Genomic DNA, 288358 nt, shown 5'->3' with positions numbered 1-288358 from the left:
TCAAAACTACTCCAAGTATTTTATTAATGGCACAGTGCCCATGTGCAGTGTAATGTTGGGTCCAAAACAAGCTCTTAGCCTCTCCATACCAGCAACAACACTTATATAAGGGTGAGTAATGCCCTAAACAGCTAAAGCTCTTTGGTGCTATTTTTTGCTCAATAGCAGTACTTGTGAGCTAGGGTCTGGTTTTGGAGTTGAAACTGCTTATTTCATCCCCCAGCATTTCTGTGGCCAGTAGGGAAAAGGTAGTAATGCAAATTTCTCTTTTGTGGTATAAAATGAGAAAAGCTTAATTTAGTAATGTCCATGTATTATTGAAACATTTATCACTTTGTTCTTTCTCAGAACTGGTTCTCATCAATTTATCATGTGCCTTACATTTTGCCACCTATGTTTTCTTACTTTTGGTAAATCTTTTAAATGCAACCTGAAAAGTTAAAATATCAGTCACAAGCCACTTTACATGTCCCTGGGTGTTTGAATGACTCTGCTGATCAGGATTGGGAAAATCATATCTGAAAACCCCAATCCCTCACTTCTGATGGTGCTAATCCCAATTCCATCACCCTCCCTCTCCACCAGGACACCCAGCCACAGATCAAGCTGTGGGATGTGGAAGGATGTGGAAGGAAAAAAGTTTTGGGTATCTCCCTCTGTCTCCTCTGACCACCTTGGCAGCCAGGCAGTAGACAGCACTGTCTGGGGCACATGAGATTTGGAGCCAGCCAGCATCTGACTGCAGGGCTGTGGTGAACAACTGCAGCAGTGGGACCTCCTGCCTGGGTAGGGGGTTGAGATGTTTGGCAAGTGCTGTGAGCTGCTCCTCTGGCTCTGATATCAGAGTCTGGATGGTCTGAAAAAGCCTGACTGGACCCTGGCCAGAAGAAACTCCTCAGCCACCCTCCTTCACCCCCTGGGGTTAACCAGCTGCTTCCAGATACCGTGGGGGCAGTGAACACTCAGAAAGTCAGTGAGGAAGGATGGTATTTCTCCCTGCCTCTCAATGAACACTGATATGGGGCAGTGGAGCCCTCTTCCAGTGCTGCCATGGGGACAGCTGGGGTGTGGTGTGCTTCTCATGTCCATCATCCCAATGGGTTTCACTCTGCACCAAATTCCAGATTTGAAGATTTAAGAGCTGCTACCCCCCATCAGGAAGGAGTTGTTTCTTTACAATGTATGTTTTATTTATAGATTAACATTAGCATTTGCAAGAGGAATGACTTGGGCTCTGAGTTATCACTTCCTATTAACCTGAAATTATTGAGTGTCTGAAATTCATGAGGAAACCTAGTGAGCAAAAGGTATGAGAAAAATGTTCCTCTCCTTCCTTGAAGCATAGAGAATAAACAACCTCCTCCCTTTGGAGAGCTGTGCATAGAAATGTCAAACAAAAGTGTCGGTAACTGTCTTTTAAAGAATCACAAGCATTATCCATTTTCCATCTGGTATATGTACAGCTCTTAATATATATTGCATAACATGTACATTATCAGATTCCTATTTGCCATTAATAAATTATTTATATTACACAAAAGGGCAGATCCTGCAGTGCTCTGTTGTGTTTTACTGCCCTTTGTCCTATGAAAGTGTTTCCCTCCAGCAACAATACAGCAGCCTTGGGGTTTTGTTTGAACGGGCTTTGAGAGACCCGAGCAAAAAAATAAGTACCCTTTCAGCTACACAGTGCTGGGCATGGGGATGAGAGAGGCTGAATGGCTCCTTTGCCCCACTGCTGTGGGGCCAGCCCCATTCCCATCCTCAACAGTGGATTTCCGTAGTGGCTTGCAGGTTGCTTGGACCATAGGGCAAGGCTCATCATGCCAAGTTTAGACACTTACAGTTTAGACATCTTCTTAATCTGACTGCCAAGGTCCCTCCTTCATCCTGCGTGGGTGCCAGCTGCCCCACACAGAGATGGCTGAACAGTTAATAAACAGAGCTGCTCTCCCATCTTTCTCAGTGATAACAGGGAGAACTCCACTGACTAGCTCATTAGATAATGTTTAACTTCTTTTTGGGTGTATAATTGATCCAGCATGAAGCTTGGGCTGTGAGGAGGATGGCAGTCCTCATACCTCCAGGGTAGACCCTGCAACCTGTAATTTCACAGAAGGCCCCTTGCTGCCCTTGAGCCCAGATACTGGGGCAAGGCAAAGGAAAGAAGCTTACTCTCGTCTTTTGAACGCTACATCTGAAACGCAATATTTTTAGTGCCTCATTTTCAAGCATTCTTCCTCTTCATTCAGCCAAATCAGGAATAATCACTTGCATTTATATAGCAACTTTTAGGCAGAAGTCTAAAGTGCTTTACAGATCCAAGATGGCTCTTTACATTGCTTTTTATTTAATCCTCCTTATGCTCTGGATAGGGACAAGCTGGTATCAATCAATTCTTTCTGCGCTTATGAACTTTCATGATCTCTGACTGACAACTTTAATAATCATCTTTATGAAGCCTAGGCAGCATCCAGAACAGCACCTAAATGGTCCCCAGGAGCTGTAATTAAAATTAAGCCGCCCATGGGTTGCTTTGATTACAACAGGGCAGGCCAGCTTAACCTTCAATTTGTGCTGACTTGAAAGATGGCTCATATGGAGAACCTGTTTGCCAGACATAGATTTGAATTAATTATGCTGATTCTCTGGTTTTATTTTACTATCTGATTAGGCTTACAAATGAAATCACAGTCCCATCCTTCACAGGGGCTTTGGTGTGAATGCCAAGTCCCAGCAGCCCACTGTGGGGTACCTGTGGGCTTTCTATCTGTTCTCCAGCACAAGGGACATGTTTGGGCATCTGTGGGAGGTGGTGGCCAGTCACGCACCCACTGCTGAGCTATTGCTGGCAGCAAACGCAAAGCTCCTAATTTGATCTCAGAACTGATGGACTGCAAATGTGTACTCAGCATGAACAACCCTGGCAAAGCCCAGCTCAGCCTGATCCACTCATTCCTCCTGCTTCTTACAAACCGGGCAGGTTTTCAGACATTCCTTGTCTTTCAGCTGCATGGAATAGGCTGTTAATTAGCAGCAACAGTATCTGAAAAAATAATCAGAAAAAATGATTTCTTAGGTAAGGTTATTTTCTAACTTCTGTGTACCAAAATACAGCTTCACATAGGGCATTTTGCATAAGTTAAACCAGGTGTCTCACATGTTGTGTAGCTTGAAAAGCCAGACCTGAAATGTGGTGGATGCGTTTCAGCAAGGCTATAATTTTGTTATAGTCACTTTCTGAAAACGTCAAAACAGAGATATGAAACCTCCCCATCAACAAATTTACCAAACCCACAGGTATCAGTCAAGCAGCATGTAGCATTGCTTTTTATGAAACTTCTTGAGTTAACTTAATAATTGTATTTTCCTTTCATTTTCTGCGGAGGTCAATAACTACAACGATCCCAGTGGAGGCAGAAAACTGGAATGCTTTATTGGACTCACAAATTCATATTTAAAGGGTTTAGGATCTACATATTCAACACGGGGTTGTAACTATTACAATTAATTACAAACGAGGGGGGAGGGGTTCAGGGAATGACATAAGGGAAAAACCAGGGTTAACAAACTTGGGGTCTTAAACATACATCAAAGGGGAAACCCCATTTTATCTTGGGGGAATTACAAGGGAAAAAAGGTATTCAGGTTTGCAGAATGCACAGGATCCAGGGAACACAAAGGGAGAGATAAAACACAAAAGGTTTTCTGCACAAGTTTGATGAGATCAGGGTATGGTCTCTGACTTGGGCAGGGCATGTGATAACATCATACAAGGAGTTTTTTCACGTTCTGCTGGAGAAGGCAGGAAGAATCCACAGGGATGAGGTCAATGAAAAAGGGGTTTTCCCAGCTTCTGTAGCCCATTATTTTGCAAAGACCACTCAAATCTCTCTCTGCAGATATAATATTTTGGAATCCAACAATTTTCTTTTCTAAAAGCCTGTATCATCACCAACTGAACTACAGCCTCCCTTATATAGTATTGCTTTCCCACAGCTTGGTAAAGTACATGGAGTTAGGGGATTTCTTCAAATGCCTGGTTTTCCTCTGTGCCATGGTTTAGCCCCAGCTGACAATTCAGCCCCATGCTGCTACTCACTCACTCCTCCACAGTGGCATGGAGGAGAGAATCAAAAGGGTAGAAGTGAGAAAACTTGTGGGTTGAGATAAAGACAGTTCAATAGGTAAAGAAAAGCTGAACACACAAGCAAAGCAAAACAAGGAATTAATTCATCACTTCCCATGGGCAGGACGACATTCAGTCATTTCCAGGAAAGTGGGGCTCCATCATGCATAGCAGTGACCTGGAAAGACAAACACCATCATTCTGACTGCTATCCCCCTCTTCCTTCTTCCTCCAGCTTTATATGCCAAGCATGATACCATATGATCTGGAATATCCCCTGGGTCAGTTGGGGTCAGCTGTCCTGGCTGTGTCCTCCTTGTGTACCCCCAGCCTCCTCACTGGTGGGGTGAGGGGCAGAAAAGGCCTTGACTGTGTAAATTCAGCAGTGGTTAAAACATCCCCGAATTGTCAGCACTGTTTCCAGCACAACTGCACAATATACCAGCTACTGTGAAAAAATTAACTATACTCCAGCCAGAGCAACCACACTGACAAAATATTATCCTTTTACAGTAGCAAAGACATTCCATGTACTTTTTCTGCACCTATGGTAGACCTGTACTGTGTTTTTCATAGGCATCTTTTAATGCAGTACAGATAAAATAAAGCTACTATGCTCTTTTATAAGTAAGCATGGCACAAAACAGGCTTGAAGTCTCTTGCTGCTTCTCATTAGTTCATGAACAGGTGTGTAGGTTGAGATCAGAAAATACTAAACTGGAGTGACTGCCAGCGCCCATGACCATGTGTATGTTGTTCCCATCACTGTTGATCCCTGGGGTATCGCTGTCCCCAGCTGCCTAACTCGAGGGACTGGCTTGCCAGGGCAAAGCAGGTACTTTGCACCTCTTTGTGAGGCAGTATTCAGGTGTCCTGACTTGAGGAACCAGAGGAGAAATTCTCATCTCTCCTTGCATCTGCGAAGTGGCAGCTGTCAGAGATGGATCCCTCTTGAGCGTAAGGGCATCCTGTGAGCAGCCCACAGCACCAGCCCAAGGTCCACAGTACTCTTGTAGAGGATAGGAAGTATTGACCAGGTCCCAGCTTATTCTTTGCATGCAATTTTTAAAGTTTCTCCTTAAACTAAAGGCTTTTTAAAACAGTGCTCTTACAAGTTGAGGTGATTGATCTGATAATTCCTGCTACTCTCCTGCTGAACTGAGAATGTCCTTATAGAAAACTACTTCCCATCTTTTGTAAGGTTTTTGGTCCAGCACCCAAGCAGCTTCTTCAAACACAGCCTTAAAATGTCTTCTGCAAAGACAGTAGAACGTTGAGTGCTTTGGTATGAAGGCTTTGGAGAGTTTAAGCCTAAAATTCCTCTCTCCTGTCAACTTCAGGCACTCAACTCTTGCAGCAAGAGCCACAGGGCTGCCATTGGAGTACATCTTACTCTGAAAAGAGAATCAGGACTTTGCCAGGTATTTGGATTATCCTGTACTGTGTTCCCAATATTTTAGGAAGGCTTTATATATGGGGCCTGAGCTTTATTTCTTCATTTCCACAGATTATTAAACTGTCAGTCTTCATATTGCTGGTGAAATCCTATTAAAAAGTTTCAAATTATCATTACAAATTGAATCTTCTCCCACGTGTCTCATGTACTGCGAATCCTATTTTCTTAGCACAGCAACATTTCAGGTCTAGAATTAAAGCCAGAAGGATTGGTATAGTAATTAGTCCTTGAAATAATTTTATCTGCAGTGCTTTGATGCCTTTTAATATTTGGTGAGTTAATGACAGAGCTCTTCCTAGCAGCTTTTCTGTCTCTGCATTTTTGTTATGCCATTTGAAATGGGAATTGGTTTAACTGGGAAAGGCCTGGGTGCAATCATCTGCAGTAGGTGAGGAATGCCTTTGGATGATGACTATGAAGATAAGGAAAGGAGAAGGGCCAGGCTTTGCCTTGCTTTCAGAGACTCTTGCAACTTGCCAAGCCTGCCTTCCCTATGCCCTTCAACAGCAAGGGAGGAGCCCAGAGCTTGCCTTTACCTTACATCTACATGGCCTCCCAAAGATGTTTCTCAGTGACTGGGTACAATCCTGCATCTTCTGGGACCATCTTACCTGCACATGTCACCTTTCTGCTAAGTTCTGACCTATGGCAGCCTGGACCACGTCTCATTTCCAGGGCAGCTTCTCAAAAACAACGCTTCAGTGCTGACTTGACCTGTAGAAATCTCAGCCACAAAATCAGGCCTAGTCAATGAACAACAAATTTCAAAGAAAGGCTTTAACAAGCAAGGCTGTGAAGGAAGGAGGAGAAGGAAGAACCACAGCTACACAAATTTTGGAAGCATGAATTATCCCCAGTGACAAACCTATCATTAGTAGCAGGCTGCTAGTGTTTCTGGAGGTAGGCAGACTCTAACTCCTCTTGTGGGGGTTCTGCTTTAATCCCAGTCTTGTGATGGCTCAGGGAGGGTGGGAAACTGGTTTAGAAGCTTCACAGGCATGATGGTTGGAAAGCCCTTCTGGAGGCATCCAGGCCATCCTTGAGGACAAGTGGGACAGAGCACAGTCAGGCCCATCAATCTTCCATCTACCTGAATCCTGAAGATCTCCATAGATGGAGCTTCCACAGCCCCCATGGGCAGCCTCTCCGCCACTGATCTGATGAAGAGTGCAGCTTTACCATGGGTGACATGCCAGGCAGCAAGGCTTGGTCTGTCCTCTCCCATCAGCGCCACTTCTGCCACTGCCATGGGAGATTTTGCTCCTCTGCTTTGAATACAGAGGGCTGGGTTTGATTGCTAAAGCTGTTCTGCACTGCTACTGGGAGACAGCGCTCTTGGAGGCTCAGCTCTTGGAGATGGTCCGGGGATACTGCCTTTTTTCCCCCTGGATGTCAGGAGAAGGTAAGGCTGCAGTTGTTATCATTAAGGACGTGAATATATCTTCGCACAGGTAGGTTAAGTTTTAGTTTACCTCCTGCTGTGTCAGTGAAATGTTAGGAAGATAAAGTGCATTATGAAGCACCACACAGAGCCCAGGTAGATGGGAGAGGTCAGTTAATAGTTCAAGTCCATTCAAAATCTTTTAAGTTTCATTTTATAATTCAAATTAATATGGCCATTTTCATGGCTGTTTGTATTATGCTATTGCTTTCTTCCTGAAGTTCTTTCAGCATCATCAGTGTGCAGTTGATAGGCTGCTGTTAACTGCTAAGGGACAGATTATTATGTGTAATGGCCCTTAGACAAAGAAAGCGGGAGAACCGAACCAAACAGAATTAAGTCAATTGGCTTCAAGAAACAGATTTCGGTACCCAAAGAAAGATAATAAATATTAGTTTGTGGAAAAACACTTCAAAACACTAAATAGTTCAGGAGAATTGTCAGTTCCTTGTGCCAAATGATGTTGTGATACAATTCTACCAGCATGTAGTCACACGGCAAATTGTAGCAGGAGACCAATGTGGATTATTTCAGCTCTTCAGTAAGCTCATACAAGAAATAAGAACAGAGAAAATGGGCATGAGGTCAAGTGAACAAGGGCGAATATCAAAGGACAGCATGTACTGGAAGGGAGAAAATCAAATTCAAGAGAAAAAGAAATAAAGAATAGCAAACCCCACAATCTGTGGAGTCATTACTGGAAAGAGAAATATCAGAGGACACATTGGTTCACTACTCACTGCAGAAAAAAAGCTAATGGCAAGCGGTACCAAGGAGACAGAATGCCTTTTTTGAGAGTTTTCACAAGGGGTTCCAGTAGTGATCAAACAGCTAATGTAACAAAGGGGAAATGATACAAACTCAGGCTAAAAGGAAAGAACAGGAAAGTGAAAGATGTTAGAAAGTATAGCAATACATAAAATATTTTCAAATTATTGGAGCCTGATGGAATTTGAAAGTTGGATACTCTCCAAGGATACTTCGAGAACTGCATATACAATTTCAGAGTAGAAGTGAGGAACCAAGAAACTCCATAAAAGAAAATTGTATCTCTCACTAAGACTGAAGAAGGCTCTAGTAAAATGCACATAATTTGACTTACTTCTGAGTCCAGAAGAAGCACTGAAACAAACAAACATCCTATTTTTAAATGCTTCAAATATATCAAATATACAAGTAATAGCCCTTGTAAATTTGTCATACACTAATTGTGTGTATTGATGTGTTTGATACCATCTTACATGGGGTTTTCAGTAGTGAGCTGGATGGATAACACCTAGAAAATGCTGAGAGTGAGCACAATCCTTCTGGTCAAAGGGAAGGAATTTGAAAGGGCCAGTGGAACTTGACAAATCAACAAATGGTTACAGGACTGGTGCCACAGGCAGGGGTTTGGCTACTTAGACCCCGGTCCCACTTTGAGAAACTTGGCCTACTGGGAGCTGATGGTGCCTGAGGGGCAGAACAAAGGAATTCCAGCCACTCCAGCCAGTGAGTTGCCTTAATTTGGGGCCCAACTTAACTGCCTCTTTGCAAATCCACTCACCAAGGGGGATAAACAAGGAGAGTTAGAGGTGGATGCCTGCAGGGTTGTGATCTTATTGGCATCATGGAAATGTCATGGAATGGCTCCTGTGGTTGGAGTGTTGTAATGGAAGCATACAGGCTCCTTAGGAAGAACAGGCAGGAGAGATGAGGGGAGGATGTTACCCTCTATGTCGGTGACCATCTGTCTGGACAGATAGGGATGTTCTCACACTCAAAAGCCCTGATCTTCATGGGGGATTTCAACCACCTTGATATCTGTAGGAAGGACAACACAGCAATGCATATCCAGAAGGTTCCTGGATCTCTTCTCCTTCTCCAAATTATAGAGTAGCCAATAAGGAGAGCTGCTATGCTGGACCTTGTTCTAGCCAACAGAGAGGCTGGTGGAGCATATGAAGCTCAAGGGCATCCTGGGCTGTAGTGACCATGAAATGGAAGAGTTTGAGATCCTTGCGGCAGTGAAGAGGGTGCACAGCAAGTTCAATACCCTGGACTTCAGTAGAGTAGATTTGGCCTGTTCAGGAATCTGTTTGGTAGAGTGTCAGGGGATAAAGCCCTGGAGGGAGGAGGGATACAGGAAAGATGGTTAATATTCAAGAATTTACTCCAGACACCTCTCCTGCCATGTGGAGTGGGTGTTACCAAGATATCAGTAAGTGCTTGTGGCAGCTCTTTGATTTCTTCCACAGCTGATGTGGAAGCAACTTCAAAGGGTCCAGGGCCAGTTCCCTGTTTGTACTCCCTCAGCCCATGCATCCACGGGTACTCCAGGAGGGATCCCTCTGCCCTGATCTCAGCTGTGGCAGCTCTCCCACTCCCTACCCCAGCAGTACTTCCCCTCTCTGGTGTGGGGACCAGCGTGATCGTGGTTGCAGGCAACCTGACCAGTTTTGTTCCTGGAGACACTAAAGAAGTATAAATATAACCAGTTCAATGTGGATGTAGGTGAGACTGAGACAAAAGCTGTTGCAGGACATATAGGAATTAATTCATGTAATTGTCAAGCACCATCAATAAAATGATGGAGATAAAAATGGTTTACATGCATCCTGCATAACAGGTCTTAACAATTTGGCCTTTTCTTCCTGGTTCATTTTGAAGTGACATACAAGGAATTTTAATCCTAGCTAGAGTACTGAACAGTGTCCTTCAATTGATTTTAATTATCATAAACACTGTCAATGTTTTCCAAGTTTCAGTACTCAGATGCAGTGTGCAAAGCCTGCTGCAGAAAAAATCAGAAAATCAGACTGAACAATGTGAAAATTAATTCATGATTGCTGTCAAGGAACTTGGATATAATAAAGGAGGAAGAAAGTGTTTCTTGTAAACCTAATATTAAAACATTGTTCCTTTCTGTTCTTCTGCAAAGAACATTTTAATGGGGCTCTGGAGGTGAAAAATGCATTAAAAACAATTATCTCTGTAATTGCTATCTTGCTTCTCTTGACCTCAGAACACACAATCTTGCACTCACTGTTCGGGAATTATTCCTGCAGATGCCTATGTAAATGGGGTCAAATATGTGAGACATTTAAGATGAGCAGATAATAGGAAAGTAGAGTGATCAGAGGCTACAGGTACGTTTTTACTTGTAGAGGAATCGTGCAGAGGCTGAGCTCCCAGCATTTCTCACCCCATCACTCTAAGCACTCACACAATCACTGTGTCTCTGGCACTGAACAGCTGATATTGAGGCTATCTGATTGCAGCTGTACTCTGAACTGCTTCCAAACACTGCATTATTTACAACTGCAATTGAGCTCACACAAGCAACTGAGGCCGGCGTTCTCACCTACTGGTACCTGGCACTCAGCCCAAAAAAAACTGACGATGGCCTTTGTGTTAGATGATGAACCTCACCACAGATTTGCTGTGCAAGCTGCCAATTTCCAACGGGATATATATTAAAACAACAAGGACAAAAGCTTAATCCCATCCTTTTAAATATGACTAGGTTAATATTTGTGGCAATTGGTTACTGAATTAGAATTCAGGATTCATTCTTCAAACAGTGCTGTTGGAGAAGGGCTCCCCAGTACTCTCATGGAAATCATCCAGTTGAGTTAAATGAAAGCTGGTAGCAGGACTTCTTGGAAACCTAACCCTTTTCTGCTTTTGCACTGAAAAGTAGGGAAATATCATCACATTTATTTTATTTCAATTCCTCTGGCAGGATGGCTCTCAATGATGCTCAACCACCTCAGCACTAGTGGCTGCATCCCTGTTGCCTTGCCAGCTGAAGCAAGGTGAGGGAGAACCAACGCTTGTGCAACTGCTCTGTGCACCCTGAACATGTAAGGGCAGATATGGCTCTGGTTCTGCCCACTCAGCTGGAGCTGTCACAGCATCACTGACACAAGTGTCATGGGGCTGGAGGTAGCTGAGGACAGTTCAGTACCACATGGCTGTTGGAAGGATGCAAATGCTCAGGTGCTCTGACCTAGAAGTTGCCATGAGCTATCCCCATCACAGCTGCTATTTTTAATCATTTTAACCATTGCAAAGAATTCAACAAGAGAGGCTAAGGTACTTGTTAGTTGTCCCTGGCCCATGGTGTTCAGCTGGAGAATCTGATGATGAAAAGCCTTTTTTTTCCCATTATAAAAATGGGTGTCAGGCACCGAACTGCCATAGGCATCCCAGGGAATCTCTTCCCACACCTTTTGCATAAGACAAATTGTATTTGTCTGCAAGGCAAGTATGGAGAGTACTCTGAAAAATGTACCACTCTCCCCCTTAATCTACAGAGACCCAGAAGCACCAGCTTGCGGGATATCCACCAACCTGGGACAGTGTCTACCACATTTACCTGAATGGAACACTAAATGTCATGTCTGGCCACATCACAAGGAGCTGACCTGAGAAGGCTGGAGAGGGTGTCCTGGTTCTTGGAGGTAAGGATATTAAGCTATCCCTAATGTGCTGGGGCAGACAGGACTGAATGCCCTGGAGAGAATTAAAGCCCATCACACACAGGGAATCAAAGACCATGCAAGGAAAGAGGGACTCTTGGACTCTACTTTTGACTTAAACTGAGAGGAGATGACTGAAAACAGCGTGTGAGTCAGGGTTTATCTATAGGTATGACAGCTACCTGCAAGTAGCTCTATACTAGTAAGTGTGTCAGCTTGACATGACGCAGTTACAGCAATCTCCTCTTCCATGTAGACAAGAGAAACTGCAAAGGAAATGATCTGCCTCTACAAGATAAACTTGTAAGAATCTCTTTACAGGAATTGAGTCTAGACTCTTCAGAGGAAATGACCTGACCTCCCAGCAATGCCTGTGCTGCCTCCAGCTGAATCTCTAGCTCCCAGGCAGAAGAGAATTAGACAGCCAAAGTTACAATTCCTGGGTCACATTGGCAGTGAAGCTGCTCTTGGATGGTGTCAACTGAGTTTGCCAGAGATACGAAATGTGTATTTGAGATCAGTGGGTACTAGCAGGTTTATTGGGTTGGTCTCACTCCTGAGAGCTTTAAGGATATATTATTTTATTTCTGGTTGTACTTTCAATGCCTCTTGCTTCCAGAAATGGTTTTTCTTTCTCTCTGCCTGGCAGTGTATTAGTCAGAATCCTTTTCAGAGGCTCCTTTATACATTGAAATTGGTTTTAGAAGCAGGCACCTTGCCAGTTATTTTTCTCCCATTTTCTTGGGAAAGGATCAGACATTCATTGTCCTTGTATTTGTAACCATGGCAAAATATCTTACCTTATCTTTTCTGGTGCTTATGTGGTAACACTGCTGTTTTCTCCTGGAAATATGTCAAATTGCCTCCCCATGCTTTTAAGTCTATTAACATTTTCATAGGTACCTTTCCTACAGATATATTGGAGTTGAACTACACAATCTTCTCAGCAGATTTTGGGCATTGTGTTTTGTAATGACATAAGTTCTGTGCTTACATGATCAAGGCTGGAGATCAGTGATTTTTCTTGGCGGATATAAAAGAGAAAGGAGGAGTAATATTCTCCTGCCCAAGAAATGCGAATACCTCCAAGCAATGCTAAATCCCTGGAGCCTATCTGCTGCAGAGAAACACACTGTGTTTTCTCCAGAGATGTGCCAATCAAAAAGGAGAACTTTTTGGTGCTGAAAAATAACAGCAAAGTATAGAAAAATAGGAAAGTATAGTTATGTGGAAATTATGTGAAAGAATAAAGTATTGCATGAGGAAAACAAAGACTGTAAGAAGAAGTGCAAATGTTCTTGATGTATTATCAGGCAGTGAGGACTAAAAGAAAATATACTGGAGGAGTATTGCAAACTACTGCCTCCTGTATTAAACAATTATCTTCTATTAAGATCTTCAACACAGCAAATTTTCTTACTTAAGCTTGTGACTCCACTCAATTTCAGTTGATTAAACACAACTAAATCAGTTTAGAACATCTTTAAAGATGACCTGAAAGGGAAAGAAGCCATACCAGTTCTGCTTCATTACCAAGTAAGTACCCTTTTCTTAACATCACACAGGAGGCTATAATACTTCCTGTTGGCTTTTTATTTTTGTTTTTTCTTTGTTCTTTGGGAATTTCTAATTGATTTTCACAGGACATTTTTATACTTTTAGATGTGTACATTTATAATCAGATCATACAAGTAATTTCTCTGCAAGACTGGAGAGCAAATGTGTTGGTAATACAAAGAAAATGACATTTGAACAACTGAGAGAAGCCGAAGTTTTTAGTTAGACTATTTTAAAAGGTTTGACTTTGTTTTCAGGGTTTACTACCTCCAGCTTCCCACAGTGCTGTTTGCATCAGCAACAGTGTGGCCAGCAGGACAAGCACAGGGATCATTCGCCTGTGTTTGGCACTGGTGAGGATGCACCTCGAATCCTGTGCTCTGTTTTGGGCCCCTCACTGCAAGAAAGATGTTGAGGTGCTGAAGCATGTCTGGAGAAGGGCAATGGAGCTGGTGAAGGGACTGAAGCACAAGTCTGACGAGGAGCAGCTGAGGCATCTGGGGGTGTTTAGCCTGGAGACAAGGGGGCTCAGGGGAGACCTTACCACTCTCTACAACTAGCCAGGCGGGTGTTGGTGTCTTCTCTCGGGTAACAAGTAATAGGACAAGAGGAAATGGTCCTAAGTTGTGCCACGGCAGTTTTAGATAGAACATTAGGAAAAATTTCTTCACTGAAAGGATTATCAAGTGCTGGAACAGGCTGCCCAAAGAAGTGGTGGAGTAAATACCTGGAGATATTTAAAAGAGATATAGATGTGACCCTTAGAGCCATGGTTTAGATATGGGCTTGTCAGTTCTGGGTTAGTGGTTGAACTTGATCTTAAAGGTCTTTTCCAACTTAAATTCTATGATTCTATTGTATTGCTGCCTGCAGGCAGAGGTAGAGCCCAGTGAGCTAGACTATGAAAAGATCCAGCATTGCAGGCAAGCACAGCATCTCACTTTGTCCTGGGCCCTTCACCCTGCAACATAGCTCACATCCTCATGCACCTGCAGGGAAGGTTCAAGCCTCTTACATTATTGGGATGGCTGGTTTAAGATTCACTATTTTTAACGAAAATTGAGGATGAAAGAGAATGACATGGACTGTCTTGGCAGGGATGAAAGACCCAGAGCTGTCAGAGGGCAACCATAGTCTACATGTGTAAATACTCACATCTGAACTGGTCTTCCTTTATAGTCACCAGAGAGAAACAGGCACATCCTGTGTGAACACTCCATTCTAATGAAGCTGCCTGAAATAGTCCAACTGAGTCACACCCTATAAGAGTCCATTTCTCACTCTTCACTAGAAAGGGAGCTCTGGGTGATGGACTCATCTATAGATATTTGCACCACAGACATCTAACATTAAGGCAGATGAATCCTTTGATTCCTCTGTAGCTGGCTTCAGTTCCAACACCTCCTGCCTCTATGTGTATTTTTTCCTGTCTTCAGAAGTACTGTATGACTTATAAGCTTCTTTGAGAAAGAACAAATAAAATTGATCAAAAATGAACCATGCCCTCTTGATACAGCAAATAGATTTGGATGAAATGAGATGAGATAAAAACCTGTCAGTATTTAAAGGCCTTGTAAATGGATAATTTTGACACAGTTTGCTAGTCTACAGACTGTCTGCTGCTATTGAGTTCAGAAGTGGCCTCTTTCTCCTTTTACTAGCAGACATTGATTTCTACCATGGTACAGACATGCAAATTTCTTTGCCAGAGAAATTGATCTTTGGAGGTGTGCAGGGTCTGGAAAACCTGCCCTGAAAATTGAGGCCACTCAAGTTGTAGCCAAAACAGGCTCCCAGAAACAGTGTTCAGAGCTCTCCCAGCAGTTCTCCTTTCCCTGGATGTTTGAGTCTAATGAACATTCAAGCTGGTGTTAATGATCTTCTAAAAGTGTTCATGCTCTGAATATCCCAGCCAACAACAACTCTTTAAAGAAGTAGGCAGTGACCCAATACAACAGAACATCCTATTCATACAAGCACTTTCTTATGTTTAATTTCCTTCCACAGTGTGTTGGCTTTCATGTTTGTCCGGAAGGACATTAGTTTTAGTGATTCTCCATCAGCTCTGAGCTCTTTTCTCCTTGGATGTTGGACTGTTGGTACAACCAGTTTGACATGATGGGACCAAAAGCTGAGAGAGAGAACAAAATATATGGTATGTGATCCAAGGTCTTTAGAAAGCGACTTCATAGTTGTTTTAGTAAGAAGTGGTCTGTGGTCCTTGGTCCATTACAATCAGAAGGAAATCTTGCCGGGCTTTGGGATCCCAGAGGAGAAATTAAAACAGATTCAATTAGTAAAGGACAGCTTAAGAGGTGAAGGAAAAGCCGTGTTGTCCATGGCTAACCACAAGCATGAAAATTGTGTTCACAGTTGACTGGTGGCACAAAGGTAGGACAGGAATAGATCATTTAGCACAACTCATGGAACCTGGCAAAATCCAGATTTAAGCAAAAAAAAAAAAAAAGTCTAAGGTTAATAGAGTCTTTAAACTAAAAGATCCCCCATCCTTGGTGCCAATGGCAGACAGTGGGGCCCTGTTGTAACTGAGTGTTTTAGGTCACTCAAAGAATTACCAGCAAAGGTATTGGCAAAAGCAGGTTTAATATAAAAGGAAAAGCGCAAGAAAGTGTGTTGGCAAGGTTCACTCTACTTACTAGATGGTAAAAGCACACAGAGAAAAAATCAGACTAAAATAAAAAAATCAATCTAAAATTATCTACATGGAGGCTGAGGATGGGAAAAGGGTAAGGATGGGAAAGGGTAAGGATAAAAAGGAAGGAGGGAGACCCTCCTGCTGAGTCACAAAGTTCACAGTGGACCTCCTTGCCAAACTTTGCCATGGACTTGACCAGTGGTTTAGGCATAAAGGTTTTAACAACACTTAAACTTCATTACATTTTATTGATAGCCTAACTTAAACAATTTAACAAAAGATTCTATGGAATTTACTATAAGTACAACAGTAACTCACTTGTAGGCCTAACTTACTTGTGAATCTAATGTACTTAACAATCTAAGAGAGCAACATTCACAGTACATTTGCTACAGCGTATTCACACTTGCATGCATACAGACCTGAAGGAGTTTGTTCAAGGTGAAAAATCCCCTGTGAAAGATCCCCCTTGCATTCAGTGAAATACACATGTTGGATACCTTGCCTCTTCTTAATGGGCAAAGGGTAGAGCCTCAAGGAGTGTGGGTATCAGCCCCTGCTCAAAAATCACTTTTCAACAACGGTTCTCCAAGTATGGCAAACTTGAGAATTCGCTGGCTCTGAGAAGTGTCCCACTCAGGGTTACACACCACTGGTTACACACCACTGCAGTCCAGGAGAGCTCAAAGGGTCTCACTTAGGACCACTATTTATAGAGTTGCAAGAGAGCTGGCTTTAGTCACAGTAATTTTCCATCCTGGTTGCAATTTGGGTTGGTAACTCTCTTTGAAATGTCAATAACAAAAATGTTGTTCCATTTGGGTTGTTATTAAGACTAGAAAAATTAGTTTCTAGGGATGTTTGTGAAAACCATGAGCCTGTTTGACAGATCTAGTTTCTGGGAGAAGACAGTGCTTCTGACAAGCTCAAGACCAGCTTAGCCCAGGTGCCGAGGCCTAAGGAGCATTTCTGAGGTCGTAGTGCGGCTTGAGGTTGGGGGGTGGTTGTGCCACCACAGGCCAGAAGGACTATTTTCTTCTCCTACATGAATGGCCATGTGCTTCGGTGAGTGGGCAAAGCAGGCATCACCCTGCTGGGGATAGTGGGGCTCACAGGCTGCAGGCAAAGTCTTGGTAGCGCTTTGGGAGCAGTGAGCAGCAAAGATTTATTGCCTAGCCTATGAGGCCTATTTTCTGTTATCAGTTTTAATTTGGACAGGGCTTGCATTGTGCTCTTTCACTGTATCATCCTGTCCTTTGGGGAGAAGGCTCACAGAAGCACCTGATTTATCTTCCCTCTAGCGCTTATTGCTTTGTGCTTACTGCTGCATCCCCTTCTGCATCTTAACTAAAGCCTAATACATCCAACCTTCTTGGTCCCTTCACACAGCAGTCCTAAGATGCTGCTAATGAGAACAAATTATATTTTGGCATTAAACTTTTTGAGATCCACGGGGACACCTAAGGTACAAGAATCTAGAAGACGTGTACTATCAATTTGTGCAATGACATTAAAATGGGACTCTAGTGACTGGAAGCTGATCCTGGATAAATTTAAGCTAGCAGGAAAACAAGGACTTTCAGCATCGTAATTCATCTGTTAATTGGCTGGGTTGGGATGATGAAATATACTGTGTATATTAAAGATTAGATGTCCCCTTTTGGAGGAGTGAAATGCTTGAATTTCTTTTCTGGTCTTTAAATCTATGTGGGCATTCTCTTTTACTGGCTTCCCCCCCCAGGTTTGCATACTTTGGAAATTATTTCTTCTAGTGGAAACACCTATTATCACATGGAAGTCCACAGGGAAGTACTATGGTGTAGGCCATGCTAAGGGGAACACCAGACAGTTGGTATCTCTCTCACAGACTTGTAGGACAAGTTTTGAGTCTATGCTATTCTCTGCATCTTTCCTGCTGTTCTGTTTGCATTTTAACCTCTGAGCATCCTGGGTAAGATCCCTACTTCATGGTAAGATAGAGCTGATATGTTGCATTTCAGCAACAGCAAGGGCTCTAGGGATGTGTGATGTCTACAGACACATGGATCAGGTAGCTGCTGTTGAAGGTCCATCTTCATGTCCAGATGCTAAAACACGTGTGACCCTGCTTGCCCTATGCGCTGCCAAACCTCAGTGCTGCTGACCCAGGAGCCACCTTGGGCATAGAGACAGATAAGATCCCTCGATTGCAGTGGGTTTGTGCCTCACCTACTCAGAGGATGTCTGTTTGTTGACATCCCTGGATATCAACATCTGGTATTTGATGTGCTCATGTTGGAAAAGCAGGGAGGTGAAGCAGTGGGTTCTGGTACCACACTCTACCACATCCCCCACATGTATCAGAGCAGCAGTATTGTCCTTTTCCAGACTGGGGAAAGTATCTGCTCCCAAATACTTTTCTGTGCCCTGTTTCTGGGCAGTGTCTGTGGCAGGGAAGATGGTTTGGAGAAGAAATCACATGAACCTGTAGCAGGTCCAGCTGATGGATATTTCTCATGTGTTCCACCAAAGGAATCCTCCTTAAGACGAAGGATTTGCCCTCTGCAAGGCAGAAAGTGCCTGAACTCACTGTCAGAGTGAGTTCAACCAGCATTTGGAAAGCTCTGGCCCTGAGCTGAAACCAGTATTGAGTGTCAGGATTTCAGAAGGCCATGGCTGTACTTGAGAAGAGTGATGGAGCACCATTTCTTCATGTAAAGATTTTTAATCTGTCTTTTGAAAAATATATCACACTTCAGCCTGCACCTGTTGAGGATGTCTTAGGCACCATTATAGGAATTTCCCTGACCTATGTTACATACAGATCAGGAAGTCTCTTTACTATGACAATAATATCTCTTATAGCAAGTCCTGGCAGACAATTCCATGGGTGGAAAGAAGACAAGAAAAGGCACCTTGCTTCATCTGGAGGTTTGGCAAAAATCTTCTAGTAGCCACTATTGGTACAGTCATCACTGCAGCCAGGAGCCGGGAAGGCTTCCCGCTAACGCACAGACACCACTCTCCAAGGCAGCCAAGCAGAGCGATGTGTCCTTTCAGGGTCTAATACCACTGGTGAATAAAAGATAACTCCTAAGTCCTTCCTAGTTGTCAGTGACATTAAACCTGGCCCAGCCCACAAGGCTCAGCAAATGAGCCAAGAACCAGCTGTCATCTGAAATATATGGTAATGGCCAAGGGCAGCAAACAAAGTACAGTGTCTCACCTGACACCTTTGTGCTCCTGGATGACTCCTGATTCTCTAGACAGAGCTGTTGAGTCTTGCACCACCAGCAAGACATTGGAAATTCAACATGGTTTATTACCATCCCTCTGTTGTCTATTACGGCATTTATAACCAAGGGAAAGACCATTTTTTCTGTGACAGTAAATCTATGCCATGGAACAGAAGAAAAAGCTTGTTTTGATTTGTAATCTGAGCAAGCTTGACAAGATGGGAACAGAAAAGTGAAAGAACAAAAGGCCATTTTTATAGCATTTTTTAAAAAAAATAAATAACAAAGCTGAAGTAAGGTGGCCAAAATGTTCAAAGTGTTGCTGCTAGAGCACTTTCCTCTCAGTGTTTTTCCAAAGTCACCTTCTAAATAACTAATGCAAGTATCATCTCTGTAATCATGTCAAAAACGCTTGGCAGCTTGCTTTCAAGCACTCTGGATTTACAGAAAAAGAGTAGTGTATATGAAATTCATTCTCAAAATAGTTAAAAATAATCTAGGTCACTCTAGGGATTCAGGATTTCCAGTGAAACCCAGTGAACAAGGCAGTAAGGTGCAACTAGCCCTGACTTATCTGCTGCATCTCATATCCTTCACCTCAGTGTACAAGTACTTACACTTTTCAACATTTGTACACCCCAGACTGGCTATCTTGACATGCTTTTGATCCCAATTAAAACTCGAAAGTATACATGATAATATATGTGAATTTGCCATACATGATGCAAAAGGTAGTACTGAATTTCTACCTGAGGCATTCACTTGATGAAATGCACAGTTTTAATACAGTAGAGAAGATACCCATGAGATTTGAACGTGGTCTTTGAAGCCAGTAAGCTGGTCCCACTTGAGTACTTAAGTTACCCAGTCCCTAGTTAATGACCTATGACAGGGACTGCAAGAACCTGAGAGTCACCAGAGGTCCATGATCTCTAGGTGTGACACATCAAGATTGGTACACACTTGGCTTTCCCAGCTGCAGCCAAAGAGACATTCGCCACTGAAGCTTGCTCCAGAAAGCTATAAAGTTATTATCTCAAAACCATCACCGCCCCAGGCCTCGTGCATATCATGGTGGTGTCAGAGCCGCATTTGACAGGCTTGGCTACCCTGTGAAGAGCTGCCAGGGGAGGGAATTCTGATGAATGTATCCCATTAAGGTTTCTTATATCTGGCTGATATACATGGAGCAGTCTCGATGTATTGCCCTGTTCAATGCTTCTCCTTGCTTTCGTAGTCACTGTCAAGCAGGTTTTCTCAAGAGTACAGAAAAGAGTTCAGGAACAGATCCCTTCCCCAGACTGGAAATTGGGTTTGCTGCTGCATGTGGCACATGCAAGGTATGCGGTCGTGCTCTCCACCCTAAATCTTCCTCTTGCAGCAGGAGGGCAAGGTACTAGAAGTGCTGTGGCACAGACAGAACCTCAATGGCACTGGCTGTCATGCAGTCTACGTGGGTGAGAAACCTGTGTGAGCAGCCATGGTGAGATTTCCATCTAAGCCCTGGTCTGCCTCGGCATCAGCCTGCTCTTAGTGGGGATTGCCCCTCTGCCCTTTTCTCCTGACAGTGAGGTAAGCAGAAGGCAGGCAGTGAGGTACAGTGCACCCCTTGCTGCTCCCAGCTCCTATGAAGAAGAGTCTGTGTGGCACATGGCCCTCACTGCTACCCAGCAGAGACAACTGCAAGTCCAAGTTTAAGAGCAGAAGCTTTGCAGCCTCTATGGGTGAAAAATCAAACAGAGCAGACTAAATAGATTATGCTAATTAGGAGATACAATATCCAGAGAAGAACAAGACAGTACTTTCTTTGGGGGACATGTTGCCCAGGTGAAAAATGAAATTTTCCCAATGGATCTGTCCTGGCTAATGTCCTTGCAGATATGCTTTGGAATAAATTATGCAAAGTCATTGGTTTGGTTATGTATCTGATCAGTTATCCCACATCCTCCAAGACATTTCCTATTTAACTTCATTCATTAAAAGAATGAACAAAAAATACACTTAGTAATTGAAAGGAAAACTAATGCTGTTTTCCCAGCACTTGGAAACATGGGATGCTGTCTTGCATGCAGCTAAGTGAGAGCTAAGTCTTCTCATGTAACCATAGTCGCAAGAGGTTTTGTTCTGCACTCCTCTGTCCAGGAGGCTGCCATGGCTACCTTCAAATTCATCACTTGCAGTTCATCAAATGCAATTCATGGCATTACTGGTGCAGACCAGGATTCAGCCCCTCTCAGTGCTGCAATTGCTGAGAGCTGTATCAAGATGGCAACTGCCAGTGCCAGTGACATCTGCCACCACTCGTGCTTAAAAATGGAACAGCAGGACCTGAGAGCAGGGCAGGGATGAGTACTGGAGTTTGGGAATGAAACAGCACTATCAGGAGTAAGGCAAAGAGCTTGCTGGTGCATCCAAGCCTATTTATCACTTCTGGGTGAGTGGCAATGCAGTATATTGCAAGCAGATAAAAACTACTGAGATCTTTGGTTTGTAAGGTTTAAAGGTTTAGTGCTGGAAATCACATCACACTTGCCACAAACAAATGCTACACTAAGGGACAAATTAATGGAGGAGGTCTGTTTTCTGGCTGAAATCCAAATTACTTTTATGCTGCCTCCTGAATTTCTCAAAATATTAGAAAATCAGACCCAGCCCTGTCAAATCATCCCTGTGGATGAAGAGTAGAAGGTTGTTGCTGCTGGCAGTCCCACTGCCAAGCTGTGAAAATGCCAAGGTCTCCTCTTCTCTCCTTCTGCCCAAACTGCTGGGCTCCTGGCCTCCTGGAGCCCCCAGACCTCTGCCCACACCAGATGCCCTGGGTGCCTGGGAGTGCCACAGCACTGGAGACCCATCCTCAGCCTGCGCCACCAGCCCCCAGCCACCCGGCCCTCGTGTAAATTGCTGTTCACAGAAATGATGTGCCTTCCCCTTTGGGCTTGGTTTTTCCTTGTGCAGAATCTTCCCAATTAGTGATAGCTTTTTGGCTGTTTAGTAGATCAGTCCCATGCTTATGTATGAAAATTTTCTTCAGCCTGTTTGTTCCGCATCCAAGTGTTTAATCAGTGATTATGCTTAAGGGTAGTCTGTGTTTTAATTATCTGCTTAATCAGATGAAAGAACGCTCTTTTATCTTTTTTTTTTATTTATTCTTAATTAAGAAAATGCCAAGACATTGCATAAGAGGAGTGCAGCCTTGTACCTCCTAGGCAGGAGCAAGTAATGCTGCCAGGGGAAATATCTTGCACACAATCTTCCCTTCAGATCTGGTTATAAAAAGTAGTGGCACTGACATGCTCAATTTGATAAAAACCAACTGCTGACTTACTGAACCCTTCACCAACCCTGGACAACTGAAAATGCACTTACTAGAACAGCTTATCCCTGTTTATTTTTATAGATAAATATATAAAGTATAATCAAATAAAGTAATATGTGTATTTAATACACAAACACCTTTTTTCTTTGAGGTTACTACTGATTCCAGTGAAGCATGAATATGCTGAAAAAGAGAAAAAATAAAAAGAAAATAAAATATATGGTTAATTGAAATTTCAAATCCCCTTGAACAAGTCCCTGCTCTTCCCAAGATATCTGCTTCTCAGCCAAGGGTCTTCTGCTCTTGCAGGAGCAGCACACACCTGGCTGCAAAACAGGCTCCAGGAGAAGGACCCAATGTTACAGCAGTTTCCCCGCCACTGGTTTTAGGTCATTGACAACTCAGCAGTTTTTTCCCTTTAATACGCTTTTCACACCTTTCCATGGCTTTGTTGTTCCTTTCATGAATGGGTGTTGTGCTCAGTTCCTTTCCCTGTCACTGCAAAGAATATGACACTACTGTGTCGAATCCCCTTTAGGGAGCCCCTCATACCCCCTTGCTCTCCTGCAATCTCCTGGACTTGCTAATGCCTTCATTTTGGGTTGGTTTTGTTGGGTTTTTTTCTCAGTTCTCTGTGAGGGTAGATGCCAACCTGGTTTTTCTGACAGCAGGTAAGATCTGATTTGTTGAATTTTACCTATTTCATATCTTCGATCTTTGTGAGATTTGCCTTCTCCTCTTTGATTAGGCAGGACAGGGAGTTGTTCTTGCTTCTCCTTTCAATACCTACAAGCACCTGGGAAAGCAGTGATTTCCTTGCAAGGAAAGTGCCTTTCCAAAGACCATCAAGGCTGTGATTCTGACTTCATTTTTTTTTCAGATTTTGCTTAGGTTTAACTGAATTTTTGTCAGCAGCTATATAAGTGTAAATGAGAAACAGCTTCATGCCTGACTCACTCAGTACTCCACCTCATTTTATCCCATCTGGCAAGAGCTCCAGTTCAGCTGCTGCAGCACAAATTTCTTGCTCTCAGGAGGCAGAGACGGGGCTGTGGGGTCCAGGAGGTCAGAGATCCCTCTCAGGAGGTGCTTTGAAACAAATTTCTGTGATGTCACTGTTTATACCCCCTTATCTCCCGGGCTGTCTGTGCCCACTGCCAGAGCAAGACCTGCCCCATTCACCTGGTTAGTGGGGCTCTCCCAGCCACCCGGCCCACAGGTCTTGAGACATCAACTTTTCTGCCTCTGCCAGATGGATATCGGAGGAAACAAATGTGTTCCCAAAGATAGTGCCTCGCTGTGTGGCTCTGAACAGCCGTGTGTCACTCATGCTCCTGCTGAGTCTGGCTTTAGGTACAGCTGGCTGCTCTGGGTAAAGAGGGCTATTATTTCTTCCCAGAACAGATTGTCCATATGATGGACATACAAAATGATTCAAGCTCTAAAAAAACTCCAAAACCCAGGAGAAGAACCAACCCTTATGGCCAGAGCAGAGGCAGCACAAGGCTGCACTGGCCAAATGGGAGTCCAGCAGGAGGTCACTGCCAGCCCTGCTCCCCTCATCCAGAGCCCACCACGCCCCACTGGGGCTTGCTCCCTTGGGCACCTGCATGTGGGGCTGAGGTAGATGACCATGATGCACCAGTGGGGTGACTGTCACTGCCATGTTCCCACACTCCAGCCCCACGGGCAGGAGAAGGTTCTAGACAAGCCATGAGAGTCCAGGGGTGGAAGCCACAGTAGGAGGAAAAAAAGCAGAGTAAGATGCCCCTGTTCTGAGTCTCTGCTCAAACTCTCCTTTGAGGTTAAACACAGCACAGAAACTTAAAACAAGCAGGTGGGAGAGTTTTCAAATCATGCAGGGACTTTGCCCTCCTCCTCAGCTCTTGTGAGATCTGCCCTGGGAGTGTGGGCACAGGCACAAGCCAGCAGGGAAGGTAAAGCAGCACATGCCCAAACCCCTGCTCTCTGACTCCTAATGAAATTCATGCAAATTTTAGAATGTGATTGAGATGTCTGGAGCTTCCTCCACCTGTCACTGGCTTATTTCTAACAGAAGCCATAATGAGGCACCTGGAGGACAAGATCATTTCGTTTTCTTTACAGTAATCGCAATTTAGATGCTTTGTAATGTAATAGGAGTGAGAAGGGAACAGAACTGGAAGAGCTTGCCAGTTTGCCAGGTCTGATGAGCTGCAGCACAGAGTGCAGGCAGGCCCTGTCCTGCCATGTTAGGAACACAGCTTTGCAGTCCTACCTTGCAATAAAACCTGCCTGCTGTTGTTCTTGGGGGTTGACCATGCTGGCCTGAGGCACAACCACCCAGCAGCCGGGTGCCCTGAATGCCCCTCTGCACCTCTCACAGCACGCAGCAGCTGAGCATACAGCAAAAGCCAGCACCTTCTGGAGACAAAAGCAGCTATTTCAGCTCCTACTAACTCAGCTGGGCCTTTCCCAGGGCCCTTGGTCTCCTGCATATGTGCCCAGTGTGGCCAGAACACCCTGCAGTGCTGAAGCCAGAGTACAGAGGCATGTTGGCCCTTGGGGAGTGCCAGCAGGCATGGAGAGCACTGCCTTCAGGCTGGAAAATCTTACCTAGAGACCATCAACACAGAGTTTGGTGCACCTGCTTATATATTTTAAGCACAGACTTGCCTGCAGCTGCCTCTGCAAAGCAAACAAAGCCCCTGGTACTCTATGTTGGCCAGTGAGCATTCATTGGACTTTCTATGCATCTGAGCAGGGCTGGTGCTCCTCCGCTAGGCAGGAACTGCAGCAGCATGTGCCTAACATACAGCACAGAGCTCAGCCAAGCTGCACCCCCACTGACTCCTGCTCTGAAAACTGAAAAGTCCCTTTTACTGATTAAAAGGTCAGAGAATAGGGCCTGGCCCTTCCTCTCCTTGAGCAGCTGTTAGTGCACTGTGAATGCAGGACAACTCTGTTGCTTTACTCTTTGGTCATGGGTGGGTATTTTCCTCTTGCTTCCTGAAGCTTTCTTTGATTCACTGATGCTCCTGCTGCTCCAGGATGGCCTTACAGGGAATTTTCCATGAGAAAACTCATGGAAACAAAGATTCTAAATGGTTGACTTGTACCTTGTTTCCTGTGATGCTCCTGTGAGAGTCCTCAGACCTGAGCACTGTCCCGCCCCTCCCAAAGCAGAGCTGGGGCTGTGTGTGCTGCCTGGGTCACCAGCTGCAGAGTCCTGCCAGCTCAGGATGCCCAGGATACGCATACCGGGAGAGAAATGATGTTCTTAAGTTGCCACCCAGCTTCTGGGACACGACTTGGCAGCTCTGCTTGGATGCAGCATTGTGCTGGCTGGTGTCCGAGCTCATTTAGCACCTCGTGATCTACCCCTGCCTGAGCAGCATCTGGCTCTGCAAATGCTTCCATCACTGTGGGGAAACCACGGGCAAGCACGGAAGAGGGACTCCTGCCCCATGCCCTGTGATGCAGCACTTCTGTGGCACCAAGAGCTCAACATTCATTTCATGTGGTCCCTTTCCATCAGTCTCAGACAGCTGGTGGGAGGGGGTGCCTGTGCGGGTCTACCCACCTAGCCTGGGGTGAGGGTAAATGCACACATAGAGCTAATGGGAGGGAGCCCATCTCTGCAGTATGGGCTTGGGGATGGAAGAGAAGATAGGAAAAGGAGGAAGATGAGGGGAGTACCTGCCCATAAAGTACAGCAATACTTTAAATATGCACTTTTTCCTATTTCAGTCTAACGAGTTTTAAATAAAGCAACATTTCTGTTGGTTTTGCCATTGTGAAAAAGAGTTTTTGGAAGCCTGGTACTTCCTTACAATGACAGGTAAAAGACAGATCTATTGATAATGACACAGTGCATACATGAACGAGCATTTATAATCCTTCTGCACTGTGAAACACCTAACAGTGACAGAAAAAAAACCACACTAACACCATGGATGTGTGCTAAAACATGTATTTCTTTTTTTGCTAATTCTTCCAGGGCAGTGGGAAATGTTGCAGTGTAGCTGACAATATCTCTCCAGTAATGAAATGCTGCGATTCAATGGTTTTCCACACTCACAGTGGCATTGCCTGCCTCCTGTTTGTATTCCTCCAAGAGGCTTAGCAAGATGAGAAAAGCTACTTCAGAAGCAACTGCGGTGTGTCTGCAGTTGTCAAAACCTGTGGGTTTGGGGGCTTTATCTGCTCTAACACCTCTTCCTATGCTGGAGGGCATTTAGCAACAGGTAAATAGTTAATTTCATTAGCAGATTTGACTCCTCCACAGTGTGAGTTCGACTGATTGAGTCACAAGAGTAAAATGCTAAAAACGAGTTTTATTCTAAGCTTTTTGTCGGGCTAGCAAAGTGGTATTTGCTGAGATTTATATAGGTCCGAGTCATAGAAAGGTGACAAGTTTTGAGGAGGTCTAGATAGGAGAAAATGACATGACTCATGTTTAAAACCAGTGGAGTTTCTTTTATCAAATACTTGTCAGGATTGCAACAAAAGTGAGTGTTTGAAATTCCAACTGGAGGAGCAAACCATGAACTCAACATAAGGTCAGTGAGGAAGAGCATTATTAACTGACAGTTTACATTGTAAAGTGATTTCCCCTCCACACTAAGGAGGCATTTATCTCTGAATTTTAACATGATGAACATGCAAAGCACAGATTTAAGGGGATCTGATAATGTTAATCCAATTATGGTTTTATTCCAGCATCCCTTAAATGCTTCTTCAATTCTTTTATCCAGAGACTTAATTGTCTATTATGATTGAGGGAATCAGAGATACAAGGCAAATACCAGTTCTTGTTACTGAAGAAACTGCATGTTTCAGTATAGCCTAATACTATGAATCCTGAGGACCCAATGGTATATTCTGTGTCCTTCCCTGTAAAAGGAATTGTAGGGAATATTTCTGGGGTTTATTGGGTTTTGGTTGGTAATGATAGCTGATCGAGTACATTCAGCCAAGGTGTCATGATTGTAGAATTGACTGTACTTAATTATTAACGTGACAGTTTTATTGCTGCTCCAACACTTTGTTGCAGTTATGTTTAGAAACCTCAGGTCTGTAGACAGGGACTCCCATCTTGCTGTCCACTTATACCAGCTCTCTTGGGATCTCTTGCTTTTTACCTGACCTTCACCATCCCGGTGTGACCACCATGAGCCTTTGGTCACACACAGGGGCTGGTCATCTCACCTGCCCACTGAATAGTCTCCTAAGAGTCTCTCTCTTCACCAGCCCGTTGAGTCCACTGCTTTGGAAACAGGTGACTGGAAGCACACATGTATTTCAGACAAGACCTCACCAGGGCCCTCTTCAGCCCTCCTGATGCCTTCCTACCCACCCACCCACTCCAGTTCTCCTCTCCCAATGTATTATCCTTACCTCTATCTTAATTAGGTCACCTACATTTGCAGGACTCACAGACCGTGCTTCAGGAGGATATTTAACCATTCAGTGTATTATTTCCCTGCTCAGAGGGAGGCCGCACAATTAGGCCATCCTTAGCAATTCTCCAGACTGTTCTGAACAATTTCTAAGATAGAGATGATGTAATTTCCCTGAGATGCACTAGAAGTGGCCTCCAGTTAGTTCAGGAGGTTTGCCTATCCACCCATACAAGCCATTCTTGCTGCCAAAGATGATAACGTCACCCGTCATCTCCGACCTTTGAGAATAGCTCCTTACAGCTTCCCTTGCACAGGCACAGAGTTTATTACATTCCTTCTGGTAATCTGCATATTAAACATACCCAAGTGCTTTAATTTTTTCCTCACAGGTTAAAAAACATCTTTTTTTCTTTACCAGACTCTTTCAAAATTGTCTGTGCCCTAAAGTGTGGCCCTGTGGACCAGACACAGTATCAAGCTCAGGCTTCAGAACGGCTTAACCTGGAGCAGTGATTACCTCCCTCCCGCTGTGAACACAACCGCTGTTAGCATCTTCCAGGGTGAACTTTGCTTTTTATGCAGCATTGTCACAATTTGATTCATATTCTGTTTGCAACCCAGCTGTAATCTGCAGATTATTAAGTCCCAAACTGTTGCTTATCCAGGTATTTTTCATTTTCATTTCATTTGTGCTTATTTATTTCCCTCCTGAATGCAGTATTTTCCACTTTTTTTCTTTTCCACAGCAGCTTATCTTACTGATTCCTGACCTCCCTTCCAACTAATCAAAACCACTTTTTAATTTATTCAGGCCTCCCACCCTGCAGTCTTGGTGAGCTGATACTTTTGTTCACTTTATAAATATAGCCTCTACCCTTTTGTTAATTACATTAATGACAATATTTGCCAGAAACAGCCGTGAGAGGCTCCTGCTGGGCTCCCCTCCTTTCCTCCAGGTTTGATTACCTACTGATATTTTCCATTCCCTCCTGCTCAGAAAAACCATCAACCAGGGCTGCGTGGTCGCTCCTGTTCTTTCAGGGGCTTTCTGCCAGTACCAGTGGAAGTATTTAATCTTCTCCACAGAGAAGTTCACCAGTCTGTAGTAGCCCTGTGCTCATGGAAACTAGCCAATTCGCTTCTCTCTGAATTCTCTCTTGCTGATGATTGCGTCCTGATGGCCCACTCAGTTGAAGACACAGCAGTTCAGCACTTTGCACATTCAGTCAATTGCTTTGATTTCATGACCAGCCTGAAGCAAAGCAAATTACAGAGCTGCCTGTGGCAGGGGGACACACAGGCCACCCAGTTATTATGACAATCATGTTTCTCTCAAGGATGGGCAGAATTTTTGCTCCCTGGGGAACAGAGCAATGCAGAAGTGATGAAATTGCTCAGTGCACAGGCACAGTCTGCTGTGGCTTGGGAAGGCTGTCCCACCACCCGAGGCATATACTGCACTAGGAACCACACTGCATGATTGCAGGACACGTGTCTCAAAGCAGTTGTACACCTTCTGCAGGATGGGATATCTATAAGGATACTCAGTCACTTCAATGCCTTCAATGGTTTGCAAAATAAAATAATCAAATAAAAATTCCAATGATGAAATTAATTACTGTCAAATGTTTGGCTGTAGGCACATACACCCAAATGTACTCTATAAATAGTACTCTATACCCTTTGGTTAGACGGCCAGCTTGAAAATACCAATCATCTACAGTCACTTGCACTCTCATGGTAATTCACAACACTGGCTGGAAATAAAACCTGAAATCATACCCTACCAACCCAGTGGCAAAGAAACAATAATACACCGTGCAGTGCTGAAGAAAATGTGTACTAGTGCCTTAAGCCAGTTTGAAAGAGAGAGTATATTTCCCATAAAAAATGTGAGCAGTAGGAGACAGTAACCCAACTGTTTGGGAACAGACATGGTCTATTCTTCCTGAAAGTATTTCTGCTGCGATGGCATCAACCTGCTTCCCCACACAGTCATCCAGCAGGGCCTGTCCTGATGTCACACACTGACCCTTGCTCTGGTAGTTCACTGCGGTCATCAAAGAGCTGGAGATGACCTCTGGCACAGAGACCAACCCCACAGAAACCTTTCCTGATCATCTGCCCCAACTGTTCCAGCAGTCCTCGGTGCCCCAAAAGTCTTCTGAGCTTTTCCAGTTAACCCATAGGATATTTAAAGTCTCAAAATTGGATGTGGTACACTAGCCAAGGTCTTAATATTTTGAGAACAGTGGACAGATTACATCAGGTGGCCTATGTTCAAAACTTCCACTTAGACACCCCTCAGTATCTATTTTCAGATCCACTAAAACCTCAGACACTGTTCTGCAGAGTTGCTGTAACTGTGTGGTAGGTTTTAGTTACTTTAGTACTCTTACCTATTTGTCCTGATTGAATTTCCTCCTCTTTCAAGTATTTTTTCTAATTCATAATTTGAAGTTTGAGTCCCATCTGTGGAACTGATTAAACTATCTGCAGTTGATATAATCCATTAACTTAATAACCCTATTTTATAAATGGCTTCATCAATGGAAATGATTGAGTAATACCAAAAGCAATACAGGTCCCTAAGGAACATCAATTGTTCTATTTTCAAGTTCAATGATGAAACAATGATAGCATTTTTCTGAACAACTTTATAGTATTTCATAACATTTCAAATGAGGCTGTTATCTTCTGCTTTGCTTTTAAAATGTTGTGTTAAAGCAGCTGTTTCTCTTTTTTATCCTGAAGCTCATTATATTGCTTTTCAATAAAATCGTTTTAAAACTGTGTATTAGTAATAAATTTTTATTGGTAGATGTAAACCCAAGCCTTATTTATTTTTAATTTACTATTTAATTCAAGGATTATCCCTCTTCCGTGAAGCCTGAAGGAAAAAGACATTGAGTATTTCAGTTTTCCCTAATTTACTAAATGCATATAATTTTGTGTGTAATTGATTTAACTTCCCTTTCTAGTAGAGGTTTCACTAGGCTTTAGCAGTCAAATTTTTTTGTGGTTTTCTGTCCTTTTTCACACATATCTGTGCTCTTACATTTATGCATAGATACATATTCTCCCTGTCCATTCTTGTTGATTTTTCTGTTTAAAGAATTTATGGCACAGTTATAACGCCCTCTTATTATAATCTCTGGTTTCCCATTGCATTGGCATAATTTGTCATTATGTGTCCTTTTATAAAGTATTCTGGAGTGCATTTCATCTACTTAGGTAAGACATTCCAGCTTCTCAAACTTTTCAGAGAATACTGCTCTCCTGAAACCAGTTCCTCTCCTTCACACACCTACCTGGGGGGACCACAAAACAAACCTTTTTGTATAGAGAAGTGAACTGATTTGAAGTCCATGTAAATTCTATTGTATAGCTTTGCATCTTTGCCTAAAATTTAAAAATTGTATTTTGTAACCAGGATCAAACCCCTTTCTTCTTCCAGATTAGCAAACTTCTCCTCACTAGTCTGAATCAAACCTAAAGTAGTCACTCTTGAATTATATCCTCCATGAGTTGTTAAAATAGTTTTGAGGTTAATCTTTAGATTAATAAAAGGTGCTGGCTAAATGAGAACTAATAAATTACTCTAAACTGAATGAAAGAAGTTTGTATTTTGGTCTTTGAGTCAAAAACTGTTAAATATGTGGGTCACTGGGAACCAATACAAGTATCAGCACAAGATCTGTCTAACCAAATGAAACAATAGAAACATAGCATTACTTCAGTTATTTCTAAAGCGCCAACTGCAAAGTAAGTGCAGAAACTAATTCAGAAGATGGAAGGAGAACACCACCACCAATAAGTAGATTTAAACTTACTCTTTATGATGCACTTTCATCAAAATTTGTAGTTGCCAAGTATCAAATTTCATTCATGCAACATCAATCCACTAAGAAATACATATTCTGGTGAGAAAATTAAAGTCCATATTTATGTAAAAATTGTTTTGAAATAAAAATAAAACAAGATCTTTATTTTACAAAAAAAAATTATTATTTTTTTACTAACAGAATAATTATTTGGAAAATGTAATTTCCCACACGAAATAGTTAAAGGAAGTTAAATATATTTAAAAATGGAAGATTCTGCATTTACATAGTTATATGTCATTAATATTGAAGATATGCTTTCTGGCAAAAAACTTCTCATGCTTAAAAAATGCACCTTAGTTTTATACTGTACATTACAACAATCAGTAGTAAGAAACAGAAGTAGTAAACAGGTCATATGCAAAGAAAAAAGTTACATATACAAGACAGTTACAACTGTGACACAAAAAAATTAAAATGTTCAGTTTTAACAGTATTTGAAGGCAATTCAAAATCATTTCAGGAATTTTGTGAAATTTAAGGCCATTAGTTCTAAATAAAACATATCTGACACAAACTCACAAAACTGTGTATTTTGTACAAAATATACATGCAAAACCATTTTATAATTATATACGAACAGGCATATACTAAAATTTTTTTGGGTAGTTCTGTACACAAAATTGTGCACAAAGCAACATAGTTGTGCAATTTTTAAACCAGTTAATTAACATTATCATTCATGCACCCTGAATGAAAATGTGATTAAATGACAATATTAAACCCAAGTATTAAGAGCCAGCATCCCTTTGAACGGGTAATCTAGACAAAAAAAGGTTATGATTTTAAATTTTTAAAGTTTAAAATGGTCCATTATAAAACATCTGCTGTAATCACTTCAAAAGACATTTCTGATGCAAAATTTCTAGTGCTTTAAGGGATGCATGATATGATTGAATGAGCTCGGTGACTCAACTGTAATACTCTGATAGTTCTGAATTGAGGTAATTTTCTTTAATTAATTATAGCAAGTAACTATTCTAATTTGTTTCAGTAGCTAGTTTAAAAATCTGTAAACTTAGATAAACTTAGAAATTGGAGAATCTCTGAAAAAATACACATACCTCCCCCTCAGAGTTTGGAGTTAGTTACAAGTCATATGCAACTATATTATTCACATTTCAGGAGTTCATTCTGAAACTGTGAGATGAATGGATTACTGAGCACTGACTGAAGCAATTCAGTTACTTGAAAACACATAGATATATTTGTCCTTTTCTTAGCTTTCATTTGTATTTGTCTGGACAAACATTCAAAGAGATATTGCTTCTCTTGTTATCTTGTGACAAACTATTGCAAGCTAGAAGACATGTGAATCAATATTCCAAACTTTTATTCTTAAGAATAGTTATAAAAGTACTGAAATTTAAAAATAGTAACATGTAAACATTGATATAGAGTAATAGCATTCCTATACATTTATATACACACAGTATTCAGAGAGGACACTATCTTCTGAGTTGAAAACCTGACTTGTGCTTTCCCCCTCCAATAAATACATCAAAAAAGTAGGATGCTTTGTAAAAAAAAAAAAAAAAAAAAAAAGACTCAGATCATCAACATTTTACTCTTAGCATTTAAAAGCTTTCCAGTTGCTATGCAACTATAGGAGAATTTTGGTATGTAAAGAGAATTTTTCTAGCTCCAAAAAGTTATCAGAAGCTACTGCTGCATCCAGAGACTTGTGATAAATGCTTCAGAGGAGTCATATCTGAGTCTGCAACACGTGAATTGGAGGTGTATAGGGTGGTGGTGCAGGTAATGGCTTTATTCCTCTGACTCTCATGTAGGACAGAAACTGCTCTGGAATTTCAGCCAAAACATCTTTAGCAAGTCTTGCCATGCTTAGCACGTGGTTACCACTTCTGTCAATGTAATCTCGAAATGGCACAAACTACAAAACAAAACAGATCATTAACAGATCATTCACTTAGGTCATTATGCAAACACAGAATACATCTTACAACCTAAAAATAAAGTTTTATCTAGGGAACTGAGAGATAACCCAAATATATCAATGAAACCTGTCTTGGGCAATCTGAGTGAGCCATGGCTTATGTGTAGAGGTTCACCTACAGTGAAAGACAGATTTTAAAAAATCAAGATACAATGAATATATATATGTAAAATACATCATATAAACCACAACATATGTACATACAAAACAGGTAAGGTAGCATATTAATGTACTCTATCTCTCAACCCTTTTCATACAAAAAGGTACTTTTGTCTCAGAAAACTATCCTTAGCCTACATTCCCTGCTTCTGGGGCTCTCCTACCAGGCTGCCTCCCCTCTGGCACTTTGTGAATAGATTTTTTGCCCTCTGAAGTGAACAAAACAGAAAGGATGGCTTTATATTTTTGACCATTTTGCATTATACCTGGTAGAACTATGAACCACCCCAACACTTTTAGTATTATACTAACAGATGCATAAAGAATCTAAGCAAAAAGAATTGGATTCAAACAGGAACTTTTTATGTGATACTCAGATCTGCAACACCTAAACCAGTTAGCTACCCAGCTCTGGCTGGGATTTCATAATACTTCATGAGATGCTTGTGCTACTGGCATAGAAAAAAGAAACAACTCAGGCTCCTAGATTTTTATTCAAAACAGAGAGCACATAGCAAAGCAGTGGGTTAAGTTTGCTAATAGGTTATGCCAAAGGAAAGCTTGATTTGAAATTTTGCTTCTTGATCAGATTCTGGAGCCTATCTCAGGTAACAGCTGGATGACAAAATTGGGATTCAACATCCCAAACCAATTCTGGTGCTGATATGCCAGGCTATGCTATGGCACCCTTCTGCTCCCCCATCCCCCAAAAAACCCAAACTAAACAAAACAACAAGTAAATTGTCCCTATTTGTTTGCTAGCTGTTGTACTCCAGGATAAAACTAGAACTGATTGTTAAGTCAGACCCACAGATATTTCATCGCCCGTCTCAACTCTCAAATCTTTTGCCCATTATACCAACCACACAAATTATGCTTTCTTGGATGCAGAGCAACCACAGTCACAGACTAAATTCCATTTTTCTGAAAAGCATTGAAGTTTTCAAGATTTAGGGGTTACAGTGCGTTACAGTGAAAGTTTAACCTACACTTAACTTCTAAGATCCTGAGAGTTTCCCAGAAAAGACAGAAATATAAGAAATCTAGTAAATGTATTAAACAAAGAAAAAAACCTCAACAACCTCTTGGACAAAAAAAAATAACTGTAAAAACATCCAAACCCAAAGACAACATTTCAGGAATAATGAACTTAAATAACTTTTACAACAACTTCGGAAAGCACTTCTCACCCTTTACTTATGGAAGCCATCTAGGCATCAATCTACTAAAAGACATTTAGAATTCAAGCAAGAAACGATTCTCTGCATAACTTTCCTGAAAAGGATCTCAAGCTGCCAGGAAAAAAGGCTTCCAGTCTTCGTATTTTAACTATGTTACATTAAACTGAAATCAAATTAAGTTTAACCAGCTACTGATTAGGGCATGCTCCCAGGAAGCAGTATGTCTGCAGTTTCTCTGAAGATGATGACTCAGTTGCAAGATTGTTGAAGCTAGAAGTGCCCTCACAGAGGTCTTTTAGTCCAACCTTGCTGCTCAAGCAGAGCCAGCAAGCACAGGCTGCTGCAGCCAGCAAGACTAAAAGAGTAGTATTCCAGACAGAAGCATCCTTCACTTCTTCAATGGGTTGTGTCCAAGAGCATATCAGGTGTAAGGGCAGAAGAACAGGCAAAAAGGAACCTAATTTTAGGGTATGAAGCCAGGAAGCAAGATATCTGCAGTCCTATAATTAGCTGTCTAAACCATTTCTGTGTTTACTCAGTAAATTCTCAAAATACAAGAAGACAAGCTTCAATACTGTGACATTTACTAGAACTGACTACTTAATTTCATAAAAAACTTCTATTGGTTTTCAAAAGCCAGTCCAGAACTGCCCTGTTTCAAGTGGTTGTTCCTTCTTAAACTCTGAAAACTTTCCTGTAAGAATACACCTGACTGTCCCCAGAATCATGGAGGTTGAAGAATAACGAAACGAAACAAAACAAAACAATCATCTCTGTAACCTTCTGGTTTACACATTCAGCCAGGATGGAATCAGCTTGGTGTTCATGTCCCCCTCATGTTATTCATTTTCTAATGCAATGTCAGTCTTATGTAAAAAGCACATGCAGTCTGAGTTAAAGAACAAAATGTGTCCCATCCCAAGAGCTCACCTTACCCATTAGTCTGCAGACATGAAATCTCACACCACTGTTCTGTAGCAAAGTGAGACTATTTCAACAGTAATTGTTGACATGCAATTATACAATGTAGATGTCCTGATTTAGTTCTCCCTCCCCCCTCCTTACAATAGATAGATGTTGGAGGAGCTGGAGAAACTATGGACAGATAATCAAACATAGAGATGCACAAGGACAGCAAACATGTAGAAGAAGTAGAGATAGCAAAGGAATAGAATGAAAGACAGAAGGGAAACCAAAGGGAAACTGAAGGAAGGTCAACTGCTTTTTCTATAGTTTAAGGGTTAAAATAAAAAGGCTAATACGCAAAATTTTCAAGACAAACAACAGGTACATTACTACAAGTATTCTCCTAAAATGTCTTAAAGAGCAAAAGTATAACATAAAGGAGCAGAAACGAAATAAACTGAGGAAGAATTGGTACACATGAAGTAGAGTCCCTGGGGTACACATATATACTAGTGAGGAAGGAACAGTGAAGGATATGTCTTTAAATGCATTGCAGTCAGTAGTAAATATAAGAGATGTAGTGACTCACTCTTAACAGGCAAATTTTTCCTTTACTAATTTAATCATAATATTTGACAATACTGTTAGAATTAACAGTTAATTTCGCTAGCTAATTTTAATTAACCTAATACACCAAAAGGTAAACTTTTTTATATTTGAGTTGTTAGTTTTATAAAGGTAAGTCAGTTTTATCCTGCCAGATATAAAATAAGGTCATACCAAACTTAAAGGGTTTGACATTATCCCTTTTTATTTATTTAGCTAGCCTATGAAGTATTTGTTAGTACTTAGGCAGAAAAAGAGCTCAAAATAATACTGCCTTCAGGTAATTCAGTATGGGTTGGGGCAACATTCTGATTTAAATATGTTAATACTAAATAAATGTTTTATTACATTTCTGACATGCAATGAATTCTAAAGAAATACCAAAGGGTATTCATTCTAATTTTTTAAATTTATTTTTCAGTGGAAATTAGTATATCTCTGATGCAAAGCCTTTTCACAAATCTTGCTTAAAACACTTTAAGAACTCTATCCATTTATGCTCTTTGAATGTAAAACCTGCAGATTTTGGGGACACTGTTTCTTGGGAAAATTATGTTGCTTATATTTAAATGCATTTAAACATAAGTGCAATGTATTCCAGAGATGCCTGAATTAGCTTCAAAAAAATCTGACAAGGCACAGGCTTTGCAGAAATACTAGTTTGGGGTCCATTCCACATATTGCTCTGTTGAAAGCAGTGACATATACAGCATAACAGATTACAGACAGCCCCTCTCCATCCCAATAGGGACTACCAAGGAACACTACAAAGGCTTTGACAAAATGAGAAACATTCTTGTCTCCTGTTCAGCTGTCCTACATCATCCCTACTTTTATAATTACCTTTTTGACAACACTAATTAAAAAAGACAGCATGTTTTACTCTTCTAAGAGTTTAGTATGTCGTTTTCCCATCACTTGTTATCTCTGCATGTTGTAAAAATGAAAAAAGTCTCTTTTTCAACTATTAGAGAGTTCAGGAATCCATGACTTTCTTTAATGTATATCTATAAAGAGTTTGAGGGTAATTTAACTGTTATCATCTTATTCTCATTTCTGATCCCCATTTAGAAAAAACAAGAGGGGAAATTCTAATGTAGTGTTCATTGCTCTGAGAATTTTAAGTCTGTAGAAAAAATCTCATAATTTTAGTTTCCATATATTTATGTACATTTATTTTGTATTCTAATAGAAACAAATTGTAAAATCAGCTGTCATACATGTTTTGAACACTTCCTTGGATTGGAATATTGTATCCACTGTCAGTCATCAATCAATCCTTAAACATTCACATATCAGTATTTGTAACATTAAATATTTTGAAGTTTCAGTTCCTGCAGATATCAATGAAAACAGATATACATATTCCAAGGTTCATCAGCTGCAATCTGACTTTAATCACCATGCAATATAAGCTGTTCATGTAGCTCAGTTATTCTCTCTCTATGCATATGCTACTAAACAACAACATAAAAACCCAACCTGTCTTGAAGAGAAGTGAAAATAAATAAGAGGAAAAATAAGTGAACACTGTAAAGTTTGACAAATAGGAGGAATAAAGACAGAAGAAGAAATGGCTGATTTAAGGTGAGATTTGAATCTAAGGATGCCTGTGAGTGTTTATTAAGAGGCATTTGGATAATGTCCTGTTTTAGTCAGTCCTGTAGTGGCCAGGTAGTTGTACTAAATGTCTGTTGTAGGTCCCTTCCAACTAAAATACTCTATTTTATAAATTTATTCAGCCACTTCCAGGAAAATAAAATGCCTTCCATAAAAGATTTAGACAGATACCATTCTTTTTATAGACACTACGTTTCTCAAAATTTTCAGTACCTAACTCTTCTCCCATAGTTGTATAACACTAAGACTTCATAACAGTGTCTTGCCAGTTAGGGGTCATTTCCTAATGAATTCAGATCCACCACTATGTGTTATACAAAGGCTTAGAGGTATTGTAGAGAGGTTCTAAGCTTGTTATGAATACCTCAAGATAAAGTATGTCTGTGCTAAGGTAAAATGAGAGGCAGGAATACAGTTAGAAACAAGAATTCAAACCAAACAGGAACAGTAAAATCTATTAGTTCATATTTTCTCTCCCACCTGAACAATGTCTCTTTCTGCAAATTTTCCTCTTGAAGAAATCCTGACTACATCTCCATCCAGTTCTTCCATAGCTACAAAAAAAAAAAAAAAAAATTAAATCTATGAGTTCAGGTACACAACAAAAGAGTCTTACTGAGAAAAAGTTCAGACAATGTACACTTTAGGGCACCAAAACCAACAACTGTTATTTAGGTAACTCTCTAAGATCATTTGCACCATAAAATACCTCATGTTTTATAGCTATTTTGCACTTTTTCACGGAGACAATACATACTTTTTGTCTTTATTGTCATCTTCAGAACAAAACAGATCACGCTAGAAGTCCCTATCCTTCCAGCTCTCAAACCAGCAAGTATATCTGTTTTTGTAAGGCTATATTTATACTTTCATAGGTGGAGAAGAATTCATCAGCAGCTATTGTTACAGAAGCTATCACAGGATGGAGCACAAAGAGGTAGTAAGTCACATTCATACTGAAAAGGCAGTATCTGCTAATGCATAGGAATGAGGAGTGCTTACAAAAATTTCTTAAATTTATTGGGTAATTCTTCTTGTATCTTCTGAGCAGGATCCAGGAAAACTCTCAAATTTTTGAGATACCTGGAAGCTATTCTAGGTAGAAAGGCATAGCCACTCTCTGGTAAGTGTAGAGATGGAAGGATTTGGGATCTCAGATTATCGCTCAGACATCGGATCTGCAATTCTACAAAGTTTCTTTCAGTGTATGCTACAAAAATCAAAGCCTTGCATCACTGAGCTTCTTGGGGGGTTACAAACTGGGCTGAATTCACCAAAACCAGCATTTCAAAACCTAGTTCTTCTGAAGCAAGAACTAGAAAGCAAAAATGACATTATCAGGAGCCAAATTCAAAGTAAGTGATAGCATATTTGTTCAAAGAAAAAAACTATTAGGTCTGTAGAGCATGATGCCCAATGATGCTGTTGTAAAAACATACATGTGTTCAAACTAGAGACTGAACTAGAGACTGAACAAGTATTTAAAGGAGATTCACTCAAAATTTCCAAATTTCCAAAACAGATATAAAATATATGCTGTTCAGAAAATCAAACCTAAAAACAGTATTCAGAGAAGTATCCTATTTGCCTAGTCTGTTCTTAACATTCTTTAGGAAGCCACCCATAGCCATGTTAGATACAGAATACTGGGCAAAACAGCCCCCTGATGTGACCTATTACAATCATCCTCACATCCTTAAGTAAAGCTCTGCCAAACGTATGTGTCATCTACCTGAGCCCCTGTGGTAGTCCCCAGGGACTGAGAGATCTAGGGAACAGTGATATCACATCTGAAGAGGAGTAACAGTCTCTCTACAGCAGAACTGAAGCTTCAGTGACATCTGAATTTTAAGACAGTCTGCCTGAACATAAACCCTCCTGCAGACACACTTCTTCGGCATCTACATCAGACATGGAGTCCATTATTTTTTCCAGAAGGAATTTCTTGGGCATTGAGGGACTACAGACTTGGCATACACTTAATGGGTGAATCTCACTGAGGCAGCACACTCAAGGATTGTGGATCCAAACATGGAAACTGTATCCTGCAGTACAAATATAATTCCGGCTTCAGAAAAGCGGTAGGGATGACACCCCAAGAACATGTCCTGACTGAGTTAAGGAGAGCCTGGGCAAACCCAAGGACTGGACGGACAGCAGAAAAGGGAAAAGGCAAAGGAGGGTGAGAGAAAAGTAAGTAACACAGGACTAAATTTGGGAATTCTCAGGAGTAAAAATTAAGTTAACCAATTTCCGTCATATGCATTTATGAATATGAACTATCTTTTCTCACTGAGTGTGGCATACAATCATCTGAAGTGTAAGTGTCCACCTCAACAATTCCTTCAAGGAATAAGATACTTAAAACTATCACTAATATACCACTTGCCCCAAAAGCATTAAGAAAGTCAACTCCCAATAATTTTTTTTGTTTTATTTTTTCCTCCTTTTTTCATACTCTTAGAATATTTGTAGGAGAATTAACATGTCAAGTCATTAGTCAACATTAAACATCTGTGGCAGTAGTACTAAGTATACTTAATGTACAACAGAAGGCATACTGTCTAACCAGACGTACTAGAATTAAAAAGAAAGGATTTAGGACTTCGAGGAACAGATACACAGAGAATGTCTACACTTCACAGTGCAGTGATATTTATGATGGCACTTAATAAATTAGTACACATAATGGAAGCAGTTTAGTTATCGCAATAATGAATGGTATTCTGGAATATCATATGAAAGAATATGTAAATAACCTGGTAATTTCTCTCCTGCTTTAATATTCTCTCAATGCTGCTACACAGTAAAACTCAATCCTGTTACCAAATGAAACCCCAGATCACCTCAAATGTATCTATTTTTTCTCAAAATTTTATTACTGCAGTAAGATCAGTATTTCCAGCCTTCACAAGGCATCCAAATATCCGTGTTGAAGAAATTCAACATTACTTGATTATACTTAATTACTGCATTGGGTTTTTTTTCAACTGATCTTCTGGAGCTCTGTAAATGCTGAGCCTCCATATGGTTATGTGACTTGAACAGAGAGCCTGAGGGGCTACACAGCTCCACATGGTAGCTTGTAATCACACTGAGTTATCAATCAATCCAGCTGGAAATGTCAACAGTGCATATTGCTTGTTTCATATTATGTTCTTCTAAAGAACAATATTTGAAAAGCCACATATTACTAAAATGTAAGCAAATACAAGAAAAAAAAATCTAGAAAGAACACTAGAACACTTACCATCAAACTCTGCTGGTCCTACCCCCACTATAATTATGGACATTGGAAGCTTTGAAGCCTTCAAAAGAAGAAGAAAAAGAGGTTTAATGCATTATATAACCTCTGCCAATAGTATGAGAACAATCTGAATAAAAAATATGCATACGTTATGTTTCAAAGAGCAATTTTTTTCTCCCCTAAAAGGTTCAGGGGTGTAAACTGTCTGCTTAAGTGGTACAAAGCATCTTGGATAAAGATAGAAAGGCAGATGATTATTTTAATTTATCTTTTCATTACCAAATCTTTGAATCATGTAGGGTGCTAATTAAACACAACAAACTATGTTCTGGTTTAATACTAATATGACAACTAAGAGGACAAATTTATCCGGGAAACTTTTGTAAACTGATGATTGCAAATATGTACCTAGTGATAGTCTGACATTTATTTAAATGTACTTTGCTGTTTCTTGGTATTACACAGATGGTTGGTACTATGGGAGACTATTTTTTACATTGACTTGATGCCAATTTTAAAAAGGAAATAACTAATCTATTTGAGCAATATGCATCTTATATTTATATCATTAATGAAATTTTATTTGAGTTAGTCATCCATGTCACAAAGTAAACAAGATATCAAACTGGCTTATGGTAAGATTTTCAATTTTATTTAATTTTTTTCATTCAATGAAACAAGTCAAAGATGGTATCTGGCTTTCCCTGAATAAACTCTCTATAAAACCTTTAAAATTATGAAGACAGTATCATAAATATTAGACTCTCCCGCCCTGACAGTAGCACCAGTTTACAGAAATAATCTGAAACTGCCTCTGATGAAGAGAGCAACAAATAAAAAAAACATCCACCAAATGTCAGGGTTGACAATTATTGCTTACTGAGTTATTCTGATGAACCATTAAATGTCTACAGTCATTTTAAACATTAAACAGGAGTACACACTGGCCAAAAAAATCAGAGATGTACACCTTCTGATCTCTTAGAACAGAACACCTCCTTGTTTTTCAGGTGTTTTCTAGAATCTTATTTCTTGATTGTAAAGAAAACATCCTTTAAAGAGATTCCTACTCACACAGACACAGATTCATGTGATACAGTGATATATGAAACAGTAAGTGGCAAGGACAGTATAAAGACAAAGAGTTAAACTCTTGCAAATAAACTTAAGTGTTGGCATTTCCTGAATGACAGCATAACCTTTAAACAGTTTGGTAATACAGAATGTATCTGACATATATGCTGTAATGAGAAAGATGCCTAAAAGCACAATGTGTTAAAAATTGAAATATATTCTTTCTGAGTTTTATACACATCAAGTTACATTGAACGTGATTGCCCTTTTTAGTATTCTGGATATTATTAAGGCAGAAAAAACTGCTATTGAATAGCATTTAATTAGTTCTGTCATGGTCCGTGCTCACATTTCAGGAAGTATGCAGAAAAACGAAGGTATCTTCACAAAAAGTAAAGACAGCAAATATTCCCAAACTTCCAGTTATTCCAACCTACAACACACCTGCTGTATTTCCAGACGGTTGTAGACTAACAGCTGTTATTCCTGGAAACTAACTATTACTGGAAACAAGGTTTTTCTGTATGTCTTAGTGGTAAATGAATTAATCTTACAAGATATCAGCCAACCACACTTACGGACTTCAAATGGGGGGGTGAAGCAAGAGCTGCTCTTTTTTCTCCACTGAGTCTTTTTGTCACCTAAAAGCTCATCTAAAAGAAACGACATTTCAAACTTGTAGGCTGGACTAGAGAACATACATCCAAGCTAAAAGCTTGTTTATCCCCTTTAGAAGTGAGAGTCACTTTATCCTCCTTTAATACTGGAAGGTGGAAGATAGAGAAAGTAAAGTGGTACCTTTGAACACAGTTACAGCTTTGGGTGTAAAAACTCACCAGGTGGGCTGGTAAGTTTATTAGTAAGATCAGAGTCCTTACTAATACACAGATTTTGCTCCCCAGTGAAAAACCAAACACTGTGGCAGTATTTTCATGTGCACTCTACTAACTGGAATGGTATCGAACCTCTGCAGGAGGTAGTGAAAGTGGGTCTTCAGAAATATGCCACCTAATTCTACACTGTTCACTTTGACACAATGCTTAATTACTTTAATGTAAGCTTTTCACTCACCACTTTGCTATTAACTAGATCCGCTGTGCTATGTTAAAATCTATTGGTGGAGATCTTTTCCAACTTTGTCTAAAAGTGTTTCTGTGTGTACTTGCATCTGAAATTTTCCAGGGGCAAAAGCAAAATGGAACCTGTTCATGACACAGAATATTACTTATATACATGGCAGTTTTGAAGAGAAAAATATTGAAAATAATGAAGAAATTGAGAAACAATTAAGAATTCTCTGAATTCTAAGGGGCTATTTAGAGGGAAATCAGATGACTGGTATGCTTGTCATTTGGGATCAGAAAGCTGGGATAGTCTTCAAAAAGCATGCGAATCAAAGCTGTCTGCAATTATGAGAATGATAAAGAACAGTTCACTGTGCAAAACTGCATGGTGGGATGTGCCTGAGAAAGGAAGAGGCAAGAAGTAGATGAGGAAAATCATACAAATATACAGTGCTAGAGAGAAGAGCATAATTTCCCACAGAATACTATCTATTTAGGCTGAGGTTCAATTTTTGCTTTCTTTTTGTCTTTATGCATAACAAACTTGATAAAGATGGTTAATTACGGTGCAAATATCGTGCCTGACATATTAATGGATTGACTTTATTGCCTAAAATATGAATTCCTAGAAACATAATTCTTCTAAATTTCAACACTTTGATCAAAACTTACATTCACTATGGATTCTTTTGTCTGAGCCATATCAGAAATAACTCCATCTGTAATAATCAGAAGAACAAAATACTGGGAGCCATCTTTTACTGAAGCAGCATATCTAAGGGGAAAAAAAGCAACATTATAGTCATAAACAAAAGCCCTTAATAAAAGGAATTAATATAAGCTGTATTTTTAAAATTTGACTACTACATAATGCAGTGAATTTCAAAAGTAAAGACATTCATAATTATGGTTGACATTCTACTTTTAAATGAAAACATTGAAAAAACACAGCTAATACAATATTGATATTGATAATCTGCATCTGTTGTATCAGTGAAAACTGGGAATTGCTTCACTACCGAGAGGATCATGGGCAGAATGTCCTTTATAGAATCATGAGTTGTTAGAAAGTCCAAGTTGTTTAACAGTTGTTATCTCTGGGGAACATAGTTTGGTATGAAGGGCATACACTAATATTGAATGGTTGGATTTATAGCATGAATAAAATTTATCAGGAATCAGCAGATTGTGGTTATTTGTTGGTTTTTGGTTGGTTGGCTGGTTGGTTTGGGTTTTTTGTCTTACAAAACCAGGCTACTGTTGACCACACTTGCATATTTACACATTTATGTGCACATTTGTACAATGGCTGAACACGAAACCCTGCAACCCTGGTTTAGATATTCATCTCTTTGCACCACCCACCTTTCAAGACTCAAGCTTCTCCCTGTGCCGTACATGAATGAAAGACAAAATACATCGACTGCCATTCCCGCCTCAGCTAAAGGACCCAAGAAGCAACTGCTCTATGAAAATGAGTAGCTCTTGAATATTTGGAAAGTCTCAAAAGAGAGTCCATAGCAGCCACACTGAGCCCTATGGCCTGTGGGTCAAAAACTAATACCTCAGTTAATTTATCTTCAAATCCCAAGGGTCAAAGTGTCCTATATAATTAGAAGCTTTTTTTGTGTGAAGTTGGCTGCTCCACATGACAATGGCCAATATAGTTCCTACTTTCATGAAGACTCTTGGTACTTGAAGAAATCAAATAGCAGAAGTTTGTCATAAAAAAAGCAATGAGTAGTGTGGAGAGCAGTAAAAGAAAAAAACTAATTGCCACTACTATTGAATACTATTGAATACATGGCCAAATACATAATATGACTCTCAAAGAACTCACAGTTTTTTTGGTCATTGAACATGAAAGGCGTGGGTCACTGAACAGGATATGTTCTAATGATGGTCATGATGACTGCATATGCCCAGAAAATTCAGCAAGTAGTGCTGATAAATACGATGCTGTAACCACAACATTTATAGAGTTTGGAGGAAGTTACAACTCAGAGAAAGCCATCACCTTTCCTCACTTGCCCTCCCCAAGATACAGATGGGTAGAGAAGCCATACAGACAGTGAACCTGCTGAATATCCTCTGTTTGCAGGCTGGCTGTAGGGATTGATAGTTAAATATCAAGATTAGCAAGACCTAGTGTGGAATACATTTTCACCACAATGCATAGACTTCTTTTATCTCATTTTTCCACAATGCTTATAATCTTTTCAATGATGATTGCAATGACATGGGATGATGGGAGAGTAAAATAAAAATTTATTACCCTTTCTGAGCACTTAATACTGTCTACATACCTACACTGAAGAAATGGAACAGAAATTTGGTTATTTTAAATTTTCCACAGACTAAAATGTTCAGAAGTCTTTTGCAAGAAAGATCTTGTATGTGGAAGGGAGATGAGAGAAGAAACTAAGTTGCATCTAGTGTAGTTTAGATAATTCTGTAACTGGGGGAAGGATAATAAACTCATTATCCGTTTAATGAGCTTCTCATTAAACTCTCTGAAGAGTTCTGAGATCACAACAGGACAGTAACATCTGGCAGAGGCATATTTTTAAGTGGGAGGGATCCACAAAGAAGAAATTTCTTTGAGACTGAAGGTAGGTTCAAAGAGTAACTGCAGGCCAGTACCATATCTATGGGAGTCAACAGAATTGAACCTTAAAGGAAAATGATTTTACTGAAAACTGGACTGATATATAGATTGTATTAAGGATGATCATGCAGTAGAAATCCTTGTGGAGACACTTAGCTTTCCCACTATAGTGTAGTGTGATTTGCTACCAGGAGGAGTTCCCAAAGCTTGCAACAACTTGATGTTTTAACAAAAGTTCAGTGGAAGGACTACAAATGATGCTGGACAGGCTCCTGCTACTCTGCAAAAGTTGACAAATATTCCTGAGAAACAACTGGGGAGAAAAGGAACTGAATTTATGCCAATGCTTTGGTAACACTAGATCAAAAATTTCAATTTTTGCAAGAAGCAGCAGGTTGGAGGTTAATTGCCAAGTTCTGAACCAGACACCTCAGCTGATACGACCAGTTCTGAAGAAGAAGAAAAAGCCAGAAAAGTCGATGGGTTAGATTTTCAGATAACGTGGCTAATGCAGATGCCAAATGCCACATATATGGAAAACTGCTACTGGAGAGATCATGTACAAAGGTGATTAAAGGTGATAGTTACTTGCGAATGACAAGCAATTTAATATGCATGTACATAATTTTAATGGGATGATCTGAAGATGAAACAACTAATCCTAATGAAAAACAACTGAAATAGCTATCTAACCATCCACAGAAAATTCTTTGCACTATAGAATTTACAAATTATTTTTTTACTGGTCTGTAGAACTAACAACTGCAAAACCAGATAGTAAATAAATAGCTACAACAATTAGCTGTTTTGCAAGCTCATAAATAAAACATTAACAGTACGATTATTTACGCAGCCCTACTGCCTTATTTTGTAAACATTAGTTCTTTCTCTGTGTCTATAAATAAAATCAAATCTATTCAGGTAGTTATTCGGCTAAATCATCTAAGCCACATCACTTTCCTATATAAATTCATGGAGGTATTATACTGTCAAGATCTTGATCTCAAGATTCTAAGCCAAGATCTTATCTGCCAACATAAGGCAACATTATCCTTCTTAAGAAACTTCTATAACACAAGAAGGGCTTTACTTTCAGAAGTTAGATGAGGTGTTGCATAACACAGCACCACTGCTCCCCAATGGTGACTGCTGTACTACTGCCTTAAAAGTACTGCTACCAGCTGGGAATTGTTGGCACAGAGAGACCTTGAAGATTTTGTTGACGGTTTGGAAATTCTGAGATTAGAGGAACTATGTATGCCTAAAAAAACTTAGATTTTGTAACTTTTTTGGACAGATTCTTGCATTTTCTGTGAGGCAATAACTCCATGCTCTAAAAGACAGAAAAGAAACATGACAGAATGATCTCAAAAATTTTCTTTCATTATGATTTCTGCTAAGATCAACCAGATCACTTCTATTTCTTTTTAAACAGCGATGAAATTCTGCATAATACTAGCATGTGGTCTTCAAACCTACTCAACAACACAAGTTAATCACGTTCGACTGAATAAACAACTGTAAATACCTTTTTCAATGTTTTGCATCATGTAACTGTCAGGTTTTTATATGCTTTTATATGACAGTAAGAAGTTTCTGCAAAGTACCTGTGGTGATGCTTACCTGGCTACATGATTAATTACAGGAGCAAAGTTTGTTGGTCCATAAAGCTGTACAGATTTTAGACTCCTGTAATATGCCTCCATTACACCATCAATTCCATGGCAGTATGGATTTTGAGGGTTTCCATTCTAATGAAAATAAGAGATGATTAATCACTGAAAGTAACTATGAAGTAAAAATTATGTAGGCTAATGAATACTACCCAGTGTATATTCTTAAAAGGCAAAGACCTAAGCATTCTAGGATCTATTCAAAGAGTTCACTACAAATGCCCAGTGTAAGTGCCACGCCTGCTTGTGAGTGCTAACTGTCTAGGGAAGGTGGTTCTAGCAGCCTCATGTTACATGCAGTCTGAATCACTGGGACTGGTTCCTAGACATAAATAGCATCTTAAGTGTAATTAAACACTCTTGCATACGCACAACATTAACAGGCATTTTCCTGTGTGGATTTAAGGTATGAATTACAGGTCAGATGTAAAACTAGAATCATGTTTAGGAGCACAGTTCAGGCTCAGTGATTTCTTATTTAAAAATGTGAATAAGTAGAAATGGTAGCCAGACCCTAATGTTCATACACTATGAGAATGTAAGGTAAACTATAAATTCCTCATTGTTTTGGTACAATATTTCTGCACTGGAAAAATTATTTTTGACCTAGTATAAGCAGAAGAAGAAAAGAATTTTCTCATTAAGAGCCCACAGAATGGCTGTACTGTAAATTCTTAGGGTAGGCATTTTACTATCGATCTCCATAATGACTATATAATGAGGATACCTATTTACAGGTGTCAATACAAACATGTAAGCTACATTCCAGATTTATGACCCATGCCAGGCTAGACAATTGATCTATGTAAGGCTTCAAAATCTTTCAAATCACCTTACTCTCCTTCAAGTGCCAACATCTCACTGGTTTAGTGTGCCAGTATCTCAGTCTGAGGTAGAGTGTACCTGCCTCAGAATCTACAAAACCAAAGCAAGTTTTTCATGGAATTGGTCTAGAACATTAAAAGAGAGAGCTGAAAACACTGCTTAGCATTACATTGGTGATACCTATATATCCTATATCTTTTACATATGGAGGAAGGAAATATATATATATTATATATATTGCGTATGCATATATAATATGTATGTGGTGCTTTTTCCTCTGTAAAAGCACCACAACGGCACATAAATTGACTAAATTAATTTTAGAAACACCCTTAGAACTGAAATATGTATCAATATGTTTGAACTTGCTACACAAAGTTCAAAAAGTCTGTGATTTAAATGAGTATCTGCAATTGCACCTGTTTTAAATTCCTATGTGGAAAACCATTCCTTGAGGTAAGATATGGCATTGTTTTCTAGCACAGGCTGACAGAAGAAATATACACCTACAGTCACCAATCTTCTGCCATGTCTTTGCTGCTATCTTATGAAAACTCACCTGATACACCTACATTTGCTGTAATTCTGACAACTTTGTCCTACTCTGAGAAGAACAAAAACCTTCAAATAAGCAAGTAGATAAAATATCCACACTAATCACAAGTATCAGTTATACCAGATCAATCTTTCTGGCAAATCCTGGTAGATTTTAGGTTTGTAATTTAACTGACATATGGATCAATCTCAGATTTGTTCTTGTCACCTTAGCTAATAGTCCACTTAGCTATCCCTATGTCTCTAAACTAGCAGCCTGTCAAAGATAAAGAGATGACAGAAAATAAGACAGAACAATAACAACAATAATGAAATATTATCTTGGCTCATGATTTGTTCGCTTCTTAAGATAGATTAGCTTCAATCTGAAGTCTTTCGAGTGTCTGTTTCTCATGCTGCTACAGCTGAAGTTAAAGATAATTACTTTTCTTTATTGCCATTTTTGGCCTACAGGGAGTTCTTGACTCTGGATTTCTCTCAGTAACTTCACTATGATGAAAAATTCTGAAACAACTGCCTAGAGTTAGCACAGAATAATTATCACAATCTCTGTTCTTTACTTGTCCAGTGACTGCTCAAGAGTACAGCCTTAACTCCCAAAAATTTGTTGTAGTAAAGAAATTCTAACAATATATAAATATTTATTTACTTACCAGTGCAAATTCATGTGATACTCTTCCATCAGGAGGCAGTCTAGCTCCAAAACCTAGAGCTGGGAACATTTTATCACTATCATAGTCCTGAATTATTTCACCTACAGCCTTCAGTGCCATGCCATAAGCATTCAGCTGATAGGGATTCATGTAGTGCAGTGAAGTCGGCTGTGAAGGGTTACCTGTTGAAGTAAGGATCAGATTTACTTTTAAACTGAATCCCTTCAGAATTTTCTCTCTTAAAAAAGGTAAGTTGTATCAGGTAAAAATGCAGTTTTCTGAATACATTTTAATAGTAGTAGTTTTTCAGTAGTTCTGAACACATTTTAACAGTAATAGCTGTGTTTCAGCATTGAAAGGGCAGCAAGAAACTTGTAGATTTGTGTCATTTATAACATGATATACACTTTTAAGATGAAATTTACAAAAGTATTATGACATTCTGAAAGCAGCTTTGGAAGAGGATCACAATTTATCTCTGCTTCACCCCACTTCAGCCTCACTCCACCTGAAACTCTTTTCTTTTGCCCATCTCAATGGCATCTTATAAGTTTTCTCTCAGTAGTTATAAATAAACCAAAAAATAATAATCAGAAAGTACACTTGCAAACAGTTCCTACTCATTCAATTTTATATGTAGCTTTTCCAACTTCTATATATTTTATTTGCCCAGCTTTTCTAGATGGGAATTGGCCTCTAGTCTATTGCTCAGCAAAATGGAATCCTGAGTCCAGGTGGTGCCAGCTGAATACTGATACAGACACAAATACACACATAAGTACACTTAAAACTGATGACAGCACAAGATGTTTACAAGATATACAAGATGTTTATTTTTATTCTTACCATTTGAGGCTGTGAAATCAATAGCAACTGTGAAATTGATTTGGGTTCTGTAGAAAAAGCAAACACAAGTCTTATTAATAGTTGTACTATTATGTAGGAAAATAAACAAGAGATGGTAACATCATTTGTGGACAAACTATAGGTCACTGACTTTCTAATACAGGAAATAAACACTGAAAGTACTCTTATATAAGGTTCTAGCCAAGGGTTACCAAACACTATTTTATTAACACACTGAAAACAGTTACTTGACTCCATCCTTCCTTTTTTAATTTTTTATGAAAATTTCTAAATCACTAATAAGATAATTAACTTCCATAAGATTTAACTCATGTGCACTCAGATTAAACATCAACAATCTGACACATGTCCTTGCAGTAGTGGTTTCACTGTTCAAATAACTTGATGTGCCCAGAGAAAATACTATTTATTTCACTGAAAGCTGTGTATGAAAAAAGATTCACATAGAATCACCTTATTATACCGATCAAGGCTAACACAAATTAAGTTGTATTATGGGTGGACTGTCTCCAAAATTAAGCAAAAGCCTACCAATGTCCACAGTATCAAGAAGAGTCCTTGGAACACTGGAATCCCGAAATATGTCTCAAAATGCTGTGACCTCAATATGGACTTCAACAACAACAAAAAATAAAGCCAGTGAAAACTGCTTCAGTCTCTGAAAAGTTCAGAGGCCTGAGCTTTATGAGGGAAGTTTTCTGCTAGTACTTCTGCATCCTACTTTATGCAGTTTCACAAAAAAAAAATTTTAATGGCATGACAAGTCAGATTTTGTTTTATATGTACTCACATGTCAGACCCCGTGGCTTCCTAATCACAATGTCCTTCTGCACTGTCAGTTAGACGTAAGGAGAAAGATTTAGGAAGCGCATGTCAACTAGTTTTCTACCACAATCAATATACTGTGCAGGAAAGTTGTCTTCCTCAGGTAAGAAGAATTTAGGAAAAACAACAAAAAAGTCTCGTATAACATAATAATAACTATAATAATTAAGAACTATAGTTATTAATACAACTATTATTATCATAACACTAATAAAAACTATTCCTAAATTTATGCTTAGAGTCATGATTGGCATTGCCAAGAAAAACTGCTTTTGGGCTATAATCTCCCTGTACTTAAATTTTAAGAGCTTCAGTGTGGTGCAGTGTTTGAAGAGTAAAACAAGACTACTCCAAGCACTACATGTCAGGTACATCAAGTACAGAAATCCTTCAGCATGCTGAAGAATGTGTCACTGTGAATTTAGTTGGTATAGAAAGACATGATCTACTTCATCAGTGGACAGGTCATTTTACCCTATATTCCACAAGAAATGAAGAAAGTATCTTAAAAGGAACAGTATTCCTCACCTCACAACCACAGAGCAACCATTTTGTTTGGGTTTTTTTGAGAGAGCAAAGTGAAACCTATCGTCTTTCAATAGCAGTTCCATCAGCACTGATATGTATAAGGGAACAAATTAAGCTTGAATGTAGCTTTGGACTAGGCTTGATAGCATTTGTAACGATTACGAGTTTTTAAACAGTACATTGGAAAGAAACATGGATTTTCTCCTGTGGCTTCAGAACGACAACCAGCTGGTCTGTAAGCAGGAGGGAGCAGTTGAAGGTTTGAGGATCACTTACTGTGCAGAACTCTGCAACAGGGCTAATGGAGTAACTCACACTATCAAGAGGCTCCATTCTCCCCATGGCATTTAAGTCCCTAGCAACAGTTACTTTATAATTTCCCCTTTGCAGATGCTTGTTTGGCCAAATGCCGTATCAACATACAGAAGATTTTTCAGATGAAGTCTCCATCAGATCTTTCTCTTACATAGTCTTATTGCTCCCTAATATTCTCCAAGAAATACATGGCAAAGCCTCCAAAATACAAAGCTATGGTAGCCCTTGCTGTGTGACCGTTTCTCATGCCAGGTCTCTTCTGAACATCAAATATGCATCCCATTATGTTATATGGTGTACTCTCTGGATTAAACAGCTGTCATGAAAGGAGTTCTGAGTTTCCATTTTGACCATCAATGATTCAAGACAGTTCAGTTAAAAATGTATGTCCAAAGCCTTTTGAATCCAAAAGGTGTGGGTATTCATTTCCAAAAACCTGGATGAAGGTAAGGCTTTTAACATGATGGGAGGAAAATACTTTCTCTTATCTTCCACTACGCTGGGACAGAAGACATGACAATATTTTTGAGCTGCAAAAAGATTCAGCTCCTGAATTTTATTGATTTACAAATGCCCAGTTCGCTTATTATTCTCGTAAGTCAAAAAGGCCAGAAACTTCTGCACAGAAATATCTTTTCTGTTCACTAAATCTTGGAGCTTTGTGGTTCCTGGTGTCTCTTTCTCTTCCAGGTAAAAAAAAGAGCAGACTATAAATTAGGTTTGACAGTCATTCCTTAAATTCAACTGCATTTCTTTTCAAGGTTGTATCCCTTACATTCCTGAGCTTATTCATACATTTGGAGGTGTTTTGATAGGAATATGTTATTAACTGCTAAGTGGCAGGAGAAATATGATTTTGAAATATACATTATTTTTATCACAATGTACCTATTTTAAATGTGGGAAGGTCACTGTAGCAAAATACGTGATTAAGTATCAAAATGTAAGGAAAGCCTGCTATTAAGATGGCACCACTTGATGTAATATTCAGATGCAAAAGAAACATTCACCTCTTTCCCACCATACTGCTATAAAATCGAGTCTTATGTAGTAAAACAAAATAAGAATTTATGGACAAACTTCTATTTCATTCTCCAAAGTTCTTTAAGAAAACAACTGTCATATTGATGATATTGATAATGGAATATCCCAATTAAAGAGATGCAGACTTGAAACATAAATGAAATCAATACTGTACTCCCAATTTGTTACAATTAAAGCTGTCAAGATTTCCACTAAATCAGTATTAATTCCAGACACCTCAAATCAATTACAATAAAAGTTCTGAACATGAAGTGTTTCATAAGCATCCATTTATGTAAGAGCAAATATTGTGTCTATTGCAGAATCAGTGTTTTCTAAATAAATGGAAGAAAAACAGGGAACTAAAAAAACAATTTTGGAGGATATACTTGATGGGAAAACAGACTGATTAATGACAAAATCTTCTCTTCCCTCTTCCTTCAAAATCTGTCAACTGGACTGCAACTGATACACAGTAACATTAAATCAGACAAACAAAAAAAGGGAGAAGCCAAGAAAATAACTCTGACTCTGAGTCTCCTTGTCATGTTTACATAACTGCATATACTGCAGAAAGAAAGGTAAGATTTTATATAAGTATTTCTATAGTTTTCACTGCGATGTACATAGAAATAATAGTATGAATCACCAAAGAAGATTCTGTATAAGATAAATAAATGATAAGTATTACTGCTCATACTTTTAAACACAGAGCATTCTACTGAATCATATTCATTTTTTGTAAAAAGAGTGGAAAAAAGCTTAAGTGGAATTTCTCTGGCTGATCAGTCTTTATCAATACCAATTCCAACATTGTAAGTGAGGTTCCACAAAGTCAGTAGCTATCTACAGGTTCTATGTAGGAAAGTACAGCCTCTAAAATGAGGAAACAATACTCCTTACAGATACCACTTAGAGCGATCATATGTGAAGTACATAAAAAAATTATTAGTGAACTATAATGAGACTGTGAAAACAAGAAAGGTTTGATGCCAATCACATACCCGCCTTTAATATAGTCAAGGAATGAAACTTCTGTTTCAATTAGGAAGGAAAGCAATGTCACCTGAAAGCAAACAAAAGAGAGTCAGACATGAATTATTGTGTGTTTCCCAGTTGAACAAGTAGAGACATAAGCACAATGTTTTCGGAGTTCTGTCCTTAAGATGTAATTTCCTACAGTGTTAGGGGAAGAAAGAAGATTAAAAAAGATATTAAATAATTTCAATAGGTAGTTCTTGAAAGGGAAGAGACAAACTGGGAAGTCTACTACAGTTGCCTTTTTGGTTTTTTTTTTTAATAAGGAAAGGTAAGCAATGGAAGATTGTATTCCAGAGCAGGCTACCACATACATATTTTCTGATCACTGTGTACTACATCTACAAATGAATACTAGAGGCTAAATGAAAATGCACCTATTTTATGAGCACTTCAACACTGTTTAAAGAACTCAATTACAATCATTTATGTAATTACTCATCTCGCATTAAAAGTGGCATTGAGTATTGATGCAAGCCAAGGATGCAAAAATCTAGTAAATTACACACATATATGAAACATATAAAAAAATAAGTTTTTATATATATATATATATATAAATACAAAGATAAGAAATTTCTTCAGTTACAGCATTTATCACTCAGAAATTATATAGATTCAAAACACAGAAATTCATCTAAAGGTGTTGCTGGCATTTTCAGCAATTGAGTCACAGAAGTGTAAACTCTAGTGGAAAAGATCCATCATTTAAAATCTTCATATCCTGTGCAGTATTTACGAAACAAAAAATTCAAATTATTTTAATTTTATTTACAGAGTGACACAAAACTCTCTCACAGTGTAAGTCCAGCAGGCAAGCAATGAAAACTGCTTAAGTAACTACTCAAAGGAAATCCACTGATAATGATACAAGGAATAGAAATGAGATGGAAGTTTGTCACCAAATTTGATTTACCTCCACATGCAGCAAAATATAAACATTTAAAATACTTCTATGTTGTAAACTTAGACTCAGAATGAGATTCTGTCTTCTATCCTACTTCCTTTGTCACAGGTCCTCTCTGATTTTTAGGGACTAGCAAAGTTTAAAATGCTCTAGTTGAGAACAGAAGACCATGACAAAGTTTGACCAGGCTATCAGTAACACAGACTTGCATATAAGACTGAAATTTCTACGCATTTTCCCACTGGACACAGTAATATTAACAGTTCATCTGTTCTTACAGCTGGTCATCTTGTTCCTAATTAATTTAAGCAAATGTTTTCAGTGTATCTGATGTTAAAAGGTAAAAAATGGAAAGAAAACAACTCCCAAAGTGGCCAAAGGGTTTACTTCCAAATAGAAAATGACTACCAACGTGTCATGTTTTATCCAGTGAATTTTTAAGTTTATTACTAGGCTTTACTTGAAACTAATCCTGCATTCTGAAACATTTACCCTTACTATGCAATTTGTCTGTCTCAATTTAAAATGACCCCATAAATAATAACAAATTGAGATGTGTACTGTATGTAAAGCAGCAGTAAGATAGCAGTCAGTAATCTATATCCACTTTAAGCTCTCCTTAGTAGTTCACTTCCTATTAGTGAGAATGACAGTCTTGGTACCTGGCCTGAAAATTTAGAAATCTGTGGGATGAAGAATATCTTGGGTGAATAACGAGGAGAAGAAAAACACAACTGCAGGCAAACACGAAAGGAAGTGACCATTTGGAGAAGCATAAGGGAAGCCTGAAGGACTAGTAGAAGTAAGGGCAAATGAGGACAAAAATCACTTGATAAAGAAAAAGACCAACAGAAGAGAACACTGGTAGAGAAGGACAAAGGAAAGAAAATTGTTAACAATTGTTTATTGGAAATTTTTATGCAATCAGAAGAAAAGAATAACAAGATTTTGTCTGTTCAAACATGGGTAAAATATGTTCTTTCAAATAGAAACAGATACATGTGAAGATGTTAAAATATCTTAAATCAAAATTAACTGAAAAATTGAACATGAAATAACGTTTTTTTGCTCTTTTGTATCCTAAGCCAGATTTCATACCTACAATTTTGAGTACACTTTTAGCGTTGGTTGAAAATAATCACTTTACATAAGTTTTTAACTCACTAATTTAGCATAATAGAACTTTATTTTAACATGATAGGTTTTAGTAAAAGGAATATGCTAAAAAAAACGAATTAGATACTGCATGGTAAATTTTAATGGGCAAGCTGTTTCTGCCTATTTTTTACAATTTAAAGCAGAGATGGAAAATCAAGTATTTATTTTCCTACTGATGAACAGATCTACACAAGAATGCAAGAATGTCAAAACATTCCTTCAAGGCTATGGTTCTGTGCAGAAGTAGCCCTACTGACTTCAGTGGAACTATTCATGTGGAAGAAACCCACATGCTGGATGTGTTTTCAAAAAACATATATCTGATTAGGTTTTTCAATATACAAATCTTCAATTTTTATCTTCTTTTTTTTTTTTTGTAAATTATGTTCTGAATATCACAGATACCAGGAAGTGGAAGATGAGAAAGTGCTGAAGGGAAATATTTGCTTTGCTAGCAAATGGTTCATAAACATGAGAACAGAACATGCAATACAACCAAAAGGACAATAAACTCTCAGCCCAAACAATACTAACAGATCTTTCAACATATATTTAAAAAAAAACCTGTTGCCATAAGCAACTTAAGAGCACATGTGGACACATTTTTTATCAGACTCTTCAAATTAAAAAAAACCCTGAAAATAAATGCTGTGTACCAGTTAATAGTTATTGTGGCCTTCACAAAAGGTTCTATTCTAATCCTGTTGCACTACAAGTCAGCTACACTGTTTCAAGCAAAAAGAAAAGCATCCAGTAGAATATATAAATAAAATATATTTACTTACTGTTCCAGAATTAACATACTTTTTCTTTTTTCCTTTTTTCTTTGGATTTATTACCTAGAAACACAGATACAAACATCAAAGCAGTGGGATCTAACATAAAGATAAGTGTTTACAATATTTTCAAAGCAGAACGTAGTCTATTTTCAGTGGATTCTCAGTTTATTTACATAAGATTGCATTACCTATGCATCTAGATGCTGGGATATATGCATGTTGAAAAACAGCAAATTTATCTTCATGGTACCTGTCAGGTAAGTCCGTGCTGGTGTTCACATTTGACAAATAAGGGACTGGGGCAACAGCGGTGAGAACGTTCATTATATCTGAGTGCTCAAACACTTTGAATTTTCACAAGATTCTGCATTTTTCTGCATTCCTGATTCCAGGGTTTCAGTGTCCTGTGTCACTACTTTGTCATTTCACAATGCACCTCTTCACAATCCAGTTAATCTATTTCCATCTTCTCATCAGTATTTATCTGAGAAACATGTGAGCTGTTCTACTCCCAGTTTCTGTATCTGATGCAATGACAGATCTGTTGACAGGAAGAGCCACTGGGGGCACAGATCATACTGTGTCACAAGTAATTTCATGAAAATGGCAAAGACCACCATCTGACTGTGGAGTTGTGGGGGCTCAATGCACTCCCCATACACAAGAATCTTCATAGAACTGGACTGCAAAGCATTAAACAGTTTTCTTGAATGTCTGGAACCTACACTTATAAAATTTCTCATTGTAGCCAACAATAAAAATTGTATTCCTTATGAGTACCTACCCATTCAAAGGCAAGTCTCAGACAATTTCATTACATATACATTAAAATGTACTCCTGCATTTTTCAGAAATGCACATGGAATTAGAAGCAAAACATTATTTTGGTAATTAGGTCGCTCAACTGTATAACTAGGAAACTTAAATCCTTGTGGCTTACTGCCAAGTTTTACTGTAAACTACTCGCAGATGTTCTGCAAATGATAAGGAATTAGAACATTCCCCATTGAAATGTTAGTCACTTATCTGCTGTAAAATACTTAAACTATTTTGCCTGAAAATGGAAAAAATAGAAATACATGTCTTCCAAAAATTCTCACCTCTTAACCAAAATGAAATTACATTTAAAGATCCTACTCCTTGCACAACACAGAAAAGCCGTGAAACGTAAGGTAGGAACAGATAACTATCATTTGAGGTCTTCCCAAACAGGCTAAACAAGTGACTCTTTCTTTCCCTCCAGTATGGCACACTGTTATACAGTAAGTATTCTTCAAAGTTTTTACTCCCTTACATGCATATAAGCCCTTTAACACTTAAAAAATCCCAAGTAACTCCTCCCCTCAATTTAACTGTGCTTTGACTGGCAAGCAATGGATTATATCTGTGTTATTAAACAGTGCAGTAACTCTTGTTGAACCAAAACCTTAGCCAGAAAGCGAGTCCTGCTGACAATTGTCTGGAAGAGAGAAATGAAGGTAACAGACTGCCTGCCTGCCCTATGGCAGTTCATTCACTGCTCTCCAGAATTCAATGGTCAGGCCTGAATTAGCAGCATATTGCTTGCCAGCAGTCATTAAATGCCAAAAAGGAGATTCATCTGAACTTTCTGCTTCAGGTAACTTGACAACTGGCTTCTTAATAATTGCAAGGAACTACACTAGAGCTTTAAGTGAAATATCATGGGAAAAAAGGCATCTACTTGGGAGCAAAGATGAATTAAACAACAGCTTGTTTCTCTCCTATAATTCTAGGTATTCTAATTGTTATAATATTGATGTAGTTTTTCAAATTTCAAATAACTTTATAAATTAAACAACATTTTTTAGCCTCTGAAAGTCTTACACCCCTGCAGGAACCTAGGAAGCTACATGAACTCTTACCTATTAAAAAAAGTTCAACTAAAAAGAGCTTGCTCTAGCAGATTCTTTCTAATCTGAAAATATGGGACACTCAAACACAAACTTCTCTACCTGCCCCGGGTCAGTTTGTAAATGCAAAACATTTTAAAAAGAATTTGTTCAGTCTCTTTTGTTCTGATACTGTATGGACTAATCAAGTAGAAGCAGTACATGGAGGACTGCAATGTAGGGAGGCAAACATAAGATGCTCAGGAAATGTATGCTGATGCTGGGAGTATGATATTGATACTATATTTAAGAAACTGAAAAATCACTTAAGATGTTATGACTGAATATTCATAGTAGGGTAGGAGTCACAACACAAGAGGACATTTCCACTGCATACAGTAATCTGTGTTGTGACACTATCCATAGGAAACTTCTGTAAATTACAGTAACATTGGGGTTGATCTTGGATCTAAATAAAAAAAAAAACAAACATGTCTTTGTCCTGCTCTGCACAGCAGCACCTTTGCTCATCTTTAAAACAAAATTGCAGCACACAATTGGAGCACACACTGCTGGCTCATGTTCAGCTTCCTGTCAAAGTTACCAGACCTGTTCCCATTCTCCACTCTGCCCAGTTGAACTTTGCTCACTGCTGCTCCAAATTTTCCCAGCTGTGCCCTAGCAAGGCATTGTATTTCCTCTACATGCTGCCTCCACATCTGGCGAGCTATGAAACTATCTCCCCTTCCTTCCATTAGTGCTTACCTAAACCATTTGTCAACCATTATGAAAGTTGACAAAACAACTAGGTTTAATGACAGTAATCTGAGACCAATTAAAGAATACCTTAAGGAATGACAAAGATCTGCACACTATACAGAAAAAAACATGCTACAGCCACACAGGTTTGTCTTCTCATTATTGGCAAGAATATCTTTCCATTGCTTTCAATGTTTTCCACTGTTGTTTTCTCATTCATTTCCTGAAAGAGAGTAAATACTCACAGTACTTACCTCATACACGTTGAACTGAGATTGCCCTCTTGACAGCTCTCTGTAACTTGTTGTGAATTCTCCAATGAAATCATGGCTGTATAAAAAAAAAAGGGTTTCAAATACATAGCATTTAGTAATTTAAACATGTATTTTAACTATTTATGAAAAAGAGAAGCATGGTCAATATGAACCGACACCCAAGAAAGGAGCAATGGCAACAGATACAATTTGCTTAAAAATCTCTATTTCTCCCTCTGTTGTGTGTTCACTCTATTAGTAATACAAATGTAGAGGTGGAAAATATTAGATTAAATCTTCTTGACAGCTTTTGCTCATTGCTGCACAATGAGGACTATGTTGTAAATCAGTGATTGACCCCAAAGGAAGCTTACAGAATCTGAAAAAATAGAGTGGGCTGCCAAAGACTATCACCATTTCCTCACTGGACGACCACTGGCACTACAGACTCTGAACTATGTGTGAGACCATATGAGAGAAGGGGATTAAAAAAAAAAGTAACTTAAACCAGAAAAGACCAGCCCTACCAGTTTGTGTAACATAACATTTGAATGGTACCCAAATTTAAGGGAAAGACCCAAAACTTATTTCCCATCTGTGAGGAGAAAAGCAACCCACTGAGGCTACTCAGCTTATGGTATTAGACACCACTGGAAAGCATATCTTAACCTAATAGCAAAGCAGTGGCTATCAAACTTCTTTCTAAATTCTACTCCTGCTCCAAGAATACATTTGGCACTCCTGTGCTGTCATTCACATTTTGAAAACTGCTTTGTCAACACTTAAACAGGGGTTGGCATGTTGCCAAGGACCCACTGTGAGCAGAGTGGCCAGAGGGAGTGTAGTGGATGAAGCATTGCTGAGAAAGGCCAGACTGGGGTCAGGGAACTGGGGCACAGAAACCGCAAGGTTTCTGTGCCAGAAGTGACTGATCTGTGAGTTCATATGTCTCGGGTACCTGGAGTGGAAGCGAATGCAGGGGTGAGTACCTCAGGTCAGCTACACACCTTCCAGCAGTCACAGAATCATACAATCAATTGGGTTGGAAAAGACCTCTGAAATCATGAAGTCCAACCCTTGATCCAACACTGCTGTGGTTACTAGACCATGGCACTAAGTGCCACATCCAGTCTCATCTTAAAAACCTCCAGGGATGGTTACTCCACCAACTCCCTGGGCAGCCCATTCCAATGTCTGATTACTCTCTCTGTAAAAAATTTCTTCCTAATATCTAACCTAAATCTCCCCTGGCACAGCTTAAGACCGTGCCCTCTTGTCCTACTGCTGGTTGCCTGGGAGAAGAGACCAACCCCCACCTGGCTACAACCTCCTGTCAGGGAGTTGTAGAGAGTGATGAGGTCTCCCCTGAGCCTCCTCTTTTCCAGGCTAAACAGCCCCAGTTCCCTCAGCCACTCCTGACAGGACTTGTGCTCGAGTCCCTTCACCAGCCTTGTTGCCCTTCTCTGGACCTGCTCCAGCACCTCAATATCCTTCCTGAACTGAGGGGCCCAGAACTGGACACAGTACTCGAGGTGTGGCTTCACCAGCACTGAGTACAGGGGAAGAATCACTTCCCTGGTCCTGCTGGCCACATTGTTCCCGATACAGGTCAGGATGCCATTGGCCTTCTTGGCCACCTGGGCACACTGCTGGCTCATGTTCAGCTTCCTGTCAAAGTTACCAGACCTGTTCCCATTCTCCACTCTGCCCAGTTGAACTTTGCTCACTGCTGCTCCAAATTTTCCCAGCTGTGCCCTAGCAAGGCATTGTATTTTCTCTACATGCTGCCTCCACATCTGGCGAGCTATGAAACTATCTTTTTTACTTTCCCTCCAATGGTAAACTAGAATAGGAAGTCAAAGTTTTATTACTTTGCGACTTGTAAAACTTGTTTTTTTAAGAAATGCAGCGCACTTCTAATTAAGCTATAAATATTAACAGCAAATTTAAATAAATCTGAATGTTGCAAGAAGAGGAAAAATTGAAACAATCCACAACAACGTGAAATTTCTTTCACTTTGTTCATAATGAAATGAAATTAAATGAACAAAATCACACCTCAAATATAAATCTCATTTTCTGAAATCAGCATGAATCACAAAATATGTAAATCAAACAACTGAAAGGTCCAGTCATCATGCTAATGCACACGAAATAAGTAAAGCATTCTGTAAGTAAGTTTGTGAAATACTATATGGTGAAGATACTCCTGACTAGTCAGTTTCAGAACAGACCACCTGCCATGAAACACTCCCCTTTCAGTCTGGAGATAAGGAAATTGCTTCCAAGACAGACAAAGACTTTTCTTAAGAAACATATTTTGATGAAATGCTCTCCAGACTGCAATGCTATTTAACCAGGGAACAGAGGAAGCCATCCATACATGCTATGGTACTTGAGTTCTGTGTGGCCTGGAGCACATAAGGTGTATTTAACCTTGGGTAGCCATGGTACTGGACAAAAACGCATATTGGTTAAACTGGAACCTTTCCCTTTTGTAACAGTTCTAACCTTATATTTTCAAGTGAGCTTGTATATTTCGAAGGCAGAAGTTCAAACAATAGCTTAATGACTACCTACAAACATGCTGTAGCAAACAGGAAACATAAGCAATTCTAGACAGGACTGTCTCTGGGGAGCCAAAAAAAATCGATACTGCTTAAAAGTAATTGCTTCTTTAATTCTAAGAGACACTGGAAAGTCTCCTTTCCTTGTGGCTATATGCAAACACTGACAAGACCTGAGCTAGAAAGATATAATTCCTCTGAAATAATCACATTAAAAAGCTATGAGCATATAAAACCAGTATCATCTCTGCACTTAAAAGATCATCAACTTGGATCTTAACACTTGGTATTCAGGTTGGATGTGTGCCCCTTCCCTAGGCTGGCTCTGAAGGATGAGTGCCTGCTGGGCAAAATTCACCTTTGCCAGATGTATAACAAAGAAAAACAAGGCACTGATGCCTCCCAATATCAATGATCACGCTTCACCAAGTGGATCTCCTTATTAGTCTCTGGACTGAGAATCCAAAATAGTTATTCTCTTTGTCCTCCTAACACCAAATAATCCTAGATATACAGACTTTTGTCCATGAATGGTATATTAGAACACTGAACCAAAGACTCTTAGAACACAAAAGTATCGCTTGTAGCCCATCTCCCTAAATCTTTCACTTTTAGCCCTATGTTTTGAAGTGCTGAAAATCACTTTCAAACTTGTAATAACTTTGAATTTTTTAATTATCTAAAGGGAAAAAAGTAGAGGAAAGAACAATCATAATCAGAAATACGTCAATGAGTAAGGGAAAAATGCAATAATTTAAAAATCAACTATGTAGTTGGAGAAGGAGAATGAAAAGGGAGGACAAAAAATAAGGTGAAAGAGCCTAGAATCTGAGATTTAAAATCTCTTTTGCAGTGTTGAGATTCTCAGATGAATGGTTCAGTGGCCCCAGGTTAGCACAGCAATATTTACAGCTTTAAAACTCGAGAAAAACCACTTCTTGTACGTAACAACCATATCAAGACTATGAAATGGCTTTTGCACCATGTATGCTAAGGAATATTTTTTTCTGAAATTAAGTGAAAAAGCCTTCAGAGAGAAATAAAAACATCAGAGTATTGATGATGTGAAGTTGCACATTATCTTATTTTTTCCTTCTGTTATACCTGTCTGCAAGTACCTCACTGATAAGGACGCTCAAAAAAACCCTCATGACTGTTTCACGCAAGTGGGCTTGTCCAAAGTAACAGAACTACCTTTTGTGACTTCTTACAGCATCAAGTATTTTGGGTTTTGTCACAGCTCTTAGTGACAATAAAAGGTATCAATTAGAACAAGTGGTCCATATTTTGACAATTTTTGAACAAAAACTGGTTTGAGACAAAAAAACTTTTAATATTTAATAGTGTTAATGCTACAAAGAGCCTGTATTACTTTCAGTCAAGAAATTCTAAGTGATGTTTGAAAATAAATGAGATATTTGATAGTGATATTACATGATGACAATTATTCTTAAGAATGTAATTTAGGAACATGACAGTAAGAAGCTCAACCCAAAGCAACGTGGTACCTCTTTTTTCAAAACACAGATAACACAGAATGGGGAAAAGGGAAAAAAACTTATTAGTCAAGACTCTGGAAGTCAGAATCAGGTCAAGTCAAGATTCAGAAATCAAGTATATGCACAGTAATGTTTCCTTCCTGATTGCAGAACAGCCTGCAAAATTCAGTATATTTTGCTTTGCTATCTAGAGAGCAGGCAATCTTTCAAAGGTTGTCCCTGCCCAGTCTGCACATTTTTGGAGCAAACAGATTTAGCACAGTGAGGTGATCAGCTAGTATAACAACTGTTTATAGAAAGAGTCCATCAAAAATGGAAATTAATATAAACTGAGTAACAGCAGACTTGTACAAAAAATTGTTAGAGTAGTTCTTGAGTGGGATTCATTCCAGATACACCTGGCAATGAAAAGTTAAATTAGGTCATTAGGTTCTCACTATGATCACTAGTAAGTGATAAGCACCACCAACTGCCAACTCATTCCAGGTAGGATGGATTCAATCAGACCATTTTCCCCTGTAAGCTACTGAAGTAGCTTAAATGATTAGTTCAATCTACTTGTCTGATTTTTACATTGTCTGAAGTTACATGAGATGAGTGCTGTCTCATCTTTCAGAGGAATTTAACATATAAGATGTCGGTGTTCTGCCTGTTTCTAAATTGAAAAAAGACAGAAAGCAAAAAAAATTCATACAATTAGAATAAAAAGGAACACACGTAAATAGTATCCTTCACATTTTGTTTTTATAGATATTAATTTTATAGGTATTCAAATTGTGATATGAGCAAAAGCAGATAATCTTTCGAACTGTTTGAGAGTAGAGAGGTTAATGATTGCCTAAAATCCACAGTATGTTGAAGATTTCACTCAGAATTGCAGTCACACCATATTATTTGTCAGATTTCTTCCTTTTCTTCTTAATTTTACCAAATTTGGAAAAAATGGAACAGCATATGGGGCTTGATATCTTGAAAAAATATAACCCTTATTTTTAATTAACTTGGCAATATAATTAACTTTTCATTGTTAGTTTATTTTCAAAAAATATTGTAGCTTATACACAAAAGTACAAATATATCAAATTTTCAAGGATTTGGCAAATATCAGTGAGGAAAGGATGCTAACAGAAATTGTAACAGGGATGTAGTGATTTTTTGCATATGCCTTTGTTAATTTAAATACACTTATTTTAATTGACAGAATATGTTATTTTTCCTCTCCAGGGAACATCTGATTAAGAAGGACGAATTTGCACTAGCAGGTATTTATAGAGGGCAAATATGTGATAAGAATGCTTATAAATCAACAGGCTTCATGACGGAATCAAAAAGACAAAATTATAATTTGAGAAAGCTAAATATGCTTTTGGATCTTGTCAGCAAGGAAATGAAAGGTAGCACAGGATAAATTTGCCTGTTATGGTTAAAAGATCCATTGCCACAGAAGCACAATACCATTACCTATAATACTAGAAGCAAATTGCATCGGTAGTATTAAAGACATTACTGTAAAATAAATAATATTATAAATGAAAATGCACGTGCATATCCATATATTTTAAAATATAAATTAAGATTAATAGGACATAAATAAGACAGACCAACTTAAAAGTAAATAGAAATCAACATATTATTATATTACTCTTAGTTCTAGTACCATGATTTATGAGTTTCTAACCAAAGTATTAAGATACGAGCTCAGACATTTTTAAAAGAATAGGAGGTATCAATCTGTGTGTTGAAAAGTAATTCTACCTTGTTTATCAGAATAAAGGCAATTTGAAAGGCTAATTTCTTCAGAAAAAAATATACAGTCAGTACAGAATAATAGCAGATATCCCTCCAGAATTTAGTAACAGAAAGTCCAGAGATATTCCACCGTCCTCTTTCCAGCAGTTATATAAAACCCAGGTCTTCCAACTCTAGAGCTTATAACAACATTTTGATAAAGACAGACATTGAAATGAACATTCAAACACAATTTGAAATTAAGACAATTAATAGGTGGCTTCTACATTGCAATATCTAGGCAACTATGAAGGAGCAATTGCAGGCACATGCATTTTGTCATACTTGAAAAGCAACAGTTTATAAAGCAGTGTTTTAAGCAAAAGAAAGTAGATTATAAAACAGACGATGCCTCTCTTCATACAGGCACATTAACTGGTAACATAATGAGCGTCACAAAACTGATTTTACAGATCATAAAGCATTCCATCTTGTTTGTTCCACGGATAAATAACACACACAGCATGTTTGAAATAGGCATCAGTATTTACCACAACTGGAAAATAAAAAATAACTGTATCACAGCAGAACTCTTTTCCTAATACCTGTACCCCTAAATATTGGTAAATAACATTCTCTAATCCTGTTCTGGACACTAAATATTTATACTTTTTAAAATGTGTATAATTATGCACAGATAACCCTAAAGTTTAACAACAGAACTAATGTCTTACCTTCCATCTCTATCCCAGTCATACACTTCTACTTTAATTGTCCTGAAAATAAAAAAATAAATCAACAACAGGACCTTATTAAAACATATGTTAAAATGTACCTGCATTGCCTTTAAGTTTAATGGCATATGGGTGCATCAGTTGTGCCAAATCCAGAAAACAGAATTTTTGAGTCATTTCTCATAGGGCAGCAAATAGCAAATAGCCAATCACTCAGGTTATGCAACACATCTTCATAAATTACTAATAAAATACAGTTGAAATTAAGGAAACACACTGGAAGTTTAGCCAGTATATTTTGCTTGCTGATGCTCTGAATTTTCTGTTTTTTAATAAATGATTCTTTAAAACTTAAAGTATTATCACAGTTTTTAAAAACACATTTTGTCTGTTTCCTTATGTGAACCTCTGAGGACAGCTCTAACTATTCTTGCTTCAGGGATGACTGGGAAACATACAAAATGTAGGAAACAAAAATTTACCATGTAAAGGTTCAGTCTTACTTTACATATTTAGTTGAAGAGTGGATTTCTTAAAATGCAAATACTACAGAGCCTATTATCACAATCATCATTAATGAAACAGGAAACATACATGAGGATGGGGATAGTATATAGCTTTATTTATCTCCTTTTACTACAGAAAGTGTACACAGATAAGTCAATTCAACAATCAGTAACAGAGAATCCTATCTGGCCTAAAATTAATTGAACATGGGATAAAAAAATAACACCTCCAGACCTCCTACATTTTAAGCAACAACTTAACTTTCCTTTATTCTTCAGAACAGTTTCACATGAAGTCATCAGGTCAGTGGTATTAAGAACAGGGACAGAAATCTAAGCAATTACTTTATAATGTGCTTCCAAGGAAGCTGCTCCCCATCCCTCCTATTACATACAGTCAAATACATGCTGAATATTTTTTTTACCAGGAAGGGACTCTCTGGGGATAAGGTTGATCAGCAGCTGACATTGTATACACCAAGAAATTAATACATAGTTGTTTTCACATTTTTTATGATATTTCAAAATAGGTAAAGGAAGAGTTACTTTATCTGGATGTTTCTCTTTCCAACCCAAATTTAAAGGTTCTGGCCACACCATTTGTTATATTTTATAGCTCTTGTGGAATTCAGTTTGGGTTTAAATTACCTTAGAATGAAAGCTGATAAAAGTGAAAGTTATTTTGTTGAATGAAGTGAAGAACAGCTCCAAACCCACTTTATCCCACCAAGTATTTGACTTTTGAAAGGAAATCGTACTTAATTTAGTAAAAAAAGGCAATATCACAGTTTTTTCCCTAGAGAACCGTTATTTTACTTGCAGGTTTCAAAACCTGTTACTATTAAGATTGTTAGGACACGCTACTAAGTTAAGATTTACATAAGGTTTAGTGGGATTTAAGTTCTGAATTATGATGCAAATCTGTGTTCAAATAGCCAAATCATCTCAGCAAGAAAACTTAAATTATTAAAATAAATTCTTAAGAATATCAAAATAAATTCCTGAGAGGGTTATTCAGACATGCAACTTCAATAAGAGCAATTATTCAATTACTCCTTGAATAAAGCTCCTCTCTCCTGAAATTTATTTCATACTAAAAAGATTGATCACAGATCTCAAGTTTTACCTGTTTTGCATGACACACAAGATACTAAAAGATCTTTCAAATCTTCACATACAGATATTTAACCTTTATATTAAAGGACACAGTTTAGAGGGTGGGTTCCCTCTTTTAACACTAAAAAAAAAATCTTTAACTTAAAACAAAAATCAAGGTTAGAGATGGGTATCTCGGTCTTAAAAACTTTTATGCAGAAAATAACTGTGTGTAAGTGCTATTTGAGAGCTCATACTAAGAGAAAGAAAGAAAAAAATATTAGATACTATGTATTGCTCTAGTATTGAAATGCCATCCTTGTGATAACTGAAAACATTGTATAATTATATAGTTTGAAACAAATTACGCAAATCCTTGTCTTTTTATAATGAAAAAGTGGACAGAGCTTACTCAGAAGCATGCACTAACTCAAGATTTAGCCTTATAAAACCAAAATAAAGGTTTACTGTGATATATACTTATCTGATGACATTACTTCCACCTTTTACATCTACCACAGCACCTAGAGCACCAAAATATGATCTATAAAACTATTATTATCTGAAAGAGACTTTTGAGGTTTGTGTTTTTATGTATTACCACGTTGATCATAGGAAGATAATCTTTACCTTTAGAAAGAAAAGTTTTCAAATTAAAAAAACAAACTTTGGATGCTTTTTCTGGACTATCAGTCAATACTAATTTGAATTAATCTGACAGCTAATGAGTATTTCTTAATTTGAAACATGATTGTTGTAGGTGGGATTATGAAGTTTCATGGGGCCTTTATTCACAAGAACATTATGTTCAAAGCATACAAAGTAGAATCAACATGGGACAATGGCAGATACACGACAGTTTGAGGAGTGCTATTATGCTTTTTAATTCTCTTTCGGAATGCTGGAGTTATTTTAATATACCTCCGCCAAAATATCTTTTTTAATTATTATGAAAACTGTTTTTCTTTAATATAACAAATAGTGCGGTGTCCAGAGACTAGCTTCATGAGTACTATTTTGCCTATGCATTATGCACATAAACCTAACCTCAAGTTAAAAATTCTATTTGATTAGAATGTACTTATTATGAAATTGCTGCATTTTATTGCACCTAATTGAGAGACTAACCAACAAGGCCATTCTTAAGAAGTCTAAAAATATCCATCGTTACTCAACTAATTTGCCTGTTACAATTGGTAAAATATTGATTAAAAACATGGTATTACCATTCAAAGATGGATCTTTTTGCATGGGATCACTGAAAACTTCAAATCTGGAGACAATTACCTTCTGTGTTTCCCATCTACTCATCTAAGTATTTTAAAGGCTTTCATTTATTAGCATTCTCTGACATTACAATGTCACTCAAGGAAGACAGACCATCATTCTTTTTCACTGAAATATTATTAAAAAATACTTGTGCACACTAGTCACAGTGGCCATTCTTTAAATTAGTCTTTTCTTTCTGTTTCTAAATCACACCATATGGAGCAAAGAATTTTTTCCAGATATCACCACTAGCATTTCCTACAGATTTAACATATTTGCTTTATTTGTCCTAATTCTTTAATGTGACAAATGGTTTTGAACACCTATTATCTTTTCAAAATGTTGATTAAATAACAGCAGGAACTGAAGTGTATAGAAAAGATCATATATAAAAGAATACATCAGTTAGGGGGGGAAAAAAGAAATCTTAAGCTATAGCTTACCGGTCATAGTCTCCATTACACAATGCTCTGACAGATATCTTGAATGCCTGCCACACTGGATTTAATGTATTTTTTACAACTTCTGTTTTGTGGCAGATTGTAAAACTGTAAGTAAAAAAAGAATATATATTGTCTTTATTTACTTCTTCTTTTGTGTCATCTAACACGGAATCAAAAGAGCTGTAATCTGTAATAATTCGTACAATGTCCATATAAAATTTAAGATAAGAAAAAAAGAAACACAGTGAAATTATAAAGGGCAGACTGAAGAGGACAGACTCATTTGAGAGAGATTACAGAGTAGAGTGCTAAACAACTCTAAACCTAAAACTTCAACAAGAATTAAAATCATTCAGTGAGTTATTTCAGGTAAGAGCAGTCTCCATCCCACTTGCTTAAACAGATTTTGTACAGCCAGGAATCAGTCACAGGCCCAGAAAGAAAGTGTCTTGTAAGGATTTGAGTCTTGCTTAGCAGATTAAGAAACTGAGCCAGGGGAGTGATGGCTTTTGGATTCTTATTCCCTATTTTATATCCAAGATTTTTTTAACCTGTCTCAGGTAAAACATATAAGCTTCTGTGAGATCCCATGATCACCTTCTCTCAGGTGAAATACAGTGAAGTGGTTTAATGCATTCTGCTTTTTCTAAATGACGCAAAACTGAAATTCATCTTTTAAACTCCCATCTCGGGGACTGAATTGTTCAAAACAAAACAGGAGGCAAGGTCACTGGTGAAATCACTACTGGTGAAATTCCTCATACAATAGTAACTAAAGTTGTCCTTTGGGGGAATATCCTCCTCATACTCCAAAGGCCTGTGTTTTTATCCTGGCTATGATTCAGAAGACATGCCTGAAGATAAGAAACAGAAAAGGAAGCATCCCTCTGCCACAGGTGCAGAATTACTGTCCCAACCTCCTGCTGTTTTCAGGAGACCAATGAAGAATCAGTGGCTCAACACTCACCTTTTGGGATGAAAGTGGAGAACCATGGCATGGCAAGGCCAAGAGAAACTGCATATACCAGTACTCCCAGAAAAATTCCACCACTGACCTTAATACCACTCACGAAAGAGCCATAACTCCTCCAGGCTTGCAATTTAAGATATTCAGTATTTATTCAGGAAACTGTTTTCCTGAATAACTGTTTCCTCCAAGAGGAAAAGTTCAGGGAACAGACACACATACTTATACATAGGTTTATGTAAACAAAATAAGTTTTTGGTTTGGGGTGAGGTGAGGACTTTCAGTTTCCAAGAAAACTTAACCTGCCAGTAGAGACCCACATAGGCACTGTGTTGACCAGTGCATGTCAAGTCTTAGCAGTAGAACAGAAGAGATTAGTCTACTTTAACAAATTAAACCATGAATGTAGCAAACAGTCATTTGTAAAAAATAAAAAAACTCTTTTTAGGGTACTTTTGAATTCTATTTCCTAGAACACTGTTAAAAAGTTAAAAGACATTTCCAAATTTGCAGTAAAAAATGCTTTTATCAAACACAATTTCTAAGCATTAATATGTTTTGCATCTACAATTTTCTTGGAGAATTCTATTTAATTTAAAGGCATACTATATCTTAGCAAAAGTAACACTATTTAGCTATTTTATTACAATTAAATTGTTTAAAGCTGAGCAGCAAAATACTTAACAGGCATCTACCTGCCATCTTCATTGCTTCGAAGAAATACAAGGAAAGGATCAGATTTCCCGAAGAAGTCCTTCTTGTCTAGTTTGTTTGCACAAAATTGCATTAAAACTGAATCCTGAAATGGGTAATACAGAAAAATTACATACAGCATGCAGTTTACTATTAAAAAAAAATAAATTAAAAATCATTGACCAAACTATGCAAATAGAAAACAAAATAAATGAGGGTATCTGTCTTCTAGATGACCTCTAAATATTTACATTCATGCAATGTCCTCATAGTGCAGTTTGAATGGCTGGAATCAAGAATTCCTTTGTAGGGGGTTGCAGAGAAAGAGTAATTTTCTATGCTAAATGCTTCTCGATTTTTCCAGTATTTTCTAACATTCAATATTGTGTTCTGAGGGAAGAAGATGCACAGGCAAGAAAAGCATATTAGAATTAATTTTAAAAACTCCAGGAGACACAACTCATTCCTTCAGTGGTTTAAACCTTTTGTCTGCTCCTGCTGTATGTAAAGCAAATGGTTTAGCAGCTTTCTATTAAAGAGTCCAGAACCTTCAAGAAAATGAACCTGGAAGGTACCAAATATGCCCATTCTGACAACAAATAGGGAGAAAAGTTTCTTTGCTGTGGTCAGGCAAACTGACAATCTCACATGGTCACCTCCTTGGGCAAAGTCAAGAATGCAAAAAGGATTATAAATGCAAAGATAAACCTGCAGACTCATCAGCTGGGCCTGCTGGTAGACTGTGTTCCACAAACAGGTCTACAGGTGTAACATCAGCAAGAGGATGACTAGGGAAAATGTGGGCTCACCATTGAGTGGGGCACGGGACCAGGTGACAAAGGACATTGCAAACTCCATGTTTCTCATAGCTTTCTGTGCCTTGGTCTTTACTGTTCTAGGCTCCTCAGTACAAGAAAGACATGAACATACTGAAGCAATTCCAGCAAATGGGTCACTAAAATGATTAAGGGATTGGACTGTCTCTCATCTGAGGAGAGCTGGAATTATATAGCCTGGAAGAGAGAAGGCTCAGGGGGATCTTATGAATTTATATAAATACCTCATGGGAGAGAGTAAACAGACTCTGCTTAGTGGTATCCAGTGGAAGAACAAGTGGTAATAGGTACATAGTTGAAACGCAAGAAATGCCATTTAAATACAAAGAAAAGCCTTTTTACTGTGAGTATGGTAAAACATTGAAACAGAGAGATTGTAGAGCTGGCTTGGACTTAAAACCCAGCTGCATAGAGCCCTGAGTAACCTGCTCTAAGAAGAGCAGGAGGGTTGGACTAGACAATCTCCCAAGGTCTTTTCCAACCTCTGCAATTCAGTGATTCCAAAACTCTTTGCCATTCTGAACATGAGCTATACAAGTTTGACTAAAGTATAAAAACCCAGAAGATCAGATAAGAATTAATCCAAATAATAAATAAACTTAGGTAGGAAAATATCACAGACAAAGTATGTGACACCTGGTGAGAGGCTGTGAGAGACTGTGAGAGAGGGAGTACATGAAAGAGCATGACAGAGAATGCAAAAGAGAGTGAGAGAGATTGAACATCAGCTTCTGCTTCTTTCTGCTTCTTCCATCTAAAACTAAGAGCAACTTCTATGAAAAAGGTATCCTAACTTCTACCTAAATCGCAGAATGCAAATTTATACATTACACCATTGACAATCCAGTGTAGTGTAAATCACAAAATAATTTCCATTTCGGTTTTGAAAAAGTGACGAACACACTTACTCGGCAACAGCCTAGTTCCTCTGCTGTTACTATGACTGTTCCACATTTCTTCCCAGGAATTCCCCTGCAAGAAAATACAAGTACATCACCTCAGTTCCTTAATATCATGTATGAAAGTCACAACTGACACAGCACAAGGTAAGCTTTTAAGTCACAGAGCATGAAATAAAGTTTCCCTTTTCTGCCACCTGTGTCCCACTGATGTTTCATTTAGAGATGACTCTACAACTGATCTGTGAAAAGCATCCTTTTGCAAATTTTCATTAAACAAAATACCTAAAATATATATAAAACTATACACAAGGCTTATTTTACAACATTTATTCTGAAATGTCAATAAACATGAATAATCTTACCATCAGATACAGGAGTTGCAAAATAAATTATAATTCACTCAGACAGCAATTGAAAACATGCTGCTTCAACACCAGAAAGCACAAAACAGTTTTTTAGCATAAAGAACAACAGAGGAACAGAAAAGCCACATGTAATCTGATATTCAGTGCTACCAGCCTTTTGGAGGGGGACACACTCGGCATGGATGGTGGGAGAAAGTACAAATACTGAGATGCAACTTTTTGCATAATGCTACACTATAAATGAAAAGCTCTGTAATATCCTAGTGTCTACTAGTGTGCCCATTAGCACACACCTTGGCACATACTTCCATATTTTTTTCAAAACTAACGCTATTCCTTATCCTCACTTTATTTCTAGTTCTTTATTCCTTATGCCTTTCTCGAAAATAATTATTTCAATAAAATTACTTTCCCATTATTTTTTCCACATTAAAGTAAAGATATTTTCAAATTTATTGTATTTTTTAGGTTTTTCTAAGAGAACTAGAGGGCACTCCTGTACTTCTGTTATGACAAAACATTAACGTAAACACTTTTTTCATTTGCTTCCTTAATATTTTTGAATTTTTCTACAATGCTCTACAACTTTAAATAAGTTTAGCATACATAGTATAATAAAAAACTGGAGGGAAAATAGTTCCTGGAAGCAGATAAAAGTTTAGGAATTAGGAATATAGGAGCAAATATTGATGCAAATTTATGCCGGCTCACTGAAACTTGTTCAGATGTTAACGATCAAGTTTATAAGGAATAAATCTGGGAATGTTGCTTCTATACCACTATAGTCATGTGCCAGTGATCAGATTGATACATGACTGCTCTTCAAGATCTCCTCAGTACTATATTGCAAGTCTGAATTTCAAAAGGAAAACAATGGATAAGGAAACTATTCAAGTTTTTGCTGTGAAATTTTTAACAATAATTCAACATATATACTATACTTATGGTCCTCTTCCAATTAATGCTGTATGACTCACAAAATACAATACTTTCAGAAAAAACAGGAGAATTTTCTTCAAATAACAGAAAAGAAGAATCTGATCATTCCAAATGTTATACATTCACAGTTCTATCAATATCTTCAAATCACATGGATTTAAATCTGTCACCCTTCAACAGCTCAAGACTGGAAATTACCCATTTTAGCCCCTGTAGCAATGGGATATTGAAATTGAAATCTCAGGTTTTCTAAAGAAGAAAAAGCTGCACTTTTTATTTTGTAACTTCTTCTTGAGGCTTCAAAAAATTCTGAAATTTTGTAGTAACAGCATGTCCTTATATGGAAAATGTCCCAAGGTACAAATGACTATGATTTTGGCTTTGGCAGGGAAGGAAGAAACTGAAATCTCAAAAGTGTACTAAAAAACCAAAAGCTCCCCGCACCAGAATTCCGTAGGTTATGCCAAGTCAAATAGAAAGCACCGGTATCAGAATTACCACTATGCAAACCAAAATTCTTCCTACTGAAGTATTTCAGACCAGTTAATGGTGCCATTATATTTGAGACCTAGTGTGGGCAGTGATAGCACTTGAAGAAAAAACGTGGAACGTTTTCTTTAGTATGAAAAGTCAAATAGATTTATCCAACTTCCAAAAAATTACTGTGTCAGCTGCTTGATGGTAAAAAAACCTACTCTGATCACCTCCTGAAGAGCTGGAGGCCTGAAGTAAATTGTTGATAAGCAAAGCCCATTTCTGACAAACTGGTACCAAGCAGTTGCCACTTGATAGAGAACTTTGTGCTACCTTGCCTGCAGTTTCAACACATGACAGTTGATATCTGCCTGTCTCAAACTGAGATTTGCACATGAAGACATTTATGTGAAGACATGCATTTTACCTTAAGAACATGAAGGCCAAGAGATGTCTAGCCATAAGAGATACGGGTGTCTGAAGGATGGGGGGGGACTGGAGAGGCATTTTTCTGAAGATATTTGCGTGGGTATGTCAGAAAAAAAATGAATTCTTGATTTTTGAGTAGATATGAAAAGTATAGACATAATCATATCTGAAAGCACCTGGGGTAAGCTTTGGCTTGACGTATCCCCAAGGTTCTTGAGCACCTGGGTTTTATAAAACAAGGATGATAGTAACATGATATAACCAGTCCTGGCTGGTGAAGAGTTGAAATGCTTAATCAAGATTAGCACAGAATTTCTCTACAGAACAAAAAGTTCTCATTATTCAGAAACTCTACCAAAAACTCTACCAAAAGACCTCTATAGTTTGTGACACTATTAAGAAGAAACTTTGTATGCCTGTCTTTAGTCTACAAGCATCAAAAAAGTACTGGACCATTTGCAGACACTAAAGAGTTTGTTCCCTTACAAACCATTCACTAAGAAAAAAATACTTAAATGTAAAGTCAGTATCCTGACAAAAACTTCAGTGACCACAGATCAAGCAAACTGAACAAACTTCAACTAGCAATAATGCCCTGTAAGAAAATTACAAAATAATTCTAAGCTGGTTTTACCACTGTACAAAAAAACCCAAAAATTACTTGGAGATTCAGCATTACAGACCAGTCTTTCTAATTGGCAGAGAAATACTGACTAATGTTACCCTGAAGATGAGCATGTAAGAGGTCCACCTGTTTAATTCCAGAACATAAGGCCACTGCCCATCTTCTTTAGCTCTCGGGGATAGCTGTATTGAGCTGCCCTGGAATTGGTTCTATTGCACTGAAGTGATAATGGAAAAGTCATGTTCAGGCAACCAATTTCTTAGGGTAAGTTTCTTTGGAAAGGGTTACACATCAGGGTTTTTGAGGTAATAATGAGGCAAATCTGTATTGTATAACCACTGTCAACTCCAACACTCAGTGCCAGTGACCTGACACTCAGATATAGAAAATGTGCCATTCTAAGTGTGAGCAGGCTGGAAACTGAACAAATATAAAAACAAAAAGCAAAGAGCAAAGAAGATCTACATTTCAGTGGGTCCTACTGGTTCGAAAGTCCGGAACGTGTAGTTTCTCTACAGCAATCACCTCTTTTCAGAGACTATTTGAGCAGGTAAATAATTTGACTGTTAGAGGAACAGCACAGACAACCATTATCAAATGAAAGGTTTTCAACAATACCTGCATGTCTCTAGAAAAGACACAGTCTGGAGGAGTAATTACTGTCTCCTTAGAACAAATGATTGCACAACTGAGACACCGTATCTGCAGCACCTAGAGAAGTTTGAAAGGACACTCTGAAGACTACTTGGGCTTTCACAAGGACTGAAAAGAGAACCTTTACAGAGTTGGTGAAAGACTCAGAGAAAGATGACAATTTATGTGGGAATTCAAACCTGAGAGGTTAAAAAGAGCCCCCAGTTTTGCAAGCTGAAATTGCAATGAGGCAGAGGATGGAACATGTTTCAGATAATTCAAAAATTTACAGCCTTACCCCTGAATTTACAGAGCCTAGCCCTCTGGCAGTCACACATGCAGAAAGGATAGGACAAATACCTAGGAAGTCCCAATTTCAGGATTCAGATGTTTTTTCTATCAATTATGTCCACAGCAAGATGACAGGAGAAAGAACTTCCCAAAATAGGTCAGTTGGCTCCAGTACAGCCTCATTAGCATGCAGTGGCACTCAGATGTGAATAACTAGCATAGAATGCTCATTAAGCTTTGCAATGGCTCTGCCTCCTCATTAAAGGGAATCCCTATAGGAATGCACTTAGTAGATCCTGAAAAAGACATTGCTCAGAGTTATAAATGTGGCTAGCATCTTCTCTCTAGGAAGACAGAACATGAAAATATCTAATTCTGGATAACGTCTGAGCAGGGGAGACTCTCTTGAGAGAAAAATGAAACATATAATTTCTGGAAGTAGATGTATCTGCACGTTATCCTTTCATGGTAATACAACTGCAGTATGCAAGGCCACTCAAAGTAAATCTTACATATGGAGTTTGTCTTGAGAAGGCATTTAATGAATCTAGTAACCCAACAGGTAAACAGAGCAAACATTCCTCTTAAAATATCAGATTCTCCATTTCATTTGCTTTGAATTTACTAGATTTATTTTCCAAGAGAAATTATGCAAAGCAAATGTTCACCTCTGCACCTGGCCAGTCTGTTAAAGTGCAACATTAAAGTACATCCTTGAACAAAAACACTCATAGTCACAGAGATAACAGGCACCACACTACAATACTGGGAGTAAGAGTCTTCTGTGACAGACTGCATTGAATTCAAAGCCCTTAATGGTGTCAGAAAGAGAGAGAGAGGTTGAGGAGACATCCTCATACCTGCTAACAACAAACACTGTCAGGTTCACACAAAGAGGCGTGATCCACTGGTGCTTGTAATACCAATGAAACTGCAAGTCTTGCACATCATGAAGGCAAAGAAGAAAAACATGTGTTGTATATCTTCACTTCGGTACTTGCCATGAAGACCAGTGCAAGGTATGTTGCAGCCTGCCTGACAGATCACTGCAATTGTGACCCTCTAGGCTTGAGATGTTTTACCTTAAATTTTATGAAGCACAGGACTATCCTTTCATGGTATACTACCTAAGGGAACTTTTCAATCTGACTTGGAATTGGACAGCTCACGGCAGCCATGGAGTCCTGAATTGTATACAACTTTTGTAACTGTCCAAAGTAGACAGATCTGAAGAATAAGCTTCAAGTCTTCCTAATTTTCATTTTGAAAGAATGTCAGAGCTTATTTGAATGCCAATCAGAGAATGGAATCCAAGCTTCTCAAGCTGATTAATTAAAAAAGTGCCACTTCTATAGGGTAGCTAAGACAGCACCAAGCACTCTCCTCTGTGTACATCCATTGACAGAGAACAGAAAAGGCAAAATGTTAATGAACTTTAGAAACACGGTGAAAAGAAAAAGCTTTCTTATTTCAACTCAAAGATCATAAAGAGTATTCATGTTATGTGAACACAGACTTGACTTTGTAGAGAGAACAGTAAATTCAAAGCAGTAAACATCCCTAAGGAGGGAAGACATGCACTATCATCAATTGAATTCTTGTTGTTTGAATATTGAGACATTAAACACACACCTATAAGCAAACAATCCTAAAATGCAATGCAATTGTTGAATGAATAAATTCAGACAGAAACATCTCCTAGACCCCAATGTATTCAAGACCTCCGAGAGCCCAGAGTGAACAGTCAACCAGGCAGAGTTGTTTAGCCACTGCACTGCCAAAAGCAGCAATGTCAAAAAAGCACTATTGACAAAATAAAATCTGAATGTTGTGAAGAACTGACAACTAGTCATAAACAGTTTCTCATTAACTGCACCACATACAAAAAAAGGAAGCTATATTTCAAAATCTTTCAGGGGGACAACTGGTTTGGGTCCATTCAGTAACTGCCACATAACAGAGTATCAGAAGTCAGACCTGAACAATGCTTGTTTACCCAAGAGAAAATGTATTACGCAGGCCAACACAACTGTGAAATAAGACCTTTTTTCCACAGAATTTTCACTGATATCTTTTCCATTCTCTCAGCTAATTTCAAACTTTAAACTTCACCTGTTACTCATTTCAGACTTCACTTAGCCTGTACCAAGCGATAACGAACTGCCAAATGGATGATTTTTAATCTACATGTTTAAAATAAATTTCAGAAATTTTATCAGAAAAAAATGTGTAGTGTGCTGAATAATTTAGAACTTTGAGGGCAGAACTACAAAGACCTTCAAGAAGTCAGTAAGATTCATTTTAAACTTAGGATGGGTGCCTTCAAAGTCAGCAGCTTTGTCTAACCGAGTCACCACAAGCTTCCAGTAGAATCAACCGACAACTAGTCAAACCAGTCCATGGAGCTGTGACCGTGCAGTTTGCTGTGGCAGTTAGCACAAGTTAGGCCTAGACAGCGAAAAGTCAGTAAATTTTGTTTTAGTAGAACTAAACAAAATAGTGCCAATCAACAAGATGCTGTTTCTGTGCTCCAGTAGAAGTCCAACTATGCAGCCAACCTGCTCACCATCAAGAACTGAAAACACTCCAGAACAACTAGTGAGTGTGTGTTGCCACCCCATGGTGCTGAGGCTCTGTGTCTGCTGGGACAGCCCTGCAGCTGGGCAGGGGCTACTTCCCTAATTGTGTTACTGGAGTTCCCCTGCCTGCCTGTGATTCTTTGAGGGTGTGGAGGTGGGATTCAGTGAGCTGATGACTTTCCTGGGATGGGTCTGGAAGTACCCAGGGCAAGGTATTACTTGAGCTCCCCCACCTGCTATTGGGACAGTTTTCTCCCTTGTTTGCAGACAAGCTTTTTGATTACACAGCCTAACACACCTTTTCTATTATATCACTTACTGTACTGATTCTGAAGGCTATTTCCTAGACAGATTTATCCAGAATGGGATTAAGAGGAAAATCATAAAATACTCTTGTATAATAACCACAATATTTGCTAAGTTAATAACTTTGTATGATTGTATTAGAAATCTGGTACTCTGATCAGCTAATTCTTCACTGTTTCTTTGTGCAGGTTTTTTTTGCAGGAACTACATTAAAATTAAGAGTTTCCTACTGTTTCACATAATCTACTAAACAGTAATTTAGCAATCATAATATTGATGCAGTAAATTTTAGAGTTTATTTGGGTTATTTTGGGGGGGTTGTTGGGGTTTTTTGTTGTTTAGTTTTAGTATTAAGTTTTCTACAATATTTATTTTATTGCAGACTTGTGATTAGTCACAGAAACTGAAGGACATCTTAAAAGTTAAGGTTCATCTGCAAACTGTATGACAACAGAAAGTAATGCGGTTTTAGAGTATCTTTCTCTGGGTAGTTTTTTAGGTTATTTAAGGAAGAGATACAGTGAAGTAGTATTACTTCTGCCATATATTATGTGATTGTGTGAATAACTGTGTTTTTAAATCTAAATAGTGTTTTTAAGAATTTTCTGAATTATATTGCAGATACTGAAACTTGCCTCATCTGTAGAATTGAAGAATTTATTTACCCTTAAAAGGAAGTAGTTCCCAGTGTCAATGAGTACAGAGAAGGGAAATAATAAGGAATATAGAGTGATATTAATAGAATTGTTTATGTATAGGACAATTAAGTTCTTGATATGAAAACAACTAATGTAAAAAGTTTTGGTGTAGTCCTTGGGGAGAGAGGGTGAGGAGGGCAAGAGAGGTTGCAGAGGGAGCAGGGACTAGGGACTTGGCACAAAGGCTGAGTCCATATATACAGTGATCAGGTGTCTGAATTATATTTGGAAGCTCTCAAAATTCAGAAAAAAATGCACTTATGTCCAACCTCAATTCTGAATATTAAAGAGAATATAAATCATATTGTTAAAAGAAGTTGCAGCAGTAATGATCACAGCACTAAACTGGGTTTGCAGGGCCAGGTTTTGGTAGTGGATGGGCTGCAGAGGTGGCTTCTGTGAGAAGCTGCCAGAGGTTTCCTCCATGTTCAACAGAGCCAATGCCAGACAGCTCCAGGATGGACCTGCTGCTGGCCAAGTCTGAGCCCATCAGCAATGGTAGTAGCTCCTCTGGCTTAACATATATAGGGAGTGGAGGACAAAATGCCCTGTGCAACACCAGCAGCACTCAGAAGAGAGACATAAGAATATGTGACAGAAACAACCCTGCAGACAACAAGAAGGAGGGGGAGGAGTTGTGCTCCAGGCACAACTCCCTCTGTTGTGGTGCAGATGATGATGAGACAGACTGGCACCCTGCAGCCCCAGGTACACTGTGGAGCAGAGATCCACCTGCAGTTCATGGAGGACCACATGCTGGAGCAGGTAGATGTCCAAAGGAGGTTGTAACTATTTATTCTCTCTTAAAAGTCATGTTTGTCAATTCTGTATATCAAGATACCTCACAGCAAAAAAAAAAAACCAAAACCCATCTCAACACTAACCCCAATTCTCACGTCAGGAAGCAATACGTATTCATCCAACATTCAAGAATGACATACTTACACAATTGATTTTTCCAGTCTGCTCCCCTGTGATCCAACTATTTCTCCCAGTGTACAAAACATTTGTCCCAAAAAATCCTGCAAAACAGTAACATAAAACCTCAAGATTTATATTTCACGCTGAAAGAAATTTGGTTTCCCATTTATTGAGGCTGTTCAGTATTGAAGAGCACATTCAGCTGAACACCAGATCTTACTAATAATTATGCAGTAATAAATTACAGACTCACTACTACATATTTGACATAACACTGGGTTACATTTACAGAAGTAATTCTAATGCACTACATTTATTGTTTTTATATTGCCTTTTTCACCAACAAAAATAAAGCCAAAATGGAAACAAAATTTAAAAATATTAAAAACATGATTGTTTCTATTCCTCCTTTAACTGAAGCATTTTAATAAATTTCTCTTTTATGAAGAGATTCTACACTGATTTTAAGAATTATGTTGGCAGAAATTCAAACCTGTGCATCATTTGTACAAGCAACCTGGATTTACAATTATACACATGCATTGATTTAATGACAGGCTTTACGTCCATGCTTTATAAGTTTAACTATACCACTAAAAATCAGCTAATTTTCATATTATATCTCCCTGTAATGTAAGTGATATAAAAATATGAAGGGAGTTTTCAAACTGCATGTATTGAAAAAAAATTTATTCTACAGTCCCAATCTTTATCTTGCAAGTGAAAAGAGCCTGCTTGCTCGCTCTGTTCTTCCCAGTGTCACTGCCAGTAGTGGTAACAGTAGCTTGTGAGATTTGTTCCCAAACAGTAATGAGAATGGAGACACTCAAATTCCTATAAAGCAAACCATAAGTTTGTGATACTGTGTATAGTAGCAAATATCTGTACAAGCAATTCGGAATCTCCTTTCACTCCAGGTCTTTCATTCCCAGCTCTCAACTGTGTCAGTTATGACTCCACATAGCAAATTGGATCTGGGAACTAATCCCACTGAAGAGGGAAATAACCCTTCAAAAAATAAATCTTTGAACTATGTTCTTTGACTGATCCAACACTGCAACACTCTTTCCATAAAGATTAAATAATTTAAAATGGCTAAAATTCATCTGAAAATACTCATCTCCTAGTTAATTTTTAAAATCATCAGGTCTTTATCTCAACTCATGAACCTTTCATTATATTTTCTCTCTCCTGCCCAGCAGAGGAGGAGAGCAATAAGGTGGCTTTGGTGGACACCGGGCATTCAAGCCAGACTCAAACCACCACAATACTCTAGCCTTCAATTCCTATTCCAGTAATCACACAATAAAATCTAGTATATATATTTGAAGATATATTTTTTGCACTTTCATAATGACTAAGTTATGTCTTATCTTTTTTCTTAAAATTTAAATATGAGGAGTTTATATGAAGAAGTATGTTTCAGGGTAAAAAAAGAAAATAATTCAGAAAACCTAGTTGCTACAGAAATGTAAATAAACTTGGGTGGAAGCCCAGGATCAGACTTTATCCTGGCTGAAGACAGTTAGGGAAGACTTCTATTTTCTGCATCCTCCTAGCCAGCATCGCAGTTATTCAGATCACCTTCCCATGATGATAGAGACAGAAAACAGTTTTCCAGGGGCTTTAAATCTTTACAGGGAGGATCTACCTGAAGATCAATGGTCTTATCTTTTCACTGTGAAGCACACACAGACGGCATTCCTTCCATTATTCTCTTTTCCTTTGTTCCAGACTCTCAAAGGTTCCCTTGCCAAAGCCTTCCTATATTTATTTAAAAAAATTCACTAATTCACTGAGAAGCATCTGAATTCTACTCTTTCATCTCTAAATTCTGAAGCTACTGTTTAATCACTACCCTTACCAATACTCAGACACAGTCAAAACATGTTTCAATTTTTAGGACCCAAAGAAGCATCAACAAAATGTGTCATATCACATATCTGAAAACGTATACATATGTGCTTAAATATGCGTTTTACCAGAGAAACATCCCTTTAAAATTATATTCTTGAGCATTATCTGTGTTATTAGCCACAGCACAATCCCTGCATTTGTCTCTGTGCATCTGGTATTACATACAGGCAAAATAAAGTAAATGTATTTAGGAAATGTAAGCATTTCAGCACAAGGAAGTATAATAGCAAGGAACAACTTACATGTTTTGACAGGTTAGGACTCTTCGAGTCAACATCATAGCTTAAAAAAAAAAAAAAAAAAAGAAAATGTATATCAGAGTTGCCAGTTGAAAGATCTGAGAACAATTATGTAAAGAAACATATTTAGATGCATAGTGGCATTTACTTAAGAATTTTTTGTACAATATTTTATTTCTGGACAGTATGTCCATATCTCTTTTGTTGGCAACGCTGCAAGAATATTTTAACATTTTGACATCCTTAGCTTTCTAACTATTTTCTAAAAGTAGTAATTATAACTGTACTTTGACTAGTTAACACCTGCCAATTGGTGTGACCAATGACGAATAACATAATAATGACCAATAACTTGTTATTGGTCATTATTACATTACACATTTATTTCTGAGGAAGCAATGCTAAATCAATCAGGTTTATTAAGTTAATTTATTCCATGTCAATAGATACCATCTCTTTTCAAGTTAAGTTTATGCTGGACAAAACTTTATACGCTTACAGAGCCTGCATTAGAGTCAAAGATTGTTAACTTACAAATCAAATCGCAGATTCTCTCTTTCTTCAAAGAAGTAGTCCATTATAAATTTTCTTACAAAATCTGGATTTAAAGTATTATCAATTACTTCTGTTCTTCCAAACTGTAAAAGAAAAGTATAAGTTTAAGCCAAACACTATAATGAAGTATAATTAAGAAGACAGGCAATACCAGCAATATGTGAGACATGTGAGAGCCCATAAAAAATTCTCTTAGATGCCATGGAAGAAAATGACATGAATAGATCAGTTATCTGTGGACGAAGATAGAGTGGCAGACCTCATATTTCAATACAGAGACTGGTACACATCCTGTATCGTACAACCTAAACTTTATATATAAACATCAGCTCCCAAAGCCAATCAAAATCCACAAAAATTTGTCGAAGAAAGTTAGTAACATAAAAATGCACTCTTTCTGAAAAAAAACCCACCAAAACCAACAGCAAGAAAAAGCTTGCATTTATTGCTTATTTCAGATAGCTTTAAATATTACGGAACATGGTCCTTCAATTAGAAGTGTATAATTTTTGCACTGTCCAGTTCCTATTTCACCTCAATTCAGCTCTCTCCATCTCTCCTCTGAGCTTTTGGCAAAATGCCTTTTCTTTCTTGGTGTTTAGAGGAAGAACTTCAGCTCTCATCAAGATGAAAATATTTTAATTTAAAAAACCCACCAATTTTGATTGACTTCAGTTTATATACATTACAGATATAAATGACTGATCATAAAATATCAATGTGATAATTCTGTTCTTGTTTTAGCTGTTCTTTCAAAATACTCAGAAAACAAAAAAAAAAGAGAAGAGTTATTATTGAAATGACCACTTGATTTTGTCCTACACATTGAACATATCAACAAACATTTGAATATAGCCTATGGAAAAGCTTTTTGACAGTCTGCTGAAAGATTATCATTAAGGAATCCTCAAAACTGCAATTTAGGTCTACAGACTTGTGAATGACTCAAAACTACCAACCTCTTCATCAAAAGGACTTGACTAAATCAATAAACACAGATAAAGAAAGAATAAACCTTATTGTAACTAAAGATTTTTGAGACATATTTCTCAAAAATATTTTCACATGACAGATGTGAATCTAACCACTATAACCTGCATAGAGCCTCACAGCCTCCAAAGGAGCCTCCCTATCCCAGCCGTTACATACTCAATTTATGTGGTAAGAAAGGACAGAGCATACTCCACTCTTTCATCCTCTCAAAAGAAAGAAACTTCCTTTCGTTCCTTGATTCTTATTGAAATAAATGTTGAAGAACTCCAGTCATATTATTTGTGAGCTTTAAAGAAACTCCATTACTGTCAGCAACTCTTATCCTCCTTTGAATGACTGTGCATTCGAACTGCAGGGGATTGAATCCAAAAAAGCAAAACACCCACCCAAAGGTCTCACATACAATAAAATGTTCCACAAAAGTTAACACATCTTCAAGACACAGCTCTATAAAGTCTCAGGAAAAGGAAAAATTCTTGCAAGTGACACACTAGTGACTTGTATCTTTGCAGAGTGTGTTTGAATGCTGTCAGGTACCTTCACTTTCACTACATGGTGAGATGCTCAGTTGGGACAGTGTCATTAAGAGATCTCCATATTCTAGCAGTTCCCACAAAAGACAGAAGCAAAACCATCTTTCCAATGAATGATTCCATCTCCGAGCAAAAAGGTAAATAACATTTCTTAAAACCTAGGTGGAATGATTCCCTGATCTCATTGGAACTTTGACACCCTCTGCAAGAAGGCTTATGACTATGTCTTAAGGCACAAATTGTTTAGAAAGCAAGTTTACTCATTAGCAATTGCTATTTCTTCATCTCTCCTAAGCCAAAGCAATAGCTACGGAAGGGGGAACATTATACGGAAACAGGAAGGAGAAATCTCAAGAAGCTCTTCAGATTGATGAAGATACTGGATATTCAAAATAAAATCCCTGAGTCTCTTGAGAACTAGCATAGGATGAACACAATCCTAAAAACAGATCAGAACACAAACAAATAGTTTGATCCTTTGAATAGTTTGTTTTGGATAAAAAAAAAGTCAGTCTCTTGGGAGATGGTTCTGGGTATTCCCCTAAATACTGGGATAAAGTTGACAGTCAGAGTCTTGTAAAAACCATTCTCTTGAGCCAACACTGGCCACTGACTATTATGGCCAAGTAAAAATCAATGACAAATGATAACAGGAGTATAAAGTTGGTATTTCTATGGGAATAAGTATAGCTGGAATAGTTGCCTGGACTAAAGGGCTTTTCTTTCCCCTCTGAATGGCAGTGTTCAAATTTTATGCACATTCAAATTTCCCAGGTCAAATAAATCTCAGTGTTTATAAATAAAATCTTCCCCTATCAGCTGCATGTTTTATAACATTCAATGATACTGGAGCCAAGAAAAACTGAAAGCTGGAATGGCTGATAAAATGAAATATATAGAAATACCTACGCATTTAGTACTGTTTGAAGGTATGCACCGAAAGCGAGAAGCCTCACTCTGACACAAACCAGTAAACAGCAGTTCATCAGACACAAGAAATAAAAACAGTGGGGTCACGAGGACCATTCATTTGGCAGTTCTGAACTGGAATATATCCCACTTGTGTAATTTTCTTCCTCAAATGTCCTATTTCTTCCATTTGCCCTCTTACAGCAAACTGTCTAAATTCTCTCAAAGAGAATCAGCTGCATAAAGAGGAGATTTACCCCTAGTACTGAAATCTCACCTACACTCATCTACTCTAGAAGCAAATGACTCTGGGCCTTCAAAAGAGTATCCAAGGATGACTGCATTGTAACTGGGAAAGCCACCATAGGCACAGCAAGTAGGCAAAGCACTTGCATTAAGTTGTGGTAGTCTCTCACACTAAGTCTGACAGAATAAGACACACATATGCAAAGATATCCATGAAAATATCTCCAAGCCTGTGCAGATTCAGCAAATTGACCTGGGAAGCTCCTTAATCACTAGGTAGGAAAAGTTACTGCAGTTCTGTGAATACTCAGATTAGGACAAACTTGAAGGAGAGTAACAGGATCATGTGGGACCTACGCAAAGCAACAAAGAACCCAGGTAGCTGCAGTTTAAGAAAGTTTTTCTTCTGCCAAAGTCATCTTCTGAGGTGGAAACAGACACCTCAAAAAACGCCACCTTATTTCTACAGCCTTATGGAATCTCCCACAAAGATCAACAAAGATAAACTTGAAGTCCTGTAGTGCTACTGGGGACTGAGTGGTGGGGTAGGAGCTGTGCAGAAAGGTGCAGCCATCAAAGTTTAACAACACATTGCATTGTATTAGGGTCAGCACAGCCTGCAGATGAAAGGCAACAATTATCTCCCTTTATTCAATGCATGTAGGGCCCTCACCAGAAAAATGGGTATGGTTTGAGGTTCTAACTACAACTGCATCAGACTGGAGGCAGTTCAATTAAATGGACCTTAAAAAAATAAAATAAAAATACACCCACAAACAATCAGCAGGCTGAAGCACATGACTTGAGGAAAAGCCAATGGAGCTCAGTTAGCCCAGATTGGAGAAACGTTTAGGTGAGATCTGTTTCCACTACCATCCTCTACTACTTAAATAGCATTTGGGTAGCATAAAAGAGCCAGGCAGTTCACAGAGAGCACAACAGAAGGACAAGTTGCAATAGTCAAAAGTTGCAACAAAGGAAATTATGAAAGGATACAGGAAACACTCTTCCAGAATGAGTGATTAAGCACTGGAATGAGTTGTGCAGTCTCTGTCATTACAGAATTTCAAACCTTAGCTGGGAAAGGCCCTGAGCAACCTGGCCTGACTTTGGAGACAGTTTTGCATGAACGAGGAGGATGAACCAGACACAGCAGATGAATAGGAGGCTGGATAACACAAAGGTCCCTTTCACCTAAATTATTCCATGATTATGTCATATTTCATATATGGTGGGTTTCAGTTTTATAGATCCATTAGAAACAAAACTATGCATGAATTCAAAGGAAAAGTTACTTCAAAAGAAAAAAAATTATAAAATGGCAGCTAAACATCAGGGGTTTTTTTAAAATAATATAACATCCTAAATATATAAGTACTTTTCCTCCCTTCAAATCTGTATTTTTTTCAATAAACAATATTTCACTTTACACTACAACCATGTTACCCTCGGGAAATCTTTCAGACCTCATTTACAATTCATTACAGAAGTACATCAGTAACAGAAGATAAATATGCAATGTGCTGATGATCATATTACACTGAGATGAGAAAAGGTCTAACTGAATACCCATTACACTGCCACCTTTATCTTTCATCAGTTACAACTTAGATCGTTACAAAACTCAAGAGAGACTGAATTTAGTGGCACTAACTTTTATTTAAATTATTTTCAATTACTCTCGTTTTTTAATTGAGGCTTCAGGTTTTTTGTCTGGTTTTTTTTCCAAGGGTTACACAAATGATTCCTTCACATATGGTTGGACTCCACAACCTTAAAGGTCTTTTCCAACTTAAATGGTTCTATGATTCTATGACTAAACCACTGCAACTAATTACATAACTGACAAATTACTAAGAGAATTTACCTTGTTGATGACATCAAAATGCTAGTCTCTAAAAATCACCAGTCTACACTTTTCAGCTAAATTAAACACTTTTTAAATCTGTTTTCCCCATTGACTATAGTCTTTTTTAAGCAGAACAGGTTACTTCTATAATCCAGTCACTTATGACTAATAACATAGCTACTAATTAATTAGTTCTCCACATGGTCTAATTTCCCCACTAATAGTTGTGCCAAGCTAAAAATCTTAATATGGCCAAGAAGTAAATACTTTCAGAAATTTCATTCAGGAGATAACAGAATCAATGTAACTATTTAAAGGAAAAAAAAATGTTCAAAAAAGAAAATCAAGAACAGAACTTTATTCTAGATTTCCTGAGATGAAGGGTCTTTGTCATCTCATATTTGCAAGTTCTCCTAGTAGACAGGGATTTTTAAAATTTATTTAGTCATTTTAATTTTAGAGCATCTCAATCTAGTGATCCAGCCTAAGAGGATGTGAAGTTAATGGAAAATCATAATCTTCATTTTAATATCTTTTGAACCTTTCTGTAACTTAGGCAGAAATGTTTTGCATTATGAAATTTATGTTCTTAGTATTGATAGTTATAGTTGATGAATTATCCTTAGTTCAGTCTTTCATTAGGAAAATAATTTGAGCCTAAATTTTTCAGTGTAGCATACATTATTTAATCTTTTAATAATTCATTGGGTTTATGTCTAGTCTTTTGTTTTTAAAACATCTTTTTTGAAAGGTGAAAAGTCAGAACCAAGTATTCTGTTACAATTCTAGGAAATTAAAGAACTGAAAAATGCTTTAAACGATCACTAGGTTCTTGATTCTTTTTAAAATTCTTTAGGAAGCTCTAGGTAACACTTTCTATTGAAATCACTGAACAAAACAGATACAAATGCTCAACAACAGATAATCCTCAGAGTTTGTAATCTAGCTTTATTACATGTGAACAAAACAACTAAGAAACTTAAAATAGTGGCAAAGGAAATGCAGTACCAATAAAATGAGCCTGTTAATAACAATGATTAATAGTCTCAAATAATCAGAATTACAGAGACTCCAAGGAAGCAAGGATTTCACAACTGCCAACCCTACACTAAAAAAGCATAGTCATAACATATTCTGCAGTGGTTTTGTCCTAAAGGAAGAATAATGTTTTTAATACATAAAATCATACTAATTGCCAGAAAACCCACAACATTCCTCTAACATGCATGCAGGCACTCATATGAAATCTGTACACTGCATGAACATATGATGTAATGCTTTTTAAGTGATGGCCATACAACCATAAGTATATTAAAAACTAGACAAGATAACTCTTTTTATTGTGCTTTGGTTTTTTTCCGCTGTTTTGTTTGAAAGAAAACAGGACTTCCTTGAAAAGATAATGTTCTTTAATTCCAACTGTCTTAATTCCATCAGACAGCTGGTTCTTTCAAGAAATCTGCCAGAGAAAGCTTTCCAGTGAACTGAATATCATACAACAGCAAAATTTGTTTTCTTCTGAACTGGGACAGTATAGGTTTCTTCTGTTGCTTCCTTGTATTGAAAATTGTTCTACTAATCTGTTCAAACTACATTCCTATTTATGTTTGCCTATTCCTAGACATGTTTGTCTGCTACAGAAGATACAAGCTGTCGTTCCAACAAAACTTCAACAGTACTCTAAAACTCCAAAAATCTAAATCCCAGTCCTTTGTTACTTTCATTAGATAGCCTTCAAAATCTACAAAAGAGATTCAAAACCATGTTTTATATTATGGTTCAAGTGGTAATCAAATTGCTGGATGCTGCAGTGAAATGTTCAACTACTACACACATGAGGAAGCATCTATTTTGAACGAAATGAGTCAGATTATCATAGAATTTAGGATATTAGGAAATTTTTTTTCATTGAAAGGGTGGTCAGGCATCAGAACAGGTTGCTCAGAAAGGAATGGAAACACCTGAAAGTGTTCAAAATGCGGCACCTGGGGAAATAGATTAGTGGTGGACTTGGCAGTGCTGGGTTATAAATTAGACTCAACGATCTTGGAGGTGTTTTCCAACCCTAATAATCCTATGATTCTATGACAAGGACCAGTGAGAAAACAGATTTCCAACAAGTATAGAAATTTAATTTGCATCCAGTGCACTCTTACAGTAGATGGACCAGAGGTTCAGAGCCCCGCTCCATAGGCAATACGTTAACACTTACCATTGTTGGATACTTCCAGTAAAACTGCAGTTGATTATTTTATAGTGTCTATTATTTATTTAACATTCACCTTTTAAGCGCTCCCTCTTGTTTTCAGGACTAATGTGCTCTTCAAAATGAAGAAATTCAGATTCTTTCAATATGTTATTTCACAAAAGCATAGAATATGCTTAGTTGGAAGGGACCCACAGAGATCATCGAGTCCAGCTCCTGGCCCCGCACAGGACCATCCTCAAGAGTCACACCATGTGCCTGAGAGTATCATCCAAACACTTCTTGAACTCTGTCAGGCTTGGTGCTGTGAGCACTTCCCTGGGGAGCCTGTTCCAGTGTCCAACCATCCTCTGGATGAAGAACCTTTTTCTGATATCCAACCTAAACCTCTCCTGACACAACTTCAGGCCGTTCCCTTGGGTCCTGTCACTGGTCACCACAGAGAAGAGATCAGTGCCTGCTCCTCCTCTTCCTCTCAATAAGGTTTCTGTGGGTAACAGTAACTTACACTTAGTCATATTTCAAATGTGTCCTCAAAAAGTAAGGGGAAATAAATTTTGAAAACCAAAGCTCAGATTCTGATGATGTGTTTGTTACCTATTATACTAATTGAAATACCTAATGATCGCACTGTAAGTGAAAAGAGAATTTTTTTAAAAAAAACAACACCCTACTACATTGAGAACAAAACACTTCAATTTTCTGCTGAGGATTTTGGTGTGCAATAATAATACCAGGTTAAAACACTGGAATTTGTGCCACAGATAAACAGGAATCAGCTCCCAGAAAACATCTACCCTTCATTAAATGAAGGGTTTGATTTAACTATTGTATTGGATCCACCCGCATAGCTTAGCTGAAGGGGAAAAAAAGCACACTGCTAGAACAGAGTGCCAGGGAAATTATGACGATTATGAAATGATTTGTTGTATTCATGATCCCCAAGCATTTTCTACAGTGTTCAAAATAAAGTAATTAGGCAAAAGAAGGAAGAAAACTATGCATAAAAAGACAGGGAACAGAAACAACATAAAGTATGTTGCCATGACTTAACATCATTCTTTAATGTCTATACATATCATCAGGAGCTTATTATTTGTCTCAGTTTTGTATTCTCCAAACAGTTCCAGGTGAATTCCCCCTCTACAAGCTAGCAAAGTATTAAATGAGTTTTCAAATGCAACAAAATGAACTCATACGCAGAATTAGAGTATTCATCATTGCAGGTAGAAAAAGCACAAAAATAAAGATACAGCATTACCCATCTAATACATGTATCAACTAATCTTCTACCTACCACCTTATTTATTTTTTACCACTGGTATAAATACAATACACCACAACATATAAAATGCAACCTTGACTCAGCCCCTCTATAATGCCAACCTTAAAATTTTGACTGTCATAACCACTACTAGGAATGGATTCTACTAATTGAACTTTACATGTGATAAGTCAAAAGTGTAGGCTTTTGATCATCACTTAGAGGCATTTCTAAAGAATGATTCATCAGATCTAATGCAGACATCTAAATTAGGTCTGATGAACTGTTCTCAGGATGTTATCTGTTTCCACTAACTATAAAAAGTCAACTGAATTGTAAATACTTATACCTGGACCTTCCTGATAGACTAGACAGAGATAACTATGGTTTAAAAGAAAAAAAAAAGTAAGATTTTCTAGCAACTGCAATGTCAAAAGTCTGCTTCAATGCCTGTAGTTCCTAAACTGGCATATGATATACCATAACCACATGCCAAAATGCATCCTGCAGTCAAGATACTATCTAAAAGTTCAAAGATGCAATACAACAAATAGCACTGGATGCTGCTCTGTTCAGGTGGGTTTGCATTGGTCAAGGAGATAAAACTGCAACAGACAACAGACACACATTACAAACTTGCATCTGTTAAAATCAAAAGCAGACAGAATCTTTTCAATCACCTCAAAACAAGCACATGAAACATTTTCTAGGTAAGGTGACAATTTTACCATCAAGACAATTATAATATTAAAAATGGTAAGTACTTATTTTAACGGTTACACAAGACAAGTAAGAAAATTCCTCAGAGTTACAGATGCACCCTAGACAATAATAAAAGTCAAAATTCCTCTGTTTTCAGAGTTTGCTATCCAAACATTTAGAACTCTGTGTATGTCCACTACATTTGCCAATTTAATTAAGATCAGTGAATTCCCATGTAGAATCCCTAAACTGACATTTCTTCACACAAATCATCAGAGGAGTGCAATCCAATACATATACTGAGAGGATGCCTAGTCCCAAGTTAAGAACAACAGAGAGCAGCAATTTAACTTAAAACTACAAGTAAAATAGGTAGAATGTTTCACGTATTAAACAGCTGAATGAGCTCTTCCCCCAAGCACAAGACAATTTCAATTCCCTCTTCTTGACAAAACATCCACCATGTTTCAGCAAAGCAGAAAATATATTTCTCTGGTCAACTGGTAAGGACACCAAATATAAAAGAAGAGGTCTGTTTTCTGTGTCCCTGGCCACCTCTCACTGGAATTTTTACAATATAATCGCATAAAATATCAGTTCTGAAAACAACAATATCAGACCTACCCTCTTTTACAGGAAAAAACAGTAAGATAGTATATTCCACTCTTGGCTCTAAAAACAGAGCCACACAGCAATCCACCTGTAATGAAGAATGGTTCCACCAATCCTCTCTGTAAAGCAGGTAAATAGTGCATTTTATCAGTAGAAAGATGACTACCCTTCTCCCAATGCTGTCAACTCTTTCAAAGAATAACATTAAAGGAGAAAAATTAGATGACTAAGTACCGGGAGAGAGTTCCAGGCTATGAATGTTGATTTGCTGCAGATATCCAATTCAGAAGTACTTGATTAAGTATCTTAAGACCTGTCTCTCCAGTGTTTACACTGACAGGTTAAGAAGATATAGTCCAAGCAATGCATAACATTCTCTCTTCTTTGTTGCCTGATGTTTACTCTACTCAGCAGCATGTAACTTCTCTGAAACACTACACAGGAAAAGTAGATCTTTACCACAACTACTGGTTAGTTTTACTGACACTGACCACCACCACAATTGAGTCCTTCCATAGATTTTGTACTGTTTGAGTGTCTTCCTCTTTCGATATCCACAAACTTTATCCAGATTGATAGCTAAGTCTGATTTAATTTATCTCAAGAAGACTGCGAAATGGGAAACTCATGTATTTTCTCTAATTTTGTTTTCCCTTTTGATGGAAATATGTGACACAGATATGGAAATTGAGATTACCAGAACTATATTTTAAGTGTTTGCTGGTACACAGGACTCCCATAGGACTCACATTGCTTAGCATGGAATTCAAGAGGCTATGACATGCCCTCTTCTGCTAGGACAAAACAACAGCCTTAAGTATACTCAAAAAGTTTATACATCTGTGAATACGCATCTTACCTCTCTCCATTCTTTGTTTCCAATTGCTTGTGTGTACAAAACACAGACTGTGAAAAGAAAAAAAAGAAGTTTGGTCGTTTTCAGATTTTAACATATCCTTAAATTAAGTGAACTAATTCTGTAGTCTCTTGTGCTGTTGAAATTAGTAACTAGGACAATCAAATATGTTTTCCCTCAGTTTTAAGTATGTCTAACCAGACTGGAGACAATATGGTCTAGCTGTTGAAGAAATGAGCTAATAAATGGGAGTGGTTCTAAAATGGGAGGCAGCACTTACGGTTGACCCCCAGCAAAGCACTTGACAATCTTCAGCAGTAAAACTGGATAAAAGCAGGTCTTCTTTAAGTGTGGATGGTCAGGCAATTCTAGGTAATCTAATGCATAATTACCCTAAAATATGCTTCCTTCAAGAAAGAAGAGCATTAAATTAAAAACAAATGAGGACTCAATTGAAAAAAGAGACAGGGGAAATAGAAGTTGAAAAAGGAAAATAAATTACTTCTCGGGTTTTCTTCCTTAATTCTGCTTCAAATTATTTATATAAAAGTATCTTGCATATACATACTTTATTTTTTTAAACTAAAACCTAATAAAAAATTGAATCAATTGAGCTTTTGACCTAAGCTGTTTTTGAAAGACCAAGCAGAACAATCCCACAGGTGTCACTGTATTTCCAGTACAGCACCCACTACAAATTTATCTGCAGTTTTCATCACAGGGGACTGGTGACAGGTACAGGTCTTTTAAACACTATTATAAGTACAGATCATTTGCACTAAATGAGCACTATAAACTTTAATTTCTACAGTCTTGATCTAGTTGCAACTAACTACCATAACCAAATTTTTACCTGAAACTCTTCTACAACCCCTTTCTAAACAATGGAAATACAGATATTTGAACGCTTTTTTTCCTTGACAAATTATTTTCCTGTGCCAATCATTATTTTTTTAAAAGAAAGTTAAAAATAATACTGGTTTAGGTTGTAGCCTTGAACAACAAAGGCAGAGGTCTGGTTTTGTTCTCAATGAAGTGAGAGTCATCAACAGACCAAGGCAGAAATGAAGTCAAGCTTCAAACTACATTTTCTTCTTACTTGAAAAGTATATGGTCTGCACCAAAAAAGAAATCCCCTTAGGCAGTAGCAAATAAGAGGAGGAACAGAAAAATGCAATTTCAATATTTTAGCTCACATAGAAGTTAAAAGTTAACACTTTTTTTTTTAAATAAGATGTCTTGTAGATGAAAAAAACTTTTACATAAAAAAAAAAATATTCTCTGGAGATGCCTTTCTCCATTTACTCTAAATAAACCCTTGACAATCATGTGCTCAGCTTTGGTTACTGCTTATGGTAGACTGAACCCAAACCAAAAAGACTATTTTTACAGCACACTCTGGAGTAGACTGCTAAAGTGTATTACATGACAAATGAAGTGAAATGGGAAAATGTGAGAAAACGATGAAATGGAAGCTGTGAAATCAGCTACAGGAAGTTCTGAAGGTTACTGAAATTCTGACTAACCTTTACATCTAGAATTGTAGAATCATAGAATATCCTGAGCTGGAAGGGACCCACAAAGATCAAAGTTCAACTCCTGGCCCTGCATAGGACAGTCCCAAGAGTCACACCATGTGCCTGAGAGTGTTGTCCAAATGCTTTTTGAACTCTGTCAGGCTTGGTGCTGTGACCACTTCCCTGGGGAGCCTGTTCCAGTGCCCACTCTCTGGGTGAAGAACCTTTTCCTAATATTCAACCTAAACCTCCCCTAACACAATCTCAGGCTGTTCCCTTTGGTCCTGTCACTGGTCATCACAGAGAAGAGATCAGTGTCTGCACCTCATCTTCCCCTCCTGAGGATGTTGCAGAATGCAGTGAGGTCTCCCCTCAGTCTCCTTCAGGCTGAACAGACCAAGTGACCTCAGTCACTCTTCATATGGCTTCTCCTCTAGACCCTTCACCATCTTCACAACCCAATCTAGTAAGACCTGTGTCAAGGCAACACTGGGAGAAGAAGAAAATAAAAAAGAAAAAAATATTCTCTGGACACACCCCTACTGCTAACATGTAGGTTCTCACAAACATTCCTTTCACTTTCCCCAGTGGAAAAATTTTTTTAAACTAATGTTACCAGTTCTGCAATAATGAATATTTTCCAATTTTCAGCAGTGGTTTCCAAGAATGCAAATGTCTTACCAACTGCAGAAGCAGACAGAATTGTGAATTTTATCCATTTTGCCAAGGGCTTACATCTAAATTTTCAGTTAGAAATTTCTCATACCTATAATCCCAGTTGAGAATAAAACAGAAGAGGAAAGGCCACTATTTACAAATAATATGCACTTTCATTATTCAGATACTTGTATGGTCCAGATCTTTCTTAAACATAAGTATTTTTCACTACTGATTAGCTGCTTTATTTTTTGTACTGCATCCTGCCCTGTGTATCAGTGTTAATACAGTAAACTAAGTAAAACCTGTGCATTGCAGCAATAACAAAAAGAATATTAAAAAATTAGAGATTTAATATTGAGGAGAAGAAAGAAACAACACAACTGTAAAATATCCACTACCACGAAATAAAAAAAAAAGAAATATTCTGGCATTACTTTATCTCCCTAGTTTGTGAAGCCAAATAAAAGAACAGCTGTGAGCAACAACTGTTACATCCACACCGCCCATCTCAGTTTTCGCAAACATAACAAAACATCTATCCCATTTCAAGGAAGACTTAGCTACAATAAAGTTGACCTTTTTCCCATGCTGCCACAATCTTTTTATGGTACTAGTTTTAGCAGGGTTCACCATTACTCTTCACTGACCAGCTTCTACACCTTCTAGGCAGAGTTTCCCTAAGGTGTTTTTGTCCCAGCTGCCACAAGATTCTTCTCATTGTCACTATCTTCCATGGGGAGGTCCCCTGGAGGAAGAGTTTTTATGTCTTCACAGTCTTTCATATCAGATCCTTCTTATGATCAGACTCAGGCATCATAGGGTTCCTGAAGAGGACATTCCATCCTGACTACAGCGTTGCCACCACAGCTACACAGGGGCTCAGCTTGGTTAACCAGAGCATGGGAAGAAAACAATTCTGCCTAACTGTCATTAGACAGAAAAATTATACCAAAATCATTAATCTGTATCTCCTTTGCAGGTCTTATCCCTGCCTCATCAGGGAAGCACTACTTTACCTCAATTCTCTACAAGAAAGTAATAAAAAAAACCCACCCCCCCAGGTTTTTTTCAAAAATATTCCTAGAAAAAACACTCTCCAAACTGGAGAGCCGAATGGTCCAAATGCTACAATAAATCAGTATATATGACTTGTTTTGACTTCACTGAGCAGAAAGAACTGTCAGTAAGAGGCTTCAGTATTGTTTAAAATACTTCCTGGACAAGGGCTATCCAAGTCTGTCCCATCTATATCTAACAACTCTACTCTACAGTTATTTCTGTAACTTGCCTCTAGGGAGGCAAAGTGACAGATTCCTCTTGGCATGAATATTCTAGATTGCAGGGAAGTGGTCAGAACTGGAATAAATACTGAGCAGCAATTACAGTATCAAAAAAAGGCCAAGTAAAGCTCCGAAGAAAACCGCAGAAATCAGACTTCCCTTTCTGATTTCAGGAGAAGGCTGTTTATGTTGATATGGAAGTCAGCTATATACAAGGGAAAAGGATTCTATGGAAGTTGAACACTTTTTCTAAAAAGCTTTTATGACTTGGAGCATCCAATGCCAATATTTGTGAGAACCAAATCATGGTGAAGGACAAAACAAAGACCTGTCAAAAGAAGGAAACTCATATCTTGTATGCTACTGGCTGTGCCAGCATATGTGATAGCCATGATATCCAGCCCAAAGATTATGATTCTTGTAGGAAAACCCATGTATTTCTATAGTAACCACTGCTGTGCTGTCTAGAAGTACTTTAACATGTAGGACTGTGCAGTTCTAGCATGTGTGTCCTGCTGAGAAAAAGACCAAGAAGATAAAATGGGATTTTCACTATCAGTATGATCCTTAGATAACTGTGTGAGAGTATGAAAACCATACTAGAATTGGCCTAAGCAAATCCAATGAGACCTCAACATGCAAAGTGACTCTACATGGTTCTATCTCATATGAGATCTAACAGTTGCACACTCAGTGGCTCTAGAAGTGGATCTTGTGAAAGTGGCTGGGTTTGACACCTTTTTAGCTACAGGATGAAGTTACTGTATATACAGAGCAGCCTAAGAATGGCCTTTGTTCGAGCAAGAGACATTGAGGAAAATTATCCTGCCTTACTTCCAACTCTAGACAAGAACAGCATGGATAAGCAATGTTACGATACTTCAAAAATATTTCCATATACTCTGAATTCATTAAAAAAAATACCGCTAGTTTACTTCTCAGAAATATTTTAAAGATAGATATTAAGATTTCTCTAGGTTTTCCTGCCACTTTGTTTCCTTGTGTCCCTTCCCCAGCATGGGTCACCCACTAGCCACAATCACCTGGGTTTGCTCACCTGCTCTGGCCTGGGCTGTGTACAGGCTACAGAGATGTACTGCCTTTTGCATGGAGCGTCTCTTTCCAAGAATGCATCTCCAGCAGTGTATCTTCATAAGTGCAGCTCTGGCAATATCTTCAACAGCTGTGTCTCTAACTGCTGACCCTTTTTTACTAAAATGTGTTTGAGCAGGGGGCACTGTGTGCTCCCCTGGCTGGCAGAAGTTCTGGCAGGCAGCATCTACTCACATGGTTTTCAGAGCTGACTGAAGCCAGCTGTGACAGTCACAGGGTGGTTCATGGCCTTCTCAACATAGGTCACATTGCAGTCCCCTGCTACTCAAACCCTGCAGCTTATGCCTAATACAGTTCCCTGTCTGATAAGAACTTGAAGCACTTGCCCTTAATAATGTTTGAGCTTAAAAACTAGACACCTTATCACTCCTGTTCAAAGGCATCTTGATTCAACATAAGAGACCTCTGAAATAAGTCAGGGCAACAGGTCACTGAGCACTCTTCAAACAACTTAACCTACACAACAGGGTCTTTTTTAGCCAATTAAAAATTTTTAGTAATATGTAAAACACTCAATTGTGCTTCTGCATGATCTCCCTGCACCAGAGGCATGGTAGTGCCTATGTCTCCTCTTAAAAAAAAGAAAGTTTTATAGATTAGAAATGTCAAAGGTAGTCCTAACTTCCTGAAGCTTTTCCCCAGGAAGTAGAAGCTTTTCCCATCAAAAGGGTATTGTGGAGTATCTCTCAATAAATTTTTGTTAAAGAATGTAAATACATACTCTCACAGAAGTACTCAAATGGAGTCACACTGTCACATGACTCAATATTCAAGTATATCCCATCAGGACATGGTTGCATGTCCAGACACTTGATAGAAGTATATGTGTCCTGGGTTATTTCCAATGCCAGTAAGCACAATACATGGTAACCTAACAAAGAAAAGCTCAGGCTTAAAAAAAGAAAATTAACTTACAGATAATAGCAAATGGAGAGTCGTAGGGGAGACAACATGACACTAGACACCATAATTCAAGGACCAGCCTATTAACACTACAGAAGTTCTTTGATTAAACACTATCGGAAAAAAAAAGGAAATTTTTTGTGGTCTCATTTCCTTGATAGAAGTTTTAGAAAGTGTCCAGTACAGGAAGACAGTCACAGACTTTTTCATAGGCAGGAAACCTTTTGGTCACATTTCAACACAACTTATGGGGAAAGCATGTGTCCCTATCTTAAAAATCTGAAAACATTAATTCATAAATCATCATACCATTCTTGATCAGGAAAGGTTGTGTTTCCCACAGATGAATTAATTAATTTCATTTTTCAGCATTTGATTCTAAGGTTAGTGGACACTGTGTACTAGCAGCAACAAGCACTTCTTGTTTACTTAGAATTTTGCTTAATAGCTTTGAAAAAGATCTGGAACAACAGATACTAAAAAAAGAAAGAACAACTCAACTTTCCTGCATTTATTAATTTTATGAAACTTTAGGTTGACTGCTAAATAAGGGACTGTTTAGCTCAGGAAAGCAATATTAAATGCAATCTTTAAAATTCCAGTTCACATAAATGATGTGTAACTTATTTAAGTGTAACTTCATTACTCTAAGTAATTGTCACAAAGACAATGTGCACCTAACTGATGCTGAAGAAAATCACCCATCTAATTTTTAATCCAGTTTTTTTCACATTTGCAACACATAATGAGAAGAAATGATAAAATGCTATATACTTACTTGGATCAGATTTAGAAAACGTATCTCTGTCCAAAAGATTTCTACAAAAAAAAAAAAAAGACAAAAATAATCTTATGTATTAAAAATTGTGAAATATGTAAATCAGATACCAATGAATATATATTTTTAACAGTTTTAATCGAGTCAACTTAGTTTTCTGCTCTCCTAATATGCAAGACTTACTCCAAGTCAGTCAGCACTAACACTTGAGTCTTCTTACATTTCATTTTATTATGCATTTTGAACTTGAGCAAAATGTGGCTCATTTACTCCAATACCATGTACTCCAATACCATGAAGTGAAAAGCAACCACAAGCACAGTTATATATAAGATGAACATCAAGAACAAAAACACCTTTAAATTACAAATATCTATCAGAGATTAACTTGCTAGTTGAACCCAAAAACTTTAGACTATACTTAATGGCTATGAGATTTCAGAGCCATCAGGAAATATCTGTAAGAATCTGTCACGGATGAGAACTAAAGCAGACATGGGACACAACAAAACTAGGAATTTTCTAATTACCTGCAGAATAGCTAGGAATAAGTAGTAAGAATTAATTTCTTTGTTATGCAATGCAGTCTCAATATTGTAGCCACACTTCAGCCAACTGAGAATCATACACAGATAAGCAGACTCAAATTAACAGTAAGTCTAAAGAATCAGGACTGAACAGAAAACCAGTCTTAGAATAGTTACCAACATTTCATCATTCAAAAAATAAAAATTTAGAATAATTAAACTTAAAAAAATATCCTGACAGACTAGAAAAATGTTCTGAAACCAGGATGCTATTGAACAGGGATAAGAAAGAGCTATTAAACTTAGTAAGGTAGTTAGGTATTAAACTTAACAGCAAAGTGCAGCATAGCTACATGTAGTGGATACATAGCAGTTCTGTCAAAAATGGTTCTAGACATCACAGTTGACCACAAACTGAATGCAAGTAAGGAAAAAGGCAAACTGGAATATACAAACAAAAACGCTACTTTAGACTAACTGTCTGGTTTTCATAATATTGGTAAACAATAGTGTTTTGGACACTCCAATTTCTTGCAATCTAAGACAGACATGGAGCTTCTGGAGTTCAGCAAAAGCAGAAATAATCAGAAGTATTTAGACTATATCTATGAGAAAAACACTGTTGCAAATTGAAACTGACCTTGATGTAGACAGACCTCATAGGAACACGTTTAATCCTAAATTGAATCTTCTGTACCGCAGACACAGAAGTTGAACTTTATTCCATTGTTTTACCGCCTTTCATTGTTAAAGGTGGCCAGATATGATGGGAAATCTCCACTGTCTTCAAGAACATGTAAGGTAGCTACAATTTCTACTAAGTTCTTTGTTTGTACCCCAGAGCAAGAGGAAGAATTAAATAACCAGTTTATATTGTTTACAGCTTATTATCTTTAATAATTAGTAGAGCCTCTTCAAAGGTCACCATTTATTACTCTCATTCAGACCTAAATCACATTATTTTTGTGCTACTGAACAGCGCTGAAAAGTGTATTAATATTTTGTTCAATATAGGTGTTCTAAGTGGTCCACTCAGACTTCAACAAGGAAAAGATACTGTATTACAAAGTTAGATATTGCCAAGTTCACATTTCAGAACAAGCAGTATGAACAAAAGATAGCTTTAAATGAACATTGGATGGATCTGTTTTATTTAATTTAGCCAAAGTAGCACTAGCATTAAAACTATTACTTGTGAATGAACCTGAATTCTGCATGCACTCATTCTTCAGAACTTCTCTAATCTATTTAGAAGTGTGATTTTCATATATGCAAACAATTATACTAAGAGAAACTGTATTCTACCTTAACAAAAAATGTGCAAATATAAATTAAAATATTAACAAACCCAGGAAAATCAGCAAATTCAAATCAGTATTTGACAAAAATCACTACAAACTGCTTTAAAGGACAGTACAGGAAGTTCTGCAATATCAGAATTACCAATCCAAAATGAAAATTGCCTCCTATGCCTCTATGTATCTACCTAGATATGCCATTAATAAATGGTAAATAGAATTGGTTTATCCAAAAATGAATTGCTATAAAACATCAAAATTAGAGTTATATGAAAGAAATAGTACATTAGGTTTTGGGATAGGCCTCTCATATTCACCACTGGAATTCCAAACAATTTTAATTCCTCTGCATAATGACTATACAGTGACTTAATAATTGGTATGTTAAGTGTTTGCCACCGCAAATTAAAATTAAGTCATCTTAATCATTCTTATAAGAAGATAAGGTGCTTTGAGTTCTTTAGATATTTCCTACTCTTACTGTGTTCCTTTTTAAGTTTTTTCCCTCTGTTTTCCAATGCACATACTAACATAAAGACTGGCCTGGTATTGTAAAGCTCAGTCTATCCTGATGCTTTTATTCCAGCAGCTGCAAAAAGCAGCCACCATGGGAACAGCAGAAAAACAAGGTAAGAATCTGTAATACTTCTGAGAATATTCCTGGTCTTCAACCATTAGCTGCTATTAAGTACTTCTTGAATTAAGAACATTTCTACATAAACAGTATCCTTGAAAGGATTGCAAGGGTAGAGATACCAAAGTTTAATGTTGTAATTCAGGTCAGTGTCATCAGTTGACAGGTTTGAACTAATACAGCTTGCAGTATCCTCAATTCAACCCTTCACACATTTTCCCATAAATAAACAATGTCTTCAGCAAAGTTTGCAGACATGCCTGATCATCCAAAACATTAACAGCCAACCAAAATAGTAACATAAGAACTTAACAAGCTGTTGAAGAAGTGCAGTCAATTTCAAAAGGAACTTAGAAGATCAGTGCCAACGGGAAAAAACTCTAATCAATCAACCAAAAAAAAAAAACCAAAACCACAAACACCAACACAAAAAAAAACCCCAAACCACAAAAAAAAAAAAACAAAACAAACAAACAAACCCCAAACAAACAAACAAAAAAAAAAACCAAGAAAAAGTCTGATGTGTCCACTAAATCACCTGACAACTCAAGAGGCTGCTCAATTTCATTTGTGCATTTTCATTTTAAGGGGATAACAGTCAAGTGCTCCTTTAAATATGCAAAAACTGCATGGTACATAAGCACAGGACAATCTAAACTCACAAGAAATGGTAACAGCAAAATAAGAAAGAAGATCAGATATACTTCCAGAGCTTTAGTAGTCTTCATACTCTCAATTTTCAATGGCACTTTCTGCATAGGCTGAGCAATAGAGTGTATTTTTTCCATTTTCCCTGAGAAAAGCATTCTCTTTAGAAGTACACTGTTTTATTTCAGGAAAGCTCATAGACTCAGAAACCAGAAATATCTGAAACTTCTTCTTCTTTTTCCTAATCAAAGTATCAAGAGAAACAGACTTGCATTTTGACTGAACATGGTGAGTACTTTTTTTCCCTACATCCATTCAACCTTTAAGATAAAGAATGCAAAAAGAAAAGGAATTGCTATCAATTACAAGGGGGGGGAAAGACACATGTTTTTATCTGGAGAAACATGCACATCAAACACCCACAGCAAAGAAATGTATAGGAATATCTGTGCAGAAAGCATTATTATATCAGCACAGATCCTGAAGGAATTCATTCCGCACCTGCCCATTCTGGAGTGCAACCAAAATAGTTGCAACAGCATAGATGACTAAGGGGGGAAAAATTAATAGGAGCCATGGAAATAACACCTACTTGGTCTAAAGTGGAAAGCACAAGACAGATTAGAAATCCTGCGATAATTTTTTTTCTGTATAATGAGAGCAATATCCCCGCAGAGGGAAAAGAAAAAAGAAAAAAGGTAATCAGTAAATAAGGTAAGATATTTAGCTTTGCTTCACAGATTCATATTGTTCACACAGTTTCATGAATGTAATAAAAATCTATCAAAATAACAGTTTCTGTCCAGTGCTTCAGAAAGTTTTTTAGAACAGAGTGTTTCACTTGGAAGGAAACTATAATGATCATCCAGTCCAACTGCCTGACCAACTCAGGGCTGACCAAAAGCTGAAAAGTGTTGTTAATGGCACTGTCCAAATGCCTCTTCAACACAGACATCGATCACATCTCTAGGAAGTCTGTTCCAGTGTTTGACCACCCTCCCAGTAAATAAATGTTTCCAAATGCCAAGTGTCCTGTACTATGTTAATCTAAACAACTATACATATAAATCATGTACTTCAAGATTCACTGATCCAGTTAGCAGTGGTAGCTAACCAGACATCATCATGGTCTATGTTGCTTCACATGATCTCATGTACTCTATGTTATACGTATGTTGTTAGATGTACACTAGAAAGTAGCATTTACTCATCTTGTTCACATATACTTTACTTCAAATTTTACTTCATTTTAATGATCAATATCTGAACTTCCCTCTCTGTAAGTTTTTTGTTTTAATTTAACCCTTTCTTAAACCCAACTGCTAAGCAAAAGTAAATCCAATTCCCCCTTCAGAAATGACAGAAATCTCGCACAGTAATATAGAACTAAGTAGCTTAAAATCTGCTTCTCTAGTTAAAAAAAAAATAAAAAAAAAAAATCTGTGTTGACTGGAAAAATACTTATTTATACATTGCTTTCAACAGCTCTGAAATCCTTAATGATAAATACGTGGTTTAGTTCAAATTAATTTGTCAGAATCTCTCTGCACGTTACAGTCTTATGTTTCTCTTCATCTTTAGATTACATCTAAGTGCATGCAAAGATTCTTAGGTTGTGAAATAAAGCACTCAGCAGTCTGCAAACACAGAAGTTAGTTACCTGTGAAAAGTTATTTTTAATTTTTAGAAAATATATATTTTCAATGTGTTTTATTCTCATATGAGTATATAGTACTTCTCTCACACTTGTGTCAATCCGTGGGAAAAGAAATAGTGCTTAGCTCATTAAATAAATGCATTTCTGTTTCCCTTACTCAATAAAGGGCCCATGGCCCTTTTTTAAGGAAGATCCTGAAAAAAAAAAAAAAAAAAAAAAAAAAAGAAGTGTCTCCTCACTTTTTACTGTGCAGAATAGTAGCCACTATACTACTAATTGTAACATTAACCTAGTAGTCACTGCCCCTTAGTTCTAACTGATATTACTGAACTTGCCAGGGTCAGTCCTAGGTAAGATGACACATAATCCAAAGAGGCCACTTGAGTGAAGAGCCCACTTGACTTCCTGCAGAGTAATTTCACAAACAACTTTTCAGCAGTCTGCCAGTTTAAGTAGTCACCTTTCCCCAGCTATTTATTCTCTGCTTTTGTATTCTGTCAGAGCATAAAGCGAGCTATTAGCCTCCAGATCTCTAGATTCAAAACACCCTGGACTTAAAAGTAGATCAGACAACTTCTCGGAATTTTACCTTCTCATCAAAATAACCAGTTCTCTTAGAATAGGCTCACAGGTGAGAAAACAGTGGCCCTACTTAATAAGAGGCAATTAGGATGACCTCTGTCTTTCTGTTCAGATTGTCTCCATTCTTTGGGGCACTAGAAGTACCAGAAAGAAAACAAACATATCTCTGATATACAACCTTAAGAAAACATCCACAATACCTCTTCATAACCCTTGGAGAAGTAATTCACTCTTCTTGTTCAAAGAAGACAAAGAAATGATTTTCAGCCTCCCACAAACTTTCATTGTCAAGTTAAACATATATTGATTCAGAAGCCTTAAGGGAAAAAAAAAGGGAGAAGCAATAAGAGGGTTAGACTAGCAGTTCCTCCATGAGTTTTATGACAACCCACAGAAAGCTTTCTCTGGCTAGACGTATGCAAACAATTTTAGGATGAAACCTCAACTGATGACTACTCCTGGTGTTTAAAAAAAAACAACAAACAAAACAAAACCAAAAGAATTGCCAAGTTTATTTACCTTAACATAGCAACAGTTTTGCAGGAATTCTGTTGAAACAGACAGGAAGTAGTGGATTATGAAAATACACTTTTGCAGATGAAGCAGACCTGAACACAATCGTGAACTATTCCTGTTTAAATAATAAAAGTCCGTTTAGGAATATCACAAACTGGTAGAACTCTGCTTCAGTACCAACCAAATTATTATTTGAAACCAACAGGATGAACCATCCATATTTATGTTGCTAAGCCTTGGCAGGTAAACAGTCTCTGGCTCTGAGCTACTGGTGATGTATCCTGGAGGATAGCCCTAAGGACTCCCAGTGTCAAAACAGCTATTCAATCTAGTGTCAACTCACCAGTCCTTTCCAGTTACTTTCATCCAGACCATCCAAATCCATAGATATGCTGCTTCATTTGAGTTCAGATTTTTTTTAGGACTGTATTGTTATTACAGTGTTGCATTAATTATTTATATGTTTTTATACATACAGATTGGTTTTGCACAGTTTTTCTGAAACAATTCTTTAAAAGGTATACATCAAAGAAATAACTTACAAAGCAAATGAAATAGAAAATGAAATAAAATTTAGCTATGTTAATTTAGCTATGTAAGTGTGACTTTGCAAAATGTAAAACTGTTTAAAAGTTTCTGCCCAAACTGTGGGCAATTAAGATAAAATAGCTTAGAGAATAGGGAAGGCTTTTTAGCACGTAGAGAGAGGTGGGGAACCTGAAACTGTTTGAAATTATAAAACTTTATGTAACTACTCTATAATAGTGAGAATAGGAGGTAAAACTAAGTGTCTATTTAGATAAGGCAGACTGCAAAAAGAGTGTGTGTATAGATAATTTTAAACTTGCTACTTTCAAAATGTATAAAAAGTTATGGTATTTCTTTGCTCAGTGGAGGGCACTGGGGAAAACACCTGCCCCTTTGCATTCCCCGGCCGTAATAAAAGTGCTTTTCAGATTGTTCAAAGGTTTCTTTGAATCAAAATATATACCATCAATGTAATATTCATCCTTTCTCTGTTATTGCAGGACTGTTGGAGGTGAGCCACTGCTCAGATGGACAGAGAAGGAAGGAAAATGATGAAAATAATGCTACCACGGAAAATCGTCATAAAAATACACTTGAAGTCACTGCACACTTGCTCGTATCTGGTCCATTTCCTGCTGCCAGGCTTCCCTTTATCCCTTCTGAAGCCTAAGACTGTTGGCTTCAGCTGTGGGAGGGTGTTACAGTAAGCCACCCATCAGTGTCCCACGTCCTGTCCAGGGAGAAGCATGAAGTTTACAGTGGTGGCAGGGGCAGAGCAGATGGTCTCAGAAGGAGAATGATGTTCATGGATTCTTCCTCCCTGCTCTGAGGACTCCCATATGAGCTAACATGTTCTTACTTCATCCACCTGCAACTCCATTTCACATCCACATTTACTGTACACTCTATGCAGTGTGTATAACATCTGCTTGAGACTTGCTCTTTCAGCTCTTTTGGATTTGTCCAGTTCCCAGTCTTCACTTCCTTAATAACCACTGGTGACCTCTTTACCGCACTGGGGTCCCCAGTAGGGGGGGCATCCCCCTCTTTTCACCCTCTGCTCCCACACCCAGCATAATGTGTCCCCACTTGCAAGGCCTCTGCTATCACACCTCTGTATTATACCATTCTATGAGAGTCACAAATACATCATTACACACAGAATAATTACTTGCTACTACTATCTGTATAAAGAAACATGGTTATACCACACAATTACACAAGGACAAGCCAAGTGAAACTAAAGAGTAGCCACCCAGTTGCTAGAAAAAATCCACTGGGTTTGGGTTTGCAGCTAAGCAAAACCAAACAAAGCTCCTTGTAGACAAAGACAAGTTTAGACAAAACCTGACAAGTCCTGAGACTTGCACAGTTAGTGTGAAACCTGGGGCCTGTGTGAAAGATTGGAATGTTAAAGGTTAATGACTCTAACAATTAGATTTGCAAAAGCAGCAGGGTGCTTTGCTGAGGCCAGGTTTGCACCCCCTGTCAAAGGGGAGAAGGAGAGCTTTTGTGTGTGTGGTGGTGCAACCTCTGGTTTGCATAACAGCCCAGGTGCAGAGGGGGTGTATTCCCACCACCAGAGGACAACCACACAAACACACCTTGGTTTAGTGACAAGATGGTTTTTGAGCCAGATAAGGGAAAAGGCCAAAGGGCCGGTAAGTAGCAGATTCTGCGAGGTGGGATAATGCTTTTAATCAAGCCAATGTCCTCCCTCCTGATAAGGCTCAGCTGTAAAATTCCCGCCAGGGGAGGTATTGGGACATTCACATATAAGTCTGAAGGTATTCATCCCTTCTGATAAAGCACGACTGGCTCAACTATGTAGGCATGAAAAACAGTCGTCATGTCTTAGATGGTGTCACAAACCATCGAAGACCCCGAATCACCCCCAGACTCATTTCTGGGGCCTTCCACCAGAGGACTGTGCACGATTCACAGCCTTGCGTCAGACTTTGTAAAACTCTCTCCCCAGGAGAGGTACCTGGACTTTCACACCTGAACCTGAACACATATTACCCCATTGAACTTTTGGTTTCAAGGGCTTCTCCACTCCCAACAGATCAAGATTGTGCCCATCATCTTAACCGGGGGACATCAAAACTGCAATCATCGCTGGTTCCACAGGTGGTGATACCTTTCTTCTCCACTATCTATTCTTTTTTCTTTTTTCATCCACCTTTTTTTCTTTTCCTTATATATTTTCTTAAGCGATATTTTTATACTTTTATATTGTTATATTTCTCTAGATAATAACCAAAATGACTACATACCTCCTTTCCATTGCAACCAATTTGTTCTAAAATAAACCTGCCATATATGAATTACCTGCCACTGGTCATTCAGTGTCTTTTCACTCTAATCTGCCCCAAGGGACCTACTAACAAGAACCTCAGTTACCCCATCTCAGGGTCAGGTTGTAACAGCCTGCCCCAACAATCCCAAGACTGAATTTACAGTGTAAAAGATCTGCCTTAAATTCTAGAAGTCACATAGCTTCATGCTTAAATTTCAAACAATATAGACACACAGGTGAAAACCAAATTACGGAGTCTATCAGAAGTGTATCTCCATGACTATTTTGAAGGACAATGTCACCCATTTATATTTTTTTCTCACAATACAGTAATTTTTCTCAGCTGAAGCAAGCTGGTTGTCTAGGCAGTTCCATTTCAAAGAAAAAACATGTAAGATCAACCTTCTGTTGCCAGTCACACATAACCACTCCACGGACTTTTAATCCAATCTGGAAGCACATACACAAAGAAAGCAGGAAAATCAAAACCAGGCTTATAATCAGGATTAATTTTATTTTCTACCATACAGAGCTACAAGCCCAATAATTTGTTATGATTGTTATGATTTTATCTTTTTTTTAATCATTGTGTCTTTCTGTGACAGGGACTTTCAATGAACTATTAATATTTCAGAAAAAAAAGCAGAAGGTAAGTATCCTGGCTGGAGAGATATGATCTTGCCAGAAATCAATGTCCAGGACAAACAAAGATATAATTAAACATACTTTTAGGTACTGCAACCACTAGGAAGTGGTTGGTTAAAACTTTCAGACCACCAAAGAAAAGGAAAAGCAAAAATTCTGAAGTAGTATGCTTTATTCCTCTGTGCAAGAAACCTGAAATTAAATTATCTTAATTACTGAGAATAAGGGTTGCTTAATTCCATTCAGCTCATTCATTCATGTTAGATTTCTGTACAAATTGTGAAGCAGCATAGAATTGATCCAAAACAGGCATAGACAACCAATTGTATTCCTGTTGAATTAACCATGATAAGAAGTTTATGGTGCCTTTATGCACATTATGCCTAGTGTGGGAATACAGTGTAGACCCTATCCAGTTTCACTTTCCTATAGATATTAATAAAATTGCTCTCAAGAAAATAATTCTGATTCATAACTTCTCATTAAGTAAATAAACATTAATATGTAAATTAAAACTCTTGGCCTTTTTTCAAACATAAGGTTTCAGAACGGCTGTGGCTTAATCAGGTACCATAAGAAAAAAACTAGGTTGGTCCACACAGTAACCATGATGAGAAGAAATCATCATTATATAAATCATAACAAAAAATTAAAAAACTTGAGCCCACTGAACTACACTGAACTTTAAGTTCACACACAGCACAAACATCATGATATGTGTATCCACCATCTACTTGTGTTCTCAGCACTAAATGCACTAGTTCAGTCAACACACAGTAACTGCACTCATACTAGGGAAGACAGGAACGGAATATGAAGTTTTTCCAAGATTTAACTAGATTGGAATCGGTGAAGAATATCACCAGAGGGAAAACAGGATGACAGGTACATGGCCTGAAGCTTACCTGAAACTCACATAGGAGCACAAACTTACACACACAGCCGGTAAGAGAAGATTCAAGTCTAGGCACAGGCCCAAAATCAGTATCCAGTGCAAACACCCCTCTAGAGGAAGAGGAATCTTTGGGCTGGAAAACAATAATGAAGAAAAAGAGCAGCCTATATCCTCTTTTCCATACTGACTGGAGGGAAAAGGTCTTGGTCCTTCACCACATGATAATTGTGCAAAATTATGCCAGGTTGAAACTAATAAAGATCACATGGCAGGTGACAGTAAGATTTTCATCAGACCACGGATGTCCTCCAGGGCATGCAACAAAGGGAGCAACAGGGCACAGAAGGAGATGGCTACTAGAAAAATTGATCCAGACAATAGTGGACTACTTCCAACATTAGATGATCCTCTGGGATGATACATGGAAGTTTTTCTGCCATATTAGATCTGGCTCTTGAGCCAAAGACTACAAATTTCTGATAAACTACATCTTACAGAGTCAGAAAAGAATTGTGCACTTTTTATTTGCTAGGCACTGAGTAGTAATAGCTAGAATTAAATTAATTTCTTGCTTTTTCTAGCATTTGTAAAATTATAGCCAATGCTGGTGTTCAATAAGCTATGGGAATGATATCAAAAGCTTTTAGTCATAACAAAATCCCAGAAAGAATATCACCTGATATTCAAAAATTTCCTGGATTTTACAATTTTGATAGACAATTTTTCATCCCATGAGATGCACATTTCCTAAAGGCTACCTGATGTTCCCCTGAAGCTAAACCAGGCTGGCTTGCAGAATAAGAAGTAGTGCAATTCCATCTGCATAGTACTGAACCTGGCTACTTTGATAACATTGGCAGCATGAGCATGCAGGGCAGATTAACTCAGGAAGCGCTGATAGACTACACAGAATTAAAAGCTAAGTGAATAGAAGCTCTACCCTTATGAATAAGACATACAGAAAGAAGAAGACATGAAAGAACATTGCCCAGAGTCCCAAGTTTATTTTGTGGCACAAACAGCCTGCAGTGCTTCATCGACCACCAAGTTACACCACCTACACAAACTAGAAGAACTTCCCTCATCTCCTATAATGAAAACAAGAAAAAAAAAAAGAAGAAGAAAAATCTAAGAAGTAGTAGTTATCAGCTAATAATTGTTGATGTTAATTTGTAACCAAATTGGTTCTACAACTCTTTGGTTATCAAGGAAAAGAGATGTCATGACCCAAACTGTTATAAAAGCATTTCTCTCCAGGTATTTAGGAATACACAACTGCTAATTATTAAAGAATTTTCAGCATTCTCTGAACTTTGCAGTTTGCTCTTGCAGTCTTTCACAATTTAATTTAACACTACATTTCACAAGCTTTAGCCAGTGAATGTCTTTACAGATGAATCACAAACATGTGCTAATCAGTAATCTCTGCCCCAGTGTCATTCTTTTTACACTCCGTTTTTAAGTACAATTTTGTAATCAAAAGCTGTCATCCAGCACATAGAGAAGGAAGGAATCACCATGGAAATTCCCATCCTCCTACCCCTGACATCAAGACATATCAGGGAGACTCTATTTCTTAAACGAGAAAAAAAAAAAGTCAGTTTTAACAAAACAGACATGTATTTTGATGCTATCTACAGAGAAATTAACAGTGTAAACTATACACTGAAATTAGTTACAAGTAAAGTCAGAATTGATTGACTATGTCCTATAACTATATTTCTTTGTAACTACCTGATGGATTCTCAAATCACTGTAAAGCACTGCAGGTATATAAAAAGAATACCTGGAATGAAAGGTACATCCAGAATAAGGGAACTAGATCAAAGCCAGCATAAGAGTTCTGACATCTGTAAGTGTGACAGGTTATTTGAAGAAGCTAAAAGTAACACTAGAGGTCCTGGATTGCTTTTACACATAGCGGCACACCTTTCACTGGACCAGGGTTGGCGCCCGTGAACTTTGCAGAGACAAGCAGTAAGTACATCAGGCTGTTCATATGACAGCCTAGTGACTGTTTCAGTATTAGAAATTCAATCTTACTCTATTTCTCATTGCTTCAGCCTTCTTTTGAAACGCACCCTTGATTAAACATCAAATCATACTTTATTTACTAAGGAAAGAGAGGGAGTGGTCTGACAATTCAAGTTTAGAGCGCTGCTGTTCTGTCCTAGTAGAAGTACTGCTAACAGCAGCAACTCCCGGACAGCTACATTAGAAAATGATGCAACGGACTGTAGCGGAAACTTTGTCTCATTTCCCAGCAGCAAACAACACTAACAGTTCAAATTTTCCGCTAGAAGCTGCCAATTCTGCTGGTGAAAGGAACCGCTGCTCTGCAATTACTAGGGAATACTTAAGAAGTTGCGAATGTGAACGAAGGTACAAATATAAAAGCCCAGAGATAAAATTATTTTTAGACCTCTAATAGGAAATTCTCTGCGCTATGTGGGAGAAAGCACAAATGTCGAGGAACAAACCCGCATATACTAGATTTGGCGTTACGGGGTGGCATTTTCGTAATTTCTCGGCACCAGCGTTACGATAAAATGTGACGAAGCAACAGAACACGCCCGCTTCCGTAACAGTTTTGCAAGAGCGCCTCGAAGAACTTACGACAGGATTTCTCCGGACGGGAGTTCTCCGTCCCCACCGCGGCACTTGGGACAGCTCCAGAAGTTAAAATACCTGCCGGAGAACGCGCTCTGCGCGCTCCTCGCCGCCACTCCCGCTCCCCCGTGCCGGCAGCGGCGCGGGCGGGATGCGGGGCGGCAGCAGCTGCTGCCCGTCTCGGCAGAAGCCCGAAACCGTTGCGGGAGCGGGCGCTTCGCCCCGGGGTCCGCCGGCAGCTCCCTGCAGCGGGCACGCCCGGTGAGGGACAGCGGTCTGCAGCGGGCTGGCAGCCGGCCCCGGGCTGCTCCCAGGTTCTGCCCGAGGCTGCGCTGACAGCTCGGCAGGGCAAGAGGGAAAGCGCCTCGCACAGCGCCGGGCGTGCGGAGGGCGTCCCGCGCTGCCCCTTCTCCTCTCCGCTCCGCTAACACCGCCAGGGCGAGGGGAGCCCTGCCCGACCCACCGCGGGCACCTGCCCGCCCGCCCGTCCGCCCCCTCCGACGCCGCGGGGCGAACGAGCCGCCGCCGTACCTGCAGGACACGGAGAGCTCCACCTTGGTGGCCGGGATGCTGGAGCTGAGCACGTTAAAATCCCCCACGGACGCCATCTTCGGCAGCCCACCGCTCCTGCCCGGCTTCTGCTGCCCCGCCGGCTTCTCCAGCCCGAACATGGGGCAGCGCGGCGCGGGCGGGAAGGAGGGACGGAGGGAAGAGGCGGCGCCAAGCGGCCTCCACAGCGCGGCGCCGCCGCCCGCGTCGCGGAGCCCCGTGAGCGCGGAGCCCCGGCCCGCAGCGCCCCGCACCGCCCCGCGCCCGCGGGCTGCGGCCGCCGGCGGGAGCGGCGGAGCGGGAGCGGGGCGGTGACGTCACCGCGAGCGGGAGCCGCGCGTGACCGCGCCGGGCGCGGGGAGCCCGACGGCCGAAGCTGGGGCACGGAGCGGAGCCCCCCGGGGGGAAAACCGGCACCAAAGGGTGCGGGGCGGGGAAGGACCCCGGTGGAGGCAGAGCCAGGGGAGGTGTGCCGAGCGATTTCGCTTCTACGCCTCCCCCGTTTCTTCCTCTTTGGCCCCTGTACGGAAACTGCCGTCCAGTCCCGTCCCGCCGGCTGTCCGGGGAATCCCCTCCTCCTGCGTTTGTGAGTGAGCGGCTCCGCACGCGGGATGCAGCGGCTGCCAACAGTGCGGGCGGGCCGCGCCCCGGCCGGTGACGTCCCGAACTTCAGCGCCCTGCGGCGAGGCGGGTTAATTCTCCCGAGGCCGGGACAGCAACCGCGCCCAGGCAGGAACGCGCGGGGAGTTTGCGGAAACCGACGGCGCGACACGGACGGGGCTGCGGGGCGAGCCCTCCGCCCCCAGGGGGCGCGACCGAGCGGCCCCGCGGGGCGGGGCGATGCTCCGCCGGGAGTCAGCGGGAAAGGGAAACACCTCCGTGCTGATGGCCCTGGGAAAGCCAACGGAAGCTACAGTTGCAAAGACTGGAGGGAAAAGAGGTGGCTTTGCTTTGGTTACCTTGTGCATTGACACATGAGAAACGGGAATTTCACTCTATTGCACGTGTGTAGGCCCTTTCCTTTTTTTTTTCAAGACCACCAGTTCAGTTGCCCTGAATCTGTTCATAATGATTCACAATAATCGCAACAGCTCCACTATCTTATATGTCATGTATTTAATTTGCATCCATTAGAATGGCATCATAGAATCAACGAAGTTGGAAAAGACCTCTGAGATCGAGTCCAACCTTTGACCCAACACCACCTCGTCTACTAGACCATGGCACTAAGTGCCACTTCCAGTCTCTTCTTAAACACCTCCAGGGATGGTGGCTCCACCACGTCCCTGGCAGCCCATTCCAATGCCCAAACCTCAGTAGCCCCCAATATTCATTTTTCATCACAGCAATTTGGAGAGATATGGAAGCTCTGCCATCCCTATGCCACAGGTGGGAAGGTAAGGCACAGGCAAATTAAATGCCATATCTGTAGTCACACAATATGTAGGACAGGTCAAAGATCATACAGTATAACCCCAAATCATGTACTGAAGTCCTCTACTCCTCTGTCTGTTTTACATGTAGAAATAAAGAAGTTTAATGTGTTTACTTGTAAAAGACAAATGTGACTCCAAAGGCACAAACATTATCTGAATACATTCATTTTGAATTTCATTTCTAGATTTTTGTTGCTATAATTCAAGTTCAATGCATGATCCCAGGTAGTACAACAAAATAATGATGGTGAGAGAATCTGGAAGGAGCAGCAGTGGGAATTCAGAAGACAGTAATTTGTTCTTCAGTACAGGATAGATACTCGCTGTGTGCAGCACGCATCTGAAACAATGCTCCAGTGGCAGACACTCAAGGAAGAGATCACTGATATTTTTATTCAGAAACTTCTGACCACACCCCACTTCTAATCTTCTGGCTCTTTGTTGTCAGGAATTTATCACCTGAATCTCTTTTCTTTATTTTCCTTCTCTTGTCCAGTTGCTAAACACAGAGCAATTTCTCATCAGGTATTTCCTCTTAAACCAGTCTGTCTGAAGTTTTCAGTACAGCCAAGAAACAACATACCTTCACAAATATTCTAGGTGTGTCTTCAGGGAGCCAAACCAGTAAGGCTACAGCTGAAATTGCTAAAAAAAAAACCAAATAAAAAAAACCCCCCACACACAAAAAAAAAGAAACACAAAAAAACCCCAAAGACAAATTTCGTTCACTATTATCTTTGTCTATACAGCAGTGTGAAGGAATGGGTGAAGGACCACTGGTGACTTGAGAGGCTAATGCCGAGTACAAATAAGCTACAAGAAACCTAAAGAGCAATTATTAAGAAAAAATTTAAACTCTTTTTTTCAGCATTATAATACATTTCCTCCCACTTTTATAATCTGCTATGAGAATCTAAACATGATCAGTGGATCCCAAAGGGCATGGCATGAATAAACTGAAAGGCATGAAGAGTTACTATACTAAGTATAGTACATCACTATATATAACTGTTATAATACTATAGGTATGAGTAACTTAAAAGTATATCATGTAAGTGTGATATGATGTTGTATTATGCCCTACTAATCCACTTTACTTTTGATTTGGTGGGGGTGTGTTTTGATCATTTTTTATATTATCTGATCTTAGTATCTTATTCTACTTAGAAAAATGGAAATAATTGGTTATGGATGATTCCATAAATAAAGCATCCTATGAAAATAATGGAGGAGTTAAGGAAATTCAAATCTTCAGTGTTGCTGGGGAGATATCTATCTTCTGTCATCATGGTTATAAAGGCACAGCTATTTTGTCTTCTATTGTTTTGCCTTTAAGTACATAGTTCTCATGCACTGAGTGATTTATATGGGAAAGAAAGAAACTAAAAACTAAGCAGTAGACAAAAGATGTGCACCAATGGGGCTAAATATGCAATATTATAATTCCACAGAGGCACCTTGTATTTTCTCATTCTTAAATGGCACTGAGGTGCAGGGACTGGAATAATGCCCAGTTATTAGGACAGAGGCAGTTTTAGTATCTGGAATTTATGTATAAAATACCTATCAGACTACAGTGCAAAAGAAACACCAGGACTGTGTGTGATATATGCTAAGCTGACATTTGAATGACATCAGTGAATCTGTGAAAATTTTGCAGTGGAAAGCAGGACATATTTTCTTTGCTTTCTTTTGTGATTGTTACTTTATTATTGTTAGCTGTTGCTAATTATCAGATACCTACATAACTTGTTTCAATATCTGCAACCTAACTTAAGGAATGAGGGATAGACTTGCAGTAATTATAGCATAAACTAAGAACAAAGTAGAGAATTCAGAATAGCTGTAATGCGTAACACCGAATGCTTACTTTAAAACATCACTGCTTCCAGGTTTCAGGAGTATAATTGAAGACAAATGCCACAGGATGCAAACATTGATTACTCCCCTCCACCCCCTCAGCTCTCTGCCTTGCAGATTATTATTAGACATCTCAAGAAAAGAAGTTTTATGATTAAATCTTTGCACTCCTAAAAAAAAAATAAAATAAAAAACCTGCACACAGAAAACCAACACCAACTAATCTGTAGGAAGTCAAGGAACTGGAAATGACATCTTTTCTTTTGTAGATGTGATAGATTACGTGGATGAGTATAGGAGTGAGCTTAGAAATGAGCTTCAGCATTATTGGAATAAAACAACTGTGACTACGACACAACAGCATTTTCATGATAATGACACACTTACTAAGTCTGAATTTGTAATGAACATATCATATTCTCTGGTTCTTCTTCAAATATTTGTTCAATAATTCCCTTAAGTAACATCCACTAAACATCATATTTTTATCCTGGCTGCTACCAAACAGTTTCTTCCAAGAGCCTGAAGAATGGAATGAACTCAGCCATAGCTTGGTCCTTTCTGATAGCTGAACATAGTACTGAAACAATCCTAATGCACACTACAGTTTGAAAATTGTTATATCATTCATTGCTGCCTTTGATTACTATACTTAACTTCCTTCTTCTTTACTACTGCTGATTGTTTCAATTCATTGAACAAAGACAAGGAATTTAGTATTTGCTAGGACAAGTGGAACCATCATTGCTGGAATCATCAGCGAGCACTGTATCTAATACTGACCACAGGCTTTAAAAGCCATGTGTGCTACAACATGCAGATGGATATGTTTAGTCCCTTTATTCTTCTAGTGTGAATTATCTCCTGTAGCTCCATGATTTTGTAATCTGCTTTCAAAACACATAAATACCGATGAACTTCTATTTTTGTGACAGTAAAGTGTAAAGGAAGTGTCAAACTCAGAGGTTAGACATAAAGAAAACATCTCCACTCCTTCAAGGTTTTCACTTTAAATACTAGTTTTTCAAGGGCTTATGTCTGCAGCCTCACAGGTGTCAGTAAAAAGTGTCTTGGCCTTCTATGTTTAAATGCCTTTGAAACCTATCCTTGCTGTCTGCATGAGAAAAGAGTGCCTTGTCACCATGGCATAAGCATGAGGAAGGTTAGTGAGTCATCAGTGCAGAGACAGCTAATAATTTCACCATTTCTGTACCATGAAAAATTAGTAATGCATTTGTTTGTATACCTCTCTACTGATTCCATGCAGAATAAAATTACAAATTATTTATACCACTTCCCCTCTTCAAAGACACAAAGGACAGCTATCCAAAAAATATTCTCGTCTCACTATATTATAGTTATCTACACCAGATTTGGCTGTGCTATGTATCAAAGCATCTTTAGCACTAGGTAAGTTTTCTGGATTATTTCAAATTTTCTTCCAGTTAGATCCAGGCCAGAGGAGAGAGATCAGCAACACAACCATATCCTAAGGAAAGTGTCCTTCCATAGGATCAGCATAGCCATTCCAGGTTAAGTAGCATCAGTTCCTGATACAGTTGTCAGTTTGTTCAAGAGCTCTTCAAAATGGCAAAGACCCCTGAAACACCCTTAAGAGTCATCCAGGAGGTGTCATGGAATCCATTTCACATCTTAAACATAGCACTGCACAGTAAGGTCTCTACAACTATGAACAGAGGTATTTCATTTATGGACAGGCTGCCAGAAAAATGTAAGGATGCATTTAAAGCAATTTTTCTAGAAAGACAATTCATGATGAGCTCATGGCAGCAAATTTCAGGTGCTGCTAAAGGGTGCTTAGTATGGCAGAAGGGATGGTAACAAGAAGATTGTCTGCATACGATTTATCTCAGAAATTCTAAAAACAATGTTCTTTTAAATGAACATAAGATCAGATAGCCCCAAAATGAAACCTCAGCATGTTCGTCACAAGGTTAGCTGAACACTTAAGGAAAGTATTTTATTCTCAGAAGAGGAAGAGGAGAATCTACTTCTTCCTCTTCAGTCGATTCCCATTCTTTGGACTATTCTTGATAATTGAAATTATTTTTTCCTTCCCTACCATGCCCACTCTCCTCTAGGCTTTTCATATTTCTAAGAAACACCAGCTGATTTGCAGAAAATATTTGACTGCTACTAATTTTTTAGGAATAATATACTTCACAGTCTCTCTACTTAATCTCTACCCATATATTTTCCCTCAGTATGCTTCCAGAATATTCATAAAATCACTGCCACCATTAGCAACACATTTTTGGAGGCCAAGTCTTCATATGTAAAAGTTGCTTTCTGAATTGGCCAGTGCAGAAGAAATTGGCACACTTAGCCTCTACAGCTAATAGGTATATTATGCAGTTGTTTTCTTCATGGCAACTGAAGTCAAACTCAGTTCTTTTAGGAAAAAAATCATTACAGCAATTCTGAACCCAACAGCAGCAACACTCAAAGTGCTACATTTGAATCGTCCTTCTCCATCCCTGAGGTTGTGCCTTTCATTACTCATGCATATGACTTCATGTATTTCCTGATAACATTGAGGAGACATCGGGTCACACTGTTTCAGGCATGGAAGAAATCAGTAACTCTGCCAAAATAGGCACAGATTTAATCTTTAAGAGTAGACTCCAACACAGATTTTGTGAGGGAGCACCAATTGCTGATCTATTACCTACCTGTAAATATTCAGACAAATGTGTACATGGTGAGGGTGATGACGTGGACTAGTCTGGGTAAATGTTGGATCTACTGCCTGTCAATAGTCACAAACTTGAACTCGCATAAATATATAATCTATATGATATATCAGGTTCACTTATCATTTCAGCTTCCCAGAAGGATCCCAGTGGAGTCAGGGTAACACTATATGTTCTAAATAGCCAGCAAGAAGCAAACAAACTTTTCTGTCTATTGCTTTTAAGCAATTTCTTTCATGAATCTCTCACTGTAAGCCAAGATAGTAGAATTTCAAAAAAACTGTCACTATATGTGCCTATACCATGTCTATGGCTTCCTAATTCTGAAAAAATGAGGGTGGGTGTTTGTGTATTCCTTCAAAGATCAATGAAATGTAAGCATGTTACCAGGTCCCTTCATGTACTATTTATCACGCAGTCAGGCTTACAGAGAAGCTCTGTCCCAAATTAATTTTGAAAGCTGTGTTTGATTTACTTTATTTGCTTCTTGATTATTTTTTACCCAAGATTATACTTGTTTTGTGGAAGAAACCAACAAATGCTCTTTGGGCAAAAAGAGAACATTTTTATTTTTATTTTTATAGAGGAAAAACTATTTCTATTTTTATAGAGGAAAAACTTCATGACTCCTTAAGACTCTGTCATATTTGATAATCCACTGTTAGACACAGAACCAGAAAGTGCAACCTCTCCCACAAACTGGGGTCCTATTGTCTGGGTTATAGAAAGTGAAGGAATTGTGTCTGGAAAGATTTCACAACACTGAGAGGATATAAAATATTCTGTTTCCCAGCTGAAAGACTTTCTCGAGAGGGTAACAGATCCTACCAGTACTATTTGTGATGTTGATTTGGCTTCCACAATTGATTTTATGTCTCCACCTAGAAGGACTCAAGTAACGATAGCTGAAATACTAGGAATATCATTAAACACCTCCACTCTCACAATTATCAATCATTATTCCTTGATAGGAGCTTCAAGGTCGGATGCTCAGTCTGGCGAAGCAGACTTTAATCTGTTAAATCACTTTGGCTTTCACCTCTAGCAAAGGCCTCTAGCAATAGGGGCCTTTTGTTCTGATACTCAAAGAAAGTTTATAATCTTAGCATAAAGGCAATTTTCTGACCTACTCAGTATGGTTGGGTTCTACAGAGCCCATAGTTTCCTCCCATTGTGCAGACACCAGGTTTTTGGGCAGGGAAGGAGCTGTGGAGTGGTCTGGGTTGCTCTGCCTCTCAGTGTGTGGGGTGGAAGCCTGACTATCGTCTAGATGGCTGGGAGATCTCTGCAGCAAAAGGGAGGTCCTTGTACACAAGATATTTTGAAGAAATACAATTACTGCAGGGCATGGTCTTCTTCTTCTGCCCATTTATCAGAAGCAAGCTCCAAAGTGAATACACCAACTCTCTGAGAAGCTGATTTTAATCACTCATGACTCATTTATATATATGAATTAAATTTTCCAACTTTACATCATTTATTTTGATTGCATTTTATAATGACAGTTACCATTCCAGCTACCAAACACTATTTTTTGATATAGTTTGATTTTGCCTTATTAATGAACTACCAAAAAGGCAGCGTGACTTATAGGAATGACATTTAGCAAGTCACTAAAATATCTAGAGAAGAAATGAGAATTTCAGAGAGTTGTTTCTTTTCTTTTCATGGAAACAGAGAAGAACCTCAGATGGGAAAGTGAATTCTTAAGAATATTACTTCTTTTTCCATCCTCATTTATTCCCTCATTCATGAATCTTAGTTTTATTTCCATGACATTAAAATATGTTAAACAAACAGTTGACAGCATGTGGATTGTCTTTTGGGAACACTGTCCATTGGATTTTCTTCATTTCATGGCAACATTCAAGCAATTAAGGTTTTAATGAGGCTGAAAATTTGTAGCCCAAATAATGTAATGAATTTGACTGTCTTCCAGAACGACTGTGGCACTAATGCAGGAACGCCTTTAACCATATGCTTAAATTCATAACTGTGTTGTTGGGCAGCAGCTGTCTCCCTCTTAAGTGAGGTGTAAAGCTCACACTGAACATTTGTTGAGTTTAGTGGATTTATTGCACTATTGCTTTGCCTGTGTGAGAAGTACAAGTACAATATTGCCATTTGCTCACGTGTCACAATCTGCTGTCTCAGTGTACTAACTCATATCCACAAATTACTCAAATGAAATCTGATCCATTACTTATTTTCAGTTTTAAAATACCACTTGGAATTGCACAGTGTTTCTCAAAGTGGAGGTAAATTAGATTCTGTTATTAACAGAATATTAAACTGTATCAGCACCGCAGACTTAGCTGTGCTGATGGCTGTCAGGACCTATAATTCTGTATCTGTGGTAAATGAGAACCTTTATTTTCTCTTCTTTTCAGAAAGGTTTTACATCCTGATAAAAATAGTAGTTTTTTTCCTAAAGTGACTTCATACACATTATTTATCCAACTATGGAATAAACATTCATCTTCAGAAATAAAGAACTAATTAGTCTGGGGCAATTGCCAGACACCAGCAGCATACATTCCCAAGTCACAGTAGCAAGAATTCTGTGAAAATGATTCAACTATTTAGGTAACCACAGAACAGTTGTGTTAAAGGTTTCTTCTGCAAAAAAAGATGCTGCCTAGCTGCCAGCACAACCAACATTTTTCACAGCTGAGAAAGTAACTTCATAAATACTTTTTTGTGTGTGTGTAAAAAAGAAAAGTAAAAAGAAAACAAATCACCAAAGAACACTAAAACAAATGTAAAGAAAAAGTAAGTGGCAGATTTGCAAATTGTCACATGGACTGCATTCTGGATTTTTCTCAGAGGTAAACACAAACCTCCTTGAAATAAAAAAGTAAAATAAAATAATTAATTGAATAGTGTTTCCTCATTTCATATTTATATATTTGATTTTAAATATAAACAGACAAAAAATTAAATTTGCTAGTTCAGTAGCTTTAAAAATGGTAAATTAATCTTACTTTGCATGACTAAGAGAAAAATTAGAAAAAAAATTATTCTTGAACATATTGGATTTTAAACAGCCTAGGCCAAATTCATCCATATAGGAACTCAACAGAACTGAAATGAACAATGAACTAATTAACCCTCCTGAATTTAACAGATAATTCAGTACAAATTAATATTACACTTTAAATATTAACTTCAGATCCTCAATCATTTACAGTTTTGGTGTATCTTTTCATAGTGATATAATTATCATAGCTGTGCTGAGTTATATAGTAATTTTAGGAGAAGTTTGATTGTAAAATATATTTTTAGTCCAGTTTGTGTGTTTCCCAAGAAACATAAATAACCCTTTAAAAGGCCAAGGCACTAAAAAATTGTGTACTTAAAAAAGTTTCCCCTTTTTAAAAGCCTTTCGAAAAATATTATACGTGCTTCAATATTAATCTATAGAGAGAACAAGCTTGGGCTCCTAACACAAGGATAAATTCCTTACACATAATTGCTAATTCTACATAATTGCTACACATAATACTAATCCTAACACGCAGTCCAGTTTTAGTCTTGCAGCATCCTTAATTCCAAAAACCTCTGCTACCTGGCACCTTGTAGAAGCAGACTCCCAACTCAAGTGTTCTCCTTGGTGCCACTTAGATATCAACAACTGGATCATGTACTATGTGTCAGAAAGAGTGACTCTCAGCTATAGCTCAGAACTCAGCATTCTTTTTGCAGCTTCAGTAATCTTGAGTTTACCTTCTGCAAGACTGTCTTTTGCCTTGGCTTAGTATTGGCTGAGAAGCCACTCACACCATGAAAGTTTGATATGGCAAGGAAATTTTAGAAGTCATGCATCAAAACCTACTTTATCATCCCTTTTCAAATTAAAAACGTTTTACATAGTTATTCTATGGCTCTAACATCTCTGTTCAGTCTTGTCTTAATAGTCCTTCCAGGTAGTTGCACCTTAATGATGCAAATTAGTTATTCTTCATTATTATCGAAAGCTTAGTTTTATCCAGCTTTTTAAACTCACTAGCTTTCATTTTATTTATTGCTGTAGATGTTTGTCAAACTATAAATCTAACATGAACTTTAATTACAGCTTTGCATCACGAGGCCATATCAGCATGGCATCTAACTTAGCAGGATACTGTTTCACAGTATCCAAAATGTGGAAACCTACTGGATTTTATTAAAGAATGGTGGGACTGCTGAGATTGAAAGTGACCTTCATGTTTCATCCAGTCCTCCTGCTCTGAGTGTGGCCAACTTCAAAGCAAAGTGAAGTTGCTCCGAGTCTTGTTCAGCTGGGGTTTAAAACTCTCCAAGGCAGGAATGGTGCAGCTTCACCAGGTGGCCCTCTCCAGCATCTAACCATCTGTAAAATTTTGCCCTATATCCAGTTCAGATTTCCCTTGCTGCAGCTTGTGACTGTTGCCTGTTGTCCCTTCTGTAGTGCACCTCAGAAGCAACTCTCACGGATATCATAAGATAGCTCCACTCAGGTAATAGAAGGCAGCAGTCAGACTCATCCCTCTCATCTCCAGGCTACACAAGGAGAGCTCTCTCTGCTCTTCTTGCTTATTATATTCTAATCATCAGCTTCCTAATCATCTTAATGATCTTGCACTGCTGTGTCTCTGCACTTGACTGTCTTAATAGCAAGGATCTCAATGCTATTCACAGATGTGATCTGGGGGAAAAAAATCGTGTGTGGCTTTGCTATTGCAACTCCGGGTGTTGTTAACCTTTGCGGTGCCCAGGGTGACCTCTCTGCTTATTCATTTTCAGCTTGTTGTCTGCCAAGATCTTTGCTGCAGAGCTGCTGTCCAGCTCCTCAGACCCCCTCCTTCACCCGTGTCTGGGCACATCCACCCAAAGCACAGGGCTGTGCACTGGTCTGCATTGAAACCCCCGAGGCTCCTGTTGGCCTGGCATGGGAGCCTCTCTCAACGCAGCAAAGCAATGTGATAAAAGTCTTTATTGCTTATTCTCTCAAACCTGATAAGTTGTTTTGTTGAGGTTTTTTATGTCTGGTGATAGCTTTTCACAGCACAACATAAAGAAATAAAAATTAGTCACAGCATAAAAATTAGCTCAATTTGTTCTTTTTAACTAAATAATTATTTTTTACCTCATTCATTCAGAAGTCCAAACCATAGGCAGAATGTAATGGTCTTAATATCAGCCTTGGAGCAACTTTCCAAGCACTCCATGAACTTAATATACTAAAAGAGTCTCTGAGGTTGTAGAAACCAAGCCATAACCACCTTCTACACCATAGCCTTATGTCTGCACCATGGTCCTTGGTTTTCCTAAAAAGTAAATACAGCATAAGGGTCTGTTTGAATTACTCTCCAAAACGTAGATATATATTTCACTACGTAGTGAATCTTTGCACTTTACATCTGCCCTATTCTTTATATTGTCTGAAACTGAATTTCTAATATTACCTTTTTAGTACCCTTTGAAAAGCTCTCTCAAAATATACTGTGCCTTTTATAGTTGCTTTCCAAAATAAGCTTCGTACAGACATTTGCTATCTAAATCGAATTAATTAAATTGAATCTTCTTTTGTAGTAAAGGAAGAGAGATAGGGTGAGAAAATGCAAATACTAACACATATCACTTCTCCATCAAAGGCTTTTTTTCCCAGTGTGCTTTCTGAGAAATTGTATCTGCAATGCAAATGAAAAATAGTAGAAGTAGTTCTACTAAACAAACAGGAGATACACATGTTTCTTTAATTCTCTTTTTTTTTGATGTTTAAAACATTTCTAAATATCCTTTCCCCTTTGCAGAGAGAGACCTTTGAAAAATAAATATCTCATTTTAGGGATGCAGAATTATTCAGATTTTAATTAATTGTGCCCTATTTCTTTAATCCTTTTTCTTTCTTTATGTCAATGGAACTCATATGCTTTGCTTACAATCACAGAGAAAGAAATACTTTCATGATCTGTTTGTCATATTGAGGAATAGACTAGATATGTAAAAAAGGTGTTGCAATAAGAAGGGACAGCTTCTATTTTATAGACATAATTTTTACTGCACTTTAGAATTCCAGAAGTTATATAGCTAAATAAGTGAAATTATGACTACAGAAAATAATTATATCTTTTAAAAATTATTTGCTTAGAAGAAAATAAAGTTAAAATTAATAGAATTAAACTGTGATGTGGTGATTGTTTACATTGCCACTGCTCCATACCATGGTTATTACATGAAAGTGAATTTTCAGACCAATGTTGCACTCAAAATCCTGTTACAGGCAGGAAAGAAAACACACCTTATATGGGAAGCCAAGAATTTATTGTTAGTCTAATGAAAATCTTAAGACTACCATACAACAGACAGTTATTAAGTTTAGTCTAGTCAGAAGAGTTCTACATGCCACAGTACAAATTATCTGATTAATGCAGAATGACATTAGCAATGGAGTCAAAACTGTTGTACAAAGCCTTCCTACTATCTGGCTCTGTCATTGGGCTCTGCTTTAGGATTTTGTGTTTGGTCCTGTATTTGATGGCATCAGTATTGCTTGAGAAGAAGAGGGTTTCAGCATTCCATCAGCATCTCACGCCCCTTTTCAGGAGAAGTGTGATGTTATTGATGGAGTTTCTTCTACTTCCTTTCTGGAAGGAGGTGTATGATATTGATGGTTTCTTCCTCCCTACTATAAGAACCCTCACCTGGGGCTGTTTTTCAAACCTGCTCTTGTGAGCTCTCACTTTATTGGTCTGCAACTCCATTTTACATTCAAATTTACTGTATATGGTGAGATTTGCTTTTTCAGCTCTCTTGGATTTGCCTGGCTCTCAGTCTTCACTTCTTTACCAGCTACTGGTGACCTTGTTACAACACTGGGGTCCCCAGCAGGGGGGCATCCCAAGCCCCTCTTTTCACCTTCTGCTCCCACGCCTGGCATCACATCTCCTCATTTGCAAGACCTTTGCTGTCACACCATGGTGATGCTCCTCTGCACTACACCATTCTGTGAGGGTCACAAATACCTCATTATATGCAGAATAACTACTTGCTACTACTATCTGTAGAAAAATTCTAATTATCTGTCATTTCCAGGTGTCTCCATGTATATGTTCCATTTAAGAAGTGTGAACCTCTAACATAGGCTTTAAAATTCTTAGAGGAAGAATCCTATAATATAGACATTTCAGGATGTAACTGGTAGGTACCAAAGTCCTTTTCTGGACTTGGTACTTCAAATTCTGCCCTGGCTAAAGTAATGCAATAAATGTGAAACAACTAGATCACAACAGAGAGCTGAAGAATAGTTGGCATAGAGTTATTATTAGTAGTTCTCTGAATTCCCTTTGTGCTCTGCACTGTCTTAACACTGGAATTGTTCCTGCCTCAAAGAGATTAAATTAGGCTAAGGTTCAACATGTGAATTTTAAAGATAACTGCAGAAGACGGGCAACAGAGAGCACATAGAAAACAAATAATGGCAGATAATTACTTCTATTGATAAAATCTGTGAATGGAGACAATGTAATGTAATACATCTAGCTTTTACTAAAGGATTTGATATAATTTCTCACCAAATGATGTGTTGATTAAAAATTAGCACTATACAAAATGAATGCAGCACATACTAAAAAGATTATGACTCAGAAAGTATTTCTAGAGAGTATCTATAATGATGTGTTGCAGGATCAGTTCTAAGCCATTCTTTTACTGGGAAACTTCAGAGATGAAGCATGATGGAGACCATTAATAATGAAAAAAAGTAGTTCTATCAAGTGATTGGAATTTCACGGTAAACTGGATTCTCTGCAATAATGGTGCAGTGTAGTTCAATGCAAACACATATAGATAATTCACCTAATATACAAAGCTCTTATTTCAGAGAGCAGTATGTTGAACATGGAAGTGGAGACAAGATGGATAGCAGCTGTAAACAGTTTATAGTGCTGTAGAATAGGAGATGAGTTGTAGTCTTACCCCAAGCACAGATGGGCCACAAGCAGCAGATATTGTTTCCAAGGGGCCTTTGGAAATACAGAACAGGAGTCTGAGTGTCAGCCTGAAACTCAGGGGAATTAAATCAATGCACCTAAACAAGGAAAATTTTTCCCCATTGACGAAAAATATTTTGCACACATGAGTTTAAATAATAGAAACTTTTAAGGGATTGGGTGCAAAACAATTTACAGCAGGTAAAACTACCCTACCTTGGAGCATACTAGCTGCAGAACCATCCTCCTTTAGTCATCCCCCACACATCATCATATAATCCACCTAATCGGGAATCAAGCCTTTGTCCCAAAAGAGAGAGCTTGGCTGGTGCTGTATCAGCTTACTGTGTCACCACTCTGTGTTGGTATGGAGAAGCCAGAAAGGACCCTGTGCTTTAGGCTGAAGTTTGCAACTGCACTTGGCTGCTCACCACCCCCCTGCCTGCTGGACTGGCTTGCAGCTGCCTCTGTCAGCTGTGGTCTCTGCCAGTTGTCCCCATCAGCTGTGTTTGCTGCCTGCAAGCTGCTCTGCGGTGTCTCTAGCAGGCAGAGCGGCTGCTCGGCTCTCTCAGCTGCAGGCTGCTCGGATGTTTTGCTGGATTATTTCACATAGCAGTGCCTGAGGTGTTTCAGCTCTTAGGGAGGGTTCAGTGATGCGCAGAAATGCAGTAAAGTCATTGGCACAGAAAGGAAAGTCCCTTAATACTGTCTCTCAAAGATTGCTTCAGTCACTCTCTCCTTGAGATTTCTTTGTTAACTCTTCCTGCTTCAGCAATTTACTGTAAATTTGTCCAGGCTTTTCCCATCCCTATACCTTAGCTGATTTTAACAGAAATGCTGTCAATATTACAAAATACCTATGAAATTTAGATATGTTAAGGCCTTACATGTTGTCTGTTGAAGTCAGCAGTTCCCATTGTCCTACAAGTGCTCAGAGTGGGTACACCCTACACCACAGCCTGCTGCTCCCAAGGGAAGTCCACTGGTCCCTGAACAGCTTAGGCTTACCTGAGCAGAAAAAGGCCTAGAAGGTAATGTGTCCCTGTACTTGCATGTAACACAATAAACAGCCTTGTAAAATAATGCTTCAGATTGTGGTGGGGTTTTGAGAGGGTTTTTTGGGGTGGACTATATCTCTGCAAGAAATAGTCCTGGTTCCTTGGTTTTCTTACAGCTTCAACTACACAGTTCAAACATCCAGCTTTTCCTGTCTGTAGCATTTGCTGCAGTACTGAAGCAGCAGGGAAAGAGCAAACTTGTTAGGCAACATCAGTAAGACCGATCACTTGCCTATTTTTGTCTGGTTGTCAAAGCAAGATTAAGGAACCAGTTATCCCACAAACCATTACACAAACCTTTAATAATCAGTACCCTACAGTGCTCTTACAGATCACTTAGCTGAGCCAAACCAATTAGATGGTCACTGCTGTCATACATACAAGATGCAAATATTTCCCAAATTTCATGCTTAAACTGTTAGCCTTGGTCTTCACTCTTTCAGAACAATTTTATTTAAAAACTCCATTTCAAAGGAATTTAAAAAAACAGAGATGACACTAAAACTAGTGTAAGGGATTATATGCTGGGTTCCCCAATCCAGACAAGGCTGGAAGAAGAATCACAGTTTGAATGGTGAAGAGGAAAAGCTCTAAAACCAATGCTGAGTGACTAGCTGGCCTATTCTCAGCAGTGCTAGTAGGAAAACCATAGCCCATTTTCCTGGCTCATAAGTCCGTCCTTACCCACAGTTATTGTGTCCCTTCCTATCTGTAGACAAAACCTTTATAGGTTATAGTGTGAGTAGCATAAACTATTTCATCCTTGTGATTGTTTTTGCAGTGTTTTAGTTACCATTTTTCTGCAGCACAATACATTTCATGCTGAAGGACAGCATATGGAAGATGTGGGCCTCTTACCTGGTGTACAAAGCTGGGAACTTGCCTGGGAACTTCTGGGCATCAGTTCCTGGGAAGCAAAGGACCATCTCAAGAAGGAGCACTCCCTTCTATACTTTCATGGGCATTCATCTTGGGGAAAAAAAATATCCCAGTGAGATTTGCTATCCAGTTCCAACCTGGTGCCTGAGGACCTGAATAGCTGCAATTTAGAAGCAGTTGAAACTCCATGGATGAAAATCATCTCATCTTGTATTAAAGTCTACAGAGTAGGTGTGCGTATGGGGATAGGTGTCTGTGGTCCTGTTATGATCAGTGAGACCTAGCAAATGCTAGCAGTGGGATCCAGGGTGGGATAGACCCAGCCAGAAGAAGGAGCTTGACAGTGGGTGAGACACTGTGGAGGTGCCATTGTCTGCACCAGTGGCAAGGAGCACCTCCACTCATCTCCAAAGCTGGGCTGCAAATACCTACATTTAAACAGGAGGAATCTCACTCTATCTTTTTTATTTCCTGTGTTCAGTAAGACCAAAGAAAATAGAGCACGTACCAATAATCCTGTAGCAAAATCTAGCCACAAAGGGTACAAAACAAATAGCATTAAGAAAAGGAACTGTAATAGGTTTGACTTGTTAAACATATTCAAGCATTGGTTGCATAGGAACAAACATATAAAACTCGTTGTAATTGTGTCAGTGATAATAACAACTATACTGTCTCTAAATTAGCATCTTCTGTTTTCTAGAGGTGGAAAACGAAGAAACCATGAAGAAAGCATTTACATTTTAGGGGTGGATTTTGAGATCTACTTATAATAAGATAATTATTGCTTTTTAAGGTTGAGGAGAAGATATGCTTATTATGCTTAATAATGGCTCTATTAAGAACACAGAGCCAAACAAATAAAGAAAGAAAGAAAGAAAGAGAGGGGGATAGAAAGGGAGAGAGAGAAAGAGAGAGAGAAAGAAAGAAAGACTTATAATAAATGCAAAAATACAATTATCTGGTAAATGTACACGAAAGAAGGTTCATCCACACACAAAAGAACTTTTGAAGATATCAGAGTCATTTTTAAACTGTTGCTTCATGGTTTGAAACTCCTCTTAGATGCTGAAAGGCAGGAAGCATGCTTTTCAGATAGGCAAACAGACTCTTGGCATCTCACTGGAAACACTGTTTTAACTTCCATTGCTTTCCAGCTGCCTATAAATTTCAGACATTTTAAGGTAGAGTTTCTCAAATGCTTTCTCTTTTTTAGCCTCTAGACCTCTATAATCACATGAAACAAATTAAGAAATAATGAAATGCTGAGTAGTTTGTGCACTATATTATTTTCTTTTATGTGTTACTAAGAGAATTGTTTCTTTTCTGCCATAAAGTACAGTACTTCCAGCTGTTTGATCTAAAAACACATCAGTGTTTGAAACTGTTCTTTTGTCTTTATCAACTTGGCAAGGGCTCAGAACAGCTTCCCCTTCAGACTTTGCCCATGGAAGGAAAAAGAGAAGAACATTGCTTGTATCTTCAAAATTATTGTGTAAAGTTTTATATATATGTACATATGCATATATATAGATTCTGTAATTGCCATGCTTTTTATCTCAGCTTTTTCACATTTATTCCCCAGAAAGCATAATCGGGTGGTGAAAAAACTGATCAACACCCTTTCAAAGAGCAGAGAAGAGTGTTGCTTTCCTTTTTGCTTCCTCTGAATTTCTATTGAAATTTCTATATTTTATCTGGGTTTAATTTTTTTTAATATACTAGCACTTTATAGACTTTTATGGATGATTGAAAAACTATTGTGGCATGATGGTCTACCAAAGAACTGTTACAAATCTATGATCTGGCTCTTGATATAGAGGGAAAATGCCCCAAAATGGTGTTATTACTGCTCAGAGAAAACACTGGGACCAACATTTAAAGGACAGACAGTCCTCAGACAGACCTAGAATGGGAAACCATGGCAGGATTGAGAAGTACTTCATCATTCATCATCATGTATGGATAAAGAGAGGATCTGGAGAAGGCAGTTAGCAAGGGAGAGGGTATTTCTCATAACAGTTTTGGTAATGGTTATTCAAAAACCACAGATGTCCTGTTAAGTAAACATCTCACTTGGCAGGTACAATGTAGTCTAATCACTCATGAAAATGAATGGTCAGCTAGGAGTGATATCTGGGGGGACAGCATGGAGTAAAGGGCCAAAGAAGAGAAAGGGTAGAATACTGAGCAGCTTTCCTGATGAGAGCAACCTTCCAGATTTCAGCAGTATCCTGAAACAGTGAGCTCTGCAGTGCTTTGCAATCCTTGTTTGATCATGAGGTATCATAAGTGAGAAGTAGATGGTATTTCACAGTACTTTTCTGGATAAGAGGGAGGTCCTTTGTGCCTCAAATAATCCCTGTGTCCACAGGAGTTTGTACAAGGTCAGCAGCACATTTAGTTTCTGAACACCCCCACTCTCCCATACATACGTGTGTTTATATGGGGGAGAGGGAAGGAAAAGGTGGGAGGAAGCAGAGTAGTCCTTCTGAACTATAAGCAAGAGCACAAAAAGTTTTTATTGTATCCTGCATGTGCTGGACTCTGGTCACACCAAAAACTGAGGTAGGGCTGCTATCAAGTGCTCGTGAAGCACAGGTGAAGCAGCATGAGCCAAGGAGGAGTGGATAGAGCAGCAAATTTACTCAGCGGGAAACTGGGTTGCTCTGTGCCAATGAATCTATCATTTCTTTTCTTTGCAAACAACATCCCAAAATGTTTTTGGCAAATCCCTGAAGCTCCATTATATTTGACCACAAACTACAACTGCAACAATCTCCAGAGCAAAGTTCAGTGAACAGAAAGGACACACAACTCTCATTCCTTTAAGATTCTTTTTTACACTTGGGTCTTTCCATGTGGTGCAACTCTACAACAACCTTTAGACAGTGTGTAGTTGCTACAAGGTCTACACAATCCCTTCTGGGTCACTAGGAAAAGCCTCACCATCTGTCTCAGGCATGGAACTGCTCAGAATAGCTCCCAGGCTCTGCTCCTGCTATCCAGGCACCTCTCCCTGCCTCTGCACTTTCAGAGCTTCTCCAGTTGACTGCATTGCTCCCAGGGGTGGGCACTTTCCTGCCCTCCTTCGTGGCTTTCACCATGCCCTCAGTGTAGCAGTCAGGAGAGCATTGCTAGAGCTTATATATGCAGCATTCTACATCCGTGCTAGTTTTAATCCCTATAGTTTGTTAACCCCTAAAGAGAGAGCCCAATTTTGTCAGCACATCCTCTGGCAGCTCCATTTCCCCCTTGTGATGGAAATGTGCCCCACAAGGGAAAGCCCTGGCAGTGTCCTTCCCTCTGAGCCCAGTGTGCCCATCTCACCTTCATTTCATAATCTTCCACAGGAGCATTTGCGTTTTATGCATTTGCAGTGAGCACATTGACAAGTCTCCCAGTCAAGGTCTCTACAAGTCACTATTGGGGTTCCAGCCACCTGCCCCACAGATCCAGGAGCAGGGAAGTCAAGAGCCACTTCACAGCCCAGATCATGGATCCTGGTGGGTCCCTGTATTAGGGGGTATCCCAGGGTAGGTTGCATTCTGGCTTGCAGTGCTGAGCATTGACACCTGACTGCACCCCCAGTCACATTACCCCAGACCTCAGGGGCAACTGGCATTCACTGGATGTCACATCACCTTTCCTTGTCATACGAGGAGCTGCTTGGTTTTTGCAAGCATGAGAATGGCAGTAATTGCTTTCACTTTCAAAGAGATTCCAGTTCCACCTGGTGACAAGAAAAAGTAATTATCAGAACCTTCACTAGAATTTAAACATTCAAAATATATTACTTATCAACATATACCAAAAATCCAATATCAACGACATTTTAAATATGTGGAGACCTCAAAAGCACTGACTTATCACAGAAATCTACATATGTTTTGCAAAAAAACCTACAAAACATCCTTTCATTATTCATAATTGTGACCCAAGAGGGACTGCTGTGATCAGTTGGCATACAAAGACTAGGGATACAGTTCCAAAAGCTTCCCGAATTAGTGAGCAAGAGTATTTCTTTTAGAAAAGCAACTACTCATTTAAAAATTCCTACTGCAGGAGAATTCACCAGAGTCCTTGACAAGCTGTTCTTACAGTTAAAATGTCAGTTTTTGAATTTGTCTTATTTCATTAACAGACACCAAATCTTACCTTTGCTAGTTTAAAGAGCTTCTACCACCTTATTTCTGCCCCCACAGGTACACTGAGATTCTCATATGACTGAACCTTCTCTTGGCCATTAGAGACAGGCTGAGCTCATTGGTGTATGTCCTAGAAAATGCATTTTTTCTAGTCCTTCAGACATTTTTGTGGCTTTTCTTTGTAGCAAGCTGCTTTTTTTTAAGTATATTCCAGAGATTTCTGACACCAGAATGGGACAGTGTTCTAGCAGGATGGTACCAGTACAGCAAACAGATAAATTATAGCATCTTTGCCTTTACTTGTCTGTATATCTGAGATTGCTCTACCTCCTCTTTGATTAAACCTTTCATTGGAAACTCTTGCTGAGGTCCAACAAGGTCCCAAATCTCCTCCAGTGTCTCCTTTGCTGTAGCAGAGTCACATCTTTTGTCTCTTCTTTGCTCCAAGACATGCGATACTACATTGGGCCATATCAGAATGGATTTTTCATGTCCAGCTTACTGAGCATAGAAGAGCCCTCTGTGCATGTCCCCTTCATTTAATTGTGCTACTTCTACCAGTGCAGCTGATTTGGGCATAATCTTTTCATGTTATACAAAATCAACATGAACCTTTCACAAGAATGGACAGTGAGATCACTGGAGCTTAAACCTAAAATCACCGATTTTAGATGAAAAAAATTGAAGTGTACGTGGACTAGCATGGAGAATATTTACTTTTCCCTTCTCTGCAGAAGTGAAGCCTAATGGCATATGCTTAGGGGTCAGTGCAGCTTGACTGGTGAATTTCTGTGTTCTCTTTATGGCTTTGTAAGGCAGGAGCCTAGAATCAACAGGGTTTTGAAATGCAAAGTAAGATTTTTCCCTTTACATTTCAACTCCTTCAGGTTCTGAAGGACTCAGCTGGAGAGTTTTATGGCTAACAAAGGCAGGATGGAGAAAGCTGACTACTGATGCTTTTAAATCCCAGCCTGAGAAGTTCTCTCTCCACTGAAAATCTGTATCTGTAATAAATTTAATCCACACCAACACTTGAGGAAGTTCATGTTAAATCTATTCTAACCTTAAAAGACAGTAAAATATTTGGCTGTAAATTCTTGGATTCACCTCATATCACTTGCAACACATGATCAGTATTTTTTGTTGAAGTTGTTATCCTTTTCTCAAAAGAAAACAAAAAAAAACAACAAACAAAAAAAAAACCCAACAAACCAAACAGAAAACCAAAAAAAAAAAAAAAAGAAATTATTGGGATGGGAAGGAACAAGCACTGTAACCAGAATTTCAAAAAAGTGTAAATGGTCCAAAATTACACCAGCAGCTCAATGCTCAGAGAGGATAAATAGCCAGAGACACACACATGCACACACAAACTCCATTTTTCTTTGATGTCCCTAATACAAATGCTGACCAAGGGCTGTCTTGCTTATTTATGAAATAAATATGTGAAATCAGAGCCCAAGGCAGATGTATTTACTGACTAGCGATTTCCTGTTGTGTTCACTGAAGCTACAAGCCACAAGATAACAAGAAAGGAATAAAATCCAGGTTGTAATACAAGCCTGAACAGTGTATTGATGCCAGTAGGAGTGTATTTTTATGCTCTTATATTATTAAGATATATATGAAAGTGCTAGGTGAGTCACTGATTTTGCAGAAAACCTGTGAGCACTGGCTAACTCCACATGGTTATACAGCCAAGGGCTCTTTATAGAGGTGACATCTCCTCTGTTCTACAGCCACATCTGTGCTCCAGCTTCCATACCAGTCTCCTTTTTCACCATTTGTTAGCAAATTCACCACCTCCCCTCTCCCACTCCTGCTTTTACCCACCCTGGGAGGCAGATTAGAGGCAAACTCTCTTTACCCAAAAAAAAGCTTCCCCAGAAAAAACAAATCCCATTTCCCCACTCCTGTCTGAGGTGTTTACAAATTCGTTTTCTCTAACCCAGTGCTCTCTTGCTCTCTCTTTGCTCTTTTGCCATGGTGAGGAACTAACATCCTCACTTTTGGAGGAACCTTGGAGTTACCTGGGATAAGGTACCTCTTTGACGCCATTCTTGCAAAGACCACATGGAAGAGGTTGGATTCTGCACAAGGCTCACGCAGGCAGCACGAGAGGATGACCGGCAGTGTGGCTGATCCCGAGACAACATGTCTGTGGCCAGTGGTCACTGGACTGACACCTCCTGTGCCAGCTGGAGCCTCCGCTGGTTGGCCCTGCTCTGAGATCTCTGGTGCAGAACCATGACATGCAGTACAGACACACCCTCTGGGTCTCTGATGTTCATCAGGTTTGTGCAGCAAGCATGCACTGTCTGGCTGCCTGCTGATGGTGTCTGCTCTGACAGAGGTTCTCCTGCTTTCCTCTGTTCCCAATACACAGCTCTAACAAACCATCCATCTAACAAAATATCTTTCCTTTGCACAAGGCCCTTAGTTTGCACAGTCCACAGACTCAGAGGGACATACTTTTGAAGTGTTTATTTCATCAAGGACTCTAGTTATTAGCTGTATTCTGCAGCAATGAAGATGGTCATTTCATCCATCACCTTGAATCAGCTTTCACCCCACTGCCCATATTCTGCTCTTCCTCAGCCCTTTCTCACCATCTTACTGCAGCCAGCAAAGGCTCTGGAGAGACCAAAGTCTCAGGATTTCTCCACAAGATGCAGCTCACTTTGAAGAAGCAGCCTTTAGCAGTCAGTCAGATCTGTGTTTGTCTTCCTGCATGTGACACAAACTGGAGAAGTTTACGCTGCTCTGTTGTGCATAGTGCTGCCTACTCTCTTATATGGTTCCAAATCGTGGGTCATCTATCACCACCACCTGCGTCTCCTAGAACACTTCCATCAACGCTGCCTCTGTACAATCCTAAACATCCACTGGTCAGATTATGTGACCAATACATCTTTCTAGAACAAGCAGTAGTCACAAGCATTGAGGCCATGTTGCTGAGAACACAGCTGAGCTGGGCAGGGCACATCTCAAGGATGAAGGACCACCCCCTCCCTAAGATCTTGCTTTATGGTGAACTTGTCACCAGCTACCGCAAGAGAGGAGCCCTGAAGAGAAGATATAAGGACTCCCTGAAACAACATCTCAGCCTTGGCCATATTGATCATCATAACTGGTCTACTCTGGCCTCAAACCAGGAGGTCTGGAGACACACCATCTATAATGCTGCTGCTTCCTTTGAGAACGCACGCAGGGTCACTCTCGAGGAGGAAAGACAACGCAGAAAGAACCGTGTCTTGTCGATACCATCTAAGGAGTCTTTCTGCTGTGCCTTTTGCAACCGGACTTGTCTATCTCGTATTGGCCTTTTTAGCCACCAACGAGCTCGTAGCAAATGTGGGTAGAGCCCTTCCCAAATCTTTGTTTGTGAAGCCTGGCCATGATGATGATGATATTAATATTTATTATATATTATATGTATTGCATTTTGTATTAATGGCTGGTTATGTCTTGTATTATTAAAATAATATAATATAAATAATATATAAATATTAAAAAAAATATATAAAACAGTTAAAATTATAGTGACTCCTTAGAGCTGTTTCCACAAGCTGGAGCTTCTTATGGTCTTGGGAGATCATTCTGCAGCCAGGAACAGCTGAAGACCTAGGTATGTCCAGCCTTTGATTAGCTGTGTTTCCCATGTATTCTCCTGCAAATGCACACTGCCTCCCCTAGAACAGGGCTATGGGAATTAAGCTGACTTCTGGTTGTTTCGGGTTTTTTTTTGCTACCACAGCTTTGAAAAAACCCCAAACAGTGTATGCTGTGCAGAATATGGTCCCATTGAGAACGTTTCCAAATATCTCCACCCATGATGAGACAGAACGTTCAGGATGATTTCTTCTATGCTATGTTGAACACATCAGTTTATGGTAATACTCATTAACAACCATTGAAAATTTCATTTGAAGAATACTGAGTTACAAATACTACATAAGAAAAGACCAGTTATCAGGTGCATAAGCAATGTTTTAATGACTAAATGGACTTTTTACATTAAAATCAAAGTGAGACCAATATCTGAGGGGCAAGGATGCTCAACACAACTTGAGTCTGTGTGTTCTGACCATTCTAGTAAAACTTAATGTTCAGTTCCTGAGTAAGTGGAGCAGAAATCCACAGAGTCAGTTTCTGTGGAAAAAAGGAGATAGAAAATAATTAACAACTTTATGTTAATGTAAAAAAAGACCAGCTCAAAACAGAGACTAAGAAGTGAAACTTGAGTTTAGACCTTCATGATTCTCTTAGCATATCTGGTAGGTGAGTCTGACTTGATGGCAGTATGCATCTTTCTACTGCTGTATCCAATTCAACATCCCTTTTAGAAATTCAGGAACAGTTTAAAATTAATTAATAACACAAATTAAATATGAAATTATAAATACAATACCTGTCCCACTCTTTCTGTGTTCAATGTTAAATTTAATGTATTTTGTGCTACTCATATAATTTCCATTTTCAGTACTTAACTAATTTTACCTTTAGGTTTCAGAATTAATAATGTCTTAAAATGTATGATATCCATTCACACCTCTTAGCTATTTCTTTGCCAACCCACAAATTCATGTTAACATTAACAGTCTGTGTTTACTTAGATCACTTCTTCAAAATATCTAATATTTTCATCTTTCATCATAAACAGTTCTCTACCACTACTTAGTAAGCTGGAAGTCCACTTCTTGAATAATTTGCCTTTTATTCAAATACAGCTAAAAATCCAGAACAAAGTATTCCAACCCCATCCAAAACTAACCCAAAAGTGCCAGACAGCCAGAGAGGCTACTCCATACTGTGATTCTACATGGACATTGGGAGCGATGGATGTTGGGAACCTCTCTGCACTTCCTAGCAGAGGATGCAAATGTAATAAAAAGAACCTTCCTATGCCCAGGTCATTTTGTTGTCAGCACAAGCCTGGTCAACAGACATGCCCTTCCAACATCCCTGCTGCAGTTACTGTACAGTTCCTTAGGGCATGATTCTCCAGGGGGAAGAAAAGATAACAGACTCCTAATAATAGGACGATTCTGTGATATTGCAAATGTCAGATCAGGGTAGTGCTGCATGAATCTGAGAGAAAGAAGTGGAATATTACTAAGCAACCTGTTTCTATTTATATACAAATAAACATGGCTTGATAAGCACTTATGCACTGCTATTAGGTAAATTTACTTTCTGTAAAGCAAAAACAATATGGTAGAAGTTACTTTCTACTATATCCCTTCAAATAGTATGGTCTCTGCTTGTTAAGTTATTATACAGTATGTAATCTCATTAAGCCTGTAAGAAAGTAGCAGATTTGCCCTTTACATTTTATTTTATTAATTACATGAGTTGTAAGTTTTCAAGATCTAAACTCAAGCTGCTAGTGCTTTTCTATTTTTTATTAGAGGGTCAAACATGAGAGGATTATAGGTAGTGGCATTATAACATCTGTATAGGGGTGGTGGGAGAGGTTTGACTGAATCTTGTAGAATTGTGAGAAAAATACATTTAGCAGGTATAAAAATTGTAATTTTTGTGCAGTTTTAGACCCCCACTACAGCAGCTGAGTAGAGTTTATTTTCTTCTGGCATTTGAAGTACATCTTAAGTCACTAAGATCATATTTTTCTCTTAAATCAAATTTTAAATCATACTTTTGTGACAAGCTTTTTAGTTTTTCTTAAATCAGCTTTCTATATGATGCTGTTAGTGTGCAGTTATCTTCTGGATTTCCATGATTGGTGCCTTCAAGCATATCTCAATGGAATGTTTTCTTTACCCTGCCACATTTATGTTGCTTTCAGCCTTCTTAGAGGCAGTTTGGCTGTTAAACAATTTCTTCCCTTGAGGCAATACTGATTACACTTATTTATGACATCGTCTCTGAAAGTGAGATTTTTACAATTCTCCAAGGCAGAAATTTATTCTCAGCAATTTTCTTCCTTTACAGATTCCTTCAATAAAATAAATGTTAGTACCAGGTGTGTATAATAGGGATCACTCTGGTTACAAATTAAACTTAAATCATTGAGCCAAGTGGGTAGGGTAACCTAAGATGTGACATCCACTACTTGTTGCCTCAATTATCTTTCATTAACAACGAGTTAGTGGCACCTTACAGTGTTAATACCAGGAGCTCCCTAGATGCAGACCAGTGCTGAGATGTAAGTACCACATCTCATACAAAGTGTGCACGAACCACTTCAGCTGGTGACAGATATGGGACAAGTGACCAGAGGAAAGGCAGTTTACTCAGTGTTGTTCCTTTTGTCCATACTCCTGTGAAAAAGAAAATTGGGACCACAGAAACTGTTGCAACTTAGGGGTTTATTAAGGATGTTCCGTCCATCCCCTCTGGAATGTCTCCTTGTTGGTGCCAAAGGGGCACTGCACAAGTAAGTCATGCATTTTGGTCTGGAACACTGAGGCTGGGCACTTTAAGATGCTGAAACTATACCTCCTTGGAAGATAGGGAGATAATCCTTAGAGCCAATTACACAGGAATAATTTTTGGACACTAAGTAATTGTGAAAAAGATCTACACCACTTCAGCAGTGGACAAAAAACTTTGACAAGTGTTCTCATTTTATCAAAATTGTAAGAATGCCCATAAAACTAACATTGCTCCCAGCTTATGGAGCTGTATCTTCGTTTCAGTATTTCATTAGTTTAAAAATTTGTATAAGTGGCAGATATTAAGTAAAAGAGAGCATATGTGTAACAGCAAAGATTAAAGTTTCCTAAAAGAGCTCTTGCTTTTGCTTTTTTTTCCTCCTCTAAATCTCAGGCTGTTGTATCAAGAATTATGTCTGATTATACTGGAAATATGAAGGGGTGTTGGATGAGAAACTGTTCCTGTTCTTCAGTGCCTTCATCCCCTTCAACATTCTTCACCCTCCTTTCCTTAAGTTTTTTCTTAACTACTCAGTTCAGCACTTACCCCATTCATCTCAAAAGAGAAAGCATCTCCATGGATAGATCTGCCATTCAGAGTAACAGTTTGAGGTCTCAGTTTCAGGCCAAGAATTGTAATTTTGTTGTACTTCAGAGTGTCAGCTCCTCGGTAGCCATTTTTCAGTATTTCTGTCTTCAGGTTTCCCTGGAAAAAGACACAGAGAACACTTTAGGACCACGACAACTCTTTAGAGGTGACTTACTGCACACTGTTACAAGATCTCATCCTTGTCAATGAACATACAGAATGTCTTCCAATGTAGACATTGAAGTCCAAGATTGCAAAGGAAGAAACAAGAGTCGTATTAATTTGCACATAAGAAAGGTTTCATATATGATTATAAATTAAGAAAATAAGAAAAAAAATAGTGTTTACAGCATTCATTTGGAATCTTCTTGGACATGTTTTTCTACTTGTAATCAATGTAAATTTTGTTCTTGTACCCATTACAGAGTACAGTAGCATATGCAAAGCCAAAATCCAGATACAGAGATTCAATTAGTGACCTTAAGGCAGATTTAATTAACATCCAAAACTAACTGCTTTAAAACATTAGCATCTTCCACAAACATCAGTTGCTAGATATTTTGCCCCTATTTTAAGGGAGCATGTTATATATGTCCCAGCTTTAAAGAGACTGAAGGAAGACTGTATGTCCACAGAGTTTTGTTTGTTGTACTACACATTCCATATTTAGGGGTGTACCAAAAGGACGTACAACGTCATTAAACTAATTCATTTGGATCACCAGTGACAGTAATTTCCCATACATGCAATGAAGAGGAATCATCACATTTGTTATGTGATCAAAGTTGTTAAGGAAATAAAGATGAATTACACTGCTCAGGAAATGATGGATTGCTATGCAATCATGACTTTTTAAAAATATGCCAAGGAGAAACCCATGATGGAACCTTTTGCATAAATTAGCCTATGTTATTGCAGTGGTGCGTGGTAGGAGGGGAGCAGAAGCTAGATCACGGTATTTGTAAGTTAGGCCTGTGCTTAGATTGCTTATTTCAGGCATCCACACTAAAAATAAGTGCAAATCCCCAGCACACTGATTTAAACTGCCTAAACAAGGAACATTGGCTATTTTTCAGCAAATGGGGAGAGGCCTTTAAAAGCCTCTGGAGAATTTGTTAGAATACCTATATGTGCTGTCTTCTCCCCACTGGCAGAGCTCCAGCACAGAGGGAGGTTCAGTATAGAGAGACCACCTCCCTACAGTGGTTTATTGCTGTCTCAGGTGTGGCTAAGGAGGAGAGCTAGCACAGACCCAGTACGCACAGTGTGATGTTGAACTCAGCAATCACAACTGTATTAACAAGGCTACCCTCAAGCTCTGAGGCCCCGAGATACGACTCTTCAACAGACACTCTTCTCTGACCAAGGTCTAGAACTGGAGGTCTTGGAGAGACAGGGAGGTGATGGTCCAGGGGAATGAGTGATCCTCTCCTCCCCAAGCATCTAGTGGTTAAAGCAATTTCCCAGAAAGGTCCTAAGTTCTTCGCTGAGGGAGGAAACATATGGATATCACTCAAAGCCCCATAAATGGAAAGCAAAATGAAGTCCTGGAACTGAGGCCAGAAGCCAGGACTTCTGTACTCTGAGCAGCAGGGTCATGATTTTTCTTTCTTACTGTCTAGCTCTGGTGGGCTTCATATAAAGGGGTACTTTGGCTTAGGTCACTTAGTCACTATGCATGTCAAAAGGGAGTTGTCAAGTGAATTAAAATGCCAACCGCAGAGAGACAGCACCAAAGAGCAGAAGCTTGAATCATTCCCCGAGACTTAAGTGCTTTGTGCAAGCCTTGAATTCTTTATACTTCTGGGTTGTTTAAATGAAAATATAAATTAGAGGGTCTAATCCTGTAGCTGTTACTTGTACAACACTCTGTGCTGGGTTCAGAATAAATGTTGCGACGTCAGACCTTATTAGCAAATCTCTCAGGGAACAAAACTTTTGTGTTCTCTTAAAGCTAGGTGTGATTAAATTATTCATCCACATTTCTTTTAAGAATATAGAAATGTGCAACAAATACCAAGACTTTCATACATTTTTCATGCTTCTACAATTTGCTATTTGAGATGGACTGTTTTCTTTATAAACACATAACAAAAAATCGACATTAAAGATTATTGGAATGCAGATAGGGAATTCAGTCATGGATTTACAGGCAGAAGTCAAATATGAACAATGAGAAATGGAAGTGCCAGAGAATCAACAGTCTAATTTGCACAGTTCAGAATTTAATATAAAACTGGATATTGGTTTTCTGTAGCCTTCCTGCAATAAATTACTATATACAACTACAGAAAACCAAAGTGATTTTTCTTCCTTTTGCTGTTGAAATATCCTTTTTTTCTAAGAAAAAGGATTTTTTTCCTCAGTAAATCAAGAAGGAAATAAGTTAAAAATTAAATTTAAAGTCTACATGTGTGGTATTAGTTCCAGGAAAATATCTCACAAATATACCAGGCTACATAATAAAACCCATTGGCTTGCCCTAGCTTGCTCTTGCTTCTGGAAGACAAACCTTCTAAGACCAATATCACAATAGGGTTAACAAGATTTTATTCTTTTGAATAGTTTTCTGTAGACTACTTTGGGGCTTTTAGGAATATATGGCATGAAAATCACAAAATCATTTAGGTGGAAAATACTTTTAAGGTTATCAAGTCCAACTATTAACCCAGCCCTGCCAAATTCACCACTAAATCATATCCTTAAGGGCAAATCTACACATCTCTTAAAATCCACCTCCAGGAATGGTGACTCCACCACATCCCTGGGTAGCCTGTTCCAGGGCTTGATAACCCTTTCAATGAAGAAATTTTTCCTAATATCCAATCTAAACCTCCCCTGATGCAACTTGACGCCTCTGGTCCTATCATTTGTTACTTGGGAGAAGAAACCAACACCCATCTCTCTACAGCCTCCTTTCAGGTAGTTGTAGAAGGTGATAAGGTCTCCCCTGAGCCATCTTTTATCCAGGCCAAGCATCCTCAGCTCCCTCAGCTGCTCTTCATAAGACCTGTGCTCTAGATCCTTCACCAGCTCCATTGCCCTTCTCTGGACACAGGATTTGAGGTGTGCTGAGTACAGGGGAACCATCACTGCCCTGGTCCTGTTTCTGATAGAAATCAGGATGCCATTGACCTTCTTGGCCTCCTGAGCAAATTACTGGCTCATGTTTAGACAGCTGGGGACCAAACCATGCCATAGTCTACATACCACATTCTATTTCTTACCAAATGCTAGAATTGCAGTGAAATATGATCTGTATAGATTATTGAAGTAGGTTAAGGGTTTTTTACAATAACTCCAACAACTTACTATCATATACCTAATGAGCTTATGGTAGATTTATTTTATAGTATTTTTCTGCATTGAAACCTGTTGGGTTCTTCTATCAGGCTTTCTCAGGACATGTCTACGCAGAAGTGAGCGCTGTGTGAAAGGCATCAGCGCACTGACCCTGAGCTAATCTGTTCCCATGCTGCACTGCACGGAGCATCTGATCAGCACACTGGGTTGCCAGTAACATGCTGAGTCACTCCACAGGAGACCAACCATGGGAGCTGTCTCTGTGCTGTCAGACAAGCAAATGCAAGCTAAAGAATTGAGACTACATAATTCTCTGCACCACAAAACAAAAATTTCAAGTGATCAAAGATAAAAAGTTGCTGGGATATCCTGAAGAGAGGAATGTAGCCCTCTCCCACCCATCCAACTGAAAGTATTCAGCAGGAGGAAGGCAAGGAAAAGGTCCCTCATACCCAGAAGCTGCAACTAAGGGAAAAAAAAGCGCTGAAAAAGTGGATTTTGAGATTCGCGTCACAGGAGGGACATTAATGATGTGTCTCACTGTGATACTCAGTGAAGCAAACACAAAACTGCAGCATCCTAGTTGGACTATTTTATCTAGCTGTAAATGAAAGCATTAGGTAGTTTACCAGGTTTAAAGGCTGAGCTAGAAGAAAAAAGCTTTCAAGAGAAAAGTTAGACATCAGCACCTTACAATGGCTACACTAAAATACAGCTACTTACTTTGCTGAATGTATATTTAGCCAAGAAGTAGTTCTCGTTTTCAATGGTATCTGTTAAAACACAAAGCAAGGAGGATAGGTATCAAAACATGTAGCAAAATCCATAAGCAGTTCACATTAATCATAGCAAGTGGCTGAAGTCAGACTAAGATGATTTGTGGGCTATTTAATCTCTTTCTCTAGTCTTAGGTTGATCTCAGAGGAACACAACATGAGAGACTGCCCTCTCTAGCAGACCAGTTGTTCCCAGTGTCATGCCTTTCTCATATCAAAATGCTAACTTCAAGAGCAATCTGCTTTTCGCCTTTGTAATGTTCAACTTGGGGTCAGTTCTCCAGCTTTTTCTAGCAGGAGCCAGTGCCATTATACTGCTGAAAAGGCAGCCTGAGGACAGCCCTGTATACAGACACTGTTTCATACCGGGGCACCAGGCTTACCGATGGAATCACCATCATCCCAGAAAAGAGACCCAGAAGCTTCTCCTTGTTCATCCAGGGCAATAATGAGTCCAAATGGGTTCAGACGGCTGTTGACAAACACATTGAGAAGTGTCAGTACAAACCTGTGGGCTCTGTCCCTTCCAAGTAACTTAACAAGAAGTTCTGAACACAGTTAACTCCCATTTTAAGTATACAAAAAAGGCCATGACAGAAGAATGATACTTGTTCACCAACAGGACTCCTGAAGTGATGACAAAAACTTTGTCTTGCCTTGTCCCACTGAAGTGTAAAATTCCTACCTTTTGAGTGCTCAAGTGGACAAGTTTTCCCTTTTTTTGTGGCCTTAATATATGACAACTGGGCAGTCTGGGAGACAACTGGTCCCCAGTGCTACCTTACTGCAGCTTGGATTGGTTGCTGCAAAGTGCTGTTCCCTCCCTTTCCTACTTAGATTAGCTTCTGAGCACAGTTCAGACTTGAGACCAGTATATCATCCATTGGCATGGGGAAATAATTTTCCTCAAAAGAGATTTGATTTTTTCCGCCTTGTTTATGGCATTTGATAAATTCACCCGGAGAAGAGTTCTGCATTTTCCCTTGCATACATTTACTTTGAATGACTGACAGCAGGTCAGTGTGGAAGTAAGAGATGCAAAAACTTTTCTGAGCATAACCACAGAGCCAGGAGTAGACTTCAGCTGTGCAAACGGGTCATCTCTAGCATGATTTCTCCTAATGAAATGGAGTGAATAGTGGTAGAAAAATACTGTACTTATCATCTGGGAAAGCAGCTGGGAGCTGCAGATAGTTTCTCTTCTGCACTTTCTTTTAATTGCTTTTTTGACTGTCTGTGGGTCTGACCCACACTGTGGTTGCTTGGTGATGACCACAGATGAGTTTACCTCTTTGTGGTGGTTGTGGCTGGTGCCTGTTCTGGCAGAATGTACCCTCCACGGATGAACAGAGGGATCTTGCTCAGTGGGGCAGACATAGTAGTATAGTTCTTCTTCCAGGTACTTGGCACTTTAAGACCCTACCACAAAAATTAATGCAGTTAAAAAGAAGGCAATCCAGGCCCTATACATATATACCACTAAAAAAAGAGAACAAGGGGTACATTTTCATCTCGATCATATCTGTGAAAAACCATACCAAAATGTGGATTTCAGGAGTATTATTCCAGTTTCTTTTTTAACATGAAAGAGGATCTAGCCCTTGCAGTTATGCATATGCATGAGATAGAAGCATCATGAATGAAAGACAGCAAATGGTCTTTAAAAATGGTATTATTATTCCATATACTGTAGAATAAAAACCCCTCATCAAGAGACTGAGCGAAAAGAAAAAGAAACTTTTGCTTCCTCTTTTTATACATGTGGAGTCTGTCACACTTCAATTTAAGGTAAGTGATTCATAATCATTTGGGAATGTAAACTGTGGATTTTCTTCTCTTGTAAGGACAATTCTTCCCCTTTCAAAAAGTAATTACAGCATTCAGTGCGTGAAACTTGTGTGTGTCGACAACCTGCATCATCCCTTTCTGGTTTAATGCCTCAAAAGCAGGTGCAGGCAAGACTAATGTACAGAGTAAATAACAGGAAGGCTTTGCTCTTGCCCTCTGTAAATGATAATTATAATTTATGGCAAGTACCCAACCTTGGTTTTGGATAAGCACCATGTTGTATGGCAAGTACAAATTGCTGGGAGATGAGCAATGCTAATGCTGATAGGCAGGGCAAGGGACACCGGGGCTGCTGTCCCTGTGCCCAGCCCAGCAAGAGGCTTCAGAGGGAACCACAACAAGGAGGGTTGAATTAAATGCTCAACTTTGCAGTGTCACAGTCTTATGAAAAGAGAAAAAGGGAAAGGGTTGGATGAACATCCCTCTGAGGACACCAGCCAAATGCTGAAAATGACCAAACACCCTTAAAAATAAGTCTGCATTTCCTCTGAGAGCATTTCTGTACTTCCTGCTCCTCTGCCAGGATCTCTCAGGGTAGTTAACAACAGACTGATGATCCTGGGCTCACAATTCTGAAAGCTCTTAGCATCAGCCTAACTGCCCCTGTTGAAGCCAGTGCTGGTCTTAGCCTGCAGATTACAGCAGAGAGTAGTTAGGTTGAACTGAGCACTTTTGGAAGTGATGGTGTTCAAAAGGTCAAGGCTCGTAGTCCCTGAAAGTAGAAGATACTGGAATTTTCCACAGAGCAGATTGTTCTGCATCTCTTGGAAGCATCTTCTGGAGGGAAGCCTCACCTTGCTCTCAAAATATGCCTTCTGTCAAAAGTGATGCATGTGCAAAAGTGCATGCACAGAAGGCTTTGTGGTGAGTTCTCAGGAGTGTGGCTCAGGTTTCTGCCTCTGTTTCTATGTAGGAAAGTGTATCGGTACAAGAATTAAAACTGGGGGAGGGGGAAGAAAGAAGTCTTGGCACTTTCATGCGTTTCTAGGCTGCTCTTGAAAATTCAGTTCTATGTGTCTTAGACCTTTACAGACCAAAAATAGAAAATAAAATGTTACTGAAAGCTGTGTAATTTACTCTCCCAGCTAGCCTGGTGTAGACTTTTTGTTCTCTAGTTTTCTTTAACACAGATGCTGAGGTAAAAACACTGGTGAACATTGATAGAAGTTATTTTACTAGAATTGTACCATTTTAAATTTTTTTTTAAATGTAAGAAAATTAATCTTAAAAATACATACGGTATAGTAGTCAAACCATTCTGCATCAGGGAAGTATACATCCACAGATCTTGCTCCCTGTAATTGTTATAAAGAGATTAAAAGATTAAAGTCTTTTTTCTTTTTGCATTTCTGATATTACATTAGCTTTATTGCATTTCTCCATGGAGAGATGTATGCTGAATATTCTAATAACATCAAATCTTGGATATTAGGGCTGAGTTATTGTCATAGCAGTGGACTAGTGCTGGCTAATCTATAACACCAAAGAGAAAAGCTTATGCTATTTGGGGGGTTTTACTGCCATTCCATGGGATGAGTCACTGTTACATGATTATTTCATTCCAGTACATAGCTCTGTGTCTTACAAATGTAACTGGCCGAGATGCACTCTAACCAGTGCACTGGCAACCCCAGTGAGGTCTATGGTAGCCTTTGCAAGACAGGACTTCACACGTGAAGTGGGAGGACACTACTGGTCAGTGCCTCTTGCACTATTCCTATTGCAGAAACAGGCAGAGAGTAAGGTCTAGCAAGGAGGATACACGGATATTTCCATTCTTGTAAACCATTTAAAGTTGCAGATAAGTAATAATAAATAATAAATGTGCTGCTAATTGCACAATTGCTGTACTTTGTTTTACAGCATGTGTTGTATCATATCACTGCAGGGATGAAATCACGCTAAAGGCACTTTGAATCAATAACTCCAGGAACAGTTGGAATCAAAACATACTTCCATTTTTGTCACAAGTTGCTTATTCTCACAAACAGATTAATTTTGATTCTCAGTGTAGATGTCTGACTCTTTGCAGGATTATGATTTAGCCCCAAGGATTACCCAAGGGAGCAAGTGGAGTAAGAAACGTAAAGGTGGAGAAGAGTCAAGGTATAGTTATCATTTTATATTTCAGGGTATTTATATATATGAAAATGCCCATAAAATCAAGATGCCTCCCTCTCAATCTTTTCTTTGCATTATTATGACAACCCTGGGCATTGTGATCTGTGGAAAAGTGTGTAACCACCATCTGAATCATGATGATTTCGAGGCCAGGTTGGATGGTGCATTGAGCAACCTGATACAGGGCGAGGTGTCCCCGCCCGTGGCAGGCGGGTTGGGACTAAATGATCTTTAAGGTCCCTTCCAACCCAAACCATTCTATGACCCTATGATCCCATGAGCCTTGCCTTTCTGACTCCCTAAATAACAAAACAGTGTGTAAGGCAGTTCCTCATTTTAATTTTCATGGATGTCTCACTTGCTGTCACCCTAGGACTCAAGGAACAAAGGGCAAACCGTCTCCGACCCATCTTCTCCACACAAGCAAATGCCATGCTGCAGTTTGATGCAGTCACTACTGGCCTGCAATGCCACAGTGAAGGGCTTACAGCTCACCTCTGACTCTGCCCTGCTATCTAGCACAGCCCTGGCTGCCACCTCTCACACTGCAAGACCCAGCAATGTGTTGCCTTCAGAGTTCTGCTTCCCTCATCACGCCACAGGCACCTGGCCTTCCTTTTGTGCTGCAGTCCTCCAAAAAACATTAGGATCTCATCCTAGCCCCCTATCATTTTATATGTCCTTATAATTTTCCCTTTCATTCACTTTTTTGCAGGAAGCCTCCCCTGGCTCGTCACTTGCTCTTCATCGGAAGGTTTCTCTCATAGTCTTCATCATCTTACTGGTCTGAGACCCTGTGAAATCTCATTACTCATCAGCTATTAGAAACCTGTGGGAGTCTGAAGATGAAAGACTGACAAATGAAGTGCCTTAGTGGAGTCAGAATGGTTTTAGATGCAGGAATAAGAATTTCATTTTAAACTCACAGAGGCAAAAGGATTGGTTAAAAAAGGGTGACTAACAGTGGCTGGTTTATTTGTTTAATCATCAGCAACATCTAGAAATACATCAGATATTCTGGCAGCACGCTGATTGCTAACAGTGCTAGGATGCATCACCTGCAAATACTTAGATGTGCTCAGACATACCTTTCTTGTGCTGTCAGCAATCAGCAGTGGGCAAGGAGAGAAACCCACCCTCGCCAAGCAACGTGAGCCTTGACCGCAGCACTGTGCCCTGCACAGCAGAGGGAAATGCTGCTTTTTAAAACCTGTCCTGTTAGCAGCTAACATTATCATTACCATTTCTGTAATGACTGCATTTGCCTGTGATACTGGGAAACTCCTACCACAGCCCTTGAGTTCCAAAACACTGTGGGTGAGCAGTAATATGGAAACCGGTTTGCTTGAATATCTATGTGTTTCTTCCTAGCTCAACAATTACTGCTCTGTGTGTGTCCTTGGAGGCTGCTGCCAGCACAATAACAGGAGCACGTGAGGGGCAGAATGCAGGCTTTTTATATCCGTTTGTCGCTTGGAGTAGCACAGAAAGGCTGTGCCCTCACTTTCATCCTCCCTCTTCAAGTACTGGGAAGCTCTGTATTTACTGTCTGTGCTGCTGAGAACTGTGTTCTGTAAGCTTTGACAGTGGAGGGAAGAAAGGAATAGATATGAGCAAACATGCTCTGAATGTCACCCAATGCCCTAAGCGCAGTTCATTTCTTTTATTCCAGTATGATGGCATTTTTTAATTAAAGTACTTGCCTCATCAAGAACAGGAGCAATCATAAAGGCAGGTCCCCAAAGGAAGGCAGTATCTATTCCATGAGTCTGCTGATCAGAGGTAAATCTGTGTTGAAAGTGAAATAAACAATATTAATTCACATTTTGATAGAACTTGTCGAATATTTTAATATTACTCACTGTGACAAGAATTCTGCTTCCTCAAGGTATCCTTCAACACCGCCAAATATTTTTGCTGATTGAGGGAACGCCAAAAGCTGGGCAGAGATTCAGAAATTACAGTAGCACCTATCATCCAAGAGCAGACCAGAACTCTCACAAAATGATGAAGCTGACTTCTTTTTACAGCAGCAATAGTGAGTAAACAACTAACTTAATTTCTGTCCAGTGAGCTGAGCCTTCATTGCAGGAGCCAATGACCAGGATAGGGGCCAGGACCAGGAGATGGAACACAGATGGAAAACACTCTGCTCTATGATCTAAAGCATTTGTGAAAATCCTTGGATCTGGCTTCCCACACCTTTCACAGATTTACATTTGAAATCTTTCGCAGGACAAACACAAAGCAACATTTATACATAGTGTTCTTTTTAGCTGCCTCTCCAGAATGTTTTAGAAACCTATGGAATTCAGTCCATTTTATTCAATGCACTAAGGTTGTTTTGGATCCTGATCGTGTCCTCCACAGTGCTCAGAGTCCTGTTCATCTGGCATCATCTGCCTTCTCTTGGGAAGAAATTGCTATTCCACCATATATCAGCTAATGAAAATATTGAATAGCATCTGGCAAAGAGGAGAGATCTTCCTCATCTCAGGAACTTCCACTCATCTGGCATAAAATCCTTGAGAATTTAAAATGGATTTCAATAATTTGTAAATCCATCCCTGAGGAAATTAATAATAGATTCTAGTTATCTTATAAGAATATTGAATGAAGTGTGTCTGCAATCCTCCTAAAATCAAGTTACCTTGTACCTCCTGACTTCTGCCTCTCCTCTGCCCCCTTTCCCATCCAACAGCCCTGCTGCCCTGTCAGAGATGGCAATTGGTCTGGTTTTCATTCATTTTTGACAAATTCACACTGGCTATTGCATATTATTCTCTAAGGACATATAAATTCTTTGTTTAAAAATGTATTTACTGCATCTGTTTAACTGACTTTGCAGCCGCCCCTGTCTAAAGCCAGATTTCTGTTTAAGCTGGCCAGAGCAGAGTCACTCAGTGTCAGTGCCCTGCTCTGACACCCTCCCTCCTCAGGGCATAGGCACACACTGCACCCAGCCCAGACTTACAGAAATTTCCCCAAAACGAGCAAAGATAACTTGGCAATAAAAAGACACCTACTGAGTGTTCAGATTTCTAAAATGTTTCAAGTTTAGGGGAGTATGTGGAACTTAGGAAAAGTTGTTCTTGAAGGCAAGCCTTGGGCTCTGTCTGAAAGGAACCTCAACTTATTCAGAGGTTCTTTTTCTGTCCAGAACAGTAGCTCTTTCAGACACTTCCATCCCGGTCGCTATTGCATTTTCACATAATACTTTGTAAATATTTAAAGTAGGTTATGGCTTTTGATTAATTATCTTGTTGTAAAGATTTTGAAATATAAAACATTAGTTTTTGTTGTCATATTAATAGCTTCTCTGTATTTTCAATTCCGCTGTAATAAAATTGTAATACTAATTCAATATGCTTTGTTGTGGGAGATTTCAGGAAAAAAAGCTGATCAAGAAATTATGACAAAAGAGAAGTTTATTGTATTTGTGTGTGGAAACAAGTGTCTCAGCATCTAACAAAACTAGTTTCTCTTGCAATTATAGCAACCACAAGCAGAAATTCACAAACAAATGAACTTTCCTATTTTGAAAAGATAAGCCATTAAACCATGTCTCTGATCTATGAAAGGCCCTTAATTCCCTCTACATGCTTCCTCTGGTTAGATGCTGGCCTCTCTCCTGTTGTATTTTTCCCCTGCTTAGCCATTAAACAGAACTTTCCCTTCCACTAATGGATTACCACCTGATGTTCTTTTTGGACAGCTGAGATGCTGACGCCTCTGTTTCACAGACTGAAAGCCTCAGAGGTACCTAATATGCTTGTAAGAATCTACAGGGATGTTCTTGTTTGTTATTTGAAATGAGTCCCTCAATGTTTGAAATGGAATGAAAAATCCGAAATGACCACACCTCTTGCTTGGAGTCTCTCTGCCCAGGCACATTTGTTTTCATGGTGAGGGTTGTGAACTCATAAGAGCTCCACCCGAAAAACAGGAGGTTTTTTAGCCCTCCTTTCTATTTTTTACAAGTAAGAGAAAGGTTTGTTGTAAACTTCCATCCTCCATACACTGAAAATTCTATTTCACCTCTCTCTTTCTCAATGCCCAACATTTCTCCTCCTGTTAGCATCTGGGTCACTTTCTCTACTTGAGTAGACCCACTACTAAAAGAATTAATATTAATTAGAAATAATAAGAAATACTCATTAAGTAATAATAGTAACTAGACTTTAGTAATAGTAAGAAACACTTTTAAGCCATTTTGGGATCTAGCTATGGCAACATTAGCAAGTGATGGGGCTACTAAAATGTCACTGGGATGGGACCTGGGGAGTGAAACAGTTTGTGTTGGTCTCCTGATGCCCACACTTACATGCATTTTAGAGGTTTTATTTCCTAGTAATCCCATTCTGGTCCCACTGACTAAACTACCATCAGTGGCTGGAGTGCACCCCTTGGCTCAGTTTCATTCAACATAAGCCTCTACTAGGGCATCTGAGACTGCTCTACAGTTCAAATCAAAGCAAATTTGGAAATTTGCTAATGTAGATGTGGCCCAAATAGAGTATAGGTATGCTGGTAATGGTCAGATAGGCAGCTTTAATGACACCAAAATAATTAGCAGACATTATCTAATATTAATGCCAAAATTAACTTGGGCATTTCCAATATTAACACAAATCTCATTAAGCAAAAAATAGAGCTAAAATAAATAACATACAGCCCCTTGTAAGATATGAGTACCTATAAAATTCTCCTTAACATTACCTAGTAAAATAACACTGCAGAGTAGAAAGGGAAAGGATACTGCTTTTAAAATTTATCAGTTAACCAATATGCTGAGTAAGCATATCCTTTCCATGGTTGAATGGTCTGCACTTTAGTGTAATCTCAGTTTAATTTGCAAAAAATGCCTTACCCTTTAACCAGAATGTTTTTAACCTAAAGGGAAAAAGAACATTAAACAGTCCACAGCGTAGCCTACACCAATGAAACTAAATGGTGCAGAGCTTTGGGCAGTAGCCTTTCATATGTATTATTTGCACTCCTTTTGCTCAAGTCTTTGCATAAAGCATTCTGAAGTAGAAAATTTACCAAAAGCAGGTAAAAAACTAATTAAAAGATGAGGAAAGGGAAACTAAACCTCAGTTGGATTCCTGCATCTTCCAAATAGAAAAAATGAGTTGTTCCAAAAATCTGAGTCTAATTTTCTGAGAGGGTTTTTAGTCTGTATTTATTAATCTCAGTTTTGCACCTGCTTCTACACTCAAACATCTCTGTTTTCTCTGTGCAATTTGTGGACACAGATGTGGGTTTCATAGATAGCTTGCAGATGCAAGTGCTAAATTAGAAAAATAAAATGCTGTGGATGATTGGACTCTGTATGAGGCCTTTTGGCATTCTGGATGAGAATACAGATTTCATCTATTTCATTCAAACACAGAAAATACAGGTATGTGATTCCTATTTTTGAAATAAAAAAGAACTACATATTTGCCTAAGACTAGAAATTTTCAGAATTCTTCTTTCTTAGATTTTCTTTTTTCCCCCCACTGGAAACAAATATAGGTTATATTTTAATGGAAATTCATTGCATATATTAAGAGTTACCTTTGTGCATATAATTTGATTAATTGCTCAACTGTTCTTTTAAGAGAGAGCATGCAATAACAATACTGTGATGATTCTCGTACAGATGTCAACTATTTTATACATACATATATGTAAAAGCTCAACTAATTTTGTGAAAAAATTATGATAAAAAAGAGAGACTCCAAACTCACTCGTGCATCAGTGACCTCACCACTGTGTTTCCGTGCACGTGAGACTCGTAGAACAAGGTGTACAAGTATGGCAGCAGTGAGTATCTGATCCGAAGGGTAGCACGAGATATCTTGGCAAACTCGTCTCCGAACACGGCTGGGTCTTGTTCCTGTTAAGTACAAGCTTTGGTTGGTACTGAGCATTGAAAGTATGGTCTGCAAATTCAAAAGAGAACTTGTGTGCAACATGAGGAGAGCTGTGGCTGACATGATGCTATGAAAGTGAGTGTTTAAATAAGAAAAAGCACTGATTTGCAAACTGGAAGATGTATTAAGGACAACATCCATTATTACCATATATCCATTATGCTTGTATAAAATTTTCAACTTGAAAAACTCCAGTGAGTTCAAAGAGATCAGGCCCCACCACAGTGTATGTGAGCCCTCTGCAACCACACTGAACCTTGTGGTGGGGAGGGGAGCTGGGGTTTCATGTCTGTGCTCGGGAACAGACACCCTGTCTCTAGAAATTAGTTTATCCTGAAGATGCAAGCCCTCTGGGACAATGAAGGTGAAACACAGGAAAAAGGGAAGACTGATAATCTGCAAATCAAAGTCAAAAGCCTAATTATGTTGGCCAGATACATAAAGGCAAATCTATTTTAAAAAGTAAACTCATGGCCCTGCTGAAGACAGCAAGAGTGATCACACTGTGTGCAGTGGGGAAAACATTTCATCCATTCAAAGAAACTTGATTTCTCCTCCTGTGCCCACCATTTTAGGATGACAGGACACATCAGCAGTGGCCCTTGCCTCCTCCCTGCCAGTGATGCACTCCTATGAGAAAGGGCATGCACTGGGTCCCACCGTCAAGAGGGCAGGTTTAAACATTCTGTCTGTATTCATCGGCTGGTTTTGATCTTACTCCAAGGCAACCTTGACTCTCCCCCTCCGGAAAGGGATGCAGAGTGTGCAGCCCAGGGCAGTGCTGATACAGGAAGTAGTTACATCTCCTTTAAGTCCCCCTGTCCAACATTCTCCAGTGCTAAACAGCCAGCTAATGAGTCACACAGCTACCTTCCTCCTTCACAAAATTTTTCCCATAGTACTCAGTTTTCTCATTAAAATTGAAGACTATATGACGAATTCCAAGGATAATGAAACATAAAAGGAACAGAAGTAACAAAGCTTTTTATATTATCTAGTGCTTTTCAGACAAGAAAAGTATTAATTAAACTGTTTGAAATCCCCAGTGAATTAGGCAAAGGGGATATTTAAGATTTTATTTTAACAATAATTTTATGTTAATTAAACTCAATATTTAAGTAGAATTTCACCATTATTATGTTTGCATCAGAATTAGTCACTCAGAGCCCTGCTGGCTCTGAGCTCCAGAGCATCTATCTGTTATTTCAAAAATTGCACTATATTTTTACCAGTGTTCTGACGCTGTATGAATATTGCCTAATTTCACAAAAAACAGTCGGACTTCCTAGGTGATGCTCAGTGAACCAAAATACTTGTTTATGTCTTTCAGTGAACACAATGCTTTAAATGGATTTAAGTAATCCAATAAAACCAAATGTATCTCTGAATTTCAGCTCCCGTCATATAGACCCATTGCTCTCTTACTGTTTATTAAATTGTACATATGTGATTAATACCCACTCACCCAGGTCAGACCCCCTTTGGACACTCAAGGAGCCAAGCAACCATATAAATAATATATAAGTACCTCTAACTTTAGTGAAGAGGTAAATAGAAAATATTTATCAACAGCTAACACCCCCCAGACATTTGTTCTCCTACAAAGAAATACCTCAGCATATCTCAGAGATCTACAGGCTAATTCCTGACTCTCTTACCGATAGTACTATAGCTTATTATTCCTGCATTTGCCCAATTGCTGAGTATCCATCATACTTTCATGTAGAGACAAAAGTCTGTCTGGGGTTGTAAATGTTGCAAAATTTTGATGATGCAACTTCAAAGAAACTGAAGGTTAGCAAATAAACTGAGTTCCAGCATTGCACAGATCAGTTTACAGAAGGAAAAAAGCCCCAAACATTTACTGAACCAGCAGAACCATTTCATCACAGTTGCAGATAAACACAGCATATCTACAAAGGCTGCAAGACCTTCAAAGTCCATAGCTAGAAACAACCTGATACTTCTTTCTGTCTGCAACAAGTCTTTAAAGGACTTTATGATGTTGAAGCCAGGGCATGGGTCTGGATTGAGACTGCACTTTTTCATCCATCTCATAGGCTCTTTGGCCTTTTTGGTCTTGGTTGCCTCGTGGCTGATAATGCTGTCACTATTGGTGCCTCTCCTTGGAGCTCTCACATGTTTGTAACCTGCTTTTAAACAGCAAGGATAGCGTATAATGATCTCTTTCCCCTTCCTGCAATACTTGTTATAATTACAGAAGTACAGAAACAAAAATTGAAGCAATTGAGGGAGTAGGAAGATATGCTGGCTCTCACTGGCTTTTAAATAAAACTTGGGCTTCAGTAGGTAGAAAATAGAGCAGATGAATTTTACCAACAGCATGAGAAGAACAGCATTTCTATATTATCTTTACATTATGAATGGGAAAAATTTACACTTCCCTGTGTAATTCCCCCTCTCAGTGCAGCACTCCTTTTCACCCACTGCTCCAGTTTACCCAAGAATGGCAGGTTAATTTCTGAGAAAGTAACACAAATCACTGCCAACATAACTGTAATCATAAGACTACAGCTTTATGTAACTTCACTTACTTACACTGTTTCCCTCTGCATTGTGACTTCTGGAAAATGGGTAGAAAGAGCCAAGCTGCATCCAGCGCAGGCAGAGTTCATAGGTAGTGTTATAGTTAAACCTACAGATATCAGCACCAATCTAAAGAAAAATAAAATCGTGTTTATTATTGTGACTGAGGCCCAAAAATGCGGAACTACAGAAATTTGCTGAAAAAGATAATTTATGGAAAGTAAAACCTATTTCTAAGTACTTGATAAAAGTGCTCCGTAACGATAACAATATTTCTGTGACTGAGATTGTAGTCGCTCCTAGAGCACTAAGATCACTGTGGAAGATCTGACCATATTTCAATAACTCTACAGATTCTCCATCCCAGCTTGCAAAAGCAGAAATGTATGAAGGGACCTGAAACACAGAATATGATAACAACATAATACAAAGGGATCGCTTTTGGATGGCATGTAGTGACTCAGTCTGAGTCTTGCAGAGCTATTTCTGTTTCCCTTCAGCAGCCAAGACTGATGACATTTAGCCTTTTCTAATCTGCAGCTCCTGACGCAGTGGAGGCCGTTACCGCTGGCCACCTCAAGCGGCTTATTTCAGAAAACATTTGAGTTAATTTGAAGTGATATCATGTATGAGCCAGCAACTGCCTGAAGGACGCCAGACTTACACAGGGAATGCCAAAGAGGTTGAATTCCAGGACTCCAATGACTGACAGGTCCTTCCACTGAGAGAAGTTGTCACCCAGCCAGTGAGCCCCATGCTTCCCACTGCCAACAAAGGTAGACCGACTCAAGACAAATGCTCGCTTTCCAGTTGCCTACTGGACAACACTGCAAAGAAATGCAACAAGGTCATTAAAAATAAGACTGGCAACCAAAAAAATCATATGATCAACCCAAGCATTCAGGCACAATTTTATCCCAAGGGATGTTATTCAAGAAACAATTATTACTGTGATCCCAAGTCACATGAAAAGGTGGCTGCAAAACTGCAAATAAAGGAAAGTTTTCCTCAGTGGTCAAAGTAAAAAAACTATTGCCTATCTGATTCACAAAACAATTTGTCTCAGGTATTTTTAGTCTTCCTAAATAATAATGTGTGTTTAATTTATTCTCAGCAGTGTCTCAAACTGAAAAATTGAAACATAATTTCCTTTCTGTATTAGTACATTTAATTTAGTGTCCTGTGGGTTCCTAAAAAACAGTACAATATGTATTTTTCTCAATGTAGGATTTATTTAGAGATTTTTATAGGCAAATAAAGTTTTAAGATTCTGGAATTAAAAGCAACAAAAAAAGCACAAAAAATATCAAAATTATATCCAAACATCTTATAAAAAAGAAATAATCAATACAGAAAACAAACATGTAATCATTCAAAATGTCACCCCCATCCTCTGCTTTCCTGTCGTGGTTTGATATATGAGGTTTCATTACAGAATTAGTGGTACAATGAATTTTTCCTTGCTTTTTGAAAATAATTTTACTGCATCACCAGAAAATCAATGAAGTGCAACAATTCTTATTAGCAGATCTATTAAAAAATTCCTCAACATAGGGTCATCTCTGTATGTAATTACATATTGCAATATTATATATTGCAGGAACTCAAATTCAACTCTGCATTAATACAATTTGCACAACAAAATTTAGATTCCCTGGGAAATCCTAGCATGAAATATTAATCATGTTGTTCACCATCCACTTCCCTCTCCCTTTTCTTAATGAGATTTGTTCAAGAGCTCTTTCATCCGTAATTGTAATGGCCCAGTATTTGCTATTGGGTCTGTAATGGCAGGGAGACTTCGAAGTGCTTCAACACTTGTTTCTGAAGCAAAAAACCAAACAGCTCTCATGGAAGACTAAACATATTAACCTTAGGGGCCACATGCAGCAAGAGGTACAATTCTTGAACCTCACTGGACCTGCTGGTTCTGGTTTGCAGGTGCACTGCTGGGCCCAACAACTGCACAAGACTCCACGTGCTTTGTACAAATGGCATTTTAGAGCTATTTCATGGATGTCTTGAGTAAGAGTGCTCTTCCTCTGGCTGTTTTTAGCTCCATTTGCAAATACAGGTGCTAATGAGGACAATGCTAGATCAACTCAACTATGATTCAGAGCTCCACAAACAATTTGCAACAAGTAATTTATTGAATAATTTCAGTCTTTTGCAAACCATTGCTGAACATGTCCTAATGTTGTCAAATGTATTTGTTGATTTAAATTATTTACAGAATATCATGTGCAAATAACTCTTGGCATTAAGCTATGCACAAACTGATTGCTGCTAGTTTATGTATTCAAATTCAAATCATTTGACATGGGTCAGATGACACATTTCCTATTCTCTGTCTGCCTTAGAATAATTCTTAGAATTGGTTTTTTATACGATTATGAAGTTGTCATTCATTTTCAGCGAATATCCTGCAGTTGATGCTGGTTGCTAAATATTCCTGTCAGTAATTTAATTTAGTATATTATTTGTGAAGAGCAAATGCAGAAAGAGCATAAAACCAGCCTTGAAAAGAAATGTGTTTGAGAAAACCAAATGAATATGTATGAAAAATACTTCACCAAAGTTTCCCAGCTTTGCAGCAAATCCAACCTCTGCATATGCTTTTGGTGGTATTCTCCAGCCTTGAAGGACTCTCTACATTTGAGCAAAATATGTTTCTTTTGTCAGGAGCCCCGGAAGCAAGTCCTGCAGGAAAGGGGAAGGTTCACAGTCACAGGGGAGGCTGTGAGGAGCTGTGCAGCAGTAACTGTCCCAATGGCATTAGTCTGGAATAGCGCAGCTGGGATAGTGTGTGCACTGAAGGGGCTGGGACAAGTGTGCCTGCACATGGAGATGCTGAATTCACAGGGTTTGTCTCAGACAACTGCCTTTGCTGGCACAGAGACTGAATAAAGCTAAAAAACAGCTCAAGAAGATAGGAAATCTGAAGGTCCTATTCACAGTACTACCAAGACAGTGTATGGTTATGTGAACTCCAGCGTGCGGAGAGCAAACCCGGGTGGAGAGACCAGTGCTGGGAGGACCTCTTCTGACTCCAGGGCATAGGAGGCCAAAAACGATGCTAAGAGGTCCAGGGTTTGAGGGCTTTCTGCTCCTTCTCTCAAAAGCTGGACTGTGCTTCAGCCAAGCCCACAGGAGCTGGCAAACTACTTCTGGCTTTTACCCGCTGCTTCCTTTCCCCTGGGCTTGGCATATAAAATACAAATGCATCAACACCGTAATTAGGCTCACTTAGCCATGTCCTCTGGACGCTATCACAATCCAACTGCTGAAAATGAGTGCTAAATTCTGAAACTGGCCAGCATATGGACCCCTGCTTTGCACTTCCATTGTGGTATTAAGTTTCTCCGTGTTTTAGCTCAATGTCTGCTGGAAAAGGCATGATTTGCCCATTTGATTTAATCCAACAAGTAGCTTTTCACTGTCATTCCAGCTTCACAGCAACAGTCTGCCTGTGTAAGCTGGTTTTGAGTGCTTCCCAGCTGCAAAATGAGTTTTACAGTAGCTAACAGCAACTGTGCTGCAATGCAGCTCTGCCCTCCTGAACTGAGTCCCAAGCCAAACTGCAAAACACTGCCTGCCAGGAACCAGAGGCAGCCCCAGAAGCAGCTGGGAGAGCTGAACAGTTCAGATTCTTCAATGACACTGATAGAAACTCCTCTGCCACAACAACGAAGGGACAGAAAAATTCCCCTGGGATCACACAAGGCTGCGTCTGCAGCTGCTCATGAGACGCTCTAACAGAGGATAAGAACATCTTGCTGTAGATACACTAAAGCAGCAGCTGAAAAGTTAGGCCCTACACATATATCCTGATTTAGCTAAGAAAAGTAAAACTGGAATATATTCTGTTCCTTCTTCCAAGATTCTCTTTTCTTGAAACCTCTTACAAAATGATGAACAGTAAAACGAAACAATGTTTCTTATTAGATACTATTACAGCTTTTCCAGGTAACATCAGCAGTTTTTAAAACGTGTTTCAATCACTTGAATCTGACTAGAAATACTTAGAAAACTCACTTGAAAGTTGGTTCTGTCTGTGACCAGCCAAAGAGAGTGTGTGTTATAATGCTCTCCAAGGTAAGTCTTGGAGTCAGGACACAATGTCTTTTGCGCCAGAGAACGATCCGAAATGCCTGAGAATGATACAAACCACTGTAAAATCACATACATCATAATTCAAATCTCTTCACATTTCTACACATTTAGAGGTGAAAACATGAAAGGATTTGGGAAGAGGAAAAGCTCAATTGCTTGACCTGCACTGACATGAGGTTAGCATGTAGCCATGAATACCTGATGCAGACAGACACATCTGTCCTCAGAGGGGAGGAGAGGACTGATAATTCCTTTCAAGTTCTATGTTAAATAATTCAAAACATCTGTACAGGTATCATGTGTTTACTAAGCAATAGTCAGAAAGAAAAATTTTGCATTGCCTAATTAAGAATACGCCTACATATTATTTTACACAGTGAGAAATTTTACTTAATAGCAAAAACGTTGCTAGGGAAAAAAAATAAAATCACTGAAAACCAAACAGAAATTCAGATGTCCAGGGCACCTGTATGGTTGTGTGAAATCCTAAAACCTCAGTGTCTGTATCGCTCAGCTGCAGCTGCAGGTAGGCAGCACAGTTCTGCCCCATTGCAGCAAAGTTCACACCTAAACTCAGCTCTGGCCCCTCCCTTGCCCTGAGGCACTTAGGACTGGAAGGCAGCAGGACTAGTGGCACTGCCCCAAGAGCAGGGAGGGTTGGAGGTGGGCAGAGGAGGAAAAAGCACGAGGTGCAGCAGTCTGCAGGCTGCTGGTGGCTATGGCCCGATAGACTGCACAGAAGAGAACCAGGACAGGTTCTCATTATAGCAGGTATATTCACATGTGGATGGACTATCCGGTAACTCTGTCTATCAGCAGGAGACAGAGGTTGCAGAAACTTTTTGCCTTCAGTAATAGTCAGGGGTAGGCCTGATGTCACTGGCACAGCTGCAGCTGACTCAAAGGTAAGCAAAATGAGGCATAAATTGGCTGCACAGATGCTACCTGGTCTTTGATCCCATATTAAGGAGATGGTGGCAAAGCCCATTTGATGCAAAAAAATTTTTATCCTCTGCAGGTAATTGCCATGAAAATGCCACATGAAGCTCAGCAGGAATCGGGCAGGTCAGGTGTTTGGTTTATACAATGTATTTATTTTCAAAGATGGAGTTGAAACTGTTATAAAATTCTCTCTCTCAAAAAAAAAAAAGGTAGATTCTAAAATATTCTTCTTTTGCATGCTTAATTGGGTGCATGCACTATTGTAAATATTTCTCCATGAACAAGCAATTTCCCTGCTTAATTGCACTTCCTGTATGTTTGCAGTTCATTACTACTGTGCATTTCCCTGTACATGAAACCACCTTAGCCTCTCTGCTCTGCTGTGCCACCACAGCTAGAATCCTTGTGTTTGGATCTTTAGACAAAAGACTCCAGTGTGGCTGATCTACATCAGACATAACTTAATTTATAGGCAATTTTCAAGTAACTTTGACTGATATGTATTTGAAGAGGACACTAAGGTTCTGAGGAAAGTCACACAATGTCCCAGTGGCACTTGATTATTAGCCCCATAAAATTAAGGTGGGATAGAAAAGAAAATGCTGCCACATGGATCATAGTTTCATTCTTCATTCCTATTCTGAGTATTTTGTATTCCACCTCAGTAATACTGATTATTTTACAATTGCATATTAATCTTCAGTATAAAGTATTTTATAGAAAATTGATTTGAAGGACATCTGTTTTTAGAAGTTCAAACCACAGTTACATGTAATCATGGTTATAAAATTTAGATAAGGAGGTTGAAGGCTACACTGACAAAAAGCCAGAGGCACTGAGACAGGGACTTGCATAGATGAAATCACCTAGACAATGGTGAGCCCCCAAAACTCTGCTAGCCCCAGGAAGGTCCTAATGTCTTGTTGGACTAAGCCACTTGGGTCCCATCTCATATCTACACCAGTTGAGGGCTTGAACAGATAAGAGCATGGACAGAGTTGGCATTAAGTGAAATATAAAAGAAAGCCCTTAAACACTGGTTCAAAACAAAGGGATAAAAAGGGATAAAAATAAAGGATAAAGGGATCTCTGATATTTTGGCCATTTTCCCCAAAGTCTCACATCTTTTTTCACAGCTCTGAAGGCTGACAAAAAATGAAGGTAACTTAAGGCAAAGATGGAAATGTCTCATCAGTTCCTCGGCTTTGGTCAAGACCCACAGGGCCAGTATGCAGTGGTTTCCATACAGAGAGAGCAAACACCAAAACCATAATTAAAAGCTCCGCTTCTGCTTTCAAAAATTTACAATCTCTTTATAGTATTTTGTCATGCTTTTGTTATGTTTATGCTTCTCTTATATTCAGAGTAAAAAGAATTGAGATTTAATAAAGAAAATTAAGAATCACAGAATATGATGAGTTGGAAGGAACCCACAAGGATCATCAAGTCCAGCTTTTAGCCCTGCACAGAACCATCCCCAAGAGTCACACCATGTGCCTGAGAGTATCATCCAAACACTTCTTGAACTCTGTCAGGCTTGGTGCTGTGACCACTTCCCTGGGGAGCCTGTTCCACTACTCAACCATGACGGTACAAAAGCCCGAAGGGAAAAAGGGAACATTTCCAACATTTCACTGTCAATAACTCATTTATGTATCAACTTCCTGCTGCATATTAACATTGCTTAGGCAGCTGGGCTTTCCTGGGGAAATGTTGGCTGGATTAACTGCCAGGACCACTGGTACTAATTGTAAGTACTCATGGCTTCCTGGGGAACAATGAGCATATCATTAACTCAGCTCTTGGAACAGGTTTTCCCATTTCTATAAGTCTCCTGTAGGCTTGGACAGTTTTAAACTTATTTTTAGCCCATTTCTAATAACACAGTGAAAATTTCTTTCCTAAGAGAAAGGCAATGTATTGAATTAAGGCATCAAGGAGATCTCCTCTTCCTTGTCATGGTTTGTGAAGAAGGCAGAGACTGCCCATCTCTGAGCTTAGCAGTGGTGATGGTAAAGCAGAAGGGTTACTCCTTCCATAAATCTGTGGCTGAGCTATAGTATATAGGTATCTTGCTCTTTTTTTTTTTGATGCTGACCAGTTGCTCAGAGAATGGCAGGAAAGGTCATTTTTCTAGTCCTGTTACAAGGCAGACCCAGGGACAGATAAAAGTGGTTGATTTTTGATACTCCATCTAAGCTGAGCCACTAGAGTCTTGAACAGATGTGTAACTGAACACATGGAACAGACAGGGAAAGATGTAAAATGAGAGGATGGACTTTTTTTTTCCAAAAAAAAATAACAAGGAAATTTTACTTACTAGGAATGTAAGGAGGGTTATTGATTTCATTTTCAGCACATCCAGGATACTGGCCCCTTAAGAAATTGGATGGTTCATTCATATCCTTTAATAACGAGAGCAAGACACATATTAAAAGCCTTGTTTTCTTTTTTTAAAGAAGGGAGGGCAGATATAATGAGACATACAATCCAGATCCCATTGTAGTCAAGGACAACCTTAAACTCCAGACACAGCTGGGTCCACCACTCCACTGTCCTGGGGTTGGTGTAGTCAGGAAACACGGAATCTCCGGGAGGCCAGGCCTAGGGGTCACAGGTGTAAATCCTGGTTATTTTCCCATTTCTGTTGCAGAGCTGCTGTATCATTTTGAAGCAGCACTAGACCAAATGCATCAGAAAATTAAAAAGCTCACCTTCCCAACAGCAGGAGTTACACCATCAGAGTTGTTCACCCAGACTCCCATTTCCTGGCCAAGATCATAAGGTTTTTAAGTGCCTGGTTCCTCATCCTTGGTTATGAAAGGGTCCTGAAAACAGCAATTACACTTCCATTATTGAAGTCCCAGAGGTAACAATTACTCTTCTATATGTATATTTTAGAAAAATTTGGATTATGTTCTTAGTGCAGATTGCAAAAATATTGGAAGAAAATAGGATTAAAATTTAGTAAGAGTTGAGAGCACATACTAATTTAGAAAAAGTCATTAAAGATATGTCATGAGTATTTCTTGTATAAGGCAAAAGCAATGTAAAATTATTAAATACCCTCATGTTTATTTTTTATGAGGCATTCGATGTTCAAATTAGTTTAGAGAGGCACTAGATTTTACAGCCCCCACACCAAGGTCTCTGCTATGGGTGAATCCTATGCTGGGCATTCCCACACCTGGACACCTCTGAGTTTCCTCCAAGGCAATCCTTATTCCAGCTGCTTCAGCATCAACAGCTCAATGCTGGAATAACTAAAACTTTTCAAGGGGCTTGAAACCTCAAAAGGACCCCTTTAGCTCTCCATTCAGAACCAATGTTGGACAAGGGTATTTTATGCCGGTCTGATGCAAAGTAACCCAATTCACATGTGGGGCATTACACCTCTGTTCTCCCCAGGCATCACGACCATAGCATTTTAGACTCCATAGCTCGTCCTTGCTGCCCCTCTCACTGCTTGGGGGGATCACCACCTCCTATTGCTGTCAGTGGCATTGACACCAACAACTTCTCTGCCTCAGGATGGCCACCAGTAGCCACAAAGCTCATCGAAAGGGAGACTGATTGGCTTCTGGGGATGAGGCAGGCCCACCATGTCGGTAAGTAATAAAGTTATCAACGCTTTGAGATGCCAGTGAATGAAGAGATATTATTCAACTCTGCTCAGCAGTCATCTCCAACTAAAAGGAGATAAGTGCACTTTGCAACATGTCACTAATTGTGAGCAGCTATTTCCTTTTTGTAATTTAGAACAGATGAAGATTGCAGCCATTTTAGAAGAAGGGAATTCTTTACTTTTTTCTTGGAAAATGTTATTCCCTTAGGTTCTGCTTTAGACAAAACCTTTCAGTTATGAAACACCATAGAGAAAAACACCACTGAAACAATTCTTCCATTCACTTATAGCTTGTGCAATAATTTAAGTGAACTTTAATTAAGATGTGATAAAAGTCTAACTAATAAACTTCTTAGAAAACAAAAAATATCAGATCCCAAATGCTAAGTATCTTTAAAGGTATGTTTTAAAGCTCATTTAAATACCTGAATTAATTGCCTGATTTACTTATAAGTCCTCTGATAACTGTAGCCCTGGTGAGGGAATTATATTCTTCCGTGCCTCAAAAACAAAAGCTACAGCTAAATCCCTAGTTAAAGTGTAAAATTCTGTTTAACTATCTAGCTCCAGTGTCACCTTCATAAGGAGTATAAGTGTCCATTACATTTTTAACTTATTTAATAGTTCAACTTTGGAAAAGAGAAAACTGTCCATCTGCAATACTTATGTTGTAAATGTAGAAAAGATGTCTCTCAAGGGACTTAAGGCTAGAAGAAGCGAGCTTAATTAGTTACTCCTAATCCAAACTTCTGGTTTCCTTCAACTGAAAGGTTATTCTAGGGCACACATCTAATATATTATGCAGGTTTAGTATTGTCCTAAAGGGAGAAAAACCCCTCCATGCATTCAAGGGTTGTTTGTGAGGGAGGAGGTTCATGCCTGCTAAATCTTCCATAATTCATCTTTTTAGCAGCTCTTGGGAAGGAGGTGCTGAGCATCCTTAACTCCAACTGACTGATTAAAGACCTGGGAGCACACAGCGCCTATCCAGTCTGATGCACTTCCACCTATGGCCCCAATCATAGACTTTGATGCACATTCATAAATACTCACCTCTGGAAATCTTAGCCTCTACAGCTCACAGAGCTTGACTTTAAAACGTTAAAGCTATTAAAGTGTTATTTTGAATCATAAGCATGTTGCTATTGACTAGTATTTTGTCACTCATATCATTCCTAGCTCTTTCTATTTTTAGTGTGATTTAATAGAAGGTATACAAGGTCTTTCATTAAGGCTCCTCTTCAGTAATAATGTTTATAATTTTTCATTGTAGTCATTGTTACTTTTAGAACTTTTTTGTTGTTGTTTCTAAAGAATATATTTGCTCTGACACAGCAAAGCATGTACATTATTTAGCTCAATAATGATGGCCAAGCACTGACACTCTTAGTCAAAATTTCCCTTAAATTGAGATAGCCTCTGAAGGAGGTCAGGAGAGAGAAGCGCTGAAGGGCTGCACTTAGAGGCTGCAGTGATGGAGCCATGCTACTGTCAAGGTGACCACAGTCACTGAGGGCTCCCAGCACTGGGGACTGGACCTCCTGATTGTGAGGCACCAGCCACCCAGTGATGGTGGCACAACTGAGTTCAGGGTCCCATCCTCAGATCGGTTACCTGTGTTAATACTGCTGGCTGTCAGGATCTGCACTCCCAAATCCATTTAACAAAGGTTTTACATGACCCTAAGTGGCTGCAGTCAGAGCCCATTTCCTGAAATCATCTTGAGGAAGGCAACAATCTGCTATACTTTGGAAACTCACCCATTACTGTCACTACCTAAAGGGAATCTAAAAGAATATTGTTCTTTCGGTATCAAACTGGATTACGCTTACCTTGATTGCAACTAGCTTGGCTTTGCTAACACTTGGAAATGAAACCCTTCATACTGTTCCAGCTCCTGACTCAACTTAGGGGAATGCTCTGCATCACTAGAGAATGCTAACAGACAGAGTTTGACGGGATGTCAGCAACTGTACTAAAGTGAAAATAGAAAACTTCAGTACTGGTGTAACCTATACTTCACATTAGCTTTTAAATAATGGTAAGAATAAACTGGCTCAGCTTTTGTTCTTTCTTCACAAGCTTAGCTAAAGAACTAGAACAAAAGATAGTCCTTAGTTATAGGTTAGTGGAAGGAGGAAAGAAGGGTTTCCTATCTGGATTCCCATTAGCTCATTGCATGACTTAAGAATAGTTGTTATATTCCTTGCATCTGTCTAACAGCTGAATTTATATAGTAATATTTCCTGCACTGATGTAGAATGTGCCACCTGAGAAACTGAAAGGACTTTAGAAATGTTGTTGACATTAAATTCACAAGTAAGAAGATAATATAGCTCACCCACTAAATCACAACTGCTTGCCTGTAGCTTCTTACCCAGTAGCAAGTGCAAAACAACTGGAAACATCCTGACATTGATGAAGAAGAGGTGACTGCCATGTATTTATTGAAGGGCAAGACTGCATGGGAAGAGCTACCCCAAACTCCTGGTATTTTGCTCTTATATTAATGTTTTGCAAACTTTTTTGAGATAAACCAATAAAGAGGCAGGTGGTAATTAATGTCACATCTCTAAGAGATGAGATAATTTTTAGAGCAGTGTTGAGGATACAAGGAGCCTAAACTGCCTAACAGAAAGAGCACTTAATCCTGACAGCACATGTGCTCACTTACTGCTTGGTTATTTCCAACGATGTATCCAGTTAATGTGGGACTATTTTTGTCTTAAAGTTGCTCTCCATCAGAGTGACTTACTAATCTCTTACTGTATGAACTCTGTGCCTTGGCTCTCCACTGATGGAAACTGATTTCACTGCTGCATCCTGGAGCTTCTCATGATTTGCAATTGCAGAAGAAATGGAACCTTCAGGCTGCTATTTCCTTTATCAACATCTAATTGATCAGTTGGGCTGCATGGTTTTGTTTGAGATTCATAGCAGCAAACGGAATTATAGTACAACAAAGTGAAGATTAGCAAATAATAAATACAGAGAAGGTACTTTTAAGTAAACTATCAAAAAACTCCCAGTTAAAAAGAAAACACTCATCTGTGGTGCTGACTAGCCCATCCCCAGTCATATGCTAAACTTTACAACAAATTGTGGAGGGAAAAATAAGGACAAGGAGGCATTTCTGCCTGAATCTATCTACTTGACAAGATAATGTGATTTTTAGATGAGGAAACTGCAGTGGCTCTTGCTTATCTTGACTCCAGTACACCAGCACAAATGAAAAAGGAACTGTACTACAATTTAGGACTCTGCTGTTCAGTCTCTCTACCCACAAGCCTTTGACAGGACACCCTGGACAAGATGAGGAATGTGACCCTTATTTTAAAAGGACTGGAGCAACTTAGGGCCAAACATCAGTGGCCTGTCCGTTATGATTCAGTTGGATTAACTGGGCTCCTTACAGGCATGAGCCACCAATACAATGTAGGTAAATGTGATGCAGGGCTCTGGTATAGGAGACAACTTTTAGGAGAAAGAAGGAAATAGTGTTCTGTTTCCATAGTGTTCTCCTAACACTGTGGGGCATCATCAGGAACACTGGAGAAATCGAGTTATCTGCTATACAAGCAAATGCATTCAAAGTGGGAACATGTGAGGGAGAGCTACTATAAGGAGATCTGAAGACCTCACCCAATAGAAAGAGCATAAGATACTTCAGTTTGTTTAGCCTAGGAAAAAAAAGGCTGAGGCAGAATATACTCGAATCAGTGTACCAAGAAAGAAAATAGAAGGGTGAGAGACTGGTAGTTTGAGATAAATAGTGCCCAAATGAAAGGTGTGAACTGACCATTTAGGCAGAAAACAGATGACTACAATTACAGCAAAAAGTCCTGAGAGGGACTCTGTGGGATTGTCTCCTCCTCACACTGTGGCTGTGGGTCAGCTCAGCGTGAGCCATCCCTGATGCATCTGTCAGACCTGTTCAGAGCACATGCTTGGGGAGGGACCTTGGCCATGGCAGCCAGCTTCCTGCTCAGCTCACTTTGCAGACAGGCAGCCTTACCCTAATGTCTACCTTAAATATGTCCTGCTGCAGTTTAAAGTGCTTTTGTTCTTATCCTGTCCCCAGTGGTTACGGAGAACAAATTGCATCCTGTGCTGGGGAGTGCAGCCCTCCCAGTGCTGCACTACTGGGGGACCCTGGAGAGCAAGATCTTGTGAATCTATCAAGGCATTTTATTTAATTTCCTATTTTGTTTAAATCTGTGTATAAATTTCAATTTAATTGGTCTCCAGTTCCCTTGCCACCATTGGCGCTCACTTAGCTATTGTGACAGAGAGTCATTTTGGCACAAGGACATGTGATGGAGCCAATAGCAAATTTTGTTGGATAAATTAACCGGAGAAGATGGAAAGCTCCAATTTTCACTTCTGTCCAAGTTAATTCATTTGGCCATATGTCAATTTTGGTTAGAGGTTCAACATACATTTTCCACAATTTTTCACCCAAATAAACATCTCTTGCATTAATTTAGATAAAATGTAAGCACAAGACAACATGAATTGTAGTTACTAGCTTCCAGAGTGATTAGGAGTAGACTTTTTCCCCTATTCAGCTGTTTTCGTATGTGTCTTAAATCCATTTATTCGTTTTCAGGGAAAGAGTTGTATGAAAGCAATCCTATGTCAACTCAGACCTGAACAGAGGCAAAATTTCTCATAACTGAGTGGGAAAAAGTGACAGAGAATTAATGTGTTGGTATAGAGATGGTGCTGCTACACAAATATCCAATAAATGCAACCTTTTGAAACATGAAATCTGTGAGAAATTGTTCTTGAGCAACAAATTTGTCAACAAGTGACAAAAATGGAAAATCTGCTACAATAGTATATGTGTGTTAGCATCTAGGTACTGCTGTGAAGACTACGCTGTGAATAGTTCTTACAAATGGAGAAAAAATTAGTAAAATTGTTAATTTACCAGAATCACAATATTGTGCATTCCTTTCTTCTTCAGCTCCTGGATGAACTCTGGCAGACTGGTAAAATTCACTTTATCATAGGTAAAGTCCAGGCGACGTTCCATGTAGTCAATATCAAGATGTTGGACATCCTAAACATTTTTAGAGGAAATATTACATGAATACTTCATCCATCTCTGGAGTTCTCAGCACATGGAAGACATGGATCTGTTGGAGCAATCCAGAGGAGGACCACAAAAATGATCAGACGGCCGGAGCACTTCTCTTATGAGGACAGGCTGAGAGAGCTGGGGTTGTTCATCCTGGAGAAGGCTCCAAGGAGACCTTATGGAAACTTTTTAATACTTAAAGGGGGCTTACAAGAAAGACAGGGTCAGATTTTTATGTAGGGCCTGTTCTCCTGATAGGAGAAGGGGTGATGGTTTTAAACCAAAAGAGAGTAGATTCAGACTAAATATAAGGAAGGAATTCTTTACAATGAGGGTGGTAAAACACTGGATCAAATTGCCCAGAGAGATGGTAGATGTCCTGATCCTGGAAACATTCAAGGTTAAATTGGATGGGCAACCTGGTTTAGGTCAAGATGTTCCTGCTCATTGCAGGGCAGTTGGACTAGACGGCCTTCAATGGAAGTATTTGATACAGAAATTGGAGCATATGCAACTCTATTTCTAAAAGGTAACTAATGTATGAAATGAAACCTAAGAGATTGGCTGTAACAATTATAGTCCTACAAACTTACATGGTAGAAATGGACAAAATGAAAATGTAGAAGTCCTAGTTTAGCAACTATTTTGCAGTGATCTGCATCAGAAGTTCCATTATATATTTTTAAAATGCTAGCATCTCATAGCACATAATAGCAAATCCACAGCAGAATCACCTGCTATGCAGCCAAGAGCAGCACTTAAACCTCATGTTAAAAGCCCACTTTAAATGTTCTTTTAAGCATTATGAAGATATTACAGGGAAAAGGACTACGTATGACTGTGAACATCTTTTTATTCTACAATTCTTCTTGTAGGATAATTATTTTTCCTCTATTATAATTTTATTCACCTCACTTCAGATTGTAAAATTAGCATACGTAGTGAAAAAGTCATACTTACATATGGGATATCATAGCGGTGCATGCGATCGACAGTTTGCTTTAAAACATCAAGGCTGCCATAGCCCCAGCGGGAGAGCTGAAATCCCAGAGACCAGTAGGCTGGCATGTGAGGGCGTCCAATGGCCTACAGCAGGAATGAGGAATACAAAAATGCAAGAGGTGAGATGAGAAGTTATTCTGAAACACCAGGAGAGGCTTCCAGATCATTTAAGCCACAGAGATCATGGCACAGGCTTTACACACCCATTAAATACCCTTTCCTGTCTTCGAGTAACCCTCAGTACAGTATGCTTGGCTCCAAAAAAGTGCTTCTCCTGGTGGATCCTTGCCCTTCACAGAGGCTCCAAGCAATACCCACACTGAGCATCACTTCTAAAAACAGTGGAAGACACAGTCTATAAAACCCAGGCTAACGTTAAATGAGAGTTTTGCTGAGGTCTCAGCCTCTGCACAGTAGCAGGTGCCTCCACTTACAGGGCGCATGCCAGCAGAAATCCAGCATGGATCCTCATGCCACCTGACCCCTGCCAAATCCACAAACCCCTTGGTCAACAGCAGACAAATCTCCAACAATATACAGCAACATAAGCTTTGCAAATTTCTCTTGCCACATACAGCTGAACTAACTCATCAAGAGTCTGATGTTTATTTGAGTTCTCTGAAGTTTTAATTATATTTACATACCAACCTGATGAAGTTCAGTTACTTATGGCTGACTGCTCTTACTGCTGGACCACAGCCTTGAGTTGCCAGGCATTGAAAACCCTCTTCAAGGTCAGAGTTACTGTTTGGTCCTGAAACTCTCAACTGAAACACAAGGTAATGAGTTAAATATGTTTTTATAAATATTTGATTTCCACTGTCTGAATGTAATCCATCTGTAAATGACATGAGGAAACTCAATTGAGAGCACAGAGAAGCAAGGTATCCTGCTCTGCTTCCCCGGTGAGAGCTGCTGTGGTAACCTGGGACGAGCAGCGGGCAACCATGATGTGTCTGTTCTACAAATAAACTGAAATCTGGCATTGCATCATTAGTACACACTAGTGTTTTCTGGGAGACATTTCTTGAAATCCTTACTTCAGTTCAATCCCATGAAACTAACCTTTGTTTTGTATTTCTAACACCTTCTCAGGCAATAAGTGAAAAATAAGTAGCTAGTAAGCATCCATGACTTATTAATCAGTTGCAGATATTGTCCTCCTTTGGCTAAATAACCATTCCTCCCTTATTTCCTCATGGATCTCCACAGTTAGGTAATTATACTAAGAATTGAAAACCAAAAAAATGTGTGTATTGGCAGCTAAATCTCATCTACTTTAAATAAATAAAACAAGGCACTTCTGGCACTCTCTATCTATTGCATTGCTAAGCTCTCTGGAGACATATTGCATGAAGTCACACCTTCCTATGGGATTTTCTCCAGGAAGCCTGACCTGGGAAAGCAAAGCTGAACTTGAAATTGCTCTAAAATACATCACGGATGCTAGAGCTGGTGGGATGTACAAAGTGCACCAGACACAAAAACAGCTGTGGGAGAGAGGCAGAGAATAGCCAAGGATGTCCTAACGCAGTTAAGCTGGGGAACACACAGGGCAAAATGCTTCCAAACAAGAAAGGCTTGTGAATGCACAGTCAGACTTGAGCACTAAACATTACAGCTTTGGCTACAGTGGGCTTTGTCTAGTTGGGATGCTGCTATCTCACCTAAGAAAAAACAGGAGGAGGCCAGAACAACTGGTGAGGTTAGTGCTTTGAGTCTCCCCAGGAGGGATGCTCAGGCTGATCAGCACAACTGCCCCCTACACCTCCTACTTGTCCCATTCCACCAGACTTAACTCTCTTCACCTTCCTGAACACCTGCTTCTCCTTCAATTCCGCTGGAGGCTGGGTTCTGCAGAGGAAGCAAGACCAGCCATCAGCAGCACGTTCCTGCTGCAGTGGCACCCAGCCTTTGCTGAACACTGCTGTGCCCTTGCAGGAGAGGTTGTAGACAGAGAAAGATGGTCCCTACCACATAGGGGGAGGCTGATGGGCAGACACACACTATTGTTACTCTGGTGCTCTCTCATCTGGTTGCACGTGTCATTAGTTTTTTCCATTAGCTCCATTTTTCGGTTAGTTTTGTGTGGGCACATTTGATCACCCAGGCCATCTTTCAAGCTCTGCTGGGGTCTTCTGTGGAGAGCTGAATGGGCCATGATGGTTCAGGATAATCTCCCAGACACCCTGTGAGCCAGCACCAAGGTGTCCAACCCATCATGGCAAGCCTCAGGGCAAGAAGTCTGCTTCTCTGTCACATCCACACTCACCATCTTAAGGATAAATTTAGCTGGGGAGGCAGCAGTTTGTTTTAGATCAGCAAAGGTTGCAAGATGAGCTCTGTGAACCCCACCCCATTTGTGTGATCACATTTGTGATCCTAAAGCATATGCATATTTTGCCCTTGCTTTCTCTCCTGTAACCAGAGAGTGACCTCTACAAACAAGGTTAAAAAGAGAGATCAAAACGAAAGAACTCCTTAATGAAACAAAATGCTTTGTGCACAGGCTTCTCGCCTTGGACAAGAGGAAGAGGGAAAAGCAGCTGATAAATATTAATCCTGTGGCTAAATGCAGTGCCCTGTGCCCTGGCAGGATGTCTGCATGGATTCTGCTGCCTCTCCCCAGGTAGGCTGGGAAATGGGAAAGGGATAACCAGCCCAGGCAGAGGAAGTGGGAATTGCTGGGCAGCCCTGCTCTGAGTCCTGTGACACTGAATCACTCCTGGCTAGGGAGTCAGAGACATCAACAATACAATGTAGTTCAGGAGTTGGATGGTGATTTGCTTCTTCCCCCATGTCCTATCAAGCACCCAGGTGGACACCAGCAGGGCCAGAGGTGGAGCTGTGGCCACTGGCGTGTGACAGAGCCCTTCCCAAAGGGCATAGCCCCAGCACAGGGGCTTGCTGAGGTTCAGCTGCTCACCCTTGTGGGATGGTGCTGTGTCACTTGGGACCACAGAGCGGAATGGTATTTTGTGATAGCATTGCTTTAGGAGTTTGGGGTTACAGCTGAACCAACAGAAAAGTATCCACCTTGCAAATAAAATACTAAGTCTTTAAAGCAATTCACTCTCTGGGTTCACCAGGCTGGTGCATCCATGGTGAGCTTAATTGAAACCAGCAGAACATTTGAAGAGGAAGGATGAAAACAGGGCAGCTGGGAAAACAAATGTTCTTTTCTCTAATTATGCTGCGGACTCTCTCTAATGGATCCCCCTGAAGCTTCCTGATAAAGTAACTGACATATGGTACCTACTCACAGATGGATCAGCAGAGGCAGGAATGCAATTTTGCAAACCTGAAAACTCAAGTTTGGATTTGATATATATTTAGGATCTAGTTAATTCATATAGATTGCATTCTGCATACAAATGATCATAAAGTGCAGCAGGCAGAGAAAGCCTGCTTGGCAAAACTGACTCCCATAGAATCAGAAAAGGTAAATGGGGTATGGCAAGGGAACTGAGGGAGGAAAATGCAGAAACAGCAAACATATGGGTTATCCAAACTGAGAAAAAACCCAGCAAAGATAGGGTAGTGCAGAAGCAGTAAAAAAAAAAGAAAGATTCTATTTTCTGTTCCAGAATTCCTCCTGCACTTGTTTCTTAAATAACTCCTGATTTTGTTTAATAAATTCACTGTTAGTCTTTCCATGTTTACGTAACTTGGCATTATGTGTATTTTTATCACTTTTTTCAGATGCACCTGAGAGCTGATGTATCTAGGAGGTATCCTGGAAGTGTTTTACAGTACGAACAAATTTCAGTGGAAACATGTGTATCTGTGTCTAGGGAGCAGGTGACATGTATTCACTTTCCCTGTGTTGGTTTATTGGACAAATCAAATTATTAATATGAGCATCAATGATATAAACTAGGTTATAAAACATATAGAGTAAATCAGGATCCTATTCTGTTAACATTATGACCAAAGACTTTGATGAGAGAGACAAAGCTGCAGAGTTATGCTCTATATATCATAGAGGTTGGAGAGAGAGAGAGATTCTTTTCCATGCTAACAAAAGAGCTGAGATGTCCAGCAATCCAGGTACAGGGACTTAACATGAAAGACTGCTAATCTTGCCCCCTAGCTAGCCATACAAAATGTCTCTCGAAGCTTAATATTTGCTTAAACTCCCTTTCTTCACAGAGGAGTTGTAGGAGGAAACTATAAAACCCCAAGCAGACTAATGCTCTGCATTTAGACACAGAAACAGTGTGTTTGGATAGTCACACAATGGCTAAATTTCACAAGTGCTCCTACGGCCCAGGTATCTGTATCCACCTCATCCCCCATGGCTAAGGCAAGCAGGTGAGTGCTGTGGTCACTAGTCAGGCAGAAGGCAACCCTCACTCAAAGTCTATGCACAAAAGCTGAGCTTTCTTTTAGGAGAGCAAGAAGAAAGGCCCTGCAGCTGCTGAACAATTCAGAAGATGGTCACAACCTCAGGAATCTAAAAATTTTAAGGACTTTCAATGCCATGGCCTTCAAACCTTGTTCTTTGCTGCACAAAACACTTATCAGCTGCTTATTCTTTCTCGGGAGACCCATGAATTCAGCTGTGAGATTCCCACTGAATCATCTGTGATAAACTCTAGGTACAAGCAGATTTCTCATGTTACCTCTCAGAGACTGGACTAGAGACCTTCTGAGGTCCCTTACACCCGTAACTACCCTACACTTCTGTAAGGAGGGAGCAAACCAGGAATTATCTCTGAAAACAGTATTAGGAGACATGCAGTATGCTCACTTAAAGCTTGTTATTAGATAATTTGTGATAAAATAACAAATTTAAGGCCTTCACTCCACCAAGAGCTATTAGATGGCCATTTGTTGAATCCTAACTTTCCTGAGTGTCTTGTTATGGAGCTCATACACTACTGCTACACACTGTTGGTCTGTTCTGAAAGGCCACCAGTGATCTTGGCAGTGGCAATCTGGTATCAGGTGTGACTAGAGAACCTTAGCCAGGTTCAGCTCAGTGACTGAGCTCTTTAACTTGTTACTGCTTTCCCCTCCCTCCTGCAAACTGAGATGTTTGTCATTAAAAGTGAGATTTGTGTTATATACCTGTCCTGTATAGCAGACCTCTTCTGCAGAAGGAGAAAAATGTGATCACTGTCATATATATATATGTGCAGGACCATCTTGGATGTGCCAGAACCAATGCTCCTCACAACCAGGCTCAGGGACAAGAGGGAGCAGAAGAATCAGGCTGGAGATTTCTCCTTCCCATGGCACTATGTCCAGCACTCACCCTACAGCTGCTGTCACTGCTCTGTCACTGCAGTGCCACTGGCAGGATGCATCCTACAGCTCACCTCTGCTCCACACAAGACACAGCAGAGGGAGAGAGCCACCAGTATTTAGCCCTCTGCTCCCTTCCCACATCTTGCCTTGCTCTTGGAGTGCATTTAAAGCACATTATCCTGTCCTCACTCCAAGGATGCACAGAGACGCTGTTGGCCCTGACAGGGCAGCTGCAATCAACCGCGATCGGCACACAGGGAGCTCTGGGCCCAGTAGCTCTGGGCAAGAGTCCATGGTCCACCTCTGGGTGCTGGGGGCAACCTGGAGAGGTGCACAGGGAAACCTTGTGTACTCCAGAGACCAAATAAAGAGCTTTGTTACAAAGCTGTCCTAACTCACTGGTTTGGAGGTAGCCACATGAAAGCACAGAGCAGAGCTAAGCTCCTAAATCTCTCACAGAAACAAGTAGGGTGGAGGCCAGAAGGGTTGCTCAGATATTGAAGTGTCACTGAAAGCAACAGCCCAAAACTTCTGAGAAAGATGTGGAGCACTTTGCTCTGGACACAACTCTTGCTCTCAACAGCCATGCACCACCTGGCCTCCCTGCCATCCTGGGGACATCCTGGAGAGATACAATGGGTGGTCCCTGCAAAAAGCAGTGATTTGGGGCAGATGCTTGTACAGGTGGGAAGTGGGTGTCATTCACCCAGGAAGCTAATTGCAGCAGGGCAGCCTGGTCCCACCAGGGTCCCTGGCAGCCAGTTCCCAAAACAACAATTCCCAGAGGAGATCCATGCAGACAGCTGAGAGACCGGAGAGCTGAGCTGTGCCTTGCAGACATCAGTCACACTCCTCCTTTCCACCCCTTCTCCTTCCCTGCAGCATGACAATGACTGCACAGGAAAGTCCTCTCAGTGTGACGGAAAATACAATTGAAAAATAAAGTCTTTTCTCTGTCCTTCACCTTCCCACAGATCTTGTACATAAAAGCCAAATCATTACCCTAGAGACTAATACTATGGTAATTGTAACATTTGCGACCTTGGAATGTCAGGATGTTTACTGAAGAAGTTATTATTTCACTGTGAAATTACTAACATGCATTCCTTAAGATTCCCTAGAGAGCTCAGCACAAGCTCAAAGAATACAGAACAGGAGATTTTTTGGTCCTGCATGTGACATGTCTCATTAGGAGACGCCCACTGCTCTCCTTTACCTTGTTTTCTTTCTCCAGCTCCATTTCCAGACACAGGGGTGGAAAGTGAGCTGCCACTACCCATCAGTTGGGGAGTGAGAACTCTCTCATTTTATTTTCAGCTGCTGACCACCTGCTAAGCCACAGAAATGCTGCTTTGAAACACCAGCAAAAGACTTTGAAAAGAAACAGGGATGGCTCTAATCTCCATTGCACTGCTGCACTAACTCCCCTGAAATAGGGATCAAAGCTGCAGCCTGGGGGAGAGTTGCTTTACTTATTTTTCCTTTTTTTTTTCCTGGTTTTATTACTCATGTGTAAGTTAAAAACCTGTTTACTTGGTGGTCTGTGGCAATGGGATCAGAGGTGGTGTGTGCTGGTTTTGTTGGGATAAAGTTAATTTTCTTCATAGTAGCTGGTATGGGGCTGTGTTTTGGATTTGTGCTGAAAATAGTGATGATAATTCAAGGATTTTTTTTTCCACCTCACCAGGTGAGGAGGCTGGGGGTGCACAAGTTGCTGGGAGGGGACACAGTGGGAACAGCTGACCCCAACTGATCCAAGGGATATTGCAGACCATACGGCATCATATTCAGTGTATAAAGTTGGGGGAAGAAGAGAGAGTGAGAACATTTGGAGTGATGGTGTTTGTCTTTCCCCATTTCTTGGGGATGGCTGAACACCTGCCTGCCCATGGGAAGTGGTGAATGAATTCCTTGCTCTGCCTTGCTTGCGTGCATGGCTTTTGCTTTACCCATTAAACTGCCTTCATCTCAACCCACGAATTTTCTCACTTTTACCCTTCCAATTCTCTCCCCCATCCCACTGAGGGGGTGGGAGTGAGCAGCTGAGTTGCTGGCCAGGGTTAAACCATGACAGGTGACTGGTGGGGACAATGTGCAGAGGGAGCTGAAAACTTACAAGCAACAGAACAGTCACTCCTGCTCTGGGACATGGAGGGGGCACCATCAGCCTCCCACCTCTCTGGGAGGCACAACCTGAACAGGCCTGGAAAAGGAAGGTCTAACAGAACCCACCACCCTGGAGAGGTTCCAGCCTTCCCAAAACAGCAGCATGAGCAAGTCTTATCCCTTACATCACCAAACCAGAAACCAGCAATACTTTCCTTCTCTGCTGAATACTCTTTTTCCCTTAGTCTGAACCACAGTATTTCTGTTCCCATTTCAGGCACTTTAAAAGAAGGCAATCAGAGGATATGGAGGCTTTAAAAAGCCAGGAAAGACAAAAGATTTGCTAAAAATCAGAGCTCAGGTCCCTTTGAGGAGTGTTGCAGGGGAAGGCAAAGCACATGCACATCTCACTGTGAGCTCTGAGTGCCCAGCTCTGGGATGCTCTAGCATCATGACCCCTCCTTCTCACAGTAGCATGCCCCTTCTCAGCTTTGCTCCACCTGCTTTAAATTTGACACTGATTTCTTATGTACAGAGCCTGGGTCTGAGGGCAATTTTCTGTGCAAAGGCCCAGTTAACGCATCACATGGCATTTGGTGATGAGAGAAAACATGCTATCTGCTACTTTTTTTTCTGTGCAGTCCTCACTAGGTAAAAATTGCATGTACATTTCCAAAACAGCTATCTGCATGTGTAGCCTCGGTTCTCTGGAAAACATTGGGCATTGGAAAGAAAGTAGTTACACTCTGTGAGACAGCAGTAAATGTATTGTTTCACATCTATACTCTCCAATGCAATTACATGGGTTTTCATTACTAAAAAATACGCTGATGGCTCCAAAATCAACAGGCAATTCCACTGGCAAATAAAGGCTTAAAGCCTTTAAAGTTCATCCAACACCTCTGAAATCCAGCAGATGTAAAGTTCCCAAACATTCCCATCTGTGTTCTGCCTAGTTTTTCTCCATCCACAGTGTCAAAATACAGTCATGGTCATACGTCAAAGACTAAAATTATGACAGCCAAGAGAAGAGTAAGCTTAAACAGATTTTTTTCTAATCATTGCATCCCTTTAATGCACTCCTGAACCCCATTCTGAAATACTGCAGGAAAGGCTGGAGATGTGCACTGAACACCCAGCCAGCCTGCAACACTCAGACTGCTCACAGATGCTTGAGCATATGCCAGTTTTCTCACGGATCTGAAGTTACAGCTTTGTACAAACAGATCATGACAATGCTCTGGCTGCACTACCTAATACTACCAGATCCTGACGGGACTTGTTGTTACAAGGCACTGCCCCATGTGCCCTGTGCACTTTTCTACTAACCTCAGTGTATTGCTGAATGACATTTTCGGGGGTCGGTCCCAGGAAGAGACAGAAGTCGAAGATCCCTCCAGTAGTGCGGAAAGTCAAAGATGGGTTTGGAGACAGAGTAACATCTAAAAGGGAAAAAAATAGGTTCTCAGTTCAAACCAGCTCTGGACTATACATGGGAATGGGTCAAGAACGGATCAGGGGAGGTTGAGACTTGACATTAGGAAGCATTTCTTTACCAAGAGGGTGGTCAAACACTGGACCAGGTTTCCTAAGATGTGGTTGATGCTCCAACACTGTCAGTGTTTAAGAGGCATTCAGACTGGCATTGTGCAGCAATAAATCACAGAATCCCACAGAGAGGAGATTGCATAGATCCGTTTGTCTAAATTTCATTTATATAAAAAGGATCAACAAACTTGTGTTTAGGGTTCCTCTATGCTATTTTAATCTTCTTATTGGAAGCCACTGCTTGCCAGGGGAAACTGATTTTATAAACTGCGTGAAGATTCCCCTTTTCTGAAATTATACCACTAGATTAATAAAGTAAGGTGACTATGGTTAACTTACAAAACTATTCTGCACATATAGAATATAGGGCTAACTTAAATTGATTTGATTTAGTTATGCCAATCTCAGAGGAAATTTCCTACACCTTCTTCTTTCCCTCTATGTATATCTATATTCAAAAAAAAGTTTAGCATATATTTTCTCTGAAAATACCTTACCTTGTTAAACAGTCATTCTAATGAAATCCTTTTCAAAACTCTATAGTAATTCCTGGAAGCTTAGTTAGGGAACAGTCACTCATATTTGTATCACATTGAAAAAGCAATTGCTAAAGCAGTTTTATATACTTATTGATCTTTCTATATGCAGTCCATATAGGAAAACCATATATCTTTTTACCTTGTGCATTGGAGTTCAGAAGGAGAACACCATGGGCATTGGAGTCAGGTTCTACACACATGTAGAAAGGGTGAACTCCACAGAGATTGGCAAATGACTGAAACATAAACAGCAGATGATGTATGGCTTGACTTTGCTATTTTTCATAGTTTTTGTCAGGTAGCTACATATCCATAGACAAGGAAATTCATTCATAGACTTGTTCTGAAAGGTGGTGGATTTTTTCATCTAAACTGGCATGAAGTTAAATTGATAGAAAAGAGTTATTTTTAATGCCTCGTCACAATGGCACTTTTTAGTTTTTCTGAGTTAAACCTTTCATATTCTGCCAAACCCTCCAAAATGGCATGGGTAAGAATCACTTGCTAGTTAAAACAGACTCATCAACCACTGATTCCAGTTTAGCCAAATATCTAATGAGTCCTGCTGAAGTCCAGCTTGTTTGGATGAACAGGGATTGATCTGAGCATGAAATTCAATGCTTTTCTGAACCAGAATTTTGGCACACAAAATAGTTTTTCTGAAAACTGCACTGTGAGAAAGTTTCTGATTAAAGGTTTCGAAGGACCCTCAAAATGACTCATGGCTTTGTAATTTAATTAAAACTGATGATATCTGCAAAACTTGTGAGGTTCCATGCTTGCCACCTCCTTTTGGTGATACAAGCTCGGACAAAGCGCTGCGTAAACTGAATTACCGTTGGTGCCTGATCCCTGGCATACATGCCATAGGTACTGAAGTCCATGTTGTGTTTGAAGGTCGGGTGCTCATGTTCACCAAATCCATACACAGAAGTGGATGGCACAGTAGTGGTGATCTGAAGGAACTGGTTGGAGAAAAACAGGTCGACCAGGGGACTGTCCCACCTGTGACAAACAGAGGGAGACATGATTAGTTTGCTTATCTTTGGTATGTACAATTTTAAATTCATGTCTGGTTATTTTTACTTTTTATTTCTTTTGGAGAATAACAATATTAAAAAAACATTAAATTCTATGCATGCCTCTGAAATGCTTAACCTAACATACATTAAAATCATCTTCCGATGGCTCAGATATCTCATCTACTTATTCAAAAAATGCATCAATATAATTTTGGAAAAGAACAACTAAAATAACAGAAGACACTATCTATAAATCTATTACCAAAATAAGTAGTTGCTTGTGATATTTCTATGACAACCAACGGTAACGGCTAAAAATTGTTATTACACAGTGGAGTTCAGAATTCTTAATGAGAAAAACAGACATTTACTTTTTATCAGCTTTTAGTTTTTAATGTTTTTCTGTATCAGGACCTGAATACCTCATGTTATCCCCAACTTCATGCAGGTGCCTAAGGTAGGAGCATAGCTTCCTCCAGGGTCTGCTTGAACAAGATGTTTTTATTGTGATGACTCTCTCCTGCTTCTCTCACTAGCTTAATGCCTTTATTTCTATTGACTCATCTGTGGACACAGGCTCACATTTTAATTAGGTGTTACATTCTGTTTCCTATCTCTAGTGATATGATAAACTGTGAGCTAGATGGGGGAGAAAATAGTCAAGCTGTGGAGAAGTGTTTTATTAATGGTCCTGTGTATGCCACGAGCACCACATTTAAATAGTACCCTCTCAAGCCTTGTTTAACTGTGAATTTGTTACAGCTAATTAAAATAAATGAGCCCAAACCATGGAGCATAGAAGTGGCATAACTCTCCTTTTAATGGTCTTCTGTCAATGATTTTGACAAAATTAAATGGTTGATCAAACTGACCAGTAAATCAGAGAAGAGGAAGGTGGGCTGTGTCGGTGGGGAGCAGCGCTACCCCCACAAGGGGAGCACTCCCTGGTGAGTGGCTTGCCACCCATACCACCAGTACCCCTGCTTGGGGACAAGTTCCTGCTGCTGGGAAGACTGGGAACCCACAACTGCTCCCACTACACTGGCCTACTCTCCCAATGAGGAAGCAAGGACAGCCACTCACTGGGACGCTCAAGACACTCTTTTGCCTCTCCAAGCAAAAAGCAGGCACAATCTATCCCTAGATTGTCCCAGACAAATCCAAAGTCAAGCACACAAATCCAAAGTCAAATACACATACTGAAGGGTCCAGGTATGTTTTAAAAAGTCTATTTGGCCTTTCTTACAAGCAGGAAAAATAAGAATTTTATTTAGCTCTTGATTTTTTTTTTCTGCAGGAACCCCTCCCTTCTTCCCTTCCTTCCATCAGCTTCTCCACCTACACACAGCACCAAATAAGATTATTTTCTTTTTAGGAGGGCTATGGACACAAAATATCCCTGAAAATTAGATCCAGCCCTTGGCAAACAGAGGCTTTTCTGCAAGAGGCTGCTGCTGTGTTGGAACAGGGGTGGGCTCTGGAGCAATATTCCTGTCCAAAGGAGAGCTGTCACACAGCTCTGCCCTGTGCCAAGGCAGGAATGGTCACTGCTCTGAGCAGACCACAGGGTTATGCAAAAAGCAAAGGCTGCCAGAGGGGAAATGCTTTGGGAAGAGCTTAAATATCTGTCCTAACTCATTGAGCACTCTCCATGATGTCTGTTCAGAGGACATGTGGCTTTGTACAATTGTAGTATCCACATTACAGGACTGACATTTCTCATCATGAGAGCAATTAGTGTTACCATGGCATTAAAGTACTCCTTCAGCTCAGCAGCTCCCCTCCCTAACCAGTAGAATCACTGGGGTGGTGCAAACCACAGTCCTAAGAACAAACTCTCTGCCCCACCATATCTTTATATGTCACGGAGACACTCTTTTATGACTCACGCGTTGCTTCAGGCAACTGTCACGTACCCAACTTCTGCATGACATTGCCAAAACAGTGCCCTGCTCTGCACCCCTCCATCACTCAGCTCTCCAAGGGCTGCCACCCCCACCAGCGCAGCTCCCCATGCGGTGTCACCAGCCATTGCTCCCCAGCAGCCTCCTCTTTCCTTAGACCTCCACGTGCCAGCACGGCTATGCACTAAATAGAGCATTAACCAGGCCATAAAAAGGCTGGTAATGACTCTCTCTTTTTTTCTGGGCATCATTATGTTATCTCCATCCAGAGGACAGCATGGTCAGGTTTTCCCCTGGCACCTCTCTCTGCCTCCACTCCCAAGCAGCTTCCAGAGTCCTTTTGCTCTGCAGTGCACTGTGGTAGTGCTGTTGTGTTACTTTATGGGTTTGCTGGTGTGGTGTTGGCAAAGAGTGATCATTTAAATGAAAGAACTGTGTCTGTCATTCCTTAAACACTTGGATACAATAAATAAAAATATTCTATTTCTCCCACCTCACCTCCTGCTGGTTTAAACCAGACAGAAGGAACAAAACAGGAGAGAGCATAAAATGACATCCTGTGTGCAGGAATTTGTGTGATTCTCCTCCAAGAGTCCTATGAACCATAACACTGCTCTAATGGACAACAGAAGGGATCTAAAAAAAGTCTAAAAATACAACTGAACAGTCATTCACTGTCAAAAATTCAACCCCTACCAGCAGTTAGACATGGCAAAGCCCGAGAGGACAAGAATTCTTCGCTTTGCACAAGAAGTAATAGCTGCACACATGTTCACTGCTGAAAGTCTTAACGTGTTAGTGTGTCTGTTAGTGGGGACACTCCTGCCCATGAAAATACAAACCGGTCTCTTTAACATCTGTCTGGTCTGTTGCCTGCAAACAGTCAGCTGAGGCCTGTCCAGGGAGTCTGAATGATAAAAGTTAACATTTTCTTCCAAACACTGTGGACTATACTCAAGAGTAAATCTCTCTAATTTTTAACCTCTTATCGAGGAAAAAAGAATGATTCAGGTGGAAAAGATTGTGTAAAAATTAACATTTTTAGCCAGCAAGGGAACTAGTCTCATACCCAGCAGTCAACCCACTGGCCACCAGGATGAAACATAACTGCAGCAGACCAAGGAAGTAGTATTAAAGGAAGGTGGGTAGACAGATAGATAAAATGTCCTGTTCATGTTGTAGTTTATGACTGACATTGTCACAATGTTAGAGGGGCATGACTTTTAGTCAGGCAGTACAAAATGGTTTTCAGGAGTGCAATCATCAGTCCTTTGTAATATGAACCAGACATGAGGATTTACCTGGTTGAACAACCTTGCTCCGTTGAGGTTTGTTTAGACCAATAAAAGCAATGTGTACAATGGCTCAAACCACTGACTCACCTGCTGTGAGCAAGCAGCTGGTGGCATTTCTAAAAGTGGTCTTACAAAACCTCCAGAATTAGGAGACTTGAGACACTGAATTCTGGTTTTGGCTGGAGTTAATTTTCTTCATAGTAGCTGGTGTGGGGTTGTGTTTTGGATTTGTGCTGGAAACTGTTGATAATTCAGGGATGTTTTAGATATTCCTGAGCAGTGCTTAACAGAGTCAAGGCCTTTGCTGCCCCTCACATTGCCCCACCAGTTCGTAGGCTGGGGGAGTGCAAGTAGCTGGGAGGGAACACAATTGGGACAGCTGACCTCAACTGACTCCAGGGATACTCCATACCATATGGCTTCATGCTGAGCAATAAAAACCAGGTTGGCTGCCAGACTGCTGCTGAGGGACTGCCTGGGCATCAATCTGCTGGTGGTAAGCAATTGTTTTCATTTGCATCACTTTTCTTTCTTGGTTTTTATTTTTCTCTCTGTTATTTTCCCTTTAATTCATTATTATTGTTGTTGTTGTTGTTGTTGTGTTTGCTGTTATTACAATCATAATTATCATTATAATTATTATCATTATTATATTTTCTTTCCATTATTAAACTGTTCTTATCTCAATCCATGAGTTTTCTCACTTATACTCTTCCAATTCTCTCCATCTTTTGGAGAGGCAGTGAGCCAGCAGCTGCTCAGTTGCCGGCTGGGGTTAAACCGTAACACACTGTTTCACAACAGTTGTATTCCTTATTAGCTGTGATTCTTGGGACACCACTGGACTGCAGAAGGCACACCAAGAATGAATTTTTACTTGCATATCTTACTTTGAAGGTGATTTATCAAATAGGTGGAGAAAATCAGCATGAGTAACCAACAGATTTTCCATAAATATGACATTTTTTAAAAAAAGAACACCAAGGTATATTTACAGCTATTGACACAGTTCTGCTCTACTTCTACTGTATTCATTGTTGTGATATCAGGATGTCCTATAAGTGGCTGGATATATAATGCTTTATTTCTCTTCTGAAAAACACTTGGATAGGTGATAGCCCTACAATACTTCTTGCCTATGTAACATAAATCTTAATGATTAGATGACTAAAATAATAGCTCTTACAAACTAGGAACAAACCCAAGCTACCCATGATGCATACAATTTGCTCCTGTGGACTTCAGCAAAACTGCAGTTTAAGACAATAGCTTTATAAATCATTCTAATAGCCTTGCCTATGTAAAAATGTCTTCGTGGTAAGTGGCGTCTGTGCTTACTATCACAATCAATAAAAAAGGCAGCTGAACTCTGCAGCAGCCTTTTTGGAAATTAGGGAAAATCTTGATTAGATTTTGGTTATTTGTGCCATATTTTCCCAAGTGATAGCAAACAAGGTATTCCAAACTCTTAATAGAGAGAAAGTAGCCCATATCTGGTTTGGAAAAAAATGTTCTGCCTTCCATTATTTGTATGACATCATGAAGGAAAAGTCAGGATATTAAAGTGGAGAATCAAATCAGTAGTTCGTCTCTCTGCAGCCTGTCTCCAACAATGGCCCAGGCCTGATATCACAAAGGAAGGCAAAAGATGTCACTCAGAGCCAGTCTTGCAATAATCTGCTTATGGAGGAAGTTTCTGGCTGTTTTCATAGGATTAAATGATGCTGTGAAACATGGAGTCAAAAATAGTTTGGGTTGTTTTGCTTTTTTTCCCTACAGATGATGTTTTATTGTGCATGAATGTGTATCCTGCTAAGCCTCCCATGTCAGTGCTGCCCTGGGGCAACGAGTCCCACAGAGTAATCACACACTGCAAAACGATTTGTTATTTATCACTGTCTTAGGGTAAACAGTTCCCAGTCTTTTACTCTCTGTTCTTGAGGAAGTGTATGCTTTCTTGAAGCCTTCATGCTCACTCTTGATACTACCTCCCCCAGTGGTTGCTGTTGTTGGTGTGACAGGAGCAGGAAGGAGAATAGCACTTAACCTGAGTGCATGTGCTACAAAACAACACAGAGGCTGTTTAGTTCTCTCTCTGCCTTACTGCAACACAGTATTTTCTCTCCTGTTTTTACTACTGTAAACAATAAACCTGGCTGACAATAGGAGAGTTTCCTGTTAGAGCTGCAAGATCAACTAGGATATTGTGAGCAAGGATTTACTAAACTAAAGCAATCTCTTGACAAAGTGTTTTGCCATTGATCACACCAATTTGCCAAAACAGTTATTTTCCAAGTATGATGAGAGTGGGGAGGGGCTCCCTGCAGCCTCTGCTGTCCCACAAAGATGTTAGTTTGGGAGCCTCACCTCTGGGACAGGAGACTCGGTCCCCAGTTCCTGTCTCTCATGGTTCAGAACTGTGACTTGCAACCTTAGATTCAGGTTTCTGGTTTTCCCCAGAAAAAAAAACAGAAAATACCTGACACTGGATGGGAGTGGGAGCTTCGCCTGCCCCTGAGTCTCATCTGAGCCCCTTGGCACCTCGCCAGTAAATGCATGGACATGACACCTCTTCACCCTCATGGCTTTGGAGAGCTACTGGCACAGAAAAGGATGTCCCCTCGCTACCAGTGAAACAGTAGGAGCATTGGAGAGGGTAAAGAAGAGGAGCAGGAGCAGGGAGGGTGGGGTTGGACAGAGAACACGACAGCAGTGGGAGAGAAGGAAAAAGGTAAGAAGGAGGCATTACTGGGAGCAGAAAGGGAGACAGCCCAAGAGGTCCTGGTCCTGGAAGCCCCCAGCAGCACCTGGATCATCTCCCTACCTGACCCTGTCCTATTCTCACCCCATGCAGGTGAAGCAGTGGCTGTCACTTGATTATCTTGGAGCAAGCTGAAAATATAGCAGGACTTGGCCTTTTATTCTTGCTCCTGGCTCTGCATGAGGTTTGCAATCAGCTGTTAATGTCTCTCCCCTCACATAATTTATTCCTCTCTCCTGTTATTGTGATTACAAGGAGCTCTAAGTTTATCCTGCCCTCCTTGGGTAGCTCAGCTACAGCAAAGTCTCCTCGTCTGCAGCAAGTAAAGCACATTCAGGAATACTAAAAACCTTCTCTGCCTCTCCCCTTTAGCATTTCCAATGTGGAATTAAATCATTCCTCACGAGGAGGAGGTTTTGTGTACATGAGTGGTAGAGCAGAGATAGGGTTTTCTATCAAGCTGACAGACAGGAGCCTGCCATCAGCTACTCCAGCGCTTCGAATCCTTCGGCAAAAAGACAGGGATGGCAGGACAGACTGCACCATGGAAAGGGGAGTAGGGAAATACAGACATGGACTTTGAAAGCATAGCCCAAACCCATACCATGTTTCTACCTGGGACAGACTGCTCCATCCCCAGGGGGACTGTCATCTGGGCCAGAGCACACTGGGGATCATGAGGGAATTTAGACTTTTCTGGAGGGTTCACCATCCAGCAGTGTGGAGCTGCTAGCAAGGGATAAGAAGCATCACGTAAAACAGATATCTGAGTATTTGGGATTGCTTTAGGATGAGAAAGAGTTCCTCAGGGCTCTTAAAAGCAGACACAAATTATTATCCACTCACACCTGGGGAGTGCAACTGCAGCACCTGTTGAAGAGGCTTTATTTGCCCACATCAACTGTTCAAAGAAGTATTTGTGTGCATATGATTGATTCAGCTGTTCATTCAGACAGCAAGGCCATGGCCATTCACATCTTAAAATAGGAGGCTGAAGTCTCTCCAGGTGTTAGGCAATTGCCTGTTTCTCAGGGGCACTTGCCTTAACCTGGTGTGGCCACAGAGACCACCAGCTGTGCATCTTGGTGCCTGGCCCAGGCAGGCTGGGTGCCCTGCAGCACCAACTCTGGAGGGAGCCCAGAGGAAAAGATTTGGGTTTTAGCATACAAATCTGCCTTTGGGCAGGTTGAACTAACATGAAAATGTACTTAACATGCCATATGCCACCAGTGCTCCTCTGGACCCAGCCAGCCAAGTGCAGCCACTGATGGCGATGCTCCTATAATGCCGCTTGCTGAGGGTTCATCCTCCACAGTGAAGCAAATGCAGCCAGCCACGGCTTTTAGGCCAGAATATATAACCTGCTTTCCTGTTTTGAAAGGTTTCCATCTGCACAGCACTTCTGGTGGCTAAGGAAGTTGCAAATTCCTCTAAGATAGTCTGTGGAGCTATCCCTGAGCACTTGCATTCCCTCACTCTGACAGGATGGACAGGCAAGCAAATGAAAGGAAAGCATTTTTGCTACTCAGACAGGGAATATAACTCTAAATATGATTCAGCTGCGAGGGGAATGGTTCCCTGACAGGATCCTTCAGTCTATAGTATTTGCTGTGCCATTTCACATGAAACAAAAATTCCCAGCAACATATATATGCAAAATCCTGTGTCTCTCCTGAAGAGAATCTTTTGGTAGCAGCCCTGCCATTGTTTGCAGGATAAAGCCCATTAACTGTGCATTATATTCACCCGCAATTTCCTCTTTTGGGGGTCATCTGGCTTTCAGGAGCACTCTTTCAGCTGCCTGAAGGCAATGTATGATTTCCCATGGGGATGTTTGAGAGCGGAGCATTGCTGCCAAGTGCTGCACAGATGCTGCTAACCAAGGCTGCCCTCTGCCTCCCTGGGCTCTGCAGCACAGCACCGCTGCACCCCACACCCGTGCCACTGCTGGGCACTGGCTTTGGGGGAAAAGGGGTGCCCCACTGCCAGGGCTATGGAAGAGGCTTCCCCGAGCCCATGGCAGGCCAGTGAATGTGCCCCCCTGGAAACCTGCTCAGTGGGGACCAACTTGTGCTCCTCTGCCTCTTGCTGGAGTTGCACCTTTGTGGCTCAGTGGATCAGACCCTGCCATCTACTCCATGGCAGGCCTCTTCCCTTAGCTGGGATGTCTCAAGTTTGAGGATGAACTGACTAACTGAGGCTAAACCAGTGGGGTTTGACTGGGGATGAGGAGGGCTGAATGGGAATGAGGCCACTCACATGCCTCGTTATGCATTCACCTCTTTCATCAGCATTCCAATTAATAAGCCTTTACAGAAACCTCTTATTATGAGGAGAAGAAAACTGGGCCTTTAACATTAGTCCACTGTTTACACAGAACTGTTAAGTCTAATGAGAAATTAAATTATTTTTGTTATTGGAGTAATGCATAATACATTCATTTACAATAGCTTGCAAAAAGAAAACTTTACAGAATTGACTATGTCATGTATAAGGAGATGCCATGAGACTGTAACTTAAAAGGATGGTCAGCTCATTAAAAACCCAGCATGGCAGTTCCATCTGCAGACCATTCTAGAGGCTGTATTGTCTTATTTACATCACTCATGTTAAGCCATCCTTACACGGCTCGTCGTACCATTCCTGAAAGCAGCTGGCAGGAGTGCACCTTGACTGGGACTCTCTTCCTAAGTAGCATTACTACACTATAGATATGTTGATGGAAGGGGATATTGTGACACCTGTTGACATTTGTTAGCGAGGGGGGCTTTTGCTGAAGTTAAACTTGCAGTACCAACTTGAGAATACAAATGGTATTTTTGCAGAGGGACAATGTCATTCACTGACATCAGTGGAAGTTAGAGGCTTATGGCCTCTGTGGCTTTGAGGTTTAGTTACCTAGACTTGCCTATTGGAGAGAATCAGGAGATTTAAAGCTCAACTCCTGACACCTCAAATTTCAGAAATCATAGTTCAGTGCTTTGATGAGTTGAGTCTACCAGCTTCCCAAGCCATGATATTGTAGCCTTAAAAGTTATTTGACTTGCTGAATATCCTTTTATACATATATGTAGATGATTGTTATACAGGCACATACTCCTATTAATAATGAATGTCCTTCAGGGACAAGGCATAATCTGCATTTATACCACATCCAGCTTGCTTTTGACCCCCTTGTCTCACAGACCCAAGCACTAGGGTGTGAGGAAACAGTACTTGCCCCATGACACCTAATTTCTACAAAAAGCAACATGAATCACCTCTAGTACTCACAGCACGGTGCCAGAGCTTTTCCTCTTGACTGTGAAGTGCGTGGAGTCCTTCGAGAATCCCACCTCATAGTTGGCTTCCTCAGCGGTAACCCCGGGACCATCGATCTTGAGTGGGACTTCAAACCTCTGCTTGTTGGGGTCATAGAGCTAAAGCAAGGTGAGGAGGGAGCAGGTTAACTCACTACTCATGTGCATTGCTTTGGTTAAATTATTCCAACCCCTCAAATGCTCACCCTGAACCGAAGTCTGTCCTTTGTCTGGAACTCCACTTCCAAGACAATCAGGGAAATATCATTTCCAAAGAGGGACAAGGACTGGCATTTGTTCAGTGTGACCCTGGAGTGGAAACACTGATCACTGGCTGAGACCACCCTGGGGAGAGCTGGGGGAACAACCCAGCTATTCTGTCAGCTCTTTCAAAATAAATCATTATTTCATTGTCAAGAGAAATTATCCCTGAGGTCAGCCTACGCTGTCCTTGATGTTAATGGATAAAATAGGTGCCACCAAAGCAAGGAGACCGCAGAGTCTCCTGGGACACAGCTACCAGGGTGGGAGGGACCAGCCTGTGCCCCTGCCTGACTTCCTCACCAGTGGTGTGGTGAAAGCACAGAGCCCCAGTTCCATGGCATATGCACAGGGAAACGTGGCCATTACCCTCCTTGTCACAAGCCGAGCGTGAGTATCGGAGCAGCTTGGGGGAGGTCTTCAGCGAGAGCCCCCAGGGCGGCAACAGTGGTTGTGGGGCAGTGCCAGCCGGCAGCACCCGAGGAGCCACACACACTCACCTCTAGCCTTTGTCTGTCTTCTCAATGTTCCCAGCCTGGGAGTAGCCGTAGGGACTGTCCTCAGGGAAGAAGCACCGGGGAGCGTTGGGCACATCGGTGCTGCACCAGGTGCAGCCCCGCGCCTCGCAGGCCTCCTGGGACGCGCCCGGCTGGGGGTGGCAGTCGATGCCCTTCTTCACTGCAACGACCCCAGGGCACTGCGCATCCTGGCTGGAGCCAAGGCACCCGCCTAGGGCTGGGCACAGGGAAAAACAGTCAGAGCAGCAGAGAACCACGTTAAAAAAAAAAACCGCAACAATACAAACTTCTTCAGTTTGGGGGGTTTTTATGTGCTTTTTTCCCTGTTTTAGGGCCAACACCCATGGTCCCTTGGACTAAGATGACAGTAGAGCAGCCTGCTCGTGACAGAGCAAGAGCAACAGCCACTTTCTTTTACAAGCTGAGGCAGTGGGTCTGTATTATTCAGCTCTCAAAGCTGCTTGTGCTCAACTAAAGCACGACTTGCTTGAAATACTCATGGAAAGTTAAATAGCAGGGTAATGAAGCTCCTGGTGAGGCGTGAGAGCAACTCTGCAGGCTGGCTGAACAGGAGGGATGCTTCGGCAAGGACTGCTATTGATATTAAAATGTTGTATTTTCTGTTTATTTATTCTCCTGTTATACACAGAGGTTATCTATTTTTAGAGATACAAATATGTGATATCAACATGTACTTGTATGATATAAATAGAAAAATACTGATTATATATACGTTTGTATTGGGTTTCTTTTCTATATCATACATGTAGTATGATATACATGTAGTATTAGTAGTTTGCTTTGATACAGTAGGATTACAAGTAAAGGGGAGATGCCACCAGTAAAAGAAAAGGCACATATTAGTCACTCGCAGAATCATCCTGAAAAAACCCTTAGTAAGATGCTAAATATTTTCTTTTTTACAGCTGAAGGTCAAGTCCTGTAGTTTCTCTGCACATTGTGAGCCTCTCAAGAGCAGGGGGACCACAAGACCAGCTCTCTCCATACTGACAAACTGTTGTTACCAAATATTCTGAGAGTGAGCAGGCATACTTCAGGCAGCATACTTATTTTGATGCTAATTTATGTCATTTTAGTCATTATGGCAATATTTAAAGATTAAATCTACTTGAACAATAATTGCTCTTTGATATAAAATGACTAATACCTTTGCTTTAATTTTTCTTTTATGTGGACTGTTGTGTGCTTGAAAGCCTAAAACGTGATTGCTGATGCAGTCTGGGCTTCTCCACAGAATGAACTTTACAAGCAGATGTGCACAAGCAATAATTATACATACTGGAAAAATTTACAGAATAAATCTAGTAGATTCACTAGAGAATGCCATTATGCTGCAATGCCAGAGCTGATTTCCAAGTGGGGGATGAGAATGCTGAAAAGCAGGAGCTGAGTGCCATCTACATTTTTCTTTTGAGAAAACTCTCATCCTCCCTTCTATATGGGAACATCTGACACGCAGGTCTGATGCTCCCAGGATCCTCAGCAGAGCTCGCTACTCACTGCCACAGCACCTCATATCATCCTCTAAAGGCAGGAATTAACAGGAATTATGTGGCTGAAAACCTTTGCCAGCTGCTTGGCAGGCAGGACTGGCTTCCACTTCTGTTTTCTGGGGCAGAGAGTGATGTCCCACAGGCTGACTGCCCTCTGTCCAGTATTCACCCCTCGTGATCTGTCACATAGGAAAGCTCTCAATTCTGATCCTCTTTTTCACCTAAAGCATAATAGGACTATGAGCATCCTTCTGCAATCCCTAAATTATTTCTTCTTGGAGCACAAAATAAACTAAACCCATGACATTTCATTTTACTTTGGGGTGTGTTTTTCAATGGGAGTCAAATGCAGCATTGGCGTTTTCATTGCTGAAATCAAAGAGTATGACTGAACATAGTACAGCAGATTATTAATGTGGCATTCATTTTACATAGCATAGGTTTGTGGGAGACTTTTATGAACTCATTTGTATTGTAAAATACTTTCAAAATACTTCTTATGAAGGATATTGTGAATGCAAAACTAGTTCAAGGGAAAAAATATTGCCCCAGCAGAAGCCAGAAAGTTTATTTTTTTTTTCTCCCATTAATGCAAAGTTTACATTTTCCAGGAAATTTTAAAAACAAACACTTGCAGGTGTAAGCAGCTGAATAAGGCTGCAATCTCATTCATCTCTTGTTCCTGGATTTACTTCTATTGTAGTACAAATGTGATAGTAGCAACTGGGAAGATGTAATTTTCTTTCCCTACTTTTTAAAATAATTAAAAAAATCTCTGCATCATTTTCACCATATTTATGGCCCATGTCTGTAAACGTACATAGGAGATGAAATCCAAACAAGCAGTTGAATATATAGAAACAGCTATGGCGACTTGCTGCTTTTCCACGATAATTTCCATGGGAACAGAAGCTAAAGCAAGGTAGTTGAAAAGATATACATGGAAAACTATCCTCACTGATTTTTAAAAACCTTGACTTCAATTTTGCAAAATTAAGATTAAAATTAAGGTATAAGGAAGGAATTAAAGTATTACCACATGGTTTTTAATTTAACAGCATTAGTCTTTATATTTTGGGTTCATCCATATGTTTTTCAAAGGCATTTGCTTCAGGTTCCCTCCTCTAGCAACACAGTAATATGTATTCTCCCTTTATTAGACTCTGGACCAAATTAACCTCTGGTATGCTGGGGTAAAATCAGAGAAGACGCACTAGCAAAGCAATGGGTCACTTTCAGGAGCCAAATGATCCCACTGAGTCCTGTGTGCCTGTGCTGGTGCCCAAGAGCTGAATACACTGTAGGACTGGGGTATGTTTCTAAACAAGCCAGCTCTATTGTCCTCCCACAGTCACCTCAGGTGGAGTCAGTGCCATGCCTGTTCTCTCCTTTTACATGAAACATGATCATCTCCTCTAATGGCTCTTTCGTTGCTACCACATGTATATTTTGCTTTTGAAGCCTATGACAAAATACAAATGCTGTATATTTACCTGCGAGTACAATGGCCAAGAAACACAGACTCCTCATCCTTACCATGGTCAAAGGACTTCTGCAGGCAGCCTGGAGCCTTTTATACAAGGCAGGGGCACTATAAGCACTGTTTCCCATACACAATCAGAAACATTGCAAATATTTTCTTAACATTGGTAACTTTCATGAGATTAATTGTAACACACGACCTTGCCTGTATTTAAGAACGTGTCTAAGCAGATAAGATGTAGTCAGTAATTTGTCCACAAAGTTTGCTCAACTTTTGAATTCCAACTTCCAGAGAGAACATGATTTTCCCATGACTTCTTAGATAATTAATTTTTCAGAGACCACCTTCATTTTTTTTTTTTTGAAACAAGCATCTTCAGACAATGAGAGTCCAGTGCTTACCTTTTTCTGATTTCATATTATTTTTTGTCTCTTATGTGATTTTACAGCAAAAATTATGTTTGGAGAAAAACAAACAGTCAAAGAATTCTCCATTAAAACAAGACACTTGATACTGTGACCTTTACAAAATGACATTTTTCTTCCAATTACTTGATGGCAAGAGCTTTCAGAGTAAAGCCGTTTTCTATGGTAAGACCTGGTTTAGCTGGAAAATACAATATTCATATCAATCTTATACACACACTAAAAAATCCCACAACTACTCAGAGTTTCCAGATGACAGCCCCAAAACCAGGGATCACCACGCTGTTGCCATCATTTGTGTAGCTTGGCACAACACAATGGGTTGGTTTTACCTACTGGGCCAAGGGGAACAGGGACCCTCCACCAGGCACAAAAATGACTGCCAGGTGAGTCTTGTGTGTAAATCCACTCTCCGCTGGGACTTCTGCTCAGAGTTGTGATATAGACCCAAATCATTTGTGTGTACGCCCTCTGAGTGCCCAAAAAGCATGATAGACAAACACTAACTGGTATTGCTGCTGTTTAACTAACTTATACATTGTTTCTTAACAATATATATCATTCATTACCCATTTCTGCCAAAACTTGGAATAAATTCACAAGCAAATCACAAGCAGTACTTTCATCTCCTTTCAAGCTGAGCAGAGAAAGAAATAATTCCTCCAAGATCAGTAAGAGTCATCAAAACTTCTTTGTTTGACAGACCATACATAGTAAGATAAGAAGTGTCATCTCATAGGAACAGGAACCAGCTGCTTCATTTTAAGTCTGTACAGTACTTAGTGTGGAGGAATCCCAATAGGTTTCTCAGTACTATCAAAATACAAATAATGGCCAACAAGAACACAGGTGTGGGATACCAGAACAACCTATGGGCTGTATTACTCAGCAAGCTACTCTATTGCATTGTGTAAAATTGTGCTTTTTACGTTGAAGACTTCTGCAGGGGAAGTGAATATTTTATAAGGAAGTATGATGAAAAAGGCAAAAAAGTAGTTCACATTCACATCTTTATTTAAGTGTTACCTACACAAGCTATAATTTACAGACTGGTATTTCTGAAAAATAAAAACAAAACAACCAAAAAACCTCAATATCCAAACACTGTATCTGAATCTACATAAAACTTCAAAATTTGCAGAATTTACAAATTAATATTCAGAGCAGTTGGGTAAATTATACATCCTCCCTCAATATCCATGCTCCAAGAGCTTTAAAAGTCATACAGGCACAAGATAGGATATTTTCTTTATACAACCATCTATTTACATAGCTTTTTCCAATACACGTGGTTCAGTTCTCAAAGTAACTGCCAAGGTTTGCAAAACAGTGTATTTAAAATACATTTAGCAGCATATAAAATTAGATAAAAAGGAAAGACAATCTGCTTTAAAAAAAGAAAATGTGAGATGATAGAAACAAATCCATAAGAAAAATAGATTAAGATATATTTGTCATGACCTTAAGAACAGCTAGTCATTGCAGAACATAGGCAAAACACAAATAAAACATACCAATTTGTGAGTATTTGAGTTCTAGTCCTGAGCATAGAGATACACAGCTGCACAACTTTGGTCAACACAGATTATACGCTAACATTACACAAATCATATGGCATTTGCTGTTAGCAGGATACAGCCATGTCAGATAGATGTATCATTAACAGCTTCTTCCCATCTATTATTCACTCCACTTTCCTAACAACAGTGTAAGTGACCTTTAGAATCTTGAAACTGCCTCTCATAATCACAGGCTGATTCCTGGGACGCCATCCTTCCCCTGCTACCCTAAAATGCAAAACAGCTGATCATACTTGTGAGTGAAATACAGCAGAACGCTTTTGTTATATATTCCAGGTTATAATTTTGAGATGGTCATTAGAGAAGACTGAATTCCAGTTAATTTAAACTGCAAGTATTACATATGCACACAAATTCAGCCATAATATATAGAGATACATATGTGACTGTTGAGACACGAGTGTGTTACCAAGAGGTTATTAAATACAGTACATATTTTAAGGACAGCAGGTCTAGTAGAAGAGTTCACACATTGTCAGTTTGTTCCAATCATCAGTGTTTACCTAATAAACATGCAGCAAACTGCATAGAGTGCACCTCAAATTGATCAATATATTCATTTATACCCATAATTTCAATTACTGGCGAGATCTTCACTTGCATCTCCTGTATCTGAGATCTGTCCATCTATTATATTTCGAGCTTTCCAGATCCTCACAGTCCGGTCACTGAAAACCGAAACAAAGCAATATTAGTGCTAATTAATCAAACTGGGGAAGGAGAGATACTGGAGAGGGGGGCAGGGGGAAGCTTCCTTAAAAGCTTGTGTGACTTAATGAGAAAGGTATTGCTGGCAAAATAACATTTCTTTAATGGGTATGCAAGAGTTACTCCACCTCCAGGAGACTTCATAATCTAAGATGTCCAACATTTAAGATTCCCTAACCTTATCACAGCATTGGCTATTACTTTTAACCATCTAGGAAAGTAGAAAGATTTATGTCTAAGGAAAGTAAAATCCTACTCTCCTACTACCTACTTTTCTAAAATACAAGCAATGGTAATAGGTTCAGGTAGACATCAGAGAAGAGCTTCCATCACGTAGTTATTTGCAACTCAGCAGACCACAGGCAAACAGCCAGTGTACTGCAGAATTAGGGAGACAGACTCAATAGGACAGAACTAATTCCTGTCATTAAAAGAGTGTGAAATGTTACAACAGGTAATATCAAACCTGAAACAGGCTCCATTTACACAAGAGGTGTCAGTCCATTATAGGAAAAAGTAAAAAAAGCTCAGAACCACAAGACAACATGAAGTCCTAAGTCCCTCCACAAAAAAACCCCAACAAACCCAAACACCTTCGTGAGGGGCTGGAAAGCATAAACCCGTGAGCTGGTGTTTAGAAGCCCAGGAGAGGCAATCTGTAATTCTGTACTTTTGAAAACAATCACTATTTACACAATTTTAAAGTATGTGTAAGTGAAATATCACACTGAGTGTGTTACAGAGCTCTACTATCATAATTTAAAAGTAAAACAAATAGCAATTTATTCCATGAAAGGTAAGTTATGAATCTCATAAAAACTGAGTGACTAGCAACCCCCACAAAAGAAGCCAGCAGGCAGGGCAGACTTTGTGACAGTTTTAAGTGTTTTCTGACTTGTGCCTTCATTTCACTGTAAATTGCCAGAAATAGTCTAAGTTTTATAGACCTTAGGCACACTATTAGAAGTGCCAAAAGGCTGTAATTTTTTTTTTATGGTAAAAATAGAATAAATTTCAGATGCATGTATGTTCTAAACTTATTAATAATCTTTAAGCAAACAGAGACATAAGCTTTGACATGTCTACCCCTATTAGTGCTTAAACGTAAAAATGGACCACCAAAAAGGTCAACTTGGCAACTTTAAAATCCTGTTATGATTCTGAAAGATCTGCTTTTAATTCAGAAGGCCAGAAGCTTCCACAATTTGCTCTTTCTTGGTCAAGTCCCCTGAGGTTTTGAGTCCTCAATTTGCTCACTTTTACTGAGGAAACAAATATTCAAATCAAGGTGTTTAAAGGACAGGATGGCTTGCAAAGCTTCTGCTAATATGTCAGCACTTAAAAAAACCAACCAACCAACCAACCAAAAAACAACCACTTACCATGGCTTCTAGAAAAATCCGCACAGGTCAGGAATGAGTCCCAACAGGACACAGCCCAACTGAGAGACAAGTTCCCAACTATTGCCAAATTCTCCCTGCCATCCTGTAAGATTAGTGGTCTCCAAACCTTTTTGATCATGCACCCCTACCACTAAAAACTTTTTGAGCCCATGTTGCCATGTGTGTTTATTAATTTATAAATTATATACATGTACTACTGAATACTGAATTTCTCCCAGCACCCCACTAGATCATGTTGTGCATCCCCTGGGTGCATGCACACCACTCTGGAGATGGCTGTGATAGATTATTAGCTTTGAGGGGCATGGACTGGACAGTTCTGCTGATCCTTGCTATGAAGTGACTTACACAACTGAAAATGTTCTAATGCATTTGCATGTACAGAATTCTAGTAGGAGTGATGGAAAAGAAAGATTCTTGGAGAATAACTCACTCTGCTGCTGTGAAAATCTGGCTGGAGTTGGTGCAGATGGCATTTATGGGGCTGTCGTGTCCCTTCATCTCCCCAATGGGTGCAAAGGTATCCACATTCCAGAGCTTGAGGATGCCTCCTCTGCAGCCGCTGAGCAGAACTGGAGCGCTAGGTATGAGACCAAGAGCACATACCCAGTCCTTATGAGCATTAGGAACTTGCTGAAAAAGAGAAGGCAGGCAAGTCTCAAAAACTTCTGGAGGAACAAACAGAAAAGTAAGCCCGACTCCTGTCCTGCAGCAGTTTTGCTACATGACTCTGGGTGTATCCCAGCCCTGTGGATCCTCCATCTTTAGAGCAAGGAGGGTGATAACTTCCATAAGGCTACTTCTATACCATGAGTTTGTTTCTTTTTTGTGAAATAGTACTGCAAAACAAGAAGAAAATCCAAAATACAACTGACTTAATGTGGAACAGAAATCAGTTCAGGATAATGATAAACCTGCATATTTTAAAATACATATTTGAATGCATTTTCAAACATATGGCCTCTGTATATGTTTCAAGTCTGTCTGTAAAACTGCTATAAAACACGTAAAAATAAAATCCAAAATACTGCTTAAAAATTTACCAGGAAGACAGAAACTGTTTCTGTATTTGCCTTCTTCCTTTCTTCTTCTCCCATTACACATTATAAATTGATTTTGTGATGTTGCACTTAACAAAACGCATTAATTCTTTATTGAGGAAGGGCACTAACATTTTACTTCCAATTCAGAAAGCAAAATGCTTCACAGATCGACTGAGAACAGCATCCTTTTGGTACCATTAGTAGGGAAATAATAGCCCGAGTCTTCTGTCTTTTAGGGGGACCAAGAGGAGCTCTTCTGCAGTTCAGTTTGGTAGGAACTGCTTTACTTTGCTGCATTTCTCATATTATGGAGTACTCTCAGCCTTCTAGGATCATCTTGGTGTTTCATCTATAATATAGACTGTTACCACAACACTGATAAGTCTTGTTCTGCAGCACTTCATGAAACTGGGAGGGGGAGAGGTTCTTATAAATCTTAGTTTTGTCACACCTCCAGTGTGTCCTTCCACCCTGAATTACCACATGATTAGCAAAAGTAACAGCACTTCCCTACATTTTCTAAAAACAACAGTGAATAAAAATTATTTATAGTTTGTCAAATGCTCTGGTCTTACCTCCTTGAAACATATACAGCATTTTATAGAAATAAAAAGAAAGAAGGAAGTGTGAGATAATTTTTATCAAGTTCTACTTTTAAAACCAACAGAACAAACAGGGGGACACCAAGTATATAAATTATGAAATGCACATAGACCACAAGGAGAATAAGAAAAGGAATATAATTAGTCCAATTTACATAGTACTTCACCCCTGGTTCCATATTCTGTCTGATGTTAAATTAATTGCAACAGCAAAAATGCATATTCGTAATATTTTAATGAGCCTAAAATGCAAGAGCAAAAACACTTCTTACAACTTTAATGAAGTCATTCTGAGAACACAAGCTCTTTCCTATTCCTGTGGTTTTGGTATAAGCTGCTTAGTACATTTCTCTGGACAGAAAGATACGAGGGTAGATGTCCCAATATGGCCAAGTGAAAATTGTCTGTAAAAAGCTGCATTTGTGAATTCTTATTTTAACTGTGAAGTCTTCGTATTATTCTGAAAAGGAATTGGCACCCAATTGGACAATTTTGAAAGAAGGTCAAGCAAGTTTGTGTATTTATGGAATACTAAGTAGGCCCATATTGAAATTTTCTTCTTAAGATGACCAGTCCATTATTTTTTCATGTTCCAAAACTTTAAAATTCTATTTGTTTCCTTGCTATCAGTCTGCACATTAAATGTAGATAAAAGACATGTTCCTCCTCACCCCCAAAATCATTAGATGATTGGTATCTAAACAGATTTTACAAAAACAGCACTCTTTTCTGGTATTTGTTTTTCTGCCTTCCAGTTCTCATAGTCTCAAGTTAAACAATCGTATCTGTACCTCAAGAACCTCTCATAGGACCTAAAAGAACAGACCAGCTTATATCAAGTAGCCAAAAATCGAAGTTCTTCATGCCAAACAAACTGCAAATCCCCTGGATTTGAGGTCCTTTTGCACCCCTTTCCCTTATTTTTTTTTGTTTACATAAGAAAAACATACAGCAAATGTGTTCTATCAGCAAACATTATTATGAATGTGTTGTATACATTACATAACATATGCATTGTATGCCAGATGAATGGAGATCTAAGGGGTAGGACTGGGTGGAGTGAGGTAGGCTATAAACCCTCTTCACAAGAAAATATTCTCTAGTCTGATCTAAAGCATTGGTTCTCATCCCAGTCCAAAATTTACTAACTTGTCAATGACAAGGATGATATCCAATGGTTCCAGCCACTGATGAGGCAAGTGCTGCCTTCATTCTGAAGCAGAAAAACAAACCCCACACATTCAGAGCTAAAATACAAGAATAATCACTTCACCAGAATTTCCTGACACTACATACACAGAAGAGAAAAGCAACTGTGTTCCTAGTGTAAAGATCAAGTACATTATTGATTTCTTTCCTAGTCAGTGCTTTATGCCTTCCCCGTTAAAAACATCAGTGTCTACGTGAATAGTTATTGTATGAGCCTGAACACTTACACAGTCCGAAAACAGTTCTACAGTATGACTGTTGCACTAGCTGCATGATTTTTTCCATTACCTGAAGAAGGTCTTTTTGAGACAAATCCCATTTCTTAATTCCATTATCTCTGGATCCACTAAAAAGGTTGTCACCCATAATAGCAAGTGCTTCAATGCCATCATAATGAGGAGGTTCAAAATTGTGTGTAGGACTTACACTTCCGAGAGCCCCTTCAGTCACATCAAACATCTAAAATAAATAACATAGTATGTTATGTGAAATTTTCTGCCATCTAACGTGCTCAAAAGTCATGGAGCAAATAACTTCAGGGAAAAAACTTAGGAAGTCTTATTACAGACCACTGTATCACGATGTATATTTCACAGAATTTATCTACCAGAACCACTCCTTTCCCTTTTTCCGCCTCTTGTCTAAATCAGGAATGCTTCACTGACTTCAGAGAAGACTGTTCTGGGAAGAAATACTACTACTTGAATATGATACACACAGTAGCTTCATACAAAGGGCCTCTACGTACACTGTGTGATGGACTAGAGAAACAAAGTTCATGAGTGAGTTTGGGAAACATGATTCATGCTGGGAGAATTGCACAGGCAGCTTCAGGAAGAAGCATTAATATATTTTTCTGGATAAGTTGTTTTGGTAAGGGTTACATTCCACTACATGCTGATGCTTTTCATGGACTAGACACACCCCTCTCCTGGCTTGTGCTCCAAGAATAGGGTCTTAGATTCTTTAAGTCAGGTTGTTTTAACAATTTAAGGCATAATCAATCCCATCAGGTCTTTGTCCCAAGAGCAGTAGTGCAAGCAATGCTGTTTCATTTTGCACTGTAGGGAGCTGGAACTCACCCAGTGGGACTGAGCTGAAAAGGAACAGATGAGCCGTAACTTTTTAAACCACTACCTCTGTTTCACAAGCAAATGTCAGACTTCATCCCCTATTATTTGTTCTTTATTGGCCTTTTAGAATGAACAAGCTTGATAGTAAAAAAGGGAGAGCTGGTAGTGTAAAATAATACCTTGTGAGTTAAAGGTATTTTAAAAGTTACTGCATTTAATTAACATGCATCATTTCAATTGTAACAAAAAATTCAACAATAAACCAGAAAAATCAGGCATTTAGACAGAGGTGACTAATATGACTGACTCAGAAGACATGACAGTAGTTTTCAGTGGCAGGGGATGGCAGTATCTGTGGCCAGACCTACTATTCCCAGCAGACCTACCCAAGCAGCAAATCATAGAATCATACCATGTTAAGGGGTTGGAAGGGACCTTAAAGATCATAAAGTCCCAAGACTGAACATTATTCATGATCCATGACTGGTGAAATAATCTCCATCTTGGCTATTACATTTCAAATATGGAGATGTAAGTCACTTTTGCTGAAGCCCCCATCCCATGCTAACATGAAGAGTTAAAATAAATAAGCAAATACTAATGGTTTACCTTTATATAATGATCCTTTGAACCAGTGACAATAAGGTCTTGTCCATTGGAAATTCGATCAACAGTAAGGCACATAACAGGACCCTGGTGACCAGTTAGCTTTCCTGTAGACTGAAATCTTCAAGGATAAGGGAAGAAATAAGGATTTGTTAATTTTTTATATACTCAATACAGTCTACCACACAGTTTCTGACAGAACAGATCTTTTTATTTTTCCCTACATCTTCACTACTCATCCTACATTTTACATATACTCTATTGTTCATATCCATAGGTAAATGTTAAATCTATGCTAAATGCAACAAAAACTTCTATTTATGTAAAATGAGAATTAAAAAATTTGAAAGTAAAGACAAATCAGTCCCCTCCTAAGTATTTTCTGTATTTTGAATGCACTCTTTGGGTGCAGGTTCTGTTTGGAAAAGTGCTCTTACATTGCAGCATAGTCCCATATTACATTACATCTATTGGCTTTCATCATCTCATCAACAATTACTGGTCAGGATTCACACAGTCACCTTAAAAGAGTGTGTTTTATAGTGCCTATCAAACAAAACCTTTTGTTTTTCCAGTCATTTTTACTGAAACAATTCACCACAACCTTAACACATGAGAAAATCATTATCTCAGTGACCATCACAGCATGGATTAGTTGATCCATATTTTGACCACGTTTTGCCAGGTTATGGACACTACCATAAAGGAGAAACACTTCATTGACCATTTTGTATGCATGACTTTGCTTCCTATGCACATGTAACAACCTAAAGAACATTCTCTTCGGCTGGTGTTCAGTACCTTTTCAGGTCCCACATCCTCACTGAGTTTCCAGCAGCTGCATAGAGGAATGTGCCAGTTGGATTTAGTGCAATTTGGTTTATCTGGTTCTCTCCAGCTGGGATAGCAACTGTTCTGTTAGTACTTCCTGAACACACATCAGCAGGCATTGCTTGGCCTGAAGACCTGAGTACCGAGAAGAAGAAAAAAAAAAAAAGGAAAAACCCCTAAATGCTACATTTTGTTCTCCACGCTTTGTATACAGTTTAAAAACAAACCTATTTCACTGGGCAAAAAGGCTATAAGCCAACTACAAATACTAAACATTTGATAAAACACTATAGGCATGAATGCAAATTGCTTTTTGTTTCCATATATTACTGGTGCCCCATTACCAACTTAGCCTGAACACATAAAGAAAGCTTCCATTCCCAACAGGCAGTGCACTTAAATTACACTGTACTGCACTATTGAATAAATATAATAAAATGTACCTAAAATGAAGACTCGTTTGAACTCTTGGCATCTGAGGTTTAGCATACTTACGTCAATGTCCGAATACACTTCGCAGAATCTCTGATGTCCCACACCTTGATATAGGAGGTTGAGACTGTGAAGACCAGGCTAGTGTAGTTGCAATATTTAATAGAAACAACATTATTTGGATGACTCCCTAGAGACATAATCTCTTGTCCAGTTACCAGATTCCAGACTTTACAGGTACGATCTAAATAAAGACAAACAAAAATGGGGAAAATACTAATAATTAAAAAAAAAAAAAAAAACAAAACAGAAAAATCCCATGGTTTTCCTAAACTCAGTTATTTAAAAAAACAAAGTACATGCGTTCATACATTTTTCTCCATTTATGTAGACATTGCAAAAAACAGTTAAATTAAACAGGTCATAAAGAATACATATAGGCATCATCTATCACTGTCAAAACTAAGCAAGGTTAATCATTAAATGTGCATTCAAGATCTGCATATGAGCTCCCATAGAATTTTAAAAGGATAAAAATCCCAAGGGAAGTGAAAATACAGACAGTTTACAGGCTGTAAGGTGTGGATGATGATAGATGAAGCTTTTAATTCAAGAATTCATCATCAAAAATGTAGTTCAGGAAGAGTTTTGCGGCTTAGTATGACAGAGTTCTGACTGGCACAACAAAACTACAGAGGTGAGAAGTGATCCAAACTCTGCAGTATTTTAGGGACCTCTGAAAATTCCACCATAAGTGCTTCAGTCACTGTTTTCATTCAGGAGCAAAGGAATTTAAGTGCTGCAACCTTTTATGTACTAAACTCCTAAATGAATAGAAGTCTTCAAGAAATTTACAACACTGACCATGAGCACAGAAAACTCTCCTTGTTGCACGTCTGTATCACTCCATACATTTTAGATATACATTTATACTGAAATAAGTACTGGAAAGATGAAGAGAAAGCTTCATGTATAGACAACAGTTATAAGACCATGAAGAAGGGAAGTATACCAAGACCTGTCAGTCCCTTTAAAAATACCAACTATCAAGACCAAGCCAAATATCTAAAATGCACACAAGAGCTTATTGGAATTTCTGAATTTGGCACTGGGCTGCAAGTATTATCTGATGTCAGTGAGCTGAGACTTTCTGCTTCAACAACTATTTCAAAATATTTAACCTTATTTAATTTAACAGCTGTCTACACTCTTCAGTAGAAGTGTACTTTGCAAACTGCCCTCCAAAAATACATATAGGAAAAATTCTTCCATAAGTATGGGAAGCTAGAATATGACTTGAAAAAAGCAAATATTTGCAACATCTGCAAGCATCCATATATTAAAAAAAAAAAAAATCCCAAATCCAAAATTTTAGAATAAAAATCAAGATGTAAAATAAAATCTTTAAAAGTGCTTTTTTCTTCTCCTCACATAGACACCAAATTCAAAAATCTCAATAGAAATTAACTAAGCAACATTTACAAAATCTAAATAAATGTCTTTCTGCACTTGTATACACTTGCACAAATGCTGAAATGTTGGCTTAAAACTCACAAGACCAAAGGTTCACTCAAAGTGTGTGTCTTAGTATTTTTAACAGCTATTACCTGAAGCTATTACCTTGCACTGCACATCATGTGTGCACACGTTAACATGATTGGTTCCATCGTATCATTCAACAAATGTTAATGTTACTTCTTTTTGTAGTTTTCCACTACAAATAAGCAGGGAAATACTACACACTGGAATTAAAAACCTGTAGATAACTACTGTAAATCCTTCTTCAGAAATGGACCCTTACAATTTTCCAGTGTTTACAGCACTAAGCACAAACTGAAAATTTCACAACACCTAAAGTTTGTCCAAGCAGCCTCTGTAGGCAGCAGAGGTGCACAGAGTTTGCCCAACCTTTAGATCCAGTGAAGAGAAGATCATCAGTTGCATCAACACAAAGCACAGCCTTGGTATGTCCTTCAGCTGTATAGATACACTGAAGCGGGGATGATCGGATGCATTTTGAAGCAGGGAATGGGTTAATTATCCCCCTAAAATAAAAACAAAGAATGTGAGTTGGGCATAGTAACAGACACAGATAAAACTAATTTACTTGCATGTAGGGAAAAGAAATTAATCTAGTTTTCTTACATGTGAGGGCAGAACAGCTGAATGCCTTTCATAAACTACGCAAGGATTTTTACTATTTAGCTTCACCACCTGTCAACTCTGGACTACCACTTAAAGGAAATCACATACAAAAACAAACAAATGAAAAGACAAGATACTGAATGTTAGGTACATGGGAAATTCTGCATAATGCTGAAAATAACAAGACACTTAAAGCTTTAGGATGCCTAAGATCAACCATAAGACATCTAAGTCTAGACAGTGCATCTGAAAAATGGAGCAAATGTAATGTACACTGTCAAATCCAAGCTCAGCATGCATTTCACATAACCTGCCTTCTATGTGCAGACCTGGAGAACTGCCGTAAACTTCTGCATCTGAGGAAGATTCCAACTGCACCCCATACATGACAACACACTCATGCTCAAATGGCCAAAAAGAAATGTTGGAGTGCTGGCACCCCAGAGCAATCTTCCTGGGGATTTGTAACTAGTTCTATGGTGATGCCAAAAGAGTAACTCAGCCTGAAAAGAAACCCTCACAGTTCATCACCAAACAAAATTATTAGCAGTCTAAAATCCCATGCACACAACTGCACACACACACAGGGATCCCATTAATTTCTGTGAAGTGTAGAAAAGCCTCAAGGAGATGCCCAAAACATGCAACATAATGCTGTGACCTGGCCAGCTTGCAGTTAAGACTCTCTGTCACGCTCTTCTGGGATTACACACATACCTGTGAGGAAAGGGAACTAAGGGAACATAGCCCTATCTCACCAAAAAGAAGTGTCAGATGCTTTAGGAAAATGTAAAAATTCCACAATATTGCCTAGAAGTTTCCTATAGAAAGGAAAAAATCCTTCATGATAAAAGCTAACTTTGTGACAACTCACTAGTTTATCTAGTACAGTCTTAGAAATTATTATTTTATACATTTTTACTGCTCAGGATATCTTCATATAATTAATTACTCTTTAACAATCCTTCCATAGATTTTGCTAATATTAATAGTGCCTTAAATTGTGAGACATTAACCTCCTCATTTTGGAAAGGCATTCATTCACCCTTCAATATGCACCTTTTTATGTTTTCAAGAAAACAGGAAAAATTTCCTATTTAATAATTTAGGTCTCTATGCTTTTGTTTTCTAGCACCACACAAAACTAACATGGTTTTCTCTATAGTATTCCCTAGTGGATCATCTAAACTGAGTTACTGCTATTGCTGTTCTCACTCAGTCACTTCTGTGACAAGCCATGTAAAATACATGTCCTGGAGCTATTTATCTACCTGTGTGCAGTGTTCTAAAATCAAAAGACAAAAAAAAGCTACAACTGCTACAATGACCAGACAAAGCCACATTATTAGCAGTCCTCTGACTGCCCTCCTCTTGATAAACTTATTTTTCACTGAGTACCTAAGCCACAAGAACATGAGTGGGGGACGTTCCTTTTATCTCTTAAACCACTGTGCATTCTGTCAGAAAGGCATAATAAAAAAAACTACTCGTTTTTATTTGCACTGGGATTTAATTTTTAGTGATCAAAGAACACAATGGAAAAAGAAAAACAAAAAGAAAGAGAGAAGCAGATAAAACATAAGAAAATGTCTGCTTCTCTTTTTTTGAGGAAAATGAAGAGAGAAAGAATATGTCTAAGGAAACGTTTACATGATACTTCTCTTAAAATTAAAAAACCTGACATGCTCAGCAGTGATTAAAAAAAAAACAAAAACAAACACCCTAAAAAGGAGAGAGGGAGACATGCTTGACCAAAATCTCAGATTCTTAATGTCCTGGCAAAAGCAAAGAGAAACAATGCACAAGTAACAGGAAAAATCATGCAGCAAAATGAAATTTCTCAAGAACTGGAATAACTTCAGTGAGAGATGCCAAGAAAACAGAAAAGAGAAAGAGAGAGTACCTGTGTACCTCCGACAGAGAGGAATCACTTTCATCAGACCTACAATCAACAGTGGTGGAATTGTGAGGAGAAAGAATATAGGTATCAGCAAAGTAACGCCTCCATATAAGAACAAACAACAGCATGGCCAACTCAGAAAAGCAATGCAAATCCACATACAGTACGCAGCATTGCTCAGGGTATATAGCAGGGTAGGGGGACAGACTAATTATCTTAAAATATCACTCTCAGCAGTAAGTTACACTGGTAGACTGTTTAAGCTCCAGAAGCTGAGTAACACCAGCTGAGCCATTTCTTATTTCCCCAATATTTTCTTACAGAAGGTAAAAACGTAAAAGGAGAAGATGGATGCATAATTTAACCTCTGTAAGATAGTGCTTGTTGAAATTATCAAAAGGAAAAGAAATTCAGAACATCAATGCCTGTTAAGTGTAGAAGAAATGTGTAAAATGTTAGTCATAGAGATATAAATATTAAATATGATAGCCCACTCAAATAAAAACAGAAATTTGCGAACAATCCTAAGTTCAAAATCCTTCACCTCTCATTTTCAAAAACGTTTAAGAATAAAAAACCAAGAAAACATACAAGACAACACTTCCCCAAGATATGAACATTTGCAGTATGTTCTAAGATGTCCTTCATTTTCAACTCAAATCAAACAGATTCAGCAGTTTTGATTTAACTTCAAGATCAGTTCAGAGAAAACAAAAAGGGTTAGGTGGGAGTTAGCAATAAGATAAAGGTAACATAGCTAAGATAAAGAAATTACAAGCACAGTTACTGAAAGTCTTGCAAGCCACTGCTTGGTATGTGGTGGCTATAGACCACTGAAAAAACCCAAGTTTTATAATAAAACCCAACAGTGTAAACAGACGAGCAATTTCTTATTTTGCTACAGTTAGAACTAAAGGTTTCTTTCAAATTTGAGTTGTAGTTCATAAGCACTGCATGACACTTGGACCAGTAATGAAACCTGCAATAAAGATTCTAGTCAAGTAAAGTCCACTGCCATTTGGAGAAGGGCTCCTAACAGATGCCTAATACGAGGAAAATGAGTTCTACTTCTTCTAAACAAGATACGAATATCTTCGAAACCAGATATGAATATCATCTACTCCTGCAGATCACCTCCTGAAGTCAGTCTGTTTGATAATTTGCATAACCTCTAAACAACTGTGTTCTAGGCATTTCAACATCCCATCCTCCAGGGTGCTGTTAGGACAGCACTCCAAGCAACGCTGGAGTAACTGAATAACTGCCAAAAGCACTATTTTCTAAATTATCACCTAAAACCTACTTTCAAATGTAAACACACACAAATACACATGCATCTAAGAATTCTACCATTCTTTTCTATTTTGGGTTTAAAACTACAAATACCAGACATGGCCTAGAAAACAGGAAACAAGGTTCAGCAGGAAATTTCTTTTCTTGAATTTTTACAGTGATTCCATGGCAGTTTAAAATATTTTCTTTGAAAACTACTCAAAAACATGAGAAGTATCTCCTCCTGTCTTGCAGAAGGGCAAAATTTCTACCAGACACTACACTGATAACTTGAGCACACTTTGCATTTCCCTGGTTGGGGGCTGAGGCTTCCCTTTGTAACTTACTTATCCTGCTGAACTGATGTGTTTCCCTGAGAAACAGTAAGACGACTAAAAACATTCATTTCATTACGGGGCCGGCTTGGTGGGGAAGTAGGAGGTGACAGACTAGCCTCTGGGGCTCCAGAATCTGAGCTACAAAAAAAAAGAACATCTTCTTTAAGAGGTTATGAATGGTTAGAGAAGTTAAATGCAACATGCCTCAAACGTTAGATGCTCTTTTCTTAAGCAAATAAATAAAATTATAATACTAGCTACAGATATTTCCCCGAGAAGGCAATAAGCTTGAGACTGCAGAGTGCAAGGTGGCACAATGTTCAAAGTTTAAGTGCTAAAAGTGAAAGCTCCAGGCAGAAAACATACAATATGTAAACCGAAGAAATTCTTATAAAGCTGCAGAGTCTTAGAGAAATTGATGACTTCAATTAAGAAAAAATAATAAATCATTTGCAAATGCTCCAAAGGACATTTTCTCAGGGCTCTGCTCCTGAGTTATTTTGTACAGAAAAGCAATCTGGGAATAAAACAAACAACCACACCACACACAAGGTGAGCAATGAGTGCCAACACTGCCAACAATAAAAGCTGTCCTAGATTTAAAGAAATAGAAAAATACAGATTATTTTTCAAGAAAATTCAAGGTTTAAAATACATCGGAGTAAATAAATTTGAAAGAATCTTACAGTTTTTGTTCTTTTGTCTTTGGCTTTTCCATTGTTTTCTCATAGGCTTTTCTCTTTGCTAAAGGTGAAGGCTCAGGTATTTTCTTCTCTGGTAGAGATGCCTGTCTGGAACTAAAGCAAGAGCAATTGTTATCTTACTCTGAGGCCCTTTCACAAAACTTGCTTTTCTTACATTAACTGTCATTCTCCCAGTAAGATTTCAAATTTTTGACCATGCTTAATCTATTATTGCCTTTCTTGAATTTACGGATTATAAACTTGTTCTCACACTTCAATATAAAAATATACAAGTTTATTAACTTTCACAGTTGATCAACATACAGAGTCAGATACTGAATATGCAAAGGCGATTTACTAATTCAATAATAAAAGAGAAGGACTAAAGGAAATACAGTGGAGTATGCATCTCAAATTATGGTCATGGAAATTCTGAAATTTCAGATTCCACATTTTCGTCTACAATAGACCATTTACAGACAGGAAGAACAGAGAAATCAGGTTCATTCTTATACATGAATGAAACTTCCCATTAATATGTTCATGTTTCAATATAAGATTCAAAATTATGAAGAAAATGTACTTCCCATTGGCAACCTGACTATAATAACGCTGCTTTTCTTTGCCCCCCATTTTCCTTCTCCCTTGCTTTCCATCCCTCCTTTGTCTCTCTAGTTCTTACTCTGAAATAATTCCAGTTCACAGTCTCTGTGGTCTTTTTCCCAACCTTTTATTCCCCATTAAAATTAGCAAAAATATCAAGAGGGCAATATTAAAGCTGACACTCAAATGTCATCATTTCACCACAGTAAGACAAAAAAAAAAAAAGACACCTGAATGGTTTCCATTCTTCTGAACTCCTATTTCTCACTAGCTGAACAATCACAAAAGCAGTATTTGCCTTGGTTTATCCTAGTTTTGTGTGTTTAGAGTTTTTTCTATGACTATGAGGACCAGAAACACTCACTAAAAGAAACAATGCAGATTCTGGAAGTGCTTTTGTTCCACAGAACTTCATTAAGCAGATAAAGTTCAGCTGGCAGGCCACATGCCTGACATAGCTACTACCATCCTGTCTCAGAGCTCTACGGGTTCTGGATATGTACAGCTGCAACTTCTCTGCATGAGAAAAGCTGTATCAGTTTCCCTTGAGAGGAAGTCTGTGCCATATAAAATCCACCTGGGGACTGGAATACAGAATAACATGCTTTAACAAGGACAGCACAACAAAGAACAGCTACTTGACTTAAGTAGATGAAACTGTCTCCAGTGATCACAAACCCTAACTGGAATGTGAAGGACCTGTAGGACCTAGTGCCAAGAACTGCATGCCAACCCTAGAGCTTCCCAGGGGTCTTCAAGTGACAGAAAAAGGAGGATAAGTGATAACTTGTCTGGTTTTGCACAAAAGCCTAGCAGTTAAGTTACTAAAAAGGGGAGAAGGTGGGTTTAACCCTTCTCACGGCTGGAGTATCCATTTCTGTGTAGGGCTCCCTTACCTCTAGGCATACTCTGCAAAGGACATAAAAAAAGGTGGAACAGGACACACTCCCTTCCTCTCTTTATGCTGGACCAGAATGCATTTGGGAATGCAAAAATCCTGAGGTAACAAGGCAAATCCTCTGAATCAAGATGATCCTAAGTCTTTCAACAAGGATGACAAATGGGTTATAGTGTCTACTGCCAGGGTTGCCTATGTGTCCACTGTGCAGCTACCAAACCAGAAACTAGAACCCAAGCTCCTCTTCCTCACACTGGAATTCTGCATATTCCGACATGCAACCAGCTTTCACTTGCTCACTACCTGCCCCTTGAGTCTTCCATCTTTGACTCCACAGTGGAACATCCTCAGAAGAGGGTATAAAGAGCATGATCCTTTTATGAATTCTTTTTGAAAGCCTGGATAGGCAGGTATTATAAAAATTATTATAAAATATAAATATTTTCTAAAATATAAATATTTTCTAAAAATTATAACAATTATAATTAAAAATTATAAAAATAAAAATTATTCAGCTGTCTTGCTGGAATGGAATTCCTAAGCATAGTTGTAAATAACAGGTGCTCTGCTCTGCACTGGTGCAGCCTCACTTTGAATATTGTGTGTAGTTTCGGGGACCTCAATATAAGGAAAATATTAAGCTACTAGAAAGTGTCCAAAAGAGGGCAATGAAGATGGTGAAGGTCCTTGAGGAGAAGCTGCATGAAGAACAGCTGAGGTCACTTGATCTGTTCAGCCTAGAGGAGACTGAGGTGAGACCTCACTGCAATTACAGCTTCCTCATGATCTCTTCTCTGTGGTGACCCGAGGGAACAGGACCCAAGGGAACGGCTGGAAGTTGTGTCAGGGGAGGTTTATGTTGGATATTAGAAAGAGGCTCTTTACCCAGAGGGTGGTTGGGCACTGGAACAGGCTCCCCAGGGAAGTGCTCACAGCACCAAGCCTGACAGAGTTCAAGAAGTGTTTGGACAATATATTGTAATATATTTTATTACAAGAGAGATGATGGCACCACAGGTCCATACGGGAAGGCCAGATGGCTCACAAAGACAAGCTTTCTTCAACTATGAGCAGTGACCAAGCAAAACCAGCAATACTGTATAAAGTACACAGACTTCTATTTTTGAAAAACCATCTACATTGCAGTGACAAAGTCACTGCAAACTGATTGTGGGAATTTTGGAGCACTTATATACTAAAACATGATCAATAAAAAATGAAAAAAGTTGAGACCTACTGCTGATTGAATTGATTTATTGACAGCATCTAACTCAAATGCTTGCAGAACACAGTTTTGGGAAAATCCTTTTTTGCCTCATTGCTGGCTCACTCTTATACATGGATACATTCTAGAAAATGGAGTGAGGCAAAAGTTTGTATTACCTGAGTTTTGGATGCCAGGTCATAACACTTGACGTTATAGATGTTGAAGCTTCAAAAGTCTCTACGCATCTCACACTAACTGCTGAAACAAGTGGGTTTTTTCCACCTAACCTCACCCTCAAGAGCATTCTTCCCAAGCACATTCTACTTGTAAAGTGCACTGAAGCCATCAGCAAGGGTTAATAATTGCTGTCAGCAGTGTTTTACTGTTCATGATTGCCACCTCAAGCACATGCCAGAAACACATAGTAAAAATAATACAAATTGCAAGTGTACATTAGATGGAGATTGCTGTAAAAATATTATGCAAATAGGACAGATGAATATTGAAAGATGCCTAATTTCAGAACCTGTAACATGAAGATAGCTATGGGACACAGATTTCCATATCACTGAATGTGGCAAGCACATTCAACCTATATGAGTTTGTGCAATATAGGAGCTAGTACCTTAAAAAGCCAAGAAAAGGTCTCTATAGCAGTGAATGGCTAATAATCAGCAGTGATATTGATAGATATAAAAAGAACAGCAAGTGAGAAAAAAAGAGTGCATGTGAGAGACACCTGCTGGCCCCAAAGTAAAAAGACAAAAATAATATTTTTAGTTCTATTACGAATCAAGTGATACTTGCAATTAGAAAGACTGTTCTGCAGGTAAGTGCAACCTGCAAACAGAAAGGATTTTTGAGGATTCATAATATCTACCATGTTTCTTTCAACTTTTCACCTGCATACACTATTGCTGCATGGACTTCTTCATTTTAAGCATAGTCCACACAAGACAATTCACAGAAAGGTTTTTCCTAATAGTTAGGACCATATAGAAATACTGTGTTATATAAGTGTTTGGGTTGGGTTTTGGGGTGTATGGTTTTGGTTTTTTTTTATCTCTATGCTGTTTTAAGCAGATTATCACTACCTCTCTAGAATGTGCATTTCCTATAGCACTAATACAGCAAAGTATTCAAGATATTAGATGGGTTTTTCCCCCTATGTAGAACAAGGTTACAGTAATTTTACAAAGCAACTTAACAAAACTTACATCTTCAGTAACAACCATAGTACTTACAACACTGTATTTATACCTTCTAGAGTGATGATGGTAGAAAAGAAGCAGCTTAGTCAGTATTATTTAGTAGGCTTCAAGTATATCAACCTCACTTGTAAAGTTAAAATAATAGATTACAAGAAATTGGCAACATGCATTTTTTAAAAGCAAAGGATAATTAGTACAGCATGGCCAAACTTACATGCTGCCTATCTTAGAAGGTAAGCCAGATGGTGGGGGTATAAACTCTCTGTCCCTAGCAGAAATATCATTTGTGTCAGCAGTCATCCCGCTTTCTTGGGTTTCTGCAACTGATGCAAGAGAGCCAGCCGAAGGAGAGTCTGCAGCACTGCTGTCAGAGACTAAATCACTGTTGGCTGCATACAGCAATTCCATCTGGGTAGTGGTCCTCCGGCGGGCCTGGAGACAAATAAAAACCAAACTGCCACTTAAACATGCGTCAAGAGTGCTACGTTTAAGCTTATCATTAGCTAGCAATTAGCATCCCCCTCAATCACTTGGCAACTGCCTTTGGAAACTAAATTTAGAAGCTCACCTCTACTCCTGGGCAGTGATTTCAGAGGAGGCAAGTCAAATTCAACGGCATAAAACACTGATTTGACTGTACATGTTAGGTGTGATTATACTGTGAAATTAATATCTACTCCTCAGGGAAAGAAAGGCCAGTGGAGAAGACAAAGATCCACTCTGAACAGAGCCATTACAAAAATGACATGTTTATTTTGTGACATTTTCAGACAAAACTCACTCAGTTTAACTGCCCAAATAGCTGCACACCCATGAATGCTACCAATAATGCAACAGCCAACATAGATATTTTCCTCCAAAGCCAACTGCAGTTAGAAAAGTGGAGGCTAAGCTTCTATTTACTTTGCAAACTTGGCTTATGCTCCTGTGAGCACAGAAGCAAAACTGCAGTCAGTGCCCATTTCCAGTTCCCACTACCATTAATATTAAACTGCAGCCAGCCTAGAGATATTCCTCCAATGTCAACTGTAATTAAGAGCCTGGAGGTCAAACTTTTATTTGTTTCATAAATTGCAAACAATAAGCATGTTCACAGTTCCCACTGGCATCGACATGGAACTGTGGCCTTAAGTAATACTAATCTGCAAAACTACACAAGTTTGGAGTGCACATAACTGGAAGACTACATCTCTTTCTGAAATTCTAAAAATTTAGGCCAAAAATATTGAAAAAGTTATTTTTAACATTGCTTCTCAGAGAAGAGTGTCACAAAAAATCATATTGCACACAAATCAAATGAAGAATACATCAGTTCACCTTTTGCATGTCTTCGCTCTTGCTTTGCCCTAAAGACATTAAGGAACACTGTCCAGAAGGTAATTATGAATTATTATAGAATCATAGAATCACTTAGAAGTCATTTAGATGAATTATTATCATCATTGTACATCCTACCTTGCTTTTGGGTTTGACTTCACCACAAAGCTTCAAAAGATCTGAAGATAATGAACTAAAAGAAAAAAATTGCATCACATTTAGAAAGGAGCCATATTTTTGCAGAATGTGTATTCTTATTCTTCTTTCTTTCTACTGAAATTGTGGGCAAAGTACAATGAAAAAATGTCAGAGGTATTTTCTAGCAGATGCACAATGCATTACAAAAGAATAAATTACAGTAATTTTTCTAGAATAAGAGCCAGTTACCTGATAACAAAGATTTGCTCACCTTCCTTCTGTCCCAGGACTATGCAATGGGGCATCCTCATCAGTACTATCTTCCAAATTTTCTGGAAAATTTCCAAAATAATAACGTTAATGTGTCCATCTACATCAGGAGGTGAAGGTTGTAAGTGTTATACAAAACAGCTCAGACTATGTTGAATGTAGATGAATGGAGTACAAGAGACAAAGATTTTCAAAATATCTTGACTATTTTCTATTCAGTCCCCATTGAATTTTCCTGGCATCTAAACTAATTTTTTTCACACAATCTCAATAAATCATACATCTAGGCACACTGTGCCAAATGTGGTCCTCTATCTATTGTAGCAGACAACAGAGATGATAGAAAAACAGAAATTCTAGAAGAAAATCTGTAAGAAAGCAGATAAAGCAAATAAAACAAACTACAAAACATGGAAGAGATGGGATGTAAATCAGTGGACAGTAAGGATGTCTGTTTCTCCTCTTTTTTTTTTTTTTTTTTTTAAATCTTCTTGCTGCAAGACAGAATCAGTCTGGTTATAATAAAAAAGAAAATTGTATTTTTAACTAGCTAATGAGCTGAGGCTCAGCCTGAGCTTATACAGAGTGCCACCATTTGAGCTGACAAGAAGCAAACATTTTATTAGTATATAAGCATTTATGTTTCAAAAGAGGATGATGCTACCACTTACTACTATAGAACTGCTTCCTTAAAAGAGATTAAATGTAAATGGAAGCTGTTCAGTAGAAATATTCCTGAAGTAAAAATGGGTATGCACACCTGCCACAAAAGACAAAACCAGCATGCATGTCATACACTAATGCTGTCAAACATATGATTACCATGTCTGCATGCAAACAGTGCTAAACATTAGGCTGAGATGATGAGTCAAAGGCACATGTACAATCAATTCCGGACTGCTGGCAAAGCGAATCCCTTAACCTGCATATTATTCTAATAATACATTTTAAGCACAATTTAAGGACATTGCTTGCAGAAGTGTGTTACGTATGTCCCTTATTTTTGAACATACTCCAGAAATCTGAAGGATTAAATAACCTTCCATTACATCTCCTCTTTACTATTAGAGACACTTTAAGTCTTTTTACTTCATTTCTGCCAGAAAGCAGATACCATTTACAATGCACAGAACCAATATATGTGTAACCCATATTAAAACATGTTTGTCCATGTATATGTTTTAAGTGCAAGTTCATGCTGTGGAGAAAGGGAGGGAAGATACTTTTTTCAGCTGAATTCTGAGAAGGAATGAAGAAAAGAGAAGGAAAATACTGCCTGTTTGTGTATGCTGCATCTAAACATGTTTTCTGAAAAAGTCAAAACCATAAATCAATCTAGACCCAACACCAAGAATGCACTTCAGAGGTACTCAACTGCTGTATTAATCTTAGTAATGTAACCTGAATTATCAGAAATACGACAATATTATAAAGAAAGCAGGGACACAGGAATAGCACTCTGGATTTTCTTTTTTTTTTTTGTTTCATCCTGGGTTTGAGCCCAGATTAAACATTTTCAATACACATTAGTAGTAGTAGTAGTAGTAGTCTTCTGCAGAAGAGGGGATCTAGAGTACTGCTCCTTCTAGGAAGACAGAAGCAGCATCCATAAAATAAAGGCACTTTAAAGAAATATAGGTTTCTTGTTAGAATGATGTTACTTCATCTCCTTCTCATAAAGAACTTGCAATCTCTTTTTACAGGTAACTAAGGAGAAAGTGTGGAATGACCACAAAAGATGGGATTTTATTTGTAGGCTCTCACTCATGCGACCTGACGTTTCTTCAGTTTGTCTGCAATTCAGCACAGGAAGACTGCCAAAGCCCCAAGAAAGAAACAAGTCCACAGAATCAACACAAGGTAAGAGCAAGATTCTGCAAGAAGTCCTGAGTGAGAAGAGATGAAAGGAGCAATAAAGTTAGTAAAGGCAGTACTGCTTGCAAGGAGCAGCAGGGATGACTGCTAGTAAACCAGTAATTGCAGAACAGTGGAGAACTTTTCTGATGATTTGTCTTCATCCTCATGCAGTGGCAACTGGACACTACCAGTACAATGCCATACATCAGCACAGTTCATCCAAAGGAAATGACATTTGACCAGCCCTCTTAAGATCTGCACATAGATGGTTATGAGTCACATCCACGAATGTCCATATGTCATAGGTGGGAAGGAAAAGCAGCTCCCACAACTCTTCAGGAAGGAGTCACTTCAGCAACACTCAAAAATCAATTTCATGGTCATTTTAACTCTTCACAAGAGTCGATGGGACAGCGAATGGCAGCTAGTTCAACCACAAACAAGGCAGATGTGCACTGAAAACCCACTCAGGTCAAAATCTGAGTCTGTGATGTACTTTCCTGCAGACTAAACCCTTTCTTAGTTTACACTTGAGTGAAAGTGCACAACTACACTGGGGAATGTTCAAACTTTTTCAAGCCAAATGTATTCAAATGGCTAAGAACTTTTGAAGTATCAGATCTGAAAGTAAGCAAGAAAAGAGCGATTCACAAAACCCCTGGAAGTGCAACCCCTCTCTAGGGATGGGGCTGGCTGCATACCACCACTGAGATGTCAGTCAGGCATCCTGGTGAAATTGGTCTCGGGATCTGCTGCCACCCACACTTCTACCTGCAGGAACTGTGTCAGGTTAACAGGAAGCCCCTGCAACAGAGTGCCAGCTAATCAGCAGGAAATCCCAGCGTCAAAGCCTCACTACAATGGCATGAACTCCCTGCAGCTCAAAAGGTTGGGTCACTAATGATCTACAGAACTATCAACAGTTGGAATTTCAACTTGGACCAAGGTTAGTATGGCACATTCAGCCAAGATACACCCATAGTGAAGTTTCCTTCCTATAGTGTTAGAACAATCCTGAGTGGCTTAGATATTTGAAAAGTCTTAGTTCATGCGTGCAAAGTGTTAAAAAGTTTCTTTAATGAGATATACTCTACACAAACTTTGATAATAGAGCTACTGTCCAGAGCTAAAGAAAATACAATGCTGTCTGAAGAAACGTTGCTCCAACAGGAGTGAACATGCAGACACACTGAAGGTCTATTCTAGATGCACTATGAGATTACAAACCACTGAGGTTCCTGAATAAATAACTGGCTGCATGCAGCAAGATTCCCTGACACAGATCTTGTGGTGTCACCTGACAGGAAGTTAGCAAAGTTCTCACCATCTCTAGATGATAAGCTATATACTTTCAGGTAGTTTTGAGCTTTTGAAATGTTTCAGATGCCTATGCAAACTAGCACAGGACAGCATAATGTGATTAAAAGCAGCATAAGACAATACAAAAGGAATTGAGACTGATACCAGGAATATTTTTTTCAAGTTTCAAACACAGCCAATTTTGTCAAGGGGAGAAAAATAAGCATAATTCTTTTGGGAATAATTTTAAAGCAACAACAACAAAAGACATCTCAAAATCAGTGAAGTCAGTAACTTAATCCCAATTGAAAAAGTGAGATATAATCCTGCATTCTGCATAATATTTACATTACAGAATGAGCTATCTGCAAAAGGTTAATAATGACCTGCACATTAAGAATTGCCTTTTTTTTGACCTAAAAAGATGAGCAGAATTTGTCACAACTACAGCAGTAGTATATCATGGAATAGCTTTTTGTAGGCTGAACATACTTTAGGTTCATAAGTAGCAAGTTATAAATTTGAAATACAGTTCTGCTTACTGTCTTCACTTCTTATGTGGCAAATCTAACTACCACGAGGGCTACTACCACAAGTGCTAGGGACATTTTCAGAAAGGAAGAAATGCTCTGTAAGCTCCTGATAATGAGTACATTTACAAAATAGTTCATGCAAACTTCACACACACTCACAAATTCTAAGATGCACCAGTTAGTGAACGTGAATGCATTAGTAACTCATGCAGCTGTACAGTACACAGAAAGCTAAAGATACTTACCTAGTGGTATGCTATCTAGGTCTGTGTAAATACAGCAACAAGGAAAAAAAAGCAACATTCCAATCAAAACATATCCATTTATAAAAAGAAATAAAACAAAAGTACCCAAATGTATTCTAAACTTTTCTTAGTATCATCTCATGAGAAGTAGAATAGATGCCGTAACAGGTATAAAATGCTATGTTCAAAATCACTAGCATATGATGATTGAATAGCATTGAATATTTAGAATTTCACATCCACATGTTAAAACAATTCCATGTTGTAAATGCATTGTCTTCTGTAAAAATAACAAGCAGATTATTTGAATTTTAAAAAATCTCAATAGTAAAAAAACTTAATTTCCTACATTTCATTGCTGAGAGGGTATACTTAAAAATGTCATACATGCTCATCAATTGTGAAGTATATGGTGTTATAATACAGCATCTATTCAGAGAGGAAATAGTCTAGAACGCCCAGTACAGCATGCATGAAAGGCAAACGTGACATGCAGCTGACTATTCAAAAAAACAAGACGACAAAACTACCTTGCAAAGCATGACCCAGAAAAGCATCAAGTTCAGGATTTAACTCAGCTTTTTCTTTTAGCATATGAAACAGCAGTTGGTTTTGAGTAGCACTAGTAATTTCTGTCTGCTTAAGGCGTCCCTCAAGAACTTTGATCTGAGCTTCTTTTTGAGCTGCTTGGAGACCCTAGGAGAGAGAGAAAGAAGGAAAGAAAGAAAGATGGCAAATGTTTTGTCACAACTCTTTTTTTACAAAATGAGAACTGTCAAAACTTTTTAAAAACTACAAGCACAAACAATGTGTATATTGCAACCTTCTTTTCATATCCTAAAGATCAGGCATCAACTAAAGGTCTTTTTCTTTCTTTCTTCTTTTAAAGAGACTCATTAATCATTCAGTTAACTTGTATTCCTCAGACTGCCTTGCAAATATGCATCTAGTGGCTAAGTTGGATATGACTCCCAAGGGCAATTCAGAGTCTTGGCATTTATTTAAGAGTACCAAGCATCTGAAAAATCCATACTTTCACTTTTCTCAAATAAGTTTCTTTGAAAAAATTATTACCATGATACTCTATGATAAAGAATGAGAGGGGAGTTGGAGGTGGGATGGGGTGGGACCCAGAAACATAATCTTTCCTACACAATCACATGGTGAACTTTCAGCTTCTGATGAAAGATCTCATGGCCTAACTTACAACAGAATTCATTCTAAGGGAATTTCCCTAGACCCGTGGATTAGTGGGAATTTTTCAGCTGTAGAAAACACAGCCAAAGAAATTTACAGAGAATGTTTTCCAAATAGATTTCCAAATTTCAAATTCCAAAAGAAACAGTAGAGAAAAATGAAGGTACAACACATCTTCTCAAAGATTTGTAGGGCAACAGAGGCCTCTGAGTGCTAGCACTTGAGAAACAAGTGTAGCCCTATCAGCTTACATATTACATTCTGATTCAACTAAAATTGCAGATCAATAGACACATTTTGCATATGAAAACAAACAACAGAATAGACAGCAAGTATGACCAATTTTGCAAAAAAAAAAAAAAATATCTTCAGTATTTCTACATGATACTTATCAAAAAGATGATGGAAACCTTCATATCGTGGATCCTTCTATCATAATAAGCAAAAATTGTTAACAGAGTAAGTCAGAGGCACTTTTCCCATATTAACTCTGTTGCAAGATCCATTCAAACCCACCCAAGGGCTGAAAAAATATCAAAAGACTGAAATTTCCCAAAGTCAATGTGATTGTGGCAGTTTTTTTATCTTTTTTCTCCACAAACTTTTGTGATTACTGCATAGTGATGAATCAAGAATGCAAAAAAAGAACAGAGAATTGGTCATTGGGACTGATCAAAGATCATTTCAATACCCTTGAAATATTTCATTTGATTTAATGACACTGAGTACTGTTCTCCAGACAGAAACAAAAGCAGCAGCAAGAGAATATGATACATGTGTGCACAGGGCTATAAGCTGCCAAACACTCATTTTGAAAATATTACTCCCCAAGGCTTTCAGAAAAAGTCCCTATTGCTCTACTCAAAAGTATGAGTAAAGTATGCCATGCATCAATATATAACTTTTTAAAGCTTCATATTTTTACAAAAGCGGCTGAGCCAGTCTTTTAAAAAGAGATCCTGAGCATTCTTTAGAAGGTTGTTTAAAAACACAGAAAGTGATTTATTTGATTACAAAAAGCTAGTGCTCTTATAGGAACAATACGTGGTAACGAGTACAGTGAAGTTGGCTCTACTGCAGATTGAAAAATCAGGCAACAAGTTGAAGGGGACGATAGATCTCAAGGGCCTTCACACTTAGAACCAGCATGACTCAGTAGTGTTTACCAGCTTTGTTTTATCTAATGCATATTGGTCAGTCTTTATGTTGGCACAACTCTGCTAATGGCACAGTCCACAGTCCTGGCACACGGGTACTTCACTTAACATGTTACCTTATTGATACCCATTGTGAGGAAGTGATCAAGCAAATATCGAGCTTCTGTCAAAGTACAAGCATTAATCACTGCTGTTACATCCAAGGTCTCTCCTTCTTCCTGTGGGTGCAACAATAAAAACAGTCAGATTGTGAAAAAGTCCCAAGAATTATATTAATGCCAGCAGACTAGAAAGCATCAGTTTTTGACATTTAAATGCTTTGCAATCTTAACTTGCATTACACTATTGACACTAGAACTCAGATATGAAAATTCAATTGTATAAACAGTTTTATTTCAAACTTCACACAAAAGCTTTCACCAATTTTCACTGCCAGGTTCAGTAATTACACAGACAAACCAAAAATAATTTTTAAGTGAGAACATTTTCAAGGCTAACACAGTTGTGTTTCTTGTCCCCATTTTACCATTTTTGCATTAATACTTGGCTTACTTTTGCTTCCTCCATTTGCATAATATTTGCTTGGCAGTCAGAAATGCTGTCATTAATGTAGTCTATATTCGCAGTTACTGATTCCATCTCTTCATTTATGTTTTGGACATTTCTATCTGCTTCACTGCCACCATCTTTGATGAGTTTCTCCCTTTTCTTTGAGAGCTTTTCTCTTCTTTTTGTAAGTTCTTCACGTTGCTATTTTTCCCAAAGACATAATGTAACATAAAAAGGAATTAGTAAGACCTTAGGGTATTTAAGTGCCTTTTTGTTTTGTTTTCTTTATCACATATCATGAATTCTATGGGAAGAAGTTACACAGGTGAATATAGTAATATATTTGCAGATGATCACATTAATTTCTTACTAGGCACAGCAATCCCATGGTTCAAATGCTTACTGGAGTCAAGAGTGTCTTCACTGACTGCAATGGATTCCAAGCCACTTTGCCAATGTCACCACAACAACAATTCATTCACAGCAGACATGCTTGCACTGCTCTCTATTTAATATAGTGGTACAGCCAACAGTGCACAGTAGATTACCCACCGTAAGTAACCTGTTCATATCTGCCTCCATATTGGAAATAGTCATCCTCTGCATAATAATATCAGTCACTCTGCGTTCAAGTAACTGCCACTTCATCCTGGCTGCCTTTGAGGAGTAAACTCTGCTTGTCACTGCTTTCCGCTGATATTTCTTTCTGTGATAAATTCAAGAGAAACATACAGCTAAGTCTAAAGTAGTCCAGTTATAAATTTGAATATGGAAATGATCAGGTCAGAGTATTTTTCACAGACAACTTTAAAATTTCACAGAGAATTTCCTGCAGTTTTTCATTGCACCACAGAGCTACCTCCATCCAGCCCTGAACTGCACTGCACCTTAATATGTTGCACTTGAAAAACAGGTATCATACACTACAGCATCTTTTATGACACACTATTGAATTCAAATGCCACCTAGGAGTTATTCCCTACTTAAAAAGAAGATCTGCTTTAAACCATAGTGGAAGAGCACAAATAAACCTAATACATTAAACTGCATTTCCAACAAGTTTTTTTTGTACTTAAGAATGCTGCTGGCATTGGACCACCAAGGGTATTTTTCTTGAGGAGTAGATTAAAAAACCTCAAAATTTCAAAATATAGTTTATGAGACTTGTCCTTTAATGCCATTTTATATTATTCTACATTGTCTTAAACCCAGAAAAGTAACATTGGTTTTGATAAAGGTAAAGTGCCCATTTTATGAGCACTACATGACAACAGTCTGACAAATAACAACTGCTGCAACATGTATCATCTAAACATTATCTGCCAGAAAATCCATGCAATTTTCAGTTCTCCTAAGAGAGTACTAAAGAGTTTGAATCCTTACCCTGTTCCATTTGTTGCAGTTACAGATAATGCTTGAACCCTAGCAACAGGAATCCTCATCTTCTGCTGTGCTGCTGTTCTGGAGCCATCGTGCTCGGCTGCTAAGCTGGAACTTGCTTCCTGCATAGAATGCTCGGGCAGACTCAGCTTTCGACTTACTTTCCCTGCCACTTTATCAGACAGAGGCCTTACTTGCCGACGAAGGGCCGTGACCTGAAACAGAGTGCAAAGGCATGATTAACTCTTTCCAGAACTGTGTTCTAAGTTACAGCAATACAATATCATTCTGTTTTCAAAGATTAATTGCTGTTTTACCACAATACCTCTTCAGTTTTGCGACGTAAGATCACCTCTTGATTTCTTTTCTGAGCTTCCAGAAGCTTGAGTTGATGCTGTGAAAAAATACAAGCAGCACATGATATTTTTCCATTATCTGCCACAAGGATTGTATTGTATTAAAAACAGACATTTACACACTAATGCAAATCTACTAAATTGTTGTGACATGAAGCGGTCAAGTCACAATTGCTTCTTGCTCTTTCTAGGGAGAATGAAAGTTAGTGCTTCACTGTATCAGTTCTCTATTAGAAGAATACTTACATGCAAGCAAGGTGGCAGAAAGAATTTTGTGAAGACTCACTAATAAAATAACATTGATATACATATTCAATAAGCACAACAGAAAATAGAAGGCTTATCACCTGAAGCTAGAAACTGAGTTATCATAGAAGTCAGAGTAAATTTTGTGCATTTTGGCTGGTGAAAATATACAGGTATATGCCTGCCTCAGTGTGTGTACACAGGGCGTGTGCCTGCAAACAGATGCACATCATAATGACAGATGCTTATTCGAAACTAAAGTTCTTTATCTGTCAAATCACCTCTCGTTTGCGTTGCTCCTTCTTAAGCTGTGCAATCTCTCTATTTCTTCTAGATTCAGTCATTCTTGCTTTTTCCTGCTCTTCTTTCATTTGTTTCATCAAGCGAACCTGTAAAGAGGTCATCACTTAGAAAAGCTGTTCACACGAAGTGCTGCTTCCTGCCGCCACTCATACAGAGTTTCTTCTTCAAATTGTCATTTTCCGGTATATTACATGCTTTTAGCAATTTACCTCCTCCATCTAATGTGCCTTTTTCACTCAGTGCTGAATGACAGCTAATAAGCTGTGCAAGCTTCTGCATTTTTGATACTGTAATTTCTGTTCATTAAACCTAAAAGCTACCCCTCTCCTCCAGGAATAGCACAGTCCTCATAACTTTTCTATTTTCAGACTTTCGAGCAGCTAACAGTTATCTGGGAGATGGGTACACAGGAGATTTCAACCCAATTTTCAGTAAACACTCATTGTACACTTCAATTAACCAATATATACCTTTGTTTTCTTCATCTCTGTCACCTCCTGCTGCAGTTTCTTGAGTTGCTTTTCATATTGAGACTGATTTTTAAGCAATCGTGCATGTTCCTTTTGTGCTGTTTGAAGCCTCTGCAGTTCTTTATTCATGGCTTGGAGTTTCTTTTCATATTCTGACTTGATTTTTTTTGCCTTTTCTTCTGAATAGGTCTCTACAGAACCTAGAACAAAATGGAATTCTTAATCTGCTTTTGTTCAGGATATCTTCACTTTGCCAGCCACAGCAGATGACTGCTTCCTCTGCTTTAGCATTATCTGCAATACCTTAAAAAAAGCCCTAATTTGCCTCTAATTCCTTTCTCCTGCATTGCATTGAACTTTCCACCTTGTATGCATTCTGGGATAAGAGATCAAGTATTAACACTTTCCTCTGATTTCTTTGCATTAGACAACAAATCTGAGCACCTGAAGACACAAATACACATCCTTGTTCACATGTGTGTACAAGAGTATAACTACAGTCCTAAACGCCATCAAGCCAAGTATTCCTTTTCTGATACTGATCAAAAGGGAAAGTTGAAGGAGTAAGGGAACAGCAAAAGCTTATAAAGTATATAACTATAAAGCACATATAGTATATTTTTAAAAAACAAAAACAAAATACTTTCCTCAGTACTCTACCAAAAAGTTCAGGTTTTTTGTGTCTTAGGACTCCTGAGTCACAGATGGTTTTTCATCTCAATACTATTATATATTCAAAAAGTTTGGGCAGTAGAACATCTCTGAAAGATCACTCTTCCTTGTTTTTATTTTTATGCATATAAAAAGAGAGTGGGGAGTAGAAAGCAGGAAAACACCTTTCATTCAGGAACTATCTCAAGGATGACATTAAAATGAGACCTCCTAGAAAACTAAAAATACTTATTCAACCAAATCAAATACCCGTCAGTAGCAGTATATTTCTAAAAATTTTTTCTCTAATTTTGGTAGAAACTAGAATAAAGAATGATACACTGGTATTATGGATATAAACCTATTTCTATTTTCTGCAATTTCTCATCACATTTGAAAAAGAAAACGAAGGAAGTAGCAAACAGTTCAACTTGAATAGCTTACACAAGATCAATGATTTTGTACTTCTTACCAAGGTTTTGAAGAACCTGATCTCTTTCAAGCTGAGTGTCTCGAATTTTATGTTGTAGCATCATTAGTTTCTCTTCATACTGTTTTTTCAGTGTCTGCAATCTTCGCTGGCTGTTTTCTAGCTCATCTATCAGTTTCTGCTTAATGGCTATTTCACAGGTGATATTTGCCAAGTCAGCTTGATAATTTTCTGAAATAAAAAGAGTTCTGTTAAGGTAACAGCAAGAATCACATGAATATAGATACTCCTTGCAATCTCAGTCATTTGCTGCCATGTAAACTGCGCATAGAAGAATTCTACACAAATTACAATGCAGCAAGCAAAACTCTTATTTGCAATTCTTGTTAAAGTCTCTTTCTTATACACTCTCAATCCTAGAACTGAGAAACAGATAGGGAAAGATATCTCACATTGGATCACAGTAATTATGTTGTAATTACTCACATTTAAATCAGAATACCAGCAACCTGTCCTTCCCCATACAAAAAGTTGCAAGATTTCAGCCATACATGAGGGCTGGTGAATAACTGTCATTCATAAACCCAGCAGGTTATAAAAGGAAAAACTGACTTCTGGCAGACTCCAAAGGGAGACTTTCCCTTCTCTAGATCTTAGAAAGATACAGCCAGGATTCTAAGAAGACAGGAACCATCTCAGTCATAGAAGTGGAATGGTGAAGGGAATGAGAAAAGCAGGAGGAAAAAGCAAGGAAAAAGGACTAACCAATATGACAAATTCATAAAAGTTGAATTAATTTCTTTAGCCAATTAGGTCCCTTTTTGTCTTAACATTATGTGCTCTAGAATAAAGATATCAGTTAAGGATCATTCTTTTTCAGGTTCCCGATAATGGTTTGTGTGACAAGAAGAAACCAACATTGGTTTGCCCACTTGCCCTGATTCACATGAGAGAATTGCTGATGATTCTGTTTCTGACTCTTGCTACACAAAAATGAGGAAGGCTGATGGACTTTTAGCCTTTCAAATAAAATTCTGCCATTTCCAAAGTAGCTGGTAGGAGCTATCCCCTTGGTGATTAGTCCAGAGTCATAAAAATAATCCAGTACTTAAACCTTACACTTTGGATATTTTAACCAAGGAAGAAATATGTTATCAAACACCTGATGGTCTCTGGTCAGTTTTAAAGCCAGTAACAGGGACACTTCATCAGCTATCTATTACATGTTTTATCACATAACCAAAAAAATTACTCACTGGACATAAAATTCACAGAGAATTATGGGCAGTTGGTTGACAACAGGCTATCTTGCCTACTAAAACCTGAGGTATGACAGATATTATTTGTAAAATTCTACAGAATATTGCACTGACATCACCTTTTTCATCAGAGTCAGTATCTGATTCATCTGAACTTTCAACAACTTCCATGTCATCTTCATCCTCATCATCTTCCTCTTCTTCATCCTCGTGATCACTTACTTCCTGAATTTCCTCCTAAAAAACATACAAAGATGTTGAAGCACACCCAAGCTTTTCCATCTCCCAATCCCTTGTGACTATCACTGTGAAGCCGCAGTATTCACCTGACCCATTCCGAATTTCCTTTCTATAATCTTGTAAATCTTTAAACAGACAATAAACAAATAAACCAAACACTTCTAAATACTTACTGCCTCCAATTCATTATTCTCTCTCTCCGAAGTGCCTTTTTCATCTCTCTTCTCCTGCTCATTATCTGTGTTATCCTCTTTAACACTAGTAGAAGAGGCAGACAGAAAATATTCACAGACTGAAATGACATGTGCTTCCCATCCCCCAACCAATGTTTTAATTCCAAATAAAGATGAAAACAAAAGTGTAGTTAGAAAAAGTTACAGGTGTTGGGCATGGGTAAAATACAACTTCCAAACTTCTGCAGATAATAAAATAATGCCTAATTACTCTTAATCTTGGCTTGCAAAGTAATAGCAATGATTTGCACATTGTTCAGCATACTACACAACTGGGACAATTGTAATACCCATCTCCACATACTACAGTAGCACTCATTTTGCATGGAAGTTGCAGTGTACCCAGAGTAGTTTTTACAAAACAAAGAAAGAACATTGTGTGCAAGTACAACATACATTACAGGTATTAGGACACTCTCAAGCTATAACAGAGCCTACTGTGCTTAGAATAGTCTGAAAATGTATACATAAACCTTAAATAATATCCTAATTTATCATACTAAAACTAACTACTCTTTTGATCAAAGTTATCTACTTGGACATCAAGGGAATGCTCAAAATAGGCATCGATGCAACAAAAAGGGTTTACAGCGGGGTTTTTTTTTTTGTTTCATTTTAAAGGTTTGGTGTATTAGCCATTACGGCAAGTTTTAACATTTTTAAGTGCACATATAAGACATCACATGCAAATACAAAACAAAAAAACCAATGTCACTTTGCAAATTATCACAGACCAGGTGTCAGTCACTCTAGAGATACTTGTGCACAACCCAAATCTCCAATGGATGGGAAATCATGACAGAATAAGGCTAGATGCATAGGGGGTAATAATGAAAAAATGTGGTTAGGATTGCATAATGTGGAATCCACCTCAACTAACTTCAGTTGCATAAAATTTTGGCAAGTCACGTGCTGTCACTGATCAGGCACCGTAACTAGAAATGCACATCTTCCTCCACTGACACCAAAAGGAGCTCAGACTCGAGATCTAACTCTTGGACAAATCCAATACTCAGTGCACTGAGAAGAAATATTCAGTAGATTTGAGATACTACAATTTGTCAAGTGACACCTTTAAAACCACCCTTAAAACAATTCAAATTTCAAAAGTGCCAGTTGAGTAACACAGTTCTTTTGTGTACATAGGATTTTTTTGTTATAATACTTTTTAACCTGTTCGGTGTTAACTGGTTCCTTCAGCCCCACTTATTACAGTGATGAGCTGCACAAGGCAGAAAATTTTTGCTTGGACCCCAGAAAGCTGGGGATGCTGGAATTAAAAAGCCTAACAAGATCTGTACACAAAAAAAATGCCAAACAGGGAACACTGAGCCAGATAATCTCATTTCCATAGATTCTCATCTCCCTCAGCAAAGAACATGTTATGTTTTATGTTGGTTTTTAAGACTAAGTAATGATGGATCTTAGCTGCAATCCTCATGCAGATTGAGGCAAATTCACAGTTTCCCTTCCACCTGCAGATAGCACAGAGCTCATCACTGCAGAGAATGTGTTCTGCCTAAGAAAGGGAAGAGACAAAAGGAAGGAGAGCCAGAAGCTCTCCCAGGCAGAACTGTACTGCTTAATATGTGTGATACTAATCTGTGGATTCACATTGTCTGCATAAATTTTGGATCAAAGAAGACAGCAGAAAAATAAAAACTCCCTTACTTTCACTTCTAAACACAGTATATTTCTCTTTTTAGAGTCCTCCGTTTTACTGCTTTCTATGATTTACTACTTTATCTACTGGTTTGGCTCAAACCGAATGAAAGGAATGATCGAGGCTTCAGTCACGTGCTTTCAGAAACAAAAGAAGCAGACAACTGAGTTGTGAAGGTCCAAGACATTCTTGATCTCACATGCCAAAATTATTATTATTGTCATATACTGCCTGCTAGACATTTCATACTGTATGCACTACTGCACCTTCCTCTTGCCTTTTATTCCATACAGGTCGTGCAAGAAAAGAAATTTACTTAATTCTACAGGAATTCCCAAAAGCACCACCTCCCCACAAAAGCTTGCTCAATGCTGCAATCCCAGAGTCAACCTCAATTCCACAACAGAGGTTTCTTCCAGTCAGAACATTTGTTGAAAGTCAAAACACAAGAAAGAATTTTGAAAACCCAAATTAACTACTCCTGAAGTACCTATGAATCCACCCAACTCCTTTTCATGTATGACAACCAGTTAATTGAAATGACAGGTAATTAAAAACCTGGGAAATATTCCAACCTTCTTTCTTCTTGACTGCTTTCCTCAAGTTTCTGTAGCCTTCAAAAGCACGAGGTACAGTATTGGAAGGCCAAGCCAATGAAGGACAAACCAGACAGTGAAAAGCAAAAGTGATAAGAAGGTAAAAAAATGATATATATGAGCTTGTGGAGTTTAAAATGAAATTTTAAAAGATACCATCAAGAGACAACAAGTAGTAAAAAGGCAATATATCTTGCACAGTTGGAAAGTAAACAGAAAACAAAGAAGAAGCATTTGTAGATTAACTAATCTGCCACTGTCAACAATTGTAAATTCAAGTTACACTAAGGAAGAAGTTTTAGACAATATATTTCACTTTGAGAATTATTTCCAATCATGAATTTTAAAGATCTCCCAATTCTAGAAAAAGCTTTCTCCTCTTTTGCCACTTAAAACTGGCAGTTAAAATACTGAGAATTGGAAATACTGCCATTGACCTGAAGTTATAAATCCCCAGGAATATATAAGGAAAAAAAAATACACACTGATTTTATATATGTTGATAACATATTGTAAATAAAGTAGAAATAAGAAAAATTTTGTATTAATATTCTAAATAATATATTCTGAATATAACTCATAAAAAAATCTTCAAACTGCATTCATGTTTTTTTGCTTGGGGTTTTGTTGTTTGTTTTTAAATACAAAGTAGAAAACTGCAGTTTGTTTTTCTGGGATTCAAAAAATACATGCCAATCATTGCTTGTTATTTTTTAATAAATTAACAAAAAACATGCACCAGAAGCAATGAGATGGACAAAATGTTAGTATTTCTCCCTGTACTTATTTCTCTTGAACGAATGTGGATGCATCAGTAAAGAAATGTCTGAATGACTTATGTAAGCACAGAGCTGGCTTAAAATTCATCAACTACTGAAATTCCTCATGTTCCCATTACGAGAAAGTTTTGAGCAAGAGCTTTTGCTTCCTTTCCACCTTATAATGCCTCATCTTCCTTCAGTATCAGCTTGGAGTTAACACTCTGAACCCCATGTAATTTTATCACTCATTTAGTTTAATAAAGGTTGGGGAAGTCAAAAGACAACAGTCAAAGATGGCTGACTAACAACTGAAAGGAATGTGGAAGGTTTGCTCTGGGTCTTCTGGTGAGTAAGTCACAGTGTGGGACACTCCAGTCAAGCATGTCAATTTTTCAGTAGCCAAAACATTACTGCCATGTAAACTGTTTCTGTTAAACTTTATGACAGATGCTTATTAAAGGCTACAGATATAGAGCAGTACAAGCCTGCTGCTCATTCAGAAACTGGTTCTTAGATCTTCAGTCTACCTTACAACAATTTAGATAAGTTGCATGTATTTAAAATTATGCACCTTTTATTGTACTGATCCATAACCAGGAAACAAAAGATCAAGAAAGGCAGCAGATGGGGCAGAACTAGTAGCTAGGCTTACCAATCCCATTTTAATAGAAAAATGCTAGTTAGACAACTGCCAAAGAACAGCAACCCTAAAAAGAAATAGTACAGTAAAAGCAACTAAATGCCTGTAGAAGACAGAAGTAGAGCAAAGAATCCCTACCAAACTTCAGGGTAAATTGTGTCTGTGCAATACATTAACAAACTCAATGCCGATTCCTGAAATTTCAATGGAATAAAAATTCACAGTTATAAAACCTGAACACAGACACTGTATTTCACTAATTAGATAGAGGCACTCAGCAAGTAACAAGTGTGACAACATATAATGCCTCAAATTCTAATATTTCTTAGCATCTAAGGAATTTTTCTCTCAACATATGCACCTCAGAAATTTATAATTATTTATTACAAAGCAGTCTGCAGATAGGCCAGTATACAGATTCAAACCTCACCAGCACTTTGAAGATTATGATCCTATTCTACAAAACACAAGACCCACTTTAAGACAGAGGCTGGACCATCAAGAGATCTCTTCCAACTTAAATTTTTCTATGGTTCTCTAATTCTATACTGCTAGGACAGAAAATTGATAGCAAAAATAGTTTATGGTAAGTAGTCAATACTTCTGGATCAGACTACTTGGCTATCCCATCACAAGATGATTGTCCTGGTATGAGCAAGTATGACTAGATGCAGAAATTTCTTTCAGAAAAAAAAAACCAAAAGAAAGACAAAATGAACAACCATTTGTTTTACTTACTACTGTAGGTATAGTATAACTGTCAAAAAAAATTTTTTTTTAAATCATAATCTCCTACAATAAGAGATATTACTCAATGTATCTAGTAACCTTTATACAGACACAGTCCTGTCTTCTGTCTAATATTCAGGCCCCAACCTAAAACCTGAGGTTCTATCTAAGCATGTAGTTAAATGCATGCTTGATTTTAAAATGTGTTAAAACATACAAAATCAAAACTCTTTGTTCCTGCATTTATAGTTACAGGTCATACTGAAGTGCTTGGCCTATGAGAGGCCAGAACGTTCTGTTGATTTTATTTAATACTTCCATCTTGCCCTCAAGTTCCTACAAACATGAGACAAAATCCATCAAAATCCCAAAAAAGTATAAGAGCTTCCTGAAAAATAATATGCAAATGAAGAATCGAATTGTTATTAAAATGAGTGTTCTCTACAAGTATCAGACATTTGTGTGGTGAATGGATTTATAGATATAGAACCTACTTTATACTTGGACTGTATTTCCAGCTTATACTGTTTTAGTTTTACTCTGAACTTGTAGAAGTCTGAAGGACCATTATAAGAAAGAGTAATAGATTAGAAGCATGGGGAAAATTCAGATAAAAGGGTGAAATTTTTAATGAAATCAAAGTCTCTGAGTACACAAACAAAACCTTGTATTAACTGCTGTCTGAACAGGCATTTATGTCATTGTCTATGAGGATTTTAGTAGATGAGAAGTTGGACAGCAAAACAGAGCAAAGCATGATGTTGCAGAGAATTAGGAAACCTCAAATTAAAAACATTCATAGAAGCAGAAGATAAAGCAAAAGAAGCCATTCCAAGAATCACCAAAGAATTCCCAGCTATTCAGAATATCTTTTCTTCAGAAAGCGGTTTCAATTTTGACAGAGTTGAAAAAAAGTTTATAATTTTTTTTAAAACTTCTGTTGAATTTCAAATGCATTTAAAAAAATTGTAAAATATCAAAATTTATGGAGAGCACCTGTGCTTTTACCATTGTGCATAATTATATATAAAAATTCATTATAACAGAGACATTCATTCTACAAATACTGCATATTTCACTGAAAGAAAAGATGCAAAAGAAAAACATCTATAACTTCAATGTGTAAAAGGGTTTGAAGGAACAGCAGTTTAGAGTCCAAACCCAGACAATAACAATAAATTAATATTTAAGTCTCAATCGTTAAAAAATACACCTCTTTACTAATAAAGAGAAAAGAAATAGCATTGTAATTTGTACACCACCTCTTTTTCTTTTTCCTTTCTTTTTTTTTCAGCTTTTCTAGATCTTTCTTGGCTATATCTAGAATTTCCATTGTCTCTTTCTCTGAAGAAAGCATAGAAGCAGAAAATGCTGATGGTCCACCAAAATATGCGGCTCTTGATGAAGCTCTTGACAAGTTGCGTCGAAGATTTTCATTCACTGCTTCACTTTCTAATAATTTTGCTCTTAATAAAAAAAAAAAAAATTTAGACAATGAATTACAAGTATTGTCTATACCTGAAATGTACCCTTTTTAGCATCTGTACCTTCAACACATTTCCTTCGGAATACATGAAAATACAAACGTCTGTATGAACATACACACATATATGTACACATACATATCTGTATATGCTATATGTATATACATGTTACATGAATGCCACACAAAAGCTCTAGCACTAAGTGGGTATAGGCCAGATAATTTTTTTTTGCGTGATACGTGTCCAAGAAATAGATAAATAAAAATATCTAAAATATTTAGAGGGGTTTTTTAAATTTAAAATGAAAGCAGGGGCCTTTTTTAACATTAAATTACACATAATTTCTCAGTACTATCATTTATACACAAGGTTATAAAGTTATTAAATAATTGTTCCAAGTTTTGCTGTCCTTTGTGCAACAATATCAAGTCATCATCATTATTTAGGCAACATCTTAGTCTCATTTCTATTGTCTGTTTCATCTTTAACATTTTACATTTTTGTAGCCAAGAACAAGATGGTCTTAGAAGCTGAAGGACCACTTTACTAAAGTAATCCCCACAGAGCAAAACAGGTGAAGCATTTACTTGCTAGCACTTCAAGTGTTTTGGGTTTATTTTTAATAAAAGTTATTCAAATATTTAGGCAAATACCTGAGATCTTCAATTTCCTTGATATAATTATGAATCATGTTGCTAATTTCTTCATTTCCTTCTCCTTTGAAGGACAGAGAGAAACAGGTAATGAGGAGAAGAGAAAGATTAAGGAAGGATGGTAACAATATAAATATCTGAATACAGCCACTAGGCACAAGGTACCAGCAAAGATAAACAGTCACATGGGTTACACATTAAGATCTTATCTGATTTGTATAATATCTTTCCTGCTTAAACTGAATTAAGTCTTTGGTTCCTCTGTCATATGATCATCATGTGATTACCCATTAACCTTTTCTATTTCATTTGTTTGCCACATTAGCACATTTTAACAATGTATAAATCAAAAGTAACCTGACAAACCATGCACAAAAAGAACAATTGGTTGATTATTCTATGAGGTGACAAGCAAGCCAACATTCACCCATCTTTGTTTAGGTCCTCATCCAAAGCAAAATATGTAAGTTCATATGGGGTTAAGCATATAAATAATTCCTATCCAAAGGTATTATGTCATATCTCATGTTGCTCGTAGTTCTAAATGAATGGTCAAATCAGGGTACCAAACTACTAACAGAAATCTCCAGAAACAGAAGAAATAATCACATGAGGGCCTATTCCTGCCAAAGCAGGACCTACATTACTGATACAAAGGCATCACTTCATTCCAAGGGATCCATGAAGCAAGTGCATATACTGGATTAAAGTTCATGAACTTATGAAGCAGTTTACACACATCACACCCACAGCATACCTGTTCTGGCTAGCACTTGGTTGGCCTGATCACTCATAAGCTGCGTTATTCTGGCTCTAAGTGCGTCAATAGTCTCTTGCATTGCTTTAATTCTAACACGCAGATTGTTGTTTTCTGTTTGCAGCATCGCATTTTCATGAAACATGTCATTGATGCTTTCAACACCTTCTTCATCTATAATCCTTTTACCCTTTAAGAAAGTAAAAGTATTTTATTACCAGTAACGGGCTGACCTACATGTGACAAAATTTTAACTTAGTAAAGGCAATCCACAGATTATTTGAAATTCTAAATAGATGCTCAGAGCAAAAGATAATCTTCTCTCATAAAGTTCAGAACATTGATAAATGGATAGTTTTCAAAACATTGGTGGTTGGACAACACCTTAGCATTTGGGTCCTGTGTAACTCCATCTTAGTCTGAAATACAAGTTCTTGAAGAGGTTAAGAAATGAGAAGACAACTCTATCAAATCAGGACACTATCTCAAGAATAACAAAGGAGTACAACACTCTTTGGTAACATTTATTGCAGAAACCATTATTTGTTTAAACTTTCAGGAAGAAATAAAACATTGTGTAGCATGAGTATTTTCCTTATATAAAACTTTATTTTTAAAACACATTGTTTTAGCTATCTAGTAAGTTTTCAAAAGCAATACAGAGGAACTGTACACATTCACTTAACACATCAGTCTAAGTTGTGGTCATTTTTGCTTTGGAGGTGATTGTTTCTCATTGTTGAACATGGCAAGGTCAATTTTTGCCTCTCAAAATGCAAACAGCATGCAGCATCTGTTAACACCATTGGCATTTGCTGATGTATCTTTTCTTTGGGGACATAATCTAAGTTTTCTAAAAATATCTGGTAATCACTGGAATTAGAAGTGTTGTTTACGTCAAGGTTGGTATTCAAACGTGTATGAAGTGGAAGTAGTCAACAGAAAAACAAGCTGTGAAATTATAAGCATTTTAAAGCAGAAGAAATCCTAAGAGGGCAAACTTACTGTTTTGTACTCCATGAGTTCCATCTGTAGCCGTGCAATCTCACTGCGCAAAGCATTTATTTGCTGACTAGCCCTATCCTGATTAACCATCACCTTGTTCTTGATGTTCCGTGCCCGATTGGCATACTTCAATGTGTTCAAAGTTTCCATGAAGTCTCGATCTGAAGGGCTTACACATGCTATCATGAGGGTTTGACTGGAAGTTAAAAAACACAAGTCAGCATTACACAACAGAGAGAAGCCAACAGGTCTTGAGGTAGAAGGTGAAACAAGAATAGCAACTTCGTAACATTTGTGAAAATATTTCTTGATCTAACTCACAGCAGACTGTGAACCACAAAGGTCACCACTATTACATCTTGCATCACCCTAGCATAGCGTAGGAGATACTAGGTCATGAAGTGTTCCACACATTTAACATCAGTCAGAAGGAGGCACAAAGAATATATACAAGTATCACTGAAAATGTTCTGGGGTAGCATTTGCTATCTGTACATTTGTGCTGGTTTGGGTTGGGGTATTTTCTTCACAGTAGCTAGTGCAGGCTATGTTTTGGATTTGTGCTGAAAACACCCAATATGTGTTTTCACATAAATTCCTATACAGTGATTTGGACCATGCCACCATCAGGACTGCCTGTTGTAATTCCTGAGGTGCCTACCTACTTCATCTGCAGGTTGCCCAAATGCTCCTCTTGGGTGTCCATATATGCCTGATGTACCTATTGTCTACTTCAGGTGGGACAAAAGCAGAAAAAAAGCAGAACAATTTTTCATTCCAACCACGTGGTTTCATCATCTAATAGGTCCCTTCTCACACTCTCTGAAACATACTCACTTCACATTAGATGAAAACAGCCTAGAGGGGTCAGAACCAGAATTCTAGTTGCAGATCACTCTGAAGGTGCATACATGGCCTAAATTCTCAAGAGACAGGGTTAAACATCTGCATTTGATGGACTGAGTATGTCCCTCCAGGCTTTAAAGGAGCTTGCTTCTCCATTGTATATCACAGCTTAGGTTAAGCATTAGGAAAAGTGCACTGTCTCCAGGGCAAATGAGCAATATCTACATCAGGCAGACAAGATTCTGATCTTCACTTTCTATAATTTTAGACTGTGATAAACAAATGAATCCCTGCAACCCTCTGTGAGGCAAACAGTTCCCCTCACCACACCCACTGGGAAACTAAACTAGAAAGAGTAAGTAGCCTGAGACTAAAAAAAACATTCAGTTTCAGCAATTCTTCCTCAGCCCTTGCTGGTATCTTTTGTCAGTTCTCCAAACTGAGTTTAGTCCTCAAGACAAGAGTATGCAGGATTAAGAACAATTTTTTAATTCTGACATGAGGAATACTTCTGTCTTCAGTTGAGAATGAGTTCACATTTCTACACCTCAGAGGACTGGTTCTGCTATGTCTCCATCTTGAAAACTGAACAACTTGAACTCCACTTTCCTATCTGAATTGTGTAATGGATCAGGATTTCTTAAAGCTGTTCTACTCCCTTTATTTTATCACTTCTTTAAACTGCTCTCCCAGCTCCTGAAGTTATGAAAGTTCTTATTTTTCATATTATACACTATAAAATTCCTTTTAAAACACCAATGCTCTATATTCTTTATTGAATAATTCAAGAAACATTAATATTTAAATGCTGCTTCAGAACTGTTACAGCATTATACTTAAAATGAGGATTATGGTGAGACTAGTACAGTGATACAATGCTTTTATCATTGTTAACTCAGGACTTACTACAGTCTAACCCAAATCACTACTAGTGCATTTTTGATACATATTTTTAAAGAGAGAAACAGTAATCTGGACTGTAATACCTAGGGTGGAATTTGGAAGGCTGCAGAACAGGCTAAAAGAAATCTAAATATGATTCCCCAGAAGAAAAACTGCATATTTGTTAAAATTTAGTTTGTCACACATTTTGGTTGCCAAAGCAGGGATAAGAAACCACGCAAAATGTGTTTATGTGTGTATATATATACATAAACCCTCTTCCTCAACAGCAATGTGCTGATTTGAAAAGTCTCACGTACATAAAAAATAAGGGGAGGGGAGCATCCACACATTTAACATCAGTCACAAAGAAACAGAAAGAAAATACACAACTATCATCAAAAATGTTCTGGGGTAGCATTTGCTATCTGTACATTTGTGCTGGTTTGGTCTGGGAAAGACCTGATATTCTTCATAGTAGCTGGTATGTGCTGTTTTGGACTTGTGTTGAAATCACCTACTACGCGTCCTTAATGCAGATATGTTTCAGTTACTGCTGAGCAGTGCTTGCACACTTTTCACCAGCAAGGAGGCTGGGGATGCACAAGGAGTTGGAAGGGACACAGCCAGGACAGCTGACCCCAACTGACCCAAGGGATATTCCAGACCATACGGCATCATTCTCAGCTTATAAAGGTGGAGGAAGAAGGAGGAAGAGGGGGACATTCAGAGTGATGATGTTTGTCTTCCCAAGCCACCACTACACAGGCTGAAGCCCTAATTTCCTGGGGATGGCTGAATACCTGCCTGCCCATGGGAAGTGGTGAGTGATTCTCTTGTTTTGCTTTGCTTGCATACATGACCTTTGCTTTATCTAGTAAACTATCTCAAACCCTCAACTTTTACCCTCCCAATTTTCTCCTCCATCCCACCAGGGGTAGTGAGCAAGCAGCTGTGTGGGGTTTGGCTGGTGGTCGGGGTTAAACCCGACACCACGGTACACTAAACTCTGCAATTTCTCCTGAAGAACAGGAGGGGGAGCAGCTGAGCTGTAAAATAAGAAAATATTTTGGAGTCAAATAATGCTTCCACAAAGTGAGATTTTAGAAGTGGTTTGAAAAAATGCTCACTAGCTGGTGTATTTGACATAAAATTTAGTGAAGCAGAAGAGCTATGCTCTTGCTTTCTGCTGATTTTTTTCATAATTCTTGAGTTTCTTTTGCCCTTATATACTTCTGAAAATTCTAGCCTTTATTTTACTTATTTTGTGTGGCTCTGCTTTTCCTCACACTGCAGTGCTTCAAGGTGTTATTAAAGTTCTCTCTCTGAAGACCAGAGCAACGATTTAAGAATTTCCTTCCACTTCTCCGTATTCCTTTGTGAAATGCCCAGAAAACTGCCTACCCTCCTAAATATGAGGCATATTGAATCACATAGAGCAATAAGAATACTTACCCTACCAAAATATACTCAGCTATGGTCGTTCTTGTATTTGGACATGTTAACATTACAGATACAAAATTTGTATTATTATTTATAAATTTGTCCATGCTTTCTTAGATAAACCCTTCATAAGCCATAACTTCTCTTCATTGTATATATGGAGAATATATAAAGACAGGTTCATACCAACAACCCTGGTGATACGCTAGTTTGTTTTTATTAGGCTACAAACCAACATCAAATAACTGGACAGATACACCATGGCTTGAAATATATAACCTTTGAAGAGATGGCAGTGCCAGTGGCAAGCTGACTCCAAGTTCCTGTGCATGGCAGTCAGAGCAAACAATACACTTACAAAAAAAACAAAACAAAACCAAAGACCAAAATCACCCACAACTCTAAATCAGAAACTCATCACAGCTTTAAAATATGCTGTAAACAAAATTTACCATTTATACTATCTACAATCTAAAGATGTCTTCATGGAAAGAACATGTCTGGAAACGGTAAGTTCTAAGTGCCTCAAAGCCTCATATCTAGTAAAATTATAACAGCACTGAAAAGAACAAAGCAAAAATCCTCTTTGAAAATCTCTTCCCCTGCATTGACAACATTTCTGTCACGACAGCAATTTATCTTCAGAACCTTCCTCCAGTGGCTATTTTTGTTGTTATTTAATGTTTATTTTACTTTCTGAAGATTATAAACTCATTCATGCTCATTCACAATAAAATACATAAAGTGTTCCAGTTTTCATACCTGTTTCCCCCAAGAGAGTCTTGAAGCAGCCTTGTAAGCTTTGAATCTCTGTATGGTACATGAGTTGCCTTCTTACTTTTATCTCCCAATGCACTTATTACATTGCCAAGTGCCAGCTATAAGACACCAAATCATGTAATGCAGAAGTCAGAATCAGTTCCTGAGTAGTTTTATTTCAAAAACAGTATAAACCAGGGTCAGCATATTGTGAGAAAATGAATATACTCATGGAAGTTAAGATAAAAATGTTTCTGAAGATTTTTACATTTTACAGTAGACATGTAGAAACTTCTGTGTTATCAACAGTGCATCAGATGACTTGCAGGCTAGTACCTGCAAATGTTAAGTGTTTAGCACAATTTTATGCACTGTCTATTGATATCTCAGTCACAAACTGAAGTTAGAAATACTTCATATCTAACAAACATTTACTTTTTATGATGATAAAAGTTGATCTCTATTTCTAGCAGGGGCTACAAATTAATTTTATCCATCTGTTTTATGCTACATTTAGAATAAAATATGGGGCATTTATATGAAAAAACTCAGAATATACTACCTCTACAGATATTAAATAAAAAATGTCTGAAGATGTAAGCATTTGAGGCTTGAAATTATGTAGTCCGTGACCATCCTGTTTCATTGCTAAGAGGGTCTAATTCATGTTTATAAACAAGCTAGCATTTGGCTGTGGAATTATTTTTAATGTGCAACTGCACACACTTCACTCATTTGCCAAACTGAAAAACATGGCTCCAGGTGGCGCCCTGTCCTGCCAGTTCTTGGACTGGGAATGGTCTGGCTGTGCCCAGCAGCTGGAGAACTGCAGGCACACCCCATGCTGTGGCTGCTTGTTTTTAAGGGTTTAAAGCACTCTCAGTCTGTTTCACAAAACTGAGGGCTGGACTTCACTGTAAATTAAAGTTTTGCGACCATATAATATTTTTATCACACTGATTTTCACCTTCATGCATTTTGTATCCTATTTGTTAAGGATACATCTATGTCATCTAAATCACTGAATTCCTGTTGGCTTTGTGCTTATGTTAATAATGAAATTGAACTGAATTCTCTTTCTCTTCCATATAATATAAGCAGAATAACTACAGAAAATAACAACTGTCATGATGGCAAGAGAATCACTATGCAAGTTCTAATTACAGAATACCTCACTGGTACTGCACACTAGCCCAGAACAAAAGATATGTTTTCACATATAAAATAGACATGTATTTTGTGTCTTAAAAAGAGAATTGCACAGAGCCTCCACACAGCCAAACAGCTCAAAAGAAAGGAATGAAACTATAATCTCTGATATCACTGATATCTATAATCACTGATAATTAACCAGCTCTACTTTTCAGTGCAGTTCAGTAAATGTTAAGTAAAACATTTATTACAGTTAATAAAAAACTATAGAGAGCCAGTACATAGACAAGAAAAAAATAGTGATGCTATAAATTATAAATTTTATTCCTACTTCAAAGTGTTTTGCCTAGGGTTGTTTTACACTATGTTGTATATTTGTATAGTCTTACTAGTCCACAGTTGATGGAAATGCCTTCTTTTGCCCTTTCTCCTGTAGCTCCTGTTCGCTTTAACCTTTCAGATCCCGCCAGATCGACAAAATGAAACTTGGCAGTAAGAGTTTCATATTCATTCATCTCAGAAGATTCAGATATTATCCTGTTATCAGTGGCATTATCCTGAAGTAAAGGAGAACCCATAAGGCTTGGTAAGATCTTTCGTATTAACATTTGCAAAGTTCAGTCAACAATTAATTACAAGACTACCTCTTTGTCATGACCATCTCCTAATTCATTCTAACAACAGTATGTTTCAAAATACTATCTCCATTTTAATCTATATACTAACATTCTTGAAGACCCAGCTCTAGATGCATGTGAATACAAATTACTTCAAGAAACAGTGGTAGCTCATACTTGATGTAGAAATGGGGGGATACATACATTGAAGTATACAAGTCTGCAGCAAGGTGGGCAACAAACTTTGTTCCCCTTAGAAATGCAAGTCTTGCATCAATTGTCAAAGGAAACTGATTTAAAAAAACCAAAACCTTAATTACATTATTACCCCAAAAAATTACCAGAGCCACTTAGTTCATAAACCTGCCAAATAACTGAAAGATATTTTGATTTTATACCACTCTAAACCCCATCATCAGCTTTCCTGGGGCGTGATTCTTCAACTTACTTTAGGAATTATTGTTTGAAGCCATTTTTAATGGCATTTTTTCCTAGCAGTCAGTATTCCACTAGCACTTCTGATTTGACCAGAAAATAAGGACAGCAGGAGGAACACAGGAGGAAGAAAAGGTTCCTTTCTCTCTTCCACCTTCCTCCCCCAGGTAAGCTGTAATGACTGGCACTCCAGGAGAGGCTCCAGGGAGTCTCCCCAGGAACACACTGCACTAGGGGCAGGTACCATAGCCTCAGCCTCTTTCCACTTCATGTCCCAAAGCACAGCAACAAAATTATCCTTTTTCATTAGATAATCCCAAACTTTTTTCCTGCCGATTAGTGTAGCTGTACCATATACTGTGGAGTTTTATTTTACTCTAAGTGTAGTTAGATTTGTTGTCAGGAAAGCGACAATAAGAAAAATCTTTAAATCACTCACTTCTTGGCCTTTCTGGTAAGATATCCAATGCAGGGCAACTTCTACTAACTTGTCATGGTGTCACGTAATAAGCATGTAATGAGTGTACAGATTTATAACATACTCTCACAGCCCAAATAACAAGCTTTATTAGGAATTTCTATCACAGTAAGGCAGATTTTTCTGGGTTTTGTTTAAAAAAAAAAAATCAAAACAAAACCACAAACCCTCAGGTATTCATTCTGTGGCAATGGTCTTGCTCAGCTAGCCCATGGCTCCCTTCACTACTGCAAGGGATAATGCAGGTCTCTGCAGACCAAACCATTCTCATGGTAGTGAAATATTTCATGCTTCTAAAGTGGCCTCCTTTAGCCAGTTACAGAAGAGAACAGGAATTGTGCTACTTCCACAAGACCAGAAATCATTATTTCTGTTATTCTGACGTTTACCCTGACTCTCACTCCCAGCCCTCAAAGTAATGATTAATGCACCCTGTCACTCTCGTTTATTTAGCAAGTGAAATGTACATCTAGAAACTTCTAAGAAGCATGGATTACGTGAACAGAGCTCAAGGAGCAGCGTGACTGTGCACTGCAGCCCTGGCTGCCTGCCAGCACTGGGCACCAGCCACTACGCACAGAAGGGACACAGCCAGCGCTGTCATCCGAGAACGAGAAACTGCGTTGCCCTGGTAACAAAGGTCTCCCAAAACTCTTGTCTACAGAAACTTGAGCTACATCTACCCTGACCACCCAATAATAGCTTGTATTAATTTAGATTCTAGGAGTGTTCAGAGGTCAACATCAGGTCTATCATCTACTCTCCTAAACTCCACAGGGAAAGAAGAGGGTGCCGTCTTCACAGATTAAGGATATAGAAAGGCATAGCTCCGGGGAGTCAAATTATCTTGTGCATATCTTCCAAGTAAAGGAGAAACAAAACAGTTTGACATAAGGCAGAAGGTGGCTACCTATTCCTCTAACACAAGCCTCTGTAAGAAAAAAGGCAGAGCGAGGCAACAGTGCTGCAAGTGGCTCAGTTGATGTGGAAGGCTGCGAGTGCATCAGCACAAGGGACTGCTGTGCCAACAGCCTCCGAGAAATGAGGCTCCAAGATGACTTATCTCACTCTCCATAGACAGTTTTCAGCAAAAACCTCCAAGCAGACAGTGTCACCACACAGTGACTGAGGTGCCCTGTCTGGGCTCTGAGTGTGATGTCAGTTCCTCCCGAGTGAAGACAGCTGACCACACCACCAGATCCACAGTTTCAGCATGGAAAGCAGGAAGAAGTGTTTTTAGCACGTGTATAAAGCAGGTCTACATACCACAAAGGACCAGGAAGGGACCCTCATTTTGCCCGCAAATGATTATTTGTAGTATTAAAAAAAAAGGCAACCCCACCAAGAAGAACTGAAAATCCAGTTCACTGTTCCACATGCCTATGGGTAAAATGCAAGCTAGACATTATTTAATATTTTAATATTTTGTTACCTTAAGAATAATCAAGTCCCCCTGAAGATACCATAGTTTTCAGTAATGTGGATTTATTCAGAACTTTCCTCTTTACAAGATACACAAAGAGCAACTAACAACTTCTACAGAACAGCACCATGTTCATTCATAATTTAAATTTCAAGCTAAGCACATAGACTTAACAGAACACCTGCACCCCAAATATATATCTATCTAAAATAAATACACTAAGGCTTGGAATTTAAAGCTTTTCAACTTGTGCCTTATTGGATATCAACAAAAAACTTACTCTGAAATATCCAAGCAGTTCAGTTAGCTGACTGCACGTTTAAACCCACTAACTGCTAAGACACTTAAAAGTGCTTTCCCAATTAAAGACAAATTACATTTTAACTTTCTCGCTTGTGTATGTCGCAACAAAAGACTGTAGAAAATGCTAGAGGAAAATAGGCAGGTTCATGTAAGAGGCTGCAGTTTATGGTTGCCTCTGGCTAGAGGATGGTTACATATGCACAGATTAAATCAAATTATTATAATGCTTAGCAAATTCATCAAGCATTATGATGACTGTAGCATCCTTATTAAGCGCAATTCAAATAGCAGTGGCTGCCAAAATTTTCCCCATTTTGAAAAATGGCTACTAAAGATAAGTTAAATAACAGAAAAAAATACATACAGCATTAAATGCAGGACAGACTCTGGTTTGACATAAGTGTATAGTAAAGATAGCATGTGACCGTGAGCTCTGAACATTCATCTGAGTGCTGGCGGTGGTTCGAGACAAAGCTCCCAGCTTCAAGCACTGCATCATCTAGAAAACAGACAAGAAGTACATTGCATTGCTTGCTGGTTAAAGAAAACGTGTTCCTATAACACTTATTGTTTCAGATATACAATTAAACCTTTTCTCTTTACTATTAATTCAGTTCCTTCAGGCCAAAAAAGCACAAAGATTCTTAAATAAGCAAACTAGAAGTATTTTCTGGGATTCCTGAAAGAAAATCCTTATATCTTTGTACGTCTCTTTTTACTGTCCCCTGGTAGTAACACAGCTATCTTCATTGACCTGTAGCAACAGATGTATGGTTTTTGTACCTTTTATATAAAAAACATGGATACAGTAACATTTGTATTAAGATTTGCAATGCATATGAACAGCAGTTTATTTCATATCAGTAAGGAAAAGTAACATATATAAGATCTGGAAGATCAGATTTACTACATGGCCAAAATTTTCTCTCCCAGCAGAACTATATTATTAACGAAAGCCTATTCCTAGCTTTAAATGAATGTAGCATGCACTTAATATCAGACACTTACCAGATTTAAGACTACAGAAATTAAGAAAATAAAAAATTTAGCTAGGTTTCACATTTAAATTGTCCAAGAGGCAGATACTAGCAAGCATAACCTCTATTTTTAAATGCCCATCAAAACATAAAGACAACATTTTTAGAATGTATTTGGTATGCTACAGAGTAATTTATTTTCAATTATCACCTCCGATTCTCCATTCACAGTTCGGGTTGTAACACCCACTGTATAAATTCCTCCTGCTGAATCTTCATGTATTTTAATATTTGATTTTTTATTCTTTGCATCAATATCACGTGTAGTATCAAACAGATCAAGAATTTCTTCATTGTAAAGCTGAGGAGAAGGAAAAAAAAAATATCACTTTAGGAAGGAATTCTTCCAAACACTAACAAATCTGTGCATGGCACATACCAAAAGACATAAAAATCCAAATGTCTCAGCTCCCAAAAAAAGGATGCTGTGAAACATCCAAACTTACAAGAACAACACATTAACAAGAGCAGCTGCAAATTAAGTGATCCACACAACTTTCTATTATGCCACCCAAAAAAGCAGTAAATTCCTCCATGTTGCCAAATCTGAGAGGTAATTCTTCTGTGGGACCAGGGAAGGGAAGATACTCGATGCCAGCAGAACTAGACTGGTAGTGGTTTCTGTGGTAGATTTGACCTTGGGCTTTTCTTTTGATTCAGTTGACCGCACCCTCCTCCAAACATTTCCAACTCACTGCACTTGCTCTCCCTGCCATCACACCTTTCCTCATATCCTCTCTCACACCTTAATAATTCTACGTCTCTCTTAGCTAAACTCTTCCTGCTCTCAAAGGAATTTGATGTATAATTGTTTTTGTGCAACCTGCTTCTTAAAAAACAATCAAGCAGCAGTCCAAAAATACTATGGCATAGCTTCTTGAGCAGGGCTTTTGTACTACATAAGAATGTTCTTAGTTTTACAAAAGGTGTTTAGATCCAATTGAAGATATCGGGGGAAAAACAAAGCACTATCCCACTGGGAATCTCATGGTTCAGGTCTCTGCTGATGTACACTGAAACATTTCCAGTCTTTAATTTAGTTATACCAACTCACTTCAGCAGAGCTCAGGTCAGACTAATTCAATTCCTGATGAAAATCATTAGGTAAAAGTTAGAGAACCATCACAATAGATCTGTATTCACCCAGGGTACTTTCTCATACACTGACAGTCACTTTCTCCTCTCACAAGCAAGAAGTCTTACCTGAGAAGAAAAGGCTCGGCATTTGTGAATGTGATGCTTTTAATCCTTTACATATTGAAAAAGGAATTGTATTTAATTATTAAGCATGGAATTCAAAGCAGGAACCTTCTTACCAATGTTTTATCTTGATAAGTGCAAACAAACTTATGCCACAGTTTAGAGATCCTGATAATGCACCTGCAATTGCATGGGACTGCATATGCCTATCTTTTGAAAAAGCAGGAAAGCAAGGAATTAAGGGAGGCAGACTGTAGCAAACTAAAGAAAGGCAAGAAAGTAGCAAACAAAAGCCACTGTTCCCTAGAGTTATCCAGCTGTAAGACTTCAAAGTTATTCAAAAATACAATCTTGCTTCAACTTGTTCAATCAGTAAATTATAGTTTATGCAATTCAGCTCTAATGGTAGATAGGATGGGAGGAAGAGGACACTTTCTGATACAAGAGTAGTGTGTAATACCTAACTAATCAGAAAAAGCTCTTTCTGGGAAAGTTCTAATTTAACCTCAGTAGAATAAAAAAAATCTACCAACAAAAATGACATTTTGTTAAGGGAGAAAAATATTATATACATCATTTAACCTTTCTCTAAATTAGATAAGACAGGTTTCAGTATGCACATTTCATCTGAAATACGTGGTAATGACCACAATTTTTCATACCATTCCCACTGTAGCATTTAATTACTGCTCTGTATTTTGGGAGTCAGCCACATTTGTAATGTTATGTCAAAACTCATAATAAATTCAGAAACCACATTGGTTACTATTCCTTATGCTACTCATGTTGCAGCTGCCTAAGCAGAAGCAAAGCTGCAGCTCCCTGATGTAAAAACAGAAGAGCAGAGCATTCCCATAGCACGTTCTCAACCCAACTCTCTCTAGGCAAACATTAGCCAGACCAACAGAGTTCTGCTTAAGGTTAGCAGTGACAAACCTATACCAGTGCAAAACTACTGCCAGCTTGTTAATCTTTAGAACAGTCATAGGAACACATGACTAAAGGACTTAATTTACTTCAAAAGTAATAAAACCAACAGATTTTCTCTTTGGTAAAATAAAAATGGAGTTTTTCCACCCCTAAAGTAGATAAAATCATAAATACTGAACTAAGCAATACATATTTACACCTGCTCTTCCTTAAATTGATTCTTCCTGTCCATGTGCCTAAAGTATCAGATTTTGCAGCTTGGTAGTGAATGTAAATGTGTTACACCCAAATCAATCAATTTAAAATGTAGTTCCACAGTCAGGAGACGTAGCATAAAGACACTACAAGACTTAAACCAACAGCTGCTGCAGATCACAGCAGCTGGAAAGATCACAGATGTTACAGCCTCTTTACCAGTAACTGTGTCTATAACCAAACACAAGGGGAACAGTTTTGTCACAGCACTGAACAGGGTTTTCTCTGGGCCTAAGGAAAAAGAGCATAGTGACACAAAAGTGTCACTACTAGAATAGTGACCCAATCCTAAACTAACGGGAACTGCAGAAGGAAGTATTTTCATGCTAGATTTCTTCTTTGGTGAAAGAAATATAAGCCTCCTGAACAGATTTTGTAAGCTAAAGAAATCTATGGCAAAGTGGCAAAAGCAGGCAAAGCATGGTCACTATTCAAAGCCACAAAGTATAATTGAGGGGTTTTTTTTATAGTTTCTTGCTTTAAGGTTTTGCAAAGAATTACAAACAAGCTTGGACAACAGGCCATACAAACAAAGGCATGCTACAGAAAAGGATAAGTTATGACTAACATAACTATTTCTGTGCTTCAAAATAATGCTATAAAGGGAAGTATGAAAATAACTGGAAAAAGATGAAAAGGCTCTTTTTCATAAACTGAAGAGCTGAAGCAAACCCTATAAAATTTCTTTTTGAAAACTTGAAGATTAATTCAAAACATCTTGTAAGAAAAAAATGTAAAAGAAGAAACCAGAAAATATTTAACTGGTATTCTAAAAAACCCACAAAGTTACACCCACAAACACAGATCATATTTACCTCTAAGAACTGTGCGTTCACTTTAAAATCTGGAGGTGGAAGTCCTTGTTTAATAGCACCTTGTTTCTTTTCTTCAATACATCTGAAAAGGTGCTTAACAGCACGTGATATAATGCCTTGTTCCTCTTCTGTTATGTTGACATCAAATCCAGTGCCCATGGTGTATGTTTTGCCAGCACCTGTCTAATTTGAAAAAGGAGTAGTCACTAGAATGCACAAATAGCACCAAATCATCACAGAAATGCAGTTTGTGAACACTAATGCTAGATCAGTCTCTCATCTTTACAATATTGACACACACAACAATGGGTCATTTTGAAAAATGGATGAACAGCAGAATTTGGACCAACTCTACTGTTTATCCACAGATCACATACAAGAAGGGAGAGACCAGTTCAATCTTTCATAACCTTTCCCCTGTAAACTTCCCCTAAGCAGCTTTTATCAGCCTTGAGCTATCATCTCTGAGGTCAAAAGATGAGTTAATGTTTTCAACCAAGGCTGTTAATTAAATGCATTTTGGAGGCAGAAGTGGTATTTGCAATTTTTTACTGAAACAGATCAAATTACTCACTTAATTACCACATCGGAATATCTCAGGTATTATATTCCCATTGTTCTCACTTTATACTGAAAGAATCTTCACTGGGAAATTAATTTAATTAAATGTGAAGTCCTATAGAAGACAAGGTAGTGTTATGTTTTCACTTAATTAGTGGGTCAAGTCTAAGACAAAGATAGGATCACACAGCTGAACATAATCTGCTAAACTGGATCTGCAAACTGCTTTGTTTCACTAGGATTAGACTTCACTTAGCTAACTTTAGATGTGACATTCAACAGTGGTGAAAATTCAGCATGCAAGACCTAATTTTATGCAATTGATTCCTAAAGGAATATTCAGAAGACAGTAACACATTCTCTACACTGTGCTCAGCTTTGAGAAGTCAAATGTGTGCTAAGTGTACTAAGAGGGTGTGTTCTCTATGAAAAGTTTTCTGACTTTGGAATCTGAATCTGTTTGTTTTGCCCACAAACAAACAAACAATGTAACCCAAAGTTCCACAGGATCTATTTTTAAAAAGCTCCTATTCCCAAAAATGTGTGGAAATGCAGAGGGTTGGACAGTTGTTCAGAAAAGAATCTCATTACAACATATCTCTAAATGTCAACTGATTAAGTCAATAATTTGTATTGCTGCATTGAGGTGAATGTAGGAATTATATGGACTGATACTATTTTCACCATTACTATTAATTTCAGATCTACTGCCTATATACATTCTGTGTTTTCACTGCCAGTTTACATAGAATCTATATAAAATCCTAACGAGTCTCCTACAGGATAACTCACTGAAAATAAATCCAAGATGTTAAAAAACAGATTCATGTACTTCAAAATTTAAGAGAAAATCAGTTGCAAGAAACTATTTATTCCAAAATTAACACTTCGAAATAAAATTATAAAGCTTACCTGGCCGTAAGCAAAGACAGTGGCATTATAGCCTTCAAAGCAGCCTTCAATCAGCTTTTCTATACACTGTATATAGATCTCTTCTTGCTGCGAGTCAATGTTAAAGACATAATCAAAAGTGAAGGCCTTATCTTTTCCCAAGAACACTTGAGGTTCACCAGGTGTGACAGATGTACAAATATGGCATCCTTCAATCTTCTCTTTGGCTAGCTGTGGTCTAATTCTGTTTTGGAGGAGATAAAAAGAACTATTAGAGATTCTCATCATCAAAAAAGGAATACACAAACAATAAAAATAAGAGAGGAGAAGAAGTCCTTACTGGCTGAAAAATCAGAATTTTTCACCAAGCCAGGAGGTTTCCAGTTGTCTGAGCCACAGAACTGACTGTATCAGAACCCCAGCCACAAAACTGCCCATGCAAATAACATTTTTTCTGAAGGTTCACCTACTTCAAGTTGCCTCAAATTCTTAATATTTCTGTATGTATACTATACATTACTGAAGAGTAACTTTCATAACTGGTTTCAAATCAAGCTTTTTAGTTTTATCTTTCTTCTTCATGCTTTCACCATAAAACCAGAAATTTTAATGTTATGGGAGTTTTTTTATAAGCAAGATAAATGTGAAAAAATATAGGATATTTTAAATAGCGGTTTGAGAGCAGGGACCCCCCAAAGCCTACATGTCATGTTAAATGAAAACCTCCCTGCTATGAGAACTATGACAGCAAGGAGAAGGCTCACATTTCTTCTTTCCCTTTGACAGGAAAGGAGCTTTGTCACAGCCAGAATACTTCTGTGAAATGTTTGGTTTCAGTGAAGAAGCATATCTTCAGACAAAAAAAAAAAAAAGAAGAACAATATCTAACAAGTTCTAAAGGTAAGACTGAGACAAATTTCAGCTTTTATTTCAGTTTGTTTTGTTTCTGACAAAATACTTTGTAGAATATAGCTACCTTGGACTTTGTATATCATTTTATTAATTCCTCTGCATTCTTCACACTCTTGCAGTCTCATCAAAATTGAATTCATGTCTGTCTCATGACTAATAATGACTGTGGAAGTTTGTGATTCAATTGGTTTAATGATTAACTATCAACAGGAAAACTCTGGCTTACATAACACATTATTCTAGCTGTAATTAACTAACAATTTGTTTACAAAACTACCTTTTTTTTTAAAGTATTTCCAAGTTCCCAAAGCAGCACAAAAAAACGCCCCAAAATCCCCAAAAAAAAACCCCAAAAAAATCACCCAAACAAAAAAAAAAAAAAACCACACAAAAAAAAGAACCAAACACACAAAAAAACCCCACCCCACACCAAATGTGTGCAGATGTGTGCAGATTAAAAGACAGGACAAAGAAGGCTATAGTAAGGGTGATAAAACATCAGCAGTACAGCTACATACAAACAAAATCATGAAATATTTTATATAGATTATCCAATTATATAAAGCTTCAAGTACCTATGTTTACTTCAATGTGGCTACTTTTAGTTACACAGTATCAAAGATCTATGCAGAGTATACTTTAAAGGTACATATTTATCTCATATTCCACATTTTAGAGTAGCTGTGCTGTCTTGAAGCAAATTCCCCAACATCTTCACTTATCACGAGTTGGTTTGGATCACACAGCAGTTCCAGTGTGCACAATTTACACCCCGTTCAGAGGAAACTAAGCCAAAATGCTTGACTCCAAACACACAAAACTTGTTCCAAAATCTAATGGGAGCATAAGGGCCCAAAGCTACCTGCTGATCTACTGTGACCGTGCCAACACCTGCTGATGCAGAGAGACCAAGTCTCCAACGGCTCTAAAGTGGACTGCTGCAGACTAACTGAAATTACATCAGCACACGTACACTTTAGATCAAGTTAGAAATATCCTACTTCAAAGAAAAAAATCACAAAACATTATATATCCTCTTTTTATTGCAGATTCTGAATTTTTCATTCATCCAGGGATGTGCATTGCTGTCAGGAGTATTTTTCATATTTTTTTATTCTAAGGGTTTCATTATATTCCAATGTGTGACACTAGAGATTAACCATAATTTATTTATAAGGTTTTCCACACATTAATTCCATTATGGAAAGTTCATTTATGATCAGGAGGTACCACCCTTGTCAGCATACCGTCTAGAGTGGAGCAGAAATCAAGTAAACCTTTGAAAAATTTCATTAAAGGAAAGATCATATTATGTGTAAAATGAAATTTGCATTTAAGGACACAAAGTGTGTAATATAGTCACAGACATTCTCTCTAATTACACCATTATCATAAGAGTTTTTTCTTTAAATGAAATAAGAATGCTAAAAGTAATTCAGGATTTACATGACTCCTCCAATAACAACAAACTTGATCCACTAGCACCTGTGAATACTAAACACAAAATCTGATTAATATGTACAGAAGCTCGTAATACATTAACTTCCTTCTAAATTAAGGAACTTTTGGTAATAAAATAGCTTTTATTTCTAGGTAGAAAGTCTTTAAAGAGAAATCAATCATATATCTTTTCTAAAAGCATTCTACACAACTGGAAAGTTGAGCAAATAAAACACTGTAGCATGCTGCCTAAAACAATATTTGGAAAATGCCAACTCGGTAGGTTATTCTACTGTTTTCTTTTAATGCCGTGAAATCAGTCAGAGGGCAAGCTTCTTTTTCAGACTAAGCACTCTTATTCTTTCACTAATCATCCAGTGCAGACAGTACAAAGGCCATCAATTGTCCTTACAAGAATAAATTCTGAGGGCTTTTAGAACTCCAGAGGTATGTCATTGTTTTACAGTGCAAGAAAGCCAAGGAAGACCTTTTCCAAAAGTCTAGATGGAAAACACATTTCCAAAAATCAAGCATTCCAGAAATCCAACTTCCCTCGACTTAAGAAAGGGCTTTTACCACTAACTTGCAGAATGAAGTTGACAACTTTAAAAAAAAAATAAGTTTTTCTTCATATGTTTTTATTCTACGCTTACAAAAATGAATTAAGTTTCTACACTGAGGAACAGATTCAATTATGACAGGTGCCGAATAAATTTCTCCTTTCTCCTGCTAAGTAAAGGTTCAGAGTGACCACAAAGAGGAACAGCATGCCTAAAATATCAATGATTTGCATGGTAATTATTACAGTGATGACAGCACTGTAAAGTGAGCAGTTTCGATGTCGCCCTGCAGAGACTTCCCATGAGAATCGTCCCAGCTAGGTCCCTGCCTTGCAGCCAGGCAGCACCTCCCAGAGCTCTGCTGCTACAAAACCCTGCACAACAGCAAGCGCACTTAGCACAAAGGAAAAACAAAGCAAGACTCGACACATCAGGGAAGCTTCAGCCCAGAGATAGCCCTTCTCCTTTTGTGATTACTCTTACACAATGTCCCACTCTGCCAGGTACCTGGGAGAGAGCAACCAGAGAAAAATCATGGCTGCATCAGGTTTGAAAGACACCTTCCCCAAGAAAGGATGTACAGACAAGAGATTTTAATCACCTAACCTGAGGTCTGCTCAAGGGATACTTCATGCTCTGAAGTCTACACAGCTCTCTTGATAAGTTTAGCACCAAGCTAATATGATGACCTTAAATGAGAAAGCAACAGATGCCTCCCCTTCAATCTGATTTCTGGCCATTTACGAGCAGTGTGAGTGGATTACCTGAACCTCAGGGCTCTCAAAGTCTTACTGTTTGTACCGAAGGTGTGGCCCGGCAAATAACAGTCCTCATGCAAGTCAGATTCTGCTCCAGCACTGGCTATAGGAACATTTCCTCCCCCTCCACCCCACAGATCAATTGGGAAAGTGAGTTTTTCCTTCTGCTTACAGCCAAACCTTTTGCACTCTCATGCCTTAATGTGGTCACTTCTGTCAGCAAAGTAGGCAGCACCCAAGCTTTAAAAATGTTAAAGAGTTCATTTTGGTCATCTCTCCTTGCCCAGCTTGCAGTCTGGCAGTCTGCCACAGAGATTTTTCTCCAAGACCTATTTGACTTCACCATTTTGTCTTCTACATGGCCCCACCTCACCTGTTTTTCAGGCTACTCGCTTAATTGTATACTATCAGGTGTTTTCTACCTATTTCCAATCACATCTCCTTAGATGTGGCAACTTCCCAAACAACATTGTGCTTTACATCCTTCCCTCTCCTCTCCAAAGCATGAACACACCCAATACTTGTTTATGTGTAGTTTGCAGCACCTCCAGGCCACACACATGAAACTTAATCCCCTAAATCTCTCCTGCCTCAGCACACTGAGACAAGTTGTCAAATTAGAGAGTGCTAAACCAGCCAGCAGTTGCACAGTAATGCACTGTATTGTACTGGAACTAATCCCTCAGCAGAACAGGGGCATAATGTCTCTGCTAAAAGTATTGTCAGCTACAACAGACTCAGATAATATAGTTCAGGGACTACAGCCATCATCAGGTCAATACCCTGTGTTACGCCAGACATCAGACCTTACAGAATTGATTCCTGTTTAAACTAGATAATATCATAATATCTCTTTGAAAAGCATCTTCTCTTAGTTATTTATATAAATAATATATATTTAAATCACTGGGACAATTTTTCATCCCTAGAAATAAACTATCTGGATATATAAGGATATAGATAGATATACATACACACATATCCCTTTTCAACTACTAAACAATTTTACCTCTGTGCCTCTTCATTTAAGAACCTCTCCAATACCTAATTCTAACCCAGCAATCTCGGTCCATCTATGATTAAGTCACCCCTTAATCTCGTTTAGTACACTAAATGAGACCAGCAATATTTTAATTTTGCATCTCCATGTGAAGAACTGCAAATATTACTCTAACAAAAGCTAATAATCAAAATGTTTACCACATGCCTTCTCGGCACCTCTACAGAATAGCAATAAGAACACGAGAACTTTTAAGAGTGATCTCAAAAGGCAAAGCATCAAATTATTGTTTTACAGAAAGAAAACTGGAAAAAAACTAATCACAGGTTAATCTTTCAGATAGCAGTGACTATCCAGAAGCTGTGCATTGGAAAGGAAAGATTACTCTGAAGTCCCATGTAAAGTTCTTTTTCATTAAAAAACTCCATGGGGAAAGGGCTGGTTTCCCCCTGCTCAGAAAAGCATGAATTCAAACCACGTGTTGTGCTGAGCAAGAAACAGTTAACCTGTAAACCCAGGGCTCTTCAATGCTTCTCTTACTACACTAAGCCTATTAAATTTCACACAATTAAGTTTCACATGTGGGTATATGAAATATTAAATCCAGAAGCACCTAATAAAATATTTACTGAAGCATAGCAGGCAATATAAACTGGGAAACAAACAAAAAAATGCTGTCCAAAAGAAAAGAAAACACTTTCCTGCCCTTACTTCAGCATCAGAATTCCTTCATCCTTCTATTCCATTTATGCTCATCAAATCACTCCCATTAATCTCACTTCACAGCAAGCAAGGAGTAAAGAAACTGAACAGATTTCATCTCCAAGACATCTGATATGCATAAACTTTTCAGTATTTTTGCTAGCACACAGTGGAATCTTGCTCTATAAATAGCAGCACCTCCAAAAGACACAGTGATAGCATCTGAATGCAATGAGTTTTAAGGATATAAGAAGGTCTGGCATATGACAAATCCCTGGTTTACCTCTTGTTAACACATCAAAAAGGGTGCAGGAACAAACCTCTAGGCTCCCACGAGCAACTATCACCCACAGAGTTTCTGTGCAGTAGTATCACTTAACAGTACAGTTCTGGTATCGATCACTGATTACACTTACTGGTATCAAGAAGTAAAAAGGACATGCAACTACAGATGTAAAAGTTGCAGTGATCACACAAGACACAGCTCAGCAACCGAGCTGCAGCAATTGGCCACCCAGCACATCGCCAAGTCTTTTCCCCCTTCCATGGGTCAGCTCCCACCCTTGAACCTGCTGCTTCCCCTGCAAGAGGCACAGGCACACACCAGTCACCCAGCCAGGGCAACGACACTACCTTGCTGCAACTGTAACTCAATCACTCTTACATAAGATTTGGGCACGGCTCCCATCAGTGTTTCTCTAAAGCTGCCATGCTCTAGGACTGAGCTCAGTCCTGCCAGCAGGTATGTGTGCCCAGAGCCCACAGAAGATAGGCAGAGTCCAGGCATTACTCGGCCTAAACTTACACCTCCTGGCAAGCACAAGTGAGGCAGATGTTTTGCACATCCACTAATGCTTGCCTTTAGATACCAAGAAACTTTCAGGTACGTAAAGTAGGTATCTTGATACAAGTTTGGCAACACCAGAGGATAAAACCTCCTGGATAGGTCTTGGACATAAAAAAATGCAGTAAGGACTGTGGCAAAAGCTTAAGCAGGACCTACATGGTCCAGATTTTATTCCAAAGTCCTATTAAGTTACTTACAAAAAGGTATAGCATTCCTTCAAACTATGCGTAGCCATGAAACATGACCACTAAACCCTTAATATAAACATCCAGCAAAATCAGGCACTAAATGACCAAATGGGCTCTGATATTACATTTTCAATAGCTAACTTATTTTACTGCAAACAAAAAAAAATTTTCCTATTCAAAAATATATGCACAGAATATTTTGTTTCAGTGCTGCAGACTGTCACTTCCAGTTTGCACTTAATGAGAAGACAGCAAATGGAAAACTGGAATTAAATTAAATTGAGGAAATATACCACTGTCATAATTAGATTTGTCCAGTTCCCCTCCTCTACGCTCAAACTCTACTTCTTCAGCTATTTTTTTTTATTTTTACAGGCAAATTTAATTTCATAAAACAATTACCCTTTTCAGTAGCTTGTGTCTGGTCAGCTCATCTCCCCATTAGCTGTTCATGCTGGAGATGACATTTGCAGTGCCAGGATGAGGCAGTTCCACAGGCTGCTGCTCTCCCTTGGTTCCTGAAGTGCCGTACAATAGCTGCATCTCCGGGCAGCCACTACAGCCAGCCAGGACACAGTTTAGCAGTATGATTTCAAATTAATTCTTGTGCAATTCTGTAACAGCCTAGCAGGCTGTGCAACACAGATGGCATCCTCACACTGACAGGGACAGTCCTGTGCTTTTGCCAAGAAAAGAAAACGCAAAGGGAAAACACCCAGGCCTGCTCTCTCAAGAATTCCTACTGCCCCACATGCTCCCTTCCTCACACCACCTCCCACAGGAGGGCTAACAGAACTTCCAGCAGATCTAGATGACCTCCAACATTTTTCTTCATAACATGAATGAATGCTTTTATCCAAAGCTCCTTCATGTGGTTTCTCATGGAGTAGTTTACTCTCTAGTGAGCAAAGAAATCCACAGCTTTTGAGAACAATTTGACTTTTGAGAGAAAGAGAGAAGGGAGAACTGTGTTTCAGGATTTGTACTGGCCTTGTTTATTTCTAGTTCAAGACAAGGTCATCTGTGATGGAAAAGCAGTATTACCATAAGCTTCCACGTGCCTGCCAAGCACAGAATGGGCACACCTCCAAATCCAAGTGCAGTTTGAGTAGAACTAAACAGAAATGTTGTTTTCAATGCCAAAGGCAAACAGATTTTTTTAAATTGTCCTACTATGCTACTTGCCTTAGTTTTCTTATCAACATCTATTGTTATATGCCTCACCACTCTCAGAAAGCTAGAATAATAATCCAATATCTTAGATAAAATGAGATATAAGCAAATGCAGCAAAGTATAATTTATGAACTAAAACAAAGTATTTATTATTTATGAGCAAGAAATGAAACAAGGAGTTAAGTAAAAGTAAAGTTCTAAATTAATTTCATACCATATAGGAATGCAGGCACACCTCCATTGTGCCATGAAGTGGCAGAATAGAGACCTGAGTCACAGCAATCAGGGGTCAAACATGCTTCAGTGCTGGAAGGGTCAAACATACTCTGGGGCTGAAAGGGACTACAGACATCGGATCTCCATGTAGCTAATTAGCCTGAAGCAACAGCCTCTCCCCATCAGGGAGTAAGAAGCATAAATAAGCATTGCTGGTGCACAGTGGAACACAGTGCTCAGCTATACTACTAATGTGGTCAGCCTTAGCTCAAGGTCTGGACACCACATTGTACAGTTTACATGAACATACGCTGAAAAAGTAGTCATTCACTGGCTACTTCTCCTTTAAGGACTAACTCTGAAAATATAATTCCTTGGAATATTTATCACCTTTAAAATAAGAGAACAAAAAGAAACTCCAGAATGTGCTAGCTCATTTCAGTTTTTATTTTAAGAGGTAGCATCTAGTCTTAGAAAACCCTACGTACACTTCCAACTTTTCATCTGCTTATACTTCTGGAAATCGCCCCACAGCTGACAGAACAGCAGAGACATCCCAAACACCTGATTCAGACACAAACAACAGGTTTCTTCCCCAGGTGGTCTGGGAAACCTAACATCTCCAAAGGCTCATCAGAAATCAAAGAAATGTCTTCTGAGCCAACACAGGACATACACAACCAAGGGAAACTGCAACCAAAAAATTTACAACAAGGAAGCGGAGCCACCTGTGGCTCTGGGTTTGGATGAGTGTTCCAAGTCACTAAAGCTGTAGGTTGCCAGGGGATTCAACCAGTCTGCAATTTGATGGCTGTGCTCCAGGTATATTTATATACCTAGTCCAATATCCAAAAAGCAAATGAAGGACAGGAGGACTGCCTTAAACTGTGCATTAAATCTGTCTCTCTTACAGGAGTGCACTTGCTTTTTCTAAGTTAAAGGTTTCTATTGAAAAATATGTTTTAGCTTTTATGACTAATGCATAGAAATATGAAATACCATCTTCAATTCACTGGTAGTGTTTCACATCAAGCACTAGCACTGACAATAACAAAGACCAGTATAGATTACTATTATGAAAAATTTATGGCACTAGTACCTGATAGTAACACAACTTATAGAATGTAAAGGTCACAAATCAAAAAGAAAAGGGGAAAGAAAGGTCTTCTGGTGTGGTCCCAGATCAGTGTCTACAACTACTGTGCTCATGGATACTAAGAGGCCAATTAAGCCAGCAAGTATATCTTTCCGTGGGTAAGGATTCATAAAGAAAGCAACTCTGTATACGAAAGAAAGAGCATGGCAACCTATATTTCTTTTGAAAATTATGGGGTTTTTTTCCTCCAAAATGTAGCTTGAGCGCAAAAGTTAGCAGCTGTCATCATTCCTGCTCTGGGAAGCAGGAAAGAATGCTCTGGGAAGCATAGCTGTAAGGAGCGGCTGAGTCACATTGCTTAAGAGAGCCTGGTATTAATTATGTAACAAGGGCAGTACCAGGAAAAGAAATACACTTTCTGTAGCATCTTTCTGCTCTTTGACTGAATGCTTAACAGAGTTTAAATGTGCTACACAAATAGCATTATAAGTACCCTAAGACGAAAAAAAAAAGTTAAACTTTAAGGAAGGCTTGTTGAAGAGTGCACAGCCCAGCAGCCTAGTAATGAGTCATGATAACAAGTGCTGCCAGTATCTTAGAGACAGACACTTTGCTTCCAGAAATTTTAGTGTCAGAATTCAGCTGACAATGTAATGCATTGTCAAAAATAATGTGGTGAATATAGGCTATCCTACCACCCAAAACACTGCAGCTATAGAATAACATTCATTTAGGTGCAATGGGAAAAAGAGGAAGGAACAACAACAACAAACCACAAAACCACAGTCTGAGTACCTCCAAACACAAATTCAGTCACATTTAGAGTTCAGAGATTTTAAGGTAATTCAGGCACTTCTTGTAAACCAGGGACCAATAAGCCCAACACATCCAAATGCACCAAGCCTGTGAAAAGTACATCACTCAACAAAAATGTGGTTGATGTCAAATCTTTTTATAAAGCACACTTGTAACTACTGTTGTAATTAATTACCAGAGTCAAACTTTACTAAAAACACAATTCTGTGAGACAGCTGGTTTAAAAAAATATTGCCAGCAGCATCATTAGATCAACAAATGATCTAATAATGCCCATGTAGTATTTTTAATTGAAGGCACAGAAATGACAGTGGTTTTGTTTTAAAAGGTGAATATTCCTACTTGTAGAGCAATGACATTATTTTGTGAGTGTGTAAAACAGTTTTAATTATTTATTTATTATGCAATTAAGTGACATATTTTATGAATAAGTACATACTTTCGGGAACTTCCTCACGTTATAGCTTATCAAGACCTTTAAGAAATCAAGGATAAGTACCACAAATATATTCAGAAATAAGCAAACAAAACAATGTTTATTCACTACAGAAAAACATTTTTTGAATAGGAGGGAAAAACAGATGTAATGCAAGATTATCCGGATGACCAAAAAACTGTCAGTCATGCCAACATTAGGCTTAATTCAATGTCTTCTTCAGTTAAATCTTCTTCGGTTAAACATATGTCTGTTCTAGAAGTTCACTACGTCTTCCAAATAGCCTGATTTTTAAAAATAGGTACTCTATTATTTTTAGACAAAGTTAAAAGGGTTTCCTATGTCTGCAGCAAAGAACTCTTAATTATTGCCTCTGTAACCCAGATTTCCCTTTTCTTTTTAAACACCCACACATATTCACTTACACTCACAGCTCTTAGAGATATAGTCCAGAAATCACTACATGTTCATGTCAAGACTACTGTAGCTTTGAAAATTGTTTTCGTTTCTTTCCTCTCCATACACAAACTTGATCTTCCCAGTTATATATTCTCAAGTTTAGGGCAGTAGGTTGCTTTATACTTCTGAGCCACAGGTCCAACAATTACATTTCGCCAACTCAAAACAAACACAGTTACCAACATACTTATTATAGGTAAAGCTACAAGCCACTTCCCAAGTAATTACAGTTAAATAATACAACAAAAAGACAGGAGGGTCAGATCAGTTAAAAAAATCACAAGTTGTCATTAATCATTACTGAAATGACTGCTTATCTAACACTTCTAAAATAACCAGAGACTTCACAATAGGACAATACAATTAAAAACAGTGTTTCAATAATCTGCTCTGTATAGTGCCTTCACTCTGTTAAATTTCAGTGCAACATTCTTAGAACAAAAAATACTGTATGACTTTTCTGCCACTCCTTGTTAAAAAACAAAAACAACACAAAAAACCACACTGTATCCATAACACCCGATACACCAACTTCCAAAGCAAACTGCAGAAAATTTCTTCATATTTATTGTTGACTGTTTCTAATGAACAGAAGTTGCTCTGTTTCAAAACAGAAGGTAGACTGTTCAAGCAGTGACTGAAAGCTTTGAGCTGGCAAATCCCAGCTCTGGAATAAGGAAAAATAGAAATAGTACTTTATTTAGTACTGTCTGTTTTTAAACTTGCAAACCAGAAAGAAACAGTATTATCCACCTTCTTCAGTCCTTCTGGTTTGGCTACACAAGGTTACATGTCTTAAAAAAGAATTTTAATTCTTTTCTTCCTGTCTATTCATTCTATTTGCAAGGCTCTATATCATCAGCAGCATCAAACTTCAATGATAATTTTTCCATCTTTCTGTTCCTATGCAGTGACACTGTATTCAGCTGCAGGCTGAAGACCTGACCACCATGCTGCTCTTTATTGGCTTCAAAAGAAAACCTCAAAAAGTTAGCTAAAGTCAGGACCATTCAGGAAACTATGCTAAGAAGTCAGTAGGTAGCATTTTCCCACACTGAGCCATGCTCCAAACTGATTGCTCAGTACGATGCTGGATGCTCTTTTGCTGGAAGTGATCATTTCAAGCAAATATAAATTGACAGTCCCCAAACTCTCTCCCACCCTTCCTCCCTTCTTCAATCCTCGACGAAGCTGAGAAGTCTGCAAGTCTCTCGGTATCGATTCTAAAAACAATCCCTGAAGTTTCAACCAGGTGCAAAACTCAAGTTATCTACAAGCCATAATCTTTTGCTCAGCTAACTCAGGTTGACTTTCAGATGTGGTGGAGAAGGAACTGGAAGTTAGTGAGCAAGACAATATTTAGCATTTATATGGAATACCAGTGGAAAGCTGCAAGAAATGGAGCTTAAGTAACAAGAAGTCAAAAGAATGGAACTTATCACAGTTGACTGGTGAATAAGTTTGGAGTTGGTACTGCTATATCTGAGCCTCATTTGGCATCGTCTGTGCAAGAAATCCAGTGGAATCTGGAACCTCACAGGAAAGCCAGTTTCCACACACAGATTCACATCCCAAAGCTAGCAGCAGACAGAGAGCTCTCCACTGCAACAACACTTGCAGCAGGGGCTGAGCTGTCGCCATTTCACTTGCTCAGCCTTTCATCCAGTCCAGACGGCCTTACATGACACTACACAGGGGACTGTGTAAGTGCAGGGCAGTAACTTCTCATCTTCAAATCTCTTCAATTAGACACCTCCAGTTCTACGTCTGTAGCATACATAGACATATTAACCTGAAGAAAGACAAGAAACCAGTACAATCAAAAGCTTTTTTAATAAAACAATTCTGGCAGAAAATTGGGAATTGGATTTAAAATGAAGACCTAAAACGTGCCTGAATGTGAATCCTGCATGGAAAAGAATTTTCTGGCTGAAGTATTCTCTAAACATTTTCATATTCTACTAAATATATGTTGTGGGTTTCTGTGGCTAGGGTTTGGTAGCGGGGGATGGGCTACAGGGGTGGCTTCTGTTAGAAGCTGCTAGAAGCTTCCCCCATCTGGTGGAGCCAATGCCAGCCAGCTTTAGGATGGGCTTCCTGCCGTTGGTAAAGGCCGAGCCAATTAGAAGCAATAGTAAAGCCTCTGTGGTAAGATATTTAAGAACAGAAGGTTGTTACGCAGTGAAAAATTCTAGCCAGGGGAGAGTAGAGTGAGAACATGAGAACAACAAAGTAGACACCAAGGTCAGTGCAGAAGGAGGGGCAGGAGGTGCACCAGGTGCCGGAGCTGCGGCCCCTGTGGCCTGTGGTGCAGACCACGGTGGAGCAGCTGTGCCCCTGCAGCCCATGGGGGACCACTGGGGTGCAGAGACCCACCTGCATCCCATGGAGGAGCCCATGCTGGAGCAGGTGGATGCATGAAAGAAGCTGTGACCCTGTGGGAGGCCCAGGATGGAACAGGGTTCTGCTGGAGACCTGTGGCCTGTGGAGAGAGGAGCCCATGCTGGAGGAGGTTTTTTCCAGATAGGACTTCTAGTCCCTGTAGGGGACCCACATCGGTACAGCTCATTTGGGAAGGACTGCACCCCATGGAGGAGTGACCCATGGGACAGCAGTTTGGGAAGAGCTGCTGCCCTAGGGATGGACTCACACTGGAGAGGTCCATCAAGGACTGTATCCCATGGGAAGGACCCCCCGGGAGCATGGTAAGGACTCCTCTCTCTGAGCAGCAGCAGAAACAACAACTGACCATAACCTCTCTGCACCGCTGGGGGGGGTGGGGGAGGGAGAACATGGAAGGAAGGAGGGGTGGGGGGAAGGTGTTTTTACAATTATTTTACTTCTCACTCTTTTGCTCTGACTCTGTTAGTCATGAAATTCAATTAATATCCCCACTTTGAGTCTGTTTTGCCCATGATAGTGATCACTAAGTGACCTCTCCCAGCTGTTACCTCAACTCATGAATCCTTTGCTGTTTTTTTTTTCCCTCTGTCCATTTGCAGAGGGGAGTGAGAGCAGCTTTAGTGAGTACCTGGCATCCAGCCAGGGTCAACCCACAACAGTATATTAATAACTGGAATTTTTCATCTCAAAAAAGCTGCAGGTACTTTGGCTTCTTACACATAGCCTAGGGTATTAAATTTTCTCACTGCCAGTACAGAAGAACATCCTCTATGTAAAGAGGGAGAAATACACTAGAGAATGCCTGTTGAAGAAAACATTCTTCAACATTGACTGATGCTTAACCTGACTGCAGTTAAAGATATGATGCTTCAATATCACTTCTACTAGTTCTTCATTAAAACTATTCAAGTAACTTACTGACTACAACACCCAACAATATATCATTGGAGACTTAAACCTAACAAAGTGAAAATGCATGCTCTGCTACCTCATCAGGAAAGTATGGGCTAATTTCACATTCTTCACTTTTGATATCATCATCATGGCTGGGCTTTGCGAACGAAGATTTGGGAAGGCTCTATCCACATTTGTTACAAGCACGCTGGTGGCTTATGAGGCCAATACGAGATAGACATATCTGATTGCAAAAGGCACAGCAGAAAGACTCCTTAGATGGTATATTCTGCAAGACACGACTCTTTCTGCGTTGTCTTTTCTCCTCAAGAGTGATCCTGTGGGCGTTTTCAAAGGAAATAGTAGTGTTATAGATGGTGTGTCTCCAGACCTCCCGATTGGAGGCCAGAGTAGACCAGTTATGATGATCAATATGGCCAAGGCTGAGATGTTTCAGGGAGTCCTTGTATCTTCTCTTCGGGGCTCCTCTCTTGCAGCAGCCGGTGGCAAGTTCAGCATAGAGCAAGATCTTAGGGAGGCGGTGGTCCTTCATCCTTGAGACGTGTCCTGCCAGCACAGCTGAATTCTCTGCAACATGGCCTCAATACTTGTGATTGCTGCTTGTTCTAGAACAGATGTATTGGTCACATAATCTGACCAGTGGATGTTTAGGTTTGTATGGAGGCAGCGTTGATGGAAGCATTCTAGGAGTCACAGGTGCTGATGGTAGATGACCCATGATTCAGATCCATACAAGAGAGTAGACAGCACTATGGCTCTGTAAACACTGATCTTTGTACTTTTCTTCAAGTGTTTATTACGCCAAACTCTCTTATGGAGTTTCCCGAAAGCACTATATGCCTTTGCTAACCTTTTGTCTATCTCTCCGTCAATCTTACCATCCGAGGAGATGAGGCTACCTAGGTAATTAAACTGCTGGACTGATTTGAGCTCTGATTGGCCAATGGTGATATGGGGATGATGGAAGACTTCCTGAGGTGCAGGTTGATGGAGAACTTCTGTCTTCTTTAAGCTGACTTCCAGCCCAAAGTGCTCAGCAGCATCTGCAAAGCAGGATGTTAAACGCTGCAGAGCTGCTTCTGTGTGGGCAACAAGGGCGGCATCATCAGCATAAAGCAGCTCCCGGACAAGATGGTTTAAGGTCTTGGTGTGGGCCTTCAGTCGCCTTAGGTTGAAAAGGCTTCCATCAGTACGATATCAAATGTAGATACTGTCCTGATCACCGAGGTCTGCTGTGGCCCTTTGGAGCATCACGCTGAAAAAGACTGTGAATAGGGTAGGAGCGAGAACACAGCCTTGTTTCACGCCATTCTTTATTAGAAAGGGCTCAGAAAGTGTGTTGCCATATCTGACTTGGCCGTGCTGATCCTCATGGAGTGAGATGATCATTTTAAGGAACTTGGGGGGACAACCTAAACGTTGCAAAATCTGCCAGAGACCTTTTCTGCTCACAGTATCAAAAGCCTTGGTGAGGTCGACAAAGGTTACATAAAGACCTTTGTTCTGTTCCCTACACTTCTCTTGCAGTTGTCTGAGAACAAATACCATGACTTTTGATAATATACAAAACAGAAAAGGCTGGTTTATTTTCTAACAGTTTAGCTTCCAACTCCAAGGGCAGGTAGGAACTCCTTGTTGGCTAGGCTAAACAAATTGAGTGTGAAAATAGTCATTCTCCTGGTTAATAGGTACTGGCATGCAAACCTCACCGCATTAGCAAGCTTATAGTTTGGAATTACCACTAATATTAATACCAGTATATTTCACCAAAACTTTAGCTCCAGGACAGAGCAGGTCCATGAAACAAGTGTACCCTGGTAACGCACCACAATGTAAACTGACAGGTGCACAGGACTCACAGCATACATTCTGAATAAAATCTAGAAAGAACTAGTTACTTCCTTACTACTTATACCTGCTTTAAACAACCATTATTTATGCTGGCCTAACAGCAAGGCTAAGCACCTTCTATTTCGTGTCCTAGCTGTAGGCTTAATTTCTCATTAGGTCTCAGGTTCTCTGATTACAAATCCAAACAGAACTCCAAAACTACTAATGGAAAGTCACTTTAAAAAAAAAAAAAAAGATAAATCATGAAGCAGGGTAGTGCACACAAATTAAAAGCAACTGTCTCCATTTTACATCACAGGCAGGGGAGGCTCCATTTCTGGAACAGTCCTCCTCTGCTGTGCACAGCTGCTGGCCTGGGCACTGCCCTGCCAGTCTCCCTCAGTGCCAGTGCACACAAAGCAGCAACACCTGATCCTGGGATCATTTCTGTCTGCTGAACACTCGGCTGCAGCTCCTTGGGGACATAGAGAAAAGTCTGTGCTGACAAGCTTCTTCAGGGTCAAAACCCATTTCTTTGTCTTGACTCAATTAAATCAGCTCTTCTTGGCACCTAATACTTGTAAATCGGGCACTTCCCAGCTGCTCTCAGAAATCATCAATGCAAATTACCTGTGGTTTGTCTGCATCAGAGTTCATAGTCCCTCATGTACTGGAGGTAGCACAGATGCTTTCGAAACAAGTATTCATATATAAACTGTTTCAAATTGCCTTAGAAATTTAAGCTCATGGTAACTGTTTACAGATAAGGACTACAGTAAAACCATTTGAGATGGCTACAGTCCATGCCACAAAATTTATTAAACTTATCTCTTTCCTCGGAGCACTTAGTATCCAATAAGAGAAGAGCTCCTTTAGCTTAAATGAGATGAGACCTAACAGGACAGTGCATGAAGGGAGGTGCATACAAGGTTTTCCAGAAGCTAAGAAGGAACATCACCGGGAAACAGAAAGCTATGAGTTCACACAAAATACTGTGTTAATGGCATACTGGTAATGCCTCAAGGCCAGGGAGGGTATTACACTAAGTTTTCATAATGGGTCACACATTATTAAAAGCTATATAGAGACAGATATATCTATACATTAGTCCATAACTTTAAGGTTGGTTCCTACCGTTTTCCTCACTAGCACCATGAAGCCAGAAGACGGGATGTTAACACAAGCCACATACTCTGCATCACCAAGTGCTATGAATCAGACAGCTGTCTCTCACACCTGTACTGACTTCCACTCCATGGCTGCACGCAGCTTCAACCACATACTACCTCTACTCTTACAGTAAACTTAAGAAGAAAAAAAAAAAGGCACAACAAAAAAACCCCATAATTCATCAACAACAAAGCTCTAGTGTTTTGGCCAACCTTGTTTCCATTTAAAGAATTTTCTTCAGCACTACAGACATCTGGGGGATGGAGAGAAGAGGTACAGGCCTGTTTATTCCAGCATATGCTACGGTAATATATTTAGAAAGAAAAAGGTTGAACATGTAGACAAAACTTCTCAAGCTAACTGGTGTTCTAAAGAAAATGCTGGCAAGTATTAAACGAGGGCTTAAAAGGGTGTTAGTAGATCAATACTTTTTTCCCTAGAATTTCCAGATTTCTCCAAAACAGGTACTTCTAATTTTTTCTAATAGAGTCTGCTTTTACAGTTTCAGTGTCAAAGGTAAAGAGAGAAAACAGTCTGCACTGTTTTAAATGTTAATATCTTGCTAAGTCATGCTACAGAAAATGTTAATTTTATGATTTAAGTGATATCAACACCAAACCTGAAGAAAGGCTAATGCAAGGAAGACAGCAATGAAGGTCTTAAAAAAAATTTTTTTTAAATAAAATCCTGTCAGGGTTGGGGTTTTATGAGGGGGGGTTCTTGTTTGTTTTGTTGAGTTTTTTTTAAGAAATATGACAGATAAGCAGGTAGTAGCACCTTAAGATCCTCTCAGAAAAGTTTGGTTTCTCCCTGGTTTCAACTATAGACTTTGCTTGCCCATGCCTTATCAAAAGACTTTTGTTTACACAGAAATACAGAACTTTGTCATCAAATGAACTGCAACTGCAATGCAGCCCTTGCCCTTGCATAAGCCCTATCACATGAATAATTAGCAAGGCCCATAGGAAACTACAAATAGCTTATTTCCCAACTCTGCTTCCTAGAGTTAACCATTTCTAGACCACTGAACAAAGAACCAATGGCTGAAGAACGGAATCAAGGCAAATTGAAACCAGTGAAGTGAGAAAGACTCAGGACAGGCAGTAGGATTGCCTAGCACAAATTAAAGGAGATCAGGACTGGTTTCACTTCAAACACAATCATGTTTATAACTAAACACATAAATGGATTCTCAATCAAATCCAGCTGACTGGTGTTACACAATACGTCAGATCAGTGTCAGAACAAATAAAAAAAACTGTACACAATCTCTTGTGTTTTTCCTATATTACCCATCACCATCCTGATCTGGAGCTACCACATACAGTTTTCAGCTCAGAGTAACAAGACTTAAGCCCTCTGTTCCCAGGCAGCCATTGCAACGCATTAAGTTGTTTAATCTGCAGCAGCACTGTTGGCAGAGGGGCCTTGCAACAACAGCAAAAATGGAGTAACACAAAGACCCAGCAGCTGAAAAATAGCTCAGCAGTGACACTCCACCTAAAACTTGCTGACAGAAGAAACTGCTAGCTTTAGTACCTCTAAGCAATTCTTGCTGGTACTGTGGCTTTTTTTCCTTTAAAAAAAAAAAGGCAAAACAAAACAAACAAAAGACAGAAAACACCAAAAACACCACAATGAAATCTGATAAGTGTAGTCCTTTCTTACCTATCCTAGCTAACAATTTAAACAAACTACACCAGGACTCAAGTGAGAAAAAAATGGCCAAAAATAGCTTTTCCTTTTAAAAAGACAAAACTCTACACCCCACATAAGAGAGGTCGTTGTGTAGCTCTTCTGATTTTTGTTTGTTTTCACAAGCACACTGAACTGAGAAAGTCCAATATGCAATGCACACAATAAGAATATCCAGAAAGACTTACAGATTAGAAGAAAAGAAAAAAATCCCGGCTGTCTTTGAACCTTTCAGACTTCACAATAAAACTGAAAAGTCCATGGCTCTACACCCTCTCATCATCCCTACCTAGCTGTGAAGGAAGAAAGGTAGAACTCTGAATGTCCATTTCTTTTGGAAACAAAACTTTTCAGCTACGTCCAAAGTAATTGAAGATATACCATACCTTTGTGCTCCAATTGTACCCAGATCAATAAGCAATAGGAGCCTCCCCATGGGGTCATTGTTACTCCAACACCAGGGCTGACCCTATAAACAGCAGCAGATGTCTATGTCTTTGTAGCTTAACCCTGTACTGAAGGCCAATACCTAAAACAAGTCACACAGATTATTTAATTATTTCCAGTCTTGGAAGTGAGGGGGCCAGGGTCCCCTAACTAGGCATTTGCTCACACTGGCACACAGAAGCAAGGACACAAACATAAGGTGTATGGCAACACCCACCCTTACATGTAAAGCATATCCAGAGGATTCCCAGTACTGGTAACAGCTGCAGCAGAGAGAGACCCCTTGAACATGAAAGTATCTCCTACATTTTGTTTTTTTATTACCACGATGCAAAAAAAACCATGATGCCAATCCAAGTAACTTGTGAGCAAAGGAGAGGACCTCACACACATTTGCTGTGCTGGAGTGACCGTCCACCTCTTTACCAAGGAGGTGGCAAAACAGGAGAGCAATTATCACTACAACAGTGCAGCAGATGACAAGCATTCTGCCCCACTGGATATTCCTTGGATAGACATATAGCCTAGCACAAAAGTTTAATCTTATGGTGAAAACTGCATGTATAAATTACAGAATACATACATAGAAAGAGCATTCAGTTGTCCAGCTAGACCACAATTAGTCGTATTTCCTTGACACATCTAGTAATATTTCCTAGCTACAATCTGAGAAAACAAAAGTATATAAATTCAAGAGAGACACATACGAGCTTTGAAGCATTTCATTCAGTCTACCAATACATTTCTCTCTTTTAAAAAGATTGAACTTCAACCAGACAACTCTTAGAGATACTAGGCAGACATCCAACAATACAAAAAACGCAAACCAAGCTAAATGTTAACTTTGCCCAGTGCTCCACATCCATTTTATGAATACACGAATCTAAAGAAATAAAACAAGTTAAAAAAAACTATTTGTCATAAACAAGACAAAAACAGATAATGCACAAATTACAATTAATTTCCAAAGAGTCTTAAGAAACCACTCCAAGGTAAGTAACTGATGCTTTTGGGTTGTATTCACAAGATTATCACATGCTTCATGTGATGAACCACTGACTATTGTACACATTTCTTTCTGCCATACAGAAGATACTGTCTGAACAAGCCAGAAGAACTGAAAGAATGAAACATGAACAGCGGGAGACAGGGAAAGAGTCACGATTATTCACAAGATGGCTAAAGAGAGCACATCTAAAAAGCAAAGAAACATTAAACAGCGATGGAGATTAATTATTCTTATTAGTCAGCTTGGTCAAAATAATAAGTAAGCTTGAACGGTGGCAAAGAAAACGCAGGCAGAAGGTGAGCACCACATATTCCTGGTGGGAGAAGAGGAAAGCAGACTTATCAATAACTGAATCACACTCCAAATGCCTTCACAGCAGCAACATCACATTTACAATGAAAGAGTCTTCAAAACAAGTAGGGGAGGATCATATGAGGTGAATGTACAGACTTTAGAACAGAATTATAGATACCACAAAAACAAACTAAAGCCACCAGTACTTCACGCTGTGTATGCTTACAACACATTACCTCCTAGTAGCAGCCATATCACCAGCACTACTGGATGACTGTCAGTCCCTCAAGAATCCCATTTATCATCTTTGAACTTACATGGAGAAGAGGCTGCACCTCCTTTGCTGAAGGTGTCCCCTGTATCTCACTTTTCCAACAGATCCTAGGCACAGAGTTCTTCAATATGTTCCAGGCTTTTAGGCCTTGTCTGCTCTCTCCCAATATAGAACAGAAGGTTACAAAGATAACAGGTCCAAGTTCCTATCTGAGGTTCACACTGGGAGAAGAGGCACTGATCATAAAACAAAGCACAAAATTTCCCAGCCTGGCATAAAGAAAAGAATTTGACCATCAAAAACTAGGACAGTCAAGTACTGGTTGCCCAGAGACACTGGGGAATTTCCATCCTCAGAGGTTTTTCCAAGATCTAACTTGATAGAGCCCTGTAAAATCTCACCTGAATTTAGTTTTAGCCATGCTTTGAGTGGGAGGTTGGATCAGATGACCTCTTGAGGTCACTTCAAACTTGGATTAATCTAAGCTTACCCTTCCAAAGCCGTAAGGCTTTACTGTTCATGAGGACATCATCACACCTCTGTGAACACACTCTGACATTTGAATGAGATCACTCGATTGTGCTGAATTCAGGTCCTGGCACTCAACATGCAGCTTCACAGACAACTGGGGCAGAAAAAACACTGAGAGGGTCAGAGTTTTATTTACCCACTCTACCTTTCTGGACCAAGGTGCCATTAACTGGATCCAAAACGTTCCTGGCAGTTATCAGTTAGAACTGCTTTTAGAAGTCTCCCATATGGGCAATTCCGTATCTCCACAGGCTAATCATTCCAGGACATACATTCTTACAATAGAAAAATATTTTCTTCCTTTTACTTTTCTTACTGGAATTGAAATCTACTACTTTTTATAGATCTCACCTTGAGCATGAAGAACATTTTATTCCCTTCCACTCCATATTTGACTCTATGTATTTCAATAAGAGTCTCTTACCAATGTTCCCTCCTCATATCTCACTATGGAAGTGGTTGTGTTTTCTAGACAAACAGTCATTTCCCTTCTCTTTTCAATTCCCCTCAGTTAGTCCACATTTTTCTTCAACAGGAGGACCCAAAACCTAACACTAGACATCAGCAGTACTGAACAAAGGGTATGGATTTCTTCGCACTTTCCATAAGGTCTCCAATTTCTATTACACTAATTTTCCTCTTTTGCTACAACACTGCTGTTTCATACTTAATATTTACACATTATTCATGATCACTTGAACACTTGCCTACAACAGCAGCAGAGAGTGCACCAGCCCTTTGTGTTCAGTCAAGTAGCAACCAAGATGTAGGTCAACACCATTTTATATAACACCATTTTCCTCTTCCCAAAGAGGCATCTCTGCACTCAGCAGTCACAGTTCAAAAATTAACAGAAGCACTGCTTTTAGGGCTGCAAGCACAGAACAAAGCACTTTCATCTGAAGCTCTCAGCTGTACAATGTTTCTTGGAGGTCTTTTCCAGCCTTGACAATTCTATGATTCCTTTTTGGGGCCTACCAAAGCTTTATTTGTTGACATTTAGAGAACACAGAAAAGTCCATCTGTTCCTAAAAGCTTTGCTAATGATGATAATGAAACAGATCTACAGCTGTATTTTAAAATGCAGAGCCAAGGCAGTGGGTTGACCAGCCAATGCAGATCACTTTGAGGATTGTGTGGGGAAGAAGAAATAAAGAAAACAAAACAAACAAACAAAAAAGACATCAACAAAAAATAAAACCAGTGAACCAACCACCCAAACAAACAAACAAAAAAAAACCAAACCAAAAAACCCCACCACACCATAACAACAATCCCAACAAAACCCTAAAGCCTGAAAGTCTGAAGCTTTTAGGAGTACAAAAAAAAGAAAAAAGTACATTTAATTATACAGATGTTTAAATCCCAAATAGTTTACTTGCAAATACCAATTCAGCCCTATCTCACATCTCATTTTTAGAGTTTACTGAACACCAATCCACTTTTGCTGAACTCAGATTGGCAATTTTATTGTTCCTGAGTGATGAACTGACTGATCAGATTAGACAGAAGCATAAGCTGTGCTCTAAGTGATATAGATTGAACAGGTGGCCTCCTCTCTGATCTACTGCCTCTTCAAACACAAGTAAAATCCTTCTCTTTTTGATCACATCTAGAAAATATACATTCAGATATTTAATCACCCTTAACCCAATATGAAAATATTTTTCTGGTTTTCAATGTATTTCAAACAGTTTGCTCACAACCTTTCCCAAATATACCAGTAATTCACACGCACAATATAATTTTAACTAGGAGAATACAGAAGTTTAGATGGTATCAACATCCCTAGCCTGCAAAGTAATGTGTATAGATAATACTTCTTAAAGAAAAATTCAAAAGGCATCAGATTACAGAGACAGAGCCTAAAAATAATTATTTCACATGTACTTAAAGTTAAAAATCAGACTTCAAAAAGAATGTATTTGAGACTAGGGAGTAAAATAAACTTTACCTGGACAACTTATGCAGAGTGACAACCTAAAGCAATGTTTGCTTAGCAGGTAAAAAAAAAGAGCAGTCAGCTATTTCCTGGAGATCAAAGTGTTTGGTAGAGGCATAATTCCTTTTCCCCTTCACAGAAACAAATGATGGGGAGAGGGAGAAACATATAGAATTTTTAATTGTAAGACTTTTCAGTGACTAACTCAGATGTTTTAGTAGCAGTTGCTTTTCTCATGATATTATTCTGTGTATTATTTATATCATAAGTCTTTACTTCGATGCTATATCTTTGGTCTGAGGACCTTATGACATAATTCTAAGATGACAATAAACAAAGTGCCAGTGGACCATGGGGAGGTAAAAGCAGGAAAAGAACATTAAAAAAAACCAACTCACTACTCACACTCATACCCCTCTCATATTCTCATAAGGGCAGAGATGGGGACGCACAGAGATTGTGTCCTATGGCAGAATCAAGCACAAACTAAGAGGCACAGCTGCAGCTGGCAAATCAATACTACTGAGAGAGAGATTAACAACTCTAAGACCTTGGGATAATGAGCTACTTGGAATGACACAAAAGGTCTCGGGACTCATCTCTCAATTAGTCCCATGCCAAGGAAAAGAAATGTCCAACAAAATGAATGCTAAGGATTACTGACTTGGAAAAGCAAAGTTAATTAGAAAAGTAACTTCTCAATTTTCAATATTTTGAATAAGTTATATAAACACATATCTTACTTAAGTCAGCCTACCTTCCAATCACTTTATTCCAAGAAGTCTCACATGTAACCTCTCACCAAATGCTTCAAAGGAACGCAGATAAGCCACTTTCTCCATTCTTCGCAATCCTAAGGGCTATATTGTACATGGGACATTTCTTAGCAATCCTGCCAGTGACCCCACAATTATGCAAGACTGTATTTCATTTTTTGCAATATATTTCTAGAGGATGTTCTTTTCTTTTGTGTTTTAACCTATTCCTGATGATTTGCACAACTTCTTAAGCAACACTACTAACAAGTCCCATATTTAACACAATCTCTTGACTGACATTAATGCTCCATGGCTATGTAGCTTTTCAGCTTAATATGTCTCCTTAAATTTGTCTTAGCAGTATTAAGCAAAAGACAACTAACATGATTATAAATGGAAGGAAAAAAACAGTCCATGAAAAAATACACAGCTTAAACACAGTAACTGAGGGGTTGGACAATTGACTCAAGATGTGGAATACCTTTTTCCAAGGCTCCAGACGAGATTAGACCCAGTAAACAGAGAAGCCTCTTTGATCAAATTCTTCCATTATCAAAAGGGAGCACAGAAGAAAAGATAAGTGTCAGACTTTGAGATGTCTCACAAAAGGGAAACATTTTCTGTCTAGTCTTATTACTGATAATGTTCCCTGTGTTCAGCTCTGGTAGTTGAACCATGCTGCTATAGCATGCTACAGTCTTAACTTTTATTCACCTTGAAAATACTGTTTTATTCATGTTTTTAAAGGATCAATTATGCTGAATGTAGACAAAAGCAAAAATAAATAAGTATCCTTCAAAGTTACAGTGTACAAGGGAAAAGATTTCAAGAAACCTGGAGTATTTAGGCGCTAGTATGGAAAAATTATATCTAAAATGTCCTGCAAAGAGATACTTGCGAACCAACAGAACTATGCAGAGTTCCTACAGCAGCACAAATGCAAGAACCACCAGTTAGACACAAAGATTTACCTAAACAACAAATCCTTTAATCCATCTTTAAAGCCAACAATGGAAGTGCACTATTCCACTTGAATGCATATAAATCGTTGTGTATAATAGAACAATCATATAATAACCTTTTACTAAGGTCTTGTTGCTCTCAGTTTTCTGTGTTGAAGCTCCAGAGTAAACAAGCTGAAGGGATAAGTCATTCATTTTTGTTAAGCAGACTTAAAGATGTAAAGATGCTTAAAGGGTGCATTGTCCCAAACAGCAAGCCAAGCATTTGTCAGCTGATTTAAAAAGAAAAAAGTTCTTTACACAAAAATTAATTATTCCAGCAGTGGCCAACTTTGCCAAATCTGTTGAGGACACTAACTAGAATAAAGGGCCAGATGGTATTCACTCCTTATTTCCATTCAGAGTCTATTCAGGAAATATTTTATGCTAATCAATCATAAGCTCTGAATAATTAGTTTTTCACATATTAAAATACCTGTTGAACATTTTGCTTCTCTATGCATCAAACTCAGTGTGACACTGACCTTAAAATCTTTTTACTATTCTGCATTTGTATCTTGTTGCTATAGTGAACACATCAAACAAGACCATTTTTGAAAAATAAGGTAGCATTTCTCCCCATAGTTACACAGGAGCAGATATATTTCACCAAGGAAAAGTGGAAATAAACATTGAAAACTACAAAAAAAACAAGGAAGGGTAGGAAAAAAATGAACAAAATTTAAAACAATTTAAGAGAAGAGAAAGAGCACAAGCAAAGAAAAAGGCACAGCTCATGCAGTTACTCTTGCTAGACTTGTTCAGATCAGGTTTGATTTCTAATTAAACTTCCTTGTTCACCAGGTCAAATGACACTTAACTTTGCACAAGTATTTTACATGGAAATAATATTACCATAACAAAAAATTCTCTGCTCTGGCAGCCACAGATACAGCAGAATACTGAATATTTTCTTTAGGAAAAAAAAAAGGCACCTAAAAACCTAAAATGGCTTTATTTCCCCAGCACTAATCAGGCAACAGAACATAAAAGCAAGAATTGCAGCAGCCATCTCTGAGTGGGCAGCAAGGGCAATCTATAAAACACTTAAAGCAAATCAAGGGAAAGCAGAGGGAGGGAGCAAGCCTCCCTTGATCCCAAGCACAAGGGTCATTCAACTACTATAGAAGAATTTACAGAAGTCACAAAGTAAACCTGAAAATATGAAGCCTTGAGTTCAGTAATAAAGGCATGTCTAGACCAACAATATAAATCCTAACTTGTCACAGATCGTAAGTAGCAAAGACAACACTATTAAATGGAAATTGGTGAGTAACTCAATGGATTTTCAAAGCAAAGTAAACTCCCAAGTCTTCTACAAACTTTGGGAAGTGGCAAGTTAAAAATATAATTCACCCGCAAGCATGAACAGACCACCCATGTACACCACTCACTGCTTTTTCTTCTTCCTAAATTCAAGACACAAGGCCCAAGTAGGATTTCTTTCCCCTCCATCAAAGAATGAATTTGTGTTTACAAACAGGAGTGGTGGAAAGTTTATTTCCTAGAAAGCAAGATCACAGATTTCAGCCTGCCCCAAGCAATATCAGTAACGGATGATCAAGCTAGATATTATGAAACCAGAATTAACTCAGCAGCAGATGGTGCCGTGTCTTTTTTTCAGCTAAAATGCAAAACATACGGATGGAGTAAAGTTTCGGTGAAGGACAAGGGAATGTTTGTTTAAGTCAGGGAGTAAAGAAAAACACCAAAACTAACAAAAAGATATGCAACTCGAGCTTTCCAAAAACAAGATCTCGTTTGTAGTTTTCCCTTAACAGACTCCGTGCAAAAGACTTATTTTCCAACACCTTACTATTCAATACTGTTGATAATTTTCTTTTCTTTGACGGGGCATGCTTGCATACTTATAGACTGCTGAACTTCATTAACACAGTTACTTTGAGATATTTTCCCCAAAAAACAGTCCCAGCTTCACATGACTACAGATAGGTACTAATTACTGTCTATTAAAAGGAAAACTTTGGTTCATTTTAAGGAGCCAGTGGACAGTACAGTAGCCTACTGTTGTTGCTTATCTAGTTACAGAATGATTTATGAGAATGCTTAGCACTGTATCGGAAGCATGAAATGAGTATCTGCCCTCCAGAGCTTATAACATATACCACAGCATACATGTTCATTCATCTGACATTTGAGGAGTCATTCATGGAGGGAAGCTTAAACACAGCTGTAACTGTTTGCAAAAGACCAGCCCAAGAAAGAAAATCAATCTCAGCTGCCATCAAAGTGCCTTAAAACACACCTGTCAAAGACAGGTTCCTTCCACTCAGCTGCTTCCTTCCTGGTGTATTTAACAGTAGCTGGATCTAAGACACAGGAAAACTTCAGTATAAAAGCTATTAGAAGAAAATCCTTAAAAAGAAGAACACAAATCTGAAAAGGCAGAGGGAGGCAAGACAACAACAAACAGCAGATTCCATATGGGGAGAAAAAAAACACACAGAAACTAACAAAGGAGGAAAAAAAAACACTATAGATGTCCAACTGATCACACAGTTCAAGAACTGGGGGTATGAAAAGAAATCCTGCATTCCCATAACAAAGCTTTGCAGTGGAAAGCTAAGGTTACAAGTGATGAACATATCCCATTTGCCTAATCAAAAGTCAACACTATATCCTTATGTCCTCCCACAATCAGCTTGATTAGTTGCAAAAAACCTCCATTCCTAAATTGCACTAGTAATCAATATGTTTTTCTAGCATACTTTATCTCCCTTTTGGAACACCAGAAACAGAGGCTGGGTGGTTTCAATTCATCAGCTGCACCTGTTATTAAAAAAATTTAGCAGTAGTTCCATTACATTTTGCACACATAATTTCCACACTTGGCAAACATAATTTCACCTTTGTGAAGCAGTGTCACAACATGTGGCAGACACCCAGGGTGGGTATGAAAAGGGAACTTTTTAGACAATTCAAGGCAGTGGGTGGCTGGATCTCAGAGCCTCTCTACACAAGTGAGGACAGTAGCAACACTCCCCTTCCTTGCTTGAGGGATGAAACACAAAGCACGCGAAGCAGTAGCAGTGAAGTACTCTTGCTAAAGTAGGGAAGGCGGCACATAGAGAGACATACCAAGGACGATAAAAAGAGGGAACTTTCACAACTGTTCTTCACTGATGTTAATTAAACATACTTGATTATAAAACATCATCCCCTAAAACTTCTCTCTCCCCTGGTTCTTTGTGTTCTGCCCATCAACAGAGTTTCAGCTGGGCTCCATCTTTCACAAGAACACAATCAGTGCCAAAGCTCTTCATTTCATCAGCTAGTATTTTGTGTCCTTTAATGTCCACTCCATCTGAGGTGTCACACAAGCATGTTGAAGCAATCATCTCCTCTTGACTACTGGTCAGCTTTCACAGCTATTCATCTTTTTACATTGTACTTCATTATTTCTTCTTCTGTTTTAATACAGCATCTCAAACAAATCAACACTGAAGCTTATCATCTATACATCTGGCACCTCCACTGCCTCAAAGTGGATCAAGGCCATCCTTTGCCTTTGGAGGACTAGAAGGCAGTTTCCTTCAATGTTCTACATTATTATCTGGATCCTGTTATGGAGAAGACCATAACAGACATACTTCCATGCTTTATCAGATAGTAGTGCTCCATGCAAGGCTTCTGGTTAGCTCTATCCAAACACTATTGTTCTCCAAAAGTTCCCTTTTTCAGCATGTATCCAAAGGACTGATATCCAACTTTCTTGTCTTCTTAGATCATCACCCCTAAGACATCCTAATCCTATGGCTCCAAGCCACATGGGGCAAGGATAGGCACTAACTGTTGGAGCCATTTCAGTTCCTGAAACCCAGCTCAGGTCTAGTTGGTCAAAGGGTAAAAGCAAGTGCACCTTTGACTGCAGTGACCCCATCCACTCCCTTCCTCAGGTAGTACAAGGACTCAAACTCAGTAACAGACACCGACCACTGGCTGGTGGGGATCTAAATCTTAGGCGAGAACTTCGTCTACCCAACATACCAGCAGCCTACATGCTGCATTTTCACTGTGGACATCACTGAAGTGGCAAGACAGGCAAGAATTAGAAACTATGATCTACATCCTTTTGTGAACTTGAAACAGTTTCCTATGATGTTGATACTATTTCATAGCCTTGTCAAAAGTTACTTTTCATATGAAAAGACACTTGCAAAAGACAGCTATTTTAGATTTACAAAAAGGATATTTTTCACATTTAAAAGAAAGAAAACAGTAATTTGATTAGATAACTATCGTGGGGGCTCTCTATATCTGAAAGCAGACATTACACAGTCACACAGAGAGCAAAGTTCTTTGTTGAAGTTGCACACCATCATCAAAACTAAGCCCACATGTCTTTCAGTGGTGGGTGACAATAGAGAAAGAAATGTTTTCTTAATTGGGGAATTTAACATTAGTTACTGGATTATCTGCCAAACTATTTTCAGCTTTCATGCTTCACTAAACCGGAGTATTTAGCTCATCAGTCACAAACCCATTATTACACTGAAGAAAATGGGGAGCAATTAGCATACAAGATGATAGCTTAAAAGGTGGTGCTAATTGGAAAGAATGAAGTATTTTTGAACCCTGTTGTATACAATTAGGTGAGATAATCAGGTTCTGGAAAAACAATTTGCTAATTTCAGATGTCTATTCTATAACCCATGCTTAAATTTTAAGCAAATTCATCTTCATACTAAACTCAGTGCAATCTGCCTTTGCAGTATCTTGCAAACACGAGGGTTGCAAACTAAAAGCTGGTCCAGCTGTAGAGCAAGCCTTGTTCAGGAAACATACATACAAAACACAACGACTAATTCATCACAACAGTGGAGATCATCACTGAACTAAGCTCAAGTTGCCAGAAAGAACTGAAGAACAAAACCAACAAGGAAACATAATGTAATATTCATAATGCATGATACAGCATGGCACCGATACATAGTGAGCTGCAAAATCAGTTGAATTACAGGACTGTACAAAATACACAATCAGAAAAAAAATAAAACCATCTATAAAGAGCTACTGGTGGGAAAAAAAAATACTTGCGCATGCTTTTGTTCATGACTGCTAAACAGAGAGGGAGAAATCTTGTGCATGAATAGTTAAACTGCCAAAAGGAAGAAAGCAGACAGGAGGAAAGATGCAATTCTTTATTACTAGCAAACTGCACTCAGATACAAGATGTTAGTTAGACAATTATAGTGCAGAAATACACCTTGTAACATTAGAGATTTGTTATCAAGAGTTACAGCTGGGTGATTTTAATTCACTTCTACAAATTGTTTGGCATATATATTATTTCTAATCATCACACACAACTATAAAAATACTTCTATCAGTAGGTTTTTAATTCCAGGCTGCAACAACCTTCTGTATTTGTAAATTAACTTCTACATCACTATTTCTCTTGGCTCAGAACATATTTAATATTTTCTTCAAACAACAGAGCAGTCTGTAAACCTGTAACACACCCTGTTTTTAGGATCACACCTATCTCATATTTTCCTTTTTAAAAATACAACTTAATTATGCTTTGGAATAATACTTCCCTGTACATCATGTGAAAAATGCTTCAACAGATACTACTCACAAAAGCATCTCTCTCCATAGAAAAATGCTACTGCAATCAGACTTTAATGACCAACTGCAGCATACTCCCCATGTTATCATGCAGGGGCGGTGTTTCTCTGTTTACTGAAAGTGTTATTGCACCGTTCCCCCTACACACGAGTACCAACCATAGCACACAGTAACATCACTTATTTCTACATCCTTCGGGGAAAAAAAAAAAAAAAGAAAGAAAACAAAACCACCACTCTTTGGTCTTCCTGAACAACCCTTGAAGTCTCTAAGGTAAGATGTATGAAATGGTTCCAAAGACCCATTGGAAGAAACAGACCTTCCCCTAAAGTCTGATTTCTTGTGGTATAATATTCCAAGTGTGCCAGCATATAACATAAAGAAACTTTTTAAAAGTAAAGACATAAATCAACACTCAGTATCACAATTAAGCCCCAAATATTGACATACATATACATAAATAGACACAGATATATACACACACACATATATGTTTCTCCTCATGTTTGAATCATGTAAAGACATCTTGAAAATTAAGGCATTTGTGGGCTAATCTGGAAGTTCTTCAAACAATAAAACAGTATTTTCACATGGAAAACCGACAAGAGACAAGAGTTCTCCGAGGAACAGTAGATTTTTATCTCTGATTGAAGAGCAATTTGAATTAACTGATGTTTTAAAATTATTTAAGCTCCCCTCCCACTAAGACTTCTACATATACCTATTCCTATGCATTGTGAGCAGCCCTATGGGAGTTCATCCCTCTAGCGTGTGAGGTTAGACACAGCCTCCGCGGGATAAAAGCCTTTATCCTGCTAAAAATATCAGTCTGCCAGGATCCACTCTCGCAAAGCTCCGTGATGCAAACGGCATCGCTACAGTCCAAGGGCTGCCCAGCTTCCATGAGTAAGCACTAGCAACACCGAGCTATAATTACTCGGAATATTTTTAGGGTCACTGCTCAAAATTAGAGAGAAATGAGTGAGAAAGACCTCAGAATGGTGGCAGTCCTTCCCCCCGCTCCTCTGGCTGTTTCCCACTGCTGCGAGGAAAAAAAGAGCCTCAGCAGGAGCAGCCAAGGCGAGGCGACCCCTCTCTGCAGGGAAGATGTGCCTCGACGGTGTCGCTGAGCGGGTGGTGAGCCCGCACAGCCGCGGGGGCACGGGCACAGTCACCCCCCACCACCCGCACCCCGGCCCTCACCTGACCGCCACCCGCACCCCGGCCCTCACCTGATCGCCACCCGCACCCCGGCCCTCACCTGATCGCCACCCGCACCCCGGCCCTCACCTGACCGCCACCCGCACCCCGGCCCTCACCTGACCGCCACCCGCACCCCGGCCCTCACCTGATCGCCACCCGCACCCCGGCCCTCACCTGATCGCCACCCGCACCCCGGCCCTCACCTGACCGCCACCCGCACCCCGGCCCTCACCTGACCGCCACCCGCACCCCGGCCCTCACCTGACCGCCACCCGCACCGAGCTCTCGTCCGGGCCGCCCGACATGGTGCCGCGGGCGAGGGGTGGGGGCGAGGGGTGGCCGCGAGCCTTGCCGGGAGCGCTGCCGGGCCGCGGAGGAGGTGGGGGCACCGCTGCAGCTGCCCCCTCACCTCCTCCTCCTGCTCCGCCACCTCCTCTCTCCAGCCATTTTAGGTGACTGAATGAATAGGTGCGAGCCGCGGCAGTGCAGAGCGGTTCGCGCCGCTCCTCCTCCTCCCTCCCGGCCCGGCCCTCCCCTCCCAGTCGCTGGGCGGGGAGCGCTGTCAGTCAGCCGCCGGCGGGCCGAGCTGTGGCCCCGGTCAGTGGCCGCCCGGGCCGGCGGCTCCGGCTCCTCCGCCCGCTGCAGCCGCAGTGCGTCAGCGGGCCCCACCCCGGGCAACCGCCGCGGCGGGCGCGGGGGGCCCGGCGACACGCGGGCACACGGCCCTGCGCACACGCACAACCACCGCCCCGCCCGGGCCTCCCCCCTCCCAACCACACACACATACACCCACATACACACAGAGCCCGGCGTGCCCGGTCCCCGCAGGCACCTGTTATTTGCACACGCACTCCTGGCATTTTCCTGCACACACGCACGGGTAGTGCTTGCCCACCGTGCGCACGCAGCCCTTCTCACTCCTGCCCTCGCGTGTGGGCTCACGCGCCCCTGGCCCGCACACCGTCGCTGGCGGCTGTGGGCGCACATGGGGCCGATCGTGGTGCCCGGCTTACACGAGCCTGTTCGCCCACACGGACACACGCGTGGCACTTACGCACCCGCACTCAGCGCTCCCACACAACTGCACAGCTCGCCCACACGCAACTCTCCACTCGCACGGTCAACATGCGCGGCTCTCGCACAGCACTGCACAGGGCTTTCGAGGCCTCCTTCCTGGGAGAGAGCCCTTGCCAGGGCTGGGCCGTTTGCCCTTCCACATATTTCCCTCTCCCGGGCAGGAATGAGACCTCCTCATTGCTCCCCTGGCCCTGTGCTGGCCCTGCCTGCAGGAGCACAGAGCTCTCCCACCTTCCCGGCTGTGCCGGTAGGTTTGTTTGCCCTGGCTGCTCGAGCCAGGCATCGCTGTTCTCACTTCGCTAATGAAATGCCTGGGTTTTAGCTGGAAACTGAGTGGGCGGATGACACTAATTTTTGATGCAAATAGTATCCCTGCCAGGAAACAAGCCCGACTATTTTGCCCAAAACAATTCACATTCCTAGGGAAGATTTTTCCATCAGAATAGGCCCGGATTTGAATTTGTAATGATATGCTAAAAGCCTTGCAGTTCAAGTTGTTTTGCTTCTGTTAGTAAAGGTTGTTCACGCCCAAGCCCCAGCCTCGGTCACAGATGGGCAGGTGAGGTCTCCCGACACGATGGGGCCTCTAGCCATGCCCCTGAATCTTTCAAAAGTCTCTCTTTCTCAGCAGAAACCCACTGTATTATAGTTACTCTGCGTGTTTCTCATAGTTATTCTCTCTTTCTTTTCTATTTTTCTCTATTTAGAAATTGGATTGTTTCTAGAAAATGGCCTGCCTGGAAGTTGCTATACAAAGTGATGATTTTCTGCTTTCTTCTGAATTACACAGCATCAGCACACAAATCTCCAACAACATTTGCAAATATGGGGAACTTAAGCCACATACCATATTGCTGAGGTACATCTGAAAGCAGAAACATGGAGATCCAGATAGCTCAGTATGAAATCACTGAGGGAATCTGATACAAGGAGAGCAAAGACTACATTTCCTTGGGCTTCTCAGCTCATTATTCTCTAATTTAATGCCATAGGCCAGATGCTTTGTTCCACCTTTTGCCTCAATGTATTATGGAATGGGCAAGGTAAATAAAGAAAAAGCTCCTGCAGGTGAATTGTGTTGGCATTCATACAAAATAGCCTTGAAATGAAAGTGGCAGAAGTCTCATAGTTCAAGGGCATTTCCAGCTAGAAGGGACTGAACACTCATGACTGCCTTATGCATCTGTGGGTCTTGTATTGAAAATACCCTGCAACCCACTCACAGTGAGTGGAATCCTATGGCATAATTAGGTTCTCACAATTTAGTTGTACCAGATTTACAAATCAAGCTAACAATAAAACTTCAACAACTATGGAAAAGGTCGCTATTTCTTATCTGAAAGTATCCAATGCATTTTTTTCAGCTGACACAGTTAGTTACAAGGTTAATGTAATAAGCATACTCAAGCCGAATTTATACCTTGGTTGCATCCTCCTGCATTTGTTTCTCACAGCATCTTTTTCTGGATGGGCCCCAGTACAGCAAAGCTTATCCACATCACGCTGCCCATGCCCATAAAATCCTGCTAAGTCAGTGTCTCCAGTTTGCCATAAGCTGTGTTGAAAACTCAGTGGGGAGTAACAGCCAAAGGACGCTCAAACCCAGGATCATACCCTAGATCTTTCCAGGGCCATTTCTTTTCTGGCCTCTGTGTGCCCTTAGACATTTGCTTTTGCCTGACTACATCCAGACCTCTCTCTTCCGCATTGAAAATGAAGTTAGCAAATTAAAAAGTCTGGCAGAAGTCCTCCTGAGTTTAATGTTAGGTACATAGATGGGTTGGTATTCACAGATTTCAGACCTTAATGACAAAGATTTGTTATCTACATTGGGCTTAAACAGGAAGTAATAAATTTTGGTGCTATAGTAAAACTATTCTATTCTAAGTTATGGTTCAGTCCTACAGTATTACGTATTTTCTGTCTTAAATGTTTCACTCCAATTCCAGAGTCCTCTGAAATTGATATAGCAAGTGACATTTAATTTCTTGCCATGTTTTATGCAAATTGCCTCATTTGCATCTCTTTAGATGTAAAGCAGATAAAAGACAAAGTTCCTTTAATAGCAAATTTTTCTCTGTATTCTCCATTTCCAGAAAGCATTCAACCCCTCCGCCAAAATGAGCTTTTATTTTGGTTTTTCCAAACTTGTCCAATATAAACAAACAGTGTGCTATACTGTTAACTTGGCTGCACCAAGAAACTTAAATCTCCTGCTTTTCCTTTCTTGTAACGTGAGTGGCCTCTGCCTTCCAACATCCTATTCATCTCCTTGTTTGATTAACTTGAATAAATAAGGGCACAATAGCTCTTTTAAAAAATTGTCCAAGTATGTAACTAAACTGCCAGTGTCTTGTTTATCTTTATATATAAAGCTGTATAAGCTAAATGGTAACAGTTGCAGGTTTGTGCAATCTCCCAGCTAATGAATGACGTTTTTCAAAAGGTCCCCTCTCCTCATACTCCTCAGTCAGCACATCTACAGGTAGAGCCTGTGGTAGAGCACCCTGTTTCTCCTGTGGCTCCAACACCACAAGGTAACAACCACCTCTGGTCACCTCCTGATCAACTGCAGATGTTCACAGAGAGGGGACAAACAGCAAGGCAGAGAAGCAGGGAGGGAGTTCACAGCTCTGATCCCTGCTCTGTGCTTAGAAGAGGACTGCTAAGAACATCCCTCCCTGGCAGCTGTCCCTGATGACTGCTGTTACACTTTCACCGCCTCCATTCCCCTACCATATGACTCAGCACCATGAGCTTCATTCACTGGGCAACCAAACAAAAACCTGTGTTTGGAAGGGTGAGTGCTCTGACTGACACACACACGCACACACTGCACAGATGGTGAAGCTGCCCATGGAGTTCCTTTAAGCATCAGAAGCTGCCTAAAATCACTGAGCTGTACACAACCTGAGAGAGCCAAGTGGACTCCACTCCAGTGTCAGAGCCCTGTGCTTTGACCTGTGTATGTTTGCAGACAAGTTGTGTTGGCTGTGGCTATGCTGTACCAGTCGGTTTTGAAATATCTAATTAAAATAGACCACTTAAAATAAAAGACACCTTACTTCAATTTTTTTAACTGTGATAATTTACCAGTGCTAAATAAGCCAATTTAGTCAAAGATTTTACTTGTTAGTTGCTTATTTCTTTGACCTGTTAAATATATAATTTAGTTGGGAGAAGAGATTCTTTTGAGTAATGGAGGTGACATTGTTTCATTAAGATGGCAA

The 288358-nt window shown here is 39.1% G+C and overlaps 2 protein-coding genes, 1 long non-coding RNA gene and 1 pseudogene across 15 annotated transcripts; all 4 read right to left on the bottom strand.

Annotated features, from left to right (window-relative positions):
• Positions 1 to 3471: 3471 nt before the first annotated feature.
• Positions 3472 to 114100, bottom strand: CPNE8 (copine 8). 2 transcript variants are annotated; one of them, XM_032688406.1, is made up of 20 exons: positions 113934 to 114100; positions 100564 to 100604; positions 94316 to 94362; positions 84122 to 84225; positions 83591 to 83630; positions 81456 to 81532; positions 73178 to 73241; positions 71436 to 71539; positions 69774 to 69878; positions 66461 to 66502; positions 59933 to 60008; positions 57076 to 57129; positions 54192 to 54253; positions 50476 to 50522; positions 49630 to 49811; positions 47547 to 47674; positions 43988 to 44090; positions 41181 to 41238; positions 38411 to 38484; positions 3472 to 4307 (listed from the first exon to the last, which is right to left on the bottom strand). In XM_032688406.1, exons 1-20 carry the CDS (start codon positions 114071 to 114073, stop codon positions 4266 to 4268), a joined length of 1590 nt encoding a protein of 529 aa, XP_032544297.1. In that variant the 5' UTR covers positions 114074 to 114100; the 3' UTR covers positions 3472 to 4265. The 2 variants fall into 2 exon arrangements, with proteins under 2 accessions (XP_032544297.1, XP_032544295.1); XM_032688404.1 differs by lacking the exon at positions 3472 to 4307 and adding an exon at positions 31611 to 33395.
• A 23870-nt stretch (positions 114101 to 137970) lies between these two features.
• LOC116786794 lies at positions 137971 to 181912 on the bottom strand (annotated as a pseudogene).
• Positions 181913 to 182596: 684 nt separating this feature from the next.
• Positions 182597 to 195861, bottom strand: LOC116787105. Its single transcript, XR_004357169.1, has 5 exons — positions 195780 to 195861; positions 192755 to 192989; positions 192200 to 192302; positions 191968 to 192113; positions 182597 to 182717 (listed from the first exon to the last, which is right to left on the bottom strand). It is a non-coding gene; the product is annotated as an uncharacterized LOC116787105 (long non-coding RNA).
• Positions 195862 to 197186: 1325 nt separating this feature from the next.
• On the bottom strand, positions 197187 to 285053 carry KIF21A (kinesin family member 21A). Of its 12 annotated transcripts, none has more exons than XM_032688378.1 (37): positions 284884 to 285053; positions 252405 to 252627; positions 250932 to 251114; positions 247883 to 248032; positions 247059 to 247193; positions 243828 to 243995; positions 242290 to 242405; positions 238357 to 238552; positions 237352 to 237541; positions 236595 to 236658; positions 235720 to 235923; positions 232307 to 232345; positions 230009 to 230093; positions 229715 to 229832; positions 228379 to 228567; positions 227256 to 227455; positions 226764 to 226871; positions 226206 to 226274; positions 225884 to 226095; positions 225053 to 225206; positions 224504 to 224701; positions 224068 to 224169; positions 222128 to 222293; positions 221598 to 221618; positions 217665 to 217725; positions 217394 to 217448; positions 216153 to 216370; positions 212023 to 212133; positions 211346 to 211474; positions 209730 to 209768; positions 207590 to 207726; positions 205745 to 205925; positions 205220 to 205384; positions 204422 to 204539; positions 203028 to 203198; positions 200319 to 200518; positions 197187 to 198442 (listed from the first exon to the last, which is right to left on the bottom strand). In XM_032688378.1, the coding sequence occupies exons 1-37, from the start codon at positions 285036 to 285038 to the stop codon at positions 198349 to 198351; spliced, it is 5124 nt and encodes a 1707-aa protein (XP_032544269.1). In that variant the 5' UTR covers positions 285039 to 285053; the 3' UTR covers positions 197187 to 198348. The 12 variants fall into 12 exon arrangements, with proteins under 12 accessions (XP_032544269.1, XP_032544277.1, XP_032544275.1 ...); XM_032688386.1 differs by lacking the exon at positions 284884 to 285053 and adding an exon at positions 284461 to 284719; XM_032688384.1 differs by lacking the exon at positions 284884 to 285053 and adding an exon at positions 284313 to 284688.
• Positions 285054 to 288358: the final 3305 nt, after the last annotated feature.

Source organism: Chiroxiphia lanceolata, chromosome 5, assembly GCF_009829145.1.
Source record: "Chiroxiphia lanceolata isolate bChiLan1 chromosome 5, bChiLan1.pri, whole genome shotgun sequence".
NCBI lineage: Eukaryota > Metazoa > Chordata > Aves > Passeriformes > Pipridae > Chiroxiphia > Chiroxiphia lanceolata.
The sequence above is the reverse complement of the archived record's forward strand: the minus strand, read 5'-3'. Positions and strand labels throughout refer to the sequence as shown.

What these genes read in the sequence shown, in the direction of transcription:
- KIF21A (XM_032688378.1), bottom strand. Translation starts at nt 285,038, where the DNA reads ATGTGCGCCCACAGCCGCCAGCGACGGTGTGCGGGCCAGGGGCGCGTG. An exon ending in AAGTCAAACCCAAAAGCAAG is followed by an intron (nt 216,371 to 217,393) that starts GTAGGATGTACA and finishes ATTTGTCTCCAG; the next exon opens with GCCCGCCGGAGGACCACTAC. An exon ending in CTCAAAAAGACCTTCTTCAG is followed by an intron (nt 200,519 to 203,027) that starts GTAATGGAAAAA and finishes TCTCTTTTTCAG; the next exon opens with CAAGTTCCTAATGCTCATAA.
- CPNE8 (XM_032688404.1), bottom strand. Translation starts at nt 114,073, where the DNA reads ATGTTCGGGCTGGAGAAGCCGGCGGGGCAGCAGAAGCCGGGCAGGAGC. An exon ending in GAAACAAAGAATGGAGAGAG is followed by an intron (nt 84,226 to 94,315) that starts GTAAGATGCGTA and finishes TTTCTTTTACAG; the next exon opens with TTTGGAAGAACAGAAGTAAT. An exon ending in GTCCTAACCTGTCAAAACAT is followed by an intron (nt 81,533 to 83,590) that starts GTAAGTTGTTCC and finishes ACTGTTTTGCAG; the next exon opens with GATTTTTTGGGACAAATGTT.